Source organism: Peromyscus californicus, unplaced genomic scaffold (assembly GCF_007827085.1).
Source record: "Peromyscus californicus insignis strain IS unplaced genomic scaffold, ASM782708v3 Scaffold_11__1_contigs__length_118956290, whole genome shotgun sequence".
Taxonomy (NCBI): Eukaryota; Metazoa; Chordata; class Mammalia; order Rodentia; family Cricetidae; genus Peromyscus; species Peromyscus californicus.
The window spans coordinates 84,397,752-84,686,109 of NW_026294402.1; the positions used below are offsets into that span (position 1 = coordinate 84,397,752).

The 288,358-nt window shown below is 46.4% G+C and overlaps 4 protein-coding genes, 1 non-coding gene and 1 pseudogene across 12 annotated transcripts; 4 read left to right on the forward strand and 2 right to left on the reverse strand.

The window, feature by feature from the left end:
- The first annotated feature begins 85,057 nt into the window (after positions 1 to 85,057).
- On the forward strand, positions 85,058 to 197,467 carry Rasgrf1 (Ras protein specific guanine nucleotide releasing factor 1). Of its 3 annotated transcripts, none has more exons than XM_052716645.1 (28): positions 85,062 to 85,642; positions 103,527 to 103,633; positions 113,663 to 113,810; positions 120,121 to 120,213; positions 123,633 to 123,886; positions 137,953 to 138,032; positions 140,838 to 141,031; positions 141,460 to 141,569; positions 145,042 to 145,160; positions 146,967 to 147,127; positions 150,756 to 150,819; positions 151,651 to 151,787; positions 154,124 to 154,206; positions 159,977 to 160,225; positions 161,749 to 162,653; positions 165,877 to 166,002; positions 167,289 to 167,363; positions 167,882 to 168,028; positions 168,287 to 168,402; positions 168,853 to 168,965; positions 171,167 to 171,227; positions 174,457 to 174,560; positions 176,184 to 176,268; positions 182,619 to 182,816; positions 187,198 to 187,277; positions 190,722 to 190,839; positions 191,753 to 191,821; positions 196,163 to 197,467. In XM_052716645.1, exons 1-28 carry the CDS (start codon positions 85,367 to 85,369, stop codon positions 196,253 to 196,255), a joined length of 4,365 nt encoding a protein of 1,454 aa, XP_052572605.1. In that variant the 5' UTR covers positions 85,062 to 85,366; the 3' UTR covers positions 196,256 to 197,467. The 3 variants fall into 3 exon arrangements, with proteins under 3 accessions (XP_052572598.1, XP_052572605.1, XP_052572590.1); XM_052716630.1 differs by having other exon boundaries at positions 85,065 to 85,642; positions 167,187 to 167,363; XM_052716638.1 differs by lacking the exons at positions 190,722 to 190,839; positions 191,753 to 191,821; positions 196,163 to 197,467 and adding an exon at positions 188,739 to 190,707 and having other exon boundaries at positions 85,058 to 85,642; positions 167,187 to 167,363.
- A 6,079-nt stretch (positions 197,468 to 203,546) lies between these two features.
- On the forward strand, positions 203,547 to 205,177 carry LOC128105378 (thymidine kinase, cytosolic-like; annotated as a pseudogene).
- A 3,130-nt stretch (positions 205,178 to 208,307) lies between these two features.
- LOC128105388 (60S ribosomal protein L31-like) lies at positions 208,308 to 211,974 on the forward strand. Its single transcript, XM_052730506.1, has 2 exons — positions 208,308 to 208,393; positions 211,512 to 211,974. Exons 1-2 carry the CDS (start codon positions 208,308 to 208,310, stop codon positions 211,936 to 211,938), a joined length of 513 nt encoding a protein of 170 aa, XP_052586466.1. The 3' UTR covers positions 211,939 to 211,974.
- A 9,804-nt stretch (positions 211,975 to 221,778) lies between these two features.
- Positions 221,779 to 244,122, forward strand: Ctsh (cathepsin H). Its single transcript, XM_052716660.1, has 12 exons — positions 221,779 to 221,923; positions 226,960 to 226,991; positions 227,868 to 227,973; positions 228,596 to 228,666; positions 230,663 to 230,767; positions 233,385 to 233,471; positions 234,305 to 234,360; positions 235,851 to 235,932; positions 236,757 to 236,825; positions 239,903 to 240,009; positions 242,832 to 242,957; positions 243,697 to 244,122. The coding sequence occupies exons 1-12, from the start codon at positions 221,839 to 221,841 to the stop codon at positions 243,770 to 243,772; spliced, it is 1,002 nt and encodes a 333-aa protein (XP_052572620.1). The 5' UTR covers positions 221,779 to 221,838; the 3' UTR covers positions 243,773 to 244,122.
- An 11,034-nt stretch (positions 244,123 to 255,156) lies between these two features.
- Positions 255,157 to 275,804, reverse strand: Morf4l1 (mortality factor 4 like 1). Of its 6 annotated transcripts, none has more exons than XM_052716689.1 (13): positions 275,723 to 275,804; positions 271,219 to 271,265; positions 268,710 to 268,777; positions 265,598 to 265,711; positions 264,356 to 264,442; positions 261,896 to 261,976; positions 260,753 to 260,778; positions 260,528 to 260,616; positions 259,718 to 259,819; positions 258,392 to 258,480; positions 257,933 to 258,105; positions 257,289 to 257,373; positions 255,157 to 255,893 (listed from the first exon to the last, which is right to left on the reverse strand). In XM_052716689.1, exons 1-13 carry the CDS (start codon positions 275,760 to 275,762, stop codon positions 255,809 to 255,811), a joined length of 1,086 nt encoding a protein of 361 aa, XP_052572649.1. In that variant the 5' UTR covers positions 275,763 to 275,804; the 3' UTR covers positions 255,157 to 255,808. The 6 variants fall into 6 exon arrangements, with proteins under 6 accessions (XP_052572649.1, XP_052572640.1, XP_052572667.1 ...); XM_052716680.1 differs by having other exon boundaries at positions 265,598 to 265,714; XM_052716707.1 differs by lacking the exon at positions 265,598 to 265,711 and having other exon boundaries at positions 275,723 to 275,803.
- A 9,244-nt stretch (positions 275,805 to 285,048) lies between these two features.
- On the reverse strand, positions 285,049 to 285,121 carry Trnak-cuu (transfer RNA lysine (anticodon CUU)). Its single transcript has one exon. It is a non-coding gene; the product is annotated as a tRNA-Lys (tRNA).
- Positions 285,122 to 288,358: the final 3,237 nt, after the last annotated feature.

The window sequence follows — 288,358 nt, forward strand, 5'->3', positions numbered from 1 at the left end:
AAATTCCGTATGTGGTGCTACTAAAGAATATACTCTGAACTGTCTGTCACTAGAAGAATGCTTTCGTAATGTAAAGACCAATCAGCATTACACTCACTAGGTAAACACTGCAGCTGTTGTCCTTAAATAAGAACCGACAAGAATACTTCTAGTCTCATTGTGATTAAGCATTGTTCTGAAGCATGTAGGCAATAAAGCAAGGTAAGGAAACAAATCATACAAAATTATAAGGGAAGACAAAACAAAATTATACTCATCAGGAAGTATAACTTTTCTACCTGGAAAAACTCCGTCAGGATTTAGTAAAGTGGCGGCTGTAAAATGGTTACATAAAGATGAATAGTATTCTTTTCTTACATTTAGTGTGTGTGTGTTATGAATATGTAATACATCCATCCATACATTCATACATACGTATATATGTTTGGAATTAAATAAAAATGCTAACATTTATAAAGAAACATAAAAAAGAAATAATTGTAAATCTAAAACATTTTCTTGAGGCAAGAGATAATATTGTGGAGATGCTTAATCTCATTAGAAATTATAACTACAGTTCATAGTATTCAATTTTTTATTTAAAAGTTTTCTGGAGCAATAATACATTGTAATAAGTAAACCTGTAACATTCAATTTCATTAGCAAGTTTTCTGAAATAATAAATGTGAAGAAATATATAAATCATCAGAGAGAAGGGTGGCCCTATAGAACATGTTCTGAAAGTCTGTAGTTCTTGTTTTCTGATTTTTTTGGTTTGTTTTTAGAGTCATTTGGGGCTGGAGAGATGGCTGGACAGCTTAGAGCACTTCCAAAGAAGACATGAATTCAGTTCCAATTACACACATCAGGGGCTCACAACCACCTATAACTCTCACTCCAGGAGATCAAATATCCTCTTCTGGCTTCTGCAGATATCTCCTCACACAGTGGGGGGAATAATGCTCTTCAGTATTGGAATAATGAGTTATGTTGAACAACCTACAAACCCCAACACTACCCATCACACAGATGCTGCCATTCAGACTCACAGTTCCAACTCACAGTGCCCATTAAAAATCACCTGGACGGTTCTTAAAAATATCTATCTCTAAACCAATCCTTGAAAAGCATCAAATAAGACCATCACACTTGACTCTGAGTGTGGTGCACACATGCACATGTACATAAGTAAAGGTAAAATTATTTATTTTATGTATGTAGGTTATACTTTCGTGTGCGAATGTATGCACATGTTGGAGTGCAAACCATTCATGCTGAGGCCAGAAAAAGGCATAGGATTCCTGGAGGGGGAATTACAGGGGTTTTAGGGACGTTTCTTACGTGGGTGATGGGATCCAAACTCATGATTGATCAGCAAGCATTCTCTCTAGCCCCAAAGCAGCAATTCTTAAGACAGCAAATGTGAGACGTACCAGAGCACTGGGAAGTCCTGAAATGGCTGATTGTGCCTGTAAACAGCCAGAATAAAATGTCTGTTCCCTGACAGCATTGATAGGATTTGAGGAAGTCAGAAAAATACTTAAAAAAAATGGCGGGCAGTCATTTTAAAGTTATGGAGACAAATTTGATCACCGTGTTAGGCCTGACTTTCTTTCTTACTTTCTGATAAAAATTGATGATTTGATCCTTGCTTAAGTTTAGTGAGAAGCAAGCCAGCATGTGGGCAACATGTGAAAACTGTCGAAGCAGTAGGGACAGTGGTTTTCAAGCCACCATCAGCAGCCTCTTCCTCCTTCCCTAGTTTCTTTGTTTCTGGGCAGGGCATGTGACCAGCTCTGGCCAATGAACTGTGGGGAAAAATGACTTGGGCAACTTCTAGCCTCAAATACAGAGGAATGTGGTGTGACCTTCCAGATGTTTCTTTCCTTTCTCATGGATGCCAAGGAAGCCCAGTACTCAATATGCTATCAAAGCTGCCATTGGCTGCTCTCTGCCTGCCATTAGGAGATAGGCAGTACGATCGAAAAGCAAATATTTGTGTGAGAAGCCGCTAAAATGATTCCAGTGTTCTAGTCTGGGAATAATGAGTTATTTAGAATAACTCACCTACCCTAACACCAGCTGTCACCCAGATGGCGGCATTCAGACCCATGGTTCCAAATCACAGTGCACATTAAAAATATCTGTTCCCCAAGCCAATCCTTCCAGAATACCAGGCTTGACTCTGAGGGTAGAGCAGGCATGGGATCATTTTAAGGGATCATTATGCAGCCCTTGTTTCAAATACCACTGCTTTAAAGTGAGAAGCTATGTGTTTCACACTCATAAAGGTAACAGCACACTTGAGTCATGGTTGGGTCAATATCTGCTCTTCAGACTTGCCTCTCTCTCTCTCTCCATACAGCAATAAACAATCCTGTGTTTTATGTTGGGTTAAACTATCCTGGTCTTACATACAGCTGCTGATTCAAGAGAAGTTGTGAGCATGCATACCATATGTATGTGCAAGCATGCACATGTATTTGCAGGCCTGAGAGGTGTCCGAGGCCTGCAGTCAGAGGCTCCTCTGTAAACGGGCCAGGGGGCCTAGCAAGGGAAGCTCGGTTTGGAATGTTCAGTGTTCGATCTCTGGAACACTCCAAGGCAAGACCCTAATAGAATTTGGAGACACTCTTGCATGCTGATGACGTTTCTCCACTTTAGTCAGGATTAAAGTTGGAGTTATGGGCGAGATTACTGTTGAACAGGGTGATGAATGATTATTGCTGCTTCCACGCCTGGGACCAGGTGTCCTGCATGCAGCAAGATTCCAGGGACACAGAGAGGTTCCTAACACCCTAGTGATGGAAGTCACGTGTTCTAGGACATGAGACAAGCTGAGAGCCGAGTGGGAGGCTGTTGTGTGAAATCACAATTCTTTTCTAGTGCTGAAAATGATAAGGTGTGAGTCTTCTCTTTTCCCCCTACTCCCAGGCTTGTATGTTGGCAGCATCTGTGACCCAACACAAATCAGTGGATGAAGAGGCCCTTCAAGAGAGACAGTGACCAGCAAAAAAAAAAAAAAGCGCGTGAAAAAGGCTCAAAATGACACCATTCCTGTGAGCATCCAAACAGAAAAGCAAATGTCTAAAGGGAGCCTGTGAAATCTGGCAGATTGCATAGAACTAAAAGTCATGGTCACGTCAACAATGTGACTCGTGTCCGCAGTGATGTGATGAAGATGACATGTCTTCAGAAAAGATAAGGATTAAGATGACTCGGGAACTGTGGGGTTGGGGCCAAGACAGAGACTGATGGGCTCACCATGTCAGAGTAGCCTGTGGCTAATCCAGAGGATTGCAAAGTGTGCCCTGGCAGCCATGCTCTTCCTTTCAAGGAGGATGCATTATGATATCAACAGGATTGAAAGGCGCTAAAGAGGAGCATGGTGGCTCAGGGTGCTGTATGAGATGAAGCAGAACCCTACATAGAAGCTGGACCACTGGGCTGTCCAGTTAATAGACGCTGGGCAAGGATCCAAAGTCCAGCGAAGTTCTGGGCAAATTCTATTTCCAGATGGTAAACCAGGGAACCAAGGCAAGTTCGCTTTAGCAGCCATGAGCAAGAACACAGTGATGGGCTGTCTCTGCATGGCAGAAATTCCTGGGCTGCCCCTCACCTAAGCAGGGCAGTGGTTAAATACTGGGTGGCAAAACTAAGCCCAGAGAAGAGCCTACTTCAGGTTCCAGAGATGCCCTGAAGTACTTCTCACCAGCACCAGGATTCTCTGGCAAACTGGCTGGTGACCAGTCTGCAGCATCAAGCTGCGCTTCAGAAAGGGGGTAGGGAAGGGGACTGGATGGATCTAGCTGCAGTAAGCCTTTCCATATGTATTAACCAGATTAAGACTATCCACAGGGAGTCACTGTCATCCTTTCACACTTGGTCAGTGCTGCCTCTATCTCTGACCATTTCCATTCCACAGCCCCATAGCCCGTGTTCATCATAACTCAGTTAATCTCCCCAACACAAGGTTGCTCAGCAGCTCTGCAAATACCCAGCACACAGCTAGCTGCTGCTTGCTCCCTCCACCTGGGCCAGTGGCAGACATCACTAGACAGTTCCAGTAGCCTTTCCCTCCAGACCTGTGCAATACCTTGGCCTTATCCCAGGCAGCCACAGGCTGCCAGTCAGTATTGGATGTTGCCACCTGACCATAGCCTTTAATTCCAAGAACAAAGCCAAATCAAAGTCAGCCCCACCATTGCTGTGGACATCATCTCTACAGCTCTCATTTCAAAGTCCTTTGGCAGAGACTATCTAGTCAGCCTGAAGTGTCCACTGTAGGATCCTTCTTTGGTCAGAGCAAAGCATGCTCAGATTTGTGGGAAAGGGTTGCAGAATTTTTAAAAAAGTCATTAAATTTGTAGAGAATTGATGGTCCTGAACCTGTGGTGATTCAACTGACAGGGTATGTTTTGTTGTTGTTGTTTCTATTTGTTTTTCTTTACAATGGGGTGAAAAGCATACTCATACAATCATTTTGCCACTTGCTTTCAGGATAATATGCAAGAAATTACATGATCTAGTCAACGACTTATTATAAAACTGACTTTGTGTTAGACTGTTGCCTGACTACCCTCTATGAGACTGTTGCAAGTATGTTGAAGGTGGGCTAGCCCAGGTAATGATGCTCAGTAGGTTAGGTGTAGTGAGTCCCTTTCATTACATCAGCTTATGGTGGTCTTATCAGGCTATAACCCCATCATAAATCAAGGAGATATATATAAACCTTTCTATAAAAAGAAATATCAATAGTTGAAATAAGGAAAATGAGCTAGAAATAGAATAATGTGACCATCTAATTACCACCAGAGTTAAACGTTAAGTTACTATATCTGGTCAACACAACCTTGGTGCTGGAAGCATACTTCAACTATACATTATTTATCAGAAACTACCTAAGATATATCCTCTGATGCTGAGCCAAGTGTCCAAGGACCCCAAGGCAGAGGGTCACCAAGAACCTTCCAGCTATGCTACCCCCTTCAAGAGTGCTTCTAGGCCATGAAAGGAAGGATGGAGAAAGACTCTGCCACTCTGCCTTCTTCTTTAGCTCCAGACCCCTTCCTTCCAACCAGGGTGTGGTTACCTGGGTGACTTAGCTGTTAGTCCCTTCCCCCTCCGCCACCAGCTCCTAGTCTACCGGATCAGTGCCCTGTTCCGATGTACAGCTAATTCACTGGAACTTTTTATAATCACTACAGCCACCTCAGAGCTACTCCTCCCTCAGAACATCATTCACACAGAGCCCATGACTAAACCTCCCCAGATTTTAAACAGTGATTTCCTCGCACTTCTGAAATGAAAAGCGTCTGCCTGACAAGTCAGCTCTCTGGGAGCCCTCTCCCTTTAAGGGATCGCCTGCGAGTCTGGTAAGCGTGAGTTCTTGCCTGTGCCATCAAGAGGATGGGTTAGGAACTGGCTTCCATCTTCCCTCATGGCTCACAGCATGTATGTTGCCAAGAATTTATTAAGTGGCCATGCCTGTGGGCTGGGAATTTAGCTCAGCTGGTGAATTGCTTGCTGCAGGCACATGAGGAGCCTGTTCAATCCCAGCACCTGTGTAAAAATGCCAAGCATGTGTCTGAAATCCCAGGCCTGAGGAGGCAGAGACAGGAGGATAACAGTTTATCTGAATCCGTGACCTCCAGGTACAGTGAGAGACCCTGTCTCAAATTAATAATAACAATAATTATAATAAGTGGACAGTAGTTGAGGAAGAAACCTCATATCAACCTTCGGCCTCCACAGGGATGTGTACACATGTGCAAACACACGCACACACGAGAGAGAGAAAGAGACAGAGACAGAGAGACAGAGAGAGAGAGACAGACAGGGAATTCCTGTCTCTAACGATCTTAGCAGATCTCAAAACCTCACAGTAGGTTTGGGAAGAAAGACATGATGAGGCTTTATATCAGACGAGGTTCTCATGAGTATGCTGGAATTCCTCATCCCAAATGTTCTTCTCCCTCAATAGTCATGTGTAGAGACAGGTAGGGTTGGATTCCAAACAATTCAAAAGCAAGACCAAGAGATCCAGGCTCCACATTATTCAGCAGGCCCTGGGGTACAATCACAGACTAACTATTCATTTAATGTTCAAAAACTGATCTTTAACATTTAATATGGCCTCTGGCAGTCCCTGTATAAAACTCTTACTCACCCAAAACACCAAAACATCTGGAGACTTTAGACAGTCCCACGCCACAGGCTCTAACAGTCATAGTGCATTAGCATCGGAAACGCTGCATTCGAACATAGCCATCCCATCTGTCCCACTTCAGCTCCTCGTGGTGTCTTTCTCTTTATGGTTGCAAAGCAGGTGCTCTCCCCAGGGGAACTGGGAGTGTAAGAAAGCTTCAAAACACCTTTCCTTCTTGCTCCACATCTGCTGGGCTCAGCAGAGCTGCCTAAGGTAGTGGAATTGGAACAAGTGGGGATCAAGCTTCTAAAACTGACAGCTAGTGGATCATGAGTGATGGAACCGAGTGGAAGCCCAGAGAAATTTCTCAGAAAGCAAAGGATGCCGCTGCAGAGAGGTCATTAATGACCCAGACTCTTTCCTTGATATAACAGGCTCAGAAGATTAGTCTGGAATTTGCTGGAGGTATTTTTCATCTTGGTTTAATGATGGGATATGACATGACAGCTGTATGGATGTGTTGGAGCAGTACATAATTACACAACCAGGGTGATTGGAAACTAACTCCATAACTCCAGCTGAAGCCTATTGATTAAAGATATTTGACACCCAGGAGGAGGTGAGAACCCTAATTGGACTCCACTGTAGTTTGGATAAGGCTCTGGAAGTCAGGTGCCTCTCATCTGCAAATACCCTGAGGTTGAACACAGTGCATAACTCCATGCGCACTGTGCTCTGCCACAGCTCTGAGCTAACCCTACCTGGGATGGTGTCCCTGCTTCACCCCTTAATGGCCACTTGTCTCTGGGAGTTGCATGAGCTCTGAGTATCTGTTCAATCACTCCCTGGGTTTCTCCCTCAATCAATGGGAAGGCTAGAAGTCTCCTATCTACAAAGTACTTACTGGCGTAAATACGTTATATTTAATGGGAATGGAGGTGAAATCCTGCCTGTAATGTCCAAGAAGCAAGTGCAGCTGTATTCACTATGGCTTGAGAGCAGCTAGGAGAGTCTTGTCAGCTCTAATCCAAGATTCAGCCAAGCATTCACTTAATTTAACGGGCAAAGACATTTGTAGTGGCCATGACAGTAAGAACTCACATAAGAGGGAACATGCTATGTGCTCCATGGGTAGATACTGGACATTTGAACTTCAGTAATGCACTGAAGGAAAAGGTGGCCATGTCGTGGGTGAATGAGGAACAGCCTCAAACAATCCATTGTGGACATAGGCTGAGTTGATGGCAACAGTGTTTAGAGAGGAGACAGAAGTAGCATGGAACCTGGCCATAGGATTTGTCAGTATGGTGGAAAGCAGGGGGAACCATGTTCTAACCAGGAATGTAAAATGTCTATGGGACCCTGGTGCTCTCAGACCCCGCATAGCATTTGAAAGCTTGACCATTTCTCAAGTGTCCAGGACACCCTCATACAGAAGGCTGGGGGTATGGTGGGGGCAGGTACGTGACGGAAGGTCGGTGCCTATTGTAGATAAGCTGCTCTGCTGCAGGGGTGGCCCTGTGTTACTGTGCAGGGAGGGGGTCCAGGAGAGCTCCCAGTCTACAGGCCTTGGAGGGAGAAAAGAGGTGTGGATGTCTGCATGAGTGAATTCCCAAGCCCAGTGATGGATCAGAGCAGGGTGTGGGCCAGAGAGTGTCAGGATCAGATCCTGTCACCAGGAAATAAGAAATCCAAACAGGAGAGTTAGAGGGCTGTCATGAACTATTGCTTCAGCAGGAAAACTGGCCCAGAATCTGTGGCAAGAACTTCAGCCGATGGCTGGGCGGCATCCTTGGAACCCCCGAGTTAACTTGCCACCAGGTCCAGCAGTGAGGCATGATGTCTCCTGAGGTGCCAAGTGTCCCCATCAGTATGAGTGCTGTATGTGCCAGCTGCAAACCACATTTGAGAAGCCAAGCATAGTCCGTGGTTTCTGGAAGAGGAACAGACGTGTTTTCAGTCATGCAGAGCTAGTGAGGTGCATATTCACCTGTACTAGCCCCTTTCCAGCCATGTCTCTGTAAGCAACTCTACCAAAACTCAGGGGATCATTTAAAAAAAAAAAAAAGACATGAAAGTAAAGTAATAGGGCCTATTTGAGGTAAGGAAAAGGACCAGCAGAAGAGGGGAGGTGACAAGAAAGGGTAATGGAGATAAATATGAATAAAACACATGGTATGTGTGTATGAGAATGTCATAATGAAATCCATTAGTATGCCTAGGTAATATATGCTAACTACAAAGTAAAATTTAGAGGAAAATATGCCACACACACATATATACACATGCATACATACACACATATGCAAGTACACACATATACATACATACATACACATACATAACACACATACTCAAATACCCATACATAAATATACACATACATACACACACACACACACACACATATATATATATATACACACACACACAGCCCAGCAGCCATCGACCACATTTTCTGATATGTGACAAGTCACTCTCCATTTCCAAGCCTCAATTTCTACAAGTACATGGTGATAATGGCCCTACTTCCCAGAGCTATGGTGAGAATCAAGTGAACTAACGCTGGTAAAATAGGAGACCTCCGTCTTCCACCTCGGCGACCCTGCTCTCCCACTCACGCTCTGCAAAAGGAACCAAGATGGGTCACCTGTCGGGTGATAGTGTGAAACTGACTGAAGCTGGCTCATCCTTGTCATCGCTGTGGCTGAACAGAACCCAGTCAGGTCTGCAGGTTGTCAATTCCTGTCTTCCTGTGTGTGACTCTTCATGGTGGGCCTAGATGGGAAAGCGCCCTCAGCTGGCAGAGGTTTGCAGAGTTGAACCCATTTGCCCTGATTATCAGCCCTGATCTAGGGGGCTTGGCTTTGCACTTTTCTTTGGCTTCCTAACTAAGCATTGCTCAGCACTTGCCTGATGTGAACACTCTAAGTTTAAGACCCTTCTAAGTAACTCCTTTCCCTGAAGCCTCTGGACCAGGGCTGCTAGTGCACGCAGAGTGGCAGACCACGTCAAGAAAAGACACCTGCTGATATGCACAAATGCTCCCTAGAGTTCAGAGGATTTCACAGACCCCTGGATACCAGGTTAAAGGCTGACCGTGCCCATCCCCCAGCATCGCTGGTCCTGAAAACCTAACTGCTTCCTGCGAAGGGCCCTGACCAAAATCACTCTGTAGTTAGCGGCATCACCAAGGGAACACTTCCCACCATGCCTCTTTAGGACTCCTGATGCAACATTTGGTGTGAGAAATTGAGGATCAAGAGAAGACGCCAACCTCGCAGCCCTCTATCCAGGAAAGCACTTTACCAGAAAGAAAACAGGGACGGCCTATGTTGGGCCTCCATTTGCCTAAACTAGCCAACATCAAGACTCGGTCAGGGCCTTTTCTCACCACAAGGGGGTGCCCGTGTCATGCGTTAGCTTAGAATGTGGTTGGGGGTGTTAACACCTTAGAAGATTGTGATCTCAGATTACAGATAGGGAAACTGAGGCCAGGGGAAAGCAAAGGGCTCCTGAGTCATCCTGAGTAATTTTCTTCCCTGTGCTCTCCACTCCTGTGTAAGGCTTTAGATTAGCGTCATGGCTTCCAACAAGGGGACTTTGTGCTTGGTGGATATTCCTCCCAGAACAAGGATGAGGAAACGCTGGTTTCAGACTGCCCCACCCACCCGAGGCAGCACCAGCGAGCTCTGAGGCCCTAGTCCTGTGCTACATGAGCCTTTGACATACTGGACTCTGTACAAGTTTTCCTCCAGATCCTTGATCTGGCTAGGAAGTGGTTTGGAAACTGCTGGTCTCTGAAGATGCCCATCATCCAGAAACTCCACAACTCTATTCCAAAAATGTGTGCAGCTTCCAAAGGACAAAGCGATGTGGTCCTGATACCCGTGAGAAATTCTGCAGGCAACAAGGGTTAAAGTCAAGTCATCACTGAACTTGAGACCTGTACTGTCAGAAGGCCAGCACAGTCACCAGGGAATGTCACTCAGTGGAGAGACTCCATTACTTAATCTGCTTTTCCCAATATCCATCACTGTTTACAGGTTAGGGAAATGAGTGTGGTACTTGTCATGACCTAGAATGACCTGAGAGGGAAGGTTTTGGGGTTGGTTGATTGGTTTGTTTTGGTTTTCAAGACAGGGTTTCTCTGTGTAGCTTTTGCTCTGCTGGAACTCATGCTGTAGACCAGGCTGTCCTCAAACTCCAGGAGATCCTCCTGCCTCTGCCTCCCTAGTGCTGGAATTAAAGGCATGTGTACAACCACTGCCTGACTATCAGAAGGAAATTTTAATGAAAAATTATTTGGATTGGGTTGGCTTGGGGGAGGGGGAGGCCTATGAAGGGGTTTCAAAATTGGGTCAATTGCGTTGGGAAGACCATGCAGAATGCAGGTGGCACCGTTTATAGACTGGGCCCAGGAGTAAGTGAAGAGAGCAAGCTAAGCACTGTCTTGCATCTAATGATCTTTTTCTGTTTCTGTAGAAGGATGTGATGGGACAAGCTTTCTGAAGCTGCTGCTGCTGCTGCTGCTGCTGCTGCTGCTGCTGCTGCTGCTGCTGTAATTTCCCTGCTCTAATGAACAGTAGCCTTGAGCTGTTTGTCAAAATACACCCTTCCTCTCCTAAACTGCTTCTGTCAGGTATTCTGTCCCAGCAACAAGAAGTAAAACTAGCACAATGAGGTTCGCGTTAAGAGAAAAAAGTCAGGCACTCTCAAAAACAAAATGACTTTATGTTCTCCTGTCTCTCCAGGGGAAAACCTCAAATAAAACGCAGGAGAAGGTGAGTACCTGTGGAACATCCACCCTCTTCCTGAGGCGATGACTGCCCCTCCGTTTAGTACACATCCCCATCCCTCCATTCATGGCCAGATATTCTTCCTTACCACCAGGAACTCTCTATCCAATACCAGCTTTGCTCCCTTGACACAGGTCAGCCTCCCAGAGGCTGCCCAGGCAAACCTGGTGTCTGCATTGGTTTGACAGAAGGCTGTCCAGGACCTGTGTCCCCATCACAAGGGGGAAGGGGAACCCCCAAGAAGGTGCATGGTTTCATCTAAATGACATATTTGGAGCCTAGATTGGACAAGTAAGCAATGTTTTCTAGACAGCAAGAAGAGAAGGCAAAAGTGCCTGGAGGTCTGTGCATCCTGTGGGTACTCTCAGCTCTAGAGGGAAGTGACCATTTATTTCAAGCTCCTTCACATTCAGACTCTCATAATAAGTGTCTGAATGCAGCCAGGGAAAACAAAAACATGTAGTTCTTTCCTTCAAAGAAGTCAGAAACCAATCCCCAAACCACCATGAGAGGGGGTGCTGGTGGCACTCCCAGAGAGAGGGCACTCACTGTCTCCTACTACAGAGTAAGAAGGCATCCCATGGAGGGTATATTAGTTTGAAATTAGGAAGGGTGCACTGGGTCTGTTCTACTTTTGATGGGACCTGAAGCTTATAAAGGTGTGTGTGTGTGTGTGTGTGTGTGTGTGTGTGTGTGTGTGTGTGTGTGTATGAATGTGTCAGTGAGTGTGCCTGTCTGTATGTACATGTATGTCTCTGTGTATCTATGTGTCTGTGTATCTGTCTGTCTCTGTGTGTATGTGGCTGTGTATATCTGTGTGTCTGTGTGTCTGTTTGTATGTGTGTGCATGTGTGTGTGTGTGTGTGCATGTGTGTGTGTGTGTGTGTGTGTGTGTGTGTCAAGAGGAGTGGGAGCTTGATTGAACGAAAGGTTAGAAAATAAAGTACAAAATCTATGATTGATTTTAAATGAGAAAAGGAATCACAGAATATAGTTTTTGTAAAGCTAGAAAATATTAGGGACTTTACAAAAGAACATTGTTCTCATCAATGTGCCTAACTTGCCTCTAACAGGCTTTTTTCCTACATTTTTGCTCATTTAGTCATTGATAGTTTCTACAGAAGACCAGGACCTTGTAATGTCATCTTTTCTTGTCATAAAAATATGAAAAGAAGTCAATCTTTCCTCCAGCTTGGTAGATCAGAGAACATTTATGGTTGGTAATTTCAGTTAGATGAATGTTAATATTTAGCATGGTTACAATTGCCATTACTGTCCCATCACTGTGACAAAATCCCTGGCAGAAAACAATTTGAAGGGAGAGTGCTTTACTTGCGTTCACAATTTCAGAGTCCCAGCCATGAGGGTAGAGAAGGCATCACAATTGAAGTGTGAGGCAGCAGCTTCCAGCGTCTCAACAGGTCAGGAAGCAGAAAGCGAGACCAAAACTAGAGACAGACCACACCCCTCAAAGGCTCGCCTCAGTGACCCATGGCTTCAAGGGACGCCACACACATCCCAAAGCATCTATAAACTCCCACAAACCCAGGGTCAGGTGTCCAATCTCATGGGCCTCTGGGAGGACACTCTACGTTCCAACCATGTAGTTACCAATTGGGGAAAACTTCCACCAATGATCTTTTATACGTGTGCTGTATAATTTCAATACACTTTGGGTTGTCTTTTGCAAAGATGACTCTTCAGTTCTTTTGAATTTGAGAGTACTTGTTAGCCAATTTATTGACAACAGTTCTGTGTTAACATCCTATTACTGCTTTTAAGTTATCTTTGTCAATGTCAGTACTTATTCCAAATACGCAAAAATATTAATCTTTTTCAAAGATGTCCATATGATTGATTTCTCTTCATTAACTCACCAGCCAAGCCATCCATGAACCAATCTATTACCTGTATTCAAAATGTCTCTCCTCCTTTTAATGAATTGCATACATTACAATTCACTTTTCTTTAATTAGTGTGTGTGTGTTCACTTTTCTTTAATTAGTGTGTGTGTGTGTATTCACTTTTCTTTAATTAGTGTGTGTGTGTGTGTGTGTGTGTGTGTGTGTTAGTTATATGCATGGACACACACAGCAAATGTGTGTGTCCATGCATGAAGAGGCCAGAACGCAATGAACTCCTCTGTTTTTCTTCACTGTATATTTTTGAAACAAGGTCTCTCACTGAACCTGTGTGCCTTAGTTAGGGCTTCTATTGCTGTAAAAAGACACCAAGAGCAACTCTTATGAAGGAAAACATTTAATTGGGGTGGCTTACATTTTCAGAGGTTTAGCCCATTATCATCATGGTGGGATATGGCAGCATGTAGGCAGACATGGCGCTGGAGAAGGAGCTACAAGATGGAGAGTTCTACATCTTGATTTGCAGGCAACAGGAAGAGAACTGTCTCCACATTGGGCATAGCTTGAGCATATGAGACCTCAAAGCCCACCCCCACAGTGACACACTTCCTCCAACAAGACCACATCTTCTAATAGTGTCACTCCCTATGAGCTGATGGGAGCCAATTACATTCAAACTACCACACTGTGTGAGACTAACCTGCTAGCAATCTCCTGAGGTCCTCCTGTTTCTGCCTCCCCAGCACTAGAATTACAGGAGAGCACCTGTAACTGCAGTCAGCTGTTTATAAGTGGGTGCTGGGAATTTAAACTGAGATCCTCATGCTTGCATAGTAAACCCTCTACTGATTAAGCCATCTCCCAGATTCACCATTCACTCTTCAGCAGCAGGATAATTTCAGTTAATTTTATTTCCACAGAGTTTTCTTATCATTGATTTTTACCTGAATATTCTCTTTTTCTTTAATTAATAAATTGAAAGATATCAAATGGATTTAGCCAAGTTTGGAATCTGAGTTAACTTGTTTTAAGAAACCATTCAAAAATCTTACCAATTTTAGTAAGACTCAATTAAAGTGGTGTGATTAAGCTTTAACTTTTTGAAATGAACTTTTTGTATCTTCTATTGGGATTTGAGTTTTTCTTCTAAGTCTTGAAAATACATTTAGACTCTTTAAAATGCCCAGAGCTTACACTGCAAGACTTGAATGATACCTTTTGAGTGTAAGCCAGGAGGTATCTGAGTTGGGAGTGCTTACAGTTGGTATGGGTGAAGTTCACTGCCATCCTATGCAGAGTTTAATGCCTGTGAGCTGTCTCTGTGTAGGCCCTGCTTTCAGGAACATTCCCAAAGCTCCTCGTGCTAGCTCACCTGGCGCTGCACCTCTGAATTGCAGACCACTGATAGCGCCACACCGTGGGTGTCCTATGACTCCTCCATTGTCACAGACCCAAGAGCAAGTGTGACTAGACGCAATGACGGAACACGAAGAGATGAAGTCAACTGCGGGCAAAAATATCTTACTTTTGAGCAAGTATTAAAACTTCAATATCTAATGATCACATGAAAGGGACCTTGGGAGGGACTATGCGCTAAAGTTTCCCTAGTCTCCTATGAATTTCTGAAAATAAGGCACAAATTACAGAGGAAGAGAAATTAGGAAACAGAAAAAGCACAAAGAAACCATAGCCACTCATTCAAAAGAGATAACCCGCAATAAGCCTCATGTAGCTAAGAAAGCAGGAGGCTGGAGACACTGGGAGCCAGATGAGAAGAGGCTGGTGTTCCCAGCGGAGGAGGGCAGAGCTGGATCCAGCAGCCAGTGATGGTCTCGGTTGTCCGCACAGCTTTCCTTCTCCCTCTGCATTCCTGGGGTCTCCCCTGCATTCCCTTTGGCGGTAAAGACCTTATGAAAGCTCTGGTCTGCTGTCTGAAGAGAGAGGTACAGTGTGTGCAGAGCTGAACTTCACCCCCCTTCTAGGCATTGTGCGAATGTCCAAAGGGAAGCCGGGCCCCACAAACAGAAAGCAGGAGCTGGGCTCACTGCTGCGTTGCCGTGTTACCTGCCAAGGGCGCGTTACCGTCCACAGGACACGAATGCCACCTTGGGCGCGTTTTGATTTAGAACTTACATCCTTATGAGGAGACCTGGCAGTTACTAGTACTCTTATTTCACAGTTGAGGGAACTGGGCCTGTGGGGACCCAGATGACTCACTGTAAACAGGTTAACAAGGCCCTGTGTGAGTCATCCTCCCAGCCAAGGACAGCCAAGCCCAGCACCGCCTGCATTATCATATCAGTTGTCACAGGACAACCTGCCTTGGGAGATGTGTCAGAGGTGATCTGCGCCTGCCCATCCGCGTGGAGGGATGGCGCCACTGTCCTTCCCACCCACGCTCCTTTCGCTTCTCTCTGGGGTTCTCAGACCTTCAAGCCACACGACTGAACATTGCAATATTGTTGGTGTATGGAAAAACATCCCTACCTCTAACTCTCATCCAAACTGGAAGGACATCTGTTATCCGAACAGCTATGGACACTGGGTACAAATTGGTCAAAGACTGTCTACATTGAGACTGCCCAGCCCACACAGGCAGAATGTCCTGAGGACTGGGGTCAGAGCAACAGTTTGAACTCAGCATTAACCACCTTAGGTATCTCCAAGCTAGCCAGCCCCTTCTCTGCTGAGTGCTGGGCACGAGAGGCCGTCGGTGCCTTGGGAAAGAGCTGTTAGTTGCTTATCTGATGCCTTATGTCATGTACAGGCTTAGCTACCCAGGGACCTCAGTGGCCTGGAAGCTTCCAGTCTTTCCCCATGAGGAAGACTAAGAAAAGAGTAATTAACCATCCATTCTTAAATGTTGAGAGTCACTGTAGCCTTAGAGAGCCTCTTCAGCTTTGGGGTCTAAGGTGGGGAATTGACTGCAGCAAGTCCCAGGACTGGCAAGGCCCTGGACGGCCTAGAATGAGGCTGTCTGATATAAGGTGCCAGATGTGGAAATCCAGAGCCATGGAGTCCAGGTTGCCCTGATCTCAGCTCATCAAGACAGCACAGAATCCTTCTTAGGGTGTTTGTCTCCCTCTTCCTCCCTCTACAGTACACACACAGTCTGGGCATCCTCTTAAAAGCAAGTTCTGACTCAGGAAATAGGAACCACATGAGGGTCTGCTAGCCAACAAGCTCCCTGGTGGTACTGAGGCTGGACCACACTGCACTCAACTTTCTGAATCCTCCAGTTCTCTTCCAAAGCCAAGAGAGTGGGGAAGATGAGCCAAAGCAGGACAGTCACATGACATGAGCAGCTCCAGCATCAGTGACAGGAAGAAATGAGGCTCTTCTCTCTAAAGAGAATTTAAAGGTGGCCTGTGGTATTCCTGAAATAGTTTGATCTTTAAGGCATCCCCAGAAGGTGTCTAGCCAGGTGCCCAGGAGGAACACGAGTACTCTCAAAGGCATCAACAACACCCCATGGGGATGTCTATCCAGTGACTATGTCGCTTTGGTTAGTGGGAAAACCAGCCTCGATGCCAGAATCCTTAATGGATAAGGAGAGGTCTAAGTTTTGCTCCCATAAGCTGTATGGCTTTAAGAAAAAGAAAAAAAACCTCTCAGTGTGAGGTTCTTCATCAGTGAAACTCTCAGTGTGAGGTTCTTCATCAATGGCACAGGAATGATAGCAGAATGAGAAAAGGTACAGAGTATAAAATCCTCACTGAAGACCTAGAGCTACAAAGTACCCAATAAATGTTAATAACCATACAAGTATCCGTTGTTATTATTTACCATCAGAAACATGTAAGAGGGCAATTGGCTCTGTGACCCACAGAGTTCATCGAAACCTCAAATCCTGTTTCTCTCTAAGGTGAGTCACCAGCCAACTGGCGAAGGATGAAAGGCAGACTTCAAGAGAGAGACATCGGAGGTCTCCTATTTCCAATCTCCCTTTGTCAGCCAAACAATAAACCTCGGGGCACTTGACAAGCAAGGCTGGGGTTCAATATTTGTGTCAGGGTGCATCCACTTGGCATTTAAACAGAGCAGACTGCCTGCGTCCTTGGACTGCTGGAACAAAGCACCACGCACTGGTGACTCAAAATACTAGAAACTGATTATCTCTCACAGTTCTAGAGGATAAACGTCTGAAACCAAGTTGTCAGGGGGTCACACTCCCTCTGCAGGAACTAATAACAAACCCTTCCTCCTTCCCTCCCTTTTTTCTTCCTCCTTAGTTCCTTTCTTCCTCCATTCTTTCCAGTGTTCCTTTTTCTCTCCCTCCATCTCTCTCTACTTCCTTCTTCCTCTCTCTCTTCCTTTTCCTCTCTCCCTCCATCTTTCTTCCTTCCTCTGTCCCTTCTTCTTTCCTCTTTCCTTCCTTCCTTCTTGCTTGGTTTGTGGCAGCCTAACAGGTCTCTGTTTCTGCCTTCGTGTAGATTTCTTCTCCATCTGTCTCTCCTTACCCCTCCTCTTCATGCACAGATCTCATTGTTTTTGGTCTCCACCCTAAATCTAGAATGATATCTGGAGGTCAAAAAGTTCACTGGCAGAAAGGCTTTTTCCCAGGCAGGTCATGGTCTGAGGTTCCAAGTAGAAGTGAATGTATAAAGGACACTATTTAACCCAGTCTAGGGACAGTCTTCAAAGCTGGGTGGCATCATTCTCCCAGCCAATCACAAAGCATGTCCTAGTTGAGCCAGGTGCTCGACTGTGGTACAGTGAACACCCTCTGAGCTTGTACTAGAAGGAGCAGGATAGAAGGGCATCATGGAGTGGAAAACATGCCTTCCTTCTTACCCTCCTTTTTGTGGACATAAAGCCATACCCAGAGGAGGATGGTCTGGAGTATGATGACTCTGGCAAGAGTCACTTTCAAACACTTTGAGACACTGGGGACACTAGCCTGGAGGGTACAGTTAGGGATACTGGACAGAAAACAAGTACATTTACCGTCTTCAATGCCTACACAAACAGAGTGGATGAGACATTACAGGCTCTACAAAAATAGGGGCTATAGGGAAACAGTGCTTGACTCATCCAAAGATGTGTCCTCTATAGTGATATTTTATTTGTGCTGAAATGTGATTTTATTTGTACGTTAATAAATAAAGTTGCCCGGAGATCAGAGGTAAAAGCAAGCCATTAAGCAGAAGTCTAGAGGTGGTAGCACACACCCTTAATCCGATCACATGGCAGGCAGAGTTTCTGTGTGGTCAAGGACACAGCCAAGCGTGGTGACCCGAGTCTTTAATCCCAGTACCAACCAGAGACCAGGAGGTCTGTATAAACAGGCAGTGACAAGAAAGTCATGTGGCTTGGCTTAGAGTCAATGAGAAGGCAGAACAGGAAAGCAATAAAAAGACAAGTCACATAGGGAGAAGCTCTCTCAGGGGAAGGACAGCAGCGAGTGGTAAGCTAAAGGTAGTCTTGGCTCTTCACTAGTGCTCTGATCTCTTGGACTTTTAACTCTGTATTTGGCTCTGTGTTTCTTATTCAATAAGATGGTTTAGAATTTCGTCTACAGTCCTCCTCCATTCCACTTATCCTGGAGTACGGCTGTTCCCTGAGGATGTGCTGCATCCCTGATTCTCATACGGCTCCCTCCACAAGAATCTAAGAGATCCATTGGATGGAGTAGATGCAGAGGTGGGTTCATGAGCTGAAGAGGTGGCTAGTTGCTTATCTCCACTCACTTTCTCTTTCCCAGAGCTGTACCCATTATTCCCCACATGCTCCAGCTCTCCACCAGTGACTTGCAGGGGAATTAGATTCACCTCCTTCAACTCTTGCTCATTTTCTTGCCAATCTTACCATATGGGCTTATATGTCTTCTTGCCTTACTTCCCGTATGCCCACAGGACAGGTTCTTCAACTCCAGCACTCCTAACACTCTGGGCTACATCATTCTGTGTAATGGGCATCTTCCCTGTACACTGAGGAATCTTCACTAGCCTTTGCTTCTCTTTGGCCTTTATCCACAGAATACCAGTAGCAGCCCCCAACTTCCCTATTTGCAGTCAACAAAAACTCTCCAGGGCTTGGGAAGTGGTGCAGTTGGTATGTTCAGGTTGCATCATGGGTCAAGACTGTTTTCTGGAGCCTTCTCTATGAAATGGGTATCAACCCAGGAGATTTTTGTACCCTCCCCCTGAGACATTGGGCTGCATCCACTTGCTATTTTTATTTTTCTCTCGCTTGCTGTGGATATCGCTCTATATAAATAAAGCACTGATTGGCCAGTGACCAGGCAGGAAGTATAGGCGGGACAAGGAGAGAGGAGAATTGAAGAAGGAGGAAGGAAAGGGAGACCAGCTGGAGCCACCGCCAAGACAAGGAAGATGTAAAGTACCGGTAAGCCACGAGCCACGTGGCAAAGTAAAGATTAATAGAAATGGGCTAAATATAAGAGTGAGAGCTAGACAATGATAGGCCTGAGCTAATGGCCAAGCAGTTTAAATAATGTAAGAGTCTGTGTGTTTATTTTATAAGTGGGCTCCGGGACTGGCGGGACTTGACGGTGGGAGCTGGAGAAAAATTCTCCAGCTACACTCACTGAACTTGGGACTTGCCCATTTGGCTAGCTGGCTAGTCGTAAAGCTCCAGGGATCCTATGGTCTTCAGCTCCCAGGGCTAAGGTTACATATAGGTATAGGCTCACCTGGTGTTTCTGTGGGTGCTGGAAGATAGAACTCAGATCCTCCAGCTTACCCAGAAAACACCTTACACTGTGTCATCTTCACAGCCCCCAAACTGGGAAGTGTTTTAAAATCCTTACACTCTGCCAGTCAACCTCCAGATGTGGCATCCCAGAGCCACATTTTAAAGGGCCTCAGGCAATGTCACTGTATGGTGATATTTTATTTGTGCTGAAATGTGATTTTATTTGTATGTTAATAAATAAAGTTGCCTGGAGGTCAGAGCTAATAGCAAGCCATAGCAGAAGCCCAGCGGTGGTGATGCACGCCTTTAATCCAATCACATAGCAGGCAGAGTCTGTGTGTTCAAGGACATAGCCAGCTTGGAGACACACACCTTTAATCTCAATACCAACCCTAGAGACCTGGAGGTCTGTGTGGACAGGCAGGCAGTGACGAGGAGGTCATGTGATTGGGTTTACAACAATGAGAAGGCAGAACAGAAAGTCAATAAAAAGACAGACACACAGGAAGTAGGTCTCCTTTTCAGGGGAAGGACAGCAGCAGCAGTGGGTGATAAGGTGGTTTTAGTCTCAGCTCTTAGCTACTGCTCTGACCTCTTGGGCTTTTAACTCTGCATTTGGCTCTGTGTTTCTTATTTAATAAGACCATTACATCTACATCACTGTGTGCACAAAAGTGGAAAATGTTGTCCTAAACCCTGCCTACCTTCTGCCTACCACTCACTTCCCAACGCACACATACACACACACACACACACAGAGAGAGAGAGAGAGAGAGAGAGAGAGAGAGAGAGAGAGAGAGAGAGAGAGAGAGAGAGAATCTGCTCAACCCCAAAGGATTCAGTCATGAAGTCATTTCCATCTTCTGCATTACAACTCTGTCTCCCACTTCATGTCTTTATTCCTATTCTGTTCCCCTTGTCCAGAATTCTCTCATCTATCCTATTTGGAGTAACACCAAAATTTGAGGACTAGAGCCTTGATGGTGCTAACATTAAGCAAGTTGGAGTATTAGGGGGAGGACCATATTTGAACAAGGTGCATCCCTAGACTGAGAACTGAGTCCTAGAGAAGAGCAAGTGGAGACTGAACTGGGGCCTGCCCATCAGGGCAGGCTCTCAGACAGCCACCACTACCTTAGTCAGAATGTACTGGCATGCCAGTAAGCTGAGCAACTGGGCTAAACTAAACCAGCCTCCCACTCCCACACTGGTTAGTTTCCCACAGTCACAAAACTCTCCTCCTTCTAAAATTCAGTGCTTAGGCTCAAACCCAAACAGGGTGTTGGACATACTAGACCCAGGCTGCACCCTGTCCCTGTCACCAGAATCTAAGCTGAGTCTCATCACAGGTAAAATAGGGATGATGGTAATAGAGTTGCAAGAGGGATTAAAGAAGTACACACAGGTGAAGAGGATCAACCTGCCCTCGACATGTGATGAGCTTTCAATGAATGTTACACTTGGTACAGAGCCTAGAGCCTTAACCAGCCTATGATGAGGTACTTACAGGTTGCAGAGCAAACGCTGCAATGACCCAGATGCTGCATGTGATTAGCACTTTACTATCTAAATCTTGACCATCAACGAGGACAACAATGATGACGACGATGTTATGGATGCTCTTATTGTTATTCCTCATTTACAGATGTTGCGTTAAGGCTCAAAGTGATTGATGACTTACCCCAACCCAGACAGTGACAGTCTCAGAGGCTGAACTGTCCCCTCTTCACATGTGATACCACATTAACTCTCAGGGAGCTCTGTGAAGTGGACCCTGGTCTTTGTATTTCACATTTGAGGAGATGGGCTCAGAGAAACACATGGAGCTACACACAGCCAGAAAGCAGTGGGGGTAAGGGGGTAAGCTTCCGAAGCAAGGCTCACTCCAACACTGGCGTTGTCTACCAAGACCTGAACAAACCACTGCAAGTTATTTACAAAGAGATGGAGCCTTTTGGAGCTCAGCCTACAAGCAGAAATGCTTTTGCCTTCTGTCTGTTGCCATGGTCTCTGTATGCTTTTAGCAATTAATTACCACTATTAATTTCCACTATTACCCAGCTCATTACAGTTCTTTTTTCATGCCTATTGCTGGCCCTGGGGCATCTGACTCCCACAAAAATATGTCCCAATATAGTTGACCTGCCAGTAGCCAGCCCAACCTTGCATCCGAGGAAACCCTGGAGCTGTCTGGTTAGATTGAAGGTCTGCAGCCCTGTCTGGGGTGAACTAAATGGAGAGTCATCAGCTACAGTCAGCTATAGCAACTTGGGAACATCCCACACCTGGGATGTGGAAAAGTCCCAGGCAGTGAGTCCCACAGTCTTGTTGCAGCCTGATTGCTGCTGCTGCTGCCGGTGGTGGTGGTGGTGGTGGTGATGGTGGTGGTGGTGCTGCTGCTGCTGCTGCTGTTGCTGTTGCTGCAGAGTTCTTCTCCTCCATGCCCATGGACATCTGCTTCTGCACCTAGCCCACATTGTCCTACCTTGGCTCCGAGGGGTGAAAAAGGCATTTGTACATTCTTCTCTTTGGGCTTATTATTCTCTCAGAGGTGAGTTCTTTGTTCAAGTTTCAAGACAGGATAGGTACACCTCCAAGCCTCCTATTACTCTCTGGGTTCAGTAGCCCCTCTAAATTGCCTCAGACCCCTGGAGGAACACATTATCCAGTCCACTGATCACTCTCGATGGGGCCAGCGTGAGTGGATGCTACAGAAGTGTTAAGGTGGAAGTACAACCCCGGGGTTAGAGCGGAGACTGACAGGTGCCTCCCAGATTGAGCAAAGTTGGCCTGAGGGTCAGGAGCAACACTAGCCTCAATGAAAGCTGCTGCGGAGATGGTGGAAGCTTCATGGTCTCCTCGTCCACCCAGTGCAGCCCTGTGGGTGAGGAGTCAGGGTGTGGCTTATAGGAAAGGCACAGAAAGCCTATGGTACTGCAGAGTCAGGAATCAGAGGGAACATGGAAGCAGAGGGGATCACTCTGCTCCATGGTAATCCCAAGAGAGCTAAGCTACCTGCCAGCCCTACACAGTGTCAAGAGAATACACTGTCTTTGCCTCAATTAGGAAGAGATGCCTAGCCTACCTCAAGAGCCCAGATGATGGCTCTTGAGAGTAGGTACCCCAGAGTAAGAGAGTAAGGTACCCCAGTTCAGAGTAAATACACTCGGAGACAATGTCATCCTGAAGGATGGACTCAAAGGGAACCTAAAGCATGTTAGACCTGAGTGTGTCCACATGATGGCTGGGGTCTGGGATCTGAAAACAATGTTATGATAACAAAAATTGATGCCTTAGTAGCCAGGAAGTCCTACAGGGCCTGGAGACAAAACCCAAAAATGCAGCCAGCAGGAACATACAGGCCTCTTCAACAAGCTGGGAGAGGTGAGGCAATCTATGGTTGGCTGGACCTGTGGTTCTTAGGTCTCTGGTGGTAAAGTTACACTTCACAGCAAAAAGATTGTGGCAGAGCAAATCTGTTCACTTCACAGAAGCAAAGAAGAGAGTGACTGAGATCCTCAGAACTCCTTCAAGGTCCTTCTCCCAGTGACCACAAGACTTTCACCAAGCCCCACCTCTCAGAAGCTGAAGGTCAAGTCTTTGACACAGAGGCCTTCAGAGAATGCTTATCCAAGCCAAAGCAGTGACTTTCTTAAATTCACACAGTTCATCAATGACACAGCCAGGATTTACACTCACTTGCCCCTGTCTAAAAGGACAAATACTGACTCAAGGGAACTTTGGAAATCCTGATGGGAAGAGATGAGAAGGGCCCTGTGCTCTCCAGGGCCCCTGGAACGGATGAATACTGCCTAGATCTCCCTTGGGTTCAAGGTGAAATACCCTCCCCAGGCAGAAAGCAGAGCTTCTCATGGCACTTACACATTCTCTGGAGTAGCATGGGGTTAGCAAGCCTGGGGTTCTGCATCACAGAGTGTCTTTTTCCAAAGCTCCTATGTTTATGGAGCTTTGTTTGTCCTATGGCCACGTTTTAGGCTTCACGGAGGCTGTACTCAGCCAGGCCTGCACAAGGAGGCAGCTCAACACAGAGTCGAAGTACCAACCTTAGGATCCTTGCATGGAGGACAACCACTAGAAGGCCACTTTACAGCACTGGATACACATGAACAAGATCACGTCTGGAAGGTGTCAGGACAGGGGCTACACAGTCCCACCTGTGACAGGAGAAGAACACAGAGGAGCACTGACCTTCAAGGGAACTGTGAAAACAGGACCAATCACTAAGTACAGGTGTCCAGAGCTGATTATCTCAGTTTATTCATGATCCAGATCAGGAGGGTGGGGTCCCCTCAAATGGGATTTAACAGCAGTCTTTACAGATTTTTAAAACCACATCTTCAATCCCATTATCGGTGTGTGTGTGTGTGTGTGTGTGTGTGTGTGTGTGTGTGTGTGTGTGACATGTGAGTGTGTGATGTGTGCACACATGCCCATACATAGAAATGGAGGTCAGAAGACACTAAGTGTCTTCCTTAATCAAAATTCTCTGCCTTCCTCCCTTGAGACAGAGTCCATCACTATACCTGGAAACCAGCAAGTCCCAGTGATCCTCCTGTCTCTGCCTCCCTGTAACATTGGGGTTACAAGCACGTGGATGTGATTGCAATGACCTTTTTCATCCTGGGGGCATGAACTCAGGTCCTCATGCCTTCACCTGAACCAGCACTCTCATGATGTTTTTCCAATATAATTTCATTAATTCTTTGAGAAGTTCATCCAATGTGTTTTTAATCATTCTAATTCCCACTCCACCCTGTAAGTCCTCCAAGATCCACTCTCTTTTTTGAAATAACTCAAGTTATTTTTTTAATAACTTGATCTGTACTATCATATTCTCATAGGTACAGGTCCATCCATTAGAATGTGGTTGACCTAGACAGGGACTGTACTCTCACAGAAAACATCAACTGTCATTAGCTCCTCAGTTAGGAGCTAGGGCTCATGAGGCCCTCCCCACTCCAGGTTATAATGTTGACTAGATTGAGCTTGTTCAGATAACCATAGCTGCTATGAGTTCATGAGTACGTTGGTCCTGTCATGTCCAGAAGATACTGATTTGCTCCAGTCTTCTCTGACCTCTGGTTCTTAGTCTTCTGAGTTCATCCTTGAACCTGGGTTGGGGGTGTGATGTAGATGTCACATATATGGCTGAATGCTCCAAAGGCATTTATACTCTATACTTTGACCAGCTGTGAGTTTCTATATTAATCAACATTCATTGCACAAAGAAACTTCTTTGGTGAGGTCTAGAAGCTACACTAATCTATGGGTATAAGGATACAAATTTAGAAAGCAGTTTAATATTGTGTTTAATATTTAGCAGAATAACAAGTTCAATCCAGAGGGCTCTGAGCTCCCCAACCATGGGTTCTTGGCTAGATTTACAGTACCATGTATACATTTCTTCCTGTGGAATGAGACTTAAACCTAATCAGAAATTGACCTGGTTGCTCCTATAACATTCATGCCACTATTACACCTGTGGCCATATCTTGCCTATCAATTGTTATGGTTTACAGGAGGTATCACTGCTGGGTAAGACTCTTGATGAGTTTTTCCCCCAATAGCCTACAGGAACACCTTCTGAGACTATGAGAGCTGGCCAGGTAGGAAGCTTCCTGGTCAAGATCAGCTTGATTTCTCTGTGTCCTGTGATCAATGTGTGTGGTGTCTTCGGCAATAGGGTCTTATCATCAAGTTCTGGTGGGTAACCAAGAGCAAGGGAAATATCCTGCATTGTTTTTCCTTGGGGGAGGTCTCTGGGACACCTCTGACCAACAAAAGGAGAAGGGGGTCTCCCACATCTGGTACTGGGTTTTTTTATTTGCAATTTATGGCTCATGAGAGGAGCATAATCCCAGATTATGTAGGGTAATTCCAGCTCTCTCTCTCTCTCTCTCTCTCTCTCTCTCTCTCTCTCTCTCTCTCTCTCTGTATATTATAAAATTCTAGGTCCATGTGTCTTTAAAAAATACTTTGTGTTAGTTATCCTTTCTCTGCCCCTCCTCTGCTCTACACTTCCAATGTTCTCCCCATTAGGTCTCCCTCCTTGTTATTCACCCTTTCCCCTCATGTCACCTGTGTTCTACTTTCCACCTTTAGGATTTTTCCTCCCCCTCTTCACCAATGGTCTTGTTCTAGTTTCCTGTATTTTAGAGGTTCTCCAAGTTACACACAAATCTAGAGATTCGATGGCTATTTGCTTTTTAAGATATTGTGAAACATAAAATACACAAAACGGCACTCACTCAAATCAAAATGAAGCTATTTTTGCTAATTCTGACCACTTGGTTCATTCTGTAAAGAGGTATTTCTCCACGCCTTTTCCTAACTTCTTTCTCTAGAAATAACACTGTCATTTCTAGATCCTTCCAGACCTTCCTTTGTGATTAAGTAAACCCATGCTGGCATGTTAAATGGTTAACGATGGTCAAAGGCATTGTAATTATTTAGGTGTCTTCCTTATGTAAGAAAGAATAAACCAGGCATGATGATTCACGCCTGTAATCTGAGAGACTGAGTTAGGAAAATCTCAAGGCCAGTCTGGGCTAGAGTGTGAGACCTTGTCTTCATCAACCAAAACAAAATGAACAAATGAAGCCAAATAAGAAAAGGAAAAAAAGAAAATATTCTAAAATACCAATTTAATGAGAGAATATGGCATTGACCAAGTGTTCTACAAAACTGACTGCCATCTCATGACCAGGGCCGAGGGTAGCCAGGATTGTAGGGAGCCACTGTGACTCAGTGTGACTGCTGACCTGGGAGACAGGAGTGCACGAAGCAGGAAATGCCAAGAGCCCATCAGCGGATGGGTGCTCATCAGTGTGGCGTTGGCACCTGCCCCTGGGAAGCTCCCAGACATGCTCTTGAATCAAGCTGGCAGCTCTAGCCACAGCTGACCAGCCTGGCAGCCCAACCACAGCATGCTGACAGACATGCCCAGGTCAGCAGATACGGAACCTTCCCCGGACCCTTCCGAGTAACACTGATAGTGAAAATCAACTCAACAGGGGACATCTGGGAGTGGGCAGCATCCCATTTAATCCCTCACACTTTCCCTGGGGGGTGGGGGGAGCTATTATTGGCCGGGTTTCCAGAACTGATACTCCAGGAAGGGAAGTCACCTGCCCACATTCTCTCAAACTCCCTGGTGGTCAGACTGTACCATGCCCTCCCAGAGCTTCCACGGGGAAGTAACTTTCTCCCTATTTTCCAGATAAAGAAACTAAGCCCAAGGAGGTCCGGATCTGCATCTTCTGACTCGAAACAGCCTTACTCCTCCTCCCTCAGACCCAGTGTGGGGGTGGTGCTGCGGAAACTCAGAGAAGGGCAGGTTGCATAACATGGCTTTTCTCCTCCAAAAGCTGCGAACACCCACTTTCCCCATTCACGAATCTGGGCAATGAGTGGTGGGAGTCCGGGAAGGATATATTAAAAAAAAAAAAAAGTCTTCAGTCAGGGAGTTTCACAGTATAATTATGGAGTGAGGACACCAAATTAGCAGAATGAGGGACTGTCAGATGCAGCAGTGGTACAGCGCCACTGTCATCCCCAGATTCACAACCACTCACAGCCTTTCTGGGGAGGCTGGGAAACCCTCCTCTCTCTAGATCCTAAATACACCCTGCTGGTGCTAGGAAGTCTCTCCTGGATGAGTCCTCAGCTGCCATTGACCCCACACTCCCTCATTTCACACTTGAAACGCTAAAGTCCTCCAAGGGCTGGACAACCAAATCTAGCCCCACCCAGGCACTCTAAAGTCAAGTGGGAAATACGCTCCCCTTGGGCTTCTAGAGTCCAAAATAAATGCATGCGCAGCTCTTTGCGTCGTTACCATGGTTATAGATAACAAGGGCCGTGGCAAAGCACAGAAAATTAGTTAATGATGAGAAAGAAACTTCCAACAGTGACACATTCCGCATGAGCGAACGGCTTTACTTCCTGGTGCCAGGGCAAGCTCTGAGACTGAGAGGAGATAATGGCATAGGGAGAGCACGCAGAGCGCGCTGGCCACACAGCCTCTCCCTGTCCCTCCTCAGGCTTCCTGTCACCAAAAAGCATAGTGTGAACCAAGAAAAACTCTCATGATCCCTGGAGGCCTTGTTTCCTGGCCCAGCAGAGGAGAGTCACAGGGAGATAGCCCCTGGCCTTTGGCCAGATTGTATGAGCCTATCTGAGCAGTCAGAATAAGAAGTGGGTAAGAGCCGGGCGGTGGTGGCGCACGCCTTTAATCCCAGCACTCGGGAGGCAGAGCCAGGCGGATCTCTGTGAGTTCGAGGCCAGCCTGGTCTCCAAAGCGAGTACCAGGAAAGGCGCAAAGCTACACAGAGAAACCCTGTCTCGAAAAACCAAAAAAAAAAAAAAGAAGTGGGTAAGACCAAACACGGACGTGTCCCATTTGGCCTTGCTTGATCACTCAGCAACTTGCCTCTGTGTCCTCAAGTTCCCAAGGCACCTGGTTTCAGTGTGTGGTGGTGATTTGAAAAAGGAGCTGTGATTATTCTCCTCCTTATAACCAGCCGCTCCTCTTCATACTGTGTCTGAGGCTCCTCCATGAGGAGAGTCCATTTCCCTCCATGGGAACCAGCATCATTGCCCTTCTGAGCTGTTTTGAACAATGGAATGTGGAGCTTGACTAAGCCACAAATCCTAAAGTCCTGACCTCACTCCCAGAAACATTCGTCAGGGTGACCGTTCTCATGTAAATCAACTAAAACTGAATGCGTCAGCAATCTACAGGCATGCTTTTTCCAGTTCTGCCTCAGTCCCAGTCCTTGGGAAGCAGATGTTGTGGAGGGGGAAATGGAACGTCTCCAAAACTCTCCTGCAGGGATGCTATGAGGAGAGTGGGTTTGTGAAAAGCAGCATGGATAAATCAGTGGCTCGGGTGGCCGTGGGATAGTGGTGATGTGCTGACCCTGAAGAATGACTGGGAGAACAAAGGCGGCGTGGAAATAGCCCGAGTATATCGTGAGGTCTGAGGGGTTACTGCAAAACCCTCCTACTGCAAAACCCTCCTCGGGGAGTCCCTGAGCTACAGGGAGCTAACAAGGGATGTCAGCCATCTGCAAGAGGCAGCCTGTAGGAGAACAGCTTCCTGCACAAGCAGCAGTGGGAGATCAAACACCTAGTAGCTGCTGTGCTTGGAGTAAGAGGGGTAAAGACTCTGGTCTCCGCCAGGCCACAAATGCCCCCTCAGTCCAGCCCTCCTTGATCACAACCTCCCATCAGAGAGTGGGTGCCCCCTCTCATCCTTGCCATTCAATCACTCTGCTCTGCTCTGAGCACTTTTAACTCTGTGTGTGTGTGTGTGTGTGTGTGTGTGTGTGTGTGTGTGTGTGTGTGTGTATTAGTGTTTGTCTGCAGGTATGTCTATGCACTGCATACATGCAGTGCCCACAGAGACCAGGAGAGGATGTTGGATCTCCTGGGATTGGAGTTACAGACAGTTGTGAGCTGAGAATTGAACCAAGATCCTCTAGAAGAGCAGCCAATGCTCTTACCTTCTGAGCCAGCTCTCCAGCTCCTCCTGCTCTGTGCACTTTAATTGTACTATCACCCACTGGTTTTGTTTCTTGCTAATTTTTCTATCTCTTACCACCACAAGGTTGACTCCCTGATAACAGAAATGTGTGTCTGTATTCCTCACTCCTATATCCCTAGTACATTAAATGGTGACACTCAAAAAGTACTGTGTAATGGAGAACATCACAAAAAACCATAACCAACCCAAGTGCAGGGAACAAGTAACTGTGTGGTGCTCAGCCTCAACTGATATGTCTACAGCACAAGACCTGCACCTGAGGTTTGGGGATCATAAAGGAAGAGGGGGTGGAAAGATTGTAGGAGCCAGAGAAACAGAAGGTCACTGTGAGACTGTGTCCTAGAAATGTCAGAAAAGCTACACCCATGAAGTCTCATCAACATGACTGTCTAAATAAAACCTGAACAAAAGTGACATCAACAGACATACTAACATGCAAAGGGGAAATGTCGTGGGACCTCATCCCTGGACAAAGAACTACAGGCAACTAAGGAATGCTGAAAACAGGAGAAACAGTATTTCTCAGGGAAGAGGCCTCAGGTGAGTTACCCAATTCCAAGTGGTCAGCCCTGACATTGAATGCGTACTTCTATGCATACAATTGACGTTATACAGACTGAGCAGGTTATATTTATGTACTGGGGAATATATTTACAAATATGCATATCTATCAACAATGAAAGAAATAGAGGCCATGAATTTGAGAGACAACAAAGTGGATGGTACACAGGAAGTGTTGGAGGAAGGAAAGGGAAGGAGAAGTTTATGTAATCATATTTTAATTTCAAAACTAATACACACACACACACACACACACACACACACACACACACACACACACACACTGTGGACTGAGATGGTCAGACAGTATAGCATTACACCCGCAATCCCAGCATTCAGGAGGGTAAAGCAGGAAGACTATGGGTTCAAGCCTGGCCTCACTACATAGTGAGACTCTGTTTTAGAAAAACAATACAAGAAAAAAATAACCAATGGAATGAATGGGTGAATGAATATATGAATGAAGTAAGAAATATGTCTTTGTAGGTCCTGATGCGCCACTTTCAAAGAGTGTAAGCTCCGTGTTATGAATTAAGTATCTGTGACCTTCAAGGATTCATGTGTTGACGCTTTAACCCACAGTATGATGGTGTGGGAAATAATTAGGGTCAGATGAGGTGACAAGGGGAGGTGGAGCCTTCAAAGCGGAAGTAGAGCCATATAAAGAAGAGCCCAGGCAGCTTGCTATTGCCCCACAAGCATTTGAGGAAAAGACCATGTGAGTGCAGAGAGAAGGGAGCTCTCTGAGAGCCGAGAGTCCTGAGAAACTCTGTGGGCTAGCATCTTCGATAGACTTTCCAGTCTCCAGAACATGGCGAAAACAAGTGGCTGTTGTATAAGCTGCTGGCCGATGGTATGCATTCCTTCGTAGCGGCTGGGGAAAAGTAAGGCACATCAAGGCCACTGTTAACTCACACAGAGAAGCTCCACAAATTCTCAGACCCCCAGAAAATGCTTCACAACAGCAGGTGTCATTCCTCACAACTTCAGCAGCCACAGGATGTAAGGCCACCTTTCTGATGACTGTAACTAATTGACAAGGAGACAGGAAATTGCATATTTGTGGCTGGCAGTAGTAAGGGCATATAAGAAAGGAAGTGGGGGCAACATAGTTAGCTAAAGTTCCTGTCTTGGAAGAACCCAGACACTCTCAGACAGTGGTACCCAGAAGACGTGATGACGGGAAAGTGGGCTGGCCCTGGGGGCTAATCAGACCAGAGCTCTGGGGTAGTTTTCCCTACCTTGTTGCTATAGCAACAGACTCCAGCTGCAGGTGCCCACCTGTCACCAGTATCAAGGCCAGACTCTGATTGCATCTGAATAGGCCTGTCAGTATGGGAACAGAGAAAGCAAACACAGAAAGGTCTTGTGTGGCTTGAGGAACTGTAGGTCACAGTAAAGAAGCAAGTCCATGGCATGGATCTGTTGAGATTCCTGCTGGGTGCCTCTACCCCTGGGTATATGCACAAAGCCCTGAGGCTGCCCTCTTCCAGCAACAGAACAGCACGTAAATGCAAAAGGTATCATAATACCACCCACTGTGCAAGGACGCAATGGTGAGTACAAGACCAAGGAAGAACCTTCCTGTGCTCCTGCCTCACAAAATTCCACCACCCCGACTCCTGGCAGAAACACAGGACTTCAGACAGCCCATCTCCAGATCTGTTACTTATCTCATTGTTCACCACCAAACTGAGGGTGGGAGTATGTTCACTCCTGTCCGCTGTCCCAAGCAACTCCTACCTTCATCCATGTCCTACTAGTTCCCTAGCAATGGTGATGTCTCACTCCCAGATGGCCAGGCTAGAGCTGCAGGCTCTGTGAATACTGTCACATCAGTGACTTTCACAAAGCTCTTTTCTGGTCATTCCTCCAGCTGGGGAGAACTATGTAGCCACCCTTCACATTCCATAGCCACCTTCCCGGGCCAGGTCACTTTCCCTTCACCCCTTCACTGCCATTCTTGTCTACCTGAATCAACTTACATTTGAGGGCCTATCATAGTTTAGATCTAGAATGTTCCTCAAGGGCTTTGGGGAGGTGGTTGTGTCTTGGGGGGGTATGACTTCATCAATGGGCTAATATGTTCATTGATGGACTCATCATTTGATGGACTACTGTGTGGTAGTATAAACTGAAGCAGGTGAAATCTAGTTGAAATGAGACCCTTGGAGGAATGCCTTGTCTGTGGCCACTTCCTTCTGCTCTCTGCTTTCTGTGTGCCTTGAAGTCAGTGCCACCCAAGTCAGGGCACCCTGTGTTATATAGCTGTCTCCTTCAGATTGAAAAGTTTCTCCACTGGAGGAAGGCAAGAGACTGGATACTCACAGGGAAGTTTTCAAGAGTCTCCTGATTCTTCCTTGGGCTTCTGAAAGCAGTAAATGCTTTCTGGAGAAGAAGAGACTCTCTAGTGGATCTGCCTGTGAGTTTTTCAGGGAGCTCCCATGATGTAGCCCTCATGAAACATCATCCACACTCAGGTAGGCTTTTCCATAGCGTAGCTGTCTTTGAGTCACCCCTGCTCCTCTAAGTAACTCCGGTAAATGCATTGGTTCATCAAGCTAGACTTGGATAGAATTTCTACGATCTATGATTACTGTTCTACCTAGAGAGAATAGAAATTTTTCATGTCTTTCCAGGGAAGAGCACACAATACCCCATTACATCCAAAGATGTCCTATTTATTAGTAGTGACATTGCTCATATCTCCACATAACAGAAACCCAATGCGTTTATTTACCCCACATAAGACCAGAGGTGGGGCAATCGTTCAACGGGCAGCCATTGAACATTAGACCACTTGCCCTATCTTCTTCCTCTCATCAGTTTGAAGGAGCCCAAGTGCCTATCACAGTCCCCAATGTCATATGTTGACCAGCAAACATGCAGCAGTAGAAAAAACAAGTTCTTACCTCTCCCCTCTTCAGAACAAGAAACTCTTTCCCAGAATTCCATTGACTTCCTCTCTCATCTCATTGACTAAAATTGTGTTCCATACCCATTCCTAAATCAGTCAAGCTATAAAGAGTCACATCTGCTTGGTCCAGAACCAGGACCTATTCATCTGACACCAAATGAACTCTTGTTCTGTACCCCAGAATAAATGATGGTGGTAGGTGGAGAGGAAATCAGTTAGTTCCAACCAAGTATGGCCGGATCATCTCCAACACCAGGCCATGGTGCAGGACCAGCAGAGTTGGGGAGGAAAGGGGCCGGTACAGTTAATCCCTGAGGACATGATTGAAATGGTCTGAACAGAAAGAGAGCGACGTAGGGTGACAGAGGAGAACAAAGAAAACAGATCCAAGAGGCATCCCAGTGAGCCTTGGAGCTGCCTGGTTTTGGAGGTTGTGGGGATAGTATGAAGGATGACTTGAAGCTTTCCAGCAAGGTGGTTCCATTTGTGTTAACTGAGCCAGACATAGTTATCCTGGGAAACCCAAAGAGGCAATAGGCTGGCACATAGGACATGGCACGGGAGGGGGATTCTCCAGGCTTTTCCATGTTTAGTGGTGTCATTTGCTCCTCAGAACAACTCTGCATGGCATGCAAAGCAAGATGAGTAGGGGTACTCCCATTTTACAGGAGAGGATACTGTCACTGGGACCATGGGCTTTGTGCCTCCGGCTCACAGGGCCAAGAACTGGGACACAATAGGCAGCAGAGCTGCAGTCAGGCTGATTTGAGATAGAATCCCCTTGACCTGTTCCTAGTCTGTGCCCAGAAGAGAGGCAGCTCTATGTTCTGACTTCAAAGTTGAAATTTCTTCATTCTCCCTGCCTCATAGCAAAAAATCTTTTGTTGGTCGGTCTCAAAGGGACCAATTTCCTTGCACTATATTTAACTGATATTTTTGAAGTGTAATAATTGGACATTTTTATTATTTTCTCCGAATGGGGAAGGATTTTTTAAGTATGACTCAAATCCAGCAGAAACGGCAGCAAAGAGAAGAAAGAGAGGGGAGGAGGGGGAAGAGAAGGAGGAGAGAGAGAGAGAGGAGAAGGAGAGAAAGTGGTAAATTTGACTCTGAAGGAATAAACATTGGAAAGAATCTCATAAACAAAATCAGAATGCAATGGAGGAAAATACAGAATTTGCAATTCAAATCCCAAACAAAAAGCAAACTACCCTAATAGATACAGCACTCTACACATCAATCTAGCAAAATAAAATAAAAGACAAGCAATTAAGAAAATGGGCAAAGAATATGAACCAAATTTAGTGAAAGAAAATATACGTGTGTCTTAATATTCTCAGCAACCAATTAAAGGCACCAGTAAAACATCTTTTAACCTTATAGTGTGTATAGTGTGTTGAGGGCAAAAATATGGCCATTGCTTGGTGAGAACAAGAGACCCAGGTTCCCATACTCAGCTGGCATAGGAATGTCATTAGGAATTTTGTGGAAGAACGGCCATAAAATATTACAAAGATATCTGCCTTAGCACTCTAAAATTCCACTTCTTCTGCAGAACAGACTGGCAACCCAACACAAAGGCACCAACCCATGTTCCAATATTGTTTGTAAAAACAGAAGATTAGACACCACTTGAAAATTCACCAATTGGAGGCTGTTGATTATATTACGATCCATCCATCTTAAAAAAAAAAAAAAACAAAAGCAGGAATGGCAAAGAATGATTTCCAAGACTGAATAGCAAGGGCAGAGCAGTCTGCAGAAGGAGGTACTGGCCATGCCAGGGAAAACTACATATGGAGTGGAATTTGCACACAGATGGGAGAACTTTCTGGAAAGATAAATAAGAAACTGATGGCACGTGTTGCCCTGGGGAGAGAAATTGAATAACTGGGAACAAGGCAAAAGGGAAGACGTTTCCCTATGAATCCTTCACAAATTCTAAAATGTTGGCACTATATACATTTATTATATGTTAATAGGTAGACTACAAAATGGAAATGAAACAGTGAAATGAAAGGGTAAAAGCTACACTTAACGTTGGAAATGGATATTATTAGTTTTCTGTGCTACACAGTAAATTATCACAATTTAGCAGTTTGAAAAGCAAACATTTACCATCTCGCCCTTTCCGTGGGGCAAGAGTCCAGGCACAGCTGAGCTGGGTTCTGTGTTCTGGGTCCTGCCAGGCTGTAATGGAGGTGCCAGCGGGGCTGCATTCTTATCTGGAGCTTGAGTGGGGAAGAGTCCAGCTCCAAGTTCACTCAGGTTATTAGCACAATTCATTTCTGTTCGGCTATATGGCAGAGGACCCTAGTTTTTCGCTGGGTATTGGCTAGAGGCCACTCAAATTCTGGAAGCTTTTTGTGCTTCCTTGCCATGTGGGAGTCTCCAACAATCTGGTACCTTCAGAAAGCTCAAAGAAGGGAGTCTGCTCTGATCTGCTAAGATGCGGTCTTATGTAACACTCACTCACCAGAGTGCTGTCAGGCCTTCTTTGCCGTATCTTAGGGTGAGAAGCAGAACCCAGGCTTTTCACTCAGAGACCAAGAATGACGAAGTCATGAACACCAGGAGGTGGGGATCACTGGGGATCACTGTGGTCTCCCATCCAGCCCTTAGCTACCTTTCACAGTAGCAGGACCTGCTCACAGTGGAGGCGACAAGCATCCAAAGCCCAGTGAGAGTAGGAAGAAATGGAGTCCACAAACACCCCAAGTGCTTTTTTAAATTTTTATTACATTTATTTGTATGTGTGTGAGAGAAAGAAAGAGAGAAGAAGGGAGAAAGGGAGGGAGGGAGAGAAGGAGGGAGGAGAGAGAGAGAGAGAGAGAGAGAGAGAGAGAGAGAGAGAGAGAGAGAGAGAGAGAGAAACACTTTTAGTTCTTTCCACCATGTGGATCTCAGGGATTAAACTCAGGCAGCCATGCATGATGGTAGGTACCTTTCCTCACTGAGCCATGTCACCATCCTCCTAAGGTCCTTTTGTCCAACACACACACCCCAAAGCTCCCTTTTTTTCCTGAATACCTTTTCACTTTTGAAATGAACCCCTCTCCCCAGGAAATCAAAGCTTCTTCAGCAGCTATCCTGAGGATCCTCCAGGCCCGACCGAGATGATTGACTCTGTCTCTTGACGCTCATCTGTCTTCTTTTGGCCACGTCCCTCACATAGAAGCTCACCATGGACCGTCTAGGCTCCTTTGCAGTTCAAGCTCAAACCCTGATGGACGTTCCTTGGGTGAGTCAAGGGTCATGCATTTTGTGCTAACTAATAAGAACAATGTGTGCTTTCAAGTGTCCCCATCACCGTCATGATAACAACTACTAGCTGTTGATTTCTTCACATACCTGCCTGTTCCCACAACTCACAATACTAGACCCCTCTCCATTTAGAACTCATGTGCTTCAGACCCACAAGTTTGATAGCTGTCTAAAGAGGGCTAAAAGCCCCGTCTTTCCTCCATGTGGACACCCGTTCCTCAGGAATGTCAGGTCACGTTAGCTTTGCAGGGACTTGTAAGGTCTCTATCTCCTGACATAGGACAGCTTGCCTCTATAGGAAGATAACATTGTATTTTCCTCCTTCTGGAACTCTGGGAAGATGCTTGGACTCTAAACCATATAATCCCTCTCTCTGGCCCAGACCCTCTCCTCAAACTTCAGTGTGAAAAGAAAAAACGTATTTCAAAGGCAACTCTCATGATGGCCCTTCCCATCAAATATCTGTAACAAATGAGCCCTCCAAAGTCACGTGATCCATCTGTATCCTTCAGAGCTTAAAATTTCCCCTCCATCTCATTGTTCCTCAAAGCTATATTAGCTTCTACTTGCTTACCTCCAGGGATGGTGAACTCACCACGAGACAAGGGCATCCCAGACAATCAAATCCAACTTGCTTCCTCCTAACTGAGCTAGATTTAATGACCCAGCCAATAGAGGACTTCTCATTAGGTCAAGATAGTAAGAACATCCAAAAAGAAAGATTTTGTTTTTCCTATCAACCTTGGAGAAAAGCATTACAGAAGCTAAGCCCAAGGAAAATCTGGTCATATCCTTGCCCACTGGGTCCCAGGCTTAGTTCATACGCCCTGCTATATAGCACAATACCAAAGGGTGTATGGTTTATAAACAACAGAAACACATTAAACATAGTTCTAGAAGCAGGAAAATCAGAAGCCAAGATATTGGCTGGTGTCTGAGGAGGGCCTCTTGCTCCATGTCCACGTGATGGAAGACAGAATGACAAGTGAGCAAATGCTATATGTAGCCTCTTAAGAGCCTTAGCCTCATTCATGAAGGAGGAGCCCTTGTGACCTAACCACTTCTTAAAGGCCCTACCTCTCAATACAATTCCATTGACCAGTAAGTTTGATACTTGAATCTTGGGAGGGACATTGATGGGTGGCTATTTCCTCCCGTAAAGTGCTTTGAATGAGAAATGTCCCCCATAGTCTCAGGTGTCTGAACACTTTGTCCCCAGTTGGTGGTGCTGTTTAGGGAGGTAGTACAACCTTGCTGGAGGAAGTGAGTTATTGGGGGAAGACTTGGAGAGTTCATAGCCTCACCCCACTTCCAGTTCCCTCTCTCTGATCTCTGCATGTGCATAGAGATGGGATCTCTTAGATCCCTGCTCCTGCCTCCATCTCTCTCCCACTTAATACCATGCATCTTATCTCTCTGGGACTGTAAATGAAAATAAAGAGTTGCTGTTTGTCGTGCTATTTTATCACAGCAACAGAAAAGTAACCAATACTTTCTTGTTGGGTCATTGCCATCCTGAGTTGGATCACCCACATAAAACCCTCACAAGATTGGGATTATCAATTATCACAAGGTACCTCCTTCCACCCAAGGTATAACAACAATAAACAATTGTTGGGGGACCAGAGACTCTCCATGGGTATAGCTGCCCTTCAGTTAAACACGAGACTCAAGTGACAGTGTGCTTATGAGTTGTCATACATGCTGGGATCGGACTGCATTTCAGGGATACAGCTACCTGAGAGTTACTCAAGCTCCTGTAAGCAGTCCCAATAAATGCATTGATTCACCAAGCTGAACTTAAGTGGAATCATTTCTTTAGTTGGTGTCCTATCTAGAGTGAATGGACTTTATATGTGTCTCTCCCCAGGAAAATTAAAGCAGTCCCCAGGATGATACTAAGTCCCCAAAGCATCATCTTTCAACCTTCACTATCAAAGGCCCCAACATCGGGAGTCACACCCATCTCCTGTCACATCCTACCTGCTACTCATACTCTGTGTACCAGTCCAACGCCACATCTGCTCCTTAAAAAGACCCCTTTGTACACCGTGCCTTTCCTCCCTCCACGTGCCTCTCTACATCCTGTGGATCTGTTTAGCTGCCAACTCTTCTGAAGTTTTTCTTCTGGGTCCCAAGCAAGCCTCGTTCTCCTCCCCAGCTCTCTTGGTACTCTTTGCAAGGTTCTGAACACCTAATCCTCATGCTTATCCCTGGGCAATTACCACCTCTAGCTTTTATTTACAGCCTTTAGAAAAAAAATTGTCCATTTTAAAGAGGAGGGGGATGGGGGGACTTAGAGATGCCACATGGGCCAGGGCCACCCATCAGCTGAGGGATCCAGGGTTCAAATCCAGGCCTTTATTTGTGTGTGGTAGAGATGGAGGGTAGGCACGTGTATGAACGTATATACTAGCTGGCAACCAGCTACAGTGGCCCTACTGTCTCCACCTCCCCAGTATTAGGCTTACAGGTATGCGTCACCACGCCCAGCTTTTTATACTGATCTTGAGGCTCTGAGCTCAGGTCCTCACGCTCGCACAACAAGAACATAATCCATGGGACTCTGTTGTGTTGGAGCCTCTCGGCCAGTGTCTTTGAAACATTTCTAGACTTTGACCCTTAATAACAAAGGCATTTTATATTCCCACCTAGTGCTCACCTTCACGAATGACAGCTTTCAAAACCCAAACCAGTCTTTCTTTTTCTAGTACCTTTTTGAGGTTTTTTTTTTTTTCATTCCCTTTAACGCTGGTTGTGAACCACTAAATTGATTTCATGACCTGATGGATAAGGACTTCCAGTTGCTTGGTTAAGCAGCTCCTACACTCACACACAGGATGCCCTGTGGGTCCCCACTCCTGACTTCCACTGAGCCAGGGCTCTGCCCTGACCTTGGGAAATAGCTGGTTCACTGGAGCCAGCAGACAAGAACGCTAGGACTCAGAAGACCCCCATGATGAATGCATTCCTCCTGGTGCTAAATGCAAAGGGCAGCAGAAGCTTCCAGATGACATCCTCTGAACCGACCCTGACATGACAGTGTCATTGGTCAATAAGTCTGAGGCAGTTGCTACCATGGCAGGGTCAGAATTGCCATGGTCATCGTGCAGCCCAAACCTAGGCACAGACTGTGACACTGTCAACTTCCAGAACGTTTGTACCCCTCTCCTTCCGCCCCATGAGTGGTGAGACAGGGCAGCTGGACGGTGATGGACTGGTGTATTTCATCAGCCTTGGATTTCACCTTTGCCTAACAAAGGCTGAGCTCACTAAGAAGCTAGATTCTAAATTTAGCACCAAACCCTGGGAAACTGGTGCATTTGCCCCCAGCGCCTGCGGCAAAGCTGGCTGTGAGGTGCTTGCTCCACTTTTGCTCATGGTCTATCCTGATGCACAGGAGTCCTGCTGACTCACCCAGGGCTGCAGGCTGGCAGGGAGGTACAAGAATGACCCTCCTCTGCTGTGCTGCTGGGAAAGGGGGCTAGCAACCTCTTGGGGAGCTCATTTCTCAGGGTCTTATAGTACCCCCAAACTCAGTTCTGTAACTACATGGCGCTGCAGCAGTGGTTTCCATCCCACTTCATCTGGTCCTCTTGGCCTGATGGAGAACTTCCAGAGTTGCAGGGAAAATACCTTTTCCTCATCCACTCATAAAAGCATTTCTCATATACATGAATCCTGGACATCTGCACACTCTTGAATCACTCACTAGATTTCTGAGTCCTTGGAACAACTCCCTCAACCTTCACAAATGCCCTGTGAAATGGGCACTATGGTGAGTCATTTCACATTGTGGCAAGATGAGTTGCTGGTGGGTACAATACCAGCCCACTCCACATACCTATGTGTCCAGGGACTCTTGCCTGAGACCTGGCTGCTATATCTGGAATCTGGAAGCCTCCTTCTCACACTCCCTATGTCTGTTAACAGAAGCAGCCTCCCGCAGCCTGTGAGACAAAGTCTGGTGGGGTTAGAGTCCCAGATCCAGAATTTCTTGCTAGCTCTGTGGACCTGGGCAGGGCACTTCGCCTCTCTCAGGCTCAATTTCCCACAAGAAGAAAAGGGGAAAGTTTTACAAACTTGGTTGAGCGGCCCTCCCTTTCCCAGAATTCTCTCCCTGGTGCCTTTCCTGTTCAGGCAGAAGTGAAGCTGCAGCCATTTTGTGGCTCACACAAATCGTCATTTAACTCTTTGGGACTTACAGCTATTCTCTGTCCACCTAGGTCTCTCTTTAGCATCCTCACTTTCTGGGCCATGTCTATTATTCAGCTCCACTTCTGAGCCATATCTATTATTTAGCTCCATGACAGGACATCTGCTTCTTCTGTAGGTCACCATACTGTCAAGGTTGGCAAGAACAGTGTTCAGTCATCTCTCTGACTTCCAACTAAAGTAACCATAACATCCTGGAATTTCCCCAGATTTACATGGAATTTCCCCAATTTTAAAACCATGAGTCTTGAATCTCAGGTGAATGCTCAGCTCTGAGGAAACAGGACAAGGAGTTAGTATATCACTTGTTCCAGTTTGTGTTTGCTGATTGTAGATGATTCCTCCCTTTTATTTTTCATATAACTTCCTTCTCAGCTGCCTGCTTGGTGGAATTCAAAACCCAACACCAAATACAAAGAAGTAGCAGAGACCTCTCAGCCAGCCCCACACTGTGAAGCCAATTCTCTGAAAGGAATCTCAGATAGGAAGGTAAGTGATAAATAGATGGATGGATGAATGGATAGGTAGGTAGGTAGATAGATGATAAATATAATTGATAGACGGTTGGATGCTTTGTAGAGCTGTGGGCGTCCAATGAGCACCATGCCTGGCACAGAGGAAATAGCCAATACGTATGAGACCCTACTGCTGTTACTAAAAAGTTCCAAACTACGTGTGTGTAAGACAGTGGTGGTGACAGCTGCATACATGAGCCTCAGAGCCATGTATGTAGGCCCTTAATCTGCCTATAGGGGCCAGCAATACTTGTATTTAGGGAGCTGAGCTGAGGTTGCTTGCTGAGGTCACATTTATGCCTTGATGTAGGTTAGGTTCTAGCTACATGGTGTACACATTTATAAAACTCCATTGGACTGTACATGGAAAGTGTGCACACTTTACTGCAGTACAGTTCAACAGGATATGACATTTCAAAGAATATGGAAGTCTCAAAGGGAAAAAATCCAATATCTAAAAGTAGGTAATTCTTCTCTGCCAGTGATGTGCCAAATGGAGTCATATCACTTCTTTAAACCATAATGCCACATCCATGAAAAGGCCTTGATGGAGGCCATCAGGAAGCTGGTCCCCATGGCCCCTTTGTCCCTGCATTTTTACAGAGAAGCAATACTCAAAACCTCCCCCAGGGAGAAGGCAAGTGGCAAATCCCCACAATGGTAGACCCACTAAGCACTAAGTGTTATGTTCTGTACCAGGAGCCTTGTAGATACTAGAACTACAATGTGCTGGGCATGGGGCTGGATGTTTCACTGACAATGGACCCACTAAGTGACAGGGTTGGCCCTGGGTGCCTCCACAACAGCAGACCCACTATGTAATGGGCTCTGGGCCAAGTACTTTACTGCATCACCTCATTTCCCTTCTATGGAGCAACACACAGTCACTAAAAAGGGCACTCAGGCCTAAGCTTCATGTTGGGAGCTTTTAACTCATTTGCATTTTTTAATATTTCTACTGTATTTCTACAGAAAAATAAACTACAGAAATTAAAAACTGAAAACACACAATTGTCAAGGAAGCTATTTTTCTCCCTGTGGGAAGGGAGGGCTATGCTGGATTTGGGAACCAATTGAGCATAATTCTAAATAGTTCTACATTAATGCAAAGTTAGGCAATTACTGCACCTGCCGTATCATCCAGGGACTGTGATTGTCCCAATTGCCATGTGTCTGATTTCAGCTTTGATTAACCAAAAGCAGGCTTGGTTGGAGGCAGGGAGATAGTCAGGAGGCTATTGCAATAGGAAACGGTAAAAGCGCTCCTGGACTCTGTTGCTATAGCAACAACACAGCAAAGCTATTTAGTTGTTAACTCCTGGGAGAAAAGGCAGGACAAAAATTAGTGTAAAGTTATAGTACAATTTAGACTGCGGATATTTAACCTCTGTCTCACCGTACTCCTCTGAATGCACTCAGCAGGTTCCCAGTGAGCTGCAACTGTACCCTTGCTTCTAGGCCAGACATCGTACCTGAATGCTGGAGAGTGCAGTTATCCAGGGATGACCCCTAGAGCTAAGCTTTCAAACCACACTGCTCAGAAATCCCCTGGGGATTTGTTGGGACTCCAGCTTGTCCGGGTGGAACCTGCGATAATGCTCTGGACCATCCTGAAGCTTCTGGTTCATAAACCACACTTGAGCATGGCCGTAATTGAGACTCTCAGAGTATCATGATGAAGGCATTAGATGGTCATGCCTTGCTCCCTGCTGTATCCTATGGAGCTGGACGGTGCCTGATGTGGAGCTGTGGGAGGAAGGAGGAGACCCACAAGGGTTATGTATATGAAGGAAATAAATGAGTCCTAGAGCCATTCACATGACTGCACTGGTCCTGTTCACTAAGAAGTAACTGATGCCTGGGGTAACACTGAGAGAGAATTGCTTCCTTCCTCTCTGGGCTTCTGGTCACATCATAGCCGGTTTTTAATTTGCTTTATTTTATACTTCCAGAAATCATTAGTAATGTATATGGTTTTTTCCTGGGAGAAATGTAGGTATGCCTAGCCCTGTGGTTTTGTTTCTCCTGATATTCATATGGGAGGTTGTTACGGTCTGAATATTTGTAAGCTTCAAAATTCATATGCAGAACCCTAATTCTTAATACAAGGGAGGCCAATGGGAGAGAATCATGGCATGAGGGTTCTGCCCGCATGTTCGAATTAGTTCGCATCAGGAAGGAGATCTGGGGGAGTCACCAAATGAAGAAGGCACACCAAAGGAGCCATCTCTGAGGTATGGACTGACCCCTCACCAATATGGAATCTTCTGGTCTCTTGATCTTGGACTTCTCAGCCTTCAGAATTGTGAGCAGTAAATTCCTGTTCTGTTTGAAATTACTGAGTCTCACGAACAAACGTAGAAGGACTTGGTGGTGAGAAGCATTCTAGAAAAAGGGTGGAGGAAAAAAGAAAAGGTAATTGGGGGAAGGAGGGTCCAAATACAGTCCGTGTCCTGTTCTGTGTGGACCCACATATGTGATAAATCACTCTATGTATTTATGACATAAACGCAATGAAAGACTATTTTGAGGAGGGAGGGATGCCAATGGGAAGGGGCCAGGGAAGGAGAGGGGTGAATACAGCAGAGTGCACTGATGTGTACGTGTGGAAATGTTGTGATGAAACCCGTTATTTTGTATTCTAACTAAAAAAAGAGATAAAATAAAATTTGCACAGTAAAATAAGAATGAAAAATGAATTATCAAGCTTAAAGTATGTTGTTATAGCAAGTAGGAGCTGACTAAGGTATTTTTTTTAATATCTGCACAAGTGGTTTACTCTATCTCTTTAATCAACCACAGGACACTGTAGTCGTATATGTAATTCTTCTCTGGTTCTTTTTTTTTTTTTCTTGCCATTGAACAAAACAACGGGTTTTAAGATGATGTTCTCACACATCCACATCACCCTCTCCTGCTCTCTAACCCTTCCCACTGGTCCTCTTCCTCTTCCAGAAATTCAATCCTTTCGTTTTGTTTTGTCCCTACTTTGTTTTAAGTCCAGGTGCTGCATATGAGAGACACATAAGATATTTGCCTTTCTGGGTCTGGTTTATTTCACCTCACATGTTGATCTCTAGCTCCATCTATTTTCCTGCAAAGGCCATCATTTTATCCTTAACGACTGAACAATCCTCCGTTGTGTAAGTGTGCTACGTTTTCCTTATTTGTTCATTGATTGGCGGGGACACAGGCTGATTCCATAACATGGCTATTGGGGGGAAGCACACCACGAAGCATGGGTGTGCAACTATCTCTGCTGCACGCTGAGCATTGTTCCTTCAGGTTTACAGCTGGAAGAGGCATAGGCATAGCTGTGTCACCTGGTAGCTGTGTTTTCAGCTTGTGGAAGACACATCTGACTACATGTCATTTACTGTTTCAAATCATACTGCAATAAACACCCTTTTATACTTGTCTCTGTGCATATGCAAATTGCCTGTTGAATACGTTCTCAGATGTGCAAAAGCTCGTCAAAGGGCATGTGTTTTTAATCACGCTAAGTAATATTTACCTGGTTATCAAATAAGCTGCACCAATTCTATGTCCTCACCAACCTTTTACAAGGACATCTATTCCCTCACACTTTAGTTTTACATGCTATCAATTTTTAGCCTTACCAATCTGATAAGTGAGACCAAACCCTTGTTTTGTTTTGATTTCATTAACTGTAAATGAGATTGTGCATTTTTTTTTCACATTCCAATACCATCACATGAACTTGCCAAGTGTTCTTTCACTTAGGAACTTATTGATTTTCACATATTGATTTGGGAACCAGCAGCTTCCATGAATGCTCTGACTATTTCTAACAGCTTTTTCAATTGATTCCTTGAGCCTCATAGTTACAAAGGCATAGCATTTGAAATGATAATTTTGTCTTTTGTCCTGGTTAGTGTTTTGTCAACTTAACACAAGCTAGGGTTTCCAGAGAAAAGGAAACCTCAGTCGAGAAAATGCCTTCATCAGACCGGCCAGTAAGCATGTCTGTGTGCATTTTCTTGATTAATGATGGATGTGGGAGGGTCCAGCCCACTGTAGAGGATGCCACTCCCTAACAGGTGGTCCTGAGTTGCATAAGAAAACAGGCTGAGCAAGTGCTGAAGAGCAAGCCATTAAATATTACTCCTCCATGGTCTCTGCTTCTGTTTCTGCCTCCAAGTTCCTGCCTTGACTTCCCTCCATGAGGGACAGCTCAAGCAAACCTTTTCCTCCCCAAGTTGCCCTTGGTCATGGAATTTTATCACAGCAATAGAGAGGAAACTAAGGCATCTTTACCATTTTTATTCTTTCTTAAATTTATTGCAAACAGAAAAGAACAAAATCAGAGATTTCTCTTAGCAAATTTTGAATGTGCTGTTTCACACTATGAACCGCAGACAGAACATTGCAGGTTGAGTAAGTTCTCAGGTGTGCAACAGTGGATCTTTGTATGCAGCAGATCTTCTAACATGTCCTTGAATAACTGACATGTTGTGACCACTGAACAGCAACTCCTCATATGCCCGTCCCTCTGGCCACTGGCAACAACCGTTCTACTCTGTCCTTTCTACTTGACCACTTTAGATGCCTCAGCCAAGTGGAATTATGCAGCATTTGTCCCTCTGTGACTGGCTTGCTTTCCTCAGGATGACACGCTCTGGGCTCATTCATTTTGTCAAACATGGCAGGATTGTCTTCTTTTTAAAGACTGACTTGCATTCCATTTGTATTATGTACATACCGTCTTTAGCCTTCTATGAGTCTATGGGGTGGTTCTACATCTTGACTGACAATTTCTTCATTTCTTTCTCTCATTGGTTAATACTCCAGAAAAGCTCAGAAAATAAATGTGAGAATGGGAACATTTATCTTCTCCTTAATTTTAACAATGTTAATAAGCTTTTAATCATAAAGAATAATGCAGGCTTTCAGTTTGAGATGTATTTTTGTTTCATTAATGGAAAAGTTTTACGAAGATTTTCCTCAAGCCTAATTTGATCAAACATTTTAAAAGTAAGAGTGATAATGAATGGAATATAAGGAAACCTTTCGCAAATGTTGAAGTCTCCTTAACTTCTGAAATAAGCCCCATCTTGCCCTGGTCCTGTGCCTCTCAGGCTCTCTTCCCTTTGCCATTACTCTGTTAGGAGTCTGTGTTAATCCCCAGGAGTGAACTTCATCTCTGTGACTCTCTCACATGCATCACTGGATTTGAAATCTATTTCATGCTGGCTCACAACAAAATGTGTTATGTTTCTTTATAGTTTTCGAGAACAACTTAAGGAGCTACACAGTTCTATTTCTCTGGATTTTTTTTCCAAATTGATAATGTTCAATTTGTGTCTGAAAATTTTTTAAATGACTTCTAAAGTCATTGGTAGCAAAAAAATGATTAAGTATAACCGAATATAGGGCCAGCCAGCCAGTTTAGAAGGTAAAAGTTCTTGCTGCACATGACTGACATCTTGGGTTTCAATACCTAGACCCTACAGTAGGAGAGAACTGACCTGCAAATTATCCTCTGACATCCCATCAACCTACGCTCACACACACACATCATGCACATAGTAGAACAATAAATAAAATAAAATTTAAAGTAATAGTAATTAGAATATAATGCTACACACCTGTTTAATTCTTTAGGCTAGAAAACCAAAGGGCTCTTTAAATTTTATTCTTATTTTTGCTTATTCCATGATAAATAGAATGAAAGGGCATGCTTTGCACCCAAGATTCAGCTTTTTCACCATAACACAAGTATAACAAACTTAACATCCATAACAGAAGACAGCTCCAAAGTGATAGCCAATTACTGTTTCTAGCTCTAAACCCAGGATCCCCAAGTACTGTATATTTGTGTAAATCATATCTGATTTGGATCCTAGTGGTCATGTGACTAGGACTAAATGATAATGTAACCACTTCCAAATACACAATATACAGTGGTAGGGGAATAATGATGTATACACACACACACACAAACACACACACACACACACACACACACACACACACACACACACACACACACCCCTGTTGAGAAAATGGAAACAAACAGTAAGCATGGTTGATACTGTAAGTCACATCTTGCTACACAGAGGTAATAAAGATTCCATTATTTGGCCCTGAGGTGAATTTTGGGGGCAGTAACTAGGGATGCCCCCATGTTTGTACTCTGAGAATATGCCTGATCTGTCTGTGGTCATATATTATGAAGAATTGGGAAAGGATTCTCTATCTGGAGAAGTCACTGCCTGAACAGCCTATTTACTGTTGATCTATCCATCCCAGTGGCCACTACAACTGACTGCCATAGTAACCACTATGACTGACCATCACAGTGACCACTATGGATGACCACAGCAATGACCACCAGAGTGGCCACTGTGGCTGACCATCCCGATGGACACTACAACAGACCACCACAGTGACCACTAAGGCTGAACACCACAGTTACCACCAAAGGTGACCACCACAGTTACCACTATTGCTGACCATCACAGTGAACACTACATCTGAGTGCCTGTTTACTGTAGATCTAATTAAGGAAGGTGGGGTGCTTTGGGCTTGAGTTTTCGGGTTTTATAGCCTTCTTTAGAATTCTGGTCTTAGATCAAAACTTTGTTTTCTGGTGTTTCCTCCCAGTTGGACTTCCCAAAATAGAAATCCTGCCAAGTTATAGTCTTTGAATTTGAACCTCTCTGTGGTCATTTCTGTCCATTACAAAATGAGCCTTCAAGAAATATTGGACTGGGTACATTTAGTAAACAAGTACTTTCAGACTGAATCTGAATTTCTCCTAAGATTCTTAAAGAACAGCCTGACTTAGCCGGGCGGTGGTGGCGCACGCCTTTAATCCCAGCACTCGGGAGGCAGAGCCAGGTGGATCTCTGTGAGTTCGAGGCCAGCCTGGTCTCCAAAGCGAGTACCAGGAAAGGCGCAAAGCTACACAGAGAAACCCTGTCTCGAAAAACCAAAAAAAAAAAAAAAAAAAAGAACAGCCTGACTTAAGAATACTTGAAAATAACGCACTGGAAGTATTTTTTCTCAGGTACTCAAACCTTAGCTCTTCCATGATCTTATGTAGGCAAAAAAAAAAAAAAAAAAAAAAAAAAAAAAAAAAAAAAAAAAAAAAAAAAAGCCCACCCACTCACCAGAAGTTCAATAGAGAACAATAGCAGAAAAAAAAGAGATAACTGATAGGCACAATCATAATTACATTGTCAAATGTTTCTGCCATTATAAGTCAGAGTCGCAGCTAGCTAGCTCCCTGAAAAGCAAATGAAATATCAATAAATCCAACTGTGGAGTGGGGTCTTTCTGTTGAGTGGGTATGCAGTCAACAGGAAGAGTGGTCCAGCAATTCCTTGGGTCATCACACACCAGGTAAAAATCAGGATTCCTGGCTGCAGACAATGGAGACTGAGTTTGATTAAACAGAAAGAGAATTCATTAAAGGACTTGAGAGTGTATTGCTCTGTGAACTATTGGGAGAGGTGAAGCTCCATTCTAAGAGTTCTAGATGATCAAATTCAAAGCCACACTGTGGGACTCTCCTGCTCATGGACCCTGGGAGTCCCCTTGGTTCTACTGTGTCCCTGACAGTGAGATGCCTCAGAAGCACCCCCATCAGCAGCAGAAATTCCACTGGGACACTCCTCTTCCTGTCACTCATTTCTAAACTAAAATCCCAAATACGCGACCCTGATGAATAGGAGATTGTGTTCCTACATCCTAAACACCAAGGAAGCTAGAGAATTGAGTTCTCAGGGACCTGTGAGACTAACTGTTCTGCAGATATAGCAATGACTCAGAAAGACTCTATAAACCCCCAGAAAGCATGGCCAGTATTCATTTTGGATCTCCATCTCAATTGGGGGGGGGGGGGGCTCTGAAATTCACATTTAGGAATTTGAATAGACAACTGTCAAAATTCCATTTCTTTACCAGTTGTAGATAGCAACTCCCAGAAACCCTCAGTCTATGACATGGAAAATGAAATTGGCATGAAGAAACTCTCCCTACCTTCTTCTCTGGATTCTTTAGTTGATTCTGAAGATGTCATTTTGTGTGAACTCCACGGTGAGCATATCTGGTGTAAATGGATTCTATGCTCTCTGCAGTGTGATAAAACAAGACACATCTCCTCCAGGTATACACTTCTGAGATTTCTGCTGTCGTGCCTCATTGCAGGTTCTCCTGTGGCTATCTGGTATACCCAGTCAGTTATTCTCAATGTTACCTGTCATCTGACTTAGGATCTACCCGCTTCTAAATAAATGAAGTCTCAGTGTGTATGCATGTGTGTGTGACTGGGTGGGTGGGTGCAGTGCTCATGTATGTGCATGTACACATGTATTCAGGTGTATGTGGAGGCCAAACACAGGTGGCCTGTGACCTCCAGAAAAGCCACCTGTCTCTGCCTCTCCATTGCTGAGATTACAGATGCACACCAGCCCTCGAGGCTTTTACATGGATGCTGAGACCAATTTCATCTCCCCAGTCTCTACATGAGGTCTCTCTACAGCTTCCTTCTCTCACCTCGTCCCTCCTCCAATTACCAAGGGCCTCAGTCTAGCACTGCTCTTGCTCCCCATGCTTGATTCAATGAGCTGTTTCTATTTAGCATCTGAACTGATCTTATAGAACATTCACCAAGATGGTGGCAGGTGAGTTGACAAGATTTTCCAGGTCCTTTCTTGAGAGGTAGGACCACCATCAAGGCTTCTTTAAGAGGGAACATTGTCTTCTGTCTCATTCTACCCTGTCGGCACCCTCCCCTGAAAGTGCACTAAGTTATGGTTGATAATAGAGAACATTTGTCAATCCTCCTACAGAAATAGGATTCGATATAAAAGAAGGGTGTTATTTGAAAAAGAGTGGGTCCTCATTTGCATACCAGGATCCCTGGAGGCTCTTCCGGCTCATTCTGAGCCATATTTGATATGTAGGTTGGAAAAGAACAGACCTGATTCTAACTGATGCCTCCTCCACCTCACTGTTACAAACACAATACCAGGACAAACTAGGCAGATCTGATCATGTGTACTGGTGGCCTGGGACACACGGTGAGTAGAGGCAGTAGTTTCCTGTCTTCCCTGGTCCCACCTCCACACACTCATCTAATAGGGCATCTGTCTCCCTGCCACAAACTGTCAGGGTACTGACACCATTTCTCGACTTATCAATTTGCTGCAAGGTTAGCTTTCTGCTGTGTTGGCTGAGAACTTGCTTCCCTTCTCTCCAGTCCCTCTCCCACCATACGCACAATGTCAATACAGTTATGGTGCTAACTGGAGGCCCCCACTCCCCATCAGCTTCCCCCACCCTCTCTGGTTCTACTTCTGATGGCTGTGCATTTTCCTTTGCATTTTTTTGAGGCAGGGTCTCACCCTGTAACCCAGGCTGGCCTTAAATTTATGGCAGTCCTCCTGCTTCAGCTTCCCAGGTGCTAAGGTTACAGGCATGTGGCTCCCCATTTGCTTACCTTTGCATTTTAAAAATATTGTTGTATTTTTTTAATGGGGGAGGAGTTTTCTGTGCTTTGCAGAGTGCAGTAAAGTTCCAGCAGAGTCCAGAAGAGGGTGTGTAGTCCCCTGTAGCTGGAGTTACAGAGTTATGGAGTGCAGAGGTACCCAAAGTGTGTGGGTGCTGGGAACCAAAAGGGTTCTCTGAAAGAGCAGTACGTGATCCTAACCGCGGAGCCATCTCTCCAGTCCCTACATCTATATTCTTAACACGATAGAATTCATACTTCGTTATGCAACAAAGACTAAATTGTCTTTGTTTTGTCTATAGAGTGCAGCTGAATGCCAAGTGCAGTGAGTGGCATTTCCAATGCTGTGACCTCAGGATGAGCAGAGCCACGCAGAGCGGGATTACGACTCATCCTTTCTTACGTGGTTACTTGCTCTTCCTGAAGGCTCCAGTTCTGCTGTATTTCTATAGCTGGCGTCTCCATTTCCCCCTCGTAGCCCATAACGTCATCTACTCTGTAAAGATCTTCTTTCCCTGGACCTCTTTTATCAGACTGTCCACTGGCATAAGGACACCCTGGCTTTCTCTGCACCGACTTGGGGTGGATTCCTGGGTTTCCTGAGTCTGGGCCTCCTCTGTTGTTGGTTCACTCTTTCGTTTTGCTGCAACACATTCTCCAAGTAGCATTGCTGAAATGATGATGTAGGAGGCAACGTTTCAGCATCTTGGAAATATTTCTGCCCTCTTCTTGCAGTTTGGCTGGGCATAGAATTATTTCCTGTTTGTTTGTTTGTTTGTTTGTTTGTTTGTTTGTAGAAGCATCTCACTGCATAGTCCTAGCTGGCCTGGTACTCTAGGTAGACCAGGCTGAAAACAACCTTACAGAGATCTGCCCACCTCCAGAGTGCTGGGACAAAGGCATGTACCCCCACAACCTGTTGTTTTATTTTTTTTTAAGTTTCCTTTGTTTTCCCATATTATGTAATTATATATATATATATATATATATATATATATATATATATGTATATATTTAAGTATGTATATTTTAGTCTCTCTTCTGTGATGGAGGATTTCTCTAACTCTTTAGTGGCGGGGGAGGCAGAGAGTGACTGGGTCTGAGCTCAAGGCTTTGTGCATGGTAGGCAAGCGCTCTACCACAGATCTACATCCCCAGCTCTTCGTTTGAGACAGCACCTTTCCAGATACTACTTACTATACACAGGCTGACCTCAAACTCCTAACCCTCTTGTTTTAGTCTTCTGAGTACTGGGATTATAGGTGTGTGCCTTTATGCCCAGCTATGCTTAGTGTTTCTTAGTTTCTCTTCACATACAAAAGTGAAGCGGGGAAATTTCAAGAGCTTCTGCATCCAGGTGCTTTCCTTGGCCTAGGGCAACAATCTGGAAACCAGTTGATGAACTAAAAGGGTGATTCCTGAGTACCTAGACTAGAGTGCCTCAAGCTCAAGACCATCCAATCCCCTAGCAAACGCTAACTAGTGTATTTCTCCCCTGAAGGCCAAACTCTCAGGCAGGCGTGTATATCCTGGGAGATATAGACTCGAGAGTAGCTGGAGAGTAGACTCGATCGCCATAGGTAGCTGCTCCCCTCTTGCAGCCCAGACTCTGCCCCATTGGCTCCTGCCTTTCCCTGATCCCTCTGAGTGTGGCATTTGCACCTACCTCCAACCTCAGGAGGTTGGCACTCTGACAACCACCCATCCCTCCCCGGGCAGACCATTTCCACACTAAAAACCAGTAGGTTTCCAGCAGCTTCTGTTGACAGCGTAATGACTTTTATTAAAGCGAAAGCAGGTTGCCTTCTACTCCCTCTGTCCATTATTTTCTTCTCCTTACCCTGCTTCTCCTCCTCCGCAGCCTCCTTGTCATCCCTTCTTTCTTCTCCAAGCTACACTCTGGCCAAAAGCACCCGGTGGCATTTGCTTTATTCTCTCTGGGGCCTTCAGAGATTGTTAAAAATAATAAACTCTCGGCTACTGCTGATTGTGGCTCCGGCACGTTTGCTGTCATTCAGGTGACATCGTTTACCAACACAGTGGCTTCGTCAGAACCACAAAAGAATGGGCTGTGTTCTACACGGTGTGCTTCTGTCACATGGTTTTAAAAGACAAGTAATCTCTCCCAAGAAAGGATTGTTTAGGAGATGTGAATATTTAAATTCCTCCGAGTAGCAAACCTTCCTGAAGGGATTTTTGTTTGTTCGCTTCCCACTGTGCTCTCTCACGGCTTACTTCCGCTTGGCGGCGATTTTGGACCTTGAGCTTTTAGGCTCAGAGCACAGCTACCCACCTCTACCTCAGCTTCTGGGCAGTCCCCAATTCGGGGTCCAGACAAACTCTGTCCTTATTGCACGTGGGCTGGAGCTTTGCCCACAGACCTTTGCCACTGAGTCTCTCTCAAATGCCTGTGATCCTGGCAAGAGCTGTTTCCAAATTCAAGTTGCTGTCTCTCACACTTAGTTACGTTTAAATTCCAGCAGAGGAGATTTTGAACATCTGCTTATGGGAGGAATCTCCTTGCATCCCTTTTTTTCCCCTTTTTTATTTTGTTTTTGTTGGTATTGTTTTTGCTTTGAGACAGGGTTTTGTGTTTCCCAGGCTGGCCTGTCACTCCCTATGTAGTCGAGAGTGTCCTTGGATTCCTGATCCCTCTGCTTCCATATCCCCAGTGCTGGAATTGCAAGCATGCTCCCCAACAGAGTCCTCTTTGCCTTTCATCTGAGCTGAGAGGGGCAGCTCCGCTCCCAGTGCGTCCTTCAGACAACGACCTCTCTAGCTGGAGTTTCTGGTCCCATGTGAGGCATCTCACTTGGGAAATAGATCCAGTGCCACACGATGTTATGGCATGCTTCCTTCAGACAGAGAAAAGAGGCCCTCATCCAAAGATGGGAGAAACTTGGGGTGCCTGAAATGTGAGACTCCATGACATGAGTGTGGTTTCCCCCTAAAGAGAAGATAATTCTGTTTAGTTTTTGTGGAAGTCCCGGTGGAGGAGGGGCTGGTGTGAGCAGGCTGCCTCTGAACCCTCTGAGGACCATGCAGGCTGGGCAGGAAGCTGTGGTTTGCAAGGTTGTAACACACAAGTATCTCTCAAAGCTTTGAGACGCTGCTAAACACCAGCCAAGGAAGAAAACAAGCCTCCCTGGTTGAGGGGCAGCTGTGCGGATGTGCTGCTTCATGCTGAGAGATCAGAAGGAAGCCAGAGCATAGCTTCCCCTCATGTCTCTTCCAGTCTAGTTGGGGGATATTGACAGAGAAGGGAGGGAGAGAGGTGAAGAGGGAAGGAAAGGAGAGAGGAAAGACAGAGAGACAGCGGGAGGGAATAAATGCACACGGATGGAAGTGGAGAGAGAGGGAAATGGGGAAGGAAGAGGAGGGGAAGGAAAAATTAACTGGTGATAAACTCTGCAAAGAATTAAAATAGATTGGCTGTACAGCGAACAGGTGTGTCCTCGTTTATTTTTCCTGTTCAGGGAGGGTCATTCTGAGGAGCTGAAATTTGAGTTACAAGAAAGAAAAAGTCATACAAAGTCTGTGTTGTCCAGCTGTCTACAGCTCCCAGACAGGCGTCAGGGATCTCTGTTGAGTGTCATCTGTTGATTCTGTGAGACGTGGGCTGGCACCATCTTGAAGATGATAGGGGTGAAGGCTCAGAAAGTAGAAAGATGTCACCCAGTGCCATCGTCTAGATCTGGAATTTCCCCCCCAAATTCCCTGTGTTACAAGACAGGAGCGGCAGGTGGATGTAAGTGACTTAATGTGGTCTTCTGAAATAAACTCTTTCAGGGGAGGGACTTAGAGCCCTGACATGCAGAGGCACAGGCGTGGGACACAGGCTGTAAAACAGACATGGATTTCTCCCAGCATGAGACAGAACGCTTGGCACCCCTAACCTGTGTGATATGTGCAGCATTAGTCCTGGCTATGGCTTGTGTCTACAACATGTGATTTTCTGTTCCCCGAAAAAGATGAGAAAAAAATCATGCAACACAACCCAGCTTAGAACACCAGCATCTCTTCAGGCTGTGGGCGGAGCATCCCAGCCTGATTCTGAGTGAAGGCCCGCCCCTTAGATACCTAGGAAGGAGGTGGATGCCTATCCCTCGCCTTCTGATTCCCAACACTCCCCCCTCCAGAACATTTCACTGAAGCTCATTACAAGAACATTTAGCTGCACTGTTTTAAAATGTTTGGTTCTGGTGGGTGTTGGGTGAGTACAATTCAAACAAAATCTCCCGGCCCAGAAACCTCAAAGGTAGAGGAAGAGAGAAAAGAATTGGACTACTGAGCAAGCATCAAGCTGGACTGTGATGCCTGTCAGGGAACTGTCTAAGAGACGACAAAGGCCGGAGGAAGTCTCATCCTGTCCTTCAGGAAAGCAGCTCAGTCCATCACACTCATGCCTTTAAGGTCAACAATAACAAGTTCTCAGTCGAGAAAGTCCAACAACAGGGTTTGTCAGAGTTCATCTTACACCCACTTGACGGTGTTTAATAATTGGCTCTATCCAAAGACAAAATAAACTCCTGTATGAGGAGAGGAAGACTCGGTGGGGGGTGGGGTGCGTGTGTGTACACACTCTCATGCATGCATGTGTGTGACTGCCAGCACACCTGGGCTATACAGCATCAGAGGACAACCTTGGATGTCCACTCACCTTCCACCTTGTTTGAGACAGGGTCTCTTTGTTGTTTTCCCACTGTATACCCTAGGCTAGCTCACCTGCCAATTTCCAGGGATGCTCCTGTCTCTACCTCCCACTCCACCTCCGCAGCGGGAGCACTGAGATTACAGACCCTCATTACATGTCAGGCTTTATGTGGGTCCTGAGGATTTGAACTCAGGTCATCAAGCTTGTGAGGCAAGGTGAGAGTTTGGAGAATTGGTGGCTCCTCCGGAACACTGTCTTATCTGATAATTGCATTTCAAAGTGGTGACCCTCTATCTTTAAGGGAAATGTTCCTGGGTCTTTGGATCCCAGAGCTGGCAAAGGGATATTTTGATTTTTAAAAGATTTACGTGCATTTCAAAGAAACAGATGAGAACCTAAAAGTCCATGGTTTCTAACGCAAGTGCTCTGAAGGAAGGGCCCCAGAAGTCTCTTATTTCAACTGAAAGAATTAAGTTTCTCAATTTTAATTTATATTTGCTCCTCCATGAGCATAAGGAACCTAATTTGGTGAACTTTATTTTTAAATAAATCTTTGAAAATAGAAATTACGAAATGTTTCTAAGGGAGAGAAGAGGTAATTTTTTTTTTTGAGGAGAAGTCTTGAGAGGAACTGGAAACCACTGCTCTCAATGATGTAAAGCCACTTTATGCAAAACCGTTTGCACATTTTTAAGTAGCTTCAAAAGTCAGCAGTTGCGCAACCAACAGCAGTTGCCATGGCAGCAAAAGTTGGTGTTATTCTAATCCACTTGGTGATGATTTGGCTGGGACTGCAATTGAGTGTGGGAAGCCATGTTCTTCATATGGAGTGAGTGTGAGTGTGTGTGTGTGTGTGTGTGTGTCTGTCTGTCTGTCTGTCTGTCTGTGGGGGTTTTCATGTTGGGGATCACACGTGTGTGTGTGTGTGTGTGTGTGTGTGTGTGTGTGTGTGTGTGTGTTGTGTCTGTGTCTGTGTCTGTGTATGTCTGTCTATCTGTGGGATTGTCATGTTGGGGGTCGCACATGTGTGTGTGTGTGTGTGTGTGTGTGTGTGTGTGTGTGTGTGTGTGTGTGTGTTCTGTCTGTCTGTCTGTCTGTCTGTAGGGGTTGTCATGTTGGGGGTTGCACGTGTGTATGTGTGTGTGTGTGTGTGTGTGTGTGTGTGTGTGTACATGTGTGTAGGCTTTCTTCAAATAGACTAAGCTGGCTGGCTGGCTGGCCAGTGAGCCCCAAGAATCTGTTTGCCTTAGCTGCCCCACTATTGGGATTACAAATGTATGCCACCTGCTTTCTCTGCATGGGTTGTGGGGAGTCAAACTCAGGTTCCTACATGGTAAGGCCAGCACTTTACTGACTGGGGTGTCTTCCTCAGTCATTTTAGGCACAGCGTACAGCGTAGAAATCAGGATGTAAAATGTGGCATGTGCATATGAGGCCCCAGCAGCCATGAATGAGGATGCAGATGGACCTGGAAATGCAGCTTGACCTATTCCTGCCCTCCCTAAGGACTGTGGCGCGCGGGAGGTGGGGGGGGGGGGGGGGGGGGGCGGGAGGGGGACAGTCACTGTGAGCTTCAGGGAAATCCAGGGACTCCGCTCATCACCTCGGCAGTCCCTCCAGTGACTCACACCACCTTAAGCAAAAGCTGCAGGTCCAAGATCATAGAACTGGTGGCAGAGACGGGAACAGGACCAGGGGGCTCAGTCTCAAAGCATGAGAAACGGCAGTGTTGACCTGGGGTGGATAGTGGAGGAATCAGAGAAGAAATCCCTTTCAAACATGAGGCAAGGGGAGTGTTATTGGAGAATTTAGGCTTGAATTAGCAGCCAGACAGGCTCAGAGTCAGGAAAAAACAAAACAAAACAAGGCACTGTGGTGTCTTCCCTATGTCACATAAAAACACAGTTCTCACCTCAAGGGGTTTGGGAATAGTTTAGTCTCAAGTCAAATATTAGTGACCATGGGCCCGGGAGCACAGATTCAGGTCACCTAAAATTCCATGTTTTAACATGGTAGCCATTTCATGAAGATTTTATACAATTTTATTACATTTACCTATTGTGCATATATGCAGGGGGCACCCGTGCTATGCTTTGGCACACATATGGAGGTCAGAGGACAGCTTGCAGTAGATTCCCTCCTTCCACCATGTGGGTCCCAGTGATGGAACTCAGGTCACCAGATTTGACATCAAGTGTCTTTCCTCGCTGAGCCACCTCGAAGGCTCTCATGAGGTTTTTAGAGTAATAGAACAAAGACTATCATAAATCAATATGCTTTTCAAATACACTGAGGGAAACATCAGATAGGTGGGTTATAGCGCAGCAGGGAAGTCTCTGCATAGGCCTCAGATGATGTCTAAGTAGCCTTTGGTTTGTGGAAGCTTGCAGTCTGAAAACATATCCCAAAAGGTTTCACCTGTTTGTCACAAGACTATTAGGTCAAAGTAAGCAAGGCATAGTTATTAAGGGCACTAAAGATAGCCCCAAGACAAATGGTAACAAGGCTGTGGTCCTGCAGCACTTCAACCTCTCCACATCATTAAGTTCTAATCAGTTAATCGGCCTTGCAGGCCATTCTGTGTAAGGTACCGTTCTTTCCCAGAACCTCCATCCACAGCTCTCCCTATTGACCAAGCACCACATTTTGTGCATGGGGGAGCCAAATATTGATTTTCTCTCGTTGTTGGGAGGCTCATTCCTAGGGTCTAACATACTAGAGGCTAAGTAGAAGGCAGGAAAGCAATCCAGGAGACGGATAGCTGGTAAAGCCACTAAGGAGCAAACTCCTGGATCATATTAAACCTATTAGGCATTATGATCTGGGTCAAAGGTACAGCCTTTCCAAGTCATGAAGCACAGGCTGTGGTGTTGCGTTTGTACTGTAGACCCTCACTGTAACAGCCACTGCTGCCTGCCTGGACCTTCCTCCAACCCCAAGGGAACACGTGGCTCACACTCAGTACAAGCAGGGGTCCACAGAGTTGAACCACTTGGGAAAAGCAAGAGGTCATACACCCATGCCCCAACTTGCCAGCCCTCCACCAGGCAGCTCTAAGGGACAACCCAACTCTCCCTGTGGTCTCTAGTCGGACAGTGCCATATTTTCCCACCATAGCCATCTGCCCGTTAATGCTTTTTCTTGCATGTCACTGTATCTCTCCTAAGATTATCTTCTAGATAAGACACTCTGTCTCTCAGGCCCTGAGAGAGTCCCTCTCATATGCTAGGCCAGAGACTGTGACTGTCACCTGGGTCGTGGGTGGGTGTGAGGAGCCAGTGTAGCACTGAGTTCAGGTGTGCTCTCCCTTGCATCTGCTTGAGGAGCCTCCTCATCTGCAGACAGTAGAATCAAGTAGAGTCCAAGTGTTCAGGACAAGCAAGCTGCCTCTCTTTAGCATCACAGGGAACTCTGGTGAAAGAGAGTAAACCACAACCCTCTGCCCCCACCCTGCTTCCTAGACCTGAGTCCTAGCTACTGGTTTGCCAGTCACTCGTTGCTTGAGGCCCTTATAAGCCTTCCTGTCTGTATTAGTCAGGTTTTCTAGAGAAACAGAACTGATTGAATGACTCTATAAAAATGAGATTATTACAGTGCCTTACAGGTTATGCTCCAACTATTCCAACAATGGCTGTCTTCCAATGGGAAACTCAAGAATCCAGTAGTCATTTGGCCCAATAGGCTGGATGTCTCAGCTAGTTTTCAGCATTTGCCAGAATCCCAAAAAAGCAGGCTCTAATACCAGTGAAGGAATGAACTTAGCAGTAAGAATGAGGGCAAGCAGGCAAAGAGCAAGCACTTCTTGCTTCCATGTCCTTTATGTAGACTACCACCAGGAGATGTGACCCAGATTTTAAGGTGGATCTTCCCACACCTCAAAAGATCCAGATTTAGGATGGGCCTTTGCACCTCAAATAATTCAGTGAAGAAAAGTCCCTCATGGGTGTATCCAGCCACTTGAGTTGTAGTTCATTCTAGATGTAGTCAAGTTGACAACCAAAAATAGCCATCACACTGTCCCATGACACAGGTCCCTCCTGGTAAGGTCAAGTCATTCACAACACCATACCAGCCTGTGTATCCACAGGCAGGAGCATCAGCAAAGTAGCTGTAACAAGACAAAGCCCCATCTGAAATGCTTAAAGATCTAACACAGCAAAGTGCTGACCCTGTAGAGCTGAAATCAAGCCATCCCAGGTGGCTGGCAGCATTCTTCTGACAATGCCTTTTCTAGCATTGTTAGTTTCACCTTTTTTATGAGAGGGATGTGTTTATGTATGCTCAGGTGCATGTAAGTGTTTGTACACATGCTTGGCGAGGCCCGAGGTCATTCCAAGTGAACTGGCCATCTTGTGCTTTTGAGATAGGCTCTCTCACTGGGACCTGGGGTTGGTCAATTGGACTGAACTAGCTGGCCAGTCAAATCCAGAGACTGCCCACCCTCCCCAGTGCATACCACCGTGCCAGACTTTTTCACGTGGGTGCCAAAGGTCAGAGGTCCTCATGCTTGCACAACAATCATTTTACCCACTACACTGAGCCAGTTCCTCAGCCCAGCTTCACCTTTATCCTTATTGATCTATGACAAGTCTTAGTAGCTAACATTTTATTTGTTTTGTTTTGTTTTGTTTTGTTTCGAGACAGGGTTTCTCTGTGTAGCTTTGCACCTCTCCTAGAACTCACTTGGTAGCCCAAGCTGGCCTCGAACTCACAGAGATCCACCTGGCTCTGCCTCCCAAGTGCTGGAATTAAAGGCGTGCGCCACCACTGCCCAGCAAACTCCCCCCGCCCCTCCGAGATGAGGACCAAACCCAGGGCCTTGTGCTTGCTAGGCAAGTGCTCTACCACTGAGCTAAATCCCCAACCCCAGTAACATTTTAAATAACTTGCCATGCCTACTATAAATATTTTCCCAGTTTTATTTTACCTTTAAGTTTTTTGTATGATAAGTTTATAGATATAAAGTGCCTGATTCTTAAATTAATTTATTTTATAATTGACAATAATTATGCATATTTATGGAATACAATGTAATGTTTTTATCAATTGTAGAAAGATTCAAACAAGCTAATTAACACATCAATTACTTTACCAACTTATCCTTTTCTGTGGTGAGGATGCTAAAAAAAAAAATCTAGTCATCTTTTAGCAGTTTTGAAATACACAATACATCATGTTAATTGCATTCATCAGGCACAGCAAGATATTTCTCAAACTTACTTCTCTCTTCATATTGAAAATTTGTTCCCTTTGATAATCATTTCCTTTTTCTCCATCCCTCCTCCCCCTACACACACACACTTACTTGATACTTTCTACTATCTGTTTCTCTTAGGCTCGCTTTTTTAGGGTCCCCATGTGACATCACATAGCATTTGTCTTTCTGCCCCTGGCTTATTCCACGTAGCATACCTTCCATCTTCACTCATGTGACCATAAATGACAGACTGTCCTTTTCCGAGACGGCATCCTGCCTCCCTGTACATTTAAACCCCATTTTCACTGTCCATTTGGCCCCTGTTAGAGACTTACGTTGTTTCTTGTCTTGGCTGTTATGAACAATACTGAGATAAACAACGGAACACAGCTATCCCTCCAGCATACCCATTTCAGTTCCTGGTAACATAGAACCAGAAGCTGGACTTCTAAGTCCTATGTCAATTCTCCTTTTAGTTAGTAAGAACCTTTCATGCTGGTTCCCAAAATGGCTGCTCTGCTTTACATTCTCACCATCATTGCAGAAGGCCCCAAAACTACACAGAGAAACCCTGTCTCAAAAAAAAAAAAAAAAAACCAGACAATTTCATACATGTATATAACTGAATTTGGACATTTTCATCCTCCATTACTCTTCCTCTCATTCTTCTCTGTCTCTATCTCTGTCTCTCTGTCTCTGTCTCTTTGTGTCTGTGTCTCTGTCTGTTTCTCTCTCTCTCTGTCTCTCTCTGTCTCTGTGTGTGTATGTGTGTGTGTGTGTGTGTGTGTGTGTGTGTGTGTGTGTGTGTGTCTCACTCTCTCTCACTGAACCTGCAGATCCTTGTTTAGGCTAGAGCTAAAAACTAGTCTGGATGTCCAGGAAGTCCCAATAATCTGTGTGTCTCCACTCCATCCCAGCACTAGGGCTCTAGATGTACAACACCAAGCCCAGCTTTCACACAGTTCCTATGCATGCACAGTAAAGTGCTTAGCCAACTGATCCATCTCCCCAGCCCCAATCTTGATTTTGTTGCTGTTACAGCCTGAAACTTAATTGAATTTATTTATCAGTCCTAAGATGGTTTTGTTAGAGTCTTTAAAGTTTTCTGTATACAAAATCACCTGTGGGTTATCAGGCAACTCATACCTTCTTTTCCTGTGTGGATGCCTTTTCATTCTTTTTTCTTGCATAGTTGCTCTGGTTGTAATGTCTAGGACACTGTTGACTTGAAGCAGCAGTAGTGAGCATCTTTGTAAATTATTCCTAACCCTAGAGAAAACGTTTTTCATTTTTTACATCATTTGATAATGTTAGCTTATAGCTAGCTTGTCACATATGGCCTTCTAGATATTTTTTAAATTACTTTATTTATTTATTTATTTATTTATTTATTTATTTATTTATTTATTTATTTATTTATTTTGATAAGGTTTCATGCAATCCAGGAACTTGAACTCATTATGTTGCCAATCTTGGGATTACAGGCATGCACTACCATGTTTGGCTTATACAATGCTGGTGATGGAACTTCAGGCTCTGTACAGGCTAGGCAAGCTTCTACTAAGCCACATCCTCTATGTACTCCCTTACTCCTTATTGGCCTGCTCAACTTTTCCATGTACTCCTGATTTAGTCTTGGTAGACTGCATGAGTCTAGGAATTCATCCAGTTCTCTGAGTAGGTGCATAATTTTTCACAGTGGTCTCTTAAAATTCTTTATATTTCTGTGACATCCATTGCAATGCCTCCTCTTCCTGGTATTATTTGACTAAGTTGTACTTCCATCTTTGTTCAAGATTTGTTCTGTTTTTGGTTTTGTTGTTGTTGTTGTTGTTTTGTTTTGGAGACAAGTTTTTGCTTTGTCAACCAGGACAGCTTCAAACACGTAATCTCTCAGCCTCTGTTTCTGGCATGCTAGGATTGCAAGTGTGTGCCATCACATCTGGACAAAGACATTTTCCAAATTTATTTTTTAATTTCCTCTTTGACATATCAGTTGTTCAGAAACATGTTGGCTAATGTTATTAATTTTCATATCTCCCTTCTATTATTGATTTCCACTTTTATACCATGTGGTCTAAAAAAATCCTTGATATGATTTTAACTTTCCTACATTTATTAAGACTTGCTTTGTGGCCTAATATATGATCCATAATGGACTACATTCTATACACACTTGAGAAGAATATGTGCTCTGTTGCTGTTAGATGGAATGTTCTACAAATACCTACTCAATCCATTGAGTTTAGAATGCAGTTCATTTTATTCCCTATTAGTTTTCTATTTAAATGACCTGTACACTGTTGAAAGTGGGTAGTAAATAAATTAGCTGTATAAACCATAAGAAGTTTTACCATGAAAGTGCATTTGCTTTGAATGAATTGCTTAACTTTTTATTTTTCCTTAACTGGGTATGTACTAATTAATTATGAAACAATTGATTTCTACAGTGACTCCATTTGTTTTCAAAGCTACAATATTAGCAGTTTGATCTTTGTGGGCATTTTCATTATGGAAATGAAGAGAGGAGATAGAAAATCTAAATTCAGCTTTATAGATCTATGAGCATCCTGCATTTTTCTCCCAATAAAAGCACATGAATTTGCACATGGCTGTGAACAAAATGCAAGAACATTTGTTGAATTGGGTCTGTAAGGGAACAGAAAGGCAGACGTTCAGTACAACGCTGTTGATCGCAGCTGGGGTTCTCAGGCCAACTGTGTGGATTAAGAAAGGGAATGTGGCGGGCAGGCTCTGTGGAGTACACTGCACCAGTTAGAATCAATACCCCACACATTTGATAAAGCGATGTGGACAGAGCTTGGGAGCACAATGCTGGGGGACGAGAAGTGAGAAGCGACGAGACTCATAATGCAGTGCTCTGACAATGCCAGACACCCCCAGGATGGCACACAAAGACACACAGACAAAACAGTACTCCTGAAATGCATTGGAGTGGTGTCCTCTGTGGGGAGGGTGATGAGAAGAATTCCCACAGGGGAATTCATAAGAAACAGTACCACAGTACTTTTCAAATTTCTTTTTCTGTTATGTTTACTTCACATTGGAATTTTAATTTTACCCTTCTAAATCAGGAGAAAGTCTCCTACCCACAATAGTTTAGGGGAGAAATGAATATTCACCACCTAACTTTTGAAATTGACATTTATTTTATGATTCAAGGAGAAAAGGTGTAGAAATAAATAGCATAAAGCTAGAGACATTAACCCATAAGACTGGGAAAACAAATTAAGCTTTATTAATGAAATTGGAATCAGGAACATTCATTAATTTGGGGGATTTATTTACTTGGTGATCTTGATTTAAATGGGAAGAAATTTTAGTGACTTCACTTATTTTATGGGGATTAAGTTCATTTTCTCCATAGTTTTGTTACATATAGTGTCTGGTACAAAACTCATGGCCCAGGCATGACACTGTCATTCAGTAATGACTTTTGCCCACACTCAACAAAGGAACATATGGAGCGACCTCCCAAATGCTTTCTCTCTAACACTGTTTCCTCCTCCAGCTCCTCCCTCCCCTCCTCTCCTCCTCCTCCTCCTCCTCCTCCTCCTCCTCTTCCTCCTCCTCCTCCCATTGCCACTGCTGCCCTGGGGAATTTCAGCCACATCTGAGTCTTTCCAAACTTACTCTAGACAAGATTACTGAAAGCATCTGAGCCTAACACAGTCCCCGGATGAGGTAGGTCTTCCAGCCCACACTGGTTGCAGAGAGCCCACAACTGGCTTGCTCCTGGGGCTTCTTGTAAACTTTCTGGATATTTCTTATCTGGATATTTATTTTATTAATAAAAAATGTGTTATTTGGGGGATGGCATGGTCTTCTTGACAATGTGACATTTGGGCTACAAGAGAAAGAAGATACTTGCAAGCTCTCATTGAGCCTCTGCCTGCCTAGGTTTACTAATAGCCCCTTTACTTGAGCAAAGCTGGGCCTACTCTCTAGTCGGTATGGGAGGAACCTACACAGGGAACAAAGACTAGGCCACATGGTTCTTTGCAGCTACCAAAATAAACTCTACCAAAAATGGGAGAGGGATGGTGTGTGCACATATGTACACATGTGAAGGGTGAGTGCTGATTTTTGGAGACAAGGTCTTGCTCTGTAGTCCAGGCTAGACTGGAACTTGTAATTCTCTTTCCTTCACCTCCTAAGTACTGGGATTACTACCGCGAGTTTTAATCTTTGCAGCCGGAAACACTATTGGATGGGAAAGTCAGGAACAGCCGGGGGTCCAAGCAGAGAGAGTTACCTTGCCAGTAAGCCACTTGTATTCAGACTGGTGTTGTGCTTCTGAGAAGACCCAGGGTAAGATGTGGAAGGGGTTGTACCATGCTGATCTTAATGAAAGGGCTCAAATTGAATGTATGGACTTGGAATTAGATGGGCCTGGTCTTGAGCCCCAATTCTGCATCTCCCCAGTTCTGTGGAGCCTCGTTCCTGAATAAAGTCGCCACCAGCTGTACTAGCTCCTTTTGTTGCTGAGATAAAACATCATGAACAAAGGGGACTTCCAGAAGAAAGAGGTTGTTTGGGGCCGTGGTCCCAGAGGGACAGTCTGTCACAGCAGAATAGGGATGGCAGCTGGCAGCCAGAGCAGGAAGCGGAAAGGTTGTACCCTCAACCACACACAAAAAGCAGAGAGGGTGAACTAGAAGTGGGACAAGGCTACACTCTGAAAGCCCACCCTCAGTGACACACTTCCCGCACAAGACCCCACATCCTAAAAGTGTTATCAGCTCCCCAAACAATGCCACCAACTGTACACTCGGGGACCTGGGGCAGGTGCTTCCTTTCCTTGCTTCTGAACCGGCCTTGAACTAGCCTGGTCATGAGTTTTGCATGGACCTAGAAAATCCAAGAACTCTTCTAGGTTTTCTGAGACTAGACTTTAAAAGCTGATGACTTCCACCCTTGGAATCCAACCCTGTGCCCTGCTGGAGAAACTGAATACTGGAGAGCCACTAAGAGCAGTCAACCAGGATCCAGCTGTCCTGGCCACCTGGTGGAGCCGTGGGCACCGAGAGCTTTGAAGAGGTCTGAGTAGACACAGCAAGAGGCAGGTGACCCTTGGATAATCCCCTGTGCCTTTCGGGATAAGAACAGAGCCTTTGCTTGCTGCTAGAGCAGAGAACTGTGCAGCACCCTCTGAGGAGTACACACTGCAAGTGGCAAGGCTGAGCGTGTACGAGTGTGTGCCTGGTGCTGTGTGGGCTGAGTGTTAGAAACAGCCTGTGCAGGCTCCAGAATCCTCACAGCCTCCCTCCCACAAAGCAGACCTCACTGCCACCTGCCCCTCCGGGGCTTGGGCCAGACTGCTCAGCCATCGAGCCCATCTTTCAGCTTAAGGCCAGAGTCAGCTCCTGGTGGGATGGTTGGGGCAGGTTGAGAAGCCTTTCTCATAGACCTCTGCAACCATCTCCTCTGCCACCTTCCCCATGTGAAGACCTCCTCTCTACTTCTCTCCTGTCGGTCTCCTCTGCCCAAACCATCCTCCTCACAGCTTCCCTCCCCAGCCTGCAACAGCAAACCATTCAGCTCCCATCTCCTGCAAACAGCCCCCCTCCCTTCCCTTCTCCTGAGTCTGACCCTCCTGTGCCTTGGGGGTTCTTGCTTATGCCTTCCCCCATCCATAGGTCTGGAAGTAAATTCATGGTGTTCTATATAGCCCAGGATCCTCTCCTCTACCTTACAACCTAAGGGAGACTGGAAGGACTAAGTCACACTCATCATTGCACACCGGGTATCTACCCTGCTAGCTGGTACACCCGGTGGTGAATATAGCTCTCTTCCCCTTCAGTCAAGTTCCTCAGAGGGTTGAGCTGACTCTGGCATGGCTGAGAGAAGTAATGACAAGCTACAGCAAGGCCCTGCAGAGGGGTCTGTCCTAGTTTGGTTTCTATGGCTGTGGTAAAACAGTCTGACCAAAAATAACATAGGTGAAGGAAGGGTTTATTTGACACACACTTGCAGTAACAGCCTATCACCAAGGGAAGTCAGGGTAGGAAGTGAAGTCGGAACATGAGTACAGGCCATAGAGAAATGCTGCTTATTGGATTGTTCCCCATGACCTCCTCAGGTACAAGCCAGACCCACTGGTCCAGGGGTGGTACTGCTCACAGTCACGTGGGTCTTCCCATGACAATCATTAATCAAGAAAATGCCCCAAAGGCCAAACTGATGGAGGCCAGTCCTCAACAGATTTTGTCTTCCAGGATGACCCCAATTTGTACCACGTTGACAAAAACAAACCAGCACAGGGTCCAATTAGCAAGACAAGGAGAAAGGTCCCCAGCCTTAAAGATGTTTTCTACTCAGGGTCATCATGTCCAGTGATTTAGATTGTTTACCACACAGACACTCAGCCAAATGACAAGAAAGAACTGAAATCGAGCCAATTCTCCACTCGTCAAGCTGTTTGTCCATGCACAGTGTTGCACATACCCAAAGACACCCCGTTTCAATTCACATGAAAGTCCCTTGTAGGTCAGCTATAGCCCCTACCCACTTGGGGCAGAATCCTGCCTACCACAGCATTTTCCTGGCAGGCTCAAGGGCCAAGGCTACCAGAACCTAAATCCTAGTCCTGATGTAAAGCAAATGCTGTTCATCACTGTAGCACGAATCTTAAAAGGTATTATTAATGAAAACAAACCCAGAGCCAAGTATTGGGGTGAATGCTGGAAGATCAGAGAGACAGAACACAAGCCACAGCCACCTTGCCTCACCAGTTCCTCAGCTGATCTCGTTTAGTCAAACTGGAAGCCTCTGAGTCCTCATCCAAATGGCTCTCAGCTGAACTGCTGCTAAAAGCTTAAAAGCTTAAAGAGGCTCTAGTTCCTTGTCCTCACGCCTTATATACCTTTCTGCTTCCTGCCATCACTTCCTGGGATTAAAGGCGTGAGTCACCATGCCTGGCTGTTTCCAGTGTGGCTTTGAACTCACAGAGATCCAGATGGATCTCTGCCTCCAGAATGCTACGATTAAAGGTGTGTGTGACACCATTTTCTGGCCTCTATGTCCATCTAGCAGTGGCTGTTCTGTTCTCTGACCCCAGATAAGTTCATTAAGGTGCACATGACTGGCTTAGATCATTCCGTCTCACAGTGTGTATGTCTGGCCTGCAGTGTGTCTCATGTGTGTATATCATCAGGGAGAGTTTGGGTCTTCTCACTAGGTGCTAGTGTCAATTATGTTGGGCTACAGAAACTCAGGGTGAGCAGAGAGAGTCACCCAGGCAGCACCCAGCAGGCATTGCACAACTAAGCACCTAGGCAGTATGAGCTGCCTCATGAGTGCAGCAAAGGGTTCAGATGGCCTCAAAAGATGCAGCTTTCCCAGACCAAGTTCACCGATACAACGGCCCGAGAGATGGGTCAATAGGGAAAGGTGCTTGTTGCTAAGCCTGAGTTTGCTCGACCACACACACACAAACACACACACACACACAAACACACACACACACACACAAAATTTTTTTAATTTTTAAAAAGGTCTTAAAATGCTACTGCAGAGTCTCAGCCATCTCAATTTGAAAGAGAGCCTTAGCCCATTACATAATCTATTAGCTCATCAACCAAACATCCTACCAATATAAATGGCCACCTACTCACGACGACCATACAGAGATGATGCCTGTCTTCTCAGAGCTCACATTTGAGTCGAGGAGATAGTTTTAAATACATATTTATATACAAGTAAACAGAGCTGGAGGGATGGTTCACTGGTGAGAACACTTGCGGTGCAAGCATGGGGACCTGAGTTTGAACCCCCTTGACATCCACGTACAAAACCAAGCATGGTCATACACACCCATAACCCCAGTGCTGTCAGGGACAGAGACCAGACCACTGAGGTTTGCTTGCTGCCGAGTTAGTGTCAGGTTCCGTGAGAAACTCTGTCTCAAGAGAATAAAATAGAGAGGAAGATGCCAGGCCATCACATGTCTTCCTCCGGCCTCTGCATACACATGGGCTCACACAGTCCCCACACACATGTGAACATACATCACACGCATATACAAAATGCAATTGTGATGGCTATTCTTGGTTGTCAATTGACTACATCTGGAATCAACTAAAACACAATCCTCTGGGCACTCTGGTGAGGATTTCCTTGCTCAGATTATTTGAAGCAGAAAGACCCACCCTAAATGGGGTGGCACCTCCCAATGGCAGCCCAGATAAAAGGACATGGAAGAAGGAAATATTGCTTTATGCCTCCTTGTCCTCACTCTCCCTAGCAAGTCCATCTATCCCATTCCTATGGCATTCCTTCACCAACATCAGAACTACTGCTTCGGGATTCCAACAGACTGAAAACCAGTAGATCTCCAGGAATCCTCCAGGCCTTCAGCACCAGATTGAGCTGCTGAGGCCTACAACCTCATGGACAGAACAACTATTGGATTTTCGGCCTCTCCAGTGTGAGCCAGCCGATGTTGGACTGCACAGACAGCATCCTGGAAGCCAATATAATAAATCCCATACATGCTTATGTTCTATCAGTTCCGTTCCTTCAGGAAATCCTGACTAATATAAGAGAGCAATAAAATTATTTCAAATTCTAATTTGTGTAACAAAGGCAACAAATATGAGAAAGGATAAGAGAAGCAGACAGATAGATCTATTATAAGAATGTTCTAAGAAAGACACAAAGGAGTTAGTTATATGGGGGAAGACAAATGAAGCACCACATGGGAACGGCAAAGGCTCTTGGCAGAGGTCCTGTGGCAGGGTGCAGGGTTAAAGCAACCACGCTCTAAACTACTCCTTGCTGTCTGTAGGTCCTGCTTCCCACACTCTGAGCATCCTACCTTAACAAGATATACAACAAAGGCCATATCAGACTTCCCATGCAGCTCTCAGTAGATGCAGCCCAAGTTATAGTGCAGCTGCCAGACCAATTCAGGTCTGTGACAGTGGAGTTTCTAGCAGCCTCCACCCTAAGAAGATAAAGTGAGACACCCAGCCATCATTCTAAACCAGTGCCCAATCAGTGACCCTAGGGATCCTAAGCAGCCCATCACCATAGGCCCAGAGTCCCAGAGTTCTCCTCATTAAGGTAATGGAATGCACAATACCCAGTAGCACCTGACATTTCCCTGCATCTTTGAGCCAATGGCCCCCAAACCAGGCTTGCAGAAATGCTAATAGGAACAGAGAACTTGCCATGGAACTTGCTTATACTTTCATTCAGTCCTTGCTGACTCCTACTGAGAACACAGCAGGATCTTCTCCCCACATGTGGTCTCCATGAGAGAAATGCAAAGAAATGACCTTTTGAGAAGGCCAGTGAGGGGGCTCAGCTCATCAAGGGTGGGCAGAGTACCCAATGGCATTTGGATCTCCACACCACCAATGAAAATTAGAACAAGGAAAAAACAAAGAAGATGGGGGAAGGCCGGGCCAGTTTAACTGTGCCACACAATCTACATGGCAGGCTGGGGCTCATGATGTCTCTGGAGCAGTGGCCTGGCTTTCAAGGTCGAGCCTGGGCTCTGAGCCTGGCACCTGATACCGTGTTGTTTTGTCTGAGACCGGGCTTCTCTCCCTGTGGAGTGGTGGCAGCATTTCCCTGTGGTCTTAGGAAAACCCAGTGGGTTGCTCCCTAAAGACTATAATGCATGCAGCTCTGGCTTACTCCTCCCCCATTCCTGTCATCCTGACAGCCCAGGTTCATGGCTCCTCATCATCAGCTTCCCTGAGCCTCCCCAGCTACTGTCCTGATGGCTAGCTACTCCATGGGTGTGCCGCTCTACCCCGCAGGATTTTTCTAATTAATTTTATTTTATTTCTTTTGTGTCCCTCAAAAGATAAGGGAATCCTGGCCAAGCTCATCGTGCTGTCCTTTTTGTCCAATTTGACAGAATAATGCTAGCATCTGTTTGACATTGTCAGTAACTGAAATAGCAATCCCGCTCCAGCTGCCTGGATTGGGCTTGTCACTGTCTTGGTACGACAGCTTGGTGACGGGTGCCCTGTGGATTCTTTCTAGCAAAGCCAGGAGTCTCAGAAGCTGAATGTCAGGGGCCTCCATCCAGATGTGTGGCAGAAGGTGGCATTTAACCCCTGCTGACTAGGTGGAGTGTCCCCTGCACTACGCTGTGAAGCATCTCCCTGTGTGTGGTACTGCACCCGGCCCCTTTTACTCGGCAGATTAGAAGCTACTGTTTTATTCCATTTTTATTTTCGAGATGTTATCTTTACTATCTAGCCCAGGCCTGGCTTCCAACTGGCAATCCTCCTGCCTCAACCTCTGAAGTGCTGAGATATAGGCTGTACCACCACACTCAGCTGCTATTATTCATTAGTATCTATACTTGCTGGCCTAACACCCCAAACCATTACTACTCATGGCTATTCTGCAAAGCAGAGCTACCACCACCACCACCTGTGTGTGTGTGTGTGTGTGTGTGTGTGTGTGTGTGTGTGTGTGTGTAAGCCAGAGAAAAAGAGAGAAAGAGAGAACACATGTGTGTTCATGTGGGAATATTAGCTATATTTGTACAGCCCAGTGCACATGTAGGTTTGTGCACATAAGTAGAGGCCAGAGGTGACCCCAGGTGTGTGTCCTCAGATACCACCCATAGTGGTGTTTTGTTTTATCATTGTTTTTTCCATTGGCCTGAAGCTCACTGAGTAGGCTACACCACTGGCTAGTGAGCCCCAGGAATCCTGACTGTCTCCCAACTCTTTTGCCTGGAGTCTAGGCATTGGACTCTGACCCTCATGCTGGCAAGGCAAGCCATCTCCCCAGTGCCAAAGCAAAGACCTCCGTGCACATTTCAGGGATGGAAGCACCAAGATTTCAGTGAAGGGCTCACATCGGGTTAGCCACCTGTGATTAGTATCTGGAAGAACTTGCAGAAAATGATACTAGAAAAATGTTACACTTGGGGCTTGTGTCCACATAAGTTTTCCCCACTAGAAAAGTTGCCCTTCCTCACACAGACCCAGCACCATGGCAGTAACAATGCAATTTCAGACCCACTTGCCTCTTTAGCTCAGCACTCTTATGCAATAAAATATCTGAACAACTGTCCATAGTGGCCCTGCATGTGTAACACTGTAATTGCTTAAGGGTCTGTTGCTTCTATAAGATGTAGAACTTTTTGAAAACAATAGTCCTGCTCCCTTAGTCTTTATATCTGCCCCATCCCTAGCAAAGAGCGCAAGGGCCTGTGGGTTACCAGTTGAGTAAAACACGTGTAATGATTTTCTCTGCAAGTTGGCTGCTGCCCTTTGTGTAGTTTCACTTAAGCCACTCTTACCTGGGTTCCACCTAGTTTCCTTGACCTTGGCAGGGTGGGAATATTCCACGATAGAAATGAGTGCAGACTGTGAATCCAGCCCCTCAGTGTGGCTGTAGCCTGTGCAGTGGAATGCCAGCCTGCTCGCTGTCCTCCCCCAGGAGCTCTGAGAGAGGGGCTGGGAGAAACGCCGTGTGCTCAGCTCCTCAGCGCAAGCTGCACACTGTTTAGGGGTTTCTGGATGAGCTCCCCACAGCTCTCCATAAATGCAGGCTTCTGAGCCGCTGTCTCCCCAGCTCTGCTTGGCTGGCTGGCTGGAGCTATTCTGGGCATTTCTTCAAGTGTCATGGGGAACTTAAAACTCACCAGTGACAAGCTGGCAGATTCACTTACAGAGCGCAGCTCCTGAAAGCTACTAATGATGCCATGAGGAGACAGGAGACAAAAACCAGCAGTGTTTGGTTTTCGGTTTAAGGCATAAATATCTGAAAATGAGAAATCCCTCGGAGCCAGCTGCCCCACAGAGCTTCCAGCGTTCTGTTATGTAAAGAGCTGCAGCAGCCAAGAGGTCAGGGCATCACTGCAGCAAGGCTGCCTGTGGGGCCTGTGCCCAAGCCTGGGTGGTTCCTGAGGGACACATTCCTTGTTCAGGGGCACTGCTAATATGGTCTGGTTCACCGGGTATGGTGAATGCCAGTAGTCTGTCCACCTGTCCGTCTGAACAAGAATGCAATCCAGGCACTGCAGGGACAAATTTGAATGTGACTTTATTACACCTCAAGCCTCTGAATGGAACTGCTGAAGACAGCAAAATGATCCTTACCTTTCCTCCTTGAAGAGACCCAGGAGGGCTCTACATCCAGTGGGGGCGAGAGAGAACTTGGCTTTTTTATTGTTGTCGTTTTGAGACAGGGTCTCTTACAACCTAGGCTGACTTCAAATTCACAGCGTAGCTGAGGCTCGCCTGGAACTTCTGATCCTCCTGTCTCTGTCTCCCAAGGACTGGAAATACAGGCTACAGGTAAATGCCACCACACCCAGTACCAAGCTGTTACTGGCTAAAGTGGAGGCACTGGGTGCTGAGCTGGCTTACACTAGATAGGCAAGTGCTCTGCAATGGGCCAGGGGGAGTTTAAACTAACAGGAAACACAGCATACTATCGAGGAACCACGTCAGATTTAGCCTTTAGAGGCTGGCTTCTATTGCACAGTACAGCATCTCTAAAGCTTCCCAGGGTCATCTGTGTTTTTCCAGTGTGTAGATGTACCACACAGAGTCTGGCCAATCACCTACTGAAAGACAATTCAAGCTCTTTGCAACTTTTGACTACTGTGATGAAGCTGTTATTGGCATTTCTGTACAAATCTGGATGAACATAAATTTTTGTTTCTCTGGGTAAGTGCCCAGAAGTGTGATTTAGGGGGTCTCAGAGTAAGCACATGCTCTGCTGTGGAAGAAACTGCCAAACTCTCCCAGAGCAGCTGTACAACTTTGCATGCCTACCAGCGATGGGTAAGAGCTTCAGTTGCCTGCCTCCTCACTGGAATCCGCACTGTCTCTCTTCCCCCCATCTCCTTTAGGTATGAAGTCATGGCTCCTCATGGCCTTCATTTTCATTTTGTTAACAACTAGTGACTTTGAACAATCTTGTCTTATGCTCATTTGCCATCCCTGCATCCTGGTTTTGTCTAATTTCTAATTGGATTACTTTCCTGCTGAGTCTTGAGTGACATGTACACATACATATAAATATCTATATCTATATCTAGATACAGATATATCACATTCAAGATGCAGATTCAGATACATGGCTTACTATTATTTCCCCCCAATATGTAACTATCCTTTTGTCTTCTTGACAAGGTCACTTTTAATCTCCACTAGGTCTAATGTGTTGGTATTTTTCTTTAGTAGATGATCTCATCTTTCTATTATCATATATACTTACTCTTTGGGCCTATGTCCCGATAATTTGATGATTTGTTTTATAGTTTTCACAGTGCATTTGTGTCTGGGATCCATTCTGAGTTGATTTTTGCACACAGGGAGGTTTAACCAGAGATTTATATAATTGTCCATGGAGATCGGATTGCTCCAGCTCTCTCATTGAAAAAAACTGCCATCCTACTAAGCTCTTACATCTGTTTGGATCTGTTCCTAGGGTCTTTCTTCAGTCCCACTGACCACTGTGTCCATCCCTCTGCCAATACAGCTAGGTAACACCTGAAAAGATTCCTGATACCTTTATCCTTCTTGTTATTTCAATTCCTTCAGCTATTCCAGGTACATATTTTAGAATTCTCTTATTTATGCTACAAAAAAAATGTTGCTACAATCTTAATAGGAATTGCTTTAAAACTGGAAGAACTGACATCTTAAGCCGGTTGAAATTTTAAATCCAGGAACACAGTAAGCCTTCATTGATTTAGGTATTTTATTTCCTCAGTCCGCTTCTACACTTAGAGGTGCTTGGGTCTGTTATGTATTTTGTTGCACTTATACCTAAGAATTTCATTTTTAAGCAATTGCAAATAATATTGAATTGGTGAGTGTGTGTGTGTGTGTGTGTGTGTGTGTGTGTGTGTGTGTGTGTGGACCAGAGGTTGATGAGAGTATCTTCTTCAATCACTGTCCACTTTATTTTTTGAGACAGGGTTTCTCACTAAACCTCAAGCTTGTCAATTTGGCTAGACTGGCTGGCGAGTAAGCCCCGGAGATCAATCAACCTGTCTCCACCTCCCCAGCACTGGGATTAAAGGTGTGCACTCTCACACCAGCTTTTACACGGGTGCTGGGAATGGAAGCCAGGTCCTTACACTTACACAGCAAGTTCCTTAACAAATGAGCCATCTCCCCAGGTTCTTATATTTTTAATTTGGATTTCTGTGTGTTTATTGCTACTGTATAAAGTGATATTGATTTTTGTGTTTGTACTTTGGCTTGCCTCCTTGCTGACCTCATCCTTCTGATGTTTTATTTTAGTCTTTGTAGACTCCTTAGAATGTTTCTACATAGCTTGTCATGTGAGCTATTTCCTCCTTCCTGGCCTGTCTATCCTTTATTTTCTTTTCTTCTTTTATGAGCTAGTAGAGTTTCCAATATCACATTAATTGTTTAAAGAAAAATTAACATTTGTTCTACACAATCTATTCTAGAAAACAGATTAGGAAAAACTTCTCAGTCCATTCCCTGATACCAACATCACCAGGATAGCAAAGTCAGACAAATGGAGTTCAAAAAGAATAAATAAATAAAAGCTATACACCATATGGCTCATGAGTATATATTTTTAAATCCTCAATAAAAATACTAATACATAAAACTCAGCAATATATACATACTAGTACTAAATGGAGTGTCTTATGATTTTTTTTTAGTATGTACCCCATTCTTTTATTTCTGGCTTCTATAATACTTTTCTTCATTATAATACTATCAGTGAATAATTTATATAATTATTCAAAGAAGAAAAGTCCTTTTAATAACATAAAACTCCGTCATGACATAGCTGCATTTCCAAAGTGCACATGACCAGAAAAAGTATCCAGTAGTCAATGAAGCTCAGATCCCAAGATGTCATGGGAGCAAGCATTTGTTCTTTTTTATTTTGTTCTGTTTTTCTTGGAATATAGGATTTATTCAATGGCATGTTTTTATCCCATCCATTTTATTGGACTATTGGTAAAATTGTTCACAATGAAATCTAGTACTTAATGAGACTTAATTATTTTATTCAGTAATTACTAAATGCAGTTTCTTATGATTTTTTTCTTTGCAAACTTTTGATGTTGTCTCAGTATCAAAAGTTTATCAGCCATATTAATGGTGTGACATTTATAATCTACCATATTTATAAGGTAAGAAAAATTAAAATTTTAACAACATACATAAAAAATATTGATAACAAACATAACAAAAAAATTGATGAAATTTACTACTTTATCATTTTGAAGAAAAGGATCTTTCCAGAAATGAAAACTTCAGAGGTATATCCTCAGCTTGATGAACAGCATCTGTTTTAAATTATATCTATAAAGCAAAGGTCTAGGGCTAGAGAGATAGTTTAGTGGTTAAGAGCACATACTGCTCTTACAAAGGACCCGAGTTGGGCTCCCAGCACCCATGTGGCAGCTCACAAACCCCCACGACTCCATTTCCTGGGGATCTGATGCCTCTAGCCTTCATAGGCATCCTCATGTACACACACACACACACACACACACACACACACACACACACACACACACCACAACACAGTCATCATCATCATCATCATCAACCTAAAAGAAGCAGAAGCAATTTTTCAGTCATTTCCCCAGACCCTCACTACTATTTTCAGATGCTGTGTACCTTGACATATTCCCCTAGGGAAAGTTAGCTTCCCAGACTAGCCATGTTGGCAAAGCGTGTTCATTTGAGAGTGCCTACCTCAATGAAGAAGGTGGGGAGCAACCAGAGACGATTGCTGATGTCAACCTCGGGTTTACATACACATGTGCACACACATACACACACAAACACACATGCCCGTGAGTGAAAAAAGAGTAGACTGTTCACTAGGAAGATCCCTCAATAAAACCAGAAGAGTCAGTCAATAGGTGTGCCAACTGCATCACAGGAACACAGCATAAAAAAAACAAAGCACCATAAGCCCTCCAAAAGATCACAACTCCTTGACGACTGAGGGACTGAAATAGGTCGAATGCCAGATGAAGAACTCAAAAGTTTATTTGTAAAAGTGATCAATGCCCTCAAATGAATCAACAAGCAGGTGACAGACATGGGGAAATCAATTCACGGCCTAGAGAAGAAAGCCAACATCGTAGATGAGGAAGTAAGTCAGTGGTGGGTGAGAAACAGGAATGTGGATGAGAAATCCAGCAAGGAAACTAATTATAAAAAAAAAGTTGAAATGCTGAAAATAAAAAGTACACTATAAAATAGAGAAGATGACCACATAGAAACAAAAATATTCAGGATGGAGAAAATGTTACATCTAATCATCCATAAAACTAACAAAACATTAAAAGACAGAGAAAGAGACCAAGAATCCAAGGGAAGAAGCTGCTGAGATTAAAAGGTGAACATAGAACAATCTATTCAATACAATAATAACAAAATTTCCCAAATCTTGGAAAACAAATGATCATCCAAGTACAAGGGGTCCTGATAGCCACACCAGAGAAGAACTTCTCCACGATACGTTGTCATCAAGCTGCCTCAGTACATACTACTGAGACCTCGTGGTCAGAGAGCAAAGTGGCCACACACCGATGAGAAAGGCGATTCAGAGAGAGGCGATGAGCTGCAGGTGAACAGTAACTGCCTGATGGGAGGGAACAGCATACACAAATGCCAGAGGCCTGAATGGGCCCCGGGCCTGAGAGAACTCACACAGCTCGACATGAATCCAACAGAAGGTGCAGAGCAGAAAATGGATGGGCTTTGAATAGTGCTCAGGTGACTTCAGATTTTATTCTAAGAGTAGCTCAGGGGCTATAATCAGAAGCTATTGTTCTTACCCCTGGAGAGAAGCCAGACCCACAGCGGGAGGGACAGGGATGCCAGTGAGCAGACTGTTTAGACTTGAAAATCTAGCACACAGAGGGGATGTGTATGTTGGGGGGTAGGGGAGACATGTGTGAAAGCCAGAGGACAACTGATGGGAGTCAGGTCTCTCCTTCCACCATGCAAGCTCCACGGATCAAATTCCGGCTGTCTAGCTGGGCAGCAAGCACCTTTACCTGTTGAACTGTCATACCAGCCCTCCGAAAGTTTTTGACTGAAATTTTTTCTCAAAGGTCTTTGCATGTCCCTGTCTTATTATTTATTTTTTTAACTTCTTAATTTTAAAAAGTAGAAAATACAGATAAGAAAGACTACTGAATCTAAATGAGAAACAGTGCACATATGCCTCCCTCCCTCCCACTCTCCTAAAATGATTCAAAAGATCAGATTAGCTGGGCCTGATTCCAATGAAGGGGGTGGCAAATCTTGGAATTATTTTTCATATTATTCTGTGCTTATAAGTCAACCCTGTATATGTAACAGAATTGGATCCAAAAGTGTGAACAATTGGAAAAAAAAAAAAAAAGAATGGCAGACTGAAACCCCAGGGTCCTAGATGAAGTTCTAGCTAGCCATGACTTCCTGTGACCTTGAGTGTATCACTGTTGCAATCAAATGCTAAAAAATTAGGACTGAATTATCCGTGAATTTCTTACCAACTCTGTACGAGTTAAGGTCCAACAGGAAATAGAGCACTGGAACTGCGTAATTAAGACAGTATATAAGCCAGGTGGTGGTGGCACACGCCTTTAATCCCAGCACTCAGAAGGCAGAGCCAGGTGGATCTCTGAATTCGAGGCCAGCCTGATCTACAAAGCAAGTTTGAGGCTAGCCAGGGCTACACAGAGAAACCCTGTCTCAAAAAAGAAAAAAGAAACAAACACAAACGAGTATATGAAAGGGGATATTAGAAGGTTTTCACTAGAAGTAGGGAAGCACAAAAGCCATCAGTCACACTGCCCTGGGGGGTAAGTACCACCCCTCCTCCTGAGCAGAAGGGTGGAAAACAGGGCTTGGAGCCTAGGGACAGGGCAAAGGGACAGCACTAAGCAAGAAGGCTGCAACACCAACCTCTCCCCACACTTTGTCCAGGAAAATCCTCCTCTTTAGCCAAATCCAACAGGAAGCCCTTTGTCTAGGGAAGACCAGCAGAGACTGAGACCAGAGACACCAGCACCACAGAGCTGATGAGAAGAGCATCAGGCTAAGCCTGCAGGGGCAGGTGGGAACAACGGCACACGCTCACGGCATTTGATGAATGCGCTACCACCTGCCCTCTATCAACTGTGGTCATGGGGACATGTTTATTTCTTCTTCACTTATTGTGAGCTACAGAGTTGGCTCAGTCATCTATGAATTCTTGCTCTGGGCTTTGAGTGGACTGGGTGTTCTTATCACCAAGTCACTGCGTGGCGCTGTGCAGTGTGGATATAAAGGGAATGAATTAGTTCACTCTTGGCTGCTGTGACAGAAGGTCACAGAGCGGGTAACTTAGAAACAAAAGAATTTCAACTCATGGTTCTAGAGACTATGAAGGGCAAACCATGTACCAGCATCTGGCAAAGGCCCTCTGTGTTGGTCATAGCATGGTATGAAAGCAAGAAAGCATGTGTGAGACAGAGAAATGTATGCCAAACCCATTTATTTTCCCATGAGCCCATGCCCGTGATGATTAACCTACTCCCGTTGGTAACCGCATTAATCTGCTCATCAGAGCAGAGCCCCCATGGCACAACACCTCTTCAAGGGCCCATATCTTAATACCATGACAATGGTGATTAAATTGAGAGAAGACATGCAAACTAGAGCTGGAGTGTGTGTTAAAGCATGGGCGGTTTGAGGCCGATGGGATCAGAGCTTGGGAACATGTGAGCAAGGTGATGCTCTTTTGTCTACACCATGTTTGCTTCTCAGTCTGCAACTGAGCTCAGGACCCTAGCTAGTCCTTGCACCACCAGGACACTACCGTAAAGGAGAACACCAGCTTCCTTCAGAGTTCCCATGCACATCAGCTGCTTCTGTTCTCATCTGCCAGCTAGCTGTGCTGACCACCTGTCACAATTTAGAGCTTTGACCTTGTAGACTGTAACTCATTGAGCTACTAGATTTGTGTCAGTCTCCACACCCTGTGAATCCAATGTGTGTCTTTCTCAGAATCCCTTGAACAAGCTGACCAGCTGCAAAACACAACGAAGACAGCCATCAATTTCAATACGTGTGAAATAATGCAGAGCGCATTCTCTAAGTACAATGAAACAGAGCCAGAGATAAGCAAAGCAAGCAAAAACTTGGCTTTGACATTCAAAAGGCGTTCAATTACAACTTGATGGTCAGGCATGGTAGTGCTTGTCTTCCTTTAATCCCAGCACTAGGAAGGCAGAGGCAGGAAGGTCTCAGTGTGTGCAAGGCCAGTCTGGTCTACAAAGCAAATTCTAGGCTAGTTGGGTCCATGCAGTGAGACCCTGCCTCACCACCCATCCCCAACCCCAACCCCAACCCCAAACACACACACACACAAAACCCAGAAACAGTCATATGGTAACTATCCACCTAAAGGATAAATTCATTTCTGTCTCCTTCTCTATAGTGACAACTGGAGATTGATATAGCAAGCCCCTTGCATTTGTTTTATGTAACAATCCTGTAGGATCTGGGGGAAGAAGCAGAATCAATTCATACAAGAAAGAAAACCAGCCTTAAACACTATCGTTACTTAAACAAGAAATCATGGAAATAAAATAAACTGTGCACTCAAGAGGTGGAAAGAAAAATAATATAATGAAGACAGGAGCTGTATTGATGAGTTAGGAAAAAGTAGAATCAATAAGTGGTTGAACATCTTAATAAGTCAAATGTCTTTCTGTGAAGACAAACGCAGCATGTTAAATGAGGATGATGTGACACAAAAGGAGAACATTAGAATAGGATTTGGTAGGGAATATAATAAATCAGAAAGTGGGAACAAGTGATCTTGGAAATTATGTCACCAAGACTGACTCAAGAAAAGACAAGCTAAATAAATTAAATATAAAAACTCCATATTTAAGTGGGGTTCGTCCAAAAGATACTATCATTCCTATGTGTTAAAAAATACATTGATATGTTCCACTCACTTAACTAGAAAATTTAAACAGATGAGCTAAAATTTTTAAAAATCAGAAAAATTCAATCCATAATAATGACTTAAAAATAAATACATTACTTCGGGGCGGTGGTGGTGCAAGCCTTTAATCCCAGCACTCGGGAGGTAGAGGCAGGCGGATCTCTGTGAGTTCAAGGCCAGACTGATCTACAGAGTGAGTTCAAGGACAGGCTCCAAAGCTACACAGAGAAACCCTGTCTCAAAAAACCAAAAGATAGATAAATAAATAAATAATGTTCATTTGTAAGAAACCAGGTGTGATGGGACATGCCTGTAATCTCAACTGCTGTGAAACTGCAGCAGAAGGATCTCCAAGTTTGAGCCCAGCCTGCACAGCATAGCAAATCCCCATCTCACAAAAATTAATTAAGTTCAAAACATAAAAATGGCATGTTTCCAATAGCAACCACTAAACACAAAATATCTAGAAATAAGATTTACAAGGCATATATAAAGGAAAGTGTAACATTTTACCAAAAAAAATTAAGGACAAAGAATTTGAGGGATGGACTTCTTTGAATAAGAAGACAAAACATGTTATATAAGAATTAATCTTGTGATATTTTCAATATAATTCCAGCCAAAATTTTTCTGGAGCTGGATAAAATGAAAATACTTAAGAACCCTGTAAAGCTCAGGTGTGGTGGTGCTCACCTTTAATCCCAGCACTCAGGAGGCAGAGGCAATAGGAACTCTGTGAGTCTGAGGTCAGCCTGGTCTACACAGCAAGTACCAGGACAGCCAGAGCTATGCAAAGAGACTCTGTCTAAAAGGGTGAAGGGGGCTGTTTAAGAAGTACACGTTATTTTACTGCAATGATGAATAATACAAGCAAGGCACCATGGAAGTTATTTGCATGGTGCATGGAGTCCCCGGCTATACATTTATGAAATACTGATAAATCTACAAAGAAAATACGTTGATCTTCAAATTTAAAAATTTTTAATATAAGCAAAAAAAATCAAAAGAGAAGGAATACCATGACTATGAAATTAAAGCTCAATAAATTAATAAAATGAATGAAAATACAAAGATATAATACTTTGGGGCCTTCTAATGAGATAAAGAAAGACATTGAGCCTATAAAATATCAGATACTATAGAAAGCCATTTGGTGAATATGTTTATGTCTGAAAAAAGCAAAAGGATTTTATAGAAAAAAAATTTAAGAAGACTCTTTGGTGGTATCATCTCTTTATTCCTTGTGGGCTCTAATTAACTAATTAATTAGCTAATTAATTAATTATTTTACAAAGAGCTTTCATCACTCTTAGAAGCAGACAGGATAACGTGGCTAATACAAACTAAAAGTGTAGGCCCTTTTCTCCTCAGTAGGCGTCTGGTCAAGGTGATCAATGGAACCCGAAAATAGAATTGGAACTTCCACAGACCAAGGACACATGTCCAAAAGTTCTCTGACTCAATAAATTTAATGTCTTTTTTTTTTCAAAGCTGTATGGACTACCTTTTTCTTTTTAAATATGTTACCCCAAAGCAAAACTTCTCTGAGTGCACACACACACACACACACACACACACACACACACAGAGTAGGGGCCTCAGTTTCTCCACCAGGGAAATAAGGTTATTCATCAAGGCAAGACCCAAGTACACTGTGATTAGTCAGCCCCTGTCCTTCCCGGAAGGAGAAACTAAGTTCTTACCCCATGAATAGTGTGTTTAATCTCCAAATATGCCCATTTCTACCAGCTATGCCAAGGTATCGTGTTGTGTGGTTTTGGCAGCAGTGGGAAAGGGGGGATATGAATTAACATTTATTTACTACAGATAGGGCAGCAATGATGGACCAAAGAATTTCACCAAAATCTAGCTTGGTGAACCAATGTGATGGTTGGGGTAACTTACAGGGCATGGGTAACTCAAAGGCAGCTGTATCCCTAACCCACGCCCCCTCCCAAATATGGGTGCATCCTTGGAGTTCCCTGCCCAACTTGCTTGCAGCTCTCCTAAAGATTTCCTCCTCTGGTACCACCACCCACCCCAGCAACTGTAACTGCTCATCTAACCCTGGGGAATGAGCATTGTAAGGTTTAAGCTTCCAGAGCTGTGGTGGTAGGCTCGATACCCAGTCATCAGTTGGTAATTGGGAAAGATTAGAAACTATGGCCCTGTTGGAGTAAGTGTGACCTTGTTGGAGGAGGTGTGTCACTGGGATGGGCTTTGAGGTTTTAAAAGCCCACACTAGGCCCACTCTCTCTGTCTCTCCTCTGTCTCTCTCTCTCTGTCTCTCCCCCTCCCACCCCCATCAGAATGCAGAGCTCTCAATTGCTGCTCCAGCATCACACCTGCCTTCATCCTGCTGTGCTCCTCACCTCACCATGATGCTAATGAACTAACCCTCTGAAACTGTAAGCCATCCCCCAATTAAACTCTTTCTTTATGAGTTGCCTTGGTTGTGGTGTCTCTTCACAGCAATAGAACAGTGACTGAGAGAAGAGCCTGGTAAGTTTCTTGAACTTCTTGAGTCTTATGAGCCTTCCTCCTCCCTCTAGGAGGGAATATTTCAATTCAGAAGAAATAACTATACAATATATGCCCGCCTTCTCTATGGCGGCCATAATCAAAATGCCAGGCAGGACACTGACCATTTTCCTCTCTCTAACACAGCAACTTGGAGCTAGGGCCACCCTCCCAGCACAGTCTAGCTCACCAGGAAGTCCCAGAAACCCAGGATCAGCAAAAGCATGTGACTCCACCACTGCAGTGCTGACCAAGGCAGGAGGAGACAGTACAGGGATCTTTTTGGCCCAAGATTTAGTGGTCCTTAGCCCTGGCTCCTTGTTGGCACCTCCCAGACGCTTCTAAGTAGGATATGCATGATTCTGACTTCACTGACCCAGAATAGGGCCTAAACACAGACTTTAAATCTCTAAAGTACACAGGAGTTCAGAGCCTCTGAAGTGAGCTAATTCTGATCCTGACTGACACTTTTGGTTAGCATGCCTTCCCCAGGCCCATGAGAAAGTGGGTTTTCCTCTGGCTGTGCTAGGAGCCACACAGCAAAGGCGTTCCTAAGCTAGTCCAAGCTCCAGAAGGCAAGGACTAAGTTTTCCTTATCCTTGTGTCTCCAGAGCTCAGTCGGAAGAATAAGATGTGTGTGTGAGTGAACAAATGGATGAGTCCCATTCTCTCCCACCTCCTGAGTGCCCCAACATCTAATAAGTGAGCTGCAAAGCATGGAGGCTGTATCGCTGGAAGATTGTTCAGAAATGCAGATTTTCAGATCCTGCTCAACTCCACCAATGAGAATATACGATCTGACAGCAATCCCAGGTGATTCGAGTGCCCAAGGCAGCATCCCTGCTTCTGCCATGTCTTTGTGAGTCTCCACGCCCCTGGGGTAAAATTGTTTGTGAATGTGCATTACCCACCCATCAATCTGCAGCCCAGGTTCGGAAAAAACATGTACTGTAGATCTGCCTGCCACACAAACCTCCTCAATGCAGGCCAAAGCTTGGCTCTAGCTTACCTAGAGATACCCTCTCTCCCGATCCTGCTCCTTTGTGCCATGAACTCCAACCTCGATGCAACCCTAAACTGTGCGCTACATAAACCCCAACCTGGTTCAAATCCCACCTCTGCCGCTTTCCATTAAAATAGCTGTAAGCAAGTGACCCCAAGCCCAACCTATGCTTGAGAGAAGATGCAAAGGCTTAACGTAGCGAAGTGCTCAGCACAGTAGCCCTTACCAGAGAGTTCCCCAGCCTCCTCTGTAAGAGGCTTCCTAATAGCAATTTACATAAAAAACCCCAAACCTGGACATTCTGCTTCCACAGAGAAGGCAGAGGAAATTAGACATGTGCCTTCTCTCAGGATGCTGAGGGGAGAGGTTCAGCAATTCAAGCCAGCCTGGGCTGTAAAACAAGATCCTATCTGAAAAGAGGAGAGGGACTTGATGGGAAGGAGGAGAAGAGGGAGGTAAAGAGAAAGAGGAAAGTTAGAAAACAAGTAGAAAGAAGCACAATCATTTTTACAAGATTTCTCTTGAGCAAACCAAGGCGGCTGCGTGGAGGGGCTTAGCCCTCTGCCTTTCGCTTTGATTACCTGCGGAAGAAAAATAACTGTCACAGAAGAACACGGGCCTGGACCACTATGTCCTGAACAGGGACAGCTCTCCATTCCAGATTATAGTGTGTGTGTGTGTGTGTGTGTGTGTGTGTGTGTGTGTGTGTGTGTGTGTGTTCTAAAGGGGGAAGGGCTTCTGTGAGGAAAGACGGTGTTCTTCCTCCAGAGGGCTGCAGGAACACCCGTCCCGGCTGCAAACTGTCAGACCGGCGCTGCTCCGGGTCTCAGGTCTCAGCGAGGCCGCTGCCCTCTGCGGCAGACGGCGGTGCGCGCTCCCCGCTCCAGCACCAGGCTGGCCCGGCAGCCCGCGCGCTCTGCCGGTGCAGCATGCGGGCGCTGTGACGTTCTCGGATAAATGCCGTGTAACTGTGTAGGCGAATGGGAGCTAAAAATAAGAACGGAAAATCTATCATTAAGGTATCATTGCGCCAGCGCAGCTATTTGAAGGCTCCCATGGTCCCCGGCGCCTGCGTTTGAAGCCCGCCTTCAGGCTTCAGGGGTATTTGCTGAAAACTCCCAGCAGCGGCTTGCCAGCCAGACCTTAGGGTTCACTGGGTGACGCCGGTAATTATGGCAACGCTCAAAATGAAATAAAATAAGCGGTCACCTCTACCCTCCCATCCTCACCCCTGTATTCTCAGACCGCCGGCGAAGCCATGGGGAATAGGGCTGAAAACTGAAAGGAATGAGATCCGAACGGTTATGCAAAAACTAGTACATATCCCATCCCTTTCGCCATCCACCTTGGATTAGAAAAATAAAGTACGGGAGGAAGGTGAGGGGAGACTTTAGGAGAGAAAATGACAAATGGGGCTTACCCTAGGTCTAGAGTGCGCCGCGGCGGGGCGCAAAGAACGCAAACTCCGGGGATGGTGAGTCTCCGGGTGTCATTGGGTTGAACGAAAATTGATCTGATTTGGTTTAGAACACCCGAAGTGGAGAAGAGGAGGACAGGGAGGGAGGACGAGTCGTGTGTGTGTGTGTGTGTGTGTGTGTGTGTGTGTGTGTGTGTGTGTGTGTGTGTGTGTGGTGTGTCCAGGGAGGGGGAGGAGGAGGCGCCAAGGTGCAGCCTGCGTGCGGCTCTGCGCCTCGGCGGGGCTGCGTGCGTGTGTCCCTGTCCGCGCTGCTGAAACGGGCTCTTCGAGGGATCGGCGTCACATGACTCCGCCTGCCCCTAGCCAGCGCGCAGACCGCCCGTCCCTCAGTTTGCTGGGGGAGGGTCGGGCGACATCTCCCGGGGCCCCGGGGCTCTGCGGAGAGGAGAAGAGGTTCCAGCAAGGAATGGTCCATCTAGGTTCAAGAAACCCCAGCTCGGCGCCAGGTCCTGGAGTGTAGATCTCGAGAGGGGTGGGTGGGGGAACAAGAGGGAGCGATCCAGAGAGCGCCAGAGAGAGGCAGCGCGGCGCGCACCGACGAAGGGCTGCTGGGTGCCGCGCGAGGAAGATGTAAGCGCGTGGGGTCTCGCTGGCCTCCGAGCACCATGCAGAAAGGGATCCGGCTGAACGATGGCCACGTCGCGTCCCTGGGACTGCTGGCGCGCAAGGACGGCACGCGCAAAGGCTACCTGAGCAAGCGGAGTTCGGACAACACAAAATGGCAAACCAAGTGGTTCGCGCTGCTGCAGAATCTGCTCTTCTACTTCGAAAGCGACTCAAGCTCTCGGCCCTCGGGGCTCTACCTGCTGGAGGGCTGTGTCTGCGACCGCGCGCCCTCCCCCAAGCCCGGGGTCTCTGCTAAGGAGCCGGTGGAGAAACAGGTGAGGAAGCGCCGCGTCCTGACCTCCCGCGCCCCTGCTAAGGCCCTGCGGGTTCAGGGCCTTCCATCCTGCTTCAGTGACCGAACTTTGACCCTTCTACTTTAAGCATCTAGGACGCTCTCAGCATCTTCCGCGGGAAGGACCAGCTGGACAGAACCGGGAGGGTGACCCTAGGGCGGGCAGAGGAGGCAGGGACTGACTGCGGGCTGGGCGCTGCTAGGAGCTGCAGCCGCCCTTGGCGGGGTGAGCCCCGTAAGGGGCGGGGACAGGGAGGCTGAAACTTGGAGATACCGATGGAGATGGGGTCCAAAGGGCCGACACGGGCAAGGAATCTGATCAGCGTCTGACCCAAAATGGTGCCCCTACCCCCATCCCCACCCCCACAACAGCCCTGATAGCTGTGATCTTCTGCCTGAGACCTGGGATTCCTTGCGCTTAGGCTTGGGAAGGGTGAGACAGGCGTCGGAGCGTCGCGGTCCCCTGCCTCCCGCAGCTAGGGGCGAAGAATAACCTGCGCTAGCCTGGCCGAGTTGGGGATTGCAGGGCCTGGGGGATCGTTTTTGTGCGATCGAGTGATGATGTGCTCCCAGCTGGCTCTGGCCCCGCTAACAAACCCCAGGGTTCCAAAGACCGCTATGATGCGCCGGGGCCAGGGCCAGGGTTGCTGCGGAGCCGTGGGACAAGTGGGCTCCTCTTTCCTCCCCCGCCCCCTGCGCCGCCGCGTTCGCCGCAGTCGCCGCTGTAGCGCTGCGCTCCTTCACCCTCTCGCTGGCGTTACCCAAACAGCAGGTCTAAAGGGCCAGGCCGCGATCTACCGCGGGCAGGGACCTGATAGAAGAGCATTGAGGGAGGAGGGGCACCTGCAGCCGCCCGGTGGGACCCCTCAGACCGGGAAAGCTATCTTTAAGCTTGATATCTCTCCCAAGGCATCTGGTCCCTGGCCTCTGGGAGGAAAGGAAAAGTACATGACAGTGTATCCAAAAATGTCATCACTGGGAGAGAGGCCTGACATCCACAGGGCTCAGCCACCTGGCTATTGCCTAGATGGGGACACTGAGGCCAGGGAGAGAGAAATATTCTCTTGCCCAGTGTCATAGCAGGAGTCAAAGCCACCCAAGGTTCCGAGAAGACAACCAACCGAGAACTCAAAAGCACACAGGCTGCTGGCAACTGAATTGCCTGGGATGAAAGTCTCCCTTGAAATCTCCTCCCTAATTAGAACAGAGATCTGAATCCCTTCAGCACTCTCCTTATGCCTTGCACTCAGCTCCTTAGTGTTAGGTGACAGTTCCTGGGAGCTACAAAGTGTGGGCAGGAATTTGGGGGAAGAGGGAATGACTCTGAGAGTGACCAATCAGGAGGCCAGGCAGAGGCTCCCAGATGGCAAGGAACAGTAGTTCCTTTAGCTTGTAGCCAAATGGAGCCTCCTGGGCTCAGCTAGAACAGCCAGACCCAGGCTGCCAGCTCTCTTGCTGTCTCCAGCCACAGCACACCTGTATCTACCGGTAGGCTGCACCCCCAGCCTCAGCCAGGGCTCCCTCCATGACCCAGCTCCCTATATTACAGTGGGAACTGAGTTCCTGGGTGGGAAGGAAGGCAGGAGCAGGGAAGCTAAGTTGGTGGAGGCCCAAAGCATCGGCTCTCAGGTCCTTCAACTAGAACACTGACAACCTGGAGGCTGAATCTCAGCCGAATGGCTTCTTGGCTGTGTGGCTTCAGTTAACACACAGAAGTCCTCTGGAACTGTTTTGAATACAAAAGGGAAACAACACTGACCTTCCCTAGGGCTTCGGGAATACAAAGCCAAATTACATGTATGAAAAGAGGCTCACAATACAATTTAGTGGGATCCTAGCTGGATTCTTTTAGGTCAATCCACGCTTCCCGTTTTTTTTTTCTCAGGCTGAGAAACTGAGGATGATAGAAAGAAAGGGAGTTGCCCAACATCAAAGGAGTCTGGCAGAATAAGACCTAGAGGTGACCCAGTGTCTAAAACTCCTGAAAATAGGGTCCCATGTTGATTCCAAGTTAGCCAGCCCTCATCTTGGATACTGATCGTGGGACAGATGGGAATGCAGGCCAGTTAGTGTCATGCACACATGTTCTGGGCCATTTCCCAGAACCTGCAGTCACTGGCTCTCATAAGAGAAGAGGGCAAGTGGGGAGCAGTGGGTGATGACCTGCTGTGGCCCAGCTTGGCAGGGCCTTGCTAAAGACTCCTGCTTTATCTCACGCACTCATATCCAAGTTCCCTTCAGCTCCAGAATAAGTTAGCAGCTATGGAGTCATAGTTCCCACTGCTTTGACCCATTCTTGTATACAAAATTCATTATCACCCCCCTACCTTTGAGTAAAACCTGTGGCCCCCACAGCTGCTTTGTGTTTCTCTTGGGCATGGGCACCCCATGGAATAAACCGGAGAGCTGGGTGGTAGAAGCCCCAGGCCACTCTGCAACCAAGTTTGGACCTAAAACAAATCTTGACTTCATACTCACTGGGCATGTGGCCAAAGCACCCAAATTAATGAGCCTAGAAAACAAAATCAGTTTGGCAAGATTAGCTGGTATCTGGTGGAACTCAGTTTTAAAGGGGCTACACTTTTACCCAAGTCTAAACTCATGGGAACAGAGATGATGTCTGAGCTGGGAACTGCCACTCCAGGGTTGAGGACCAAGCACATAGCAGATTGAGCTGGACATGTTTGGAGTGTCATATGTTACTACTGTATTTCATGTCCTGAGGACTGACTGAGTGCAGGGCACTAGGCCTAAGAAGCTGGTGATCATGGATGTTGGGATCCTGGGGAAGATAAATACAAATAAGGAGGTGTACCATATCCTGTGAAGACCTTGGACTACTGGATTGCAAGGTGTTCTGAGAGCCCAGGCTGATTTGATTCCATCTCACCCAGCTGTATCCTGATTGGTCTGACTATGTTTAAAGCAAGAGGATTTTGTTGCACACTGGCTCTGGCCCCCCAGGGTCTCCTAAAATGAGATAGATGCATCTTGTCCTCCACCTTGCTGGGCTGCTGCAGGGTGCCCCTCCCCCTCCCTGTGGCCTGGACTCTGCTTACTCAGCCCTGACTGCCTCTCCTCCTATCCCTAAAACTACATCCCAAAGCCTGGGTGATTTGACCTCTCAGAGCTTGGATTCAACATGCCTAGAGATTGGCCCTGGGGGCTCCACACCTTGTTTATGAATAGTCATCCCCGGTAGCTTTTCCAAACTACCTGAAATAAAACTTCTAGTGCCAGATTCTCAGTAAGAGGTCTTGCTAAACTAACCCCAGTACTGCCTGTACTCCTTCCAACCAGGAAGGGCCAAATGTGGACCTAAGGTGCCTTCTGATTCCCTAGAGGGAGAAAGGCTCCAGGCAGATGCCAATTCCTCTGAGCCTGATATAGGCTTAGGCTCCATGAGCTGGAAACCTCTGAACACCTCTTCTCCACCAGGCCAGTGTTACTTCCTAAATGAAGTGCTACTCAAGGTCCTAATTTATAGGGAACATTCCTAGTTGGCCTGGTATATTGAGTGCACCAGTTTTACAGGTGAGCAGACTCCTCAGTGGCCACTCACCATAGCAGCAACCATGAGACTCGCTCCTCTGACTTCCCCTCTCTGCAGCTATGCCAACCAGCCTCACCACCCTCCAGAGCTGGAACCTATTCAACTCCTCCACCAGCCAGGAAAATGCAAGCCAGAGTGCGGGAGAACGAGGCCACTCTAGAGGCAACACCCTTCACACACAGCTTTCTGTGACCCGAGCATACCAGGCATGAAGGGCAGGGAATCAGTAGCTCCAACGTGAGGGTCTCTACCTGCAGGAAGCTGGCAAGGCTGAGCTGGGGTGCCAACATGTGTGGTGACTGGTTCTGGAGTCACTGTGTGGGGCGTTCCTTTACCCACCCTACCTCTCAGCAAAAACAAGGTTGAAGAGGCTCCCTGAGGATGCCTCTCATAGGAATGGGACAAAAAAAGTCTCTACTCCCTGCCACATGCTTGTTGGCAGTAGGGTAAGGGTCAGGGGTAGGTGGTATGTAGGCCTAAGCTTGAAATCTCACTGTTGGTTTGCCCAGCTTGGCTCTCCACACTGAGCCAGGGTCAGATCCCACAGGTGCAGAGGAGAGAGCTTTGTTCCATGCAGTACCTGCCAAGGACAAGAAACCCTCTATCCCTCCCAAAGAGCCCCTCGAGGACTCTCTCAGCAGCCCCTCTATGGATAGGACCTCTGCCTCATCCCATCTCCATCCACCTCACCCTGTTCCAGTTCCCCTCGAAGGAACAACCAGTCCAGTGTTCTTTTGTTTCTGTGTTGATGTCACTTTTAACCTTTTTGATTGACACATAACATGTACTATTTGTACGTATTTATAAGGTACAGCGTTATGTTCTGATTTGTATCTCTATTAAGGGTTGATCAACATAGCGTAACTGCTCCATCCACTACCTGGACTTTGACATTTCTCACCCAGAGTGCATTCAAATCCCTCCTTCTGCCAGTCATTGCCGAGACAACCCCTTGAGAACAAGCCTGCTGACCCCTCTAATCCAGCCCCACCTCCCCTGCTCCTGCTCCTTCTTGCTCAGGTCACAACTCCTCGTCCTGTACAGCTGTTCTTCCCATTCTCAAAGCACTGGAAGCAGCTCTTCCCTCTGATATGGTGGTCTTCACCCCAGCCTGTACCTGTGGCATGTGGACTCTGGTCCTCTAGCAGGTCTTAGCCTAAAAGTGACTTCTCAGAAGAGAAATCTCCTCTCCCCCATCCTGGAGCCAGTCCAGCCCCAGCTCCAGCGCTGGTGGTGTTTACAGCTCCTTCTTCATCCACATCCGCAGCCACAGTCCATGATTACTTCCCGTACTTGTCTGGTAGCTTAGAGATGGGCATTATCTCCCGCTAAATCCAGATGCCAGGACAGTGCCAGACCACAACTAAGTACTTGGTTCACAGATGTGGAGCCAACAAAGAAAGAGAGAGAGAGAGAGAGAGAGAGAGAGAGAGAGAGAGAGAGAGAGAGAAAGAAAGAAAGAAAGAAAGAAAGAAAGAAAAGTTTATAATAGACTTTATCAAGTGACCCTAATTGAGGACTGGCGGGAACTGGATGAGATAGAGAGGTGGGGATAAAATCTGATGTCCACATTATGCCTGAGGACATTGGTTATGAACATACAGCCAACTAAGTGGGTAGGCAGACTCGTGACAGTGAGAAATGATGCTGTCTCAGGAGGTCAAGTGGGAGATGCCGAGGGCAGGAAAGGGTTTTGGTCATTTGTGAAGAGGATGCTCATTATAGAGACTGTGACCCTTGCTCCCAAGGAACAAAAGCAGGAGTATGTGCAGAAAGGGATGGACCCAATGAAAGGCCATGGTCAGATGCTTGGCAGGTGTCCTCCCTGTTTCCTAGAGCCCAGGGAATGAGGTGATGTCCTGGACAGATGCATGGTAGGGGACGACAGCACACTGTGCCAGCTGGGTAGACCCTGTGTGGCCTCTTAGGGTCAGCATGTCACTAGACACTTTCACAACCTGGCATGGCTTGTTAGCCTATCCTTGTGTGCTCTGAGAGCAGCCAGCAGCAGGGTGTGAGCTCAGACTGCCAGCCAGGTACTATTGTTCCAGCTCCACAGACAAGGATGGGAAACCCAGATGATCCGCCAATGCCGTGTGACAGAGCAGAGTTGAAGCTTCTCCTCCACCCCCTTTGCAGATCGATCATGTGGCTCCTCATCTGTGGTCCTCCTCCTTCATTCTAAGGAGCCCTAGGGGCCATACCCCAACATCAGTCAGAACGGTCTGCTTTTAACTGTTTTATATATTAATTTGGCTTCCACATAAAAACTCATCTATATTAATGCTTTAAAACGTTTGACCTTCACTACAAGTTATTACCAAATGCCCTTCAGCTCAGCTCTGGCATGTTCTAAATGCAGATTAAAATGTCTATACTTTTTCTTTCTCTTAATATTCAGTGGTAGGAATTGAACCAAGGCCCGTATGCATGTTAGGCAAGTGCTCTACCACTGAGCTACACATCTACTCTGTTTTGGTGGTGGTGGTGTTTACACACACACACACACACACACACACACACACACACACACACACACATATACACACACACACACACACACACACACACACACACACACACACACACACACACACAGTTTTACTAAATTACTGTGGTCTCAAACTTTAGATGTCCCTGCCTTAGGCTACCAAGTAGCTGGGATTACAGGCATGAACCACCACACCCAACTTAAAATGTGTATAATTTTGTGGCCTGGTGCTTTATAACAATACAGTAGAAATGCTGAACAAGAACAATGAGTATCAGCTGTTGAGCCCCAGAGTGTGACTACACATTTCCCTTAATGGTCTCAGCAGCTTATAAGGTTGTTACTGTTAACCCTTTTTTTGTTGTTTGGTTGGTTTTTTGTTTGTTGGTTGGTTGATTGTTTTTGTTTTATTTTGTTTGAAACAGGGTTTCACTGTGTTGTGTATAGCCTGGCTGTCCTGGAACTCACTCTATAGAGCAGGTTGGCCTCAACTCATAAAGAACCACCTGCCTCTGCCTCCCAAGTGCTGGGATTAAAGGCATGCGTGACCATCACCCATGTTAACCCATTTTCAAAATGGAAAAACTTGGGTTCCACAACTTCTACTTCTCTTGTTCAAAGTTACGGAGCAAGTCTATGCAGAAGCTGACACCCAGTTCTAACTCTCAAACCTAAGCTCTCCAGCCACAAACAGAGCATAGAGACTCTGGCTGGGTGCCTTCTTAGCATCCTCTGCCTGTCAGAAGAGAAGGAGAGTAAAACAGAATTAACATCAGTGCTGAGGGTGCAGCTTGGTTAACCTACCAAACACAAAGCCCTGGGCTGATCCTCGGCATCATATATGCTAGGCATGATACTACATAACTGTCTTCCCAACACTGAGGATGCAGAGGGAGGAGGCTATTTGCAAATGTGAGGTCAGCCAAAGATATTGGAGAGAGAGAGAGAGAGAGAGAGAGAGAGAGAGAGAGAGAGAGAGAGAGAGAGAGAGAGAGAGAGAGACCTTGTTTCAAGGGGAAAAAAATTTAACAGCAAGTAAAACTATGTCGTGTCCACTTCAGTGACTTTTGTGAAGGAGGCTTTGCTTTCCGCTTGGGTGGGAACCCTGCCACTCTGACATGATCAAGGGAAAACACAAGGCAGGAATCCACACCCCACAGTCCTGACTCATTGGAATCTCTAAGAACCCGGAGCTGGTGTGGTGCACACACAGCCAAGAGCACAACTCAGTCCCCTGATGTATATGTAGGAGTCCCAGTGACTTGTGAACGTGACAGAGGCCCAGAACACAGCCAATGCCAAAATGCTCCTATGAGGGTCATTGTCATGCAGGGAACATCAGGGAGGCCTAGACACCTCCACATCTTTTCCCCAGAGGGGAATTCATAGCCCCTCAAACACGAAGCCTTCATAATTTCCTGTCTCCAGCCTTGAACAAGGAGGAGTTCCCAGCATCTCAGGAGAGACAGCATTAGAGACTCTCAGCCGAGCTATAGGCTCTGTTTCTGTCACCTCCCTAGCTTAGGATGGGTTTCAAGTTCTCTGGGCCTCAGCGTCCCCGTCACTACGTTAAGCTGGGTACAGTTCAGGAAGCTACGGGACAACCCGGAAGGTACAGCCAGTGAGTTGTAGCAGTTCTCTCTTCCACTCTTGCTTCTTTTGACAACCAAACTTTCCCTCAGGGAAGCAGTGACCCAGGTCACCCGGGGCTCGGTCAGGTGAAGCAAGTCAACACAGAGCCTTAACTCTGGGAGCTCCTGAGACTCTGAATAAGCTCCCCCTTGAAAAGGGAAGGCAGCTGCTGAGGGACCGCTGCTTGCTCCCTAGCGCTACACCACCAGAAGTGAGCATGGTAAAGGCTAGAATTTGGGGAACACCAAGGCTTCCCTTCATTCTTACCCAACCCTGTGACTCACTGCTGAAAGCCATACCTCAGTGAGTGCCCAAACCACCTGTAGAGTCTGTGCGGTGGTGCCCAGCTCTTGAGTTCTCAGTGTCAAATGCCAGAAACAGAACTTAAACCAGACCTCCCCAGGATGACAGGATCAATGGACATCCAGGCCGATTGTTAAATTCGGTGATTTCTGCTTTTGAGAATAGGTTTTGCTAACCTCTCGGGCTAAGGCAACCTCTTTTCTCCACAAAATGAGATAATCATTTTCTAGAAGACATCTCCCTGCTGATCTTTGACTTTCTTCACATTGGAAAATCTAACTCCTATCTTAAAATAAAACCTTTTCAGAACTACTTTTAGAAGAGTGAATGGATGAATTTGTATCAGCCTTCACTGGGATTCCAAAAATCCTTGTAGAAATGCAGAGAAACCTACTCAAACATTTCTAACTGCAGGCATAAAATGTGATCAACTTGTCTAAATGCCTCCTGGGTTGTTAGGTGAACTCCAGACATTGATAAAATCATTTGGAAGAACCTGGCCACAGGCAGTGTTTGCAGACTGCCCAGTATCTACTTGTCCCAAGCCTGCTCTCCCAGAACATCTCCTTTGCCCTCTGGCGACACTGGTTGCCACTCAGAATCTCTTGTCCTCGGGTCAGATCTGTGGGAAACTGGGAGGAGGGAAAGAGGGTAGAGTTCTCGATGGGCCATACTGTGTGAGCACAGTCGAGGACAGGTGAATAACTGTGTCAAGGGGCTTCTCTGGTAGCCTGGGCAAAGAAGGAAACAGCTTGGTTATGAGACACTTGACTGCCTCATTAGTTGAAATGAGCAAAGTATGAATGGCTTGCATCACATCAGCAGGGACACAAAGATGACCTTAAGAGGTAAGTCACTGTCCCAATCAGCAATTCTTGGTGGCACTCGGTGAAGACCACACTCAGGAGACAACTTGATGGGGTCTGAGTGTCAAGTATCCTGACTGTGCACAGTGGCACTCGAGTCTGGAGACCAAACAGTCAGAGAAGCTCACAGACAGCCACTACCTGGTTTATTTTAAATTAGTTAATTAGGAGCATAATCCCACAGCCGAACATTTACGAGACAAAAAGCATAGAGTAAAGCTGGTCCTCCCACCTGACCCTAACCTCCTAGAAGTGCCCATTATCACTAATGTCCTACACATTCTCTCAGAGAGCGTACACATCAGACACGTCCATGTGCGCATAATTGCTAACCAGTTGAAGTATGCTGTAACCGCTGTTCCACACCTTGTTTTTCTCACTACATAGTGATGATTCTTTATGGAACTACTCTTTTTTAACAGCTGCAGGGTACACCATACGGGTATGCTAATGGCTTTTAAGACAGCCTTCTTTTGAGGAATATTTGAGTCATTTTAAACTCTTAGTATTATTATAATCATAGCTGGAATTAATAAATATGCATGGCAAGGGTCATTTCTCATCTGGGTCTCTGACAGAAACTGAAGAGCAGACGCTTTCAGGTGGAAGCTTGGGTCTTATTCAGTGAACATCTAGAGAAGTAATTGATGGGAAGGTGAAGGTCAGGCTGGTTAAAGGCACAGTGATAAACTGAAAAATGTTGGTATGATAGTCACCATCCCCTCTGTGGCCCTGGCTCCCAGGGCCTAGAGTATATGAAAACAGACCATTCAGTGGACAGAAGCTTGGCTCCAAGCTGATGCTGAGAGGGGCAAGCTGCCACAGGGCTTTAGAGATCTGGTACACCCCACAGATTGGACAAGGAGAGTCAATGAGCAAGGAAGAAGGTATGTAGGAGGTCAGCATTGGCAGCAAGTGTGTGGCCAGATGAATACCTGGCTAGACTCTGTAGGAGACCAGCAATCTAGATAGAGGCTTGAGACAGGCACTGTGGTGGTTTGAAAGAAAATGGCCCCCAAAGGGAGTGGCATTATTAAGAGGTGTGGCCTTGTCGGAGCAGGTGTGGACTTGGAGGAAGTGTGTTGGGTGGGCTTTGATATTGCCTATTCTCCAGCTACTCCCAGTGTCACAGTTGACTTCCTGTTGCCTGCAAGATGTGGAACTCTCAGCTCCTTCTCCTGCACCACATCTGCCTGTACGCTGCCGTGTCCCACCATGATGGCAATGGACTGAACCTCTGAAACTGTAGGGTGCCCCAATTAAATGTTTTCCTTTATAAGAATTGTCGTGGTCATGGTGTCTCTTCACAGCAATAGAGACCCTAAGACAGGCACTTAGCTTGGGAGCTATATTAGTTGCTTACTTTATTTCTATGATAACATACATGAGAAAAGTAACTTCAGGAAGGAAGGATTTACTTCTGCTCATGGATCGAGGGTTGTCAATCATCATGGAGAAGGCACGGTGGCAGGAGTGTAAGGCGGCTGGTCACATGGGGATAGCAGTCAGGAAGCAGAGAAAGATGAATGCTGATGTCCAGCTTACTTTCTCCTTTTCATTCAGTGCAGGGTTCCAGATCAAGAAATGGTGCGGCCCTCATTTAGGGTGAATCTTCTCTCCTCAGTTAACACAATCTAGATACAGATGTGCCTGGAGATTTGTCTCCTGGATGATTCTAGATCCCAGAAAGTTGACAATTGATACTAACCATCACCCATCACAGGGCAGAGCAGGGGTCCTGGTCCAGTGAGCAAGGTCTTGAAGACTCAGATTTGAGAATTCAGAGAGAGAAGCTGGGCAGAAAGAAGCCACTAGACTCTGGTAAGAGTGTCTATATGAAGTCGCATCAGGTTAGACGGGGAGGAAGTGGGCAGGACAGACAGTCTGTCCAGACTGGTGTGAAGTCATCAGTAAACCCATGGAGGCCTGTGCCTGTACTCAGTAGCCCTTTATGAAAATACAGTAGCTTGGTGAGGTTCCCACTGTGCTTATGGGTGAAGTTGATGCAGCCATGGCTAGGAGGGAAGTGCCAGACAATGAGTGTCCTCTGTTGTAGAAACTGGGGGGAAAGGTCAGGAGATAGTCCTGAGATGGCCTGCTATAGCCAGGAGGAGCTTGGTTTTAGGGGCTTTGGGGTAAGACCCAGAAAGGGAACTAGAAGATATGAGTAGGAGGTGCCTGAAGGAACGTTCCCACAACTGGGGAAGGAAGATGTACTTTCTGACTTAACTGCTTGTAATTCAGTTCAATCAGGTGGCCCTGTGAATGGTTCCAGGTTTAAAGCATGTCACTGAGCCCATGATGAGCTGGTGCTACCATAACGTTAAGCACCCCATGGGGGAAGACTTTGTGGAAGAAGAAACTGCCCACAGAAGTGACAAGTCATTCTGAAGGCCCCATGAGAAAATAGTACATTTGAACTCCAAACCCTGGCACCTGCCACATACCCAAAATGACTCCCCAGAATTCTGGATTTCCAGGATATTAATAGATCTTTCCCCCAAAACAAAACAAGGATAGGGGCTGGTGTTCCACCATACCCCAGCATTCTGGGGGCTTCGGCAAGAGGAGCTCATGTTTGAGGATAGTCTGGGCTACGTAGTGAGATACTGGCTCAAAAACTAAATGAATAAATAAGTACATCAGTAAATGGAAAAGGTCCTGTATTGACTATGTTCCAGAACTAGTTCTTTGGCTCCGGGACTGCCTGGGACCTTCCTGCTGTCCGTGCAGTGCCAGTCTCTGTCATGAGATGCCTGTCCTCTTATCAATCTTGCCAGCTCCATTGCCCACTCCCGAGGGGCAAATTCAGCACCACCTGCTTTGAGGCTTTTGCTATTAACCAATTAACTAATGAACTGGTCTAATGAGTTTGGTCACCCACTCAGCAAATAGGGACAGCTCCATGCCCAGCACGAGGCACAGCGCCAGGCTGCCGGGCTGTTTCTTAGTCAGAAATGACTTCTCTGAAAGGACAGGAGCCCACTCAATACAGCGTAGGCAAAAGAGAAGACACGGGCAATCATGACTGTGGTACTTAGTAGAACTCCCCAGAAAAATCAGTGTCTCCAAGGCCCAGGTGAGGAACCAGTTCTGCCTGCCTTGCCTCTCCCCCAACCACTCCGAGTGGCATCATCTCCTCCCTGCATGCTCTGAGACCCTCTGCTTCTGTAGAATCCAACATGCCCAGGTCATTGGTTCCATCTTCCGATTGCTCTGTTCCAAACTCCAAGAGCTCCCAGGACCTGTTCCCACTGCCACTGCCCGTGTTCTCTGAGAGGATTGAGGGGCAGGAAGAGGCGTGCTTGCTTCTGGTGCCAAAACAGCACTCCTCCCTCAGGTGTTTTGGGCAATGAGTGACAGACAGACACAAGAACCAACTGAGGAACCTTCAAATAATCCAGTGCGAAGCTGTGGTGATAGCTCAGTGAGAGGACCCGAGTTTGATCCTCAAATCTCATGTAGAAAAGCATGGTGATACAGGCTTGTAATCCCAGACAGGGACAGGGGATTCCTGAAGCCCACAGGCCAGCCACTCTAGTTTACTTTGGTGAATTTGAGACAAGTGAGAGATTCTGTCTCCACAATCGTGTGTGTGTGTGATCGTGTACCTGGCTCTCTCGCACTCTCTCTCAAAACCACACACAACAAACAAACAAACAAACAACAAAAAACAGTGCCCACAATCCCTCTGTCTATTATCGTGGATCCTGAACGGGGTGCCACTGTTATTTAAGTTCCCAGATGACACTGATGTTCGTCACGAGTTGACGTTGTCTGAGACAATAGCAAAAACAATTAGAAAGTCATCAACATCCAAGTTGAGGAGAATTGATGAGGGATGGGGCCATAGGCGCCACCTTATCCATAGTGAGGGACATAAACTGAGCAGATGGGGCTCCAAACACCTTCCCAGATTCAGAGGCTCAAGTCCTTCTTGCCTGATCTCAACAGGGCAAGGTTGTTTTGTTTTTAATACTAGCACTGGAGACTTTGGAAAGCACTGATCAGGAGGAATGTCTTACCTCTCCAGGAACACTCATGGCCTGCCTGTTGCCACTGATAGCCATAGCAGGGGGAATGGCTTCTGCTGGGGGCTGGGTATTTGTGACTAGTCTAATAAATGAGGAATCACTCAGACAGAGAGGAAGAGATGTGAGCTTTGCTTTCCCTGTTGACACCACTGTGTGTAGTAGGCTAGAACAAGTGCCCCCACTAACCAGCCAGTGAGGAGCCCAGGGTTCCCAGAGTCAACAAGGCTATCAAACCCTTTTGAGCAGCGAGGCCAGAATGAATTCCAGCTGCAGGGATTGCCACCTGTACATATGTCTGTTAGGTGACCAGCTGTTTCACTTTCCTCAGATCATGCCCTGGCCCCAGAAAATGCATCTGTCCTATGTACCCCCTTTTCTGTCAGCTGGGTGGGACAGGAAGCCAAGGAGAGGCTGAGCAGGTGGGACTCCAGGCCCCAACCCACCCCCAGCTTACAGGAACTCAAGCCCTCCTCACTGACTTCAACAGTGGACATTTGACATCGGCACCAGGAATTGTGGAAACTGAGGATTATCCTAGGATGGGAGGTGGTAGTGGTGGGGTGAATAGATCTAGACTACACTGACCTTGGGAGCCACCTGCCAGGTGAAGAGGAGTGAAGAGGAGGGAGAAGAGAAGTGGGTGGTGAAGACAAGAGCAGGACCCACAGAGAATGGAAAGATCTAGACAGAGAGGCATGGAAAGGACAGAAATAAGATGTATCTTTCCCAGCTCAAAGAACCAAGATGGGGAAGGAATCTTTGCAGAACTTTGGCTCATGCAAGCCAGAAGCTCTGCTCACTGTACAGAAGACAGACTTACTTGGATCGTGAGAGCACTATCGAAGGCAGAACTACTGTGGCAAGCATCCCCTCTGCTTTCATCCTGTCTCCTTGTGGATGCAGTGTGTGCCAGCCTGAGGGTGTGGCTACCCTCCAGGGGGTGGGGACCAGCAGAAGATATTGGGAAGATGTGCCTTCTCTATGGTGAAGGCACAGAATGGTTTCCAATGTGTTCCTGTGCCGTCACTAGTCACCCATGAGACGGGCACTTCAGAACCTCAGTAATTCTGTACATTTAATGCTGTCCCAAACTTTACCCCAAATTTCTAGACAGAATCAGGGCCTGAACAATAACCATATTTTTTTATTCCACACCTGAAGGAGAGCATACCAGCCAAGAAGCTGTGTTGTCCAATGAGAGTACTGGGGGGTGATGTTATAAAGATAGCAAAAAAAAAAAAAAAAAGAGGAGCAAGTACGCACGGGGGCCTTGTTTGTGGGATGTCGCCAGTGTTCTCTCTATTGGACCTTATAAGAGCGATAAAAGAAAAAGAGCCTCTTTATGCCCATTGCATAGATGAAGAAACAGGTATAAAAGCCACTGAACAATGCTCAAGGTTATCTATCTAGTGAGACATGCCAGCAAAACATCAAAAACCACAAGGTCCCTGGGCTTTTCCTTGCTGTCATTCAAAAGACCATGAACCACCCCCCTTCATTTCTCCCCACTAAGTAAATACAGCCATTTCTTCAAAAGAAAATGACGAGGCTGGGAAGGTGGGCCAGTGAGTAGAGTGCTTGCCATGCCAGCATGGGAATCTGCATTTGGATCCCCAAGACCCTGTGACTCATCCCAGCACTAAGGAGGTAGAAGGTGGGAAGACCCCTTAGACTTGCTGGCCATCCAACACAGCCAATCACTGAGCTGAGGGTTCAGTAAACCTTGTCTCAGAACCTAAGGTGGAGAACAATTGAAGACGTCAACATCTGGCCTACGCACAAATTGCGAACATAGAGACACACTCACACACATGAGCATGCACACACAAAAAAAAAAAATAAATGTGAAAAAGTTCTCCCAAATGTGGTCTCCCTCTTCCTTAACCCCACACAGAGGAGGCTGGAGTAAGTGTGCCTGAACCTTTTCCTTTGTCATGCTGTGTCTCAGGTAGGGCTGCTCCTGTGCAGAGGCAGATGAGGGATGCACTCCTTGACCCAGACTGGCTGTAAAGGCGCTGTTCCAACCCTGACTCTTATGTGTTCTCATTCTCCAAAGTCTCAGATCAACAGGACACCTGAACCTGTCACAGACTAGGCCTCACATCCATGGGAGGTGGGGAACAATTAAACCAGAACCACATATGACCACTGCAGTTAGCACCAGGTGTTTCCCAAGCTTGAGCAAGGTGCCCACACTGTTGTTACCAGCCAAGGACTGCAAAGAGCCATTCTGTAGTGTGGGAAGGTGTTTCCCCCATCCTTGGGGGGCTCTGTGCCAAATTGTAGAGCGGACTCTTCCATCTGGAGTAACCTCTCAGCAGGAGCCTCTCCTGAAGGCCAAGGTTGCCCTCAGGGCGGCAGAGTGCAGCAGGAGCCCAGACGGTAGCTTATGTGGGCTTTGCTGTAAAACTCTTTCAATGTTTGCAAACACCTGAACTTCACAGTAAGACGTTAGTAGGGGGAACAGAGGGAGCAACAGCCAAGGCTTTCTCAGCTCAGGCACCGCAGGGTCCCAATAAGCTGCAAAATGGAGTCCCTTCTCTGTGCCCTTTCCTCTAAATCTTTGCCTTCCTTCATTCTCAGACCCAGGGCCATTCACCATCTTGACTGTCCTCACACCTCCACGAAACCTTCCCTTCCTCTTCCTTTAGCAGCAGAACCCACTTCCCCAGAAGGTTCCCTAATCACCACCCTGGATAGAGAGGAGGTGGGAAACAGGCCGGCACAGAGAAAATCCTATCACCTTCAGTGTCTATCCCTGGGCTCTGCGTATTTGGGGGGGGGGGGGGGGGGCAGGCTGTGATGGTGATAATAAAATTAAAACATCAGGTCTAGACTCCAGCTAAGCCAAAGCAGCAGACTTATGGTCTTGCTCTCTCCACGGGGGCTTTGCTGCACTCAGCATTGTGGCAGGCATGGGGCATGTGCTCAGGAGAGATGTGTTGTCGGGTCGTTACTAATGTGAGCCAAAAAAAAAGAGCCCCAGCATGCCTGGTGCCTTACAGAGACCTCAGAGGCAGGGCAGGGTGGAGCCCTCATCATCTCATTCACCCTCTCCTTCAGCCAGAACCAGCACAGGGTAGGGCTGAGAATAGCCCAGATCATTCAGGCCCAGGCCCTGGCCTTGAGCAGTCTAAGGCCCATGGGTCAGTGCATCCCTGAGGCTCCAACATTGGGGAGCAAAAATGAAGAAACGGAAACCTGCACCCAGCAGTCAGCATCCACGCGGCAAAGACAGGCCCCAAGGAGGAGGTGTGTCGTTGATTGGCTCCTTTGCTCTCCACTTGCTCGCTTTCTTTAAGTGTCAGGGTCGTCATCTGGAAAGCAGATCATGCCTGTAGCACTTGGTGGATACGGGACAAAGCAAGATCATTTAAGATGAACATTCATCGGCTCCTTTCCTTTCCCCAGACAGGGAAGGGGCTACGTGGCCACCTGCAGCTCCTCTTTTAACCTGCTTCCTTCCCACAGGCCCCGTGCCCACTGGAGTTGTTCCAGGCTAGAGCTGACATTTCATGTTACAGGCCCAGTTATCTGTTTCCTAGGAAACAAGGGATAACGCTAACTCTGCAACAAGTCTTCCCTCCAACCCCTAACACACACACACACACACACACACACACACACACACACACACACACACGAGTCTATCAGCTAGAATGGCAATTAAGAATAAAGTACAAGTCAGCCGCTAAAATTAGTTTATATATCTTTACCTTGTGCTGCTGTTTCCCGCCAGCTGGACACCTAGGGACAGAAGCACAGGCACCCTGTATGGCACACCCTCCAAAGGGCAGGCCCCAGGCCCCTCTTTGCACCCTACCCTGCTTCTTTCCAAGAGACAGAACAGGTGGTCCCCCACTGGGGTTCTCCCTCCCTCTGAATGACTTCTCTTTGGCTTCTTTCTGAACCTCAAGGTTGTCACCAGAGACACACATTCTGCATGTCCATCCCCTACTCATCTTGCCTCCCCACCCTCCAAGCCACTCACAGACTCCTGTCTATGGCACCTCAGGACTGAAATCAGAACATCACCCTCCCCCCTTTCCCCTCACCTGCGTTCTGCACCCCTGAGCTCCTGCCCACGAGTACCCCTCTGCCTTTTGTCCATCTACACTGTGCATCTCCTCTACTTCCAGCAGGCCATGGGCTCCAGGTACCTGTGTTGTCACCCAGGGTCTTCCAGGCGACTTGAGAGAGAACCGAGACCCAGGGCACATCCCCTGAGAAGCTCCTCTTCATCTTCCTGGGTGGGATCAGTGGCTGGCTTCCTCTGTGCTCCACAGTCCCTTTCACCTGTGGCGTGGAAGGGATCATATGGCATTAATTACTATACACACTTAGGCCGTCCTGCCTTAGTGCCAGGTGTTGTTCAGAGAGCTCTCCAGGTATTTAACTCCCACAACAACCCTAGAGGTGTGTGTCTCTTATCTGGCGCCTCAGCTTCCCCGAGACCTCAGGGAGGCAGCCCCACCATTGACTCAGCTTTAAGTCAGACACCTGTGCCCAGCATAGCAGCGGCTTACAAGTGAGATTTCCTGGGGACTGTACCATTGATTCGCTTCTGTCACCCCAGCGTCTAGATGAGTGCTTAGTCAGTTTTTGTGGAGTAATTAAAGAACCGTTGCATTGAACTGGTACCTAGTCCCCCACCGAGATGTTCTCTTGGTGTGTTTCCCCTGCTGTCCTTCCAGAGTGCCTGATGGTTTCAAACGGGCTTTTCTTTTTCTTTTTCTGTAATTGGTTGGCAAATAAGGCTTTGTGGGGTTTGCCTCCTTATCACATCCTAAGCATAGGTTTTGTTACATCACACAAAAGCCTTTTTGGTTGAGCACTTGAAACCACTAAATAGAATGCATTCGGGCGACCACAAAAAGTGCATCTGGGCCCGGCTGCAGAGGCAGCGGGCGTTCAGCACTGGAGCAGGGAGTGTGTGGAGCTCGTGGACATCCTGATAACCACAGGTGTCTGTCTTCCTCTTGGTGCAGCATTACTTCACAGTGAACTTCACCCATGAGAACCAGAAGGCACTGGAGCTGAGGACTGAGGATGCGAAGGACTGTGACGAGTGGGTGGCAGCCATTGCTCATGCCAGGTATGTCTCACCCTGATAGACTGCCTAAGTGGAAGAGACCAAACCAAGGAAGCTTCTGCAAGTCCAAGCCTCAGGACAAGGAGATGGGAAGGGAGGGGAGGGGAGTGTAGATGTTGTGAGAGTCTTGGCCACCCCACAGTACGAGAGCACTGCAGACTCCCATTCTGTTCTAACCACATAGTCACATCTCTAATGTGTGCAGCCACCAATTTAATGTGTGACCATGAACTAGTCCCCTCTTTTTTCTGAACTAAAACTAACCATGCCCTGGCAGAGCTAAACACTGTCAAGTGTAGCACCATCCAGCTGATCCTCTAGACAGCTGATCTCGCCGACCTAGTAAATAATGAGGTGTTATTGTGGCTACCTTCCTATAAAATGTGAACTGAGGTCAGGAGCGATGTGTGACTCTGCATTCTCAATGAGTGATTAAAAAAAAACATAGAAAAGGTGTTCAGCAGGTGTGAGTTGGAAGAATGCAAAGAAAAAATGGAAGGATGGAGGGTAGATACAAGGCTGCAGTCTGAAAATTAGTGATTAATGGGAAATTAGTGATAGATGAATGAAGGATAATATGATATGAATTGGTGTTTGAAGTATATGTGGAGGATGGAAGGATAGATGGATACATGGGTCCTTTGGGCTTGAAACTCACTTGCCCAGAAACCGATATTGTGACCCTAGCAATGGCCTTAGCCCTAAGATCATGCCATCTCTGTTTCTGTCTACAAAAAGTATTCAGTCTCAGCTACAGAGACCCAGCAATAGACAGGGAAAAAGCAATAGACACAGGCCTAGTGCAAAGTGCTAGGGAGCTAGAGCTGGCTGCCACACAAGTATTTCCCTGACACATATCACAGTTTGATGAGTGACATTATTTCCCTCTTCAGGGAAATGGGGGTAGAAGTAGGGTACCAAGTGGGCCTTAGTGAAGGATGGGAAGGAAGATTTCATGGGTTTAAACATGAGCATCTCAACAATAACACCTCCCTCCCTATATCTCTCTCAAAAAAAATTTAAAAAAAAAATTTTAAAACCTTATTTAAAGCACTGATACATGGAAGATAATTTAGAGAATAATGAGGAAATGAAGTTTAGATGTTAAAAAGCAGATGAGGACCAGTGAGATAGCTCAACAGATAAAGGCACACCCCACCAAGCCTGGAGGACTTGAGTTCAATCACTGGGACCCACTTAGTGGAAGGAGAGAGAGGGAATGCTGTCCTCTGACTTCCACAGGTACACGCACACACACACATACGTACACACACACACACACACACACACACACACACACACACACACACACACACACAAATAGAAAACATGTAATATAAAAAACTTTTCAAGCATATGAGGTGGACAATTGGCTGTCATAAGATCGTAAATGAGCTCAAATTTCCTGTTGAGATGTTTGGCCTTTCCTCTCTGAACCATAGAAGCCACTGAAGGTCTTACACCAGGAGAGTAACATGACCAGAGCTGATGGAGACCAGGAATTGCTGGGATGTTCCAGATGAAACTGCATGAAGAAGAAACTAGGTTCAAGGACAGCAATTGGACCTCAGCCTCCCAGCATCAAAGGAGAACCAATAACAAACAGGGTTTGATTTTGAGATCAAAACATTTCACTTGAAGATCAAATGAAATTATTTACATGAAGGAACTTCATAAGTATTTAAGCACTACAGGGATTTTCTTTTGCATTTATTTATTTACTTTGTGGGAGCTACAGCATGCATGTGGAGGTCAGAGGACAACTTGCAGGAGTTGGTTCTCTCTTTCTACCATGTGGGATCCAGGGTTCAAACTCAGGGCATCAGGCATGTGGCATATAACCTTTACCTGCTGAGCTGTCTTATGGGCACTTCATTAGAATTTTAATTCATTATTCATCAATATAAACAATTTCTAGAGACAATGCAATAACAAGGTCTATATGGTAGGTGGCTAAAATGATGAAAACTGACAATACCAAACGCTGGTGAAAGGCTGGAAGTACTTAGGCAGCACCAGAGGAGTGTGAAACAGCACAACCAACCGAGACATGACCAAGCAGCTGCTTACCGTACGATCTGTCATCTATTAGTTCCATTTTTTGGTACCTAATCAAGAGGAATAAGAAATGACCGCAAAAAGTCTCCTATGTAAGTGTCCTTAACTGCTTTATTCAAGTCATCAGCCATGATGTCTCTGAACAAGCTAATATATAAACAAACCTCCAGTGCATCCATGAAATGGAATATTGCTGGGAAATAAACATGAATCGACTACAGTTATGCACTACAAGATGGATGAATTTCAAAATCAATATGCTGAGTAGATATAGCAAAAAAAAAGTGCTATATGATCTCAGTAATATGAAATTTGACAAGAAAAAAGTAAACAGGGTAATGGAAACAGGAAGAGCAGTCGCTTCTGGGGTGGGAATAGAGTGGGAAATGGTTCCTGGGTGCTAGAAATTATCTTTGCCTTGGTTCAGGGTTTATGTTTTTCTACCATAATTGCTCACACTGTTACTGGTATTTGGGACCTGGACCGGGTATGTCCAGGCTCTTAGTATCTTATTCAAAGAACTGAAAGGCTCACACAAAACTGTAAAAGTAGCAAAGCAGTAGAAGAGGTCAGATACTCTAGCAAGAGTGACAGCGGAACCCAAGAGAGAAAAGATTCATGGCCCAATTATTGTTTAGCACTTCCTTTTATGGGGTTCAAATAAAAAATGAGTTTTTGTTGCTTAAGGGTGTGGGTGGGGTTTTTTTATCTTGATTGATATGTTGTTATAGACTTCTTTTCTACTGTACATATCCTTTCCCACAATTCACCTTATTTTAATCATATGCATGCCCAATTATGTATAATCATAAAATGGCAAATATGGAATTTCCCCTAAAAGTTCACTTTAAGGATGCAGTTTGCCTTATTACAAATTAGCACCCAAAAGCTAGCTCAGGCCAGATTGACCTTCCTACTCTGCACCAGAGCATAACTAGAGTATGACTGAACCAAATCTGTCTAAGTCTGATGGTTGTTAAGGAAAGAAGAAAGAATATTGCCTTCTTCAGAGAGGGATGTACTTGCAAACCAGTGCATATAGGAGTCCTAGGTTGCTAACAGATTGCCAGGTGAGTTCCCTAAAAGAGTATGTGTGTGCAAGTGTGTGTGGGGTGTGTGTGTGTGTGTGTGTGTGTGTGTGTGTGTGTGTGTGTGTGTGTTATTCAAGTAAGAATTTCAGGCTATCAAGTGCATTGTTAAAAGAGAGGTGCAGGTGTCTCCTAAGCCAAGTTTGAGTCCCAAGTTGCTAAACTACCTCCCATGCTTGTCTTCCTCAACATTGTGGCGTTAGGATCTGTGCTTTCCACAATGTGTGCACTGAACTTCACATTTTAAAAATGAATGATGAATATTAAAATGTTTCAGTTTTCTGTTGCTGCATAACAAATCACCACAGACTTGTCAGCTTGAAATTTCCTTTCATTATTTTGTGGTTCTATGGATCAGAAGTCCAGGCTCAACTGACATCTTTGCCCAGCACCTTGTGAGGCTGAAATCAAGGTCAGGTCACTGAACTATGAGCTTTATTCAACCTCAACCTAAGAGAGAGAATGTACATGCAAGTATATGTGTGGATATGCATGTATTGCAAGAATTCCTTCCCTGGGGAAAAGTAAAAAAAAAAAATGTCCACCTTGTCTTTGTAAAGTCCCAACCAGCAAACCAAAGGTTCCACAGGGTTCACCCTGGGAAACGAGTGAATTTATTGGGCTCAGCTACAGAGCAGTGAAGGATTAGTGGCAGGACTGTAAAGCACCCATACTGGAAAGTCTTCATTCAGCATAGATTATGATTTTCCCACAGCCACATAGATGAAGCCCCAGACAATATACTCTTACACCTTCCCACACCCCAAGGTCACGTGCAAAAATGGCCAAAGGGAGGGCCTGGAGTCTCTGACGAAGATCCAGTGACCCTCCTCACCCCTTCCTTCTATGAGGGAATGTCAACCTGGAAGACCACATTCCACAGCAGTGTGTGCGTGTGTGTGTGTGTGTGTGTGTGTGTGTGTGTGTGTGTGTGTGTGTGTGTGCAGCAGTGGCAGCAACAGCTGGCTCTCTGCCACAGCCATATTGAGTATGAAGTATTTTTACATATTCCCAACTTAGTTTTTATTTACATATACTTAATAGAAACACTCCGGGTATAAAAATAAGCACTGTGGTGTATTAATACCATGTGGAGACACAATGTTCTCTCACACTGTATGTATCATAGTCTAGTATTATGGGATGCCTCTGTAGTGTATGTGTATAGTCATTTGTAAGATAAGGCAGTATGCTTCATATCCAGCATTTTAGTGAGAGCTAGCAAAGAGACTGAAATGCACTCTCAGGCCCTAGGGCCAATTCCACCTCCAGCTTTGACACCGAACAACTGTTGTTCTAAGTCAATTGCTTCTCCTTTCCTGGACTTCAGTGACTTCACTGAGTAAACCATACAGTCAACCTTTCATGACCCCTGGGTTTCCTTCTAGCTCTGAAAGTCTATGAATTCATAAAGACTGCACACACCAGGAGTGCCTCGGTCAGTCCCCACTGGAAGGATTCCAGGAGTGGAAGGAGTAGGGGGAGGAAAAGTAAAGAATGGGATGTGGGTGGGTAGAAAGGGAGGGAAAGTGATGTTGTCTTTGTTTTTTATTGTTGTTACCAAATAGCTGAAATAATCAGCTTAAAGGAAGAAAGACCTACTTTGGTTCATAATTTCGGGCCACAGTTGGCTGGCTCTGTGAAATTTAGACCTATATTAGGACAGAGACATCTTGTGAGAAGGGTGTGGCAGAGGGAAACTGTTCCCCTCATGACTACAAGAAGCAGAGAGACAGAAGCAAAAGCTAAGGAGAAGACAAACCCTCAAAGACACACTCCCCAGCCACTCACCTCCTCCAATTAGACCTAACCTACCAGTTTCTACTACCTCCCAACAGTCCATTCAATGATGAATTCATCAAGGGCCAGTCTACTGATTAGGTCAGGACCCTCACAATTGCTCCCAAAGCCCATCTACTGGCACCAAGCCTTTAAACATCAGCCCATAAGGAGCATTCCAGACTAAAGTATAATATTCTTCCCTTGGCCCCCAAAGGCCCATGGCCATCTCACAGTGTAAAATGTATTTACTATGTCCCCAAAGGTCCTCAGTCTTAATAGTCCCAGAATTTCTCAGAAGGCTAAGTCTAAACTCTTCAATGATGCAAGGCAGCAGTAGCTATGAACACCTTTAAAATTAAAAAAAAGGAAGTAGTGTACTTCTAACGTACAATGATAGGAACCCTCCCCTTTCCAAAGAGGAATGGAAACATAGAAAGAGGAACACCCAGCCAGACAAACATTATACCATGGAGCTCCATGTCTGGGTATTCAGGTCATGTCATGAGCATATACAGGATCTGGGGCATGGTATGAGCTCCAACAGGCTTAGAAAGTCCCACCTCTGTAGTCTTTTCTGATTATAGCTTATATTGTTACCATCTAGGGGTCTTGACCAGGTTCATTTCTTTTGTCAGTTAAAGAATCAAAAGACAGGGGGACAAAATCTCCATCACAACAGGTAGCAACAGGGGAATTCTCTGACCTAATCAAGAGGACTGACCTTGGATGAATTCATCATTGAATGGACTGTTGGGAGGTAGTAGAAACTGTGGAAGGTTAAGTCCAATTGGAAGAGGTGGGGAGCTGGGGAGTGGAGGGTGTTCCTATCTCAAGCGGTCCAGAAAGGTTTTTACCAGAGGCGCGGAAATGGGCACTTACCTACCACAAGCACACAGAGAAAAGACCCTTTGCAAGGTGGAACAAGAACTAGGGAAGCTGAAACACAGCTTCTCTTGAAGACTGGAGTGTTTTAAAGTCCCTTCCCTAACATAGGGTTGCTCAGTTTGAAGAAAGAAAGGCTGGCTAATGGTCCTACAGCTGTTGTGTAAACATGCCCAGATGCAGCCAGGGACTCCTTGAGCCAGTCCATCAGCAGGGGGCCTACTGACAGGACAAAAAGCCCGTAAGCTGTCAGGTCTTTGTCTCAAGTCAGGAGGGTGAGGGAGAAGCCAGCCATCTTGGAAGTTCACCATCCTTATTACATAGCCATGGCCCCTCTCTCTCTTTGTATGCCTCAGGCAGTCTGTCAACTCCTAGTTCCTCAATGTGACTTCTCAGAAGGCTCTGTTGACTTCCTAAAACTCTCCTTGTCAGATGTCCCCCATTCTTGGCCTCTCCAGCCTCCTGAGGGCTCCAAGAGCTTCATATTCAACTCTCACAACTTCACCCTCTCAGGGACTCTTGACCCTCCCGTACTGCCTTGCTTCCCAGGCCTTCTTTTGAAATCTGGGTGGAAACCTCTGGGACCCACAACTCTTATATCCTGCATGCTCCTAAAACCAGTATCCTACGGCTAGCACCAAATTCTGCCACTGGCTCCAGCAGCAGCCACATCCGCTTGGCTTACACCTCTGAATACTTAATGGCTTGGTGTAGGGAAGGACTTCCATAGGCTCCCTGTGACATCTCAAAGCAAGGTCTTTCAAATGTCCTTGAGCCTATAATGGGTGGAATCTGACTTGTGTGTGTGTGTGTGTGTGTGTGTGTGTGTGTGTGTGTGTGTGTGTGTATGTGTGTGTGTGTGTGTCCAGGTCTCTCACTGGACAGGAGCCCTTGGAGTAGGCTAGGCTAGATCTGCCTACCTCTACCTCCCCAGTGCTGGGATTACAAGCACACACCATCATGGCCTGTTTTATTCATTTACTTACTTTTATTTTGGGTTCCTCACGCTTGAGTGGCAGGTACTCCCCTGACTGAGCCATCTCCCCTGTCCAGTGGCCTCTTTAACAGTCTAATCTCTGCAGCAGCCCTGCTGTTTTTGGCCCCAGCTTCCCCTGCGCTTATCTTCTGACAGACACAGGAGACTTCACATTCAAAGCATAATAGGAGAGTGGGGTGAAGGGAGGGGGAGAGAGAAGGGAAGGAGAAAAGGAGGCAGAAGGGAGGGGGCATGGGAAAGGGAAGGAGGAAGGGGGCACGAGGGGACAGGAGAGAAGGGGTGGAATGATGGGAGAAGAAAGGAGAAAAGAAAAAGGAGGATAAAGAGAGGGAAGGGAATGGGGGGGAGAAGGAAGGCAGGCAGATAAGCTGCAGATGAGACTCCTCCTTCCTGCAGCACGGGGTGTCTGCCATTAGTAAGACTAGACTAAGGAAGAAGCTGTACTTCGCACCCCTGTGTGGGGAGGCAAGATGGTGTGAAAACAGACTCCTTGCTCTCAGTTGAATTTTGCTTGCAAGTGAAGACAATTAAGTACCCTAGGAAGTTGGAAAGCCCTTCGAGTCTGGGTTCATTTTCACAAGAGAAGCGCCCAGACCGCCATAGTGTTATATTGGAACAGCATCTCTCACAGCCTGTTACTTAAGAAAAGGTAACGCTAAGAACAGAGATCAGTTCTCTGGACCACAGTTTCTTCCCCAGATCCCTTCCTTGCCACAGGTGTCCTGAGCCTGATGAAGCAAGCCTTTCCTGCTATATCGTCCCACCCTCAGGATATGTATGACCGCAACCAGCCTCCTCCCAAGAAGGCATCTTCGGGCACCATCAGAGAACAGGGCCTTCTATAACTATCTTTCTACCTCAAACACCTTGGCATGGCCCTTCTTTATTGCAAGGTTACTTCCATCATGGCCTCCTGAGTCTCACCTCAAACCCTGAGGGTCACAGAGACTCCTGAGGCTGAGACAAAGACCTCCCTCCTCAGCTTGACCCCACCGGCCAGCTGTGTGCAGGACTGCATGGTAATAATACCAGAAGTTGGCAGACTAAAATCAATCTCACATTCCATCAGTCTCACCAGTAGGAGACAGTGGGTGGCCCCAGATGGGGAGCCAGTTGCTATGGGTGCAAAGAGCCAATGCTGTGCTGATGGAGTAAAGAAAGTGCTAGCAGATCCTGGGTGAACAGCTCGTTCAATAAACTATGCTGAGCAAGTGGGAAAGAAGGTGACAGATACCTGAGAGGACAACCTTAAGGAAGGAAAGTGGATTTTGGTCATGGTCCTCCATTGGCTCTGTTGTTGACTGCGGTAGGGTAGACCATCATGAAGTGAGCTTGTGGCAGAATGAAGCTGCTCGTTTCGTGGCAACCAGAAGGCAGACAGAGAGAACGTCCTGGCTAGAAGGCCTACTCCCTCTTCCCCTTTGGTTCCTTCTGGACCTCCAGCAATGGGACAGTGCCACTCAGTTCAAGCAACTCCTCCCAGCCCTTTATTAACATCCCTAGAAACTCTCTGACAAACACATTGAGATGCATGTTTTCCTAATGCCATACTATTTCAATCCAATCAGTTTGACAGAACGGGTAGAGTTAGGGAGGTTGAGGGACAGCTTGGTTTGTTCTAAGGGGTAGGGACTTGAGCCTTTTCTGGATGCTGAGATGGAGTGTGATGGTGAAAGAGACCCTGAAGAGGGGTTTGATGGGCAGATAGAGCATCCTGGGCTGTGCCAATCAAAGGACGGGAAGGAGAGGCCCTCACTACCACTAAGAAAGGAGACACAGACCTTGCTGAGAGAGGAGAGGACAAGAGCACAGAAAATGGGTATGTGTGAGAGAGGAAAGGCAAAGGGGTGGCTCTCAGGTGATGGTGGGTTGAAGCAAGAGGAAAAATTTGAGGAACACTGAGGAATGTAGACCCAGACTATCTTATCCCTGAGAACTCTAACCTTTCCCTTCCAAGATCCTGCCCTTTCCCTGACCTTGACCCCTTCTGGATAGACACCTCCCTCTGAGATGTTGGAGTCCTGTTCTCCAAGCCTCTCTGCCCACTGGGCCTCTTCATGGGATCAGATCTAGCTTTCCACAGCTGTGACGTACTCTGATGGTCTTGCTCATACCATAGAGCAATATGGAGAGGCCCAGACCAAGAACATAGGGGACTGGGGTCTCTCTTGAGGGGTGTGGTGACCTCAGGCAAACCACTTCTTACTTTCATTCCTGCTCTGCCACTCTGTCCATCTGTGTGCCACGTGTTAATTTGGGAATCTGATAAGATACCTTCTCCCTCCTCCCCGCCCTTTGCCTATCCTTTGGGACTGTCTCTGATCTGGTGCCACCTAACCACCTCACCTCATTATCAATCACTGCCAACGCAAGTCTCCTACCCAGGGCTGCCCTAAAGTGGGTATGTACCCAAGGAACTATGTGTGGAGTCAAACGCCTCAGCTCCAACTTGGTGGTGTGTTACCTAGGACCTCCTGGAAGTCTTCCCTGAGCACAGTCCTTGTTGCTGGCCCCCTCCTTCTTAGCATACACTAAGAACCTGTGACTCGCCACTGGACACTTCTATGTCCTGTGCAGTCTTCAGACATCACCCAAATGAACAATGAGATGTCCGTGCCTACTCGTCCTCCATATATCCCACAAGGCCTGATGCATGCATCTGTAGTCACCCTTGCATACAACAAGTGTCCACTGAGTACTTTTTAGGCACATATAGTATCCCCCTCCATCACCATGCTACTAGAAGCTCTGAAGCTGAAAGAAGATCCCTGGAGTCCACCAAGGCAATTCATCTGAATCCCAGAAGTAGTCTAAGAAGAAGTGTGGAGTTAGGGAGATGGGGGAGGGTATGTTTCAAAATGCCTATCTACCTAGACAACATCCCAGGGGGAGAGAAAGAGAGAGAGAGTCAGAGAGAGAGAGAGACAGAGAATGTGTGTCTGTGTGTGCGTATGATATACAGAGAGAAACAAAGACAGATATACATATATATATATATATACATATATATATATATATATGGAGAGAGAGAGAGAGAGAATGTGTGTCTGTGTGTGCGTATGATATACAGAGAGAAACAAAGATAGATATACATATATATGGAGAGAGAGAGAGAATAACAAAGAAAGCCAGGCAAATGAAGCAACTGGAAGTTGGTGTGCAATGGGGTGTGCAGGGCCCAGAGACGGGGGCAGCATCTCACCTGCCATGCACCTCTGTCCACAGCTACAGGACACTGGCCACGGAGCACGAGGCGCTCATGCAGAAGTACCTGCACCTGCTGCAGATAGTAGAGACAGAGAAGACGGTGGCCAAGCAGCTGCGACAGCAGATCGAGGACGGCGAGATCGAGATCGAGCGACTGAAGGCAGAGGTGACTGCAAGCCAGGGGTCCCCAGACCAGATCAAAGCCCTGACTCACCCCGCCTCTGTGCTTACCAAGTGCCACCTGAAGTGTGTCCCCCACCCCTCTGCTGCTGAGTTGTTTCATGCAATGCAGGGTTTTTGCTATGACCTAACCAGGTGATAAGGATGAGTGAGATGTTTATGGACAAGTTATTAGAGGGTGCAAGGACACGTTAACTGTCACCATTGTCAGCCTCAGACTCTGGAGTGCAATATCACCTGGAGTCATTACTGTGGGCTTTCTCTGTGTCTGCACCAGATACACGAGTGTCAGATGGCCAATCATAGGCTTTTAGGGTCTGCCCCTGATGGCATGCCATCGAGCTTGCCTTGTGTGTGGCCTCATTGGGCAGAAGTCCTGTAAACACCTCCGGGAGCCTAGCCACTCACTGTTTACCAAGGCCTTGGGCAGCCCTAGAACTCCCAAATGAGAACCTGCATTTATATACCATGTCAGGAGATGCTGTTGACTCCTGGGAGCACAGGCTCTCAGGCATCCTTCCTAGAAGCCCATGTGGCATCCTGGATGTCAGGATGTGGAGAAAAAACACACAAGAACCCACCTAAGGAGGGTACAGTGAGAGGTGAGGATTCGCCTGATCCAGGCCTGCAATCCCCAGGATGTGCTCCCTGATCCCATCAGGCTCCACTCAAAAAAAAAAAAAATGTGATCCCAACAGCAAAGGATGGAGAACCTGCAGGTGTCAACTGCAGAGCTAGAAGCCCTGGGTGCAGGGTTCTTTGTGTACAGAACCCCTTCCCACACCTGTAGCTGCAACCCAGTGCCTCCTAGCCCTGTCGAGAAAGTTCAGAGACTCAGAGCCACCAACCCCATCTTATCCAGCAACAGCAAAGCTCTCCATCAGCAGCAATATTGACTTACAACTTCATGTTTAACTGGAGTTCCACATTTGACCCATCTCTAACCCTACAACAAGACTTCAGACACGTCTCCTTCATCAGCCCCCATTGCCATCCCAGAGGAATAAGCCATGAGGAGCCAGGTTCAGAGAGCTCGGGTCACTTGTCCAAACACACACAGCTGAGAAGTGACGGACGTCGAACTGGAACACAGGCTCCCGTCCATCTGCTGCTAGTCTTTCTACTCTGTACAGAGCCTCTGACAGTCTTCCAGAGGCTAGCCCAAAATTATCCTCTAACACCGCTGGCCCATTCTGGGCTCCAGCCCACTCTGGAGAGAAGCCCTGAGATCTGTGATAGCCCAGCATAGCTTCCTGAATATAAACAGAGCTGCCCCCCACCCCAACACACACACACACACACACACACACACACACACACACACACACACACACACACACACACACACACAGACCAGGGAAGGACTGTGGCCCCATTACCCAATTACTAATCGGGACTGTGCAGTCACCTAGCACCACCCAGCATCCCAGAGCACTGAACTGTCCTACCCTCTGGCCTTTGCACATGATATTGCTCTTTTTTGGCATGCCTTTCTCATGCCCATGTTTCTAGCCAAATCCTGTAAAGGACAGTTACCTCCCGATGGGGCTCCTGGCTAGCACGTGCTTTAGGCCCTCTGCTTACAAAGGCTTCTGGAGATCAACACAATGCTCCCTGTGTGTCTGTAATTTCAGCAGCCTGGTAGGAACCCCATAAGGGTTAGGCAGTCTCTGCTACCACTCAGCCCCTCTTGCCTGGCATGGTAGCTTGTGAGGGCTTGGTGAGTGAGGGAACTCAGGCTCTGGAAGGCTCCCGGGGTACGGAGATGTCTGCCTTTCTAGTCCACTGTGTTAGAGTGTGGACAGGGACACAAGGGTGCTGCGTGAGCCCTGGTTCTGACAAGGTGTTTGAAAGCCAGAGGGTATAAGCTCAGTCTGCACTTGGCCCTGAATACTTTTATCAGTTTGTGGGCCCAAGAAGGCACAGGTGCAGAGGACAGAGCTCCCTGAGGGGCTAGGAGCAGAATGCAAGCCAGTCGGGAACGTGTGTGTGTGTGTGTGTGTGTGTGTGTGTGTGTGTGTGTGTGTGTGTGTGTGTGTAATGGCAGAAAAGGCCCATTTGGTGGGAATGGGAATTTAGAGCAATATTTCCAATCAAATGCCCTGCCCTTCACAGTGGATACACACCACTCTACTGGCTGTGCCTTATTGGGCATTTGTTTTAGACAACTCTTTACTAAGGAGCCTAGGCTGGTGTCTTAGTTAGGGTTTTTATTACTGTGAAGAGACACCATGATCACAGCAACTCTTATAACATTTAATTGGGGTGGCTTACATTTTCAGAGATTTAGCCCATTGTCATCATGGTGGGATATGGCGGGATGCAGGCAGACATGGTGCTGGAATAGGAACTGAGAGTTCTACATCTTGCTCCACAGGCAACAGAAGGAGACTGTGTCCCACTCTGGGCATAGTTTGAGCTATGAGATTTCAGAGTCCACCCCACAGTGACACATTTCTTCCAACAAGCCCACACCTACTCCAACAAGGCCACATACACCTCCTAATAATGCTGCTCCCTATGGGCCAAGCACTCAAACACATGAGTCTATGGGGGACATACCTATTCAAACCTCCATAGCTGGCCTCATGAACCTCGTGACTCAACTTCCCAGCTGGTAGTACACACCAGTAATCCCAGCAGCTCCCTGCCTGTCACAGAGCCCAACACCAAGACACCACTGGGATTTTCAGACAGGGTGAGCACAAAAGAGACATATGGGCTTGGAAGAGACCAAAGAAAAGCAAGGAGAAAATTGAGTTGCTACAGGCCATTGCCTAAGACTTCTGCAACAACTCAAGTTCCTAACTCTCCTGAACTGTATTTCCAACCTGATCCTTAAATAAAGACTCTAGGCTCAGGGGATAAAGGTGTTTGCCACCAAGCCTTATGAGTTTAATCTCCAGGTCACATGATGGAAGAGAGAATAACTGGTGGAAGTTGTCCTTTGACTTCCAGAGGCATGCACACATTCGTGTACACCAACACCACACACACAAATAGATGAAATGAGAGGACCAAGGAATTTTAAAGACTCTAAGACTGTTAGGGCTGTCTGAGCACTGAGCATCACAGCATAGTGTGAGGCTTGGTTATGCCTATTTTGTGCCCTGGTCCCCACTGATTGAATGCCCTATAGAAGGCCTATCAGAAGTGTGCTGCAACTTTTAACTGCTTTTTAAGTTTTCCGTTTATATTTATTTTATTTTCTATGTATTAGTGTTGCCTGTATGTTTGTCTGTACGCTGTGTGTGTGCATAGTGTCCAAGGAGGTCAAAAGAGGGCATTAGATTCCTGGTTCTGAAGTTTTAGAGGGTAATCAGTCACCCTGTGGATGCTGGAAACTGAATTCAGGGCCTCTGAAAGAGTGGCTGGCGCTCTTAACCTCTGAGCTAACTCTCCAGCCCCCATCATCAGTTTTAAATGCAGACCAGCCCCCAACCATCACCACCTCCCTCTGTGCACATATCAAAACTGGCAAAGAAAAGCAGGATGGCATGAAGATAAAGACCTTCAGGCCAAAAGAAAAGTGTTGACCCAGCCACAGCAGCCTCTGAGCTCACCAGAGCTCTGTGCTTGCATGCCACTGTGTGTGTGTGTGTGTGTGTGTGTGTGTGTGTGTGTGTGTGTGTGTGTGTGTGTGTGTGTACCATAAGCCTCTTAAATTACAGGCCAAAATTTTGGCCTTTTATTTCAACATGTAAATGTTCAAAGCTTAAGAATTGCTGAGAAAAATATAAGGAAGTAGCACAGAGAGGAAAAAAAAAAAAAGGAGAGAACAAGCAAACGGGTCTCTCCACTGAACATTCCAGTTAGTTGTTTTCAGACACTCTCCAAGTGAAGGCCAGCCAGGGTAATTTTAGCAGCCTAGCAGTGGAGAGCCTGCAACTGCTCACTCCACTTTCAAAGGCTTCAGTGGTTCATTTTTGAGAGCCATTCATCCTGAGGTTCAGCATGTGGCCTTGAGGGCACACGGCCTCATGTTCTGAGGAGGGAGCAGCCTGCCCGCAGCTGTGTTTATAGAATTCCCTGAGCTTCTGTCTTTAGATGTGCTGGGCTCAGCGACTGCTGTAGCTTCCTGTGGTTGGAGGTTCTGAGGTCACTGTTGCTCTGATCAGTTTTTGATTCACTTATTTTTACAGCTAACGAGGGCGTGTTGCATGCTGGGCCCTATGCTAGCCCCCAAGAGCTCTAATGAATGAGACCACTCTAACCACTCCACAGAACTCTCAGCAAAGCAGGGAGAAGAGGTGGCTTTCCCTCAATAGAAAGTTCTTTCTTTTTACTATGGGAGCCCCAGTACAAGATGATCGTTGGCCTGTCCCCTGGGACAGTCTCAGATAGATTTAGGATGCCCAGCCCTTGGTCTTGATTCTCTATGATCCCCAAATAAGACAAATGGAGCTTGTTTTAGGTATTCTGGGGGCTACCTTAGCTTTCTGGGCAAGTAGTTAAGCTCCAAAGAGGACCTTGATTCCAAGAAGTGCTTCAGGGTAACCCAGAAAGGAGAGAAGCCAGCCACCAGAGCTATACTCTGAGCCACCAGCCTTGATCTGATTTATTCCCCCATGTGCTTTTCTTGGAAAGACAAAGGGCAGCCCAATGTCTGCAAGTGAGCTGGTGTTGCCTACCACAGAGATATGTGTACATACATGTTCATGGCTGCCGTATTCCCAATAGCTAGGACACGAAACCAGCAGGTGAATGCATAAAGAAAACAAGGCACATAACACATGTGGAACTTTATGGGGCCATAAAGAAAAATAAAATAATGACATTTACAAGAAAACAGATGGAACTGAGGATCACTGCATTAAATGAAATAAGCCAGAATCAGTCAAATACTGCACATTTTCTCATATGTGGAATCTAGGTTTAAGATTATATACATGTGCGTTTCTGTGTGTGTGCTGTGTCAGTCATGAAACTTAAAGAGGATCACAAGAGAGAAAGATGAAATCCTAAGGAATTGGAGGGAAAGTGGGTGATGGATACATATAATAAAAAAGCAGAAAGAGGGACTGTCTGGGAGAAGGAGAAACAGCCTGAAGGGGTCGGTGGAGGGGCGGGGGGAAGACAGGAGGAAGGGGATATATGAGAACAAAGGATAATAACGATGTGTATGAAGAAAACTTGACATAGGCTACAAAATGGATGAACCCTGAGGGTGCAGTGCCAAACAAAATACCAAGTCACTCCACATGAGCTTCCCGGTGTAAAATTCACAGATGTGGGAAGCAGCACAGATGTGTGTCAGCAGCTGGAGGAGGAAGGACTTACAGAGTTTCCATCTGGAGACCCCAGGGAGGAATGGTGATGTTGGCTGCACATTACAAATAGACTGGATGCCTCCAGACACGGCACCGAATAATGGGTCACTGGGAGGGCAGTGAGAGGGTTCAACAAGTGAAGGCACTTGCCTCCAAGCCTGACAACGTAAGTTCAATCCTGAACCCCACGTGGTGGAGGGAGAGAATGGGCTCCTCGAAGCTGTCCTCTGACCTCCACAAATGTGTGTGTGTGTGTGTGTGTGTGTGTGTGTGTGTGTGTGTGTGTGTGTGTACATAAACAAACCTTTGTTTAATAAATGACTGATGGGTGCTAGGGAGCTGGCTCAGTCAATACAGTCCCTGCCACGCTGGCACAAGGACATAGGTTCAGATCCCCAGAACCCAAGTAAAAAGTTAGGCATGGTGGGACATGCCTGTAATCCCAGCCTTGGATGAAAGGGTGAAGATGAGAGGATCTTTGATGTTCATTGGCAATCCATCCTAATTGAATTTATGAGCCTCAGGTTCAGTGAAAGACCTTGTTTGAAAAATTAAAGGTGGAGAGGAATCAAGGAAAGACTTCAGGCCTCCATATGCAGGAACATACAAGTGCACATTTGCCTGCACACACATGCACACACCACACACTTATACAACATTACACATTTAAAAAAAAGATTCACATGGTAACTTTTATCTTCCTATATAGCTTACTACAGTAAAAATAAAAGGAACCTGTGGTTTGCAGAACATGGAAGAAAATCATAGATCAGGCTATAGCCACCACCTCACACCTAGAAGGGCCTTGTCCACACTCTGAGGGCCCCAAAGTAGCCAAGGCAGGCTTGTTCCAATGCAGCGTGCACTTCTGTACGGGCATCTGGGACCTGTGTGGTTCACTGGCACAAGAGACTCAACACCCAACACTGTCAACTCTTGTGGCAGAGGAAGCAGGCTTCAGGTGCTGCCTCTGCCTGCTGGCCAGTGTCCTGTGCTGGCCACTACTGACCTGTTATTCTGTTGCAGATTGCATCCCTGCTCAAGGACAATGAACGCATCCAGTCCACCCAGATTGTCACCCCCAATGATGAGGACAGTGACATCAAGAAAATTAAGAAGGTCTGTACCCTCCCTGGCTGGCAGTGTCTACCTGCCACCTCACATATCCTTATGGCATGCCATTCACCCAGTCCCCTCAGCTCCAGAGATGGAACCAGGAGCCACCTGCCTCTTTTGACACCTGTCATGCCACACTTTTTGGTTGTCCCTGTGAGTGAAGGTGAGCTAGCCCCATTTTATAGAGACAAGGGAGAGGAAAGAGGAGATGGGGTCAGGACCAAGGTCTAGGAAGTCTCCTTTAAGAGTTTTCCTCCAAGAACAGTGCAGCCTCACCAAGGCTCCTCAGGCATCTTTCCATCATGGCTTCTTTGCTTGTCATCCACCTCCCCCACTTCTCTGTCTCTGTCTCTGTCTCTGTCTGTCTCTGTCTCTCTGCCTCTCTGTCTCTGTCTCTGTCTCTGTCTCTCTCTCTCTCTCTCTCTCTCTCTCTCTCTCTCTCACACACACACACACACACACACACACCCCTCACAACTGCATACTCCCCAGCATGGCTCAGCAGGGAGCTGGCCTTCAAAGACCCCACAGTCAGCCCCTGCTTCGGCTCTAACAGAGTTTCCAAGGGGAAAGATATTTGACAAAGTGCCAGGGACCTGCCCAAGAGCCAGGGTAGTAACAATACTATGGACCACCCTATAGTGCCACAGCCCAGGGAAGGGGCCTGGCTATGTTTTCGTCTTGCCAGACTCAAGACAAGGGAGATGGATCGTCCTGAGGACAACCAGTGAAACAAGATCTTCCTTGTCAGGGTTACAGGAAGGGCCCCATGCCACGCAGACCAGAAACTGCAAACATATCCCACAGGCCAAGTCCAGCCCTCCCCGGTGCATATGGCTTTCAGCCCATGTATATTTTCCCATTTATATTTGTTGCTAGTGCTTTAAGAGCTAAACACTTCACGCGGAAATCTGGATATCTGCTTTCTCAAAAATAGAAATTGCAGCACTCATTAGCCACTTTCTACGTGCCAGATGCTATTCTGGGAGCTTGATGCAGATTAAGTGGCTCCTCAGTAAAAGCCTCTGAGAATTGATCATCATCTCCCTCTCATATCTGGGAAAGCTGAGACACAGAGAGGCTAGGTAACCTATTGAAGCTGACACGGCCAAGTATCTGCAGGGAGACATTCAAATCCTGGCACAGTTCGCAAGCCCATGCCCCCAGCTGCATGAGCATGTGGCCTCCTGGAGAAGCTGGAGGTCTAACAGCCTGGGCCATGTCCTATATAGCGTTAGCAATGTCAGCTGCAGGCAGAAGAGGCTGTCCTCTCCCATTCCCAAGCCAGCCACATGGGTATACAGGAGCTGTCAGGTTCGCACAAGCAAACAGGAAGATTTGACACCAGGTCCCACCAAGGCAGGGACAGCTGGCTCTGCTATGGCCCCTGAACATCTCAGCCCACCCCTCAATTCAGGGCAGCCCTTTCTGCTTACAGCATTTGATAGGGACTGACTGAAATCCACCCCCATATGTTTCTTGGGGATTTAAAGCCCTCCCTTTTCTACAAATGCCTCCCTGTCCTTAGAGGTGAGTCTGCACTGCGGGCTGGTTTGCTGTCAGTATAGACTCCTGTATGCTGGCCCCAACCCTGTGTCCCTCCCTGTGCAGATCATGAGCTTGTCCACATCCCAGAAGCCTAAAGAGTGCAGAAGGTAGGTGACCCTGGATTAGAAGCCTGTGCAGCTGAGGACAACTCTGTGTGTATTTGTGTGTGTGTGTGTGTGTGTGTGTGTGTGTGTGTGTGTGTGTGTGTGCACACGCGCGCACATTGTCTTAGGGTTTCTGCTGCTATGTTGAAACACCATGACCAAAGCAACTTGGGGGGGAAAGGGTTTATTTGGCTTGCATATCATAATCCACTTAGGGAACAAAGGTGGGAACGTAAACAGAGCAGGAATCTGGAGGCAGGAGCTGATGCAGAGGCCGTGGAGGGGTGCTGCTTTCTGGCTTGCCCCCCATGGTTGTTCAGTCTGCTTTCTTACAGCACCCAGGAACACCAGCCCAAGGGTGGTACGACCCACAAGGGGCTGGGCCCTCCCACATCAATCACTAATTAAGGAAATGTCCTGCAGGCTTGCCTACAGCCCTATTTTTTTTTTTAATTTTTTTCTGTATTAAGAAATTTTCTACTCACTCCACATATGATCCACAGATCCCCCATCCTCCCTCCTCCCACCCCCAGCCCTCTTTCCCAAGCCACCCCACATCCCCACATCCCCCAAATTGAGGTCTCCCATGGAGAGTCAGCAGAGCCCGGCACACTGAGCCTAGGCAGGTCCAATCCCCTTCCCACTGCACCAAGGCTGTGCAAGGTGTCACACCACAGGCACCGGATTCCCAGAATACAGCCCAATCTTATGGAGACATTTTCTCATTTGTAGCCCTCCTCTTTGATGACTCTAGCTGTGTCAAGACGACATAACACTAGCCAGCATATGTGTGTATGTCTATCCGTGTCTTCATGCGTGTGTGTTTGTGTGCGTATATCTGCGTACATCTGTGTGTCCTTATGTGTCTATGTGTATTTGTCATGTGTCTGTGTGTAAATGTCTGTGTGTATATGTCTGTGTAGGTGTGTGTGTGGCTGTGTGTATGTGTATGTATGTATCTGTGTGTGTTTCTGTTTCTGTGTGTATGTGTGTTGTATGTGTAGTATGTATGTTTATGTGTGTCTGTGTTCTCTGTATGTGTTTCTGTGTGTGTATCTGTGTGTGTGTCTGTGTGTGTGTGTGTGTGTGTGTGTGTATGCATATGCGTGAGTGAAGACCCTTTCCCAAGCTCCTGCCACTTGTCAGAGGCCACTTCTCTCAGCCACCTTCAAGGCCACTGAGCAAGTGCCCGGCTCATTTCCCCCCTGAGTTGGGAGAGGCTCCAGCCTGGCACTGGGGCTCAGAAGCCACTAAAGAGCTGGAGATGAGCAGATTTGCCATGTTCTGTTCAATTTGATAATTACCCTCTCCAGATAAGCTTTAATTGAAACCTCTGGGCTCTCTGAAGAGTCATTAGACAAGACGCAACCATGCCCAAACACAGCCTAGCAACCCTTCTCCTCACGCTAGCCCTGGGTGGAAACTTTTGGCCCACTTTTCCTCCTTTCTGCTCTTCCAAAGCAATCAGGGAACTTGTTAAAATGCAGCGGGCTGGGGCAGGCCCTAGAACCCACACTTCTAACAAGCCGTCTAGTCCATACCGTGATTGCTCCCTGACTCTACTTCACAGATAGAAAAATTGTCTCAGAGGGCCCAAAGAGCATGCTCAGCATCACGGGCTGCAGAGCCTGTTCTGCATCTCAGCTCTTCTTCCCTGAGCTCACAGCAGCAGGGTTGACTGACCCTGCTCCCTGCCCTTGAGGTGCTCACGGTTCACAAAAACAAGAGTAACTGATGCTAACCTAAATCTCCCCGACTGGTCTTAACCAGGTACAGAGCTTCCTTCGGGGCTGGCTGTGCCGGCGGAAGTGGAAGACCGTCATCCAGGACTACATCCGGTCTCCCCATGCTGACAGCATGCGCAAGAGGAACCAGGTGGTGTTCAGCATGCTGGAGGCCGAGGCCGAGTACGTGCAGCAACTGCACATCCTTGTCAATAATTTTCTGCGCCCATTGCGCATGGCTGCCAGCTCCAAGAAGCCTCCCATCACACACGATGATGTCAGCAGCATCTTCCTGAACAGGTAAGCAGGATAGACAGCAAAGGTGGGAAGGAGGCCCGGAAGAACTGGTCAACAAATATATGCTGAGCTGAATCCTGTCACAAACCCACATCTGTTTCCCACCAAGTACAGCCGAGGAACCTGAGGCCCAGAGAGGAAAGAAATAAGCCAAGGTCAAAAGGCATGGGAATATAAACTGGGCCTACGCAGTCTAAATGTAAAGCCTTTTGACACTGGTAAGACAGTTATCAATGACAGTTTTGGCCGCACAGTTTTGAGGAGGTTGACATCTGACATCTGATAGGCAAAGGGCGTGGATACTTTTAAAGAGTTTATAACGCACGGAAACTATTCCACCCAAAATACCAACACTACCACTGTTGAGAAACTCCGCTTTCTATATTTAAGAGTTAAAAACTGTCTTCATCTATTTCATATGGCTATAACAAAGTACCTGAAGCTGAGTACTTTACTGTTTAAAATGGTTGGAAATACAGCTCAGATGGAGCACATTTGCCTAGTATATGGGAGACCCTCGATTATATCCCCAGCACTGAAGAAAAAAAAAAAGAAAGAAAAGAGTTTATTTGCACTCATGTTTTGGAAGTTTAAGAGCTTACCTTGACTTCTGGGCGTCTCTTGTAGTAAGAGACTCTCTGGACAGAAGCACCTGAAAGAGAGGCGTCACACAGCAAACAAGGAAGTCAGCGAAGAAGGAGGGACCCCCTTATTCTTACAGCAACCCACTCTTTCCAGGACCAACCCACTTCTGTTTATAAGACCCAGCCCTCAGTGCAGAGCCATCACCAGCCCCTTCTAGAGCATGCCCATGACACAGTCGGTCCCTCTAGGCCACACCTCTCAGACAGTCCACTTTCCCATACCATCAGAGAGTTTCATCAGGAACAAACCACAGCTCAAATGAGGCTACCAGATGTTAGCCGAGGCATGCTCTTTCTCTTAGTGCCATCCCAGTGACCTGGAGGCCAGGTTCAGATTTCAGTTCTCAATTGCCAGAGCTCTGCTGAGGACTGTGCCACCCCTCACCTAATGGAAATAGTTCCTTTGCCACATGCGGGCTCTCAGCCCTCTTGCGGGGTTGACAGCCATTCAGAACATGAGCTGCGCGCTGCTCTTCATCAGCCTCTTTCTAAAAGGACTTTTCTTAGGAGACGATTTGAGTATACTTTCCTGGTGGGTGACAAAATTGCATAAACTAGATAAAAGCACCAAAAAAAGAAGACACAGAAATAGCCTGTTGTTCCTGGATGGGTCTCACCAGGAGTAAGGCAGCTCCCTTGTGCTGCTGTGGGTTCCGGAAACTGTGTTTCCTTTTCAAATCTTCATTCTGTTATTTTGCTAACAAATCAGGCCCTCATCTGGGTCCTCTGCATGGATACTTGGGACATGGGTCACTTTCTCTCTATCTGTCACTTCTGCCAAAGGAATGTGGCAAGTTTTAAAGGCCTATGGGACACCATGAAGTGATGGGAGAGGCAGCAAGGTGTGGGTCTGATGCACAGGCAGGAGAGTAGGCTGAAGCGGCCAAAAATTGGTGGGTGGAGCAAGACTGGTACAGAGGATGTAAGGGGCGTTAGAACAGCAGAGGGTGGGACAGAGAAACAGATGCAGGCAGCAGGAAGGAAGTAGCTTCTGGCCTCCTGAGACCTTTGAGAAGTTGAATCAGAGTGCTTGTTGGGGACAAGGCAACAGTCATAATTGGTCATATTTGTGTTTTCCTAACAGGTCAGGCCATGATTGTAAACTTTTGGTGACTATTTAACATTATCACTAAGAGATAATTTTGCCTCTTTGCTTTTATTTGTCTTTCCATGGTTTTATTGTACTGTGGTGGTTTTTTGTTTTTTTGTTTGTTTGTTTGTTTGTTTGTTTGTTTTCGAGACAGGGTTTCTCTGTGTAGCTTTGTGCCTTTTCCTGGAACTCACTTGGTAGCCCAGGCTTGCCTCGAACTCACAGAGATCCGCCTGGCTCTGCCTCCCGAGTGCTGGGTTTTTTGTTTTTGTTTTTGTTTTTTGGGGGGGTTTTTTTGGTGGTGGGGGTGGGGGAGGTGTCAGGACCTCACTGTGTAGCCCAGGCTGGCCTCAAACTTTGAACTCCATGAACTGACAGAGATCTGGCTCCTCTGCCTAAAGTGTTTGGATTAAAGGTGTGGACCACTTCTCAAGCTTCATTAGAATTCTTATAACCTGAAATTTTTGGTTGAATGTTCATACTATAGGCAAGGTGTGGTGACACATACCTGTTACCCTAGCATTCAAAATTGGTTGGGCTACATCATAGTGAGACCGTGTCCGAGAGAGACAGAGCTTGTGTAAAGCATTTAGCCAAGCATGTCCCAAGGGCTCATAGTAATATGTCCTGAAAGAAATCAGCTTCATATCTGTGTTAGGAGCATTCCCATTATAAAACCAGCCTTACTTGTATATGGAAACCAAGCAAAGACATCATGAGAAAAGAAAACCACAGACCAGTATCTCTCATGAGTGTGGATGCAAAGTATCAAATTGAACCCAGTGGTGTGGAAAAGGAATAAGATAGACCAAGTAGGACTCATTTCAGGAATGCAAACTTCATTTGATATTGAAAATTAATCAGTATAACTTACTGTATTACCTGATATAACTGTCCCTCAGTAATCCTGAGGGATTGGTTCCAGGACCTCTGCAGACAACAAAAACTGCAGATACCCAGCCCCTTATGTAAAATAGCTTATTTGCATCTAACCCTCATATCCTCCTGTATATTTTAAATCATCACTAGATCACTTATAATAACCAGAACCATGAGAATGTTATGCAAACAGTTATTATGATACAATGTTTAGGAACAATGACAAGAAAGTCTGTACATAGTCACTACAGACAAAATTTTTAAAGACTTATTCACTTTATGTGTCTGGGTGTTCTTCCTGTATGTGTATATGTGTATCATGTATGTGCAGTGCCAGAGGAAGTCAGAAAAGGTTGTCAGATTCCCTAGAACTGGAGTTATGAATGGTTTATTAGCCACCATGTAGGTACTGAAAACTGAATCCGGACCCTCTGCAAGAGCAGCAGGTGCTCTTAACCACTAAGCCACCTTTCCAGCCCCTACAAACCCAGCGGTTTTTTTCTCCTAGCATTTTTGATGTGTATGTAGTTGAATCTGTGGGTGTGGGACCAGGAGGTACAGAGAGCCAAGTGTGCATTAAGGAGGAAGACCCATGGTCCTACCGGGGAACTTGAGTCTGCTGCACTTGGCTTCTCCTCTCTCCTTACTTCTTTCTCAAACAGGAGCTAATGCCTACCTGGTGCTCACCCTCCTAGAAACATGGCCCACTGAGGACAGCACCGTCTTCCCTGTCTTAAGCTTGGTGCTCCCTGTGAGCATAAGAACAGCTGGATTAAAAGCAAAACAAGCCAGGTGTAGTAGTTCACACCTTTAGTTCCAGCACTCAGGAGGCAGAGGCAGGTTGATCTCTGTGAGTTGGGGCCAGCCTGGTCTACATAGTGAGTTCCAATGACCTACCCTGTCTCAACAAAACAAAACAAAACAGCTGGAATTCTTTTCTAGTCCCCTAGCATAACCCAACCCAGGCCCCTGCACAGCTGAGTGTTGTGGACAGGTCCCCTGCTAAGGGAGTGCTCTGTGGGACCTGCCTGACTCAGGCTCCTTGTACCAGCCCTTGAGCTTTCTGGTCCTCAGGGATGCCCCCAGAAGGCTGGGTTAGGACTCAGAGCAGTGCTAGAAAGTGTTCAAAGGCACACAACCAGGAACATGTGCTGGGGGTTTTACCTAGTCCTGTTTTATGCTAAGGCTTGTGCTTTCTCAGGCCATCTTGTGAAATTGCAGAGGCGCCTAAAGCGAGGCTCCTCTCCTCTACTCCATTCTCCTGGTGAGTATAGATCACAGCACAGGGGTCCAAATATCCCCTCCATCTGAAGTCTCTCCCTCTATGTGAGTCCCACCCTCCTCTACTGTAAGTACCTTGGTGGCAGGTTCCAGAACCTGATCCTGCCTGCCTTCCACCTCAACCATGGGGCAGAGGGCTGGGTACCACGTGTGAAGAGCGAGGCTGCCTGCTTCTTTACTGGAGAGCATTTCTGCACACAGTGACGCCCGGCCACCTTGCTTGTAAGAGGAAATGGACAACCACATTAGAAACCTGATGTCAGTTTGGTGATTTAGTTTACTGACACTCCTTCAAAGAGTACTGGAGAAGAAAGAGACCTCTCTCCAGGTTGGCAGTGTTGTGGAGGGTGTTAATTGCATGCATGTCATACCTCAGAAAGATCCTTCCTTAAGCAGCTGCGGCAGGCTCTGAGTGGCCAGGATGGTCTGCCTATAGAATCGAGCAGTTTCCTTCTAGTAAAATCTGTGCCCGGCACTGAGTGCTGGAAGCCACAATAGTGCTAAGAGGCTCCTCTACCAGAGTGACAGGGTGTGTGTGTATCCTGATGGTCATTCTGATGATTGACAGTGACTGACTTCCTGAAGCCCTGGTTTGTGCCAATGAGGAACTCCATGGGAAAAAAAAAAAGCCATAATCCATTTGTCATGTCTGAATGACTAGTGGGCACCAAAGCCACCATAACTAGCAGAGTGGACAGGCCTACATCTGTCCAGCTCTGGCCCCACGCTGTCCACTTTGGACTGGCCTTAGTCATGCCTCCTTCCTGGTCACTGAAGGAAGAGGCAGGTCTCCTATGAACTGCTTCTCTGTCTTCACTGGTTTCCTGGGATGGTATGTCCCTCACCATTCCCCAGATCTCTTGCTACCTATTAGTTGATCTATCCCTCTGTATCCTAGAGTGCCTCTGCTGCCAGAGCCTTCACTATGTTTAAACAGTCATTTCTTTTCTGTATGTGTGAGTGTGTGCGTGTGTGTACATGGAGAGGCCAAAGGTCAACATTGGGGGTCTCCTTCAGTTTCTCTCCATTTTATTTTCTCCCGTATATTTGGAAACAAGGTCTCTCACTACACCTAGATCTCACCAATTTGGCTACTCATTGGCAAGTACCAAGGATCCTCTTGTCTGCTTTCCCAGAGCTGGACTTGTAGTCTTATCTTACATCACCATGCTCCATTTTCCATGTGGGTGCTGAAGATCCAAACCAGATCTTCATGTTTATGAAACAAGTGCCTGACCCACTGACACCCCACAAGCCCAAACAATGAGTTGGTGCCTAGAATCCTCACCGAGGGTGAAGACAGGATCATAGCTACACACTGCATAATTCCTGGGATACTGTTCATATAGGGGCCAGCAAAATTTACCTGCAAAGGTCCAGATATAAGGATTTTATTTTATTGTGGGAGGTAAGAGAAGGAAAAAGAGGTTAATGAAGGGACAAATCTGAGCAAAGTACAAAGACACATAAAGTATCATTCCTTTAGTCACTAAAAAATTAATTAATAAAAAAATAAACATTTTAGAGTTTGTGAATCCTACATTCCCCAGGGCAACTAAGCAGTAATAGAGACATAAACACATGGGGCAGCTCTGTTCCTATTAATTTTATTTATACACACTAAAATATAAACTTCATATAATTTTCACATGTCACAAAATATCCTTTTGAGGCTTTCCCCCAGTCATTTAAGATGTAAAACAAACAAAAAAAAAACAGATACAGTGGCACATACCTATAATGCCAGCCCTGAGGAGGCCAAGGCAGGAGGATTCAGAGTTTGAGGCCAGTCTGGGGTACATAGTGAACTCCAGACCATCCTTAAGTACAGAGTGAGATTCTGCCTCAAAACAATAATCTCAAGAAAGTGAAAATCATCGAAGCTGGGGTGCATCATGTTTGGCCCACAGGCCACACAGCTGCTGGCCTCTGACACAGAGTGGGCTATGAATGGTACCCACAGGAACTGGGCAGCCAGCAGCTCAATCTTTATTACTGCTAGCACTGGATGTGGTGTGACCAGTGTCTGGTCTGGCACCTGACCATGTGCTGACAGAGCTGTGCACACGACTCGCAACTTTCCACCTTCAAAGGAGTGTGTGCATTTAGAAAATCTTGTTGTAGAGTCTCCTTAGAGAATCATGATAAGCTTAGCATTTTAAAAGAATCAATCATTTTTACTTAAACTGACAGAACTGAATAAAATCAATCATTTTTACCTAAACTGAAAGAGCTGAATAAAATGGAAAGCTTTCCAATTATTCTTATAAAAAATTGATTTAGAAAAAAAAAAGCATACTTGGGACTAGAGATGGTGGTTAGGATCACTTCTTGCTCTTGCAGAAGACTGACATTGAATTCCCAGGACCCACACGGTGACTCACAACCACCCATAACTCCAGATTCAGGGATCCAATGCCCTCTTCTGACTCCATTGGCACAAGGCATGCATGGGATACACAGACATATGCAAGCAAAACATCCATGCACATAAAAATAAATAAATCTAAAGGAATTGTAAAGTACACTTGCATGTATATAGTACTACACTCTCCCCCCTCCCACCCCCTCCTCCCTCCTACTCCCCTTCTCCCAACCAAAAATGTCAATATGTACCAAGAGAACAGCCTATGCAAAAACTGAAGCAAGAAAAACTTGAGTACAGTGGACAGAAATAAAGGCAGAGTGGCAGAAGCAAAGTGAGAAAGAGGGATAGATCTGTATGATAGACGGGGAGGGGGGACGGCAGGCAGCGGGGAGGCAGTGCAGGCCAAGCTAAGGCCACTCCAGATAATCAGCTCAGATGTTCAAGATTGCTGCGTTAAGAGAGAAGGAGAGCTGGGGACAGGAGTGGAAGCAGGGGGCAGTGAGGAGTCCACTAGCAATCATCTGGCAGAGATGATGGAGAGGCTGGTGCTGTTGAGAGCAGAGCGTGGAAATCTTCAACATGATGGGTTAGGTGGAAGGACTGAGAAGCTGGCCCGCTGGAGTTGCCATTCAGTCAGAAGGGAAGCTGAGGGTGGAGGAGTAGCTGTGTTGATAAGTTAGAGGTCAGAATCGATGGGAACATGGTAGTGAGTCCAGAGTCTGGGTAGTTTTTAATCCAGATGGGTAGCTTTTCCCATTGTCTACAGAACAACTTAAAAATGTAAGAAAATGGCCCCGCTTATAATAGAACCAATGACAGGATTCTGTAAAAATAAACAGAGGGCCCAAATGATGAGGACATAAAGAAGGACTCAGAAACACACGAGTGGGGACTGGGGAGATGGCTTAGTTGGTATTCAGGTCTGAGTTCTAGCCCCAGAACCATGTGAAAACCCTGAGGTGGTAGTGTGTACCTGTAATCTCGGCACTGAGGAGGCAGAGACAGGGAGACCCCTGGGGCTCAATGGCCAGCCAACCTAGCTTACTTGGTGAACTTCAGACCAGTGAGAGACCCTGTCTCAACATCAAGTTGACAGTGTTCATGAGGAATGCACCAAAGATTGTCCTCCGGCCTCCATATGCATACACACCTGCAAGTACATGTGCGTACACAGAGGGAGGGAGGGAAGGAGGGAGGGAGGGAGGGAGGGAGGGGGTACCAGTGTCCAGATTAGAAAGATTCCCTGTCAGAAATGTCCTTTCACCAAAAATATTCTCCAAATTTAATGTAGTCCTACTCACAGTGTAACCTAGCAAAATGATTTTAAAGTTCACCTGAACAATGAAAGACTCACATCCTACCTTCAATTAAAATATGTTATAAAGAGGAGGGGAAGATGGCTAGGTGGGTAAATTGGTTGCTGCACAAGCATGAAAACTGGAATTCAGATCCTCAGCACCCACCCAAATCTGTAGTCAGCCAAGCAAGTTGGCTAGCTAGACAAATAAGCTTTGGGTTCAGTGAGAGACCCTGCCCCAATAAATACAGTGGTGAGCAACCGAAGAAGACATTTGACATCAACTTGTCTTCACACCCATGCCGGCATGCATACACACTTGCACACACTACGTACACACAAAGGTTGATAGGAGTGGGTGGTTGGATAGATGATAGATGGATGGATGGATGGATGGATGGATGGATGGATGGATGGATGGATGGATGGATAGATAGATAGATAGATAGACAGACAGACAGACAGACAGACAGACAGATAGATAGATAGATAGATAGATAGATAATAGATGATAGGTAGGTAGATGATATATTGATAGGTAGGTAGATAGATAAATAGATGATAGGTAGGTAGGTAGGTAGGTAGGTAGATAGATAGATAGATAGATAGATAGATAGATAGATAGATAGATAGATAGGATGAAAGTGATAGTATCATGTGTTGAAAACATCTAAGACCAGAATCAGCCAGCAGGTCATCAGATCAAAAACAAAGTCTAGACTTGGCCTGAATAATGTATGTGAATTTAGTAAAAACCACTGGCACCCTAATTTGAATTGGGCAATTGGCACACCAAACAAAAAGGAAGGTCTCATTCATAGCCTTCTTCTCATATTACACCAAAGCAAGTTCTGGTTAACTATTTTCACATAAAATAAACTGCAGGTGAATATGGATGTAGTGTAGGAGTTGGGAAAGGCCTGGTGTCCAAGGTTGAGGCAGAAAGAAAATAGTGAACCTCCCATAATAAAATGGAAACCACATCATCACCCCTGATAAATCTGAAGTGAATGATGAGGTGCACACATGTCAGACCTGTGTTTGAGAGAATTGTTTTAACTTCCTGAGAGAAAATAGTGAATGAGCATCACTAGGAAGTTCCCAGAATGGAAGCAAATGGCCAATATGCATAGAAAATGTTCAACAAATGTACTAATCACGTGTGTGCCTGTGTGTGACTGTGGGTACATGTATGTGCAGTTAGAGGACAACTCTTGGGTCTGCCTGTCCTTTCCTCCCACCTTGATTGGAGCGGGGTCTCCTAGTTGTTTACTGCCATGGATACCTGTGTCTACCTCCCCACAAGAGTGCTGGGTTACAGACATATGCTTTCACATCCAGCTTATTTGGGTTCTAAGAATCCAAACTCTGGTCACCACAATTATTCAGAAAACCCTTTATCCACAGAGCCAGCTCCGCAGACCAACAGTGGATTTTTTTTTTAAAGTAAATGAAGTCAAGATGAAACCATTGTTGTTTGTTTGTTTGTTTGTTTGTTTTCCTTAGAGGGTGGGAAACAATGGTGATTTCTGGCTTGTAAGGTTAGGATGAAGTTCTCAGAGGCCACACTTTGAGGAGGGATGCCTTGTTTTCTGCAGTGTGTTCCTACCACTGTGCTAAGCAGAAGTGACTTTTCACGATGCAAGGCTTGTGACCACCCTTCACAGAGCATATCCATCAAACAACACAGTTTATGTCTCTCTCGTTTTGGCAATTCTTATGGAATTTCAAACTTTATTAGGTTATGATGATCTGTGACCCGTGACCTTTGATATTATGACTTCATTGTTTGGGGTGCCATGAACCTTAAGGTGGTGCATTTGATATGATAAATGCCGTGTGTGTTCTGGCTGCTCCACCAGCTGGCCATTCCTCTATCTCTCTGGCCTCCCTCTCCCCGGAGATACAATACTGAATTTGGAACAATAACTCTACGGTGGTCCCTGAGTATGTGAGCGAAGCACGGTCTAAGCATCCAATTTTGAATCAAAAGCAAAAACATCTCTCAGTGAGAAAAGCATGCTGAAAGTTGAATGGCCTGAGAGCCAAGCTGTGAAGTTAGCCAAGTTGTGAAGGCAAAGGAAAGACCTTGAAGGGAATTAAAAGTGCTACTCCAGGGCTGGAGAGATGGCTGGGTGGTTAAGTATTCCTTCAGCTCTTGCAAAGGACCCAAGTTTAATTCCCAGCGCCTACCTAAGGTGGTTCCCAATGGCCTGTAACTCTTCTAGCTCCAGGGAATCCTATGCCTCTGGCCTCCTCAGGTGCCTGCACTGATGGGCACATGCCCACACTCAGACACTTAAAATAATACAAATAAATATTTTTATTAAAAAAAGAAGGTACTAGCCGGGCGGTGGTGGCGCACGCCTTTAATCCCAGCACTCGGGAGGCAGAGCCAGGCGGATCTCTGTGAGTTCGAGGCCAGCCTGGGCTACCAAGTGAGTTCCAGGAAAGGCGCAAAGCTACACAGAGAAACCCTGTCTCGAAAAACCAAAAAAAAAAAAAAAAAAGTACTGGTCCAGTAAACATACAAATGCTAAGGAAGCTAGCAGTCCTGTGACTGTTAGAGAGACATTCTGAGCAGTCCAGGGGGAAGCTTAAAAAAAAAAAAAAGGCATTTCCTGAGGCTATGACCTAATCCAGAGTGATGCTCCAACTCTCAACTCTGGGAAAGCTGAGAGGTGAGAAAGCTGTAGAAGCTGTGGAAAGTAATCATCATTCCTCCAACATGGAAAATAATCATTCCGCCAACTTGCAGTGCAAGGGGAAGCTTCGGGTGCTGATGGGAAGCTGGAGTAAGTTGTCCAGATTCCAGAAGATGGATCAGAGATAACCCATGAAGGCAGCTGCATTTCACAGCCAGTCCTCCAAAGAGCTAGACAGAACAGGCGACTCCATGGAAGATTGTCACAGCTACAGAGAAGTTGGTGCCTAGCTTCAGAACTTCAACGAATGAGCTGTCTCATTAATGGCGTAGATGTGGAGTCTAAGCCAGCAGTCACTTAAAGTTCAGCTTTGCCAAGAACCTGAATCTCCTTCACCTGGCTCTGTGAATGGAGCCAGGCACATCTATATATGGACATCCATTGTTGAGACCTAATGCTAAGGAAAAACAAAGATTCCTTCCAAAATAGTACCAGTGATTGACAGTGCACCTGGCCACCCCAGAGCTGTGATGGAGACATTCAAAGCCAACATTTATCTCATGCCTGCCAACATGACAGTCTGCTCTGCAACTGGTGCCTGAAGGAGGAATATCAACTTTCAAATCTGGTTGTCTAAATAATATATTTTTGTAAGGCTGCCACAGGGTGGGGATTCTTCTGCAGGAACTGGTCAAAGTTAATTCAAGAGCTTCTGGAAAACACACACCATCGTAGATGGCAGGAAGAGCATCCATGAATTCATGGGAAAGGACAAGATATTGCTGTTAACAGGAGTTTGGGAGGGGATGGTTCCAACTCTCACAGGGAGCTTGGAGGCGCCCAAGACTTCCACAGAGGGGGTCACCACCCACCAGTGTGGTGGGTACAGCAAAGAACCCGGATCACAAGTGGAGTCTGAAGACGAGACTGAAGGGCTTGCAATCTCAGGATATAAGCAAAGAAGGTGACGTCTTCCAGCAGCTTCCACCCACGGAGACCCTGTGATACTCTAACACACTGGTTCTCAACCTTCAGGTCGAGACCCCTTTTCTGTTGAATGGCTCTTTCCCAGGAGTAACTTAAGATCATCAGAAAACACAGATATTTACATTACAATTCATAATTACAGTTATGAAGTAGCGACAAAAATAATTTTATGGTTGGGGGTCACCACAACATGAGGAACTGTATTAAAGGGTCATAGCATTAAGAAGGTTGAGAACCACTGCTCTAACATGACAAAGGATTTAGAGCACCATGAAAACTTGGCTGGTAGCAGCAGCAAGGTCTGAGGTTCTAAGTTTGGAAGAGTTCTCCTGGACCTAAAATATGGAACTGAGAATGCCTGTCCTACAAAGAAGGGATCAGTGGATCTGGGAAACTTCACTGTTGTCTTATTTTAAGAAGTCACCTCAGCCACCCCAACCATTAGCAGCCACCTCGTTAGTCATGGTTAGTGTTGCTGCAAGACCCTCCACCAACAAGACTGGCTTGCTGAAGGTTCAGGCAACTATCTTTCAGCAAGGAAATGTTTCTCAGAGTGTGTGGATTTTTAAGGCATCATACTTAGGCTAGGGAAATGGCTCAGTGGACAAGAACACTTGCTACATAAGCATGAGGACCTGAATTCAAATCCCTAACACTAGTAAAAAAAAAAAAAAAAAAAAAAAAAAAAAGCTGACATGGCTGCACATGCCTTTAACTCCAATGCTATAGGGGGCAGACTCAAAAGGATTGCCGAGGCTTGCTGGCTGCCAGCCCAGCTCCAGGCTCAGTGAGAGACCCTGCCTCAAAGGAATAAGGCAGAGAGTGCTAAATAAAGCAGGACATTCTCCTATGGCCTCCACACACATGCACATGGGCTCATGCTCTGACACACACAGGTGTGCACATACCAAATACACACCATACATACACATACAGACATCACATTACTGCACATTTAGACTAAAGAGTAGTGGAAATAGAACTTGTAACAAACATTGAGGGTGGAAAACAATTTCATGACTGGATTAATTAGCTTGTTTGTTTTGCTGTATGCTGTTGATCCACCCCTTGCAATGCCTTCAAACTGGTTTTACCATCCTTTTCGTGATGTTCCTGGTTTGTTGTTACACTGGCCTGTGCAGTATTGGGATCTAAGGAGCTTCCTTTCCTCTTGGGTGCATGCCCGGGTGTCTGGTATGTGTCTTCTGGCTGCCTGAAGTGGCTTCCCAGGGACTCTGGCTGCAGCAGCACCCAGTGCCATATGACGGGATGTAGATACAAGGCTCCCTCAGGAAACTTGAAAGTCTCCAGCCATCCTGCCATCTACTGCAGATCAGGTTTCTTTTTTTTCTTTTCCTATGCATTCTTATGCACCCCAGGCTGGTCTCTTGGTATCCAAGAGTCTTCCCATGTTGAAAACCAACGTTCTTAACCTGGTTTGAGGGTTAACTAGACATTAGACGGAAGCCTGTAGGTGGAGCTTTTCTTCAGCCTGGCTCCCCAGTAAATGACATGGAGACTTATTATTAATTATAAATGTCCAGCTGATAGCTTAGGCTTGTTACTAACTAGCTCTTACAACTTAAATTAACCCATATTTCTTATGTACATCCTACCGTCCCTGTGTCTGTGTCCTGCACAGGACCTTTCAGACCTGCTCAGGACCCTTGTCCATGGGCCCTGCTCTACACCCGCTGCTGCTCACTGCTCCCTCCACCTCTTCCCCTGCTCAGGCAGTGTTGACAAAGCAAGACCCTTCAGATCACAAATTGCTAGGAGGGAGAACACATCCAAGCAGAGAACAGAGCCTAGAAAATGGGCCAAAAAAAAAAAGATAAGAACATTCCAGAAAGGGGGAAAGACGGACCTTGTGCTGCCTTTGACTCAAGGGAAAAAGTGTTATAGTCTCCCTCTCCCTCCAGAATCCTAAATGGAGTGACCCCTCCAGGTCTCCTCCATGTTTGAGAATTCCCCCCCCCCATCTCCTTTAGTGGGAGCTGGCAGACAGCTGTGAGCACAGAGGAACCAGAAGGAAGGGTAGGAAGGACAGGTGCCCTCAGGAGGGAGCAGTTGCCACCTGTTGCTTAGTTTCTCTTCTGCTATAAACTTGACCTGAGACAGAGGCTTTGGGCTGTGCTGTGGAGTCTGCCACTTGACAAGAAATGGAAAGGGGGAAGGACACGGGGGAGGGGCCAAGGCCAAGTGACTCCCAGGGAGCATTCAGGGAACAGGTCTAGCCAGAGCTAGGCTGCCTAGGCCATGCTCCCAGAGTGTGCATCATGGTGACAAAGCCCAGAGCTCTGAGTCTTTCAGCCCCCAGGCTTAGACTCCCAAGAATGAAGGCAATGAGAGGGCAGTGGAGATCTGGGCGATGCTAGGCACCCACTGTCTAGCAGGCACCTGAGCAACCCCATTGTTGTGGGAGAGTCTTCACTTCAGCCTATTACACACAGAAGGATTTGGACTCCAGAGATGTCAGGTGACTTGCTGGAGGACACACAGCTAACAAAGAGTCTAAGTCCGACATGAGCTTCATTCTGTGTCTGGATCCCAAGCGCCGTCTCTTCCCACCAACAGTGGCTGGTGTTCAGTAGTCTCCAGGTCTCTCCAATACCTTGAGGCAGAGGAAGTTAAGGGGAGACAGCAGGGAGGGCTTCTGGTGCACAGCTGGCTGCTGGCCGCAGCAGCTCTTCTCTGCCATCTCCGTGGGCTGGCATCCCCTGTCAGAGGGGCTTGTGGGAGGGTTGATGCTCTGCCATTTAAGTTTAGAGTTCCTACCAAGGGCCCCACATTTGGTACGGCACTAATGTGTTCAGCAGGGTCCTCCCCAGGGAGGTAGGAAGGCCAGGCAGGAGCTCATTGGTGCTTTTTCTTTCAGTGAGACCATCATGTTCCTACATCAGATCTTCTACCAAGGCCTGAAGGCCCGCATCTCCAGCTGGCCCACCCTGGTGCTGGGTGAGTAGCCAACCCCCTGGGACCCCATCCTCGGGGCAGGAACCAACTCTGTCCTTCTAGATCATCACAGTGAGGCACCCTGTAGACCCCAGAGTCCCTGAGAGGAGAACAACCACTATGTGCTCTTAGGAGAGAATGAGGTCTTTCCCTTTGCGTATCCACTTTCCCTTTCAAAAGACAACATGCCCGCTCAGAAATGTCTCAAACTCCAGAAAAGTAGAAAACACTTAAAAATGTCACCTGTCATTCTGTCCAATCACCCCAAACACTGTGGTATTCCCATGCACATTTCCCTACACTGAGAGTGAGCATTTTCTTTTCCCATTTTTACATAACTGAAAACTTAGTGAGCTAAACAGTTTGAAGCTTTTTATAGCAGACATTCCATTTGTTTGCTTACATTAGATGCTTACATTATCAGCATAATTGCTTTTTTGGTTGGTTTGTTTGTTTATCTTTTTATTGTTTTGAGGCAGGGTCTCTATTGTATCCCTAACTGCCCTGGAACTTGCTGTGTAGACCAGGCTGGACTTGAACTGGTAGAGTGAGATATGCCTGCCTCTGCCTCCTGAGTGCTGTGATTAAAGGCGTGCACCCCCACACCTGGCGATGCTGTTACATTTAGAATACCATTGTAGGTGGAGCATTTTCTTCATGCCCAGTTTTCTCACGCTGAGTTTTTTGGTGGCCGTATAATGTCCCAGTGTTCTTAACTATCCATATCATGATCCAAGCAACCAGCTAGCTCTTCTTATTGGCTCTAAGTTGTTGCAAATTTTTAGGGGCATTTCCATGGGATAGGTTTCCAAAAATTGAATTACTAGGACAAAGGCTGTGGCTTTATCTCTGTTGCCTAGAAAGCGGCGCTGTTGGGTCCCAGGAATGAGGCACAGCTGCACCCTTACATTGTACCACACCTGTGCCAGGCTGGCCTTTTTTTTTTTTTTTTTTTCTTTGTCGCTTTCTCACATTCTCACTTTGGTAAGGAAAGGTAGACACCAGTGTTCCCTTCACTACAGAGGGGAAGAGTCACTGAGGCCGCAGAGTCACAGTCAAAGCCGGGACCAGATGTAACTCTCCAAGTTCCCTCCACTCTTGAGATACTTCTCGTGTCAAAGACCCTACTTTGTGGGGCAGGGGAGATAATTCTTGTCAGTAAAGTGCTTGCCTCTGAGGGATGATGGCCTGAGCTCAATCCCCAGAAGTCACATAAACAGCTGGACTCAGGAGAGACAGTACTTACAACTCCTACAGAGGACTCAGGTCTGTCCTCAGCCACCCACATGGAAGGCTGTCACTCCAGTTTCCAGGGAAAATCTGATGCCCCCTTCTGGCCACAACGGGTACTGCATGCACATGGTATATTTTCATATAGGCAAAACAGGAGTGAAAAATGAGGACATGGTTCTTCCCAGGTATGGTTGAGAGAAGGTTTTCATCATCGATATAAAGAGAAAACAGACATATGGAAGGGCCCAGACTGAACTGGGCCATGAGGGGAGAGAGAGGAGGGGAGAGTGAGAGAGGAAGAGGAGAGAGGAAAGAGGAATGGGTCAAGAGAGGTGCCAGGAGCCAAGAGAGCACTCAGCCAAAAATGGCTGAGTTATATAGGGAAGAGAAACGGAGGGGAGGGACATGAATCTCGGGGCCTGGAGACCTTTAGGGTAGGGGCTGGGGTGAGCAGTGGTTAGGGTAGGGGCTGGGGGTGAGAAGTGGTTAGGGTGGGGACTGGAGTGAGCAGTGCTTAGGGTAGGGGCTGGGGGTGAGCAGTGCTTAGGGTAGGGGCTGGGATGAGCACTGGGTAGGTTAGGGGCTGGGGTGGGCAGTGGTTAGGGTAGGGGCTGGGGGTGAGCAGCGGGTTAGGGTAGGGGCTGGGGGTGAGCAGTGGTTAAGGTAGGGGCTGGGGTGAGTAGTGGTTATGGTAGGGGCTGGGGTGAGCAGTACTGTGAAGAATAAAGACTCTGTAATGGATAGCTGCCTTGCTGGGGGAATCTGGCAGGACAGTGTCCACTATGGTATGTTAATAGGCACCTCAGTTAGCCATTTGTCCCGGTTTCTTTGAGACCTCACAAAACACATATATAAAGTAAAAATAAATAAACTTTTTTTTTAAGCTGGGCTCAATGGCATGCAATTATATTCCCAGTCAGTGATGGGGAGGCAGAGACAGGTGGATCCCTGGGGCTTTCTGGCCAGCCTAACCTAATGAGCAAGCCCTGGGGACCAGTAAGAAAACCTTATCTCAGAAAACAAGGCCAATGCCTCCTAAGGAATGACACCAAAGGTTGAACTCTGGCTTTCACATACAAACCCAGAGAGGTGCACTGCATGTGCTCACACACACATGTACCCACACACATGAACATGTATACACACACACACACACACACACACACACACACACACACACACACCCTGCCTCTTACAGAGACACTTGGAGTTGAAGTAGGGGCTGGCCACACTCCACATGGACCCACCATGAGATAAAGTGTGATCTATACCAAAGCTGTTTTCTTCAGTTGGAGATGATTCCCAGAGCAGGCCCCCTGGGAGCCACAGCCACCAGGGTATAGGACTCTGCACCATCTCTCTAAGCCCCTTCAGTCACAGCTGCCACAAGACAGCCCACCTCTGTGAACCCACCTCTGCCCATGGGTAGAGCATGTGTAACCCCCAAAGAGGGATCTCTCTGGAGTGGGGATTTGAACCCGGCACATAGCTTCTCTGGGTAGGCCAATGGGCCAAAGACCTGGGGATATCTAGCCCCAGGGTCCCTCCTGCCTGCTGACCCCACCTGCCCCGCAGCCGACCTGTTCGACATCCTGCTGCCCATGCTCAACATCTACCAGGAGTTCGTCCGCAACCACCAGTACAGCCTCCAGATCCTAGCTCACTGCAAGCAGAACCGGGACTTTGACAAGCTTCTCAAGCAGTACGAGGCCAAGCCAGACTGTGAGGAGCGCACGCTGGAGACCTTCCTCACCTACCCTATGTTCCAGGTGGCTGCCATGACCTTCACGGGAGCAGGCTGGGGCGGGGGCACGGAGGGCTCCCCTGGCAGGACACAGTCCCCAACAACCCCGGCAGGCGGAGAGCCAGCTGACCACGCATGTACTTGTCCACTCCAGCAGTGGGGAAGGTGAGGGGGCAGTCCCTGGAGACGGTCCCACGGGGGTCCCTATCTTCCTGGCTCTCCGGGCAGATCAGACGCAGCCTGCTTTCCTCCTCAGCCCGCTGGGTTCAAAGGACCATTCTTGCCTCTCTGTCTCGCCTTCTGTCTCTCTCTCTCATTGCCCCACATCTCTCGTCTGCCGTCACTGTCTCTACCCCCTTTCCCTGCCCCTCCTTGGCTCCCTGTCCCTCTCTGTCTTTCCACCCATCCTTCATCTCTCTGCCTCTGTCCCTCCGTGTCCCCTGCCACTCACAGATCCCCAGGTATATCCTGACACTCCACGAGCTGCTGGCCCACACACCTCATGAGCACGTGGAGCGCAACAGCCTGGACTATGCCAAATCCAAACTAGAGGAACTGTCCAGGTGAGTGCCTGGCCACGGTGCAGAGGGTGGGCAGGGCAGGGCTGAGAATTTCCTCAGGAGGGGATCTGAAGGAAGGCATAGCCTGCCTCACTTCAAAGAACTGGGTCCCCTGACTGACCTGTGCAGCTTACACACAGGCCTGGGTGAAGCAGCATGGGCTGGGTGCCGTCCCCAGCATAGATGGAGTCTGCAGAGCCCTGTGCATCCAAGTGGACCCATCACCCTCAAGAAGGAGTTCGCAGCAACTTTCCACACCTGTTTCCCCTTTTTCAGTCAAACTTGTAGTGAGCCAGGTATGGTGCTAGACATCTATAATCCCAGTACTCAGAAGGCAGAAGTAGGAAGGTCAGATGTTCAAAGCCAGCCTCTACTCCATGCAAGTTGGAAGCCAACCTAAGCTACATAAGATCTTTTTTTTTTAATGCTGTAAACAAAAACAAGGCTGGAGATATAGCTTAGTTGACTGAGTGCTTGTCCAGCATGAATGAAGCTTTGTGATCAGTGTCCAGTACTACATAAAATCAGGTATGGTAACCTGTTAACTCCAGCACTTTCGAAATGGAGGCAGGAGGATCAGAAGTTCAAATTTCAAGGCTACCCTGGAATCCATGAGACCCTGTCTCAAAAAACCAAGCAAAAACTGTGGTGATGAGAGCTCCCCAAGACTGGGGGTCCCAGGTGACTAGCCCTAATGTGCCCAGGTTCCCATCAACAGTAGGAAGTGGCAGGTGGAGACACTGTGGCCATTTCAGACACTCTAGTCCTCAAGTCCAGACCCGTCACCTACTCCCCTTTCTGTCTACAGTCCATGGGGGTCTTCCTCTGCAAGAGCAGCCACAGGAGGGGGGGCCCTTTCACACCCCACCGAGGTTCTAGGGAGGTGGGAAGTGGTATAGATTGGAACTGGAGCTTAAAGACAGAGCTAGTAGGATTTCCCAGTGGGCTGGGTGGGGGAATGAGAAAAGACTAGTGATTCCAGACATGTGGGGCTTTAACCAAGCCAGGGTGTGTTAGCAGGTCAAGAGCTTGCCTGGGGATCACATGGAACATGACATACCATTAGATACCCAAGTGGAGGAGACCGGAAAGGAGGGCTCTAGAGTCTGAAATGGAGATCTGTCATCAGTTCAGTGACAATCCCAGTGCTATGAGATTGCCCCAGGAGTGACTTCAAACAGGAAGACACCAGAGCCTAGGATTGAGCCTGGGTGGAGGTCACAACAAGAGATGGGCCCTGTGGTCAGACAAAGGGGATTAGGGGTGAGGGGCAGAGAGGCTCAGCTTCCTGAAGCCAGCAAAGGCTGGCCAGGCAGGTCTCAGCTCCAAGCTAGGCAGTAGGACAGGCAGAGGACGGACTGCCTAGCCTGATCCTTCTGAGACCCTGCTGAGTTACTGGACGTGAGGGAGGACCAGGGTAGGCGTAGTATCAAGGTGTGACCGCAGAGGGACAAAGCCAATGGCAGGAAAAAAGGACCCTCCCTCTGTCTTTCGTGTTCAGGAACCAAATCCTACATACTCCTCCCTCCCCAGGGGAAAAAAATGCCTAGAATGCCCCCTGAGGTTCTTCATCATTGAGAGATGCAGGTCCTGGAGCAAACAGGGGCGCAGATGGCCTGAGAGGCCAAGGTCATTGGCCAAAACCTAGGTATGCATCCTATGCTTCCTTCCTTCCAACACCTGAACCTTCACCTGAGCCCAGCCCTAAGGGCACATTGGAGTGTTCTCTCACCCTCCCTCCATGGAGTCCTGGCAAGACTAAAACCATCAGATAGCCAGACTCTGCCCAGGCTAGGCTAAGAACCACACCTCCTCCATCAGATAGCTCTACCCAGGCTAGGGACCACACCTCCTTCTCCAGTCAACACCAACTATTTATTCTCAGAACTATACTTCTCCAACACCCCCAGCTGCACTATCTCTAAGGACCAGGCCTTTGTTTTGTGATAACACAGACCGTCAATTCCAGTCCCTCAAGGCCCCTCAAAGAGCTCCCTAGCCAGGTGTGCGCATGGGACCCGAACTCCATCTGAAGCAGAACTTGCACTGACCAGCTGTAGGCTGCTCTTGTCACGTCTGCCTGCCACTGTGGAGTCGCCCCTTCCTGCCTTTGTATCAAACATTCCCCAGCAATACTTCACCCTCACCATGAGAAATGTTCTCTCTGCCACCGGCTACTCCTCAGACAGGACCCCATCTCCAGGATTGGGCTTCTAAGAAACACATTTCTGAAAAGGAAAAGGGGAAACTGAGGCTTCGAGAGAATCAAGGCAGTCTAGATGCCCCGGAAAGTTTGAGCTAAAAAGGGAGTCCTAGACCAGGAAAACGGTAAACTGAAACGCTGATGCTCACCTCTCCCCCAGCATTCTGCACATGGAGAACTGAGGGTCGGATGGCTCCAGGCTTGAGTGATTTGCTCATCTTAGAGCCCACCCAAGCAGCGTCTGCTTCCCTGAGGTTAAACCATACATGGTCACCAGTCCTGTTGGTGACAGGTGGATCCTTGTGAGTTTGAGGCCAGCCTGGTCTACAGAAAAAGTTCTAGGACAGCCAGGGCTACACAAAGACACCCTGTCTCAAAAAACAAAACAGAACAAAAATCGGCGGAAAAGCATAAGATGTGATCTTCTTGAAGTGGGTGGGGTATTCTTCCAGAGCTCTCCCTTTCCCAAAAGTATTCTTTGCTTTCCTAAAAAGCCTGGAAACCCACCAGGGCAAAAGTGCCAGAGAACCCTTTTTTTCCTCATGCACCTTTTTTTCCCAAAGTAATTAAATGGCGCCATCTCCTGGACACTCTGGGAGTTGCAGAAGAGAGAGAGGAACAAATTCTTTTCCTCCAAGAAGGCAGGTAGATAGAAGGTGAAGGCCAATCTTTCCCTGAGTCAACAGAATTGGCAGGAGCTCCCAAATCTGGCCAGTCTAGGGCCCATGCAACATTAGAAGTGCATCCATACAAAGATATGGGAGAAAGATCTAGGGCATAGCGGTAATGGTAGAGCCCTTGACTACCATCATCAAGACCCTGAGTTCAATTCCCAGCAAGGGGGAGAGGACAGCCTGAGGAAAAGAATACAGGGGTAATGAACTTTGCTTGATGTATGGATGAGAATAGTGTATCGTGAGACATAAGTAACAAAAAAGGGTGTCCTGGGCTCACATCTCCCTCCTGGGCTGGACCTGCTCTCTATCTTCCAATGTTCAACATTGAAATATGACTGGCCTGCTTCCTAGCTGCCAGTTTCCATTTCAGTTTTTTTCTAAAATAAGCACCTGGCTCCTTGGGCTGCCAGGGTATTAAACCAGATGGAGCCTGGGCAGTGTCTTGCATACAATTGGCACTCAATAGATACACATCGCCTTCACCTTCTTAACTCCAGGTCCCACCCCCAAGCTTCTCTTCTTAGGTCTGCCCAGAGAGCACAGCGTTCCCCTCCCTGGAAGTGGGACAGCATGTCTCTTACTTTCTGTCTCCCAGGATCATGCACGATGAAGTCAGTGAGACAGAGAACATCCGGAAAAACCTGGCCATCGAGCGCATGATCATCGAGGGCTGTGAGATCCTCCTTGATACCAGCCAGACCTTTGTGCGACAAGGTAGGGCAGCTGCTCTCTGCCCCCATCGAGGGGTCCCTGGAAGAAGGGCAGCACTTGGGGACATCCCCAGGGGACTGGGCTGCAACTGTGATCGTGGAGTGTTCTGGGAGTGCAATAGCTCTACACAGAAGCGGGACCTATAGACACACCTGAAGATACTAATGCTTCTCAGTTTCCCTCATGCCAAGGACGAGTCTACTACCTCGATTAGCCTTGGGCTTTTTGTTGTAAGCACTGGCCTGTTCTTTGGGGAGAACGTGGGAGACAGGATGAGGACAGAGAGTGACTGGCTCTGGGAATGGCAGGTGTTGGGAGAGAAGCCAGTGCACAGCTGTTCTCACTGAGGTGGGTCTTCTCACCTCCGGCTCCTGCTTACCTTGAGAGTGGGTCTGGAAGGGATGGCTGTTGAACTCCTGACGGCTCAGAGACATCAAAGGTGTGATGCATTTGAAGGTCACCTCATGCAGCTTTCATGTTCTATAGGAAACTCAGCACTTGCTTGTGTGCCTCAGATGGATCTCTGCCCCAAAATAGATGTCCAGCATCCCCTCTACCCAGTGCTGGAGTTCTCTAACTAGTAAATAACCTTCTGAGAGGCTCACAATGGTCTATACCTCAGAATCTGGCCTCTGGGGAGGGCCTGATGTCCATTATGTTTCATGGATGGCGCCTGCATGTGGCCCCCAAGGCCCTTCCTGGGAGTCACCTGTGACACAGGAAGCCCAGAGACAGCTTTCTCTCTGTCTCCCTGAGTTGCGCAAGACATGATCAATGCCAGAAGCATTTTCCTGGAGCTTTTTTTGCCTTTCTGAAGAAGACCCTGGAAAGAAGCCCCTCCTAGAGTAGGCAGTCCCTGCCCCCCCCCCCACACACACACACACACACACAGAGACCCAGAAGCTACTCTATTACCCAGCAGAAGCACTTTCTCCTCTGTACTGGAGCAGGACCTGGAGCCCCTCCCAGCCCTTCCCACTTTTTAGCCACATAGCCAACACTGACCCCTGCCCTGTGTGCACCAGGTCCCCATAGGGTTCCAAGGTCCCCAGAGAATGGAGCCAACCCCACCCTGCAGAAGAAGACCTGTCACCAATGGACATCCAAGATGCAGCAGACACAGCGCAGGGCAGGGGAGTCAAGGGAGGGAGCTTTCCCAAAGAGGCTGGGCAATGCGGTCTAGGATGACCACTATGCTATGGAGGAGAGACAGTGGCAGAGAGGAGAGGAGCTGGGAACTGAGCCCAATCCAATCCATGCTGAGGAGCCCGAGTGCCTGATCCCTGAGGACCGTGAGGACAATGAGGAAGGAACCTGTAGGAGGGCATGTGTTGTGTGGGATGCCCAGAGTAGAGACAGCCAGCAATGGCTTTCTCTTGCAGTACACTGAGGATCACGTGCTCAGTCTGGGCTCGGAAGCTAAGTGCCGTGATTGATTGGTGATATCTGCTGTGGCCACAGCTATGCAGTATATCATGCTAATCCACAAGAGCCCGCCTCCAGCTCCCCATTTGTTCAGCTTCATTGTTCAGTGACATTTGCAGACCTCAGCCCAGCTCTCCATTTCTTTTAGAAGCCCCTTTGCTTGCCAAGACCTTGGTCCCTGGCTGGGAGGTATAGGGCTCTCCTTATCCCTACCATCTGGTTCTGAGGCTGGGCGGGGAAGAGTAACCAGGGTATTTGGACTGCCTTGCTCCACGCCCACTTGTAGCCACACCTCAACCTCCAAGGCTGGGCCAGAGGGTGATGTCATTGGTGTCATCTGAGGACAGGCTCAGAGCCTCCTCACCACCACCCCTCCTCCCACAGGTTCCCTCATCCAGGTGCCCATGTCAGAAAAGGGCAAGATCACCAGGGGGCGCCTGGGATCTCTGTCCCTTAAGAAAGAGGGTGAACGGCAATGCTTCCTGTTCTCCAAGCACCTCATCATCTGCACCAGAGGCTCCGGAGGGAAACTGCACCTGACCAAGGTAAGTCCATGGGGGAGGAGCGGCAAGGCCCAGGGCTCAGGCGCACGGGCACCGCCCTCACTGCAGGGCTGGAGGTTGATGGTCCAGTAGGGTGCTGAAGCACTTAGGTGGGCCTTTGTGAGTATGTGAGCACACACCTGTACACACACACACCTTGGCTAAGCTCAGGGTGGGAATGAGCTGAACACCCCCTGGTATCTCCTGCTGAAGAGATCATGGGAACTGGGAAGGTAGCATCAGGCCCCAGAGACTCCCACAGCTGACCAGGAGTTCTAACGAGCCCTTCAAGGCACAAGTATGAGCATGTGATTGTGCAAGTGTGTGTGTGTGTGTGTGTGTGTGTGTGTGTGTGTGTGTGTGTGTACACGTGTGGGCCTGTGTGTGTGGTGTGTGGATAGAGGTGTTGGGGAGAGTGGACAGAGTGGAGGGTCCCCTCCAGCCTAGGATTAGAGCAACACATAGCATCTTTCCCTGTCATCTCCAGGCAAAGATTCTCAGACACCCCCTCCTCGATCACAGGAAGCCTTCCTCGGGTCAGGTGACCCCGGGAGGCTGCTGAACTGTTGTCACCACATGTGCCCTCTTGTAGCCTGAGCTCAGCGGCCTGGCCCATCCCAGTAGGTGGAAGGGAAGAAGCATCTCAGACCCCAGGGCCTTCGTTCCTGCTGTGTACTCAACTGCACAGCCTTCCCTCTTCTCTGGCAAACCTCCTTCAGGTCCCTGAGACCTAGTCAAATGCAGCTCTGCTGTAAAGACTGGGGCACAGGCCACAACCACTGCTCCCCAACACAACTCACTGCTGGTCCCATTACTCTGAACCCCAACAGGCCCCAACCCTGTCACACATGTGACCCTGCAAATGTCCTTGCCCTGTGTTCATCAGTTAAACAGATAACTGTCCCCAGAGAAACATTGCATGAGGGATCAGGCGGTGAGCTGACAGTGCCTATGAATTTGCTGTGCTGATTTCAAGACCTCGTCTCTCTCCGATGCCATCTCTCCCCACACCATGTCCATCCCGTGCGAGCAGATGGGATTTCAAATGTGAACATGAGGCAGCCTGGAAAGGAAGGGACAGAAGGTGCCCTTAATTAAGTGAGAGCATCCGGGAAGCCCTTCCTTTGGGGACCTGGATGCCTGGTCCGTAGCCTCCTGTTGAGCTATTAGATCAAGCGCTGGCTTCAGGGGAATACCCTGCTTATGTTAACATGTCAACAAATTAGCTGGTTGGCTGCACATGGAGAAATTAATTTACAAATATTAAACACTCTAGCTCCAACCAAATTATGTGTCAAGGGAGGCTTTCATTAATTGTTAGCCCCCAGTACCACTCCAGATGTCTCTGGCCAGGTCGGGAGGGTCAGGTCTCCTGTCCCTCAGCAGTGGGTGAGCAGGGGTGAGCACGGGCAGGTTGCACTCGAGACACTATGGCAGTTTCTTGATCTGAGGCTGGAAGTTCATGTTTTTATGTTGGTTATTTTCATTTGTTTATTTTTGAGTTTTAAATGGTTAGCCTGGGAGCTGGAGACATGGCCGAGCAGAGAAGAGTCCCTGCTGCTCTTCTAAACCCTCCAGTTTGGTTCTCAGCACTCACGTCAGATGGCTCAGTACTGCCTGTAACTCCTGCTCCAAAGGATCTGACTTCCTCCCCTGGCCTCCATGGGCACCTGAACACATGTTACCTGCACACACATGTTACATGCACACATACACATGCACAGACACACAAAATAAAAAAATAATTTTTTGAAGGATAGCTGCTAGAAAAACACAGGATCAGAGCGCTGCTGTGTGCGTACCAGGCAGACCTCAGACCAGTCATGTGACCTCACTAAGCCTCAATTTCCTTATCTGCATAATGGATACGAAAATACTCCCCAAGAATGCTGAGGGAGTCCCAGTGCCTGGTACAATAAATTCTCAGTAAGCAAACAGTCATTGTAAATCCTATGATAATGAGCTTGTCCTATAACTGACCACAAGGCCTCGAATAATGATTACCATGTCCAGTCCCTGTCCCAAGCGTTTCACACATGTTTAATTCCTAGAACGCCTCTGAGGCAGACACTATCACTTTCCCAGTTCACAGATAAGATAAAGGAAGTAAAACCAGCCAGTAAGAGCGTGTCAGCTGGTACGGCTTGGTGGTAGAGCGCTGGCCTAGCATGCAGAAGGCCTTGGGTTCCAACCTCAGCACCGCAAATGAATAAGGGAATGCCAGAGCTTGGTGGGATCGGGGATTCCAAGATTGTTAAGCCCCTTGAAATCACAGGGCAAGGTTACTGTTCAAAAGTCCTGGGAACTTCTCAAGGCCACTAGAGAAGGAAGCAAGAAGCAGACCCCAGGGCCTGGGAATCCCCTCCAATGCTCTCCTCACAAGTGGCAGCCTCTATAGCATGACAACATAAGAATCCAGGCAAGCAGTTAAAAATAAATTCTGAGTTTCGTAACAAAAAAAGTGGGCAGCCTGCCCAGTATTTTCATATATAGATCAGTCATGTGGCTGGGGCTATATTAACAACAGTTACTGTAGGACAAACACTTCCTGCCTCCCAGTTGCGGTGGGTGGGTCAGGAGGTCAGGAGCGACTTCGAAGTGGTCTTGGCCCAGGGCACCAGTTTGCAGCAGCATTCTTTGCCAGGCCACGGTGTTCTAAAAGCTTACCCAACCAAGATGGCTCGGTTCTTCACCTCTCCCCACAACACGGCACCCGCCTCCCTTGAGACAGGTGATCCAGGAGAGAACCAGGGGCCAAGCGGGAGGCTGCAGTCCCCAGAGCCACAGGCCTTCGTTTGCTTCTTTTTATTCCACTCTGATCGCAGCCCAGCCCTCACCTAAGAGGAAGAGGGTTCTGCTTCCACTTTCAGTGGAAGATGCTGAGGTTGGAACCCAAGGCCTTCTGCATGCTAGGCCAGCGCTCTACCACCAAGCCACACCCCAGCTGAACCCAGCCCCCACCTAAGAGGAAGGGGATTCTGCTTCCACTTTCAAAAGGGGCTTCCAAAGCGCCTGCGCGTAGGAAGACTGCCGCCGGATTCCCTTCTCACTAGTGTCAAGGGGAGAGGTGTCCTTCCTTTACGCCTGATAACAGGAAATGAGCTCTTGACCTGGGACTGGAACAAGGGCCCTGAGGCCTCCTCAGGACCCCACCAAGAGCTGACCAGGGGATTTGAGGAGCCATTTAACCTCTCTGACCTCATTTCCGAATCCATAAAATGGGGTGAGCAACACAGATAATGGATCCATAAAGCTGGGCTTTTTCACCCTTGGTAACCGGAGGGATTGGCCAAGAACAGGGGGTATGATGTAATTCTCAGAGATGCCGACGTGGCAAGAAGAAGCCCAACAGGACAGATTCTGGCCTATCTGCCCACAGTTTGACCTCAGCCTCCGTCAGGGTTGGTTTCCCTGAGAAAATCTCATTTCACCCACCTCAGCAGACCTTGTAAAAGGAAGCTAAGGTCCCTTGCTTGCAAAGCAAAATGCCCACTCGGCATATGCTCCATACACACACATACGTGGACGTGTGGCTGCTTGGTGTAGAGGCCCTTCCAACCCTGATGTTCTGGGACTCCTGCTCTAGCGCGTGGACTCCTGGTCCAAAATGGTGCCTGCTGCTCTTTTTCAGAATGGAGTCATATCCCTCATCGATTGCACCTTAATGGAGGAACCGGAAAACACAGAGGAGGAAGGTCAGTGGACAAGCTGCTTATGTGTGTGCATGCCTACACACACACACACACACACACACACACACACACACACACACACCACACACACACCCATTCATCAAGGTTGGCAGGAAGAGCAGATGCTGAAATATGGTAGACCCTGACCCAGATGTAAAAAGGCAAGAGAACAGCCCAGACTGGGGCAGACAGCTCACAATTGTGTGCCCCTACAGAGAAGATCTTGACGCTGGGAACTTATTCTTTCCAGTAAACAGCTCTCAAGAGTTCCAGGGCCTAGCATGTGTGGTGCCCTGGATTTGATCCTCAGCACCAAAAAGAGAAAAGAGAAAGAGAGTTGAATATCAGTAATAAAATACCTGGGATTTACTTTCATACTGGGGAGCTGTAAACCAAACTGAACGTTCAGCCCAGTCCATGAAAGTCTCAGAGGTTAATGTCGCTTGTCCCAGGTGTCAGCGGAAGGGCTGCTTTGTGAGGCCCCATCTCACCCTGGCGTAGCTGCCTCCCTGCTAGGAGACTTAGCTGAGTCCTGGCTCAGAACCCATTGGCGCAGTGCAGGCAGAGGATTACTACTCAGCGCCTCAGGCTCTGAATCAAGAATCTGTGTGCCTGTAAATTACTTGTGCATGCCAGATCCTCTGTTCTCCCCTGTTTGAAACGGTGACTCTCACCTAGCCAAAAATCATAAAACACTATTCCAAAAGGAGCAACCAGTGGCCTGGCGCCCTCCTGGAACCTCTCCTGGCATCTAAGTCAGGGACCGGAGAGCCTTACCCAGCTCACAAGCACCCACCCACACTCTGCTAACTTCATGTTTTGTCACTGGAAAAGCCAAAGGAACTGCCCAGGACATAGACCACTTGGATTTTAAGATCGGGGTGGAGCCAAAGGAGTCCCCACCCTTCACGGTCATCCTGGTGGCCTCATCCAGGCAAGAGAAGGCAGCGTGGACCAGTGACATCAGCCAGGTGAGCAGCACTGCCCGTTCCTCAGAGCACTTTGTCCCTTCATGTTTGACCTGGTGAGGGACCTAGATGGACAGGGCACAGGGGCATTAGAGAAGACCAGAACCCTCCAGGTTCATGGTCTCAGCCCAGGCTGAGTCAGCCAATGCATACCATTTGCAGTGTAGATTTAAACCCTTTAGACTGCCAGGCTCTGCTTCCCGCTCCCCAGACCCGTGAATGGCAAGGGTGTCTGCGCTTCAGTCTGATCTCTGAGTGCTTATATGCACACACACTAAAATGTCTTGGTGCTACCATCCAAGAGTGTTAGATACAGCAGAGCTTGAAGAGAGAGCTCCACAGTCCTGAGACACTGCGGCACCTACTCCAGAGAACCAGGGCAGCAGCCTCCTGAAGTCCAAGCCCGCATTCATATACCAGAGAAGGATGGAGTTTTGTCCTTTGCCTGTTGCAAGCAATGGAGTCGTCGCCGTGCCCCCCCCCCCCCCCCAACCAACTCCCATTTAACCATTAAGCAGGAAGCATTGGCTTCTCCTGGAAAGTCAGTAGCCCAAGGCCTTTGGGCACTAGGAGTACAAGAGGTGAGAAGTTGAATGAATGAGTAACAGGGCTCTCAGCAGCTCCTGGCTTGTGCTCCAGAAGACAAAGGGCAGTCACATAAAGGCAGGAGCCAGGCCCCATCCCGGGGTGTCTGCCTGTGGCCATGCTCTCTGCAGGGCTGTGCGTGCATGTGAGGAGAGCCACTGGCAGCAGGAAAAGACAGGCTTTTGTCCCTGTGCCTCGGGGACTTAGAGAGGGTAGGGGACCCAGTGTGCCTCGAGGGCCTCCCTCACCAGCTCCCTACCTTCTTACCTCTGTGCCCTGCTTCAAAGCAGGGTTTGAGCTCCAGCACTGGAAGGAAAAAGAAGAGTTGAAAGAATCTTCCAGATGAAGAGCAGTAGTAAAGTACCAAGGATTCGCTTTCATCTTGTGGAACTCTAAACGGAACTGAACACCCAGGCAGTCCATAATCGTTATGGATAGCAACATTTCAAGGTCCAGGGGACATCCGGTGGCTAGGTCTTCTGGCAACCTGCCCCTCTAGAATCCACAGAGAACCAAGGCAACATGGGATTGTGCATAATGTAAATCTATTCTTTTTAGTTTTACCCACCCACCCACCTACCCCCCAAAAAAGAGAAGAAAAAAAAAACCAGCATGCCCTGGAGAAAATGGAGAGATCAAACCCAGCTTTTTCCTGTCCCCAGTGAGCCATAGTCATCAAAGGTGCTGGCTGTTCCCCTAAAGGGAACTATAGAGATCGTTGCCCTCTACCCACATCGCTGATGCCCGTGAGTACGGGTCACCCAGCCCCTTCCCTTCAGGAGCCATCCTGGCAGGTTCCTGAGGTCCTCTGCTGTCTTCACAGCACTCTGACTGGAGTTGCTGGCCGAATAAGCATGAAAGAAAGTCTCTGTGTGGTGGAGAAATCAGGCTGAAAAACACAAAGATGGAAAGCTTCCCCTGTGTCCTACCTCCTTTGGGGGTCTGGCTTTGACATAGAGACTGAGCCTGGGAGCACCTGCCACCCACTGCGCCAGCTTTCTGGCTTCCACTTCCCAGTGGTTTTAGCACCGACCTTCACTAACACACAACCTCAAAGCCATAGATTCATGATATGAATGGAGCTCCCCAAATCCTTGATCCAGGAGGGACCACCCCCACAGCAGAAATGTTAAGCCCAGGACACAGGGCCAGAAGGTGAAAAGAGGCAATCCCTCTCCCGAGATTAATTTTCTGTGTTTGGTTGGGTCTTGTTTTTGTTTGAAGACAGTCTCACTACAAGTAGCCCAGGCTGGTCTCAAACTTGTGATCCTCCTGCCTCAACCTCCTAAGTACACTCCCCATGAGTAGACTGGAAATGTAGGAACCACCTCCAACATCAGAGCATTGACACTGGGGGTGGGGCAGAGGACGCATGTACTATACACACTCTGGTGCAGAGGCTTCCCAGGGAGTTCAGATCACTGTGGGGCAACCTCATTCTTGGCACTGGCCTCACAGTATGCAGCAGAGTGGCCAGAGTCTGATGCATCTGCTTGGCAAACACCCAGGTAAAGCAGGAGTCATCCAACCCATCTGGACAGATAGGGAAACAGACTCAAGAAGGCCAACTCAGCCCTGCAAGGTCACTTGACTCCCAAAATTTGAATGATGCTTGCTGTGTTGGCCTTGCCCTTGCCTAGACAGTGCCCTTGAAGCCTGAGGACCCCATCTGCAGGCTGAGAGAGCCCCAGCTGGGTCTGGGATCCAGTGTGGAGATGAATGAGTTCTGAGCCTGGGGTCCCCTCTGTTTCCAGTGTGTGGACAATATCCGGTGCAATGGACTCATGATGAATGCCTTTGAAGAAAATTCCAAGGTCACTGTGCCACAGATGATCAAGTAAGTGCCCTTCACCTGTCTGCACTCCAGACACAAGCACTAAGTAGAGACAGCTAGGACCTGAGCAGGGCCAGCCTCAGGGCTCCAAAGATGCTGTGTTTTGTGATGGAGGCTTGGGATGTCTGTTTGAGGTTTTGAGTGAATGTCTCTTTGGTCGGCTGCTTTGATGTAGCTCTTGTCGTGGCTGGTTGGCTTTGCACGTGTTGGCTTTTTTTATTTACATGTCGGTTAATTTTTTACATTGGACTTTTAAAAATATAATATTAGGAATGAAAATTTCACATATTGTTTCTTAAGAATTTTTCTTCTCATTTCAAAATAAATACATAGAACATTTCAAAATATATCAAAAACCTAATTGCAGGGTGCAGCTGCAGGGCCAATGCACCTATTTGAGTAGTCCCTTGGGACAAAGGGAATGGTGTCCTTTGGACACAGTTTTCCCAGCCCTGCCCCCGTGTAGCACAGCTCCCATAATCCAACAGAAACATCTTTCCTGCAATGATTCCCACCTTCCTTCCCCAACCCTGCAGCACCTTGGCTGTCTGGCTCCCATCTCAACCTGTGAATCCCAAGACTGATAATGTCACTGGATACCTCCCAGGGCCCCACTCCCCGCTGGCCTGTGTCTAGATGACTATGGCTGCTATATGCTATGAATCTCTGCTATTTCCAGTGAATGCCCTGGGACAGTGCATCCCACAAGACTTAGTGTCTGAAAGATGCCAGACTCCTGTGGCTCACACTTTGCACCAAGATGAGCCTACTGTGTGCTGATGTTCTCACATGTCTCCACAGTGAGAAATCACTCTGAACATTTAGAGATGAATGAAGGAAAAACTCTTTAATAATAGCATGTGATTGATTCTAATGCACAAAAGGGGACAAGCCTTCAACAGACTTTTACCAGCCTATATATGCCTTTGGTTCATTAATTCCCAATGCGCTGTCATCCTTAAGTCTCTTTTAGGTCTCAATCGAAGGTTACACTTTGAACAATTTAAACAAAGACAGGAGGCTGCAAGTCTGGCCTCTTGGGCAGTTGGGAGATTTACACAGCAATGATATTGCCACGATTATTTCTCAAGTCCGCCAGTGCTGTTCTTCTTGAATAGTTGCTAACAGGGTCATCTCTCTCATCTGGCAGAATTACGTTTTGTGGTGTACCGGGTCTTAATGACACTTGTCACCTGTGTTGCCCACTTGAGTTCCCCCTTAGAGGCATGGTCTTTGACAGGAGAATGCACCTAATGGCTGATTGTAAGTTGGGGGTGTCTTCTTTGTCGTGGGAATAGAGCCTAATTGCAGATCAATCCTGGTGAACAAACATTGGCTGAAGTGTTTTCCCAGCAATGCTAAACTCGAATTATTTCTAGCAGGCCTGGTTAGTGTAACACTTACGTTTGAAGTGTAAGGCACTGTGCTCTTAGTTAGCTTAATTCTACTTTGTGTGACTTAATGTCTCCTAAGCAAGTTTATTAGCAAATCCTTTATAGCATCAGTTTTATTACTTGGAGTTTTTCCTACATTTGGGGGGTCAGCAGAGACAGGTTTGGGGGCATCAGGTCCCTTAAACTTCTTTGAAACTGGTCAGGTATCATTCCCCTCACCACCGCATTGCTGAACGCCCAGAGGTGGTGGCGGGGGGTGGGGAGGGGGGACCCGTAGGAAGAGCTGTTCAGTGCACCAAAGAGACACAGTGAAATGCCTCTGTGGGGAGCCATACGACAGCTCGTGTGGCACTGGAAGGGTGCAGCGGACGGATACAGGACCTATTCGCTGAGCACAGTCAAGCAAGGCTTCCTTGAAAAAGGAACCCAGAACTGACACTGAATGCCAGTTGCGGTTAAATAGAAAGGCATTCTGGGAAGAAAGAACAATGTGAGTATTTGCACAAAGGCAAGACAGTGCAATGTGTTTGAGAAATGAGGAATAATCCCATTGGGCGGCGGGGTTATGGGACTTAGAGTGCCATGCAGGCAGTAACCTGGGTGAGCTCTACTCTCCAGGTACCTGATCAGACCGATTATCCTCTAGGCCTTGGAGCAGACAGGCTCAGGGACCAAATTAAGATGTGTCACCCTAGAGTTTGGTGAGTCCATTTGAAACACAGAGTAAGAAGCAGGGATGGGAGTGGAGAAATGGAACAGGAAGTTAGGGGGGCTTATGGTCAAGTGCCAGCCCCACGTTACCTGAGTGACAGACTGCTCTCCTGCCCTGCCTCCCCACTGTGTTGTGTCAGCCTTCCTTGCTGCATAGACCAGAGTGAAAGTAAGATGAGCGAACCCGAGCTATAGAAGGCACTTGGGTCTGTAGTGCACACTTGCCCTCTCTGAGATGTAAAAAGGCACTCATGCCTGACCATAGCTGAGCGCGTCAGTTAGCCTCACCAACAGCTGTGATGTTATCTGCATGTAGGTGTCATCAGTGGATGTCTGGCTTACGACTTCATGAACATTGAACATCCCTTGTACCTCGTGTATCTTAAGTGTACCATGAATATTGGGTGTCTTTGCGGTCTATTGATCCTCTCCTGCCTTCAACATGCAGATGCTGTAGTTTATAAGTATATCTGCGGCGTCTCACAAGCTATTCCTCCACCTCATTTCACTTCTCGTTTCTCTGACGTTTTTATTGCACAGACTTTATTAACTAACACCGTGTGGTGAAAGATGGGGCTGCTGAGGTGTGTGGGATCCAGTTAACAGTATTGTTTGTGTTTGGCAAGCTGTTGGTTTTTATTCTGTAGGTGGTAGGGTTGGACCCCAAAGGTATCAGCCCCACCCCCTGAATGGCCACTCTGATAGAGCACTCAGGAGCAATGGTATCAGCTGGAAAAAGGCAAGGGGCTGAGCTGGGGACTTGGTGCCAGCAGGTTTCTAGGATGTCCTGCAGCAAAGCTGAGTTAGAAGAAGGCCTTCCCTCTGTTTCTCTGAGATGGTCTCTCTTGAAATGCCGTTATCTCTGGAGGCCATGTGGTTTAGTCTGCACACTGTGGGTTGGACTCACTTTTCCCGCTTCCCCTGTGGTCCACACAGCAGGGAAGGTTGATGCAGGTAGGGAGAAGCAGGACAGAAAGGCAGTGTGTAAGCCAGTGATGAGGGCTGCCATTTGTCCACATGCTACCCTAATCTACTGTTCCATTTCTCCACCTTCCAGATTCACCCTCCTGCTCATTGGAGGCTCTTGGGAAAAGGCTATTTATTGAGATTTCAAACCCCGTATTTCCAGGGAAAGTATTTGGGAGTTGAACCTGGGGCCTCAGACACGCTTGGCAAGTGCTCTACCGCCCAGTTGCACCACCAGCTCCCAAACCCCCCAAAAAAGTGCCTTAGAAATGGTTCAAATGAGAAAATGAGTCCATTGGTTCAGTTCCTTAGAGCTCTGTCCGTATCCTCGAGTGGGAAACACCCTCTGCAGAGCCAGTGAATTCAGTCAATTCACTTAGAGCTTTCTGTGTTCCATGTACCATGCTCGGCCTCTTAAATTGGTTCATTCATCCCACTCTCAAGGAAGCTTTGTGGAAGGCCTTGTTTCCAGTTCACAGATGAGGAGCCTAAGAAGTGAAGAGTAGGCGTTGTCTGGGAAACAAGAGCAGAGCTGGGCATCAAGCTGTGTCCTCCACACCGGCCCCAAGGATGCTCTTATGATTTGATTGTGGTGTCCCCCTCATGTGTTTCAGCACTTAGTGCCCCACTAGTGACACTATTCTGAGATATTGTAGAGCCTTCAAAAGGCTGAACCCAGTTGGAGGAAGTGAATCCCAAGAGGGCAAAAGGGCTTGTGAGTTATAATAACCAGGCCCCGCCCTGGGTTCATCCAGATGTAAGCTAGCTGCACCACGCCTCATGCCCTCACCCTGTGGTGGACTGCCTGAATCAACCTCCTCCCTTGAGTCGCTGCTGTGTTATATCACAACTGTGAGAAAAGTAAGCCTTACAGGTGTAAGCCTGTCCTCACCTCGGCAGCCAGTCCAGGCTGAACTCCTCTTTTCTGTGGGGATTTTTGGCTCTGGGAGTTCATTGTGATAAGATTTTCAAGCATATCCTTTCAATAAGAGCATATATTTATCTTTTCATCTACATACTCCTCCAGTAACATCCCACCAGAAACACAAAAGGGCTAAGACAGCTACTAGCTGCAAGTAAAAACAACTAATAAGATACAACCTTCAATGTATAGGGAATACAGGCCAACAAAAATGAGAAGGAAAATCAAGTGAAGACTGCATCTCACTCAGTTATCACAGTTAAAAAAAATACAGGGGGAGGGGGGCATCAAATTCAACTATTTGTTATATGGAGGGGCTTAAGTCCTTGAATGGTTCTCCATTCTGTTGCTGAGGACTTACCTATGAATATGTAGAGCCTGATCTGGTCCAAAAATATCTTTCTAGAAAGATTTCATAGTTCTTCCATTGAGTGTCCCAGGGGCATCACATCTGTGACACCACTTTCCACTCTTAATCTGAAGAGCATAGATCACAGCAGTAGCATATTGTACTTCAAGACCAGGATCAGTAAGGCCTGCCATCCCCTTCTGCTGGAGGACAAGGTTTCTCCCTCACTATCTTTCTCTGAAAGTTGTACCCTTCATGGACCCCAAGTTGACATCCAGCTTCCTGCTCAGTAGGCCAGGCTTCTGTGAAAAACCTAGAGACTAGTCTCCAAACTCCAGAGACACCTCGAGGTGGCAAAAACAGCAGCTGTTTTCCCAGTTTCTCTTCACTTGGAACACTGGAATTTCCCATTTATCTTTTTTTCCCACCCCATATTACCTTTTTTTTTTTTAGATAGGGTCTCACTGTGTAGCCCTGACTGGTCTAGAACTTACTAGGTAGACCAAGCTGGCCTTGAATTCAGAGAAATCTGCCCCACTCTGCCTCCCAAGTACTGATAGTAAAGCATGTACCACCACACCTGGTCCTATTTATTTTTTTAATTGAGATACATTCATACAACATAGATTTCTCTACTTTAAAAGTACAAGCCAGTAGATTTGAGTGTATTCACTATGTTGTACAGCTGACACCAGCTTCTACTTCTAAGTTACTCCCATCACCACTCACCGAAGAAAGGGATGGCATACATGTGAACAGTCAGTCCCAAAGCACCCACCGAACACCCAACATCCACCAGATTACTTCCTGTTACTGTGATTTGCCTGTTCTGTGCTTTCCTATCAATGGGACCATAGTGCGCATGGCCTGTTTCACTTAGTGTGATGTCTTCAAGGCTTATCCATGTTGTAGTATGTCAGTGCTTCATTTCTTCTCATGCGCACTGTGTTTCATTTGTCCATCATCTGCTGATAGACATTTGTGGGTTGTTTCCATTCTGCTCTATTATGAACGCCACTGTAAACATAAATATGCATATTTTATGTGAATAGAATTCTTGTGTGTTGGGAATTTTGAAGCACATTTTTAAAAGTTTGTTGTATTTTTCCAATACTGTTGGGGGTTGGTGCCGTATACTGAAGGATTTTAGGATCCTGGGGGAAAGAATGACAGCTCTTTCTTGGTGTTATCCTTCTGAAGTTTCCTGTGCTCACTTAGTAACACTCTTCCTGACTGGAAGGTGGGGGTTGACAAGGTGGCCTGGTGGTAGCCTCAGCCCTGGTCTAGTGAAGAGATGCCATGGGCCCAAACAACCTTGGGCATGTGCCACCTCTTCCTCCCCGCTCAGCCTTCAGGCCCAATGCCTCCTTATATTGTGTTGATGGTGACATTTGTACACATGTCAAGTCTTCCTGCTCCCTCCCTCCACAGGTCCGATGCCTCCTTATATTGTGATGATGTTGACATTCGCTTCAGCAAAACCATGAATTCTTGCAAAGTGCTGCAGATCCGGTACGCCAGTGTGGAGCGGCTGCTGGAGCGGCTGACAGACCTTCGCTTCCTGAGTATCGACTTCCTCAACACCTTCCTGCACTCCTACCGTGTCTTCACCACAGCCGTGGTGGTCCTAGACAAGCTCATCACCATCTACAAGAAACCCATCAGTGCCATCCCCGCCAGGTGCACGCATGGCCCTTGCCATCACCATCTACAAGACTCCCTGGGTTTTGAGAAGGTGGCTTAGTGGGTAAAGGCACCTGCTGCCAAGCCTGATGATCTAAGCTCAACTCCTGGAACCAGCATGGTGGGAAGAGAGAGCTCACTCCTGCAAGATGTCCTCTGACTTCCACACTCACTCTATGACCTGAACATCCCCAGACATACACACACGCACAGGCACACACTCACATACATACATTAACTACTTAATGAAATGTGAAAAATATTTTCAAGAGAATCCCATCAGTACCATTCCCCACTAGTACATGCACCCCCTCCCAAACCCACAGATCTTCCAGGCCAAAGAGGTCCGTGGAGAAGAGGCTGTCCCAGAAGCGAGGAGGTGGTGGCACACACCATTCCCAGACCACAGAAGGAGTACATTTTGAATCTGTTTTTTTCCAAAGGAGACTGGGCATGAGGGTACAAGGCTATAACCCCAAAGCTCTATAACTGAGTGCCAAGAGCAGAAGCATGAGACCATCCAGAGCTGTACAACCTATTAGAGGTCTACTTGGGAGGATGACATTCTCTAGGGAGGGATCACTCTGCCCGGGGGCCCTAGAGGTCTAGCCGTCCATGCTGCTGCTCACTAAGCCTAGTTTACCTCCTCTGCCTTGGCCAGGGAAACCAAGAGACATCCGTTGTTCTTCCTTCACTATACCCCTTTGGGAAACATAGGGCCCACCCTTTATAGTAAGATGGAAAGATGGAAGGGAGAGAGATAGGCAGGAAGGTTCTCCTGCTCTGTGTATACCCATCATGCTTTGAAGAGAGGGAGCCCTTCACGGTATGCTCAAGGTACATCCTTCAGTGGACATAACCCTTTAGCCACCTTGGATTTGAGGCCATCTTTCATGCCTATGTCACTGAAGCTCAGTTCTCCAATGCGCAAGCTAGGGTCCAGAAAAGCCAAGAGACTTTCCACAAGGCTCCTACAACTCTGGCTGAGGTGGTCTTAAATGTAGGCCTGGCCTCAGGATTCCTACGGCACTGCACTTCCACCCCCTCGAAACCCAGTGGACACGTGAAAACCCTCAGGTGCCATGGTGTAGACACTGGGTTTAGAGGCAGAGGCATCAGATGAGTCACTGCCTGTCCCTGAGCCTCTGCTTCCTCGCCCACAAGCATCCCTTAGGACCACTGTATGGACACGGGCAGAGCATGCAGGTGAGAGCAGCCTCCCGTGGATGGATGGAGGCTCTGCAAAGGCCTGCAGTCAGGAGGCTTAACACCACAGAAGGAGGCAGCATCAGATAGAAGCACCCCACCACCAAACATCCAGCCTACTCAAACCCTACGGATACAAACATTTGTCCCCAAGCCCTTTAATCACAAGCCTGTGCAGGGACCCACCCCCAGCATCAAGGATCATGCACATAAGGGAGACACCTCCATCAGCCACCCTGAGCCCCATAGGAAGCAGGCCAGGTGGACAACACTACACCAACAGCTCTTTCTCCTCTCCCCTCCCCTCCCCACAGGTCACTGGAGCTCCTGTTTGCCAGCGGCCAGAACAATAAGCTTCTGTACGGAGAGCCCCCCAAGTCACCTCGTGCCACCCGCAAGTTCTCCTCACCACCACCCTTGTCCATCAATACATCGTCTCCAAGCCGCAGGCGGAAGCTGTCCCTCAACATCCCCATCATCACAGGCGGCAAGGCGCTGGACCTGGCTGCATTCAGCTGCAGCTCCAATGGCTTCACCAGCATGCACTCACCCATGTCTCCCTTCAGCAAGTCCACACTGGACACCAGCAAGCTCTGTGTGACCAGCAGTTTCACCAAGAAGACTCCAGATGAGACCGATACGACTACAACCACAACTACAATGACGACCACAACCACCACCACGACCCCGACCCCAACTCCAACCCAGACCCCAACCCAGACCCCCACCCTGACCTCAAACCCAGCCTCAACCCCAACCTGGACCCCAACCCAGACCCCAACCCAGACCCCAATCCGGACCCCAGCCCAGACCCCAACCCAGACCCCAATCCGGACCCCAGCCCAGACCCCAACCCAGACCCCAATCCGGACCCCAGCCCAGACCCCAACCCAGACCCCAATCCGGACCCCAGCCCAGACCCCAACCCAGACCCCAATCCGGACCCCAACCCAGACCCCAACCCAGACTCCAATCCGGACCCCAACCCAGACCCCAATCCGGACCCCAGCCCAGACCCCAACCCAGACCCCAATCCGGACACCAGCCCAGACCCCAACCCAGACCCCAACCCGGACCCCAACCCCAACCTGGACCCCAACCCAGCCCCTAACCCCAGCCCCAACCCCACCCCAGACGCCAACCCAGACCCCAACCCCAGTTCTAACTCCAACTGCAACTCCAGAGAAGCCTGAGGAGCCCTCAGCCCTTAGCAAGCAGAGTGAGTGGCTATGTGAGCAGAAGCACTCCATCAGCACTCATCACAGTGCGGCTGGGCTGGGCTTTCAAGGCCTCTGTTGTACAGGATGTAGGCCGTGCAGACTGGTAGCCATGTAGAGGGGATAGGTTGCCACGGCGAGGACAGCATAAGCTCCCATGATATCATCACACTTTAGATGAGTCCAAATCCTCGGGTTTGTGCCTCCCCTCTCCCTGTCACACAGTTGCATCCAGCATCCTTATATTCAAGTCATATCATTAGCTCCTGCCCTCAGGATTCACAGTCTAGCTTGGGGACCAGACTGAACACTGAGCAGTGGACACCTGGTGCCCGTTACATCTGAAATGGGCTAGAAGAGCACAGAGGATGGACCAGGGACACCATCAGGAGAGTTGGAGGATTACTAATGGACCCATTAGATTGGATGCTCACCAACATTGCAGACAAAAGCAATGGAGTATAAAATGCTGAAGAATAAGGGAGGCATTGTAGGCTCTGGGAACAGCTCAGCACAGCTGGAGCACCAAAGGTAGTGGCAGTGGCCCAAGATCCTGCTGGGGCAGCCAGGGCCTTCCTTCCCATCCACAGCCTCTCCTGGCCATTGTAGAAGGGTCCCATTTGGTTCTGTGTTAGCTCAGATCAGGCCATATGCTAGGAACCACCAGCAAAGTCTTGCTCTGTATGTGTGTCTGTGTGTGTGTCTATGTATGTCTCTGTGTGTCCTTGTGTCTGTCCGTGTGTGTGTGTGTGTGTGTGTGTGTGTGTGTGTGTGTGTGTGTGTGTCTCACACAGCTGAAAGTTGGTAGCTAAGATGACAGCTTGCCAGAGAACCCAAATTATGCACATCCAATGTGCATAATGTATGGGATCTTAGACAGGCAACAGTGTGATGCTCAGATTTCTGTCCAGCACAAACCTGCAGTGAGACCCCATTGCTACTTTGTGGAATGCAGCCTCAGTCAGACCTACAAAGCCACCTGGTACCAGGTCCTAAAGGATGCTTGTGGGCGAGGAAGCAGAGGCTCAGGGACAGGCAGTGACTCATCTGATACCTCTGCCTCTAAACCCAGTGTCTACACCATGGCACCTGAGGGTTTTCACATGTCCACTGGGTTTCGAGGGGGTGGAAGTGCAGTGCCATAGGAATCCTGAGGCCAGCCAGGCCTGCATTTAAGACCACCTCAGCCAGAGTTGTAGGGGCCTTGTGGAAAGTCTCTTGGGCCCTAGCTTGCACATTGGAGAGCTGAATGACCCAGGGACCCCCTAGTCTGTCTATGTGCTTCTGTGAACTGGGTGGATGTGGCTCTTCTAAAGAGACCTGTGGCTTCCAGCTGGTTTTATAAACAGGCTCGAGTGCACTCACCTTCTAGTTGGGGAAACTGAGACCCAGAGCAGTTAAGTTCCCTCCCCCAAGGCTCTGAGAAGGTGACTCGGTTGGTAAATTGATTGCCACACAAGCAGGAAGACCTGTGTTGAGTCTCTAACACCTACATTAGAAAGCCAGGCTCCGAGGCACAACCCTACAATTCCAGTGCTGAGAAGGCAGCCAGGAAGCTCCCGGGCGCTCTTGATAGCTATTCTAACTGACATTTAGTGAGCTACTGGTTCAGTGAGAGACCCTGTCTCAGAAAAATTAAGTGAAGCACAATTAAGGAGGGCACGTGCCGGGTGGCGCACGCCTTTAATCCCAGCACTCGGGAGCAGAGGCAGGGGAATCTCTGTGACTTCAATGCCAACCTGGGCTACAGAGTGAGTTCCAGGAAAGGCACAAAGCTACACAGAGAAACTCTGTCTCGAAACCCCCCCCCAAAAAAAAGAGGGCACGTGATGTCAACTTTCATATTACATACATGCACACACACACACACACACACACACACACACACACACACACACACAACTTTTTCAGCAAAACCTCACACTGTCCAAAGAGTATATAGGCCCTCACTCTCCCCTGATTAGGAGACTAATTCTTATTTCAGACCAGAAGCAAGAGATGAGATATGAAACAGGATTCCCCCAAGATATCTTCCCCAAAACAGAAACACCTTGCTACTCCATATGGTCCATTGCTCAGCCACATGAGCATCACCAGAAGCTTGTTAGAAATGCAGATACTTGGGGCTGTACTGTTAGAAACGCAGTACTTGAAGCGTACTGCTTATCTCCAATTGATAACAGCTTGCAAAGGAAAAACCAATTTTCTCCAACAGTCTTGCAGGGTATACAAACCACACTTAAGGACAGGCCCCTTGCCCCGGAGTAGATGGCCAACATGAAATGAACTCAATGACATTTTTGAAGTTTTCTTTGTCTCATAATGTCTGAGCTTATATGTTATGTTTTCCAGTTTTGTGTTTTTATGGGATTTCTGTGTGTTCTAATATGTATGCTGAGTCTATGTTTTCTTATGATTTTTCATTGGCTCTTTTTCCTGTTTGTTTTTTCCTACTCTTTTTGTTGTTTTTATTGTTGTTATTATTTTTGTTGTTGTTATTATTACTTAGATGTCTGTTTTCTAATGAGAGAGAGCAAGAAGGGGTGTGATTTGGGTGCGTAAGGAGGTGGGAAGGATATGGGAGGAGTTGCGGGGGGTGGGGAACCTGAGTCAGAATATATTGTATGAAAAATCTGTTTTCAATTAAAAAAGAGAGAGTGCTTGCCTAGCACAAAGCCCTAGATTCAATCCCCAGCACTATATAAAATCTGATGTGGTTGGTGTACTTGGAGGGTAGGTGCAAGAGAATCAGAAATTCAAGGTCATTAGCTATGCACATAGCAGGTTCAAGGCTAGCCTAAGCTACATGAGATCTTGTCTCAAAAAAATGAAGGAAAGAAAGACTTCCTTGTTCCATGTAGACAGGAGCTGTATTACAACCTGCTCCCCACCCCTACCACTGATGATTGAACCCAAAACCTTAAGCACACTTGGCTAGGCAAGCACTCTACCACTAGGCCCCATAATCTGTGTTCTAACAGGAACCTAGGTATGCCCGTTAAGGTTTTGGAAGTCCTAGTAAAGAAAACACCATCTTGGAGAGCCACACCATCCATGAGCATGCAAAAGGTTCTGATAAGGCCTGTAGCAACTAAGCTGTTGAGCGGTCTTCATCCAGGGTACCAGGCTCTTGTAAATTACTCTGCTTTTCTTTGATGAATTATGGATGTAAGTTTTCCAATCAATGAATAATTGAGAAGAGCGTGAGTCTTTCTATTCCCTCAGGCTCTGAAGTCTCTGTGAAAGAAGACTCTGATGCTGACCAGAACCAGAGTGATGACTGTGACACTGAGGCATCACCTACCAAATCTCCATCAACACCAGCATCAGTCAAAAGCAAAAACTCTTCAGGTACCGTTCCCCAGCGTGGAGCTGCAGGCAGATGTCCAGGGGAGGAAAGGGCCACAGGTCAGATCAAGGGGAAGCATGCTGATATTGCCACTTAAGTTTTATGAGTGATGCCTCCCAAGGAGGGAAGCTTGCAATTCCCAAGCTCTTGCTCCCCACACATGGGGCAGCTCAAATCCCAGAATCTCCTATTTTCAATGCCTGGGAAGAAACAAGGAACAAGGCTGCCTGGCTGAGAGCAAAGGTACCTGAACACGCTACAGCCCTGCCTGGCTTCTTAGACACAGCAGTAGATCTCAGGAGAGCCCATTTTTAGAAATAGGCATTGAGGCCCAGGTGTGAGTGATGACTATAATCCCAGCAATTGAGACATCTCAGAAAAAGAAGGGAATGGAATGGAGGGGAGGAAGGGAAGAAGGGAAGGGACAGGATGGGAAGGGAAGGGGAGGGAAGGGGAAGGGAAAGGAAGGGACTAGCTCAGAGTCTTTAAAGCAAGCCAGTTGCTTTAGAATCCTCTAAGATGAAGCCAAAGGGTTCTGGAGTTGACCTCCATGGCTATTTGTCATCATTGCCATACCAAACGTCTCCACGTTTACATAGCTTTTGGAACTTTTTTTCTGTGATCTTCTTATATCCACCTTTGGACATATCCTTACTGTCCAGAGATCCCTAAGGCTCCAGAGTTGAAGGAACCTTCCTATGGTCACACAGCCAGTGAGAGGTGGGGAGAATTTCAACCCAGGTAGAAGATCCACACGTGCAATGTTATCTTAGTCCTACTGTACTCATAGCTCTGCCAATATGAATTGTGACCCTCAGAATTTTAGTGGGCTGTGTCAGTTCCCAGTACCCTGAAAGCAGATGGCTAATGATGCTTTCCTCAAGCAGGCCTGGGCCCAATAAGGCCAAGAAGTGACAGGGCTGGAAGTCTTAGAGAAAGAGAAAGGTGGCTCCCTGTCTTCTAAGCAACAAGAGGCTAGCTGAGCCTTCCTTCCCTGGGACAGCTCTAGGAATATTGTGGCATGACTCTTACAGGGAACAGAGCCCCCCCACACTACCCTCCAACCCCTCTTCAGCCCTGGGCATAGAGGAAGAACTTCCACTCTTGAGGTTGGGCTGTTCTCCAGCTGCCTGAATGTCTGCCAGGACTGAGGAATGGCTGAGGGTCAGCTCCCTCCTCTCCACAGAGTTCCCACTTTTTAACTACAACAATGGAGTCGTGATGACCTCATGTCGTGAACTAGACAATACCCGCAGTGCCCTCTCGGCCTCCTCTGCCTTTGCCATAGCTACCGCGGGAGCCAACGAGAGCACCCCAAAGAAGGAGAAGTTTCAATATCGCAGGATGTCCTTGGCCACCACAGGTGCGTAGACATCTGTGCTTGTGGGTACTCCCCTTCTCCATGGTTCTGTGGCAGGGGTGACAGCCACAGGCTTGAGGCCTTCCCTTCCCCAGATGTTTATCGTGCGTTGTGGATGCCATGGTGGGTCCTTCTACAGTGCCTCTGGAGAGCCCCACCCCACCCCGCTCCAGCAAGCTATCCTCATTTCCTGGACATGAAGCCTTGCTTCCTGTTATTTGCCCTGTTGACCCCTCCTCTCGTGGAGACTGGGATGGAGCCCTTCTCTCAGCACCAGCGAGCCTCAGTACATCCAGACCTGCAGCCAGGGCTACTGTGTGTTTGGGGTGCAGCCTGCTCTGCACCCTCCCTTCCCACATCCTATCATCAATGAGATAGTCTTAGCTGTGTTGCTTGTCAACCCCTAGAAAGGTGGCCTTAGCTTATCCACAACCACACACACACATATGCACCCCTAGATTTACCCTCCCCTCTATGTGCTTTGACATGATGCTACCCACACCATTCCACTCTTCCTGCAGGCCCTGCCAGTGCTATCCTGCCATCCTGGAGTCCCATCCTCCCTCCCCAGTCCCCTTTGGTCCTTGGCCAAATTCTACTCCAGGCAAAGAACGCCAACAGAGAGAGCCCTCGGCACCCACTTCCACAGCAACGGTTCCACACCAAAGGTTAGAGGGGGTGGGGGGTTCCTGGAGAGCTCTGGTCTGGGGTGTCCTGTATAATCTTGTTGGTGGAAGCTTCCTGAACCTTCTAGATGGACCAGGTATGACAAGAGATTGGGTGCTGAAGAACCGCATCCCCTGAGGCTTCGTGGCCTCTCACTTGGGTCTGAACCCAGTTGCTAAGCGCTCCCTTCCAAGGGCCTCAGACAAACCACGTCTGCTAAGCAAGCTCCACCTCCTGTCCCTCTCTTCCTCTCCCACCAGCACTGCCAGGATTTCCCCCTGACCAGAGAAATGGTGACAAGGAGTTTGTGATCCGCAGAGCGGCCACCAATCGAGTGCTGAATGTGCTCCGCCACTGGGTTTCCAAGCACTCTCAGGTGGGTGGGGCCGTGTTCCTGGAGCAATTGCTTCCCCGTGGCAGTATGTGATAGCAAACAGTAGTAGGTCAACAGGAGGAAGGGGGTCCTGTTTTCCTGCGGGAGGGGGGGGGGGGGTGCCTGCTCAGATTTCCCAGGGAAGGGAAGCAAGGACAGTCAAGAAGACAAGGGCCTGTGTTGGGCCACCTGTCTGCAAGTAGAGTACAAGCAGGCTTGGGCCTCCCTAACTTAGGGATGCAACAGCTAAGGGGTGGTCTTGGTCTTGTCCCAGCACCCAGTGTCTAGGAAGCTTGAAGCCCTATGTGTGGCCTTGCTGGAAGTAGGGACAAGATAAGGAAAGCAAGCAGCCACCGTGAGCAGAAATAGAAACTCCCTCCTTCAGCCTGGCCTCAGAATACTGCAGGAAAGTTCGGTAACTGTAGCCAGAGCTGCCTGCCCATCTTCCCACAGGACTTCGAAACCAACAGTAAGCTCAAAAGCAAGGTCATCAGTTTCCTGGAAGAGGTCATGCATGACCCAGAGCTTCTGACACAGGAGCGAAAGGCAGCGGCCAACATCATCAGGTAAGAGCAGCATGGTCCTCCTGCTTAAGATGACCTGGCCTGCCCTATACCTCCATAGTAGCCAGACTGGGCAGGAGGTATATCAGGGTAGATGTCAGTCTCAGACATCTGGGAGCCATCCCCCTTACTCTAGACTCAAGTATGGAGCAGTGCTCTGTGTACTTATCCCTCTCTCCTCCCCACCCCTCACCAGACCTTGATGTAGCTATGGATGTAGCTCAGTTGGTAGAGTGCTTGCACAGGCCTGGGTTCAATCTCTGGCACCATAGAAACCGATTATGGTAGTGCATGTCTGTGATCCCATCTCTCAGGCTGTAATCTCAGCACTTGGGAGACAGAAGTATGTGAAGTTCAGAATCATCCTTGACTACACAGTAAGCCAGCCCAGAGTACATGAGACCCTGTTGGGGGTGGGGGCATATACCACTTCTCCATGTATGTCCATGGCTGCTAACACCTGTCCAGCATGTGTTATCCAATGTGATAGGTACTAGCTACATACAACTATTTAAATCTCAGTGAACTAAAACTGAATACAATAAAATTGTGTCCCTCAGTCCCCAGAGCTTTAGTTGGCTAGAGGCTTTCTATCTTAAACAACATGGGTCAGTCCATCTCCTCACTATAGAGAGTTCCATTGGACAGTGCTCACAGGCATTCAAGGAATGTCTGTTGGTTTAAACTCAGTTATAATTGTTTGTCCTCAGACCCATGCTGTGCATGATCCCTAACCTGCCTCTTCTAGCAGAGGTCAGGGTTCAGACAGTCCCACATCTGAGCTAACTCAGCCAGTGACTCATTGTTGACCAGAGGAAGGCCCTTAGCCAAACCTCATTTTCTCCTCTGTAAAATGAATGAACCCTGCTGGCTTCCAGGGTGCAGTAAGGCTCAAGTGAGATGGTACATGTGGCTTCTGCAGGCTCTCAGAAGGTAAATAGCATAGACGCACTAGCACCCACATTCTGCTCTCATCCTTTCCACTCAGGCTGGCTTCTCCAGCCCAGGCTGGGGAGAGCTTTTCCTCCTTACATCCGCAAACCACTTCTACACCCCAGTCATTGCATCTGCCCCAGACTTTATCCCAAATGCAGCTTGGGCACTTTCTACTTATAACCCAAGTCTCCAGCCTCTTTCCTATCCTAAGGCCCCATGTACAGGTCTCATCACTCCACCACAGTCCTTGGATACTATTGGCCCTCCCTCATCTACAACACTTTCTGTGTCCATGCACGCATGTGTGTAGAAAGAGAAGAAAGAAGACATAGACAAAGAGACCTAGAGAGAAACTATAAATGGAGTGCCCACAGGCATACTCATGCACACAAGCAGTCCCAGGCCCTTGGTGTCTCCCTCCAGGTTCTCCTGGGGCCTGAGAACACTGTGTCCAGCAGGACTTCTTTGGCTGTGGGCCCTCAAGAGAGCCAGTTCTCAGAGTGTCTATTCCCTGGGCTGGTGTTGGCTTCCAGGACTGATCTCCAAAGTTCCACTCCCTTCAGCCAGTCCCTAAGGACTTCTCACTGCTTTCTATGCATATCTCAGGTCTGGCCCTTGGTCTGTCATTGAGAGACTACCACTCTTCCCATCCTATATTCTCATGTCATGCCCATAAGTTCTATCATAGAAATTGAAGATTTGGTCTGACTTGGGGAGCCGGGGGCTCCCCTCACTTTCAACTAATGCTCAGGACTCGCCCTACTTAGCTTGACTACATCCTCCCTCACTTCTCACGCAACACAATCCCATCTTGGGTTCTTGGGCCTCCATTCTACTGTGTCACATTATCTTTGGGCCCTCTGACCAAGCCAGGCCTGAGGGACATCCCATCTAGAAACATCTCCTGTCCACTCTGGTCTTCCAAGTCAGATACTACTTCACCATGTGTATCCCATCTTTCCTTGTGCACACAGAAGTGCCTGCCACAGGCCCAGCCTGACATCAGAGGTCCCTGCCCATGTCTCTCTGGGTCCCAGCACATACATACACAACAGTGCGCAGGAAGTTCAGAGGCTAAGGAAAGGACCTGTCCCAGACAGAAGGATCAAGAACAAGTCAGTAAAGTAGAGGGGGGACAAGGGAAGCAGAGAGAAGTAGGGCCTCTGGGTAACGGCAGTAAGCAGGGGTCAGAGGTTGTGGAAGACTGGCCAGGTAGGGAAGATCTACAAGAGAGGTGTACTGGGGCTTACATGCTTTCTTCTCCCTAGGACTCTGACCCAGGAGGACCCAGGCGACAACCAGATCACACTGGAAGAGATCGCACAGATGGTGAGCAGGATGACCATCTCCCCTGATCATCAAGGCAATGTCCTTCCCACCCTCATTGCTCCATGACCCCCCTGACCAAGCACAGTCATCACTTGAATCCATTTCCTGTGGCTTTGCAGCTAAGTGCCACACACTAGGCAGTATGATCCCCCCCCACCCCGTCCTGGAGCCTGAAGTCTGAAGATGTATGCAGGGCTATGCTCCCCCAGGAGCTCTAGAGGAGGACGCTTGCTTGCTTCTGCCAGCTTCCGGTAGCCTTGTATACCCTCAACCTCTAGCTGTACCACTCTAGTTCATGTCTCCATGGTCCTGGGGCCATTTCCTCTCATTTACCTGTGTTGTCTTCCTTCTGTGTATGTCTGTGTCCACTGTGTCCATATTTCCCATCTTACAAGGACATCAGTCATGTTGGCCCACCCCACTGGCCTCACTGTAAGTTCATAACATTGGCAAAGATTCCAGACAAGCACCAGGGCCTAGGAAATTGCTCCTTTATTGAGGAGCAAAATATAACCAATAAATGCTACTTCCCCTTTCTTCAACCACTGTGCCTCCTCCTCTCCGTCACACACCCCGCTTCTCTCTGTCATACTTATCAAGGGAGGATCCTTTGATGGGTAATTATGTGCTGGACCACATTAGATTCTGAAAGACTCCAGATCCATCTGACAAGAGGTCATCTCGTCAATGATGCTGAAAGTTTGCATCATTACCCCATTTTACAGATGAGGCAGCTGAGGCACAGAGATCTAAATCACTCACTCAAAGGTGTGAGTGGGAAGTGGTAGTTAGGCAAGCTGTTCACATTCAGGTCCAGCTGACCCCAGAGAAAAACTCAAACCCTATGCCGCACCACCCCGTCCTGAGGAGTCACGATGTGCTCACCGAACCTGCCCTGAAGTGACAGGATCCCAGGGGAGAGTTGTGTTCACCATGAAAGAGCATGAGCTCGGGGTGGCACTCCATATGCCGTAAGGGAATGCTGGCCTCGTGTACTTCCAGCCCTCTACTAGGATACTCAGAATGCCTTTGTGAACCCTACCAAAGTTCCTGGCCACTGAATGATGATGGTTGGAAATGCTCAAGACAGACTCTGACCTCCCCAGAGGTGGGTTCTGTGTCATCAGCTCAGCTCCAGGCTGACGAGTGTTAGCAGTACCCATTGTAAGGGCTTCGGACTCCAGGCCTTGGCTCCTCTCCCTTTTCATCACTCAAGACTCATGGAGAACAGTATCTTATCCACATTCTGGCCCAGGAGTAACTCTGCCTGGCCAGTGATCCCCGGAGCCCACACAGCTCAGTGACCTGCCAGGTCAGGGAAGATGGTGGCACCTCGACATCACTTACTACAGATTGATCCTCTGGGCCCAGAATACTGGAATAGCCTCCCCACCACTTCCCCAGTGTAGAGAATGTCCTGTGCTCCTGTTTGCCAGCAGGGGCCTGACTGGCATGTTTACACTTTATGAGTACAAGGGCCCTTTTCCTTTGTAAATGGCCTGAGGCTCTTCTAGAACAAAAGGTTATTGAGCCCCATATCTGTACACATCTGACAGGTCCCCAGAGACTTTGAGTGACAGGTCCAGCTTAATGGAGGCCAGTGACTTCAGTGGGAAGGAGACAATTGGCTTGGCACGTTATTTCCCACAAGCCTTCTGGAAGGTGACGGAAGTTATCACTCTGACCTCTACTTCCAAAGCCACTTCTTTAAGACCTGGGCAACATCAAAAGTGAGGGAAAGGTCACCTGCCCCTATGGAGCACCTATAGCCACTGGGCCACTGGACCACACCCCAGTATGGCCTCCTGGACTTTTCTGTGACCCTCACAGCCCTGCCATCCTGGACCCAGCTCTGAGTAAACCTCCACAGGACCCTCAGGAGTGACTGTAGCTGAGCTGCCCACCTTCGAAGGGTCCATCCCCAAGAACACACAGGAGAAATGCCACCATAGGAGTCTTGTCCTCCAACCCAGCCCCTGCTGCCCTCATGCCCACATCCCACTTTGCCTGCCTAAGAACTCATCCTCCCCAAAGGTATTGTGCTCCCCACACCCACACTCCTGCACCTGGCCTTCTGGTCTCTGCCCTGGTGACTCTGCCAGGAAACACCCATGACTGATCTGCTACCACACAGAATCTATTGTCCCCTGAGTCCTCACTGTGAAACCCCTGAGCCTGAATCATGTCTGTCGGCAGGTCTACATATGTCCAGTGTCTGCCACCAGCCTAGCGACACAGACCTCACTGATTGCAAAAGAAATGGAGGGGGAGGGGAACAGCAGAACACTCAGCCTCGAGGAATGGCGTGTTCTCTGGGTGTGGGTGGACCCCACTTCCTTTTCAATCCATGCAGATGGGCCACTTGGGCACTCAGCCAGCTGCTAGGACTTCTGGGTGCCGTGGCGTGAGTGGAAGAAAGCAGAAATCGTGCATGGTGTGCAGGCCCATCTCTACCTTATAGGCCTCCCTCTACTCTTGAATGACCCAGCTGGCCACAATGTACAGGAGACCTTTAATCTGACTTGACCTTCAGTGGACCTAGGATCCTCCCAGCACCAACACAGCTGTCCTTTCCTCTCCTCCCCACCCCCAACTCCCAAATCCAGCGGACCAAAGACCTCTCTGTATTAACTTCCAGCTAACTCCTTCTATGGGTACCCCCGTCCCTGACTGATGTTTCCTAAGGGTGTTCCCTGGTCAAGGAGGCCCAGGGGACAGATAATCTTAAAGGTTGTATCTATGAGTGAACCTCGTAAGTCAGGGACATGGTAGCCGACAGCTGTCTTCTGCCTACAAGACAGGAACACTGCCCCAGGTGCAAATTATACCCTGGAACCCACAACCCACACCTACTAATGAGTTTCAAGGAAAAAAAAATGTGTTGAACCCACCTAGGACCAAGCAGAACCCAGAGGAAGTGGCCCATCACAGCTGGGATCAGATACCCAAGCTTGCATCCCAGCCAGCCTATTTCCATCTGAGCAGCTTGGGCAGGCTTTGGCCTCCTTCCTACATGTGTAGAGGTGGCTCCCCACAGGGTAGGTGACTGATTCCTCCAGGGAGAGTCCTCCAGAAGCACAGAACACACATATACCAAGGGTGCAATACGCAGTGGGGCCCTGCTTCCTCATTGTTATCCCAACCACCCACCAGAACTGAGAGAAGGGTCTCAGAAAAGTGTCGAAAGCCCAGAGGCACCATTGGCCTGACTCTGCCTTTGCTCCCTCAGGCAGAGGGCGTGAAGGCTGAGCCCTTCGAAAACCACTCAGCCCTGGAGATAGCAGAGCAACTGACGCTGCTGGATCACCTCGTCTTCAAGAAGATTCCTTATGAGTAAGTGGGTATGGCTGCCTGCCTCCTCTCCCTCTCCCTCCTCCTTCCTCCTCCTCCCTCCTTCCTCTCTTTTCCTCCCTCCTCCCTCCTCCTCTCCCTCCTCCTCCATCTCTTCCCTCCTCCTCCTCTCCCTCCTCCTCCCTCCTCCCCCTCCTCCCCCTCCTCTCTCTCTTCTCCCGCCTCCTCTCTCTTCTCCCTCCTCCTCTCTCTTCTCCCTCCTTTTCCTCCTCCTCCTTCCTTTCCCTCCTCCTCCCTCCTCCTCCCTCCTTTCCCCCTCCTCCTTCCTCAGCGCATCCCTGACTCTAGCCTGTGAACCTCTCCAAAACTTGGAAAGAGTGCTCTCCCCCTGCTCTCTCGTTACCTATCACCTGCAAGCACACACCTGCTCCCCTTATACATACTTTTTCAGGAGAATCCTCTTTCTGGGGGTACAGAAAGAATACATGTTTATTTGCACACAGGCATGAATGTGTATACGTACGTGTGTGTGTGTGTGTGTGTGTGTGTGTGTGTGTGTGTGTGTGTGTGTACACAAGCCCTAGAAACAAATTTCAGGATGGCTCTTGACTTTGGTGAGGCCTCAGGCCTGCTGCTGTCTGCTCTGCCTTGTCTTTAGTTACCCTGGATTCTCTGTAATCACAGTTCTATGTCTCTCTCTTCATCTAATAACCAACATGCATTTGTGAACACTGTTTTTGTGTGTAGTGCTCCTTAGTGCATTCTAAGTTAAGGCGGTTTTCTTTTTTATGTTTAAACCTGAACTAAGCATCCTCCCAACCAAGGCATTTCTCTGAATTTCCAATAATTATTATATAATTATTTCCGAACATTGGCATCACCGTGTCTAAGGCCACACATGATTGGAGCATCCTTTAGTTTGCCTTCCAGGGCCACATGCACAGCCCCACAGGCATGAGTACAGTCTCACCTAATGACAGGGTTGGCCTGGAGACTTACGAACCCCAGGATGTGGAAGCAGTGTTACTCCTGCCTCTCTCTGGTAGCAAGAGGAGAATAGATATTCACAGGTGTCACCTCCCCATGGCTGCACCAACCTGTGGAACTTCACCCCAGCACCTCCACTGATCACTTAGAAGCATGGGAAGTCCATGGCTTCCCCATTAGTTTCCCTGTGCCAGAACACACTGCTTGGAACTGGTTTTCAGTTCTTTTATCCACCTTTTTTGTATAGTGTGGAGAATTGAACCCGGGGCCTTGCACATGATAGGCACACACTCTACCACCAAACCTCCTTTGTGGTTATCTGTCACCTCTGTTCTGAAGACCAGCTGCTACAAAGTACTAAAATGTAGAAACGATGGTATGCATACCCGCTTCACAGCTTTGCTGGGCCATCTCATACCTCATCTCCTTTCAGGCTTATGATGGTCCCACGAGGAAAGTGTTGCTGTTACGCTCCCATTTCACAGATGAGTAAAGGACCCAAGACACAAAGTGCCGCATAAAGCTGGGCTTGAGCTCAAGGTTCCTTCCTCTCTCGGCCTCTGCGTAGAGCTGCTCCCCTATAAATGATCACCTCAAAAAGCAAAGAAGTGACCCCACACTGAATGAGCAAGGCAAAGCTCATTTCACCTGCTCTGGGTTTCCCTTTCCTCCCTGCAGGGAGTTCTTCGGCCAGGGCTGGATGAAGGTAGAGAAAAACGAAAGGACGCCATACATCATGAAAACCACCAAGCATTTCAACGACGTGAGTACGCATGTGCGGGCGGTGCCTTTCTGCCAGGCTTTTCATTGGCAGGTCCACCAAGGGGCTGAGTAGAGGGCGGGCTAGCACCACACCTCTGCTGCACCCCACCTTCAGCTGTGTGACCAGAGGCAGCTTGCTTCGCCTCAGTCTTGGTTTCTTCACCTGTTAAATGGATGAACATGAAAGGGCCATGTGAAGATCAGCTGGGACAACCATCCAGAGCCATCAGCCAGCAATGGCTCCTCCCAAGAGTAGGGTCGTAGCAGACCAGCAGCAGAAAGGATGGAAAGAAGGAAGGGTTGGACAGAAAAGACCAAAACATTCTTGCCTTACTTTCTTACCTCATCTCAGCCTTAGAAACAGGCAAAGTAAGTCTGGAAATGGCAGACAACTTCCCTCAGATATGAACGTTTACTGAAACCCTTCTGACTTCCCAGAATGTTTTCTAAGAGTTTCATCTACATGATGATGTAATGTCCTAGGCACCACATTGCCTTTCATGATTGGTAAGAAGGCTCAACAAGTTAACAATGAAGACACTAGAGGCCCCGGAGTTGCTGAGAACAAGGCTGGGTAGCATCTAATATTTCCCATAGCTGCCTAGGACCATGCTCTGTATGCATAGCAATCTCATTTAAAGCCACACCACCCCTAGGAGATGGGCGCTTCTCTCACATCCAAGATCTTAAGAGGCTGAGGTTCTTGAAGGGTCTGCTGATTGACATGTGGCAGCACATGTGTTTTCCATTGATGCACGATGGAGCATGACTATGTGAGAGAGAAAAAAATACCCCTGTACAGACACTTATAACCCCAACATTCAGGAGGCTGAGGCAAGAGGGTTGCAAATTCAAGGCCAACCAAGTCTACATGGCAATAGCTTATCTCAAAATAAATAAATAAATAAATAAATAAATAAATAAATAAATAAATAAAACCAAGGGGTGGCGGATGTAGCTCATTGTTTAGGTGCTTACCTAACATATACAAAGCCCTGAGTTGAGTCTCCAGCACTGAAAAAAAATTCTCTCCCAGCAATTTCTCTAACTCCATGGGACTCGTCTTCTCCTAGTCTTGTGCCAGCCCTGAGAGCATTTGCACATGGCATCTTCATTCTGTGAGTTTAATCAACACAAGTAAAGAGCCTTTTATGGTCAGAGGTGGGAACACATGATGTCACTTGTCCTTGCTGCCTGGCCACAGACAGCATCTCATATCAACCCCAAGGGGGGAAAAAGAAAATGAGCCCCTGACAAGCATCACCCAGGAGGGCCCTTGTCAGCCAGGAAGAAATGAGGAAGTCACAGTATTGCAGTCTCGGGAAGGAGGAGCCTCCTGGCCCTGGCACTCTGTGAACCCAGGATGGAGTAAGTACAAGTCAGGAGCAGGATGTGTATGCATTGATACTGTGTAGTGGGCACTGTGGGAATGACTTTAACCCATCTCATTTAACCCATGACACTGACTCTATAGAGGAAGAACCCAAAACTGAAAGATTAAGTGGCACTGCCCATGTGACACAGCAGAAAAGTCCCCCTTTGAACCACACAGTCCTCTGGAGGCTACCCCGTGACTGTTTGATACTTGACATCTCTGTTCATATCCATCACCATGTTCAGAGACAGAATGTGTGCCTCTGCGACAGGGGTATCCTAATCTCTGACATGGCTCAATTTTCTATTATCTAGCCCTTTGCCTCTGATTCTTTGTCCTGTTGACTGGCACTGGTAGGGTCTCCAGCACTAGGACCAGACTTGGGTGAGACAGGCATGCAGCCCAAGGAGCTGCCTCACCCACTGCACATGCACCCTGGTGCCTCCGTTGCCCCAGCTCTCTCCAGGACAATGTGGAATGGAGATGGAGACAGTGGGCCTTGTTCTTGCTTTTACAGGAAAAGCTTTTACTCTTCACCTATGTAAGGGGAGATAAAGTTAGAAAAATTCCTTTCTATTCTTGAATGCCAATAACTTTTTACCATGAATGTTGACTTTTTCTTTTTAATTTTTTATTTATTTCAATGTATATGTGTGAATGCCAACAATTTTTACCATGAATGCATATTGACTTTTTTCTTTTTAATTTTTCCTTATTTCTTTTTAATGTCTTTGTGTGTATGCCTGAGTATAGTTATGTGTGCCACATAGATGAAGGTGCCCACAGAGGCCAGGGCAGGCATCAGATCCCCTAGAACTGTAGTTACAGATTGTGAGCAACATGGCATGTGTGCTGGGAATTGAATCCAGGCCTTTGAGAAGGCAGCAAATGCTTTTAACCATTGACTCATCTCTCCAACTCATACACTGACATTTTATTCACTGTTTGTTCCACAGCTACTGAGATGGTCATGTGGTTCTTCCCTCCTTTAATCTATTGATATGGTAAATGAGAATTACATAGTTTTTCTAATCCTCAAAGATCCTGTGCCTCCAGTACAAACCCAAGACAGCCATGGTAAATACACAGCTGGGTGCCCAATTTTTTTCTTTCTTGTGTTGCCCATCTCTGGTGCACAGCGCAATGGTGATGGTTTTTGTAGAATAAATTAACAAGTATTCATTTTGTTTCTCCATCCCATGGAGAATCTCACTGGTCCATTCTTTTTTCAACATTGTCCTTTTTTTCAAGTTCTTTTTAAAAATTTTTTGTTGTTGTTCCAGTGTTTTCTATATGGGAAGATTTAACTACTTCAACTTAATTAGTATATAGAGAGCACACACACTGTTTTATGTGTTATCATTCCCCCTAACTTCAATAGTTCTCCATTAGTCCACACTAAAGCTCAGCACCCCAGGCAACAAGAAATACCAGTGGGAAAACCTGCTGCCAAGGCTGATACCCCGAGTTCCATGTCTAGAACCCATGTGGGGGAAGGAGAGGACCGATTCCTTCAAGCTGTTCCCACATGCACTGTGGAGTGTATCACCCACCCTCCTGCATGCACACATACACACAAAAATAGACAAACAAATGTGAAACAATTCAAATTCAACAGTCCTCCTTGGCATCCATGCCACAGTAACTACTTTAGAGAAGGTTTCTTGGTGGTACAGCTCTACTTGCTCATACGTAGTTGCCTTTAATACCTTTATTTTTTCAATAACAAGTCATCATTTCTTTTACCTTTTGAAAGATTTTTTTAGAATTAATTTTTGACTAGCATACAAAGAAATGAGCCTCATTGTGATGCTTTCATCTGTTGCTAGAGTTTTCCTGCCTGGCCCAGAGTCAGGACAAATCTCTCTCACCTGCCAGTCCCAAGCCGCTCAAACCCGACCAAGTAAACACAGAGATTTATATTGGTTTCAAACTGTATGGCCGTGGCAGGCTTCTTGTTAACTGTTCTTACAGCTTAAATTAATCCATTTCTATTAATCTATACCTTGCCACGTGGCTTGTGGCTTACCAGTACTTTACATCTTCCTTGTCCTGATGGCGGCTCGCAGTGTCCCCCTCCCAGCTTCCTGTTCTCTCAATTTTCCTCTCTGTTAGTCCCGCCTATACTTCCTGCCTGGCCACTGCCAATCAGTGATTTATTCATTGACCAATCAACAACACATTTGACATACAGACCATCCCACAGCACCTCCCCTTTTCTTTTCTTAAAAAGGAAGGTTTTAACCTTTACACATCTCTAAAGTCAGCTTGGTATATTTGGGAATTTGGGCGTAGCTTCTCTTACTACTTCCTGCTGGAGGGGGGCGATGTATCTTCTGGGGAAACAAAGAAAATTTTAGGATCATGGAGTAGTCCGTGAGGCTGTATCTTCTGAGCCAGTTGCCTTGAAACGGTTCTGGATGTTGGATCATCTGGGCCATGGTGTCATCGGAGACCTTTCAGGTGGTCTTGGCTGGTCAAACCTGATGTGTCTTAATCTGGAACAAATCCATAGCCTCTTGCTTTCTGTGGAAACAAAAGAGACTCTTTTCCAAAGCAACATATCCTTACATCCAAATTTTGAAGTCAAAGTATCTTTAAAATATACATATTGGTTTAACTCAGCTTCCTTTACAATCAAATATCTCTCTGTAGTTAAGAATCCCAAAGACAACACAATCCAGATTCTCTGTGTAATATTCATCTTCACGTGGCTTATTTTTTATATTAATTTTACTGTCTCTTTAAAGACTTTATTTTTTAAAACTATGTATTTGTTTCTATACTGTATATATCACCTTTTTTTTGTCTCTTTCAAGCCTACGTATATTTTACACACATTTTAAACTATTACATCTGAATCTGTCTTATTGTGAATCTATTGCTTTAAGCTGCAGCAGCTGTGGCTGCTGGCTCCGCCCACCTCAGCTTCCCAACATGGCGGCAGTACTGTAGTTTTCCGCCAGCTCTGGGAGCTATCGTGGGTCTATGCTTTTATCCAAGCAGCGTGTCGCCCAGAAACCTCTTTTTTTGTTTTGTACTAGCAAAGGCTAAATTCACCAAGCAGCTTAATGTGCCACTTGCAGAGACCTCATTCCCGCCATATGGCAGGTCGAGCAAGCACGCACGCTAGGAACCCGCCAGTAGGTCAAACCGGCAGGCTGCCGCTAACTTGAAAGAGACAACTAGGAACTGTTTTTGGCTCCATTTTAGAATCTTTCTTCTCAGGTTTTAGGTGGAAACTCTTACCCCACGTTGGGCGCCATTTGTTGCTAGAGTTTTTCTGCCTGGTCCACAGTCAGGGCAAATTTCTCTCACCCGCCAGTCCCAAGACGCTCAAACCCGATCAAGTAAACACAGAGACTTATATTGGTTTCAAACTGTATGGCCGTGGCAGGCTTCTTGCTAACTGTTCTTACAGCTTAAATTAATCCATTTCTATTAATCTATACCTTGCCACATGGCTTGTGGCTTACCGGTACTTTACATCTTCCTTGTCCTGATGGCGGCTCGCAGTGTCCCCCTCCCAGCTTCCTGTTCTCTCAATTTTCCTCTCTGTTAGTCCCGCCTATACTTCCTGCCTGGCCACTGCCAATCAGTGATTTATTCATTGACCAATCAGCAACACATTTGACATACAGACCATCCCACAGCACCTGCTAGAGTTTTCCTGCCTGGCCCACAGTCAGGACAAATCTCTCTCACCTGCCAGTCCCAAGCCGCTCAAACCCGACCAAGTAAACACAGAGATTTATATTGGTTTCAAACTGTATGGCCGTGGCAGGCTTCTTGTTAACTGTTCTTACAGCTTAAATTAATCCATTTCTATTAGTCTATACCTTGCCACATGGCTCGTGGCTTACCGGTACTTCACATGCTGTTTGTCATCATGGCGGCTGGCAGTGTCTCTCTGACTCAGCCTTCCACTTCCCAGCTCTATTCTCCTCCTTGTCCCGCCTACACTTCCTGCCTGGCCACGGGCCAATCAGTGATTTATTCATTGACCAATCAGCAACACATTTGACATACAGACCATCCCACAGCATTCATCCATATATATTTAGGTACTATATGACTTCATTTACTTTCTACTTTAAAATACTATAGATTCAAGGTGATATGCAGGGAAAGTGGACATTTCTAGCCTCCCCAGCTCCTTGCCATTCCAGTCCCCTGATGTTTGGGCCCCAGCTTCTACCCTGTTAGCCACTCCAGTTCTAACTCACATGTGATTTGTTTGTGTGATTGTCATTGTTGGCGGGGTGCAGGATTCCAAGGAGATCTGGTCTTCTGCATATGTGAGACCAACTGTGTGTCCTATTCCAGAAGAGAATATGATGGAAAGTTCCCTCAGAGCTGGGCTTGTCATAACTGCTTATTCTCCCAGATGAACTTTAGAATCACTCTGTTAAGTTCCAAAGAAATTTCCATTGGATGTTTAATTGGTTTACATTGAACTCATGGGTTAGTTATGAAAACATGCTACTTACATTACCATTTGGCAATATGATCTCTTTAAGCCTTTTACATCTTTTGATAACCTTTTTTTCCATGCAACAACCTACGTGGTTTTCATTAACTTAAATTCCAGGATAATTCACAGATCTCTTGTGATTTTGGTGATGAATCTTCGTCATTATATTTACTTGTTTGTTTTTATTTCATTTTATTGAGGTAAAGTTTTACTATGTAGCTCAGGCTGGCCTCAAACTTGGGAATCCTCCTGCCTCTACCTCCCAGGTGCTGGAATTACAGGTGCATACCTCCATACTCAGCTTCACTGTGTTTTTAATTGATAATCACTGACTTATAGGAAAATGTCTCCTTTTTATATTAAGCCTTTGTTCTGACAGTTTTCCAGTTTATTGTTTTGGGGACTTTTAACAAGAAATTGAGTCTGCAAATAATGGTGATTTATTATCTTTACACTACTTATGCCCCTTACTTTTTCCCTGTCTTATTGCATTGGCTTAAAGATCAGTAACTTGATTGCTTCAGAAATTATCCGAAATGAGGACATCAACGCAAGGGTGAGCGCCATTGAGAAGTGGGTAGCTGTGGCGGACATATGCCGCTGCCTACACAACTACAATGCCGTGCTGGAGATCACCTCCTCCATGAACCGCAGTGCGATCTTCCGGCTCAAAAAGACATGGCTCAAAGTTTCTAAGCAGGTGCGGGCAGGAAGCTGGCACTGCTGCCAGGCGGGCCTGGGCTGGGGGTGGGGGCAGGGAAACCGGAACCCAAGAATGTGAACAAAGAACTGAGCTGAGGATCCACATTTCCAGTGGACCTGTGGAACTTCAGTTCCTTCTTGGGCAATTAAGACTCCACAGTGGGAGCTGGGAGGAAGCCATTATTGGTAGTGATAGTCTTCTTCTTGGTTTGGGACAAGAGTAGTAACTTCATAAGCTGAATCTTTTGGGGTGATAAAGTTCTCTGCGCTAGGGTCCTGAAGGACAGCTCATAAGCAGAGCATTCTCTGAGACACTTCAGCACTTCCTTGGTGAACTTGGTAGGTACCCCAACCCTGGTTTGCATGTCTGCAGGAGGATAGACAAGCCCCATCAGAGATAAGCAAGCCCCTAAAGGCACCTATAATGTGACAGTGGTGTCTGTGGTCTTTCAACTGAGAGAGCCTTGCAGCACCCAACACTGCCAAGAGGCCTGTTTGCGGCACTCTAGTTCTGTACCCCTCCATTTTTTCTCTTTATCGCCTGTTTCTCGTTATCTTCCTCCAGCCGGTAGCAGGTAGTAATCTTACCCACTAGCAGGCATCAGCTCCATAACTCTTCCTACTTCGATAAGTAGCCAAGCCAGAAACGAGTTGGGATGCTCACTCTTCTGTCCTTCTCTGGCCCTGTTTACAGCTGAGCTGTGGAGTCTGTAGGACCACTCACTCCCTTACACCTCAGGGAGGCTGGACCTCCTCCTTATTGGCGCATTGGGTGCCCAGAGTTAGGGCTGTGGGAGCAACTCCAGGAAAGAATGGAATCTGGGAGCTTCGAGAACAACTGGCTACACAGTCACATACTGTCATAAACGAGGGGGCGGGGGTAGACCTGCAAAAGCACGAAGTCTTCTGAGTCACTGTGGCTTGTCAAGGTTCAGACAGGGTTATAGGGAGCCCATTCCAGGTTAGTATCTTACTCCTCCCTCCTTGTACTGTTGGATGATGGCACCCTTCCCACAGATCCTCCAGACTAGGCTTCACTTCCTGCCCTACTAAACTCTTCCCAGAATGCACATGCTGTATTTCTTGGCCACATTCTTCAGCATCACTCTCCTCATGGAGTTGGGGGATATGGGGACACACCATGGCCATTCTGAAATCTTCCATTCTCTTCCAAGAGCAGTTAATGTATGTGGCCTGGCCTGCATTCTAGGACATCATTCAGAACCAGAAGCCAGCAGGCCTGGTCAAATAAAAGTCAAAGATGCCTCTAGCCACACATACAGGGCTCAGCTTCAGATGCAGACTGAGCTGGACGGCTTCTCCAACCTTTCCAGACCTCTCCAGCCTGTGCTGTAGTTATGCATCGACACTGTGCTTGACTCCAACGGCTTCTGGAAGGGCATGTCCACAGCCCTGCCAACGAAAGCCAAGTTCCTTATCTGTCTCTCTGCAGGCAGTCTGTGGACTCTTGTGACACACCAAGATGGCCACATTTCCTACAGACCCTGAAACACAGTCTTGTTTGTATCACTTTCTTCCATGTGTCAGCCCAATTCACTAAAGCATGACATCAAGTCCACTCCGACCCGACAGGAGAGTCAAGCGGACTTTGAAGTTTTTTGTTTCTCCTTTCTGATTTCAGTTCCCTTACCTGTCATCTTTCAAATAATCTCTGTCCCTTGGGGAAGTGTCTGATGTGGCTCTCCAGGACAGCAGCTATGAGGGATGGGCCTGTGGTTCCTCACCCCAGGGAAGTTGTATCTGTAGGAACACAAACCTGCCTTCGGCTCACAATATGTCTTGATCTCTTTGGGAGGAAACATTCTTCATCACTTGATGTTTTCTGTTTGATAAGCAGGAAGGGGAGGTATTTTGGAGGCCACAGGAGCATCTTTCTTCCTGACGCAGGCTCTGTGCTTGGTCCTTGATTCCAGTGACATATCTAAAGCGTCCCCCTTTCCTTCCCACTAGTGTCCACATTCAGCCATAAAGCCTCAAGATCCAGGGGCCTGGCACCCCAGGGAGCATTAAAGATGGAAGCTCCTGGCCCAGCCTAGGCATGTGACCTGGCTTTCAAAGTGAAACACAATGGAAAAACTTCATGATCTCCCAAACTCTATCCTGGATAGAGTGTGGCAGCCCAAAGAGGATCCGTGTATACAGTAGGCACGAGGCTGTGGAAGGAATCAAACTGTGCCCTGCTCAGAGCTAGAGTTTTTTCCCCATGCATCTGAAATAGCCTACACAGGGCCAGTGAGATGGTGTGGTAGGTAAAATGGGTAAAGTTTAAGCCTGGTGACCTGAGTTCAACCCCTGAGCCCATGGTAGAAGGACTCTTGAGGCATGTCCTCTGACCTCCACATACACCTACAAATCACACACACACGCACACGCACACGCACATGCACACACACACACACACACACACACACACACACACACACACACACAGCCTGTTTACATGTACATGACCTTAAAGTATGGGTACCTCTTTAGCCAGAACTACATTGACTAAGCCTTGTGATCTAGCTTCTCTCTTCGCAAATCTACCATTATCTGACCTAGTGTTTCCCTTAGGGAATATCTGAGGAATGGGGATTTGCTCTTGTGTATGCTGAGTGTGGGTGACAGAGGCTGAGGAGGCCCCAGATTTGGTGCTAAATCCCCACATCTGACCCAAATCCCCCTTGGGTCATTCCTCTGCAGATGAGTGGATATGGAGAGGAGAAGGGTACCATCCTCAGAAGGGCTGGTCCAGGTAGTCACCAAGACCCTGGTAAAGACTGGCCTGTGTGGCCGGGCGGTGGTGATACATGCCTTTAATCCCAGCACTTGGAAGGCAGAGGCAGGTGTATCCCTGTGAGTTCGAGGCCAGCCTGAGCTACAGAGTGAGTTCCAAGAAAGGCTCCAAAGCTACACAGAGAAACCCTGTCTCGGGGGAAAAAAAATAGATTGACCTGGGAATGTGGGCTTTGCCAGGGTGCTGAAAGCCAATTCTAAAGGAAACTCAGAGTCAACTGCCTTAGCTCGGTATGGATTCAGTCCTTCTGTCACACGGCTCTGTCATCAGGTCAGAATGCATTTGTGCTTTGAGCAGGGTCAATCTAAACACCAATGTTCCCTCTCCTTCTAGCTAAGGAGCCAACCAACCAATGCCCCTATCTTCTCTTCCCCCTCAAAGGATACACACTGAACATCCATCAGCATGAAAACTCACACTGTCATGTTCTGTGACTGCACACACCACGGCCTGTGACTGTGTCCCTCTAGGGATGATTAATACTCCCAGTCTTGTGATGCATGGCTGTCCTCAGCACAGTTTCTCAGCTACATTCTGGATTTTGAAGGCCATGTCTAGAAAGGAAAAACTAATCCCTCCCATTCTTTCATAAATGAGGGAATTGGGAGGCTGGAAAGATGGCTCAGTGGTTAAGAGCACTAGCTGCTTTTCCAGAGGTCCTGAGTTCAATTCCCATCAACCACATGGTGGCTCACAACCATCTGTAATGAGATCTGGTGCCCTCTTCTCTCTGATATCCTCTTCTGTCATGCAGGCCTACATGCAAATTACATAAAAATACATGAATAAACAAATCTTAAGAAATAAAAAATAATAATAAGTGAGGGAACTGAGGGCCTCAAAGAGACATCCCATAGACCAGACAGGGAAAGGAACACAGAGAGAGACCCAGGGCAGTGCACTCCCCTGGGGATGTAGCTGTTCTTGCCAGACAAACCCAGCTGCCCACACTCTGCCCTGCTCTCATGTAGCCCAGGCCTGGCTGATCATTTCACATATCCTTTGCCAAGGATTTCATCCTTTCCACCCAGGCCTTTCTTGGATGATCAGCTCCTCTGCCGTCCCTTTCCTCAATTCTCGAACTCGGATAGCATTCTTGGCCCATCAAAGTGAAGGTGTGGAAAAAAAAAATGGTCAGAACCATTCAGTCTAACTCATGGAAAGATCGTAAAGGCTGGCGTACAGCTCAGTGGCAGGGCAACATCCCCAGGTTCAGTCCCCAGCACTGAAAGAAACAATCATGACCATGAACACTCTTAGTTCTTTCCTGCTCTAAATGCAGGCCCCCTCAAGTCACCCACCAAGTCCTTCTGAATCATCAGTTCTCCGGAGCTTACCAGTTTCCAGGGTCATTACTCACTTTGGTGTTCTAAGAGATGTATGTGAAGAGAGGAACATATGACAGGGGTCAAGTCTAAGTCCTAAGGAGATCACGGGTGAGGTTGCCAGGCACAGAAAGTCCCCAAATCCAAATGTGGCCTGGAACCCTCAGGTCAGCATGTTGGATCATAGGCCGGAGCCTGGGACTTGAGACCCGCATGTGTATTGAATCTTAGTAAATGCTTCTGGTTCCTTCTAGACGAAAGCTTTGATTGACAAGCTCCAAAAGCTTGTGTCGTCAGAGGGCAGATTTAAGAACCTCAGAGAAGCTCTGAAAAAGTAAGTAAAGCATCTTCATCATTGTCGTGTTTAAAATTGTAGACCGCGTTACAGAGGCCTCTTCTCGCCACATCCTGTCCACGCAGGAGGTCTGCCTGTCCCTCTCCCTGCCATTGAGACCCATAGACTCTCCAGATCCCAGCAATGGGTCAGCTTTGCCCTCCGTTATTTACCAGAGAAATTCCAGAGCAGCTTAGCTGTCATTGACCGCAGAGTTGGTGCCAGATTTCTTGATTCTTAAATGCAATTTTCCATTTTAATAACTCCAATAACTGGCGTGTCAAGTCAGTTTATTTAGTGCGGTTGTGTTTCTTGTTCATGAGAAACAGTCATCAAAATGAGTGAGTATGCGGGGCGGTGGTGGCGCATGCCTTTAATCCCAGCACTCGGGAGGCAGAGGCAGGTGGATCTCTGTGAGTTAGAGGCCAGCCTGGTAGTCTACAGAGTGAGATCCAGGACAGGCACCAAAACTACACAGAGAAACCCTGTCTCAAAAAACAAAAAAGCAAAACAAACAAAAAAAAATGAGTGAGTACATTACTAACAGTTGCGTCTTAGAATCAAAGAAATACATTTTACCGATGTTGATAACATCACCTTACAGTTTGCAGGGTACCTCCCTGACCGTTGCTACTGAACCCCATTGATACTGCCTGGGAAGTGGGTTTCTCAACCCCAGCACTGTTGTCAGTTGGTCCAGGATGGTTCTGTGTTCAGTCCCACAATTGCCTATGCATTGTGGGATTTCTAGGTGCACCCCTGGCCTCACCCCATGGGATGCTAATGACATCTCTCCTCTTAGACTACCAGAAACATTTCCAGACATTGTGAACCCCCACCCTAAGGCAGCTCTTTCCATCCTGTCTTTCTAGACAAAAGATGGGGACCTAGTGGCTATGCCAAGGTCACGTGAACATGGCATTAGAACCTGGATTTGGCCTGAGCTGGCCTCAGTCTGCCTTGGGCACTCTCTCATGAGGTTTGGGTACCTCTGACAAGGAAGCCATGACTCAGCTCACTTCGGCTGCACGTTCATGAGACGTGGACTCTGAAAAGACAAAGTTCTGCTTTTATTGCTCCCTAGCAATGCTTTCCTCAGGCTTCCATAGTAGGCCCCACCCCATTTGTCCCTGTCTCTCTGCTGGCTGGCTGGCTGGCTGGCTCCTCAATGGACCTCGGAGATGCTGGGTCCCTATAGCTTCCAGGAATACTCTCCTCCCTTCCATACGAGATCTCTTGACCACAGCCAATAAGAGCCCCAGTGGAGGTCACTGCACATGGCCATGGGACGGCCAACACTTCCAGCCCTTGACTTTGGCTGGAATGCCCTGCTCACCCCCTCTTACCAGCCAGCCTCTCCTGCTGCCTCTTCATGTTTCCTTCCTGCCCTACTTCTTGTCCATCCCTCACTAGCTCAGTGTGCCATCGCCTTGACCATCTCCACTTTGTTTATGTCCTCAGACAGATGTTGAACCCATCTGTGCTGTCCGGCCGTCTCTCCTCCGCCTGGGCTCCCAGGAGCCCCTGTGGACTGTGCTTGTGCGGAGCTGCCCCACTGTGCATTCACCAACTGTCCGTCTGCCTCTGGGCGCTGCTCCATCTGCCTCCTTCACACGGCTTCCTCATCCACCGCAGCCACTACTGCTACCTAACTGTCTCCGTGGCTCCCATTCTGTCTGAGTCCCTCTCCTGACTGTCTTCCCTTTCAGGTTATCTGTGTAAGTGCCTCCCCTAGAACCCTCCGCTGCCTGGGACACAGGGCAGAGGGCTTAGGGGGCTTCTGGGAACCAAGATCTTTATGTAAGGCAGATCTGCCCTGTGGAGCTGGAGAACGTACCTTGTCCAGTGATGCTGGGGAGTCTGTTTCATCAGAAAAGGGCCAGAAAGCAGAAGATGATTGACAACAGTCTTCAGACAGAAATAATGACACACCCAGAGAGTCCTGCAGCGGCCCTCCTGTGTGGGTCCTCAGCCCCATTCAATCGTCCCTGGAATCTTTTTCAGCCTGTTGTCGCTGGGCTCTTACTCTGGACTCTCCTCAGCTTCCTGGTCCTAGAGATCTCCACCAAAAGATCTCAGGCAGGATACTCAGTGCAGTGTGGAAGATATATAGAGTTCATTATAAAGACACGTGCTCAGAGGGATGAGAGCGAACCGTGGCCAAAGGGACCAGTGTGGTGACCTACATGGTTAGGTGGGCTTCACACTCTTTCTAAAGCTCTCTGGAACAGCTTCCTGAAAAGCATTTTCCTGTCCAAGTGACTGACAACCCCATTTGGATTAAGTCTTAAGAATGGGACAATGCGGTTATCTTTGTTCGAGAGCAATCTTACTAGATACTTATCTATTGATGACCACTTAGGCAGTTTAGAGTGTCATTTCTTGAGCTGGGAATGTAGCTCAGTTGGTAGAGTGATCACTTTAGCTTTCAAGAGGCACTGAGTTCGATCCCCAGCACCACATAAAATCAGGTGTGATGGTCAGGACAGCCAAGGCTATGTAGAGAGACCCACTCCCAAAAAAGCAAAAACAACAGCAATCAGATGTGACAGTACACACCTTTAATCTCAGCACAGGGGAAATGGAGACAGGAGGATTAGTTCAAGGTCTATACCTCACTTTCCTCCAGCATGGCAGGGGTGTCAAATGGCCTGAGGAACAATTCCTCTGCCATCCCGGCACTGAGCTGAGAGGAAATTGTAGAGCACTGTCTCAGGAGTCCCCTGAAGCTGCTGAAGGGAGGAGGGAGGATAATGGCCACTCACTCCATCACCAACCCCATTAATCCTTCCCCTGCACCCTCCCAAGGTACCAGAAAAGTTGCCATGGTACAGGCAAGGAGTCCCTGCTCAGAGCCACACATCAGAGGCCTGGTCCATCACACCAGGATCTCATCTCTTGTAACCATAGACCCTGGGAATCACCCACCCTTCCCAGAAGACACTTCCAGGAAGGTGATCAGAGGACCAGCCAGGGTTTCCTGCTTTGGCCCCTAAACCTAGGTGGCAAGAGGACAGGTCTTGGGGATGCTACACTGAGTGACTGCTGGAACTTGGGTGTGGGTGGCCCAGCCTTCCTAGAGGTGACCGAACATAGAGTAACAGTGGAAAACACAGTGAACTGGGAGGAGGCTGGGAAGAGCTGGTGAGCTCCACTGGGCAGACACCAGAGAAGTAAAGAAAGGCATTTTGGGTCACAGAGGGAAGAAATACAAGTAAGACCCCCTTCCCCGCAGCCTGTGCGTGAGGGTCCAGGCTGTTCCACACTCTCCCACCCTCCAGCCTGGCTTGCAGTCTAGGCAAGCTTGAATGTGCCCCATGTTTCTTCGTAACTAGAAATCCCTTTGCCTCTAGCCAGGCAGAGTCTGCATGCAGGGTATTCTGTTCTTAGCAGAAGTTCCTTTCCTTAAGTGAAAAACTTTTGTGGATGCCATTTGTTTCCAAGTTGTGACCCACCCTGTGTCCCTTACCTGGGGATGTACCTCACTGACTTGGCCTTCATCGAGGAGGGGACACCCAATTACACAGAGGACGGCCTGGTCAACTTCTCCAAGATGAGGATGGTATGTTTCCCTGGGTAGATGGATGGGGGCACGACTCCAGACTGAGCCACCCAGACACTGCCCAGCACAGCCTGTTCTGCCTGCCCCTGTTCCAAGTACACCCAGTGGAAGGCCACCAGTAAAAACTGACTGACACTAATGACATTATCCCTGTGTTCTCTTCCTTTCCCACGTTAGCTCAGCACCCTCCCTACAGGGAAGGATGGGGAAGGTCAAGAGACCAGCTCAAGGCCCTCTACATGTGAAAAGAAGAGCCGGTTCTGAATGCTGGGTCTGACCTCACATCCCACACCTTTCCTCACATCCCACCCTTTAATGTCCACAGAAATGCTTGTTTTGTATAACTAAAGAAAAATCATTCTGCAACACCACCACCTAAGAAAGAAAGTTTCAGATCTGCTCCCAAAGATCCAGAACATGAGGTTGAGAGGACCCAAGAAGACCCCTCTGAGTAGGCACAGGACTTCTGGACATCCACGTCTCTCACTCATCCCAAACAGAGAGCCTCTATTTGCACCCATTTTTGCAAAATGGGCTTACACATTCATGAAAAGCGTGCCTTTCAAACATAAATGAGAAGCTCCATCTTGGTGATAGAGGGAAGCCCTTATGCTTCACATCCTGGCATGCACCCATTAGACACCCACAAGTCTTTCACTTTGACAGGCAGCTGGGGTTTGGTTGTAGTGGTGTTGGGAAGTCTGTGGCCCTGACTGAGAGAGTTTCCTCAGTCACACAACATGCACACACACATTAGCACAGTTATCCCAACAGACAGGTGGGTGGTGTAAAGAAAGCCAGTGGAGTTTTTCAAGAGGCAGTGTGACTTCAACCATAGCTACCGATGACCCTTTTCATCCACTAGGCAGCATGAGAGAGCAGACTATTCTAAAACTCCCCTGCCTTCCCGCAGATCTCCCATATTATCCGAGAGATTCGCCAGTTTCAACAGACTGCCTACAAAATCGAACACCAAGCAAAGGTAAGAGGACGACACTTGGGGTCTCTCCTCTCCTTCACAGTGCTGCTGTCTGCACAGGCTTCTGCCCTTTCCTGGAGCATCTTTCTGCACCCCTTCCAGGATCCTCATGGTCCAGCCTAAAATGCCATGTCCTTAAGGAAACCACCCTATTACTGTTCCCTGGCTGCTCCTTACTTGTGATTCTTGCCTGATTTGACATCACAGAACAATGTCTGCTCTCCCACAGGGCTAGAGAGGCGGCTCCAAACATCCCCTTTGCTTGGTTGGTTAGTTGTGGTTTTGCTTGGTTTTTGGTTTATAGGGTGCGTGCGTGCGTGCATGCGTGCATGCGTGCATGCATGCATGAGTGTCTTATAGAAGTCAGTTTTCTCCTTCCACCACATAAATTTCTAGGATTGAATTTAGATCTCCAGGCTTGGCAGCAAGTGCTTGCCATCTTGCTGGCCCTTGATTGGTATTTTGTCAAAGCCTCATGTAGCCCATGCTGGTCCTGGACTCAATATGTAGCCAAAGACGACCTTCAACTTAGCATCTTCCAGCCTCCATTTCCCAAGGGCTAGGAATACAGGTATGCACCACCATGCTGTTTTCTGTGGTGCTGAAGATCAAAGCAGGACTTTGCAGATGGTGGTCAGGAAGCTGAACTGTATCCCCATCCCCAAACATTTCTCTTTTTTGAAAGTTCTATGCCACAAAGACACAGAAGTCACAGGTTTCCTCCCAAAGACCAGAGTATCCTTCTCAAGTCTGTATCTGGGCCAGTTCATAAACACAACACATTCTTCTTCTACTATAATGTCAACTGCTATCCCTTGCTCAGCACCATCCTGTTTTCCTTATGTGTCTGGAGTCACTCCTTCCTGAGACAAAGTGGCCTTTTTCTTACTTAAAGCTGCAGAGAAATCCATTCCTCTCATTAATCCTTTATGTGATAGACATCCAGCTCATTTTACTCTTTCTCTGCTACAAACCAAGCCCAAAGAAATAATTTGTTGGAGTTGAGGATATGAGTCAGTTGGTAGTTACTTGCCTAGGATGCATGATGCCCTTGGTTCGATCCCCAGCATAAAACCAGGCATGGTGGCCGGAGCCTGTAACCCCAGCCCTTGAGAGGTGAAAGCAGAGGTATCAGAAGTTCCAGGTTATTGCATTTTTGGCTACATAGCAAATTTGAGGCCAGTCTGGACAACCTGAAACCTTGTCTCAAAAACAAAAACAAAAAAAATGTTGCTGGGTATGGTGGCACACACCTTTAATCTCAGCACTCAGGATGCAGAGGCAGGTGGATCTCTGTGAGTTCAAGGCCAACCTGGTCTATATAGTGAGTTCCAGAGCTATATAAAAGAGAGACCCCCATCTCAAAGAACAACAAAAGTTAATTCTCTGCCATGTTCTGCTCTGCCGTGTAGAGAAGATCTGTGGATAACTAACTGGGTCACTTGTATGTTGATCTTTGTTCATCCAATAGACACACATTCATTGAGTGAGTACTGTGCTCCCAGCACTATCTCAGGCCACAAGGCACAGTATACAAAATAGGTAAGTACTTGGTCCTCAGGAGCTTGCACTCTGGCGGGAAGTAGACAAAGAAGTAAAAGCCACAGTATGACAGTAGCACTCGGTGGTAGAATGCTTGCTTGGCATAACTGAGGCTCTGCAGTTCAATTTCCACCTACTACAGCTAAAAGAAAAGCTAAATGAAACACACACACACACACACACACACACACACACACACACACACACACGACGTTACTCTAGATTAAAGGAGAGATTAAAATACATGGCATATAAATTCAGTGTGTGAATGTTGATTTAGACCCAGGGTCTATAAATACCATGAGGGCTGGCAAGGTGGCTAAGCAAGCCTAACAACTCAGTTTGATCCCCAGAACCCACAAAGAGAGAACTAAGTCCCCAAAGTTGTCCTCTGATTTTCACATGCACACCATGGCACATGAATGCCCGCCCCCCCCCCACACCCACACAAAACACATATACACACATAATAATAATATAAAAGTGCAAATCCTGGCTGGCCAGAAGCTCAATATGTAGACTAGCCTGGCCTTGAACTCATAGAGACTGGCCTGCCTCCGACCCCCACGATATCCTAACACTTTTTTAAAAAGTACCTCATGAGGGCTAGGATTACCTTTGTACACGCTAGGCAAGCACTCTACCAACTGAGTTATATCCCTAGTCACACATCATTTAGCCTATAATAAAAAAAAAATAGTATTTTTTTTTTGAGACAGGGTTTCTCTGTGTAACAGTCCTGGCTGACTATCCTGGAACTTGCTTTATAGACCAGGCTGGCCTCGAACTTACAGAGATCCACCTGCCTCTGCCTCCTAAGTGCTGGGATTAAAGGAGTGGGCCACCACCGCCTACCTTAATAAGAAATACTATTAAGGGCTGAGGAGATAGCCTAGTGCAGTGGTTCTCAACCTGTAGGTCATGACCCCTTTGGGGGGATCGAACAACCCTTTCAGAAAGAAAGAGAACTATTAAGGCACAGGCCATGATTTAAATTTAGCAGCGTCTGGAGGAGCTTTGTTAGTGTGTCACACACTGTATCTAGAAAGCACTGTGGTGATAACATGGCACCCTAGAAAGTCCCAGAAGCTACCAACAAATTCTGAGGGTTCTTTTCTGTCTCCTGCCACTTCAACCTTCTCTCAAGCTCTGATGTTCAGTACGTAGAAATACCACTGCTCCTTGAACTTCCTGAGTGTCTCAGCAGGGATGGATTTGTCACCAATCTCGGGCTCAAGGAAAACAAGGAAACTGAACTTTGTGCTCTCATGGAAAGCACTGGTCAGTCTGCTTTGGGAGCTGAGTGCATTTATATAGTCTAGAAAGAACCCTTTCCATGGAGCTACGGGCTAGGGCTAAAAGTCTAGTTCATTTCATATGGTCATAGGTGACCCTGTCTTTATCTGCAGGACTGGGTGAAGCCAGACGCTGACATCTGAGGTCATCTTCCTAGAGATACAGGGTGTGAGCTGTCAATCAGACATAGCAATAATTTCGTCTGTCAGTCAGCATCCAGCTGCTTCTGACCTTCATGGTGACAGAGTCAGTTCCCCAAGACAAAAGCAACAGGCTTGGTCTCCCCTAAGCAGCTATCAGTAGACTTTCAAGCACAGAATATGGGTGTCATTTCATTTCCTTCTTTTTCTTGGTTTCTGTGCGGGGAGAAAGGCACGCTTAGTTCCAAATTGACAAATTCATGAACCTTGGATCCAGGGGATGCTTGTAAGGTCAGAGCTCTGATCTCTCGTTGAATGTGCAGGAACTCAGAAAAGGACTTAGAATCAAGAGTACAGTGGACAGTCAGGAGGAAATACAACTAAATTTCCCAGGGTGACCATTCTCAGTTTTTCATACTAACATTTTACATCAGACTCTGCCATGGGAAACCTACACCAGCCCTTCCCCCAGACAGCACTGCTGTGTGTGAACATATACACCTGACATTGCTGGAGAACGCTTCACACTGAAACATTGCAGGAATTGTGAACACCCACCTGCCACTTAGATTAAACAGTTGGCCTTTTCAGGAAGTTGTTTATTTTGTTTAAGTCCAAAACATTTCCTTAAGAGACCAACTAAAAATGAGAGAAAGAAAGAAAGAAAGAAAGAAAGAAAGAAAGAAAGAAAGAAAGAAAGAAAGAAAGAAAGAAAGAAAGAAAGAGGAAGGGAGGGAGGGAGGGAGGGAGGGAGGAAGGAAGGAAGGAAGGAAGGAAGGAAGGAAGGAAGGAAGGAAGGAAGGAAGGAAGGAAAAAGCAGTCAAGAGTAATATTTACCATGTGTGGTTTATTACTATTAAGATGTTTATTAAGAGAATATAGGAACTGTGGATATAACTCAGTAGTTCTAACTCCAGCAAAACACACACACACACACACACACACACACACACACACACACACACACAATCTTAAAACATAATTTAAATAGGAAAGTTATATTAAAACAAACACAGCCAAATATGATGGTGCTAGCACTTGGGAAGCTGAGTTTGAGGCTCGAGTTAGCATTGTCACCTAGCAAGTCCCTTGGGGTGGTGGAGGTGGCCAAGACACTCTGCCTCGTACATGTGTGTCCTAACCTACAAAAGTGTTTGGTTCTGCCAGGCATGGTGCTGTTCAGACTTAAAACAGAAGGATGGTCTCAAGTTCAAGACTAACCTGGGCTACACAGTGAGTTCCAGGCCAGCCTTGGGCTATAGAGTAAGACCCTATCTCAAATAACCAAGACAAAAGAAAGACTTTTGCAAGAGACCCAGGGTCCAGGGACGTCCCATCATTCTATTGCTCCTTTCTCTCATTTCAGGTGACTCAGTACTTACTGGATCGATCTTTTGTAATGGACGAAGAAAGTCTCTATGAGTCTTCTCTCCGAATAGAACCGAAACTTCCCACCTGAAGCTGCACCCACCCTGCCCCAGCCGCTCCCGTGGACACCCGCTATATGATATTGTACATAATCGTTTGGTTCCTCCGGATTTCTTCTTCAGTATGTGCTTCTCCAAGAATACAACTCTGTTCTTGTTCTTAGATTCCTGTAGAACCGGAATATGAATTTCTGCACTGTCTCAGACTCTGCCCCACCCCCTGCGGAGCCTCCTCCTTCAAACAGCTGTACTCCCTGTCAGCTCTCCAATCAGAAGGGGAGACAGAGCCCACGTGACACAAGTCTCAGACTCCAACCCTGCTTCGTCCCTCCCAGCCCAGGCCCCTGGGTTAGCTCAGGCCACTCAGGCATCCTCCCCAGCATGTTCCATGTAGTTGTTATAACTGGGTGGGGGGAGGGGGAGGAGGGAGGGGGAAGTCATACCTGCAAGTCCAATCCTTGACACCTCTTCCTGCTGATGGTGATGCCAATTTCCAAAGCAGCTTCTTCAGCCAAAACCGCAGGTCTCAACAGTCCCCATTTGTCGAACCCCAGTAAATTTGGCTGGAAGGGAGTCCTCTCCGCTGAGAACCACGCCCCTTGCACCAAACGCCACCACTTCCGGCCCCGTGCTGCCCTCTGCTCTAGGATTAACACCAGATAGCATGAAAAGCAGGCTCAGTAGAAGTGGACAGGGCCCTGGAACTTCTCTAGGAAAATGGAATCACTACACCAAGTCGTGGTGACTCTGGCCGACCTCTGCCCAGCCTCCACTGGAAGTCAGGAACACACACACAAAAAAAAACATCACTTCTCCTCTTTCAGCTGCCTGACAGTCACTACAAGCTTATGTTGAGATGCCCTGAGTCTGTATACTTTGTGGTAATTAGTTCCATGACATAGAATTAGGAAATCAATAACCGAGTGTTTTTATTGCATATACTGTAGTCCTGTCTAAATGCCTTCTAGCAGGAATATAGTGAGGTAGTGCTTATTCTGTGAATATTACCATAATTTTTTTTACATTGTACAGTAGAGAGAACACTCAGACGTGGCAGGCATGCTCCACTACAGCAGACAGACAACTTTTGCTGTAAGCAATACCTAGCGGTATGAGGATTCTATTTCAAGCCCTAAAAATATTTCCACTCACAGCTTGTTTGGGAAAAAAAATTTTCCATTTTTGTAAAAATATATGTTTCCTGATTACCTCTTGCTAATAAATCTATTCTATCTCAGGGTGAACAGTGAGTTTTGATGGGTTTCATTTGTTCCCACAAGAAATACTGGGTGAGAGTTGTTCCTTACCAATCCCTGGGCTGGCATCAGAGCTGTCCCGTGACAGTGACATCATCCTTGCTTTGATCCGATGAGGTTGACTGCTTCCGTCACCCATGGTACCCAAAAACCGTCCCTCGGAAACCGAATGACTCGAAACCATTTGCCTTGCTTTGCCCAGGTCTGTGGGTTTACTGCCCCCCCCCCCCAGCAGCTTTTGCTTGGGGACTCTCACGAGACTACAATCAACTGCACAGGAGCAAGGGCTGGCGTCACATGAAGGTGGCCCTGCCCAGATACCCGAGACGGTGGTCTGACACAGCTAGCAGTTGACGTTTCCCAGGTGCTGCTCTAGGGCCGTCAACAGGATCATTCACAGTAGCATCTTTATGTGACTTGAGTGTCTTGCTATGTCCAAGAGTGACCGCTCCAAGTCTCAGGAAGATATTCACGAGGGCTTCTTCCAAACCTGCCTCCGAAGCGGCAGAATGGCATACAACGTTCAACGTGTCAAGCACAAGGAGAGAGGGTTTCTGTTCTCGATGGGAAAAGGAAAGGAAGAAATGTCTAGCCATCTTTCGCTGACTAGAGAGACAGACTATGAGAGCCACACTGCCCGACACAGGTACAGAAAGTACGATGCCAAGGAGAACGACCAGCGGGCTGAGGTGAAAGTGAGGAGGAGGGTAATGGAACTCCACAGGAGTGAAGACACCAGTGTTGAGAGATGATCCACCAGGAAGAGAGGGTGGGGCGTGGTGTGCCCCGCAGAGGGAGAAGCATACAAAAAGGCCCAGATGCATGAGAGAGTTAGAACGTTTTGAGAAATGCTAGCATGAATGTGCACGGTGTTCAAGTTGCTGAGAAAGAAATGGAGGTATGGTGGAGGAAATCAAACCATGGGAAGCCTGGAAGAGGGCGGGCAAAATGGCTCAGCAGGTAAAGGCTGCTCTTGATGCCAAGCCTGACAACCTGAGTTCAATCCCTGAGACTCACATGATGGGAGGAGAGAACTGACTAGTACAAGCTGTCCTCTGACCTCCACATGCACACGTGTGCACCACCTGCATGCCCCCCTAACACACACACACACACACACACACACACACACACACACACACACACACACACACACACGGACACCCAGAGAAAAGGATTCCAAAGGGCAGAGCAGCACTCAAGGCTTGGGAGATAGCATGTCTGCACACACAGCGCTGTCCAACGCCTCCAGGGATAGCAGAGGAAGATGAGCAGATCAGCAAATGGGAAAGGCCTGGGCACTGCCCTTAAGAGGAGGTAGCTGGTCACCACCTGGGCCTTTTATTGTGAGTCGTGGGCTCAGCTCAGATGTCTCCGCACTGTCACCCATAATCACCACCACCAGTCCCAGGTGGAAGGCCTACTGTGAGGTGTGGCCTTCTGGTGCTTCCTGGGGCCACCTTCCCCGGGATGTGAAGCCAGCTGGCTCCCTAGCTGCTCTTCAGTTCCTGCTCTTCAGTTCCTGCTCTCATTCACGATGGGGCTAAAGGAAGGGCAGAGTGGAGACAGAAAGGTCTCTGAAGGGTAAAGTCTAGATTAACTCTCAGCTTCACCCCCTGGGCGTTGTTAATCTTCATTGTTAACTGGATTAGACTTAGGATCACCTAGAAGACTCACTTCCAACCATGTCACGGAGCGTATCTCCAGAGAGGTCTGAGGGGGTCAGGAAGACCCACTCTAAATACAGTTGGGTTCCCACGGGCTGGGTTCCATGACTGAACACAGAGGGAGGACACCAGCAGACAACTAGTGTCGCTCCCTTCTTCCTGACTGTGGATGCAATGAAACCAGCTGCCTCCTACTCCTGCCACCATGTCTGCCCCACCGTGATGGGCTATGCCCCTTGAACCATGAGCCAAATAAACCATTCCTCCCTTAAAGTGCTTTCTGTCAGGGATGTAGTCACAGTACCAAGAAAAGTCACCAATGCAAGCACTTGCTGGCTAGATGAGACCAGCAAAGTCACTCAACCTCTCAGAGACTCAGTTTTTTTTACCCTAAAAACTGAGCTTGAAAATAATATCTCTGGCTAGAGAGATGGCTCCATAGTTAAGAAAACTGGCTGCCCTTCAGAAAAACCAGGTTCCAATCCTAGCACCCACAGGGTGGCTCACAATGGTCTGCAACTCCAGTTCCAGGGTAACACCCTCTTCTGGTCTCCATAGACACTAGGCATACACATGGTACATAGACATCCATACAACACAGACATATATGCAGTCAAAACTCCCATACATGTGAATTTTTTTTTAAGGAAAATGATATTTCATCACAAAGTAGAATTAACTGAGCCAACACAAGCCATCAGGAAAAAAAAGAAAAATAGTGCATCAGGGTGGGAGAGGCAGATCGGCAGCCAGGAGCACCTACTGCTCTTCCAGAGGACCTGGGTTCAGTTCCCAGCACTCCCATGGCAGCTCACAACCTTCTAAAACTCCAGTTCCAGGGGACCTGACAATTGATGCACAGATTTAAATGAAGACAAAACACCCATACACTTAAAATAATTTGTTTAAATAGTGTATCAAATTACCTTCAGGCTGTGTGTATGAGGGGCATAGGAAATGTGTACAAATTTCACTTTTAGACTTAGGTTCTGTGTCCCCAGATACCTCCCATACATACATACATACATACACACACACACACACACACACACACACACACACACACACACACACAAACGTGTATATATATATATATATATATATGCAAAGCTTTTAAAATAAAAAAATCTTAACCATAAAGCACTTCTGGTCACAAGTACTTCAGATGAATATTCAGCCTTAAAATGCTTAACACAGAATAAACAGGTATGGCAGTTCTTGCTTTTAATCCCAATAGGAAGCTGAAGCAGGAAGGTTGAGTACTCAGATCCAGTGTACATAAGACAGTATCTTAAAAAAAATAAAAAATAAGGGGGCTGGAGAGATGGCTCAGTGGTTAAGAGCACTGGCTGCTCTTACAGAGGTCCTGAGTTCAATTCCCAGCAACCACATGGTGGCTCACAACCATCTATAATGGGATCTGATCCCTATTCTGTCAGCAGGCGTACATGCAACTTACATAAAAATACATGAATAAACAAATCTTTAAAAATAAATAAATAAATAAAAATAAACCAGGCTAACAAGATGGCTCCATCAGCTAACTGCTTATCATGAAAGCATGCAGCCCTAGCTTGCTCTCCTAGAATCTATGTACGAATGCTAAGCCTGGTGACATGTGTCTATAATGCCAGTCTGAAGAACTGAAGACAGGAAGATCCCTGGGGCTTAGTGACCAGCTCGTGTAATCAAGTTCGTGAGCCCCAAGCAAGTGAGAGAACCTGCCTCAAAAAAAACAATGTGGTCAGGAGCCCAGGAATGACACCTGGGGTTGACCTCTGACTTCCACACACATGCGTTCACCGACTCACATATGAACACACACAAGTTGGCTGCTCATCTCAAAGCTGTTTGTCTTATAAAGGGGGGAGAGTAAGACCATAGAAAAGTAAGTGCTTGCTTAGACTCAGGTAACTTCTGTCATGTGAATTAAGACGAAGACATGAGGATGTCACCCGCTGACAGCCAGGGTTGAGGCAGCTGATCTGACTGGCTAAGCAGGTGTCCCCTTCCTTCCTCCCCCATCACTCCATGTGCATGCCACCTGAAGCTGCATGTGTCCCCAAATAGAAAAGGACTCAGAAAATGAGTAGCTTCTCTCTCTGTCCAGAACCTCCAAGCAAGCTCTCAGGACTGAAGGAACTACATTCTACTGTGACCAATCCATTTGAAAATTTGGCCATTGTCTCTCCTTTTCTGGTTATGTTTTTGTTTTGGGTTTTCTGTGGGGTTTCTTGTATGTTTATTTTGGTTTTGTTTGTTTGCTTGTTTGGTTGGTTGGTTGGTTGGTTGGTTGGTTGGTTGGTTGGTTTTGTGACAGGGTCTCATTGTGTAGCACTGGCTAGCCTGGAACTCACTACATAGACCAGGCTGACCTTGAACTCATTCACAGAGATCTGCCTGCCTCTGCCTCCCCAGGGCTGAAATTAAAGACGTATGACACTGCATCCTGCCTTTGGTTTTAAAGGTCAAATAAAGAGCTTAGTTTGGGGTTGGTGATGTGAAACTTGAATGTGAGAGAGTCTAATTTGGTTTTCAGTCTTGTTGGGGCCCACTGCTGAGCATAGATCAAAACTACAGCCTCCTATAATAGTATTTAATACTCTTCTATAGGAATGAAGGCACAGTTTCCCCCATCGAACCCAGAAATTATATAGCTTACCTATCTAGCCATCTTGTTCCAGAAATCTCCCATCCCTACTTTCCAAATGCTGGCATTACAAGGTGTTATCTTGATGACCCAGCATTTATGTGGTGCTGAGGACCCCAAACTCCAGTGGTCAGCTTGTGCAGCAAGAGCTTTAACACTGAGTCATTCCCCAGGCCATAAATATCCTTTAATGCAACATTTTAAAAAAGCCAAATTTCGCCGGGTGGTGGTGGTGCACACCTTTAATCCTAGCACTCAGGAGGCAGAGCCAGGCGGCTCTCTACATGTATATATAAGGCAAGATCAGGGACACTGGTGTTTCCTGTTGTGGTGGTTTGAATGAAAATGGCCTCCGTAGGTTCATAGGGAGTGGCACTATTAGGAGGTGTGGCCTTGTAGGAATAGCTATGGCCTTGTTGAAGGAAGTGTGTTACTGGAGGGGGGGGCGGGGAGTGAGGTTTCAAATGCTCAAGCCAGTCCCAGTGTCTTTCTCTCTCCCTGTTGTCTGCAGATCTGGATGTAGAACTCTCACCTACCTCTCCAGCACCATGTCTGCCTGTGTGCCACCATACTTCCCACCATGATGATAATAGACTAAACCTCTGAACTGTAAACCAGGACCAATTAAATATTTTCCTTTATAAGAGCTGCTGTGAGGGCGGTGGTGGCCCATGCCTAAGAGGCAGGTGGATCTCTGTGAGTTCAAAGCCAACCTGATCTAAAGGGAGCAAGTTCCAGGACAGCCATGGCTGTTACACAGAGAAACCCTGTCTCAAAAAACCAAAAACAATAAAAAAATAAATTTAAAAAAGAAAGGAAACAGTTGAGGAGTTAGCTCAGTTATAGAATACTTGCTTAGCAAACCCAAGGCCCCTGGATCAGTCCTCGGCTCAGAAAGAAAAAAAGGAGAAAGAGAGAGAGAGAGAGAGAGAGAGAGAGAGAGAGAGAGAGAGAGAAGGAGGAGGAGGGGGAGAAGGAGGGAGAGGGGAAGGAAAGGGAGGGAGGAAGGGAGGGAGGAAGAGAGGGAAGAGAGAGAGATGGAGAAGTTAAAGATTATTTTGGTGCCCAGTTCTGTAGCTGGAGTTTTCTCTCCAGGTCCCGCCAAGCCCTGGCAGTTCGACAGCCCACTTATAAAATAAACACACAGACACTTATATTATTTACAAACTGTATGGCCGTGGCAGTCTTCTTGCTAACTGTTCTTATATCTTAAATTAACCCATTTCTATTAATCTATAAGTTGCCACGTGGCTCGTGGCTTACCGGTACCTTACATCTTGCTTGTCATGGCAGTGACTGGCAGCGTCTCTCTGACTCAGCCTTCCACTTCCCAGAATTCTCTTCTCTGCTTGTTCCACCTATACTTCCTGCCTGGCTACTGGCCAATCAGCATTTTATTTATACAAAGCAATATCCACAGCACAGTTCCCAGGGATAAAGTGTTCATCATGGCAGGGAAACCTGTGGTGGCTTGTCACATTGCATGCATATTCAGGAACAAGAGAAGGATGAATGTGTTCAGTTTAATTTCTTCTTTTTATTTAGTCCAGGACCCCAGCGCAAGGGATGGTGCCGCCTACATGCAGGGTATATTTTCCCACTTAGATTGATTTAACCTAAATACTCCCTCACAGACATGCTCAGAGACATGCTTGTTTCCATGGGGATTCTAAATCCCATCCAGTTGACAGTCAAGATTAACCATCAGGGAGCCAAGAGTCCCTAGTGCTACTTTCAATTTAAAACAGCCATGAACTATTATACCAACCTGCCCACCACACTTCCTGACTCCCCCAGCAAGATCAGGGGAGCAGATCCAGGTGAGTGTTGGGCCCATGGTCTCAGGGGGAGAAAAGCACCAAGCTGATGAGACAAGTCTAGTGCTTTCAAACGACCTAGAACAAGTGCCTGGTCATCAAGTACACCAATGATATACATTACAGCAACACTGTCAGCCTGCCTGCCTCCAGAATGTGGTCCAGGAAGCCCTGGATGCGGTTGTCATTGGCACATGACAGTTTCTCCTTGACATCATGGAGTTCTGTGAGGCCATTGAGATCAAGATGGTGATTGTGGCCACTGTGGATGAGACTTTCCAGATGAAGGCTTCGTGTAGTACCTGGAAGCTGATGTCCCTGGCCAAGAGCTGTTGTGTGAAGCTGACCAGGATGTGCTTGGAGTGTTTCCTGGAAGCTGCCTGCACCAAGAGGCTGGATCTAGGAGAAAAAGTGGGAGTGACCGGTGCAGCAGACAAGTGCCCCTCCGTGTGCCACCTGCTACTTTATGAAGTCTTCTGTGCCAGACAACAAAGAGAAATGCCCCGTGCTGGGAAAGCTGGGGGAGGTCTCCGCTGCTGGGAAGCTCTTTGCCCTCAGCAGGTCCTGCATTGCAGCTCAGCCAGCTGAAGTGGCACAGAGCCTGTCAGTGCCTCTCCAGTTGCTATCCCCCGGGTGGACTCTCAGAGAACAGTCCCAGTGGAGGAGCCTAATGTTGCCCCAGGACAGGCTCATCTGTCTATCACACCATCTCTCATGGCCCTTTTTTGGTTCCTCTCCTGGTTGTTAAGATGACCCACCCCAGCCTGCAGCCAGCCCTGCCCAGTGGTTAGGAGCTATCCCACACCCCCTGAGGTGAGGACAGAGCCACATGCTGTTGTGACATTGGTGCTGTTGGCTTCTTCCTCTTTCGTGGCTTTCACAGCTGAGTTTCTGTTCTTGCTGGGAAGTCCTTCAGCCTTGCTCTTCACCAAAGCTCTATCACTTTCCACTGAGGATGGTCTGGACACTTTCACCAACCATCCTTTGTGCCGAGAACCTCTCCTACATTTCAGCAATGACCGTGAAAAAAATAAAAGTCTTTCAAGTGCTGTCACTGGCCTTGCTGGAGCTCAGACGCCCCAGACTTGGTTCTTAATGAGGAAGGGGAGTGTAGGAACCCTGACCCAGCTTCCTCTACTGTTGTGCATGAAATTAATAGTATTAAAGTTTGCTACTTGTGAAAAAGAAAACCAGAAGGTTAACCATCACAGTGTCCTTTGGTATAAGTGGGTTTCATCATGGCAAATGGTGGCACTGGCGTTTGGCTGCCCCTCCCCAAACTGCTTACTCTCATGCTGTTTAATGGTCACAGTGTCTTTTCCTAGTGACAGTCCTGATCAGAAGTATAAAGGTGCCACCCAGACCTGCCCACTTGCCCACATTATGATGGAGTGAGTTCCTGTACGCACATACCTGGGTGACAAGTATCCACCCACCTCCTGACTTCCTGCACCAATGACTCAGCTGAGGAGAAGCAGCCCTCAGGTGGAATAACTCCCACACTTCCAGCTCCAGCCACCGGCACCCTCTCTCCAGGCTTCAGACCCTTGCAGCCAACTATTAAGCTGCTGTCCCAGTTTGGGTTCCCTACACCCATTTCTTTTTTTTTTTAATTAAGAAATTTTTTATTCATTTTACATAGCAACCACAGATACCCTTCTCTTCCCTCCTCCCGCCCCCCAGCCTTTCCTCCAACCCACCCCCCACATTCCCTCCTCTGACAAGGTAAGGCCTCCCATGGGGAGTCAACAGAGCCTGATACATCCAGTTGGGGCAGGTCCAAGCCCCTCCCCCTGCATTAAGGTTATACAAGGTGTCCCACCACAGGTAGTGGACTCCAAAAAACCAGCTCATGCACCAGGGGTGGATCAGGATCCTATTGCCAGGGGGCCCCTTAGGCAGATCAACCTACACAACTGTCTCTCTTATGCAGAGGGCCTAGTCCAGTCCCATGGAGGCTCCACAGCTGTTGGTCCACAGTTCATGAGTTCCCACTAGTTTGGTTTGGTTGTCTCTGTAGGTTTCCCCATCATGATCTTGATGCCCCTATCTCATAGAATCCCTCTTTTCTCTCTTCACCTAGACTCCTGGAGCTCAGCCTGGTGCCTAGCTGTGGATCTCTGCATCTGCTTCCATCAGTTACTGGATGAAGACTCTATGATGACAGTTAGAGTATTCACCATTCTGATTACTGGAATAGGTCAGTTCAGGCACCCTCTCCATTATTGCTAGTAGTCTAAACTGGGGTCATCATAATGGATTCCTGGGAACTTCCCTAGCACCCAGTTCCTCTCTATCCCCATGATGTCTCCCTCAATCATGGTATCTCTTTCATTGCTCTCCTACTCTGTTCCAGTTTGACCATCCTGTTCCCTTATGTTCTCATCCTCCATCCTCTACCCTCTATTACCCCCCTCACCCCCAGTTTACTCATGGAGATCTCATCTATTTCCCCTTCCTAGGGCAATCCATGCATCCCTTTTAGGGTCCTCCTTGTTTCCTAGCTTCTCTGGAGCTGTGGGTTGTAGTCTGGTTATCCTTTGCTTTACATCTAGTATCCACTTATGAGTGAGCACATAGTATGTTTGTCCTTCCGAGTCCAGGTTACCTCACTCAGGATGATATTTTCTAGTTCCATCCATTTGCCTGCAAATTTCATGATGTCATTGTTTTTTTTTCCTGCTGAGTAGTACTCCATTGTGTATATGTACCATATTTTCTTTATCTATTCTTCGGTTGAGGGGTGTCTAGGTTGTTTCCAGGTTCTGGCTACTATGAATAATGCTGCTATGAACATAGTTGAGCATGTGCCCTTGTGTTATGATTGAACATTCCTTGGGTATATGCTCAAGAGCTGTATAGCTGGGTCTTGAGGTAGTTTGATTCCCAGTTTTCTGAGAAACCACCATACTGATTTCCAAAGTAGCTATACAAGCTTGCACTCCCACCAACAGTGGAGGAGTGTTCCCCTTGCTCTATACCCTCTCCTATATAAGCTGTCATCAGTGTTTTTGATCTTAGCCATTCTGACAGGCCTACACCCACTTCTAACACATCTGTAGCAAGCTGACCTGCCACTTCCGCCATCTTTCCCACCATTCGTGACCCCTCTGCTAACACTCCCACCCACTTAGCCAAGTCAGCAATGCCACCTCTCTTACTTCCCACTTCCAGGGGGTCATGAGGTCCAGGCTATGTGACCTCTTAATTATCTCTCCCTCCAGGCAGCAGCATCTCTTCGGTCACCTTGGGCCAGCTGATCTCTAGTATTTTGGCTTCTAAGAGCCCTTTATACTTCTAAAACTTACCGAAAACTCCTAAAATATTTTGCACAGATGGATATCTATCAGTATAATTGTATTGCTGATTTTTTTTATTCAAAACTTGGGGAAGACATTTTTATTGGTACATTTAAAAATAACAGTGAGCTAAGACTGTAGCTCAATGGTAGAGAACCTGCCTTGCATGCCTGAGGCCCTAAGGTTCAATTCCCAGTACAGCTAAATAAATAAATAAAATAAAAGTGGGTATGATTATACTTTGAAGGTTGAGGCAAGAAGGTAAGGAGTTCAAGATCACTCTTGGCTACATAAAAAGTTTGAGGCCACCCTGACCTGGTGAGACTCTGTTTATATGTGTACTAATATTGGAGAGCTATTTGTGCAGGCAACATTCCTAGCAGCATTCCACACAATGGCCAACAGACGGAAATAATCTAAATGTCCACAGATGAATGAATGAATAACATGGCAAAACCATCCACTGGTGCATATTCAGCCTCCAAAAGAAATAAAATATTGATATACGCTACAATTTGGATGCTAAGTGAAAGAAGCCAGACATAGAGAAGTCAAATGTATAATTCTTCTTGTATGAAATATCCACAGACAGAAAGTAGTTCAGTGGTTGTCCAAGAATGGAGGGGCTGGCGGGAGGAGTGTGGCATTGTAGAATGTTCTTTTTGAGTGATGAAATGTTTTTAAACTAGAGAGAGGGTAATGGTTGCATAATACTATGCATCCATTAAACACACTGAATTTTACATTTTAAAATGTTGGGATGTTTTTGTTGTTCCTTTTTGTCTTATTTTTGAGACAGGCTCTTGCTATATAGCCCTGTCTGGTTTGATACTGACTGTGTAGGCTAGGCTGTTCTCAACCTTTCTGAGATCCTCCTGTTTCTGTCAAAAGCTAGGATCACAAGCATGTACCAGCAGCTGCAACCTAAAATGATTAATTTTATGACGTGTGAATTTAACCTCAATGCCAAACCAAAGTCCTGCACAGTGCAGCACACCTGTAGTCCCAGCTACTAGGGTTGAGACAGACAGACCTAGAGCCCAGGAATTCATGACTTGAGTGTACCATGTCCACAAAGCAGTGGTAGTAAGTTTGAGACAAGGACTCTTGCCTCTCAGGTGCAGGGGCTCACCAGTTTGCCTGAGAAGGGTTGTGAATTGCACAGGTGGGAAGGAAGCCTTGAAGGTCATAACTCCTGTGCCGATGGTACCAGGACCACACCTATTAAGAACCCTGAGCACCAGCCCTTGAGCCTAGGCCTGTAGCTCCATGGAGAGCCCTTGCCTAGGAAGAGTAAGGCCCAGGGTTCCATGACCAGCACCAGAAACAAAACCAAATAAAAACAGATCCCCGAAAGCATAGGAACCTAGGGTTCCTAGAGAAAGGAATGTCAAGATGTCCCAGATAAGTCAGCCCCTGAATGGGGATGCGCTGGGGAATGCAGAGAAAATGAGAAAGAGAGATGCTTTGAAGAGGCCGAGGTGGGTGGTGGGGCACAGCCTAAGATGTAAGTGGCTGGCTCAGGAAGTCACCTAGAAGTACCACATCGTGAAATGGTGATGAAATCCGGCAGGTCCCGGTCGGCCAACCTGATTCCATCATTGTGCAGCCAGGCCTTTCCTCAGGCCTTATCAGCAGCATCTGTGATGGCTGATGTTTACCAAGCAATTAGCCCCACACTCAGACCAGGTGACTCTTGACCCAAAAACTGTCCAGGCCACTTCTGAGTACCAGGAAAGGGAGCCAACCCTGCTCACTCAGAGAGAGTGCTCTCCAGTCTCCCGGACAGCCTGAAAACTATCCTTTGATTTGCACAAGAGTCTGGGGCACTCTAGCCTCACCCCACCCCACCCCACCCCAACCAAACAAAGCCTCTGTCTCTGTTCCCTGTAGCCCTTCAGCACATTCACAAACCCCATGCATGAAGTTGGCTCCAACAGAGTGCCTTCCCAAGACCCCAGGGCCTCTGTCGGTAAGTACAGCATCTCCAAGCCTCAGTCATCCAGAACCCAAAACCAAACCCCCAAGCATAGTCAATGCCACAAGCCTTTTCCTGTCTGACTCCGAATAAGCAGTGGCTGCTGCCTGTGTGACTGACTGCACAGGGCTGCCAGGGTTTAAGGTTCCGAGTTTGAGCCTGTAAAGATGTCAATGTCCACTTCACCAACGAGGGCAAGGTACGGGATTGCTGTAGATCTCCAGAACTGCCAGCCCACACTAAGTATACGTACTGCTACTAGGCACTTAAAGTTAGTAGCAAAAGGATGCAAGGGTGTTCGCAATCAGTGCACACAGGAAACCCTACAAGTCAGACAGGATTAAACAAGACCGACGGTGTGAAGTACAAGTAATTAGCTTAGGAATTCAGGAAGAGGGGATTTCCAACACGGTTAAGAAGGGTGTGGTCTTGGAGAAGTGCAGAGGAGGGTTAAAAGTGAGGCTGTGCCCAGGACAGACAGGCAGCTGACCTGTGGAATGATGAATGAATTAGTGATGGGCATTATAATCTGAATAGGGATATGCCACAGAGAGTCTGAAAACAAAAGTGAGTTCACAGTGAGAATTTGTCAGTGAGGGAAGAATTGTTACAGGGAGCTCACCAGAGATGACCACTCAGACAGAATGTGTAGCCGACTGAAAAGCTTTATTCTAGCCGGCTGGGACCCAAGTGTTTGAGGACTGAGGCGTGGTCCAGAGTGTCTAGAGCACGGGGTTAAGGGCAGAGACCTTGTAGAGGTATCTGGCTCAGCTTCACAGAGTAAATAGTTTGAAGCAAGCAGTTTCAACAGAAGCTGATTAGCAGTTAACCCTAAGTTCCCCACAAACAGGCAGCTAAGATAAAGGGCTAGCTGGAGGAGGTTCCGCACAAACCAGCAGTTTTAACAAAGGCTGAGATAAGTGAGCTAGGACATCCTGACCTTTGGTTCCTAGACTAGAGTTGGGTAGTTTTCCATGGGGTTCTCCATCAAGGAGAGCAGATTCTAGTTAACCCTGGAAACGGGCCTCAGGAAGAAGACAAGATGGAGGAATCCCTGCACTGGAGGCCCTGGGGAGGAAACTGGGGGATGGTGCAGAAGAGACTTAGAAGAAATTCCTGGAGTTGATGCATCTTGATGGGGCCAGAGGTAGAGGGAGAGAAGCAAGACACACAAAATTGAAGACAGTTCCCACTCAGTAGATAAATTCATCATAGTTTAATGCAGTGGTTTCTTAGTTTAAGATAGAAATTCACATGCCCCAAGTTGCCCTTAAATTCCTGATACAATGCCTCCATCTCCCAAGTGTGCACCATCATACCTGGCTTAATGCAATACCGTTGTGGAGGAGTATTGAGACAATGTCTCATGTTGCCCAGGCTAACCCAAATTTGCCATGCGGCTGAGGTTGGCCTTGATCTCTTCATTCTCCTGTCTCTACTTTCTAAGTGCTGGGATTACTGGCATACATCACCACACCTTGTTCTTTAACACAAAATTTTTAATCAGTTTTGGTTTTGAGACAGAGTCATGATGTGTAGTTCAGATTGGCCTTTGTTCGGGGTAATCCTTGGCCTCCCGAGTGTCAGGATTACAGAGGTGCACCATCATGCCCAGCTAAAAAAAATTTAAAAGTTTTAATGCCAAATAATCTGTACTTCACAAAACATTCCATTATTTTTTATAGATTTGTTTTACTTAGTGTATGAAGGTTTTGCCTGCTTGTGTGTATATGCGGCACATGTGTACCTGTTGGATCTTCTGAAACTGGGCTTAGGAATGGCTAGGAGCCACCAAGTGGGAACTAGGAATTCAACTGAGGTCCTCTGCAAGAACAAGCGCTCTCAACTACTGAGCCCTCTCTTCAGACCCCGTCTGAGGATGCCCTTTCACAGCAAGACCTTCTCACTTCCCCCAGCCCTGGGTGTGATGAGAGGCCCTCCTCTGGGCTCCTCCACAGGCCTCCATGTGCTAGGCTACAGTGCAGGGTTTTCCGTGCTTGTCCAAGAGATGCTGTTATCCTGATTCCTTGGCCTTGTGTAGCCAGAAAACATTCTTCTGGGAGCTCTTCTCTGACCCATGGTGATGGGAAGTGACCAAAATGGCTAAGAAGGAAGTCATCTGATCTATGATGGAGCTAACAAAACGTCCGAGTCACTTTACAAGCCAACGGAAGCCATTCTGCTGGCTCCTTCATGCCTGTTAGATAAAAATTACAGAAGATCTCTCATCGCTGTGCACTATGACCCTTTGCTAGTCCCCACCACCAAATCCCATGAATCAGAATGGAATCACTCCCAGGAGAGCTCAACAAGCTGAAATTTAGCAGCCAGGATGATGGGAGAAGTCAGGAATAGAGAGGTAATGGCCTCATTTCCCAACAGGCCAGTTTCATTAGCTGTGATACTAAAGTTGCCTCTATCTTAATCCTTACACACACACAAAATAACTTTTGGGCACAGTGGTGAACATCTGTAATCCCTGCTAAGGCAGAAGATTTCAATTTCCAGGCCAGCCGGGGACTACATAGGAAGTAGTGTATCAAAACAAAACAAAAAGTCATCTAATGCTAATTAGTAACTTGCCTATTGTTCTCCCATTGTGCTCCTACATACCTTGCAAGAATTGACAGACACAATCCCTCGCGCCGTCCTTTCCAACTTGGGCCCGGCAGAACAGCTCCCTCAAAGAAGGGTGGCGAGAAGAAGGGCCATTCTGCCACCAACAAGGTGGTGACCCGAGAACACACCATCAACATTCACAAGCGCATCCATGGAGTGGGCTTCAAGAAGCGTGCCCCTAGGGCACTCAAGGAAATCCGGAAATTTGCCATGAAGGAGATGGGGACTCCAGATGTGCGCATTGATACTAGGCTCAATAAAGCCGTCTGGGCCAAAGGAATAAGGAGTGTTCCATACCGTATCCGTGTACGTTTGTCCAGAAAACGTAATGAGAATGAGGACTCACCAAACAAGCTCTGCACATTGGTAACTTACGTACCTGTTACCACATTCAAAAATCTACAGACAGTCAATGTGGATGAGAACTAAGCTGCAGAGTGTCAAATAAAGTTGGAGAACTAAAAAAAAAAAAAAAAAAAAAAAAAAAAAAAAAAAAAAGGAATTGACAGAGCTAATCCCCTTTTTTCTGTTTCTGTTGTTGTTTTGTTTGGGGGTTTTTTGTCTTGTTTTTTTCTTTTTAGTTTTTAAAGACAGAGTTTCTCTGTGTAGCCTTCGCTGACCTGGAAGTTGCTCTATAGGCCAGGCTGACTTTGAAGTCACAGAGATCCACCTGCCTCTGCCCTTTGTGCACCACAACTGCCTGGCATATCTGTTTTGTTTTTGCCCAAAAGTTCTCTCTTTGTTCAGCCAATTAGAATCCTCATTCTACTTAATGGCAGAAGGGTTGCCCAATTGTAGAACTGACAATAAAACCAGCCCCATGACAAGCGCACACTAAATTCCAGTAGTTGTGAAGTTGAGGCAGGAGGATTATTAGTTTAAGACAAGCCTGGGCTACATGCAAGACCCTATCTAGGAAGGAAGGAAGGAAGGAAGGAAGGAAGGAAGGAAGGAAGGAAGGAAGGAGGAAGGAACAGAAAAGGCATTAATAGGTTTAAATTGTAATCTTAGGAGTAGTATTCCTTGCCTTTAATCTCAGCATTTGAGAGACTATGGTAGGCAGATCTCTGTGAGTTCAAGGCCAGCCTGGTCTACAGAGCAAGTATAAGGCCACATAATAACACCCTGTCTCAAAAAATATAGTTGATTAAGTAAATAAATAAACTGTACTTTGTCCTTAGCCACACACCTCCGTATTCATTAGCATTCTCACCACAGACGTGGGTCAGTCATCTCTTCATTCATCTGTCCCTCCTTCGATCTGTGCATTCTTTCTCCCTTCCATCCACCCACCCATTCTTCCCATCTATCCATCCAACCTTCTATTTACTCAGTCATAAAGCTGCTTCCCACCCCTCCTATCCACTCATCCACATGCGCATCCCTACGGTCAGCATCCAGCCACTTACTCTGCGTATTTCCTATCTCGTGTGTAAAACCAGCATATGGCAAGAGCTCCAGCACTCAGCAGCAAGCCTACTTAACTTCTCTCCGTGGTCGAGTCGCGGAGCTTGTATCTGCTGACAAGAGACTTCATATTGCTGAAGGTACCTCCTGCTTTGTTTGCAGGACCTAGAGAAATCAAGCTGGAACTGGGCTGGAAGCTTCCTCCTTGTTAGCTAGTCCTTACAGGCTGGAAGGTGCTGAGGAGGCTTGTGGGGCAAACTGACATCAACAGTCTTATTCGGCCGGGGACTCTGCATGCTACCCTACCGACTGGCCAGGCAATACGTCTAGTAGTACAATCATAGCAAGTCTGTTATAGAGGTAAGCAACCACTGTCTTTTTTTTATTAAATAAATTCATTATTTTCATTAAATAGTTAAATATTTTAAATTAATAAAATAATTAAATGTTTTTTTTTTTGTTTTTTTTTTTTTTTTTTGGTTTTTCGAGACAGGGTTTCTCTGTGTAGCTTTGCGCCTTTCCTGGAACTCACTTGGTAGTCCAGGCTGGCCTCGAACTCACAGAGATCCGCCTGGCTCTGCCTCCCGAGTGCTGGGATTAAAGGCGTGCGCCACCACCGCCCGGCTAATTAAATGTTTTTAATTAAAATATTATTACATCGTTTCCTCTCCCTCCCTTCCCTCCAACCCTTCCGATTTATTCCCCCTTGATCGCTCTCAAATTCATAACTCTATTTTTTAATTGTTGATCTATGTTCCTAAATATATAAGTAAAATCTGCTGTGTTTATATAATGTTACTTGTATATGTATGATTGCAAGGCTGACCACTCAGTAATGGGTAACCATTTCGGGGGGTATTGCTCTTCCCTGGCGAAGACTATTTCTCCCACCTTCAGTATTCCTTACTTCCCTGTAGTTTTTGGTGAGGGTTGAGACGCCAGGAGATTTCCCTCGTCCACATCAGCATGTCTATTGGTGTTGTCCTGGTTCAGGTTTTGTTTAGGCAGCCATGCTGGTGAGACTACATGAGTGTAGTTTCTCTGTCATTTCTAGGGGACACAGTCTCACAGGAAACTTCCTGTCCCTCTGGCTCTTCCAATCTTTCCACCCCTTCTTCCTCTATGATCTCTGAGCCTTAGGTGCAGGGAACTGTGTTGCAGATGTATCAGTTGGGGCACGGTACCATACAGTCACAGTCACGTGTTCTGTTGTGGTTTTTCTACACTTGTCTCTGTCTATTGCAAAGAGATGTTTCTTTGATGGAGCATGAGTCCTACACTTATCCATGGCTATAAGGATAAATATTTACAATGGAATTAGGAATTATGCTGGTTTGATTAGCTGGTGATTATAAGTTTTCCTTCAAGATCCATAACTTCCCTGGGCTCAGGTAGCTGGCTGTATTTCCAGTACCAGGCATGATTTCCTTCTTCATGAGCAGAACTTAAGTCCAGTTAGAGAGCTGTTGGTTACCACAAAGGTGTGTCTGCCACTACTGCACACTTTAGGACATTGAGACAGGCTGGCCATTGCTGTAGTTCATAGGCATCACAGCTGGGCAGGGCTAGTGGTTGCTTCCCTCCCTTGAAAGCTTGTCTGGCTAATGAAAGCAAATCTTCAGGGAGGAGGATTTCAAGTCAGATTCAGCTCAGATCTTCTGAATCTTGTATATGAAGATCATGTTGTCTTCAGCAAGAGGGACTTCCCTTCAAACTCTGGGAGGTAACCAAGGGTAACAGCAATCATGTATAATGTTTGGAGATGCTCTTGATTGGATAATCCTGACTAACAAACCAAAAAGGGGCTCCTCATGCCTGGTACTGGGGTATTTGTTAGACAATCTCTAGCTCTTGCTCTTATAGGGAGCATTATCTGCCCAAATTTTTATTTAAACTATACATGTATATGTATACATAGACTTACATGTGTTATATGTAATTTTAGGTAAATAGATAATAATATGATTTCTTATGGCTTTTTCAGACATCTTTTTTCTTATTTTTACCTTCCTCCCTTCTGTATTTATTTCCCTCCCCATCCCTAATTAGAGCACCCCGTGTCTAATAGCGTATATGTACCACATTCCCATCATCCATTTGTCAGTTGAAGGACGGATAGGTTTGGTTCTATTTCCTAGCTATTGGGAATAATCAACCGTTTGATGACTGGATCTGAGGCCTGCTCCAAAGGAAACAGTTCACATCTGGTACTGGAAACCTGGTCAAAAACCCAAGGTTGGCCAGGTCCTGGGCCCTAGTGGGGCAGTTACTGCTGTTGTTTTGCTAACTGGATACAAGGTGCCCCCAACAATTACCTCCTGAATGTTTTCATTTAGGCCCCTAGGTCAGAGCTGCTATCGGAGCAAACAGAGAAGCTTCCTTCTCAGCGGGTAGAGGTTACTGCAGAGGCTCCTAGCTGCTCTATGTCCTGAGCAAATCCACTGGTGGAAGCTGAAGCTTAGATGGAACATCTATGTCGCCTCCCCCAAGCCTCAGGGAGCATCGTGGCTGAGGGGAAAGAAAGAACTAGAGGAAGGGTGGAGTTCTGTGGAACACTCTTCTGGGCATAATGGAGCCACTCACTGGGCTCTTCAACTCAGCAGCTGTGATTATCAGCGCAATGCCAAGATTGGGCCTGTCAGCATTCGGTTCTTCTTTTCACTTCACTTGCTATTCCTGGGGGAGGGGCACACAAGGGGGAGGTCAGGGGACAACTTCGTGGAGCTGGTTCTCTCCTCTACCTTTATGTAGGGCTCAGGGATCGAACTCTAGTCACCAGGCTTGCACGGCAAGCCTTTTACCTGCTGAGCCATCTCACGGGTCCTGGGTCTGTCAACATCCGGTCATGGAGGAGGGGAGGGGCATCATGAGACCTGATTCCTCCCTATGGCTATAAAGTCAGTTAACGGTGACTGGGGTGGGGTGGGACATTTTCTTCAGTGCTGTGACCACTGCTAAGTGCCCAGGCTCTGGTCAATTACCAGTGTCACTGTTCCTATAAGGAACTCTAATTATGATTAAACTCAGTGGGTCACCAAAAAAAAGGGGGGGAACGAAAGGACATGGCAATAGAAGGGAAACTGTAACCACGGCAAGCTGAAGCAGGGAGGGGTAGTGGGGGTGGAACTGCACAGATGTGACAGGCAGCCCTAACCTGAGGGCACTGCGTTATTGCCTGCCCAGAAACGAACTGCTCTATCCCAGTCACTGGAGTGCTCAGGCCTGAGTAAGAAGTTACCCAGGTCCCGTGATGACTGAAGGAACTTAATATGGAGCCAGGCATCCCTTAAGGGCCGTTGACCTTTTGCCCTGGAATGCCCAGGAGATCCTAGTGGCCTGCTGGTGAGATAAGAACAGGATAAGGGGCTGGGAAACATTAACGCTGCCTCTGCTGCTGTAAAACCTGCTTATCGATATGGGAAAGGGATGAAATGGTCTTTGATTACCACACAGCGGGAAGGAAAAATAACTGAGGGAAGTGAAACGATTGTCTTGCCCAGCTGTGAATCTCATGGATATTTGTGGATATCCATAATACCTTTCTGATGGCTGCCCTTAAAAGTCCCCTTAACCTCCGCTTCCACAGGGCACAGCGTATATTGGCTCTAAGGCCGCCTTCTTTCTGCTAGCAGTAAGAATAAATGCATTTAATCTAAATTTGAATTGAGTCTAAATCTCTGATTTCTCCCAGTGGACTTGAACACAACAGAGACAAGAAAGAATTGTGGGAATAAATATGATCAAAATACAGTGTATGCAATTGTAAACAGAAACCTATTAGCATATATGCTCAATATAGTCTAACAAAAAATTGAAGCCGGGTCTCTGGGTCCCACACAATAGGAGAGAACCAACTCCTACAAACTGTCTTCTGACTTCTATACACTGTGGCACATATATGCCCACACACCCATACACACACACTTAATAAGTATGTACACACACACACACTTAATAAATAGGAACATTTTTAACTTAAAAAAATAAAATTGGTAAAAGAAACCTGGCACGGTTTTTACAAGCATGGAACAACAAATTGCACATGAATGGTGGACGCCATCTTGTTACTGCAGCCATTGTCATAATGAGATGCTGTGGGTTGAGCCCAAGGCTGAACCTGCTCACAAACCCAGTCTGTCTGCTAAGATGTTGACTCTGGAAGACTGTAGGTTGACTATAGAACCCAGAGACTGGGGTTGGCTGGATTTCAAAGTCCTCCTGAAGCGGCTTGGGATTCTGGACCTAGAAGGTCAGGGAGGTAGGCAAGCATCAGTTTCCTTCATCTACTGTCACAGGGCAAAGGTTACTCAAGTGTGCATGCGTGCGTGCGTGCGTGCGTGCGTGCGTGCGTGCGTGTGTGTGTGTGTGTGTGTGTGTGTGTGTGTGTGTGTGTGCAGAGTTCCACCTTGGGAACCATCCTTATGTGTTGTCCTCACATGCCATCTACCCTATTTTTTGAGGCAGGGACTCTCACTGGAACTGGAGTTCTATGATTTGGCTAGGCTAGTTGGCCATCAGTCACTAAGGATATGCCTGTTCCTTCCTTGACAGTAATGGGATTATAAACTTGGTCCACAAGGCCCAGTTTTTATGTAGGTGCTGGGACTTGACCTCAGGTCCTCATACTTACATAGTAAGCACTTTCCTCACTAAGCCTAAAACTCTGTGTGCAGTTGTGCAGGGATTCAAACAAAGCTCCACTCCCAGATCATTTGTGGTCTTTATCTGTACGAGGATAAAGAGTGCAGAGCCGAGAAGTTCATCCCTGTGAAGCCTGTGGCGCTTGGAGGTAGCGACTCTAAACCATGAAGAAAGCTTGTTGTCTTGGCCTCTCTGTTCTAGACCTCTTCTGCTCTGCCCAGCCCTCTCTTACCAGAGGAAGGCACTTGACTGTGTGTATCACTTCCCTATTGCTACATAATCACGGCTCCAGACCTAGAGGCTGAAAGCAACATGCTTGTATTCCCCAGCAGCCTGTGGTTCAGAAATCACATGGTCTCGGTGGGTCTCTCTGCCTGAGATCTCCACAGTCAAAAATCAAAATGTCAGGCAGAGTTCTCCTTTCTCAAGGCTCTGGAGGCAAACTAACTTCTAAACTCACTTAGATTGTTGACTTAGTGCTGTGTTATTATAGAACTCGGGTCCCCTAGCTAGAGTCAAGCAAGGCCATTTCCAGCCCATAATGGCCACCTGCTTTCCTTGGCTTGTGCCCTCTGAAAAGTCATAACAAAAAGAGTTTGTTTCATGGTTCCAAGCTGTCTGGCTCACTTCCTATGTCACCCCTTCCTGACTTCTTTTTCACGTAAGGTCTATTGTAGCCTAGGCTGGGCTCTCAAACTGTCTATATAACTGAGGATGACCTTGTCCTTTTGATCCCCCTGACTCTATCTCTTGAGTGCTGAGATTACACATACCATGTTCCATTTCATATGGTGCTAGGGATTTTGTTTGTTTGGTTTGGGGTTTTTGTTTTGTTCTGTTCTGTTTTTCAAGACAAGGTTTCTCTGTGTGCCCTGGCTGACTTGGAATTCAGTCTGTAGACCAGGCTGGCCTCAAATTCAGAGGTCCGTCTGCCTCTTCCTCCTGAGTGCTGGAATTAAAGGCATGCGTCATCACCACCTGACTGGTGCTAGGGACTAAACCCAGGGTTTAGCACATGTTAGGCAAATACTCTACCAACTGGGTTACATCCCCAATCTCTTCTCTCTGCCCCATTTGTCCTCCTTTTCTGACTTTCTCTTACCTCATTTTCTATGTCACCTCTGTTCCTCTTCCTGTAACAGCGCCCCAGACCTTAGTAGGTTCCAAGACTTAGCACCACTGACTCGCTGAGGAGGCACAGAAGATCCATGAAGACACCTCACAGGCGCAGAGGCAACATCCAGAGGACTCTAGCAGGACAGACAAACTCACCATCAAAGCAGGAGCCACAAGTCAGGACACAGAGTGTGCTGGGCTTTGGTGAAGCCCACACGTGGCCAGTTACCATTCCAGCGTTACACTCTGGGCTACGCCACAACATTTTTCTTGTTGTCTATATTTAACCCTGCCAGGAGACAAGGACACTTGCTCATTTTGTAGATGAGGAAACCGAGGCTCTCCAAGAGTAAGCCACTTGTTCAGGTGACATGGGGGGATTTTGTGGTAGGATTGGAACTACACATTGGTCTCCAAGTGACCAAGTAGGTGCCCTCCATTCTCCCTATCCCAGGGGCCTCCACCCTCTGGATGATCTATAATTATGAAATCATGAGACCATCCCTGGACCAATTCAATATTCAAGGCCTTTAAATCCTGCTTCTCTCCAGGTGACCAGGGTAACAGAGGGATGAGGCAGTCCCAGCACACCTGCAGGGCAGGACGTCTGCAACAGAAGACACCTTCATCAGACCAGGGATTTACACTCCAAATAGTAGCCATGCAGGCTCACCTCAGAGACATTGTCCTCAAAGCATGGCTCACTTCCAGAGGGGCATCTGCTTTATCATAAGTATGCATGCAGGAGCTGGAAAGATGGCTCAATGGGTAGACTATTTGCTGCACAAGTGTGAGCACCAGAGTTCGGATCCCCAGAACCCACCAAAACTCAGACAGGTATGCTGCCTTCTGTTCAATCGCAACATTCAAGACGGGGAGACAGGAGATCAACCATAGCAAGCTGACTGGCAAGAACAGCTGGAATCTAATCAATAAACAAAGCAGATTGATCAAGGAAGACACCTAGAGTCAACATCGGTCCTCCATATGCATGTACACACTGACTTCCATGAAATACCTGCACACACATGTGCCCACATTTGAAAGTGCGTGCAGGTATGTGCTTGGCAAAATCTATATGTTAAAATGCAATATCTAATAAAAATATATCTAATATCTATATATTAAAGTGAGCTTCAACTTCCATGGTTGAAAACACTATAAATCAATGGTGTATTTCAATTTACATCCAACTTACCAAGCATCACAGTGTAGTCCAGGCTACCGGAAATGTGTTCAGAAGACTCACATTATCCAACGGTTGGGCAAGACTATTTGACATAAAGCCCATTACATAATAAAGACCAGAACTGCTCATACCATTTGCCTCATACAGTTTACTTGAGAATGTCAGCTGCTTCCCTTCAACATCTCTCAGCTGACAGGAGTTGCAGGTCACTGAAGCTGCTGCCCTGGAAACAGCTCAAAACTCAAAATTAAATCATGGTTTCAACTGCATATTGCACAGAATCAAGTTAGAAATCCTAAAATGGGAGCCCCTTGTGTAGTATCAGTTCTTGGAACCGTGTTCCAGGACCTGTCAGTACTGATAAGTGATTCCTGTGTAGATTCAATGTCCACCTGCTGTCCAGATCACCTGAGAGACACACCTTTGTCTGGTGACTCCTGGTTTGGTTTGGTTATTTGGTTATTTATGGTGTGTGTGTGTGTGTGTGTGTGTGTGTGTGTGTGTGTGTGTGCATGTTTCTGACAGTACTAGACATTGAACCTAGATCCTCGTGCATACTGAGTTATATATTCATTGAGTTATATCCTTAGCCCTGAGACTCCTTCAATAGAGTTCTGAGAACTGGTCAGACATACTAAACCAGTTGTTCTCAGCCTTCCTAATGCTGCGATCCCTTAATATAGTACCCCATGTTGTGGTGACCCCAAACCATGAAGTAATTTTCATTGCTACTTCCTAACTGTAATTTTACTACTATTATAAATCATAATGTAAATATCTGTGTTTCCAATGGTCTTAGGGGACCCCCGTAAAAGCAACATTTGACCCCCCCACCAAAAGGGTCACAACCTACAGGTTGAGAACCACTGAACTAGACCAAATCTTAAACAACAACAACAAAAAAACAAAAACAAAAACAAAAAAACAATAAAAAACAACACCTCCTGGAATCTGTTCCCCTGGAACCTGAAAGGCAGAGTCTGACCAAAGAAGTTCAGGGGAGGAGGGTCCTTCAACCCTCATCAAAATGCCATGAGCTGCCAAGGAAGCTGAAGCAGGAGGATTACAAATTCAAGGACAGCCTGGGCTATATGGGAGGTAATAAGATAGAACTGCCTCAGAGGCAGTATTAATGCTACAGTAGCTCTGGAGCCTTTAATCCCAGCACTTGGGAGGGAGAGGCAGGTGAATGTCTGTGAGTCCGAGGCTACACCCTTGTCTACAGAGCGAGTTCCGGGACAGGCAGGGAGCCAGGGATACACAGAGAAACCCTGTCTTGAAAAACCAACTCCCCCGCCCAAAAAAAAGTTGCTGCCATAGACTCAGACTCCCTGTGGGGAAAATTAGCATCTTCTACTCGTAAGGGCTCAGTTTCCCCATTTGTAAAATAAGAATTAAAAAAAAAAGAAACTCTGGGGTGATGATACAAGTGGAACTAACCTGCGCTCCATGGGTACCAGGCCTGGTGTTAGGTTGGCTGAATTCACTTTTCTCCTTCAGAGGAATCCTGGCAAGGGCTCCTTAGTTCAAAATGTGCTCTGTCTGTTTATTTCCTATGAGGACCTTAAATGGATCCATTTCCTCCTTCAGACTTGCAAAATAAAGAAAATGGCCAAGTAGGTACCTGTGACTTCCTCAGAACAAACCCAGAAGCCTTTTGGGAGAAGTCAGGATAGCCCTCTTGTTCATTTATTCCAAGCCCTGGGGAAGGCTTAACAAACCCCCATGGAGATGGGGTTTCCGAAGATGGGGCACATAGGGCACTGAGCATCAGGCTGTGCCCCCTCCCACATGATGGGAACAGCCCTCAGGGCCAGGCCCCAACCCTTCCTTCCCTGGAAAAGAGCTGGAGTACAGTGGAGGGAGGGGACGGGGGAGGAACCAGTGTCGCCAAGGCGGAGGCTGGCGTCGCCCCACCTCCCTCCCATCGGCTGGTCTCCTAGGGCGCTCCACCGGACCGGGCATTGAGCCTCGCGATGTGGGCCGCGCTGTCGCTGCTGTGCGCCGGGGCCTGGCTGCTGAGTGCCCGGGCCACCACCGAGCTGACCGTGAACGCCATAGGTACGTGAGAGAGAGCGGGGCGCAGGGCTCCGGGGCGCACCGGAGGAGGAACGGGGAACCCCAGGGTGGTCTCGGGGAACCTGTGATCCGAGGGACAGGCCCGTGGGTGCCCAGAGTCCCTCTTGTCCAGGCCTAGGTACAGAAGCCCTCGGCCCTTTCTGCCCTCCGGCTGGGACAGCTGGGGACGCAGAACTTTCTTGCCCTGCTACGTGGAGCGGGACGTCCCAGCCTGTTCGGGCGCTTTCCGTGGCCATGGCCCCCAGGGATCTCCCTACGTTGGTTGTTAGTTGTTAGTCCGTCTGTTGCATGTTGGGGGATACTCCCTGCCCTGAGGAACACGCCGTACCCACAGCAGTTTTAACCCTAGTGCGTGTGGTGTTAACCTTAGTGCGGGGAAGAGCTGGATCAGAAAAGCAGCCCTAACTTGGCAAAGTGCAACACAAGACTAGCTAGTAAATGTTTTATTTCTGTTCACCGTTGGTCTCGGTAGCAACTCCTAAATGCCCGCTTGTGGGACAAAAGCACCCACAGGTAGCTTGTTCGGATAGATGTTTATTTATGGGACAGGGAATTTAGAAGTTAGGTTAAATGATTTTCGGGGGCAGCTGTTCTTATGCGCGCGCGCGCGCGCGCACACACACACACACACACACACACACACACACACACACACGCGCGCGCGCGCGCACACACACACATGTGCTCCCCACTTGCCATCCATTTTTAAGTGTAGAGAGCCCTTCAATCAAAGTCAGGACTTGGAGTAGGTGGTGGGCTGTGGTTTTCCAGCCCTGCTGTCCGTCTTTCAGCAGGACATACAAAACTATACTTTCTTTTTGTTAATGATTTTATTAGCATAGATTAATTAAACATAATGATGGGTTTCATTATTACATTTTCATACATGTATTTAATATACTCTGATCATACTTAAGCCTGCATAACCCTCTAGTGTCCCCCCCCATCCCACTTCCGCTTCTTCCTCTTCCCAGCTTGTCCCTTTTCTTTTCTCCTCCCTCCCTCCTCCCTCCCTCTCCCTCCCTCCCTCCCTCCCTCCCTCTCTCTCTCTCTCTCTCTCTCTCTCTCTCTCCCTGTTCCTCTCTCTGTCTTTCTCTCTCTCTTCCCTCCTCCCACCCCCCTCCCTCTCCGGCTTTAAATCTTTTTGTGACCCTCTGGGTTTTATTAGGGTTATTTACACCTTACCAACGGCTTCAGCACTAAAGAAAAGTATCTTCCCTCCCCCAGTAACTGTTAATTGCCTAGGGGTGGGATCTTGTGATTCCTCTCCACCCTTTTTTGGTTTTGTTTGTTCTGTTTTTAAACTCACTGTGTAGCCAAGGATGACCTTAAACTCCTGACCTCCTTGCCTCTATCCCCCAAGTACTGAGTTTACAGGCATGTGCCATGCCCTAGTCATACAAACATTCCTTTTGGAGAGATAGCTCAGTGGGAAAGGCACTTGGTATACACGCCTGAGAGCCAGAGATCCCCAGAACTGTGTAAAAACCGGCCAGGCACAGCAGCTACCTGTAATGGTAGCACTCGGGGGGCAATGATGAGGGGTCCCGGGGTAAGCAGGCTAGCTAGATTACTGTGAGCTCCGGGTTCAGTTAAAGTCTGCCTCAGTAAAGTGGAGCGTGATAGAGGAAAAGGTGACATCTCTGAGCATACACAGTGCACCCGTACACTGCACACACTCTATACATACATACACATGTAAAAATAATAAATGAATGAAATGAACAGTCATAATAAGCTTAGGATGGATCTGAGATTCCCCTAAGGTCATCTGTGCTTTCATCCACTGACACCGAGAAATTCTGGGGCTTTCTCCCCTTTTGCTGTTTTGGGAACCCCCCAAGAGGTGCAGCCATAAACTTCTGCCTGCTGCGGAACCTGGTCTGGAATGAGGTTTGTGTTTTCTGAAGGCTTCAGCCACAGCAGGCCCTTAGCCAGGGTTTGGAATCCCCAGAGCCCTGGGACCTGTCTTGAAGAACTATGCTTTTTCTTCCCAAGAGAAATGGCCCTGGCTTAGCTGCTGGAGCAGGTCTGGGGCTTGTGGATTGAGATGTAAGTGCAGTGTAGCAATGACCTTCATATTGCTGTGCTAGCATGGGTCACTGGGGACCCCTGGGGCAACATGGAGCCATTCCAAATGAGCCAGACACAGATGGATGGTGTCAGAGAAATCAGTCTAGGCCCTTTACTTCAAAACTGCTCATTTGACCAGGTGTTATTTATGATGCATGCCTGTAATCTCAGCACTCACAGAGCCAAAGCATGAAGAGTGTGAGTTCAAAGCTAGCCTGGGCTATATAGCCAGACACTGTCCCAAACACACATACAAAAATATATTTCCATTCAAGTTTACTGTTTAAGATTTAACAGCCAGGCGGTGGTGGCGGCGCACGCCTTTAATCCCAGCACTCGGGAGGCAGAGCCAGGCGGATCTCTGTGAATTCGAGGCCAGCCTGGGCTACCAAGTGAGTTCCAGGAAAGGCGCAAAGCTACACAGAGAAACCCTGTCTCGAAAAAAACCAAAAAAAAAAAAAAAAAAAAAAAAGATTTAACAATGACTTTTCATAGTGTAAAATATGTTTGGGGGAAAAAAAACTAGTAAAGGTCTTCAAAATAATTATGATTATTGCTCAATCTAGAATAATTTTTTTTAATTTATTTATTTATTATATATACAGTACACATATCCCTGCAGGCCAAAAGAGGGCACCAGATCTCATTACAGATGGTTGTGAGCCACCATGTGGTTGCTGGGAATTGAACTCAGGACCTTTGGAAGAGCAAGCAGTGCTCTTAACCTCTGAGCCATCTCTCCAGCCCTAGAATAATTTTTTTAATGTTTAGAAAGCAAAATAATTTTAATTGATGTTTTGTTCTTGCAGAAAAGGATACAGGGTGACTTAGTGTGAGGGGTCTCCTTAGGATAAAATTCTGTGGGACAGAAAGACAGGTGTTCAAAGAGAAAAAAAAATGTGTAAAATATCGAAGTCTTCGTTGTTGCTGTTGGTGGTGGTGTAGTGAGGCAGGGTCTTTTCTGTAGCCCAGGCTTCCCTCGAACTCTTCCAGATCCTTCCTCAGCTTCCCAAGTGCTAGAATGAGCAGGCTTGTGCCTCCATGACCAGCAAACCAGCCAACACTGTGTTTGTATGGGGGGCAGTAGATGCATGTATTATGTATGTTCTCATGTGTGGACACACATGTGAGCAGGTGCGTGTGGAGGCCCAAGGTTAATATCAGGGACTCTTCCTTGATTGTTCTTCTACCTTATTCATTGAGTCAGGGTCTACCAATCAAACCAATTTGGCTTGTGTTACTGGACGCACTCTGGGCATACCCCTTCTGCCGCCCCAGGCTGGAATTACAGGATCACTTCCATGACCCGTTTAGTCCTCTTGCTCTCATGGCCAGTACCTTAACTGCTCAGACCCATCTCCCTAGCCCAATGGTCTCGTTTTCAGATGTCAATACTTAATGTAAGGGGCTAGCAAGATGGTTCAAAGAGTCAAGATGCTTGCTTGCTACCAAGCCTAACACCTTGAGTTCAATTCTACGCGGTGGAAGGCAAGAACATGCTTCTGAACGTTGTCCTCTGACTACTACAGTCATACCATGGTATGTTCATGTACACATATCTACACACTGTAAAAAATAAAAATAAAAAATTTAAACATTTACCATACATTAGAATACATCTTTTGCAGCTATTTAAATTTAAAATGGAAAATTTAAATCACGTACAGTAAAATATTCCCAGCACCCCAAAAATTCTATTCCTGGGTAGACATGAAAAAACATCTACACCAGGTGCTGGTGGTACACACCTTTAAGCCCAGCACTTAGCAGGCAGATCTCTGTGAGCTTGAAGCCAGCCTGGTCTACAAAGTGAATTCCAGGACAGCCAGGGCTGCTACACAGAGACAACCTGTCTCAAAAAACCAAAACCAAAACCAAACCAAACCAAAAAAACAAAAACAAAAACAAAGAAAAGAAACATCTCACCCCTGATAGAGAACCAATGACAGACCAAAGTCCAACTTGATGACCAGTAAGTTTTACTGGGATTACTTACTGGATTGTGAGTGAGGGGTTAGTTACAGAAATAGAAATAACTCAAAGACAGCATCACCACAAGTCTGCCGTGGCGTGGGAGACAGCTCGGGAAAGCTGGAAACCTGGAGCTTGGCTGAGCTCTGCTTCTCCAGACAGTTCCCACCCAGCCTGGAGACCTGGTTTCCTTGGGATCCACACAGTGGAAGGAACGAACCAACTCCCAAAAGCTATCTTCTGATGTGCGCACACACACCAATAAATATCATTTAAAAATACTAAGTATACCACCAGTTGGGGGTGCTCAGTGGGTAAAGTGCTTGTGACATGTATGAGGACCTGAGTTCTGATCCCTAGCGCCCACCTAAAAAAGCCAAGTGTGGGGGCACACACCTGGAACCCCAGTGGCTGGGAGGCAGAAACAGAAAGACCCCAGAGCTTTCGGGCCAGCCAGTATAGCCAAGTGGCTGAGCTTCAGGTTCTTCCAAACACTCTGTCTCGAGAAATAAGGCGGAAAGAGATAGGGGACTCTATCCGAAGTCAACCTATGGCCTTCATACATGCACACCTGGCTGCCCACCTCCCCCGTGTACCACATAAAAATAGCAGTTTCTTCTTAAAATTTCTTGTGGTAACAAAGCAGAAAGGGTTGGGGTTCCTTTTTGTACTCAAGCACTAGCTAACCCACACCAGCCTCCTCTTTGGTATTTCGTAAATGCAAATCAGCGGGGCATGGTGGCAGACACCTTTAACGCTGGCACGCTAAAGCAGAGGCAGGGGGATCGCTATGAGGGCCTGCCAAGGCTGCATAGTGAGACCCTGCTTCAAATAATAATTCTATAAAAAGTAAAAAAAAATAATAAAAAGATAAGATAAAATGCAAGTCAGCTCTTCAGTGCCCTGCTTAGCCATAGACTCAATGTGATCACGAGGCACGCGCCGACCTAATTCTTCTTTTTCTTTTTCTACAGAAAAGTTTCACTTTAAGTCATGGATGACACAGGTCAGTGGCCAGCTTCTCCTTTTGAAGTTTCTCTTGTCGCAAAGCTTCCTGTTTGCAAACTAAAGTGTATCAGATTGAAGACAAAAGAGAGGAATTTTCCAACCTTGCTCTCTCCTGGGTCCTTCCGTGCTTTAAACTGACCAAACTCCGGGAAGGATCCAGTGAAGTAAACTTCCAAACGGGGTTGCCCAGTGATGAGCCTGGCAGAAGCCTTTCCTGCCTCCCCTTCATTATTGGAGTTTGTATTTGGAGCACTTTGCACAGTGGCTGCAGAATCTTTTGAGAACACCAGTATGTACCGTTTTGAAAAGGATGGGTTCTGCCATACACTTGGCTCCGCCATGAGCCACAGAGTCTGCAGGCCACCTGAGCTTGGCAGGTCTCCTCAGTGGGGTCTCCCCAACTCTTAACTGATGTCCTGACACTTGCATGGTCTTCACTCTGGCCACACGTCCCGGGAGGTAAAGGATTGCTTTGTAACTTCCTGATAGTGGCAGTCAAGAGCAAGAACGGAGTCCTATCTAACAGTAGCTCTGTCCTGAGAGAATGGCAGAATGAAAACCTCCATGGGCTGGGGATGCAGCTCAGTAGGTAGCGTGCTTGCCTAGCATGCACAGAACTCTGTGTTGATCCCCAGCACCGTATACCCCAGTCGTGGCGACATATGCCTGTAATCCCCGCACTTGGGAAGTAGAGGTAGGATCGGAAGCTTAGATGTCCATGATCGTCTTGTCTAGGGACATTAGGGGACATTAGACCAGCCTACATACACGACACCCTAAAGGACTCTTGGGGTGGGTGGGGGTGGATCTCTAAGACTCTCTCCGGTAAGCTTCACCTAGTCTCATGACTTGCTGCTGGTGTGTTTTGTTTTAGCACCAGAAGACGTACAGCTCGGTGGAATACAACTACAGACTGCAGATGTTTGCCAGCAACCTGAGGAAGATAAATGCCCACAACCAGAAGAACCACACATTTAAAAGTACTGGGGAGCCCCTTTTCCCCCAGGCCTCTGGGAGGAGGAGGGGTGGGAACATCTCAGATCTGGAAAGAAAACAATTAGCGGCACAGGCTGGTGAAAGGGTTTGCTCAGGGCTAATGGGTGTAGAGAGCAGGGACTCGGACTCTGAGGATGTGTTTGGTGAACCTCAGATAATAGCTCTGCAAAAGACATAAACTTAAATGGTGCTGCTAACCCTCTGTGGAAGTCATGAAGTTTACAAATGATTCGAGAGGAGCCCTGCCCCTGCAGCCCCCTGCCCACCATCTGAGGGTACAACCCACACACCTAGATCTGTTTGGGTTGCTGTGAGACCTGGACTCTCAGACTGCTCTGAGCCCCTGAGCGGTCTCTGGAATCACCCAGCGTCACTCCAGAGGGGTGAGGGTCTGAGGCGCAGGGTCAGTTGACCTTTCTATATTGAATCATAGGAAATACAGAATTTGACAGGAGCCAAGTTTAGTGGCTGTAAGTAGAACACTGGTAAACAAGAGCTCTTGGGTTTTTTGTTGCTGTTGTTTGTTTGCTTGTTTGTTTATTATCAATTAACTATGGCCTCTATTTCATGTGGTTTTGCTGGCTTGTTTTCCCTTCTCCTTTTCAGTGGCATTGAACCAGTTTTCAGACATGAGCTTTGCTGAAATAAAACGCAAATACCTCTGGTCAGAGCCTCAGGTTGGTGTAGTTCATTGTCAATAAATCTGGATCTTTTCACCCAAACCTGTGAAATAAACATTAAGCCTACTGTGTGGCCAGCTAGAGTCAGTCCTATCCCTAGCTGTGCCTAGGGGTATCCCTGAATTCTTGGAGAGAGCAGGAGGATCCATCTCTCAGCAGTCTCTTAGTGCAGGGCTCTGGCCTTAACAACAGGAACCCATGATCTAGAAGTAGCAGATAAAATACAGGTGTCCAGTAAAAGATGAATTTCAGATAGACCTTTTTTGAGATAGAGTTTTATGTAGGATCTTAATATTAATCAAGGCTAACCTTGAACTCCTGATTCTCTTGCATCTATTTCAAAAGTGCTGGGATTATGGATGAGTGCCCACACTCAAATTTTCATTTCTCACTCCCTTGTATATATGTGTATGCATGTGTGCTTGAATGTATGTGGTTGATGCATATGTGTGTGGTATATGTGTAGTGTGTGTGTGTGTGTGTGTGTGTGTGTGTGTGTGTGTGTGTGTATGTGTGTGTATGTGTTGAATGAAGAAAAAAAAGAAAGGACATGACTGCTCCAAGGTGTGGTAGAGCAGAAATTTTATTGTAGATAAAAGGAGAGTATAGGGCTGGAGAGATGGCTCAGTGGTTAAGAGCACTGACTGCTCTTCCAGAGGACCCGGGTTCAATTCCCAGCATCCACATGGCAGCTCACAGCTGTCTATAACTCCAGTTCCAGGGGATCCGACACCCTTACACCAATGCACATGAAATAAAATTAAATTAAATCTTAAAAAAAGAGAGAGAAAGAAAGCATAGCCTGAGACAGAGACATCTGGGAGAGTCCCGAATGGACATGACTCTGAGCCATATGGAGGGTGCAGAGGGAGAAAGAAGAGAGGGGAACCAGGTGCAGCAGCCAAGAGGGCAAAGGTGAAAAAGAGGACAGGTGACCAAAATGACCAGATTATACAGGGAAGAGCCTCTGAGGGAAGGGCAGCCCAGCCCCTGCCTGGGCTGGAATGTTTGGAGCCATACCCTGTAACAAGTAGGGACTGGGGGATGCTGGGAGAACCTGGCAGCCAGGTCTGCTTTGATGTGTTAAATAGGCACCTCAGCCACTTGTCCCAGGGTTTGAGACTTAATATGTGGTATATGAATGTGTGTGGTAGGTGCATGTGTGTGGTGTGTGCATGGTATATATGTGTATGCTGTATGTGTGTGTGATAGATGCACATGTATGGTGGATGCATGTGTGTGGTGTATGTGTGCATAGTGTATACGTGTGTGGTATATTCGTATGTGTAGTGTATGCGTGTGTGGTGGATGCATGCGTGAGTACACTTGCCTACACATTGACACATGCACATGAGGAGGGCACAGGTTAGCATCCCTATTTTCCTCTAATGCTCGCCACCTCATTCTTTTAATTTTTTTTATGTATTTAGGTGTGCATATATGTGTGTCTGTACATATACATATGTGTGTATATTTATATGCCATATTATGTGGGTACCTGTGGAGGCCAGAAGACAGTATTGGATCCCCTGAAGTTGAAGTTATAGTTGTAAACCTCCTGACATGGGTGCTGGGAACCAAACCAGGGTCTTCTAAAAGAACAGCAAATAACCTTAGCTGCTCAATGCCAACCCATCTCTCTGATCCCTTCACCACTTTTTTTTTTCTAGACAAGATCTCATTATGTAGCCCTGACTGGCCTCAAACTCGTTATGTAAACTAGGCTGGCCTTGAACTCACAGAAACCCACTTGCCTCTGCCTCCTAAGTGTTAGGATTAAAGGCATGTGCCACTATGCTTCTACCTTAACCTAGAGCTCATCCATTGACTAGACTAGCTGATCATCAAGTCCCCAGGATCTGTTCCCCTACCCCCACCCTGGCACTGTGGTTACAAAGGCACACAGTTGTGAGGACTCTACCTACTGAACCATCTCCCCAGACCTCTCACTCCCTTTTAATGATTCCATTTTAATTATGTTTGGTTGTTTCAGAATTGTTCAGCCACCAAAAGTAACTACCTCCGTGGTACTGGCCCCTACCCCTCCTCCATGGACTGGCGGAAGAAAGGAAATTATGTCTCACCAGTGAAAAATCAGGTATGCATGGCACTCCCCACATTTTCCCTCCAAAACAGCCATGTGGTCAGACATCGTGCTAGGATGGAGAACTCAGATGCTCACAGCATCTTTGCAAGCATAACCCTACTTCTGCCTTTCCCCTTCTTCTCTCCAGTTTTCTCCTCTGCAAGGCTTTAGATGCCATTGCTTTAAGGTTTGACAGCTCTGGAGGATGAAAATGGCCCTCTATAAGGCTAAAGTTCCTGCTTCCCTGCTCTGCACACTGTCCCAAATCCTCCCATGACCTCCAGGTCCGTCTTGCTGAGTTGCTCCAAACACATGCCCTGAGCCCTTGGAGTCCGAACACCAGGACTCTTTCTGCCTGAAAAGCATCTTTTTCTCCCATCCCTCACACCCTCCTCGGGGTACCAGGCTGCAGGCACTCTCCTGGCTGGCTGCCTTTGTGGAGTACTTCCAAGTGGTTAGTGATGGGTAACCCGGCCCAGCATCTCTCCCATGCATGCCCTGGGCTTAGTGTGTGTGCATGTGTGGGTGTGTGCTCGGGGTGCTCAGAGAGCCCTCTGCAGAGCACAGTAGACTTGGCCAGGTGCCTGCCTTTTTCCCGGGTTCTGGGAGATTTCAGTGCATACTTTCTTCTGAAGACCAGACCCCATGCTCTGCTGTTCCTGCTGCACTCTGCTCCCTCCCCTCAAGATGACACCATAGCAGTATTCTCAAAAATGCTGACTATTCTCTCATTTCCAGGAAACTGAAGTTAAGGTGGCCTTCCTAGAAACAGTTGGTTTTATTCCAGAACTATCCACAAGAGGCATGGCTTTTTTACGAGAGTCATGTGGTGCAAAAGGCATGTGGCACAGCTCCACATCTTTGCAGGCTCACCACAGCCTAGAGCCTGTCGGGTTAGCCAGATGTGTTAACCATATTCCAAGGGAGCGAAACAAGCTTCTGCCCTAGCAGGAAATGTGGAGAGCAATAGGGACCCAAAGGCAGTGTTCAAGTCCTGTAGCATCTCACGGCGATTCAGCATGGGAGCCTAAGCCTGCTCACTGGACAGGTGGGAAGCAGATGTCCCGAGTTCTGTTATTGAGACCCTAGGCCACCAGCTAGGACTGGGATAGGAACAAGGCCATTATTTAGGGGTGTATTCGACATCTTATGGTGGCTACTTTGTGGTGATAGACTGTGGCCATCGTACCCCACATTAGCTCTGAAAGTCCCCTTGAGCTGCCTAACTGTCCAGAGGGAGAAAGTGAGTTGCTAGCTCAAGATCCAGGATAAACAAGAGGGGACTCAAATCCAGGTCTCTGCCAGGGGTAGTGCCACTCTCCTGCAAGCCCCACTGAAGCAGCAGGATCTCAGATTCAAGGGTAGCCTCAGCTACATGGTGAGACCCTATCTCCTCAGATTCAAGGGTAGCCTCAGCTACATGATGAGACCCTATCTCAAAAAAACAAAGCTAAGAAAAACAAAAGCCAGGTCTCTGCCCAAGTCAAGGGCCAGTTCTGCTGCTTTCCACAGTGCCTGCAGCCGCCTCCATTGTGGCTAAGCATCCTCTTTGACCTTCTGTGTGTCCTTTTGACCAGATATATTTCCTTCTCCGAAGGGAAAGATTCAAGAGGGAAGACTAGGTGCATTTGGCTTTTAAGGAAGGAATTTAGGAGACATTTAAAAAGTGGAATGTGGAAGACAAAAACCAGCAAGGAGACAAGAATGAATGTTTGGCCTGTTAGCTCAGGCCTGTTATTAACTAGCTCTTACACTTAGATTAACCCATTTCTGTTAATCTATGCATCGCCACGTGGCCCGTGGCTACCGGTTCTCTGACGTCTTGCTCTTCGGGTAACTGAATCAAGTCTCCCCGACTCCACCCTTCCTTCTCACTGTATCTCTCCTCTACTCTGCCCTTCCTTCTCCCTGTATCTCCCATTGGCTCTCCTGCCCAGCCTTATTCTGCCTGGCTGTAGGCCAAATCAGCTTGTATTATCAACCAATGAGAGCAGCACACAATCACAGCATACAGAAGGATCCTTCCACAGCAGTCTTAAGTTAATCTTCTTCCACAGAATGAACAGATTTCTGGGGACACTGCTACCCAGATCACACAGCTAATAACGAAAGAGCTACGATTTAGTCTGACAGAGTCCAGTACCAGACACCTAACCTGACCTAACCTTCTAAAGGCGTAGTGAACTGGGAACTTGCCAACAGCAAGGGCGTTGGGTGGAATGAGATTAACAGAAAGATGTGAGAAAAGGTTCCAGAAAGAACTTTGGTGACTCCTGTTGGAAAAGAGTAGGAAAGAGAAGATCCAACAGAGGACTCAAGGTAGGAGAGCTAGAGGCTGTAGAATAGGCTCAGGAGGGTTTCTGGCCCTAGCATGGTAGGGGAATTGTTCAAAAGGCCCAGATTGGGAGTCCACTGGGCTGGTCAGGACTGCTCCTCGGGAGCCTCGGTTGCTGCATTATGGAGGAAGGATGCCAGCCTCCTGAACATGTGCAGGACAGCATGGACAGACGTACTAGCTGGGGCTTGTAGAGAGCAAAGGCATCCAGGGACCAAGGTTCCCACCCTGGTAAATGGAGCGGTGTCATGAGGGCACAGTCATTGACTCCCTCTACCCATGTGTTTTCTCTAGGGGACCTGTGGCAGCTGCTGGACTTTCTCCACCACGGGGGCCCTGGAGTCTGCTGTGGCTATCGCCAGTGGGAAGATGCTATCTTTGGTAAGAAATCAGCCATAGGCCATTTCCTGCAGACCACCTTTCACCACTATGCCTGGGTCTTCAGGCTCATTCATGGTGTCAGCCAAGAGTCCTATTTCTATCGGATCTCATGCCCCACTCTTGAGGACGTTTAGTCTGGGAATCTCAACTGATGTGTTTCCCAGAAAGGAGAAGAGTGAAGAAAATGCCCCGAGGGCTCCTTCTTGAGCGGATGTGGGTGGCCATCACATTCCTCAGTTTTTCAGCCTGGTACTTCACCAAGAAGATCTCTGGACAGTAGACACTGTCTGGGAGACTTTCCTTCTAGGAGCTGTGCTCCTTCTCATGCTTGGTTATCATGCAGGGAAGAGCTAAGGCCTATGTGTCCATCCACTAACCCCCAAGAGAAGGGTGTCACCTGTGAACGAACTATCCCACTGTGGGGAAGAGGGAGAGTCGAGCAAGGTCAATTTTGGCCGTGAGAGCCTGGGTTGAGGAGTTATGGAGCAGTGTCTCTGGCCCTGAACTTTTCCCTCTAGCATACACGATGAGATGCATAGTTCACACTGTGCACACCCCTGCAGGACAAGTGCTCATTAGGAGGGCCTGTTCACACCCTCTCGCCGGCTTTGCAGCCACGTCATTTTGAGCCCCTCCCAGCATGTGCCAGCTGCAGGACAGACACCCTGGGATACACAGAGATGGCCTTGTCCCTGGGGGACCTTGCAGGGTCATTGCCGCACAACACCAATCAGGCTACAAACGTGAATGAGTTAGTGAGAGCTGACACTTCAGAGCAGCACCTCCCCGGCCTCTCTGCCGTCTTCTCACTGGGTCTGTGCTTCTTCCTCTAGGCTGAGCAGCAGCTGGTGGACTGTGCCCAGAACTTCAACAATCATGGCTGCCAAGGGTATGTGCCGGAGTGGGAGAATCCACTCTTTCTCATCTCCCTCATTTGCAGCTATCAGATTCAGTCACTGCTACAGTCATGAAATCCCATCCACCCCATGGGTAGAATCTAAGGGTCTCAGAGCTGGAAGGTTCAGGGCTGAATCCAGCCTCTTCCCAAGAAGTCACCCAGCCCCGTCCTCAACATGGTCAGCTGACCATGGAAGTATCTGGAGTAATAGCCAAAAGAATAGAAAGGGGAGGAAACACATGGCCCTCCAAAACCCAGATCCGCGCGTGGAAAGCTGATTGGCCCTTAGACAAGTTCCCTGAAACACAAAGCTGCTTGTGAATTGTGGAAATGTGTCCATGCATAACGCTGTACTGGGCTGGCTTCCTGGCCATCCTCTCAATAAGTAACTAACTCCCATTTTCACAGTGACATTAGCCCTCCTCTCTTTCCCCATGTGAGCTGCTCTCTGAGAGGGTTCTGTGTGGTTAGTCAGGCTTCTGTGCATATAATATGCAGAAAGTCCCTTAGGTCCCCAAGGACATATTCTCAGCCTTGACTTCAGTCGGGCCCGGCCTTGCCCGCACTGCTCCTCTGTGGGACATCCCACGAACCATCTTCTACTCTGACAGCAGGGATTCAGGGCTGATGCTATACAGCCTGCCAGGGATCCACGGGGCGCTTAGGTGCCCCTCACTTTTCGTCTCTTTCCTCTGTACAACTTCACACCGCCCATGGTAAAAGGCTGCCTCCTGGGCACACTGGAGCCTGACCGTCTTTTGATGTCTGTTTGCTTTGGTTCATGACATTACTTTCTTTTTCATTCAAGTGCCAGTTCCCACCATATCCCCCTGTGGACCTAGGTACAGTTGACCCAACAGACAGCAGACCATACAGAGCTGACATTCCTCAGGGTTGAATAAGCCATGCACAAGCATGCCATAGGTCAGGTGGTAACACGGGTTTTAGGGAGAAGGGCAAGGGCTGGACAGAGTGGGGTCTGCCGAGTGAGTTTGCTTGTTTTTGTTTGTTTGTTTTGGGGGAAGTAGGAAGATGAGAAGGATTGACCTTCAGAATCTTTAAAGTCTGAATTCAGATTATGGCCTGGGCATGGTGACCCACTTTTCTGAGCTTCTACCTGGGGCTGACATGAGGGGTCAGGCAGTGTGTCTGTGGAACACAGTCCATGAGGATGCCTGGTGTAGACGGCATTGTGGTGACAGTGATTCCTTCAGCCCTCTGAGGGGCTGCCTGCTTCTCCTGACAGGGGCCTGGTTTCCAGGGGTCTCTACCCCAGAGGGGCACTTCTGGCTCCTGCAGACCCCAGTGACTGAGACCAGGGACACATTGCAGACCTCTCAGAGACCTCTGCCGCTGGAATGTGCCCTACCAAGACCCCAGTGATCCAGGCAAGGGCAAGCATCACCAAGCTCCAGTACTAATGCCCACTTCTATCTGTGGGGCCAGGCCCAGAAAGGCTTATGTGTGTGTCCTTCTTACAGAGGTCTCCCCAGCCAGGCCTTCGAGTACATCCTGTACAACAAAGGCATCATGGGAGAAGACGCCTACCCTTACAGAGGCAAGGTAACTGTGGGTGGCCTCAGCTGTGTCTCTTCTGTCCCCATCTCATCTCACCCTCATCCCCCTCCTTCCTGCTGCCGATCAAATCTGGGCTCTTCACGGTGCTTGCTGTGCCCTCTGCTCTTACCGGAGACCTCTGGTCATTCCTGCCTCGGTAGTACCATCTCTCTTTCCTGAGTGCCCTTCCTCAGGACCCTCCCGCCTCAATTCAGCTTGCCTTCTTCCTTCGTGACTCCATTGGTCCATCCCAAGTCACCACCCCATCCGGAGTTTGGCCTCCCTTCATCAAGAAACCCCTAACTGGCCTCATCCTGCGGCTCTCTGATCAGCTTGGCCTATATACCCACCTTGGTCAAAGCACAACGGAGACTCCTGGGGTCTCCTTCTCTCCCCACGGGCCAGTCTTTCCCATCGTCGTGCCCACAATTCCTAGCTCCTGGAAACCAGGTCCCCTCCCTCCAATTTCTGCCTGGTGACTTAATCTCTGCCCACCTCTGGTTGGCACTATTCCCTGGACTGTCTCTCTAACCCTGCTACATAGGTTCCAACATGGCTTCTCTTTCTGAGTTTCCTTGGGCGAGCTCAGGTCCTTCCTCTGACAAAGCAGTATGCGTGTCCCAGACAGCACAGAACTGTCTCCTGGCCCTGGGTTCTAAACACCTCGAGGACAAGAATACTTCTAAGTCCCTCTGGAGTGCTACAGTCAGCAAGGCCCTAGTGCACGCCAGCTGCTTAGAAAATGTTGTCAGCCTTCCCAGGGAGGGTGGGGCCTCAGCCTCAGGCTAATCATCTAATCTATGGTCTCTTCCTTGTGCCGCCCTGAACAGGATGGTCACTGCAAGTTCAACCCCAAAAAAGCTATCGCGTTCGTCAAGGATGTTGCCAACATCACACTCGTGAGTACTGGGTCCATCTCTAGCTAGGGAATGTGTTCTGATATGGAGGCCACAAGAGCAGTTCTTCATCATGGCTCATTACTGATGGAGGAGTCTGGGTTACTTTCGGCTCCTGCTCACCATGAAGGCTGTGTGATGGAAGATAGGACGGGAATCATGGAGTGACAGGGGATGCCCTGGGTTCTGAATGCCACATCTCTATGAGGCTCTGTGCTTGTGGTTCTGTTTTCTTGTCTGAAACGCAAGTGATAATCTCCACCATCTCACGAGAGGATGGAGCATACAGGTCAGCACGTGAGAAGATGAGGAGCCTGAACTCGGTCAGGGCAGGCTAGGTTTTGCTGCAGCCACAACTCTCCTCAAGACTGGAGGGCATAGTGTGTCTCACTCCTGTCACCTGTTTGTGGTTTAGGCGGGGCTGGGTGAATCCTGTGTTGTTGGCCTCACTTCAGCACCCAGGCTGAGGGAAAGAGAGTGATAAATCATACCCCTAATAAGTTATGTCACACCTTGAGTACTTGGAGAAACACATTTAGTTTTCCTGGTGAGGCATTAATAGATGCCTGCTCACCCCAGCAAGGGTACCAACAACAGACCAGAGTAATCCCATTGCACCCAAGTCTGACTTGGTGAACCCATGAGTTGTTGGGCTTACTTACAGGAACATGAATGACCTCAAAACAGCTGTACCACCAAAATGTCCCAACCTAGAGAGGATGACAACTTCCCGTCGCTGCATAGACTTAATGAACATGCCACCTCCTGTGTACACTAGAACCTGCAGGGACCACATGAATTTTATATAGCTTTGACAGGGACTCAGGAGGGAGGAAGTAGCTGGAACCTCTGGTGAGGGTCTAAGGGCCCTCCCTTCCTCCTCCCATGAGGGAACGTCAGCAAGTCAAATCTTGTTGGATCTAATCGGGGCTACTCTGATTATAAGACAGTAATGGCTGTCATACTTGAAGGACAGCATTCCCTAACACACACTCATGCCCTGCTTTTCCAAGAGAACACGTGAGCATGCATGAATGCCCCCATGAGCCTGGTAGGCACGGGCTCAGTCTGACAGGCCTGTGTAGGATGTGAGAAACCTCCATGATGTGTGCAGGTGATGGGGCGTGTACTCATAAACAGATTCGGGACACAAACATGTAGTTTATGTAATGATAGCAGCTGCCATCTAATTGAAGGGCATGCCAAGCTCTCCATAGTAATAACAGTTAGGAGTGGTTAGAGGCAGTATAGAGCCACCTGACAGACATTATCTCCAAATAACCTAGGGCATGAATGTGGTTATTACCTTCATTTGACAGATGAGAAAACTAAGTCTCAGAGGAGCTAACTGCCCAGGAGCTAGGAGGTGGGGCTGCATCTGAACTGAGAAATGTCATTCCAGAACTGAGGTTCGCCACCCCAGCCACACAACCTGCAATGTTATCGTCTCCTGAAAAGAACCTGTTTTTAACGTACCCACCAAGACTGGCCCTCTGAGCCACTGTATTCCACTATGAAGTGAAAGAGACTCTCAAAGGCTACCTTTTGCCTAGTTCCCAGAAAGAATCTTATAAGGAGCATCAGCAGAGCCAGAAGAAAAGGGCAGATCTCTCAGACAGGACCAGACAGGACAAGGGACAGCTGTAGAAACAGTGCCAGCCACAGAGGTTCTGGCCCTTATGTGGGCAGGCCTCTGTGATCTCCTGGGCTCCCAAGACCTCTAGCCATACTTGGAAGGAGCCTCATGCCTGAGGGAGGACACACTGAGTACTCTGTCTCCTGCCCTTTACTTCCTTTCTCCAAGCTCTGGCCTCCACTCACTGAACTGCCTGCCCACTCCCAAGCATCTCATCACTATAGCGCCTGCTCAGTTTTCCCCAGTTGGGACATTTTGAAACACCTGAAGGTGGGAACCCCCCACCCTGCCTGGGAGGGAGGCTTTTGAAGTCTACCAGGTGTTTCTGGCTGCTGCTCTCACCCTGCCTCCAAGAAGCTACCATGGCTCCCTTCTGCCTCCCTTCCCCCACTGAAGTGGTAGGTCCTACTCAGAAGGCCCCTGGCCTTGGCTGATCTTCTTGTTTCCACCGTGGTCTAGGACTTTACCTGTTTGTGGATCTGTAAAATCTGTGTTCCACTACTGAAGGTCCCTAGATTGTCTTCGTGAACGTGGAGTATTGGGAGCGGAAGCAAGGGTGCCACACTCATCTCTGCATCCTTCACAGTCCCTGGCCTTGATGGTCAGTTGTGACTGAGAGAATGAATGGTGGAGCTGTGTGTAAGGATGTGAGGGAGACAAATGAGAGATTTGCAGACACTCAAAGTGAAGGCAAAGGCTGAAGCCCCAGGGGAGCTAGTTCAGTTTGGGAGGAAGAACTATAAGGCAGATAAAAACCCAAAGAGGCCAGAGGTGTAGCTTAGTCTTAAGATGAGTTGCTTAGCATGCACAAGATTTGATCCCTGGGTTTGATCTCCAACACAACAACAGAGGCCAGGCATGGTGGTGTATATCAAGTGTAGGACACTTGCCTAACAAGTTCAAGAGCCTATTCAATAAACTGTTTATTTTGATTTTTTTTATTTTGTTTTTTAGACAGTCTTTCTATTATGTAGCTCTGGCTGCCCTGGAACTCAATATGTACAGCAGGCTAGTCTTGAACTCCTAGAGACACACTTGCTTCTGCCTCCCAAGTGCTGGGGTTAAAGGTGTGAGCCACCTCGCCCAGGTTTAAAAGGTTTTTAAAAGATAAATTTTATCAGTGCCAGGCATGGTAATCCCAGCACTTGGGAGATGCAGGCAGGACGATGGGGAATCCAAGGTTATCCTGTTATACAAAACAAGTTCAAGGCCAGCCTGGACTACCTAAGACCCTGTCTCAAAAACTAATAAAAACAATCCAAAGGGTACTGGCACTCTCCATAGGAAGGTGGGAGTCTGTATCACTGCTGAGTGCCGGGGGCTATTGTTCACCTGCACCGCTCTAGAATTCTAGCCCCTACCTTGAGGCAACAGGCCCTAAGTATGGTGGGGGAGGTGGCAGAGGCTGTGCAGATCTGTCAACCCTCTGTCTGTCTGTCCACAGAATGATGAGAAGGCGATGGTAGAAGCTGTGGCATTACACAACCCTGTGAGCTTTGCTTTTGAGGTGACTGAAGATTTTATGTTGTATCACAAGGGCATTTACACCAGGTAAGCTGGGGACCTGAGAGTCAGAAGGGACAGGACTGGGTGGGCCTCCTCAAACCCAGCACATGGCCTCCAGCCCAGCCTATACTCTTAATTAGACAGAATTCAGGAGACTCAGCATGTGTTCCTTCCATCCATTAGTCTTCTTGCCGCTCTGAGTGTCAGGGAGCAAGTCTCTACCCCGGGTAGGGGGAGGGGGGTCACAGAGAATGCCACAGGCCAAGCTATTGTGACTAAGTCATGACAAGGCCAAAATCCATGTCCAGAGCTCTGTGGTCATCTACAGAGGGCTGAATCCAGTCAAGGTTCAAAAACATAGTCAAGTATTTCAAGATGGGGTTAAAGATGTAGCCATTTGGTGAGTGCTTGCCTTGAATGCACACACCCTGGGTTTGCTCCCGAGCATCACATAGATGGTACATACCTATAATCCCAGCACTGAGGAGGCAGAGACTCAGAAGCTCAGAGTCATCCTCAGCTATATAGTAAGCTAAGGCTAGACTGGTATGCATGAAACCCTGTCTTAAAAAAAAAAAAAAAGAAGAAGAAGAAGACAGAAGATGGGAAAGGAAAAGCAGGTGTTCTCAAACATCAGAATCCTGTGCTGGAGGGTTCACTGTCTGGTTCTTCAGGAAGACCAGATTCCTTAGCACCCAGGGCGTCATGGACAGTAGGCAATCACTCAATTGCTGAGCTGCACTATGCTCCACTTAGTATGTCTAATGTGGGATTTCCTGTGCCCACACCTCTTAGCCTGCCGATTTGGTGGCAGCAATGAGTTCAGCAAGGAGTCTCCCTAGCCACTCCCTGCTCTCCAGGCTCCTTCATGTCCTCTGTTCTCTAGCCACCCCTAGAATGTTCCTGTTCTCCTGGGCTTTGCCCTCAGCCCTCTATGCGGTTGTCAGATACAATTGTAAATCCACAGCCGACTATTTGCTAAGAATATCCATGGCTCACCAAATCTCCTCCAAGTATTAGACGCATGCTTAGATCTGAGGGCCCCCTGCCAATTCAGCCTGGGTGGCCAAGGAGACCTCCGACCCTGTGTTCCTCCAGCCCCAATGCTACTTGGAAGTCTCTGTGTCTGTCAACAGACTCACATCCCTGCTGCTGCTGCTGAGGGAGAGGCCAGAGACACAATAGGGTGCTCCCACTCCTCTCCTGCCTATCCCAGCCCATCATCTCCTCCAGATGCCTCCTCATTGGCTTGGTCTAGACATCCCTCTCCCTTGCAATAAACAGACACCCTGGCTCCTCCTCCATTGAGACCCAGAGTCCTTCTGAAGTGCTTTGTTGGCCATGAAAAGTTGTGTCTAAGGGTGTGTCTAGTGAGTGTATACAAGTGTGCATACATACGAAGGCCAGAAGTCAACCTGCCTATGATGGTGCACGTATATGTGTATGCGTATGGAGGCCAGAAGTCAACCTCTGGTGTCTTCCCCAATTACTCTCTTACTTTTTGAGACTGTCTCTCACTGGACCTAGAGCTCAATGATTCGGCTAGGATGGCTGGCTAATGAGCTCCAGGGATCTGTCTCCACCTCCCCAGCACTGGGATTATAAAAGTAGGCTGGCTTTTTTACATGCATGCTGGGAATCTGAATTCAGATCTTCAAGACTTGTGTGGCAAGCCCCTTGACTGAGCCATCCCCCCAGCCCTATGACGACTTGGGCATAAATACCCAAGGCTCCCCATTACCCAGGGTCTCAGCTTGGCTTTGGGATCTTGGTAACTTTGCTCCCTCTTTCTCTGCACTCATCTGCCATTGAACCTCCCTTCTTGTCTCTTCTTTCTCTCCCCGACTCTCTCGCTCCAGCCACATGGAAGAACATAAAGTTTCATGTTTATCTTCTGCTCGTCAAGGAAGTTTCTTCACTTCTCACCCCCTGGGTTAGATCCCACTCCTTGGGGCTCCTATCCCCTAACTCACTGGCACACCCCTCAGACCATTGCAGGGCAGCCTCTTTGCCCGACTGCCCCCTGCCCTGTACCTGATACAATTGTGACACCTCCTTGTCCATTTAATTTCCATATGCCTTGGGATTGTTTTGTTTTGTTTTTTGTTTTTGTTTTTGTTTTTTTGAGACAGGATTTCTCTCTGTAGCCCTGGCTGGCCTCAAACTCACAGAGATCCACCTGCCTCTGCCTCCAGAGTATTAGGATAAAAGGCATGTGCCTTTTTTTTCCATGTCCATTGAATCAACACGTGGCCACTGCAGTTTGCCTCTTTTTTTTGTTTTGTTTTGTTTTTGTTTTTCGAGACAGGGTTTCTCTGTGTAGCTTTGTGCCTTTCCTGGATCTTGCTCTGTAGACCAGGCTGGCCTCGAACTCACAAAGATCCGACTGCCTCTGCCTCCCGAGTGCTGGGATTAAAGGCGTGTACCACCACTGCCCAGCCTAGCAGTTTGCCTCTTGAGGTCATGAAATTTCTCATGGAGGCCAAATGGCAAGTCTACATGTTTGTCATAAGCACAAGTTGGTTTTTAGAAGGAACGCAGAAGCAACAGAGCAGTGGATTGAGTTCTAGCTGGGCACTGTTGCCGGCAGAAGTGCGGCAGGGGGCTACTCTTCTTGTTGGGAGTCAGAGGTGTCCACTGTGGAGCGAGGCCAGTACTGTGGAGACTGCAGGAGCAGAAGGACTTAGAACTCAGGGCACTCATTCTCTCCCATTATGGTTGAGGCATAGCTGATTGACACCCAACACACCACCCTCCCTCCAATGGGAAACATCTCTCTACATCACTAGAGGGCCCTTGTTTGTGACAGTCCTGGCCTTTATCCTTCCTATACTGCAAACCTTTGTAAATTTCATTTTCATTTCCAGCACCTCCTGTCATAAAACTCCAGATAAGGTAAACCATGCAGTCCTGGCTGTTGGCTATGGAGAGCAGGATGGAATTCTCTACTGGATCGTGAAGAACTCTTGGGGCACCCAGTGGGGAGATAAAGGGTAAGTAGCCTGTAGGTCCCACTGCTGGGGCACATGTTGCTCAGGTCTAGAGGCACCCCCTGAGTGTGAGGCATCTCTACTTCAAAGTCACAGGAGTTGGACAGCAAGCTCTAGCCGGGCCAGGAAAGGGGGAGTATGAGAACGGAACCTTCACATGCCAAGGCCCTGTAAGCAAGACCCCTCATAGGATCCCAGGTCCCAACAAGTCTTCTGCAGGGGACAGGAGACCAGTTGGCTTAAAGGGATCTGTAGCTGAAGGATGGAAACAGTCAGACCTCAGCATCTTGCTGGGAGAAAACCAACCTCTGAAAGAGTCTGAGAAATGAAAGCAAGGAATTTGCTACAGTGACAGGCCCTCCTTTGAATCAGGAAGGGACACAGAGACAGACAGACTCACACAGACACACACACACACACCCACACACCTGAAAAGGAGAGCTTTTATTGTTGGGAGGTCCTAGTGGTGGTTAGGTAGCTATGTCAGGCTCTGGACCGAGACAAGAAGGGAGCCTCCATCAATTCTGGGTAGAAGTAGACTATGCAAAGAGAAAAAGAAATGAGTTACAAAGTGAGGCCAGCCATTTCCTGCTGATAAAATAAGCCTGCGGTAGCTGTTCTGTGAATAAAATTCAGAGGGCCTAATCCCTGGAGTCATGTCTTGGTTTGCAGCAGAACATTCTAGAAGGCTGTGTGGTACAGGTGCCACTTAGTCAGGCCTGAATCCTTTCTCTCTGCCCAGGTACTTCCTCATTGAGCGTGGGAAGAACATGTGTGGCCTGGCTGCCTGTGCCTCCTACCCCATCCCTCAGGTCTAAGCCAAGGCTGCAAAGGCAGCTAGCTGGTTGGCAGACAAAGTGACGAACCAGCCCTTCGACGGAAATCCTATCCTGGAGGAAATTGTGGGGAAATCCACCCAGAGGGCCCCTCAGTCCTGCACTGAGCCTAGAAGCCTAAAGACTTCTAAGTGAGGAAGAAGAGCTCCACCAGCAACAAGCCCACCCATGTGGCAGTCATTACCAGCCACGTGCCTTGAATGTGGTTTTGAACTGACTCAAACCCACACGGACTACAACCTTCTTTCTTTCCAGCTCTCTTCACGTAGAGAGAGCTCCAGTGACTGCCTTTTCTGGATTGTATATTCAATAAACACACAGTGAACACCTCCCTGGGCTGGGCCTGGGCCTCTACCTGACATTCCCTTCTGTCTCCTGGGAGTATGGTGGGGGTGCTGGTGGCCATGCCAGTCAGATGGAGATCCCAGGAGGAAAAGCAGGGTTAGAGATTCTGCTTTCTCCAGACCCAGGAGGAAGAATGGGGGAAACGGCCAGGATATGGCAGAGCCAGGGCAGCCCTCAAAGCCCTTCTGAATCTAGCAGGGGTGCCCCAGGCTTCCTCACCAGGCCCTGCTTTGGACAGGTCTTCTGCTCCTGTCCTCGCCACATCATCCTTCCTCATCCGTGAAATTGTTCTGCAGGCCTTTGGGCTCCAGGGTCTTGTCTACAGACAGTTGTAGCTTTGCATTTTGTCTTTTGGGTTTTTTTGTTTTTGTTTGTTTGTTTGTTTTGGTTTTGGTTTGATTTTTGTTTTTTTATTTTTATTTTATTTTTTATTTTTTTTGTTTTTCAAGAAAGGATTTCTCTCTGTGTATGTAGCCTTGGCTGTCCTGGAACTTACTCCGTATACCAGGCTGGCCTTGAACTTAGAGATTTTCCTGCTTCTGCCTCATAAGTGCTGGGATTAAAGGCATGTGCTGCCACCACCACCCGGCTGCTCTTTGTCTTAATAGGAAAAAGCTATATACTATTTGGGCCTCCTGAGAGAGAAAAACTAAAATAATTGGGAAAGAAATGTTCATGGCAAAACTTTGCAAATGCAAATGTTGTTTAATCTATTAGAAAATTCTAGTAACATAAGACACCACAACTGTAAATCAACACAAAAAATCATCTGGGAAAGGCCTAGTGGTACAGAACCATAATCTCGACATGAGGGAAGCTGAGGCAGGGGAATCATAAATTCAAGGCTTCCCTGGGTAACTTAGTAACCCTGTCTCGAAAGTTCAACGAAGGACTGGAAGGGGCCTGTGAAATGGACCAGTGGGTAAGAACAATTGCTATGAAAACAAGAAGACTTGAGTTTACGTCTTCAGCACCCACATAAAAGCTGGGAGTGGCCATGCGTGCTATAACCCCAGTGTTGGGAGACAGAGACAGATGAATCTTGAAACAGCATGCTTCAGAGTCAATGAGAGACGACCATTTCAAAACATAAGATGGAGGGCTGAAGCGATGGCTCAGCAGTTAAGAGCACTGGTTGTTTTTCCAGAGAACCTGTTTGATCTCCAGCACCCACCCACATGGCTTCTCCCAACCAACTCCAGGGGAATCTGATGCCCTCTTCTGGTCTCCAAGGGCATTGCAGGCATGTGGAACACAGACATTCAGGCAAAACACCCATACACACAAAAATAACTTTAAAAAATTATTTAATACATAAAAAAATAATATGGAAAGTGACAGAAGACACCCAGTGTGCCTCAGCACACATGTGCACCCAACACACATGTGCTCATACATGACACACATGCTCATCACACACAGGACTAGAGATGCCATGATACTTGCCAAACGTGTGAGGCCCTGAATTCAACACCAACACACACACACACACACACACACACACACACACACACACACACACACACCATCTGAAAAGACCTAAAAATGGTTAGATAAAATTTTGTTACACTTTTTAAAAAGCTAACATGAAATAAAAGTATAATTCCTAAGTATATTAAAGACTCTCAAATCAATGGTCATATGAAAGGAGTCCCACTAAAGGCAGATAGGTCCAAGAACACCACAACTGTTCCATATGAGCCTGAGGTCTAGCTACAAGGCTTGCCTAGTGCTCATAAGGCCCTAGGTTGGTCCCCAGCTCCATGGAAAAGCAAAACAAACAAAAATAAAACTAAAGAAAAGAAAATGGCTAGTGTTTAATCAGATAAATTAACATTTTAACAAAATCAGGAAAAAGAGAACATATCACCACAAAATGTTGTCTAGGAATAACTGCCCAAAGTGCTATATGAAGAAAATCATTAAATTATGAAAAACCTGTCAAATGTGGTGGCACACCTCTTTAATCCCAACACTTAAGAGGCAGAGACAGGTCACTCTGAGTTTGAGACCAGCCTGGTCTATATAGCAAGTTCCAGGCCAGCCAGTCAAGGCTACAGAGTGAGAGCCTGTCTCAAAAAACCAGTAACAACAGAATTATGAAACACCACAAACAAGCAGAGAGCATACTATATTCTCAAGTGAAAAGATTAATGTAAATTTAATTTTTGCTAGAAATAGAAACGTAAGTGCATTATATTTCCAACTAAAGTCTAAAAAAAAATTGATTTTTTTTTTTTACCTGGGGGAAGAGTGAAGACTTAAAAAATGTTGCTGGTTTTTAATCAATTTAAAAATATTTATTTTGGATGTGCATGCATGTACACCTGAGGCCAGAGGACAGCTCGTGGAAATCCTTGCCTTCCACAATGGAGGTTCTACGTATCCCTCTCAGGTCTCTAGGCCTGGCTGCAGCAAGTGCTCTTATCTGCTGATAAGAGCACTTATCAGCAAGTGCTCTCACCTGCCCCAAGATAAAATTTATTTTCATAAACAAGTAATGAGGGCCCGATGGTGGTGGTGCACACCTTTAATCCCAGCACTGGGGAAGCAGAGGTAGGTAGATCTCTGTTAGACTGAGGCCAACCTGGTTTACAGAGTGAGTTCCAGGACAACCAGGGCTATGCAGAGAAACCCTGTCTCAAAAAACCAAAAGCCAAAAATAAAAAAAAAGCAGACCAAGTAATGACATTATTTTCACATTAAAATATATTTGTCAACACTTAAGGCAGTACACAAATTAAGGATAATTAACCACATCAGTAGTAGAAAACAATTAGATTTTTTTGTTGTTGTTTTGAGACAGGGTCTCACTGTGTAGCTAGCCCTAGATGGCCTGAAATTCTCTATGTAGACCAGGCTAGCCTGGAACTCACAGAGATCTGCCTGCCTCTAGCTCTTGAGTGCTAGGATTAAAGGTGTGCACAGACTGGCCTATGATTTCTGCTAATTCAATAAAAGGTGTTAGAACAACAGGTCACCAAAAAAAAATAGGTCACGATTAAAACAATTTAATTTAAACCCTCACTTACTATGTTCTTTCAAAACATTTTAGTAAGTTTTAAATTTATGAAATAATTGCAAAAATAGAGTCCTTTTTTACTCACACTCAGTCATTATTAAGATCTTGCTGTGGTATGGTACCTTTGTCAGAGTTAGTGTGCCAGTATAAAACATTGTAATTACATTCTAGTTAGGTCCTTTCCTTTTTTTTTTTTTTTTTTTGAGATAGGGCCTCATGTTGCCCAAACTGGCCTCAAACTCTATGTAGCTGAGAATGAGCTTAAATTTCTCATCCTCCGTCTCCATCTCTGAAGTGCTAGGATCACAGGCATGCATCACCACAGTTTCTGCTGTGCTGAGGCTCAAACCCAGGCTTCCCTGGCACGATAGGCAAGCACTCTACCAGCTGAGCTCTAAGTCTTTCACTTTGTTTGTTTGTTTGTTTTGTTTTTCAAGACAGGGTTTCTCTGTGTAACAGTCCTGGCTGTCCTGGAACTCACTCTGTAGCCCAGGCTGGCCTGGAGCTCACAGAGATCCGCCTGCCTCTGCCTCCCAAGTGACTGCCCGGCTAAGTCACTCACTTTTAAGGAATGATTCTGAATGAGGTTTCAGAGAAATTCAATTTATCAAAATCAACCTCATTTTTAGGATTTAGGGGTTCAGTCAGACTGGATGTCAGACACAGACCTGGGACATTAAAGTAGATTCTCTCTACAAAGACCCAGTCATCGATAATGATCTCAACTAGAGGGGGCTGCAAAGCCAGTTCTCCCCTTTTATTCATCTATCAAACATCTGTGGAAAGCACACTGTAGGCAGGTCCCTACCCGTGTCATTACCTGGGGCAGGCTAGGGTACTTTTGGCATCCAATTCTTGGCATGACTGTCCATTTATTTATTTGTTTGTTTATTTGTTTGTTTGTTTTTATTTCATGTGCACTGATGTTTTGCCTGCATGCATGTGTGTGCAAGGCTGTCAGATCCTCTGGAATTGGAGTTGGGAGCTGTCACGTGGATACTGGGAATTGAACCCAGGTCCTCTGGAAGAGCAGCCAGTGCTCTTAACCACGGAGCCATCTCTCTGGCCCCTCTTGGATACATTTAGAGAGCAGCAGACATATGGGATGGATACATTCCAAACGCAGTTGAACTCCAGAGATCCAGAAGAGACAATTCCTGCCTAATGGGTCTCAGGCACTCTGTTTTGACACCTCACTTGAGAGGCCCTGTTTGAACATCTGGGGATCTAAGGACCATAGGGCACATCTTTGGCACCTAGCAGCTCCCACTTAGGGGGGAAGGTTTCAATAAGTTTTCAAAAAAAAGTTATAGTCCAAAGATAAAAGACATCATAAAAGAACTAGATCAATGCCTTTTATCAATAAAGATGTGAAAAGCTTCAATAAAAAAATCAACAAGAAGGGCTATACATCCAAACCAAATGTGACTCACTCCAGGAATAATGAATGAGTCAACATGTGAAAATCAATATAAGATAGCAAATTAATACAATAAAGGCCAAAATACTGCACAAGCATCTCAATAAATGTGAAGAAAACACTTGAAATAAATTTGATACTTGAGGACTGGAGATAGAACTTTAGAGCACAAAGCTTTCCTAGCTAGATACATAAGGTCTTGAGTTCAATCCCCAATGCCACCTAACAATGGGAGTTGGCACAGGAAGATGGCTCAGAGGGTAAAGGCAGTTGCCACCAAACCTGATGACCACCTGAGTTTGATCCCCAGGGCCCACATTTCAGAAGGAAAAAACAACTCCCTCAAGTTTTTCTCCGATGTCCATATGCATGCACACAGCCAAGCAAGGTGACCTGAACTTTTAATCCCAGTACCAACCATAGAGACCTGGAGGTCTGTATAGACAGGCAGTGATGAGGAAGTCATGTGGTTAGGTTTAGAGCCAATAAGAAGGCAGTACAGAAAGGCAATAAATAAAACAGGACACCAGAGCTCTCTCTCAGGGGAAGCTACAGCAGCGAGTGGTAAGCTAAAGGGAGTCGTGGCTCTTGCTCTGATCTCTTAGGCTTTAACTCTGTATTTGGCTCTGTGTTTCTTATTTACTAAGACCATTTAGAATTTCATCTACAGCAAGAGGACATGCACATACCACAAAGTATGTGTACAGATCAGAGGGCAACTTGTCAGGAGTCTGTTTTCTTCCTCCACCACATGGCTCCTGGGATCAAACTCAGGTCATCAGGCTTGTAGGCAAGCACCTTTACCACCTGAGCTCAGTGACCCCTTCCCCTTTTATTTTAAAAATGTATTACATTTGTGTGTGTGTGTGTAGACATGCAGGTGCCACGATGCATATATTGAAGTCAGAGGACAACTTGTGAGTTAGTTCTCTCCTACTACCATGTGGGTCCTGGGGATCAAACTCAGATCATCAGGTTTCGTGGCAACTGCCTTTACCCACTGAGCCACCTTGTTGGCCCAGTAAGTGCTCTTTTTGAGGTGGTTGATGATTTAGCTCAAGGTAGAATTCTTGCTTAGCATGGCAAGGTCCTAGGTTTCATCCAGGCTGGCCTCTCTTATCTTCCTGCCTCAACCTCCAGCGTTCTGGAGTTTCAGGTGTCCATAGTGAGTACCTGGCAAGTCTTCATTTGTATGAGGGATAGATGTATCTTGTTGGACTTCAGGATGAGGTGTGAACTGTGGCCTGGTGATAAAACACGTGTGGAGGATGTTTGGGGATGAGCATCCTTGGGAGGGGAATGATTGGGTTTATTATGAAGATACTGGGTCTGGGATTTGATCAGTCCTCTGTGAGCAGGTAAAGGCAGGTATTGGTGCCAAGCGTAACCTACACACCCTCACTGTGGTACACACTCTCACTGTGGTGCACGAGCGCAAAAGAAAGGTCTTCCAGCTTGCTGCCTGCATCAGCTGTTGATTGTAGTCCTCATTTTCTGTGCCCTGGGCTGAGGGGTGATGGCCCAGGCTGAAGAAAGGGCCTTACACATGCTAAGTACACACTACCACTGAGAAACCTATACCCCCAGCCCCAAGATTCTTCTTTAATAAATGGTTACTCCTAGAATGCTGTTACTGTAATTAACACCATGACCAAAAACTTGAGGTGCTTATTTCAATTTAAAGGTTACAGTTGGTCCATCATCTAGGGAAGCCAGCACAGGACAAGAGCTTGAAACAGAGGCCATGGAGGAACACTTACTGGCTTGTTTAGCCTGCTTTGTTACCCAGGGGTACAATGGGTGGGGCCCTGCAAGAAAGATCATTAACAAGAAAATGGTCTGATGGAGAGAACTCAACTGAGGTTCCCTCTTCCCAGGTGACTCTATAGTTTGTGCCACTGAATAATAAATTTTATGTAACACCACTATTAGGAAGCTTATTTTATAAAATCAACAACAGTCTGTTAACTTACTCATAATTTTAGCTGTGCCTCAATACTTCATGCATATCTCACCTTCCATATACTGTTCTTTTCTGGTTTACATTTGCTGATTTTCTGACTTTTTTTTTTCCTTGAAGTGTTTTCACCGAGTTGAAAGCTGCAGTTTTGTTTCAATTTATTTAAATCGCATTAAATATGGGTGTACCACACTGTGCTTTTGTTCTTGATACGGCAGAATAGTGGTATGACTTTATAGAGGCCTTAAGTCCATTTTGTTTCTTCCTCACTTTCAATTGTTTTTCTCCTTTAAATATCATCTTTCAACTCCAAACAGTGAGACACGCCTTTATTGGCCCGAGAGGCTGACATTTCCAAACCCTAAGGTACAGGAGGACACAGTGTAGGGTAGTTCAGTGTGTGTGTTGGGGGCTGGGGCACTGCACAAGGTGTGGCTGGCCCAGAAACTGCTGTTTGGGTAAAAAGTCATTTTCTAAACTGCAAGGTAAGTCAAACTGCCTCTCTTTTGTGATCTTGGGGCTCCAGAGCGAGTGTTTACTACTTTATGGGATTCCATGGGCAGCAGATTTGGGGCCCTGTTTTGGGATAGGGGGTTTATTTCAAACCTTTACATAAACAGTAGAGGGCTTCATTTTCTGTCTTGCCCTTTAAATATCTTAAGAGACTTTATATGTGATATCCCATTATCTAGAAGGCAGATGTTTTCATTCAGATTTATCTTCCTTTTCTGTACACACACACACACACACACATACACACACATATGCCAAAAGTTACTTTCTCTTACATCTCATGGTATTCTGTAGTGTAAGCTTTCAGTTTTGCTTATGAGTATGCTGTGGAACAATCCTTCTGTACATTGTGTAAATTACACTGATTGGTTTAATAAAGAAGCTGACTGGCCAATAGCTGGACAGGATAAGGTTAAGACAGAAAACCAGACTGAGGACACTGGGAAGAAGGGCGGAGTCAGAGGAGTGGCCATCAAGACACAGAGGAAACAGGAGGTGCAAAATTAAAGAGAAGTAATGCCATATTGGTAGAATGTAGATTACTATAAATGGGTTAAGTTGTAAGAGTTAGTTAATAATAAGCCTGAGCTATAGACCAAGCATTTATAATTAATATCAAGTCTCCATGTCAGTTATTCAGGGACTGGCAGGCAGAAAGAAAAGTCTGCCACATGTTTAACCCCTGGAGAGTGCTACATTTCATATACTGTGTTGTTTGTTCTTTCAATGTGTTTTGTTCATTCAACATTTGAAAGCAAACTCAAGAGGGAAAAAACACCCAAACAAACCAAAACACTGGCTGAAACAGGTGATGAAGGAGACACTGTATTGAACTTTAGAAATTACATGTTAATATTGGTAGGCACTGGGGGCTGAAGAGATGACTAGAGTAGTGGCTACTCTTCCGGATGACCTTGGTTCAATCCCCAGCTTATAACTGTCTATAACTCCAGTTCTAGGGGATCTGACCCTCTCACACACATACATGCAAGCAAAACACCAATGCACGTACATACACATATGTACATACACACACACACACACACACACACACACACACACACACACACACACACACAAATGAATGGACCTAGTGACTCACTCCTATTAGGTTCAGTTAATCAGAAGGCAGAGGTCACCAGTTTGACACCAGCCTGGTCTACACAGCAAATTCCAGGCCAATGGAGTTGGAGGAGGGGCCGCTTAAGATGAGTTGGTAGAGCATGGAGCATGGCTGTAATCCCAGCACTTGGGAGGCTAAGGCAAATGAATCATGAATTCCAGGCCAGCCTGGGCTATCAGATGAGATGGTAAAGGGCCATAACCTAACTTAGCTTTCACTCCCAAGAGTCAAGTAAGAACTAAAGTCAAGTCATTAGTTTTAAGGGATTGGCATCAGTTTTAACCTAGAAGACAAATAAACATCATGATAGACATTGAAGAGGCAGAAAGAGAATGGGTTTGATAATTCACAGCTGTCAATGAATCAATGTTGTGTGGGTGATACTTAAAACTCAGCTTTGCCACTTAGCTGAACGCACACTGACAAGTTAACCTCTGTAATCTTGATCTCCTGATTAAAATCTATAAGGCAAAAATTCTAGTGGTTGGGGCTGGAGAGAAGGCTCAGCAGTTAAAAGTACTGACTACTCTTCCAGAGGGCCCAGGTTCAGTCTGCACCATCCACATGCCAGCTCACAGCTATCCAACTCCAGTCCCAGGAGCTCCAAGGACCTCTTCTGGCCCCTATGGAAATGAGGCACAGAGGCACATAGCGCACAAACATTTATGCAGGCCAAATACCAATGGATTTTTAAAAAATTGTTATGGTTATATTAAAAAACAAAACACCAGAAGACATGTACCAGTATAAGACTGCACAGTTATGGTCACAAAGATCAAAAATTAAATGAAGAGAGCTAACAGGAATAACGTATGCTAATTCTGAGAAAATAATTTTAAAACCTAAAATAATCACCAATCTTAATAGGACAAAGTACGTTATTTGTGAGCAAAGTACCATCGTGTTCATGGATGCCACAACAGGTTAAATAACCCACTTTAATTTTTTTTTTCTTGCTCTCAGGAGCTTCACTAAAAGCTACAACTTGATTTCTCCATAAACATGTTTCTTCATTGTTGTGGCAAATCCCTGCTTTATTCTAGCTCAAATATCAAAGCATACAGTTTACCAAGGCAGGGGAAGTAGCAAGTACTTGTGGTACAATCTGTTTACATATTGGCAAGGAAGGAAGCAGTGTGTACGGCATGAGGGAACCAGGGATAGTTCACTCAAAAGGGCCTACTTCTTCCAGACAAGCCCCTTACCTAAGCAGTGCTACCAGAAAGAGACCAAGTGTTTAAACAAATGAGCGTATGAGGGCCATTTCAGTCAAGCCATAAGTCATGTATAGCAAGCTTTCATCGTGGACAGGGTTTCCTCTAAGGCAAGTGACCAGCCTACTGCAGTCTATGTAGCAGCAGATACCGTATCAATAAATCTCAAATGCCAAAACTGAACCTAAATATTGCCATTTTGCAGCTTACCAGCTTCTTGGGTTTTTTCCCCCTTGTGTTTTGAGTCTAGGAGTTAATTCTTGCTTCTACTTTGCTAAGGCAAGGCCTTTTGTTTCTGTAGCTAGATGATCTATAAGCTTCCAAGCCAGTCTTTCTCCTGTCTCTCTCTCTCTCGATCTTCTCTCTATAGATGATGTTGGGATTAGATTTCTTATGCTCTAGGGATCCAATCTGGGTCACTGGGCTTTCATGGCTAGCACCCTTACCCTCTATGCCACCTTCCCAGCTCTATTGTACCATTAAACATGCTTTGTAAACAAGGATTAAGAGAGCAATGGGCCAGGCAGTAGGGGGGCACACACCTTTTATTCTAGCACTCAGGAGGAAGAGGCAGGCAAATATGAGTTTGAGGCCAGTACTGTCTACAGAGCGAGTTCCAGGACATCCAGTGTTACATAGAACAAACAGGATGGCCCAGAACGTGAGCTCCTCCTTTGACTTCCAAGCACTTGGGTTACAGGTGCTGATTACCATACCTGGCTATTAATTTAACACAGTAAAATAAAACAAAAAAGGCTTGAGTATAGTTGCTCTTATAGAAAAGTTCAGTCAAATTTAGGTATACGGTTGCATAAATTAAATGACTCATAAAAAAAATCTTAATTGAGTAAAAAAACCCAAAAAACAGTACACCAGGGATCATCAGGAAAAGGCCTAACCTGTGTTCAACCCCCAGAACCCATGTGCAAGGTGGAAGGAGTGAACACTCTTGTGTTTTCCTCTGGCATCCACATGTGCAATGTGGCAAGCTCTCCCTGCCTCACACAAATTCTACTGTAACTGAAAAACAATACAGGCATTGGAATACAGGGTGGGGGGGGGATGGGGACGGGACACCAAAAACAGAAACAAAAAACCCCCACCACCCTTACCATCTTGCATGGACCAAATAAAGAGGTTGATTTATTCTCCACTTTCTGCTAGGGATTAAACCCAAGACCTCAATAGGTAATCAACAATGAACTGTATCATCTCCCACCTCACAAGCAAATCTTCAAACATCTAATCAAACACAGTTCAAAGGATCATGAATCCATACTGCTTCCCTACTTACTCACTCTTATCCCTGTATCCTCTAGATCTTGCCATCTGAATCCTTCCCAGTATTCTGTACCTATGTCCAACTCACTCTGGCACCTCTACTAAAGGTAACATTATTGCCCTTTGCAAGTATCCTAATGCCGAACTGCAAATTTTATGCTGACTTTTAGCTCATTTCTCATTAAAAAAAAAAAAAAAACCAAAAAACTCCTTAAATATAAACAATCACTTACAGATACCAATTTTCACAAAGCTAAAAATGCCCCCATTGCTCAAAATTTCCAAGAATCTAAGTAAAGGAGGGCACTACTATCATGCCCTAAGCTAAGACTTACTCAAGATGACCAATTTCTACAATGAATAGTTTGCTTCACATCCAAGTAAGCTTTTCATTCCATAAAGATCAATCAGGAAATGAAACAGTCTCCTAGGCAATCAGTATCTAATCACAATGTGCCAGGGTTTTGATAACACAGCCACACAATCTCTTGAAATTTAAAGAAAAATTTATTGAAGATCTGAAAAACAATTCCTACAAGATTGACTTTTCCATAAAACTGTAGCTACACGATGCATTGCGTCTATCATGTTAAAACGTGCATTAGACACAAATACAAAAACCATGAAACAAGCCACCATTCTTTAACAATTAAGCAAAGATAAAATGCCTAAGGAACAACATGGATGACTTGCAAAGGATGGGCTCTTTAAGCACCATTAAAAAAAAAAAAGAGCACAGATGGATGAGTGTTCAGTTATATACACTGAAGTGAACCTTTGGCACTAGGAATCAGAGCATTTTGTCATAGAGCATTAACACATATTATAAAAGTGCGTAGTGTCAAAGGAACAGAACCACCAGCATTCAAAAGCAGCTTTGTCAACTAGGCAATAAAACACTCTACAGCATGTCTCTCTGTTGTCCATCACTGAATACACTGGTAGAAACTTTGAAATGAAAAAAGAAAGAAAAAAGGAGCAGGCACTCCTTTTATTTTTCTCTGTTTAAAATCAAACAGAAAACAAACATCAATTCTGTTATACACTAACGGTCTTCAAAGTACATCATTTGTACAAGAGAAGGACTAAGAACCAAATTGTTTACAGAGATCCAAGCACGAGTGAGAGTGAGCACACCCCTCACACGGCTTTCCGATGGTACTCAGGAGGAGCCACTTCATAATCACTGGCACTGAACAAAGTTGCAGAATTCTTCGCCAGGTACCTAAAAAAAAAAAGTTAACTCATTGTAATAATGTTAAAAGTTATATTCAATACATAGATCACTGCCTCCTTGAAAAATATTACAATCCAAACCAGTAAGGTAACAAAGATGCATTAGTGCCAAGTTACTCTCTTCTAAACGAGGAACAACCTGAGGGAATGTGCAAACAGCTATCCTATTATATAGCAGTACTACCCTAAACAATACTCATTTTCTTTAGCTTATTAAATACTGTTTAACACCATACAAGGAAGTCTACACATTTTAAGTCTAAACCTGAAATAAAAGGATGCGAAATGTAAAAATAGTGCATTTCTGTATTATCAAAGAAATTGGCGTCCAGAGAAAATATTTACCACTGTTAGCAAAAGGACTATAAATAAAAAACTCCAATCCTTTACCTACAAAACCAAGTCCAAGAAGTAATCCACAGTAACTATGATCCATATTCTGAAAATTCCAGTCTTTTTCAAATGGAAATGTTTCTCTCCAAATAAGAATCAGAACACCACCTGCCACTACAGCTGATTTCTTCTCCAATTCGGTGTTAAATAGTATCCTTGTTAGGATATTTAGAGCAACCTATCATTTTCAAAAGCTGCTTGATTTTAAATTCTCCCCTATTATAAAAATGTCATCCAACATCATAAGCTAGAGCTGCCTCTTCCCATTTCTTCAGTCAACTAATTTGACAAAAAAGTGTTTACTCCTAACTTGTATCTGTATTATATCATTGGATATTATTTATTTTTTTATTTTTTGGTTTTTCAAGACAAGGTTTCTCTGTGTAGCTTTGCGCCTTTCCTGGAAGTCACTCTGTAGACCAGGCTGACCTCGAACTCACAGAGGTCCGCCTGCCTTCTGCCTCCTGAGTGCTGGGATTAAAGGCCTATGCCACCACCGTGGGCATTATTTTTGAGACAGGTCTCCACATAGCTCAGTCTGACCTCAAACTTAAAAAATCCTTCTACATCAATTTTGGCAGGTATACTAAAATAAGTATTCTTATTATTTGTATTTCCTCTTATATTTTGCATAATCCTCCAACTTAGATATTATTGCTATTTTTAAGTTCTTTTCTTATTACTCCCTTACCCATTTATCTTTTTACTTTCTAATACATGTGGACTGTAAATCTACAAAATTAACCTACAGTGTTTTCACTGTCTTAATAGCTTGGAGATTTAATCACTCCATCATTTCCCATATACCACCTACATGATTACTCTCCCATCATCTGTGAGATTCCCGTATATGCTATTTATACTGTTCTAGTGCCTTATTGACACCTGTACAAATATACTACTTATTTTAGTAATTATCATGTCAATCTCTCCTTTCATACATTAATTTTAAGTAATCATCCCAATTGCTTATGATTCCAATTAAACTTACTTGAGGAAATCATGTAGATAGTTCAGTAATAAAGCAAGGCTTTTCTCATCTAGAGGTGTATAGGCCAACATTGCTCCAATTCGCACTATTTAACAAAAGAATTCAGTTAAAGTTATATCCAAAGGCAGCACTATAACCATACATGTTAACTATGTAAGAAGTAAATGAGTTGTCAGATTCCATAAAACTAAATGACTTTATGCATATTCATAGATGCATGTGTATGTGTCTTGTAAGCTAAAGACAACTATGAATGTGTCTTTCCTCCAGTGCCATCCACTGGACCGGGGTTCACAACTAAGTCAGGGAAGCCAGTGAGAACTCAAGATGCCACATCTACATCCCCAGCACTAGATCAAAGTATCCACCACTATACCCAGCTTTTTTATGTGGGTTTGGGAGGGGGCCCTCAGAGTTGGATTTTATGGATTGATCCCCAATCTGGTTAATGATTTTTCAAAATTCTTTTTCAAAGAGATTCTGCCATTAAAACCTTTTAAATAAAATTTTAAAGAAAAATTCAGTCATGTTTTGAATAGTTATTTTACCTCTCAGTCATTTAGTAAAGATCAAAAAAATCAATTATTAAAGACTCAAAAAAAAGGGAGAAAAGATAAAATCATGTTTCTTAAAAGTCTTATTACCAAATAATCTCAGTAAATGTGGTGCTCCATACACCTGGGACATGGGTGCATCAGGGTGATCTGCAAGAATTTCAGCATACTGTGGTCTCTCAAATTTGTAGAGTAGCTGAGTGCCCAGCATTACATTGAAGTATTCCTTTATCCCTGCTACAACCTCATTAACAGCATACTCCCTGATGAAAGAACAAAAATATTACTTTCAAAATATGTAAAGGTTAAGGAACTACAGCTAAGGCATTTTTTATAAGTAAATGCTAAGGCATTTTTTATAAGTAAAATCAATTTCAAATTTATGTAATAAAGGATTTGGAAAACTACAGCCCTGTCAAAATAAGAAGGTATTTATGCTTTCAAAATAGCAAAACCTTTAATGGCCGTGTTAAGTACCTACAACATAGCTTCAATTATACCTAAAATAGTACTTAAGTAATTTGGGTATACTCAAATAAGTATTCTTACTTATTATCTGTATTTCCTCGTGATTTCTTATAATTTGCATAATCCTCCAAAATGGAATCCACATTCTTCTTGGCAGGAAGATAAAAAAGCTAGGGAAAAAAATTAAAATAATGTTTATAAAGAAAAATTACATTTGTTCCCACAAGGTGAAGCACAAAAGTAGGTGAAGCACAGAAAGAGAAAGGTGCTCAAGAACACAAATACTACACAGGGAGATAAAACTTGCATAATCCAACCAAATAACTCCAAGCAAATTCCAACTATGTCTATGAACCCCAAATCACAGGAACCCTTAGCAATCACTATTATTCGAATCCCCATCACGACCACTACACCTGTCATTTGTCAATTTAAATAGTCTGGAGTTCCTAAATCTGGTTTAGGTAACCCCACTCTTTGTGACACTGAAGTTTTTCTGGATTCCTATATTCCTACATCATGAAAGTAGTTTCTTAAGATTTTGAACTTTCAGTGGGGAAGAAGGAAGCACCTTAAGACTAAGCAAGTAAACAAACAAGACTCAGAAAGCTGACACTTAAAAGATCCACAGGGTCCTTCCCAGCAGCTAATATGGATCCCAGGGACACAACTTTCACATGCAGCTTTTCTGAGTCATGGTTCATTTAGGGGTGGGCTTTTCAGTGGTATACCTACTTTTTAATTGTTTATATTTCTGTAATCAACCCATCATTCATGCTCCGTAAACCCCAAAACGTCATTATTTGCCAAGCTGGCATGCTGTTGGCATCTGTTCTATCTTAAATGGTTAATTTGTCTACATCTCCTCAGGGGGAAAATTATACAATATCCTGCAAATAAGTAACTAAACCTAGGACCTTATTTACATTCAGGATCAATTGCAGGTAATGCTATATGCTTTCTACTACTATATTCCTATCAGGACATGTATAAATGCTGTATTGTCAGTAATATCAAGACGGAAAACGTATGTTTCTCCATTAGTTTTTTTTGAAGCAACTTCCAACTTTCTTAATCATAATAAACTAGTGAAATTTTAAGGAACTGGAGAGATGATGGTTCAGCAATTAAGAGCATGAGAGAATCTAGGTTCAATTCCCAGCACCCCACATGGTGGCTAATCATCTCCAATTCTAGTTCCAGGAGATCCAATGCCCTCTCTGGCCTCCACAGGCACTGTATACATGCCATGCCATGCAGACATACATATCCATAATATCCATATCCAGACAAAAAAAATCCATAAAATTAAAAAAATATATTAAAATATTTCAGTTATAAAACTTCAAGCCTTTTTTCTTTTCACCAAATACCACATAACTACAACTTTTGTCATTTTCAAGTTACCTGCTTTTGTCTGGTAATCAAGTCCCAGTCATCCACAAGCCATGGTTTCAGCTCCTCAGGAATCTTTACTTTAACTTCAACTCTGTTCATGAATGTTTCTTCCTAGATAGAAATATTGCAAACTTTTCTTAATAGTAACTTCTCTCTTGAAGGTTAAGAGAGACACCGAATATACACTAATTTCTTCATAAAGAAGGAATTGTCACCGAAACAACAAAAACATGAAATCATATAGTCAGCAGAAAGGAATACAGTCTTAAGTCATAGTGGCCCTTCCTGTATTTTTCTCTTCTGAAAAATGGAATATCCTGAATTGATACAACTTAACACCATCTTCACATTTACTGTTGATACCCAAATGATTACCCCAACATGGCTTTCTTCTCCTGCCTCCTCCCTGAGACATGGTCTTACAATGCAGCTCTGGCTATCCTGGAACTCACTACATAGACCAGGCTAGACTCAAATACATAAATAAAATGGCCTCTTACACAAAGATCTGCCTGTCTCTGCCTCCTGAGGGCTGGGATTAAAGGCATGCACCACCATGCACAGCTAACATGGCTATCTTTAAATATACTTTTTTTTTTTTCTGATTTACTTCTAGACCAGAACCTGCCTATGCACTTTGGTAGCATATGTTATTACCCAAATACTTCAAAATCTGAGGCATGAGGCTCTAAAATCCCAAAGCTAGCCAAAGCCACACAAGACCCTGTCTCAAACAGTGGGAGGGAAGGGAGTGGGGAAGTAAAGGAGAAAGATCATAGGTTTTCTTTAGACTAGCCTGCCAAGGGCAGGGGAACTCACATTTTCAACTGTAGGATCTACCCGGGCTCTTTTCTTCCTAGGAGGCTGAGGTGTCTCACTGGTACTGCCACCATCTCCATTTCCAGGTGCTGTAAAATGTGTACAGAAGGTAGGGGTGGTATTGGTTAACTAAAATTCTTCATGGTAGAAGATAATGTCTTGATTTATGTTTTCATTTTCCCCATTACAGATGAACAGATCAATTTTAAGAAAGTTCATACTTACTTTTCTGCTTGTTCTTTTTTGTTTTCCTGGAAAGAAAAGAAAGCAAAAATTACTCTAGAAAAACTGTTCCAACTTTTATGAGAAATAAATTCAGAGAAAGATGGCTCACCAAAATTTTCAATGACTGTATTTTAAGTTTGCTTCCCAAAATATTTATCTTGATTTTAGACTAAAAAAATTATTGAGACAAGGTCTTACTATATAGCTCTGGCTGTCTTGGAACTCACTATGTACACCAGGCTAGCCTCAAACTCAGAGATCCACCTGGTCTCTGTGGGAAACTGCACTTTGAAACACACACTCACACATACACATCAGTTTAAAAATTATAAAAAATAAATAATGTAACAAGAAAGGCTGGGTGTGGTGCCGCATACCTTTAACCTCAACATTGGGGAAGCAAAGGCAGGCAGATATCTTTTGAGTGTGAAGCTTGTCTTAAAAAAAAAAAAAATCTAGCCAACTTAAAAAAAAAAAATCTAGCCAACTTTTAAATTTTCCTTTACTTCGTAAGGTTGAAGTTTATAATAGGAAAGACAGTATTTCCAGGTCCCATTAAACTAAGAACTTTACTTGTACATGCATGCCAATGATTCACAGGAACCAAAAGAAACCAGTTCTTATACTCAACTTTATACAGATAGCCTTTTAGAGAAATGAGTACATAACTTTCATACTATGGGCTGGTTGCCAAGAAGCCTTACAATCCAGAGTTTACAAATTATACTTTTTTTCCCCTCATTCTCATTTTATGAATTTTTAGCATTACTGAAAGTAATCTTTGCCAAAATAATTATCTCAAAACTTGTGACTACCTGACAATTCAATACTACCTTTCTAAGAGAAAATCTGTATGTGTACACACATGTAACTTCAAACATGAGGGCTATACAAGCAATTATTGCCACTGAATGGCACACTAATTTAATGTTGCATATATTTTAGTGCAAGGGAGGAAGCGAAGGAAAATCAAGTAGTTAATGTGCATTTTAAATTACTTTAACAACCTGATATCTGAGAAATGAAAATTTCATTGATAGTTTTTAAAAGCTCCCATAGAAACAAAATGCGTATCATGATCAACAGTAAATTTGAATTACACTTATAAAGCAGTATGCAATATTTAAACAAAGAACATCTTACACTTCAACATTTTTCTGTTGCAGACCAGATGTCTTCTTTCCTGGAGCAGCTCCTCTCATCTTGCCCTCTGCATATTGTTCCCTTCAAAAACAATGTCAGGAAGTCATACTTATATGAGAAACAGCAAATTGTGCTTGCTTGATTCCATAGAGAATTTAAATTATATTGAAACTGAAGTTCCCAGCCAGGCACAGTAATGGCACTAATCTCAGCACTTTGGAGAAGTAGGTGGGTCCCTGTGAGGTCAAGGCCAGCAAGGGCTTGCTTGTACAGTGAGACCCTGACTCAGAAAAATTTAAAAAGCTTATCTGTTAGTATCAGTGAACTTCCAAAATGTTCCAAATATCCATGTTGTACAGATTACAAAACTATTACAAAAAGCTTAAAATGAGTAACACACACACACAAATTCTGAAATTGGGGCTGGAGAGATGGCTCAGAGATTAAAGTGAACTGGCTGATCTTCCAGACGACCTGGGTTCAATTCTCAGCACCTACATTGCAGCTCACAACCATCTATAACTCCAATTCCAGGGGACTGAGCACTCTCACACAGATATACATGTACGCAAAACACCAATGCACCTAAGTAATAATTTTTTAAAAAACAGCGCCCTGGCTGCTCTTGCTGAAGTCCTGAATTAAATTCCCAGGACCCACATGGTTGCTCACAACCATATAACTACAGCCCCAGGGGATCTGATGCCCTCTTCTGACATGCATACATGCAAATGAAACATCCACATACACAAAATACAAAAGGCTTAAAAATTTTCTCCCTAGAATTAGGAAAAAGAATTAGTGCTGTGGGATGGTCTGTATGTCAAATCTGTTGCTCTGATTGGTCAATAAATAGAACACTGATTGGCCAGTGGCCAGGCAGGAAGTGTAGGCGGGACTAACAGAGAGGAGAATTAAGGGAACAGGAAGGGAAAGGGAGACACTGTCAGCCGCCACCATGCCAAGCAGCATGTGAAGACACCGGTAAGCCACGAGCCACGTGGCAAGGTATAGATTTATAGAAATGGATTATTTTAAGATATAAGAACAGTTAGCAAGAAGTCTGCCACGGCCATACAGTCTGTAAGCAATGTAAGTCTCTGTGTGTTTACTTGGTTGGGTATGAGCTGCTGCAGGACTGGCGCATTAAGAGAGATTTGTCCTGACTATGGGCCAGGCAGGACCAGAAAAACTCTAGCTACAAATTAGAGTTCTGCTTCTAAGAAAGAAATGGTTTTTTGGTTTTGAAAATTGAGGTCCCTAGCTGGGTGGTGGTGGTACACACCTTTAATCCCAGGACTTGGGAGGCAGAGGCAGGCAGACTGTGAGCTGGAGGCCAGTTTGGTCTACAGAGCTAGTTCCAGAATAGCCAAGGCTATAAAGAGAAACCCTATCTAGAAAACTAAACTAAACCAAAGCAAACAACAACAAAAATATTGAGGTCTCCAAGCCTATATATATATATATATATATATATATATATATATATATATATATATATATATATATATATATATATGCACTGAGAGAAGATTTACAGACATCAGGCCTGGAGAGATGGCTTAAAGGTTTAGAGTACTTCCTGCTCTTGCAGAAGACCTGGGTTTCATTCTCAGCACCCACATGGTGGCCCATAACTATCCACAACTCTGGGGATCTGACTCCCCTTCTGGCCTTCTCACAGATCAGGCACATATGCGGTACCCATACATTACACACACACACACACACACACACACACACACACACACACATATATATATATATACACATACATAAAAGGCAAAACTCATATATATAAATAAAACCAAAAATAACATTTAAAGATCTACAGATATCAAAAGATTCAAGACACTAAGCACGGAGCCAGAAGGCTAGCCCAGGAGGTAAGAGGTAGGTGTTACCAAGCCCACTGACCTGAGTTTTCAATACCTGGGCCCCACATGACAGAAGGAAGAACCAACTACAACCTCCACAATCTTGTCATGGCACACACAGTCCCAATGTTTTCTTTTGATTTGACTCCATGTTATAATTTTAATTTTTTAAAAACTTTAGCTATAAAATTAAAATGTAGTAACTACCCTATAGGTAATTTTTCTGGGTCCTTTTCCCCTCAACATATTTTCATAGATGAATACTAATGGGACTCTTTTCCTTTTTCTTTCCTCATCAGTTAACTGTGCCTTCCACAGCACCAGAAGAGGTTAAACAAGGTATTAATGAGTTTGCACCTACAATTTCCTACACTGTTTTTCTACCAAGTTCTAAAGACAGATTCAAGAATGACAGGATATTTCTTTTACCTAGAAAATATGTAGTTACTTGAAATCAAGCTTTAACGCAGGAACAAGTATCAATCATTTCATCAAAAGTAGAGGGAGTCGCCAACATGATCCTATTTAGTTTATTCCATGTCCAAAAATTTCAAAATGTATTTCTCAAAACAAACAAACTTACTGATTGGCCTTTTGAAGCTCTCGCTGTTTCTGCAAATTGGTGTCCACGTATTTGAGTACTCTGCTTTCTGGAACCCATTCATCCCAACTGAAAAGACAAGTTAAAACAGCACTGAAATACATATCTAATATAGTTTAGGCTCTCTTCCAATTAATTTTTAAAGATCTAAATGGCAAAACTCTGAAATTCCCTTGATATAATGTGTTTTAATTTTGTTCTTTTAACATCTATTTATTTATTTACTTGTGTGTGTGTGTGTGTGTGTGCGCGCGCGCGCACGCGTGTACAAGTGCATGTTACAGAACGTGTGTGATGTGGAAGGCAGAAAACAACTTTTAGGAGTCGATTCTTTCACTGTGTAGGTCCTGGAGATCCAACTTGGTTCTTCACCCTTGGAAGAAAATACTTTTACCCACTGAACCATCTTGTCAACCCTAGTTTTTTTGAGACATTTTTTAATAAATTCCAAGTTGGCCTTGAATTCGTGGTAACCCTCCTACCTCAGTATCCCAAATTCTATAATTACAGGCACACAAAAATCATGCCCAGCTTTTTCTGAAATAATTTGGTAAGCTGGCAATGCAAATCCATTCTCAACTAAAAAAAAAATCTAAGCAAAGTGTGTTTTAAGAAGCATCATTCCAAATATAAACCATGTATGTATATTATTCAAATCATTTTCAAATGGTCTAAGAATAAGTTATTTAAGAGTCTCTAAGCCATTAGCTTTTCAGAATTACAGTACTATCTTAAGTTACACAGCTCCCACATGCTAAAAGTGCATCAGGAACACAGGTCTATAATACTCACCACCTAGACAACTAGACTAAATTTGTACATTAAAGGCTTTCAGTGTTTTTTTTTTCTTTTTCAGATAACCCACTGTTCACTTTCATCTAATCCAAGTAAGCATTCCAATTTCCAAAGGTGATTAACGGCTTTCTAAAAACTCAGGTATCTGGTTTCTCACAAAACAAGCTTTTTGCTGATGTGTATGGAAAAACAAAACTTTCTTGTGGAATGTTGAACTTTTTAAGCAAACTAATTTTTGAACAAAATTAGTCTTTTCTCCTGCTGATGGAGCTCCATTAGTGACACAATCAGGTGTATTCTTGAGGCAATCTTTTACTTAATGATTTCCCACCTCTGACCTCTTATAGAGTATAGCCAAAAGGAAAAGTAGTAAATAAAAAACATTCCTCAACATGATTTCCTAAAGAAAACTTTAAAACATGCATTTACCTAGAGGTCAGGAGGGGGTGGTGTACTGAGGGAGCTCCTTCAGGAACAGGAAAAAGGGCTACAATATCCTCACGTGTCTTCAAAGATTTTTCAGAGCGCCTGGGCCTCACAGCACTTCTGATACAGACAGCACAGTACAAAGTAGTCTCAGTAACTATGTGCAGAATTGAGCTTAAGCTTTATCAAGACTCATTTACAAATGGAATAGTTAATGTCTGTGTGAACAAATTCCAGGAAGATTTTTGAAAATTTAGAACTATCTTAGTATCTACTGTGATTTTGAGAGTGTATCTAGAGTAATGTCTAAAGAAAAATCCAGTGTGAAATTGGAATTTTGCTGTACCAATGTATTTAGAAGGTGTCCTACAGCAGGACATAGAGGTGCACATCTTTAATCCCAGCACTCTGGAGGTAGAAGCAGACAGATCTGAGTTCCAGGCTAGCCTGGTCTACATACCAAGCTCCAGACCAGCCAGGGCTACATATTAAGACCATGTCTCTAAGTAAATTAATAAAAGTGTCCTAGAATAGGACTTTTTTTGGGGGGGCGGGGGGAGGGGGAACTAGAGATTGAGCCAGGGCTCTATGTTTGCTGGGCAAGAAAGAGCTCTACCACTGAAACTACATCCCTATCCATGAAGCCCCCTTTAAAAAGTCCATATCCCTATTCTCCTAAAATTAAAAGGTGCAACTTTTAACTGCTTTAAAACCTTAGAAATTCTCTCCCCCTCAGATGCAAACCACATCTAAACAAGCACTCTGACCAACCAATTACCAAGGCACTCTGACAGCTTATTAGCAAAAGAGTTGAAAATCCTCACGGAAACTGAGGAAAAACAAAATGGACAACCATCTTTGTTCTAAGGAATATCTCTACTAGACTAATAACTGAGGGCCACTCGAATTTTTAAGTATAGATCAAGCATGTAACTTTCATTATTTTCCAAAGCAGTTTTGACTAATCCTAAAAGTCAAATCTACAGGCAAAATTGAATACACACATAATATAACTGACAGGCATTTATTTAAAAAACACTCCTCTCCAATGGTTTTAAGTTTCTCTAGAGCTGGATGTGGTGGTACAAACAAGCCTGTAATCTCAGCACTCTGATTACTGCAAATTCCAGGATAGGCAAAGCTACAAAGGAAGAGCCAGTTTCAAAACAGAAAAATCACTTCTAAATACTTCCTAAAAGCTACAATGGCACGTTTAACAAGTCAACTATAAAGACACCTATGATATTCTCACTACACTGCAGACAGTCATAAAAACCTGTAATGTCTGCCACCACCCCCAACCCCCTATTTTCCCAAGAGAACAAGAGTTTTAAAAAACTACCACTTATTTCTGTCATGAACTACAACCCAACAAAGGAAAAACTACTTTTTTAAAAAAAGTAAAACCAGAAAACTAGAGGTTTTGGTTTTCATAAAAACCATTTCATATGGCAATCTACATAAATAGCTACCTAACATATAAGAAGACTGAAGCATAAAAGTGTATTTTAAATTAAAATGTACAAGGGAAGGGTAAGTAGGCCCACTCCATGAATCTGTTTTGTGTTCTCCTTTCATACTTTATATGGACTTTTAACTTTCTGATCCCTAATATGCATAAAGAAAATATTCTACTTCCTGTAGGAAAGCATCTATTACACATTTTATCTGGATATTAGCAAAATATCAGCCTCATAAACTAAGATGAAATTCAGTTTTCAGTTCTTTTTTTAAATATAAATACTCTAGAAACCATAACATAAAAGTCTGTTTCCTGAATATTTCAATCAACTTAAAAAAAAATCGAAATTTATTTATTTTTGAGACAGGGTCTCACTATGTAGTTCTGGCTGGCCTGAAGAGATCAGCCTGCCTCTGCCTGAGTGCTAACATTAAAGAAATGTGCCAGCACACCTAGTTCCCATTTTCTTAATACATGACTGGGGTAATTCTGAAATACTGACAGTACCTACTGATCATTATTAGAAATACTTTATTCACAAGTTATCAGAATTTACTTTCATGTATTTTGAATTGTGGCCTTTCTACAATTATATTAATGAAATAGGTTAAAAGTTTGGTATTTCTCACCTAAAAGCATTTACCTATTTGTAACAAATAAACTGAATTAACTGGTTGGGCTTTTGGATAAAGAACTATATAAGGTGAGACCCAAATTATGGGGCCAGTAAACTTAACAGAAGAAAAAGAAAACTTTTCCTCTACATCAAGAGTACCCATCACAACAGTTGGCATTGTTCCCATATAAAGAAGTACTAGACTCTGGGTAAAGTGAGACAAAGCATTAAGCATTACAAGATATCACAAAGTAATTCTTGAAATGGCTAATTCTTTGCAATGCCATTCCTGAAGTACAAAAGATCAATAATAAAAAGGATTTAAAACTTCTCCTAGTAAGCTGGATGTGATGGCAAAGGCCTTTAATCCCAAAGGCAGGTCAATCTCTATGAGTTCTAGGCCAGCCTGGTCTACAAAGCAAGTTCCAAGACAGCCAAGGCTACACAGAGAAACCGTCTCAAAAAACCAAAATCTCCTAGTAAAAATAAACCACTCAATTACAGACACCAAAGGCCTAAATAATTTATTAGGTTCTGTTATGTTTGGGTCTCAAAGAGAACACTAATGAGAAAGCTCCAATAACCACTAGAAAATTAAATTCTGTAAATGAGAATTTCCTATGCTGAACCACATGAAACTACTTTCTGTTAACATTATGTTTCAAAACTTCATAAAATGGGTTTATAAACTGTCAATTCTAAAACATTTTCCTCTGTTCTCCTTTTCTACAATTAGTTTTGAGTTTAACTGCTTGAATAAGAAAGATAAGTCAATTGGTTTGTGCTCAGGCCAAAAATATTCAGGCTATTCTAAAACATATGCCATAAAAAATGTATGTTGACTCATAATTCAACCAGGACAGCTGGTCAAGTATAACCACTGAGCACTACAAAATAATACAAGAAATATTCCCAAAACTCAAGTACATATAAAATGGCTGAGTTCTCCCTAATGTAGCTACATCATACTAACAATGGCTCACCCTTGCTCCGATATATAACAGTGGACAAAATGCTTTTAAAGATCTAATACTCACTTTTTATTCCAACCACTGTAATGGATAAAGTATTTCACTTGTTTGTCCTTTATGGCAACCTTTACACACTGAAATAAAAAAAAGAAAAAGTCTTTGGTATTACACATAATCTTATCAAATTTGCATCCTAATGACAGATATGTTCTTTCTAAATAATTAAATCTTGGCTGAATTATTTAGTACTACTGTAAAACTTTAGAGTTGGTGGTCAGTTTGATTTTATAATCTTAGTGCTGAGAATACTTTTCTATACAAAGTTACAAAACCACAATTTAGAAATGAACACAGCCAGGCAGTGGTGGCGCACGCCTTTAATCCCAGCACTCGGGAGGCAGAACCAGGCGGATGGATCTCTGTGAGTTCGAGGCCAGCCTGGTCTCCAAGCGAGTTCCAGGAAAGGCGCAAAGCTACAGAGAAACCCTGTCTCGAAAAACCAAAAAAAAAAAAAAAAAAAAAAAAAATGAAATGAACACAAAGCTGACAAACAGCATAAAAAGAGGTCACTATAAATCAACAGTTTAGATCTGCTACCCAAGGTCAGGAAATGAAAGCTATTCTTATGGTTTTTCAAACTCTAGCTAAGAACTACATTTCTTTCAAAAATACAATCTCATCAGTTTATGAACTACAGTATGCTTTAAAAGCATTCTTGGGCTGGAGAGATGGCTCAGAGGTTAAGAGCATTGTTTTCCCTTCCAGAGGTCCTGAGTTCAATTCCCAGCAACCACATGATGGCTCACAACCATCTCTAACCAGATCTGGTGCCCTCTTCTGGGCTGCAGAGATATGTGCAGATAGAACTGTGAATACATAATAAATAAATCTTTAAAAAAAAAAAAAAAAAAAAAAAAAAAAGCATTCTTAAAAGTAGCCGAACAAAACAAATTACTGGAGGAAAGTCACTGTGACAGTCATGATTATCTCACTTTAGATTTAAGGGTGTTCACTGTAGACCAAACAATGGTTTATTCCTATCACTATTTAAAAATTTTTTCACCAGATTATTCTGCTGCTAGAGAAAAAACAGCCAGTTCAGATATGTTTGCCAAAAGTTCATACAACAAACATTGAAAAACATACAAGATCAAAGGGACTCACAGTTATAAACAAGCACCTAGACATTCAAAACATGAGCAGTAAACATTTTCAGCTAGAATTGTCTGGCACTATGTGTTCAGTGTATTTTCATACAAATATAAAGCTAGATATTAACCCGAAGTCACTTTTAAGCATTATGCATATAGTGTGTATGAGAGTGTGTGTCTGTGTCACTGCACTTTGGTTTTCTGTACTAGGGACTGAACCAGGGCCTCACTTGTGGAAAGTACTTTACCACTAAGCGTTCCCTGCCTTGTTTACTACTTTGTTGAGACAGGGTCTCACTAAGGCCATCCTTTAACTCTGTACTTCAAGTAATCTTTCTGTCTAAACTTCCCAAGAAGCCTGGTTCATTGGCCTGTGTCATTCAGTTTACATGTTTGTGTTTTTTTGGCGGTGTTGGGGAGGGTAGCACTGAGACTGAGCTCAGGGCCTCATTCATGGTAGGCAAATATTCTACCATGTAACTAGCCAGCAGCCTTTGTGTTTAATTCTTAAATGCCTGCCCAGGCACACCTTTAATTCTAGCACTGAGGAGGTTAGAGGCAGTCCCATCTCTGTGAGTTCAAGACCACCCTGGTCTAAATAGTGAGTTCCAGGCCAGCTAGGGCTACAAATTAAGTATCTGTCTCAAAAGTAATGTTTAAAATGTGTAATGACAACCAGAGCATGGTAGTTCACATCTGTGTGACCGCAGCATAAAAGGGTGAGGCAGGAGGCTTGCTGTTAGTTCAAAGCCAGCCTGAGCTAGTGAAAACCCAAGTCTCAAAACCACCAGACAAACACAAAGAGAAACAAACACACACTCGAGTGCAAGGAGAGAAGTATCAATTGTTAAAGCTGAGGAAATGGTTCAGTGGATAATGGTGCTTTCCATGCAAGCAGGATGGCTCATATGATCCCAGAACCCATATGATCCTGGTGCTCCTACACTGAGGTGGAAGGTGGAGGAGGAAATCTAAAGGTCAAATAGAAAAGATGTCTCAAACACAGGAAGAGACTGGCACCTGAGGTTGACATCTGACCTCAACACTCATGAGGTTTTACACACCTACATGCACAAGTGCTTGCAAACACACACAGTAAGTGTGGCTCTGACATTGCTTTTTGCCGAGTTATTAACTATAAAATGCTATTTGTTACAACCAACAGATCTTCATCTATCACTTCAATGCTATTTCCACCAACAGGCTTTTACTGAGTGAGTTTAGAAAGGCAGAAGAGTAGCAATATCTGAACTTTCTCCATCCACCACAAAGCAAGCAGTAACAAACTCAAAATGAGATGGGAAGATTTATGAAACAAATGGAATCTTTACATATCCAGTAAGAAAATATTATAATTTGATATTAAAAAGTCAAACCTAGTCAACATTTCTGGCCACCTTCTCAAAAGAAAGTAGGTTCCATACCTTTGCTTCATAGAGAAGAGGCCCATGAAAGCACAGCACTCGCTCGCCTGTAAAAGAGGGGGAAAAAGGGCCAAGTTAATCCTGAGTCCTTTGTCATATAGAAAGATGTGACAACAAGGGCCACTGCACTTGATTATAACAGTCTCAGCAAAACTAGGAATAATAATGGGTAAGACTATACATGAACACTTCAGAACAAACTTTACCATATCCTTAATATCCAAGTTTAACAAAGGCTAACTTGAATTTCTACTTATTTAAATAATCTAATCACCTAATTAAATCTACTATAGTTACCTATGGGATAATGTTTGGCTAGTTCACCTGTTCTAATCTGGAAACAATTTTTAAAATGTTCTTCTCCAAGTGTCTTTCTAAGTTTAGTCACTTAGCTGATCTCTACTTCCTTTGACTGAATACTACACATTAAATTTTCTGATCGAGGGGCTGGAGACATGTCTTAGCAGATATGAGTACTCTGCTCTTCCATAGGACCCAGATAGCAGTTCACAGCTGTCTACAACTCCAGTTCCAGGGGATCTGGCATCTTCACACAGAAATACATGCAGGCAAAACACCAATGCACATAAAAATAAACCTTTAGAAATAAAAAGTTAGTTCTGATCGAATATATCAATTTTTTAAATGTTATCCTACCTCTGTTTATTCCTCATTATTCCAGAAGCTAGGCTATTTCAATGAACAACAGACAGAACAATCCTAACCCTGGGAACTTACACCCAATGTTGACTCAACCACTGGCACTTGCAAATCCAAATAAAATCTGGCTAGAGTTAAAACTTAATACATCTGTGCTTATCAAACAAATTGGGTGGGTGATTTCTGGACTCTGACTCCACATGATGACAGTGGAAGTTTATCCATACATTTTCAGTCCACTTGCTTTTAACACACTGCAAGGAGACTGATGTACCCAACAGGGTCAGCTATGTTGTTCCAAAATTGTATCTACTAGTCCTATGCTGAAAAAAACTACATTAAAAAAAAATATATATATATATATTATGGGCCTGGCATGGTGGCACACACCTTTAATCCCAGCACTCTTGAGTTCAAAGCCAATAAATACATAGACCAGCCAATGCTACATGGTGAGACCCTCTCTCAAATGTGGCCTTTAAAACATCTATTTGCTGGATCTGTTGTGCCAGCATTTCATATTAATAAAGGACACATAGGTAAGCATTATTTATATCATTTTTCTACACTTATATTGTACTTTTCTTCCCATTAAGTGGCAGAGACCCAGTCAGTTACTTGGGGAGGGTTTACAGAAAAAGGAGGATCCAGACAGCAGAAACAAGTGTGGGAAAGTGTAGTAATATATACATAGTTTGATACCCATGGAACATAGAATGAACATGTAAAAGTAGAAGGGAAACATGCTGATCCTGTCCACCTCCTGGAATTTCAGTCTTCCTACCATATCTAATGAGCCAAAGGCTTTGTGCATGCCAGGGGAGCATTCTTCCAACTCAGCTACATACATCCTTAGCCTCTAGAGTGCTTTTTGAAGCTATTATTACTTCTGAGCTTCAGCACAAACCGCTATCGTTAGACTTCCAAAATAAGATTCAGTAACTTTAACATCAAGGTTCTCCATAAAATCTTGTACTACTTATAACTGTTAAAAGCATTACTAGACCTTGAATAAAGACCACAGTCTGGGAGTAAAGACTCAAACAAATGGGTAAAACATTCTGTTATTAAACAGATGCACTAAGATCAGATCTGTGATTTCACTCCAAGTACCTTTTAAGCTACTCTGAAATAATACACCTTTTTAAAAATTGGCCGCTTTGAGCTGGGTGGTGGTGGTGGCGCACACCTTTAATCCCAGCAATCAGAAGGCAGAGGCAGGTGGATCTCTGTAAATTCAAGGCCAGCCTGGGCTACAGAGTTCCAGCGAAGGCTCCAAAGCTACACAGAGAAACCCTGTCAACAAAAAACAAAAAATTGGCTGCTTCAGCTAAAAATGACTACACTAAGGCTCTCTGAATCCTAATAATTATATATATGTATGCACATATATAAACAACTTCACTAAGTAAGGCCCTTTGAATCTGAAAAATATATATAATGCATCTAGCTGGTGTAAATCAGGCTAACAAGTGAAGTGGACAGAAAAATTAAGGAAAGAACAAATTACAACAGCACAGTTCTCCACCCTTAGATCCACTCTAGTCTCAAACTACAACAACCTTGCCCTGGACTGTCTCCTTACTAGCTTGAAATTATTTACAACATCCCCCCAGGGGACTGAGAAACTGTTCCATTCCCAGCACCCACAGAGAGGCTCACAACTCCAGTTCCTGGGAATCCAATGCCTTCAGAGGGCACCAGGACCATACATAGTACACATACACACATGTAGGCAACACACTTATACACATAAAATACACACCCTCACCCACACAAAAAAATGTATATTCACCACCACCTTTCACTATCACAATTCTACCCAAGACTTCAAAATAATCCCATCAATACTAAATATTTTTCCTTTCCAGATGTTCTCTGAGCTTTTATTTATCGTGGGGGAGGGGAGAAGGTACATGCATACAAGACACTGTACATATGTAGAGGTGTAAAGACAACTTGTGGGAAACAAGTTCTCTACCTCCATCGTGGGCCCAGGAATCAGAGTCAAGGTGGGGACAGAACATCCTATATGGTATTTTATACATAATTTTTAAAAGGTAGCTATGTATTTTAGCTTGCATTTTTTTCTTTTGGTTTTGAGACAGGGTCGTCTCCTGTAGCCCTTGGCTGGTCATCCTCCTGCCTTTGCTTCTCTAATGCTGGAATTTTAGGCGTGTGTCACAACCAGCTACACCTAGAAACCGCAGCTGAAAATGAATGGTAAGGGCAGGAATTTACAAAGCTTTCATAACCCTACCCTTTCTTCCTACTCTTCTCCAATTACACCAACACCCTCTTTCCATGTTTGCCTCAGGGAAGCACTGGGCGACAAAGCTCTCTCTCCAGCCCCTCAAAACTATTTTAAGTATCACATTCTATAATATTAAGAGAACTTACAAGGTACCATAAATAAGATTTAGCTGATGCACTCTGAAGAATGAAGCAGAATCAATATAGTGGCCAAGTCTACATACCAAGACTTGCCTCAAAAACAACAAAAAACTTTCTCTTAACACCTAGCAAAATAACAAGGGCCACAATTTCTCAAACTGGGAGAAAAGTATTAAAGTCCGCATCAAAATATCCCCGGAATACCCTTAAGTATAGTTAAGTTTGGGGTTTATTTTTTTTTTTAAATGTCTAGCACCTTAATGGCTAAACAACCCTAAACAAGTTAGGCAGGCGTCCGGACTCGGCATGTACATAACAAGCACATACGGTCATGGCAATAAACGGTTCAAAGTGTTCGTTCCTCTTTATGCTTATCCTTTAGCGTACTATTAAACCACCTCGATAACTAAGTTATGAGAACTGAGTAACTGCTTTCCACTGAAAGTACCGTTAAACAGCACCGCTGTTCTCGACCTAAGCCAGTTAATAAACATTAGCTTTCAAATCGCCATTAATCGAATACTACTGCAACCAGTCAAGCAACTTCGGCATGTAAAAATGACGAGTCCAAGGACCTCTAAACAGAAACTCCCTGGGGTGGAACTCAAATTGTTTTCCCGAGCAACTGCCCTGCAGAGCACATGCAGTCCAACAGGATTCTGGCGCTCCGCTCCAAAGGCAGCAAAAGGATGCCTTCGGGCAACGGCAAGCCTAGGCACCCGCTCGGGCGGCTCACGGTTTTTCTGTCCCCACCCACCACTCGGGAGGCAAAAGGAGGCATTCGTCTGCCAGTGGTCTGGGTGCCAGGGGGCGCTGCACCTGGCCCGAAGCCGCACGAAGGCGGCGAGACGCCGGCAGCCATGATGGCGCGGCCATCTTGGCGCGGCCATCTTAGAACGCAGTTCTCCCGCCGCGGGGCGCCCGGCCCGCTCCGGGCCCTCCGGCCGCTGGGGACTCCACCGAACGCTGACATCGCCCCAGTGGGCCAAGCAGCCGCGAACCTCCAGCCCACAGTCGCCCACGCGGCCCGGGGCCGAGCGTCAGCGCGGGGATGGGCTGCCGCTGCTCCCCTCCCCCACGCCACATCACTTCCTAACCGTCGCCATCGCTCGCCCGCCCGCCCGCTCGCCCGCCCGCCGGCCGCCTCCCTACAATAGGCTTTCCCCGCTCTCCGAAAAACAAACAAGCACCGGGGCCTTGCCACACGCGCGGGGCTCCCTCGGCCCTGCCTGTGCCGGAGGCACGCCTTCGTGCCACGAAGCACTGTCGCCAGACAGAGGACGCACCCACATGCCCCTCCGCAATGCGCCTTTCCCCCCTCACAAAGCACTGCCTGCAGCTGCCCCAGGCCGCGAGCCGCGCCGACCCCGACCCCCAAACCTCAACCGCCCCGAGTCCGCCTCCCTCCCCTGCGCCGTTAGCTGCCTTCTCCCCAAAGCTGCACACTCACCCTCCTGGAATTTGGGCTTCGGGTCCTGCTTGGGCGCCATTTATAAGTGATTCGCCGCCTCCTCCTTCTCCCACCACCCCCGACTACCGCCCCCTACTCTCTACCCCACCCAACTTAGCGTCAGAAGCGCCGTCGGGAACAGCCAGCTCTACATCCTGGGCGCGATTTGCCAGCGCCGCCTGACCTCACAGCGCCGCGACCCCAACAGCCGCCGCCTCGGCCAACGGCTGCCCGCCGCGCACGCAAGCCTGCGCCCGTGCCGCCCCCGAGGCACGCCGGGATTGGTAGTTCGGCCCCCGGCTGACGCGAAGCCTGGTGGGGGGAGGGGAAGGGAGACGCCTTCCCTCCCCCTTCCCCCCTCCCCCATTCCCCTCTCCTCCCCCCCCCCCCCCCCGCCCGCCCAGTCTCCCGAGTATCCAGACCCCCAGGGGCTTGCTAAAACCCAGATTTGCTTTTCTATCAGTGGAAAGGAGGAAGAAATAAGTAAATCACTGGCTGGCGAGGGAAAGGATGGAAAAGGCTCAGGGACAGATGCTTATATGCAAGATGAGGTCACGAAGAGGAGGGGTGTTGAAGTGGCCTGAGGACAGGACTGTCTCTGCAGCCTGTGCTCCGCAGCATCAGCAGCATCAGCAGCACTCTGCCTAGGAGAGCTTTGAAGGCCAGAGATGAAGCTAGAGGCCAGCAGGAGGGAGCTCCGCTCCAGAAGCGTCAGTGTTTAGAAAGCCGTGCCCTGTTTATTGGGTCGGTGCCATGACCATTTGTAGATTCCAGCTTCTGACTTCTCACTCACTCAGTCCCACAGAAGGAGGCAAACCTTTTTTGATGCCAAAGTCAGGGTTCCATACCTGACCTCTCTGTACCCTTTTTGTCATCTTATTTCTTTGAGGTAGTTTTGAATGTATACGCAATCTGAAAAAAACAAAACCCAAAACCCTTTTTCACATCGTTCCTCTGTTCAAAAATTTCTTAGTGTGCCTGCTGTGAAATAACACTGTACCCACAGAATTACATGAATTGCATACAAAACCTTAGAGCTGTTAACTAGGAGGTACATCCAAAAATCCTGATATTTGAATCCTTTCCACAGTCTGCAGCTACCTACCTACCCTAGGGAAAGCCTTTGGGTTCAAGGCTTTTCTTTTGTAAACAGACTCACTAGATAGCCCTGGCTGGCCTGGAACTGGCCATGTAGACAGGGCTGGCCTTGAACTCATAAGAATCTACCTGACTCTGCCTCCTGAGTCTCTGTTTCTAATTTTCTGTTTTGTTTTTTATTTTGTTTTTTGTTTTGTTTTTGTTTTTTGAGACAGGGTTTCTCTGTGTAGTCCTGGCTAGCCTGGAACTGGCCATGTAGACTGGGGTAGCCTTGCACTCAAAGAGATCTACCTGACTCTGCCTCTAATTTTCTGTTGTTTTTTCGACACATGGTTTCTCTATGTAGCTCTGGCTGTCCTGGAACTAGCTCTGTAGACCAAGATAGCCTCAAACTCAGAGATTTGCCTGACTCTGCCTCCTGAGTGCTGGGATTAGAGGCATGTGCCACCACACTCGGCTTCTGATGTATTTTAAACTACTTTATAAAAGGCTTCCTCTGCTTACATTTTAACTAGCAACTTAAAAAAATACCTGTTTTCCCACATTCTTGCCAAACATGGTATTCCCACTCTCTGATTTTAATACAAGTGAAGTGTGTTGTGCAAAAGAAGCAAGATACAAGAGTAAGTATACGTTTATCAATGGGTTAGAAATCAGGACAGTGTTTAACTGGATGTCCAGGGTGGGTAGAGGGAGATAAATAGGAAAGAGGCACTAAGGAATCTTGAGATGCTAGAAATGTTCTATATCTTGATTTTTAGATCTTGTATGATTATGATCATGTGCATTTTTAAGCATGACCTTATGTAATGCACTTTATCATACCTATATTATACCTTAATAACACATCTTAAATTTATTTATTATGTGTGCTGCACATATTGGAGGTCAGAAGACAGCTTGCAAGAGCCAGTTCTCTCTTTTTTTCATGTGGGTTCTGGGTATAGAACTCAGGTGATCAACCTTAGCAACTGGTTCCTTTAGCCATTGAACCATCTAGCCAACAAAAATATGTTAATGATCATTTTAAAATGTTTTGTTATAAGGAGTGGAGAAGTGATTCATCAGTTAAGATCACTGTTTAAAGACCTGGGTTCAGTTCTCATCACCTACATGGCACCTCACAAGTAGCTCCAGTTCCAGTTAGAAAAGCAGTAAGTGCTGTTAACTAATAAATGGTCAATACAGCCCCTCCCTTTTTAAAAAATATTGTGTATGGAGACAAGTGCCACAGTCCACATGTGGAAGCCAGAGGACTGCTCAGTGGAGTTGATTCTCTCCTCTCACCTTATGTGGGTTCTGGACTGGAATTCAGGTCTCTCTCTAGGCCCGCACAGTAAGAGCCTTCATTTGTTGTGCCATTTAAAAAAATTAGATCAGAAGGGCTTAATCTAGAAGCCCATGATCCTAATTCAAAGGGCATAGGGATTTTTTTTCTTAGTGCTGGCAGTCAAACTCAGGGCCTTGCACATTCTAGGTAAACACTCCATCCCTGAACTACATTCTCAGCTCAAGGGTCCATGAATTTGCATGAGCCAGAAAAATGACATTGTTTTCTCCCAACTCAAGCTAAAATGTAGTATTTCTTTATAAATGAAGAAAGTGAGGCTGGAGAGATGGCTCAGCAGTTAAAAGAGCTTGATGCTGCGTTCATTTACCAGGACCCACATGGCAGCTCACAACTGCCTGTAACTCCAGTCAGTACCAGGGGATCTAATACCTTCTTCTGGCCTCTGTGTGGCACACAAACATGGAGACAGAACACTCATACACAAAATAATAGATAGGTAGGTAGGTAGGTAGGTAGGTAGGTAGGTAGATAGGTAGATAGATAGATAGATCGATCGATCGATCGATCGATCGATCGATAGATAGATAGATAGATAGATAGATAGATAGATAGATAGATATAGGACCAATGAGATGGCTCAGAGGATAAAAGTCTTGTCTCCAAACCTGATGATCTGTGTTTGATACTCAGGCTCCATATGGTAGAAGAGTTGAATCTTACTAACACACATACACCACACACACACACACACACACACACACATACACCACACACACACACACACACACACACACACACACTGGCACAAGTGCCCCCACGCAAACACACAGCAAGTAAATGTAATAAAATTGTTTTTTGTTTGCTTGTTTGTTTTTTGTTTTTTGAGACAGGGTTTCTCTGTGTAGTTTTGGTGCCTGTCCTGGATCTCACTCTGTAGACCAGGCTAGCCTCGAACCACCTGGCTCTGCTTCCCGAGTGCTGGGATTAAAGGCATGTGCCACCGCTGCCAGACTTAAAAGTGTTAATAAATTAAATAAAAATACTTTAAAATATGAAATAAATGACCGGGCGGTGGTGGCGCACGCCTTTAATCCCAGCACTCGGGAGGCAGAGTCAGGCGGATCTCTGTGAGTTCGAGGCCAGCCTGGGCTACCAAGTGAGTTCCAGGAAAAGGCGCAAAGCTACACAGAGAAACCCTGTCTCGAAAAACCAAAAAAAAAAAAAAAAAAAAAAAGAAAGAAATGAAGATGGCAAGCCATGCTATTTGGCAGCACGTGTGTCTGACTTTGTCCCCAGTGGAAATTAAGCTGCTTTCTGATCACATTCCACACGTTACAGTTCCTGCATATATCTCAGAAATATCATTGACGTTCGTCACTCCTTTGAAATTACTGTGCTTGGGGCTAGAGAGATGACTCAGTGGTTAAGAGCATGTACTGCTATTACAGAAGAGCCAAGCTCCCTTTCCAGCCGTTGCCAGACAGCTCTTCAACACCTGTAACTACAGCTCCAGGAGGATCTGATGCCTCCAGCCTCTGAGGGCATCTGCATTCACGCACATGGACACACACACAGGCACACACATAGTCACGTGGTTAAGAATAAAACAGATCTTGAATTTTGTTACTTATTAGACCTGATCTAGATCCTATTATTTAATAGATTAATGTTAAAGTATGTACCTACCGGATGTTTAAGTATTTAATAGCTTTATTTTTTATAAAATTATTTACTTTTTTAATCTTGTGCTTTTTATTTTATATATCCGAAAACATTATAAGAAAAGAGTTCATTGGCTGAACTGACTGCCACCAAGACTGGAGGAGGATTCTGTGGCACAAATACAGCACACACCCTGTGTTAATGGTGGTAATAGTATTGGTTATTTGTTTATGGTATTCAAATTCTGAGAAACGTGAGCTGTTTTGAATGTCTGACATGACTTTTACTTTATATATGTGTTTGTTTCTCCATCTGTATACACACATATGTGTTTTGTGTTGTATATGTAAGTGGGGGCACATGCATGCCACTGCAGAGTCAGAAGGTTGGAGGATAAGCCATAGGAATGTTGAGATTTCAGTCACTTGACCCCACCTCCTGCTTTCTCTGGGGTCTGTGGATTTGAACTGAAGTCTTCAAGCACTTTATTCCTTGAGCCACCTCCCTGGCCTTTGTTTTATCTTTTGAGATGGGGTCTCATGCATCCCATACTGGTGTCAAACCCACTACATCAGCAAGGACTGTTCTCTTGCCTTCAATTACTGAATGATAGCATTATAGCCATGTGCCACCATGCCCAAATTTGACACATGCATACATGGGTCTCATTGCAGCCCTTGAGAATGACACAGTGGCTGGTTGTCCTGTCGTTGGTGATGAGAAGTAATCACTGGGATAAAGAGGCTAAAGCCCTTTTCATTTTTGACTGATCAGTGATGTTGCTGGAGTAGTCAGTGTCAGAGCTTGGGCTCTGGCAGCCCTGACAAGCCAGGGTCAGCCTGTCCTCAACAGGTCAACTTAACAGACACACAACAGTGAAGAGCACCGAAAAGTAACTTATTCAATGGAGTTACAGTGGGAATGGAACAAATTATGAGTTCCATTGACACCCTCTTCCAGTTTATCTGCAGGATCCTGACATGAGGTTTAGGTTTATGTAGAGGGCAAGAGATACACATATCGTAACTGGGCCAGTGAGATGGCTCAGAGGGTAGAAACCAAGCCTGACAACCTGAGTTTGATCCCTGGCACCCAACTTCCCAAAAGTTGTCCTCTTGACCTCAAAATGCATGCTACTGTGGCATCCTCTCTCTCTCTCTCTCTCTCTCCTCTCTCTCTCTCTCTCTCTCTCTCTCTCACACACACACACACACACACACACACACACACACAAGCACACAGCACATACAGGTACACAAAATTAAAGTGTAATAGAAAATTTTGAATAGATATGTGTAACTAAGCAGTGTTGGTCCAAGGTGGTCCCTGTTTGAATGAGAATGCCTCCCATAGGTTTGTATATTTAAATACTTGATCCCCATTGATGGAAATGTTTGGGAAGGATTAGGAGGTGTGGTGTTGTTGGAGGAGGTGTGTCACTGGGGGCAGGATTTGAGGTTTCAAAAGACTCACACCATTCCCAGTGTGCCTGTCTGCCTCCCACGTTCAGATGGAGGTGTGAGCTCCCAGTTTTTCCTGTCTAGGGGCCTTTGCTCTGCTGTCATGGACTCTACCCTCCGAAACCACAGGCCTGCTTGAACACTTTCTTTCCTAAGTTGCCTTGGTCACGGGCGTTTTATCACAGCAAGGAAAAGCAACTAAGGCATTGATACAGCCTTGTCTGTATAACAATCTCCAAGCCAGCCGGAGCTCCACAGTGAGACCCTGTCTCAAAAGAAATTTTAAGAAGGTGGGGGAGGGTAGTTTATACTAGGCCCTGGTTTCAAACCCTAGCAAGCCTCCCTCCCCCATACACACACACACAAGAACTAGATTGGACTCATGAGGAACCATGGTGTATGATGTATCCACCACTCAGCTTCTACAGTTATTAACATGCACCCAATTCTTTTCTTTTCTACTTTCTTTCTTCTTTTTTTCTTTTTCTTTCGTTCTTTCTTTTTTTTTTTTTTTTGGTTTTTTGAGACAGAGTTTCTCTGTGTAGCTTTGTCCTGCAACTGACTCTGTAGACCAGGCTAGCTTTGAACTCAGAGACCTGCCTGCCTCTGCCTCCTGAGTGCTGGAATAAAAGGCATGTGCCAGAACACCCAGCTCCAATCTTGTTTCTTTTCTTTCTTTTTTTTTTTTTTTTTTTTTTGATTTTTCGAGACAAGGTTTCTCTGTGTAGCTTTGCGTCTTTCCTGGAACTGGCTTTGTAGCCCAGGCTGGCCTCGAACTCACAGATTCGCCTGCCTCTGCCTCCTGAGTGCTGGGATAAAAGGCGTGTGCCACCACACCCACTCCAATCTTGTTTCTTAGGTACCTCTTCATCCTTCCTCCACAAAAGATATTTACACACAAATTGCATGTTGCATGTCTATATTTGATTCTATACAATGAACTTTAGCTCTGTAAAAGTCTCCCCCCACCCCTGACACACAGACACACCATTAGCACATTTAATCAATGTTTAGATTTCCTGATTTCTCCTTGCATAGCAAATCAACACCTAAATAAGGGCCAGACTTTAATTTGATTAAGATGTCTCTGTCTAACAGAGAACTCAGAAAGCTGAGGTGGGCCAGCCCAGGCAATGTAGTGAGACCATGTCATAAAGAAAAAAAAAATTATCTTTTTTCCCTTGCCACTTAGTAGTTGAAATTAAATCACACAGAATTAACACATCTTCTTAAAGTGTGTGATACATAAACACAAAAATCTCTCTCTCTCTTTATTTTTAATTTTTATTTTTTTCTGGTTTTTCGAGACAGGGTTTCTCTGTGTATCTTTGGAGTCTGTCCTGGAACTCACTCTTTAGACCAGGCTGGCCTTGAACTCATAGAGATCCGCCTGCCTCTGTCTCCCGAGTGCAGGGATTAAAGGCATGCGCCATCACTAGCCAGCAAAATCTTCAAATATAAAATCCATGGAAAAACAAAACTTGCAATAAATCACTAGTCCGAAAATCATCAGCCAAGAGTAAAAAGAAAATATCCTTTGAGACTAAGCTATTACAAGGCTGCTTCTCACAAAGTCCAGCCCTTGACCCATGGCTGACCAGGAAAAGTACTGATACAATTCTAGGCCATGGGACTCAGAGGTATGGCCTCTGTAACCTGACTAGGGACCTACGGAACTGCTCACACTGGCTTCTTGGGATGACAGGGGTTGGGGGAGGGGGGGAGGCTCTGGGATGCTCCACACTTCCACATCTTAGTATCCCATGACCTGATCTGTGAGCCACATTCGGATTAGCTGGAGTTTGAATGTTCATTGCAGGTGGCTGTAGTGAGGCTGTACTGACCTACAGAGTGTATCAGTTAGGTCTGTGGTAATGGAACTAGGGAGCAAGTGATGCAAATAAACAACAAGTGTTGAAACAACAACAACAACAACAAATGTTGATTCTGGGAGACCTGTGGCCTGGCTACACTATGTGTGCTCACTTGGCACCTGAGCCTTTTGAGGAGAATGACAATTAGCTTCTCTACTTTGTCTATGAGATACTTTATAACAGAATGAAATTGAAATCAGAACTACCAGCCAACTAGAGCAACTAGAACTAGCCAACTAGCAGCCAGAACAAAGTACTAGCAGCTAGGTAGGTTATAGAAGAGAAATGGATGGTTTCACAGTTTAGGGGCTGGAATGAAGGTGTTGGTCATGTTGGCTCTTCTGCGGATAATATGGAGAATCCATCCCATGCATTTCTCCAAGCCTCTGGTAGTTTGCTGACAGAATTTGGAGTTCCTTAATTCATGGCAACTATGCTTCATTCTTTGCCTTGATCTTCACAGAACATCCTCCCATTTGTCCAAAGGGATGTCTTTGTCCAGATTTCTCCTTTGTGATGAGGCCAGCAGTCATACTGCATTTACAGCCTGCCCTGATTTCGTCCAGATTACTTCCATCCATCCATGACACTATTTCTAAATAAAACTACTTGCTGAGATAGTGGGGATTGGGTCTTTAACATAGGAATGGGGATGTGGTGGGCAGACACGCACTTCCCACTATTACACTGATTTGTATTAAATGGATGCATGGGATTTTCACTGACTTCTCATCAGTTTTTCGGTTTGTTGCTTCTTTGCTGTCCTGGAAAAACCCCATCCCTCTGCCTATCACCTAGAGCCTGAGCCCTTCCTTACCCGGACTCTGAGAATCTTCATCCCTCCCTCCCTTTGCTCTCCTCCCCCTCCCCCTGTCTTGTTCTTTCTCCTTTTGCAACACGGGGCTTGATGCTTTCAGGGACTGTCCATGTTTTGTCTTTCGAAGTCTGAAACTGTGTTTTGGATTGATGATAATAACATATGTTAATTGTGGAGGACATTTAAGAACTGCCGAGGGAGCGGGGCAGCGGCGGCATGCCGCCTTTAACCCCAGCGCAGCAGAAACAGGCGGGTTTTTGTCAGTTCGAGGCCAGTCTGATCTAAAGCAAAGTTCAGCGGTCCAGGACAGTCACGGCTCCACAGAGAAGCCCTGTCTTGGAAAACTGAAAACAAAACAAAACAAAACAAAAAAGAATGGTTGAAAGATGACTGAAAATATTTAAGAACTTGGAACTGTCAATAGAAAAGCAAAATTTTACTCAACGGGAATTGTTTGGGGGAAAATCTATGAAGAAAGGGAGCTCTAAAAGCACAAAAAATACTACAATTTCAATCACTAACTTCAACAAAAAGAAAAGGGAAGGGAAAAAAAAAAAAAGCCCTAACGGTGCGTTTCCGATTGCGTATAGCCAACGCAATCTTATAATAGTTTAAAAAGACATTCGCGGTGCACTCCAGATCAACCTTCGAAACCACAAACGGCATGAAATAAGAAATAAAGATCGCTTATGCAATGTTTGTGAACTGTATGATTTCATTCATTTTCATGTCATGGTACTCCCTAACTTCAGGCTGCCCTTAAACACAACACTGAAACAGAATTATAAAAATGTTTCCCTACGCGGAATAACCTTTTGGGTTCCCGGCTGTTTTTCATTTATGTCCTACTTACTATTATTATGTGAGTGCTGGTTGCGTGAAGGTTCCTGCGGTGTGGATACCAAGGGACTTGTGGGAGTCATTTCTGTCCTTTAAACCACGTGGGCTCCAGGACAGTATTAGAGCCCCTAGGGTTGAGTACGGATGTCTTGTCTTTCCGTGATGGTTTCATCTTTGCGGTTCTTTTAGTGTTGGGATTGTTTGACAATAAGTAACTTAGAAATACTCAGTACTCAAGCTTGATAACATGTCAGATGCCGACCTGGAAAACTGAAAACTGAAGCCGCCCAACGTGGGGCTCGAACCCACGACCCTGGGATTAAGAGTCCCATGCTCTACCGACTGAGCTAGCCGGGCAGTTGAGTGTCTGGCTTTTCTAGGTCTTTTCAAAGGAATGACATTTTAGTTTGCTTCAAGCGTTTTATCTTTGTCAAAGTATCTTTTCTGAGCTTTTCCTTTTTCCTTTTTTCTTTTTCCCCCCTTTTTCTTCTTTCCTCTCTCTCTCTCTTTTTTTTTTTTGTAAAACATCTCACGAAATGAATTGTATTTTGTTTCTGCTTTCGTGAGCCCAAACTTCTGCTGTTTGATAAAAATGTCTAAACGGCCCTCTAGCGGTCAGAATCTCCTGTTCCCGGAGGTAAGGCCAGGCGAGGAAGCTGGCTCCCTGCCGGCTTGGGTGTCTGTCATTCAGAAATTTCCGGCGCTGCCAGGAGCTGGGCTTGTGCTCCGTGCCAGCACCAAAGCAGCTCCGGACCAAAGTCCGGCAAAGCCGCAGCACCACGCGGGTAACTAAGAGCTGGCGAGATGCCTCAGTGGCAGGGAACTTCCCAACCCCAGCTAACTGGTTACTTGAGTTCCATCCCTGAGAACCCATGGTAGCAGGAGAGAACCGACTGCTCCATGCGTGCACACACACTTGTAATTTAGAACACATTTGCAAAAGAAGCTAGCTGAACTTACAGGGCTCAGGACGCTTAGAAAGACAGAAGATTCAGAAGATCCTTCCTTCCCCAACGAGCTCCAACTATGTTTTCTGGAGTCCTCACCCAAGCTGGGATGGGCTTTGGGTCACCCACACTCCTACAAGTAACCCCAATAAACTCACCAAGCTGAACGTGGGTGCAAATGGGTCTGTCGGCTGGTGCCCCATCAAAACAGACGTTTGATCACCGATCTCAGGAACTACACAACACTTTCTAAATAAAGAGTATGGACTGGTTAAACCGTGGCAGGAATAGTATCCCACAGGCTTCTAATGTACCATCTTAATCTAGAAATTAAGTGACGCCGTACAAGGTCAACAGTAATTATTCTCAGTTATCTTTGGGTACCTTACGGATTTACTGAGAAGAATGATGTTATTTAATCCCATCAGAAATAGTTTATTTGGATTCATCCATCTTTAGATCTTATTGCTCGTTTACAGGAAATAAAAGGTATTGGGATAGAAAAATAATATAATGAAGAAACTAAATTGTTGCTTTCTGGCTCGTTTTGTGTTGAAACAGGAACTCACTACAATCAAACTGGCCTTGAACTCAGAGATCTGCTTGCTACCTTTGCCTTCCGGAGCTGGGGTTGAAGGCATGGGCCATCACATCTAGTCTTGGTTTTGTTTTGATTGCAGGGCTGAAAATCAATCCCAGACCCTCCTGCATGCTAGGCTATCACTGTCACTAAGCCACATAGAGCCCCAGCCCAATACTACAATCTTTTCCATGATTTCTGCTAAATTAAAAAAAAACCCAGAGTATCACAATTTTCATATTTAGTAACTGACCAGGACAAATTGGTTATGGAAAGATTGGGGAATCGACTGGGGAAATTTGGTAGTTTGAATGTAAAAGATGAGATAAAGACTTGCTGAAGTGGAAAAATGTAGACGTTTGACTGAAGGAGAGCAGACCGCTGAGTAAAATATCACCTTGCATTTAAGTGAAAATACTAACTAGGCATGGTGCACGCCTTTAATCCCAGCACTCAGGAGGCAGAAGCAGGCGGATCTCTGTGAGTTCCAGGCCAGCCTGGTCTACAGAGAGAGAGTTCTAGGACAGAGAAACCCTGTCTTGAAAAACAAACAAGCAAACAAAAACAAAACAAAACAAAAGATTTTTTTTAAAAAGACACTATATAAAAACTGATACCTGGGTGAATGTAAAGAGTTTACTTTTTGTTTGCTTTTGTCTTTTGAGCTTTCTAAAATACAGACACACAAGTTTCTACAATAAAAAGAGTTTTTTGTGTTTTTTTTTTTTGAGTGGATGACAAAAGGAAAGGAGACCATTAAAACTTTAAACTGTGGCCAACAATTAGGCTCACATAAATGAGACTTGGAAGTTCCCCAAAGCTTCATATATATATGTAGACTATAAATCCAGCCTGAGTCTTCCTGGCCATCAAGAAAATGAAGAGGAAGAGGAGAGGAAGAGGAAGTAGGGAAAGCTGGTACAGTTCATTATACCCATAATTCCCTTAGGTGAGGTCACATGGCTAAGTTCTATCCCCTTAGGTTCTAGGACCAAAAAAGAGTCAACTATACAGACCTTGTCATTTAGAATAAAAAACATACTGGTTATAAGATACCTTGATATTCCCTTCACCCCTCTAATCTGAGACTGTTTTACATGTATCCTAGGCTACCCTTAAACCCTATGTAGCTGTGACCTTGAACTTCTTATCCTCCTGCCTCTATCCTCCTGAGTGCTGGGAATACAAACATGTCACCATGCCTAGTTTTATGTAGGGCTGGGCATTCAACCTACGGCTTCCTGAACGCAAGAGGCAAGTGGTCTATTCACTGATCCACTTCCTCAGACTTCCAGTGAGTTGATATCGGTTGAGGGACCTGTATCATCTTCCGGTGTCACTGTGGTGATCTCTGAGAGGAGATCTGTGAAGGCCTGCAGGCTCCCATCTCCTTCTCCCTTTGGCACATACCAGCCACAACTACACCAGATGCCTTAGCGATCTGGGTAGATCTTGGTAGCCAGCTCGAACTTTCTAACAAAACCCTCCAGGGATGCCTTACCTTGAAGCCCCAGGTCCACACTCCTTACCAGAGCTTACTACGTCCAGTGCACTCCAGTGTCAGCCTTTCTGGCCTCATCCACATGGTCAGCTCCACCTGTGGGGTTCCCTTTTCCATCACAGTTCGTTGGTCACCAGTACATAAGGACAAAGGGACAGAAGCAGCGACAGGAAGTTTTGTACATGGCCTGTGAACGTGGCACAGATAGCTCTCTGACAGACAGCTTCAATGAGTTACCTCAACTTTATTCCAGAGTATAGGTGATATATAGGATTGGGGTGGTATCTGGGGCAAATCCTAATTTGCATTAGGTGGCACGCTCCTGTCATATAGCTGGATTAGTAGCAGCACAATCCCATGAAAATAGCTAGAGCATGAAACTTAATTACCAGGTGGGCAGCAGGGGAAGAGCATTTGCAGGGAACTGTGTCAAGTGTCATTCTTGAGATAAGTCAGGCATCCAGGCCTAGAGACATCCTTCAGATAAGGCTAGGTAGAGAGCAGGAAGCTCCCACTGAGGGGTAGGGAGTCCTCCATATTGTTCTGAGCCCGGGGAGAGCTGCTAA

Bases quoted from the DNA above. Each gene is read 5' to 3' on its own strand.
- Rasgrf1 (XM_052716630.1), top strand. From the start codon at position 85,367: ATGCAGAAAGGGATCCGGCTGAACGATGGCCACGTCGCGTCCCTGGGA. The intron at 123,887-137,952 runs GTAAGCAGGATA...TTTTTCTTTCAG, and splicing joins AGCAGCATCTTCCTGAACAG to TGAGACCATCATGTTCCTAC. The intron at 171,228-174,456 runs GTGAGCAGGATG...TTGCTCCCTCAG, and splicing joins TGGAAGAGATCGCACAGATG to GCAGAGGGCGTGAAGGCTGA.
- LOC128105388 (XM_052730506.1), top strand. From the start codon at position 208,308: ATGTCCCAGATAAGTCAGCCCCTGAATGGGGATGCGCTGGGGAATGCA. The intron at 208,394-211,511 runs GTGGGTGGTGGG...ATACCTTGCAAG, and splicing joins GATGCTTTGAAGAGGCCGAG to AATTGACAGACACAATCCCT.
- Ctsh (XM_052716660.1), top strand. From the start codon at position 221,839: ATGTGGGCCGCGCTGTCGCTGCTGTGCGCCGGGGCCTGGCTGCTGAGT. The intron at 233,472-234,304 runs GTAAGAAATCAG...TTCTTCCTCTAG, and splicing joins GTGGGAAGATGCTATCTTTG to GCTGAGCAGCAGCTGGTGGA. The intron at 240,010-242,831 runs GTAAGCTGGGGA...TTTCATTTCCAG, and splicing joins CACAAGGGCATTTACACCAG to CACCTCCTGTCATAAAACTC.
- Morf4l1 (XM_052716673.1), bottom strand. From the start codon at position 275,245: ATGTCAGCGTTCGGTGGAGTCCCCAGCGGCCGGAGGGCCCGGAGCGGG. The intron at 271,266-275,091 runs GTGCAGCGCCCC...CCTCTTTTACAG, and splicing joins TTCGTGCGGCTTCGGGCCAG to GCGAGCGAGTGCTGTGCTTT. The intron at 258,481-259,717 runs GTAACTTGAAAA...TTTTTTCCCTAG, and splicing joins TGATTACCAGACAAAAGCAG to CTTTTTTATCTTCCTGCCAA.